Here is a 279,636-nt window from a genome sequence, read left to right as displayed (position 1 = left end):
CATAGCTTGGTGCTGGGGGTGGGGGTCAGCATGGCCCTACACCTCTCTTGGCTCAGCCCCAGGCCCAGGGCCTGCTCGGGGGATGATCTGAGGGAAGGTGGAGGTGTGGCCAGAGCACATTGCTCCAGATAGTCTCCGCTGCTGGATGGCTCCATAGGGAGCAGTTGCAGCACAGCATAAATTTGAGCAACCACTGGGGATCTCTCTGGTCCCCGGCCACCTCCACAATCTGGGAGGCACAAAGGGGTGCTCAGTGACTTTGATTCCCAGAACCAGGGTAGTCTGGCACTAGCTAGTAGCCAGCAGCCCCTCTGAGGTGGGGTGAACACCACTGCATGTTCCTGACTGGAACTGGTTCCTGTAATTTTGACCAGTCCCCGGTGAGTGGTACCAGAACAGCAGCTCCGGGGACTCCTGTGGGTTCTGTGAATTCCAGTGTCTGTGCTACGCTGCTCTAGCAAAATTTGTGAAAGTCCCACTGTTAAAATCCTGCTGTCCCCAGCTCAGCAGCTCTGCACACCCTAAAGTGCTTAATGCAATGAATAGCGCTGGCTGGGAATTATGCAGACAGAAAATTATGCTAACAGAAAATACAGATTCTACAAAAATTGAAATTTTCCTTGGGAAATTTTCAATTTTGCCCAAAATTTTCAATTTTCCATTGGGAAAATCAGATTGCAATATTTCATTCTGGGTCAGCTTAACACAAATCAGAACATGTCATTTTATTGACTTGACCTGAAACATTTTGTTAAAAAAACCCAGTAAATTGCATTTTGCTAGTGCATTGCCTTATGGGAGTTGTAGTTTGGGCCCCCATTGCATTCTCCGGGTTGGGCTCCCTGGAGGATGACATCACTCACAAACGTTGGTCAGATGGGTCCACAGGGAACAATGGAGGATAATCAGCTGAACGTGAGCTCCCAGTGCAACATGGTCAAAAGGGCTAATGTAGTGTGGGTCCCCAAACTTTTGATGATGGTGTCCCCCCTTTCCCAATCCATACCCCCCCCAGCCAGGCCCAGGAGTGGGGCCGTGTCTCAGGGGGAAGTGGGGCACAGACGGGTGAGGGGGCGGAGGCTGGAGCTGCTGCCTAGAGTTGCCAACTTTCTACTCGCAAAAAATGAACACCGTTGCCCTGCCCCCTGCCCTGCCCCTCCTCCAAGGCCCTGCCCCTTGACTGAGGCACCGCCCCTGCTCACTCCATCCCCCCTCCCTCTGTTACTCCCTCTTCCCACCCTCACTCACTCGCTCATTTTCACCAGGCTGGGGCAGAGGGTTAGAGTGCGGGGGCGGGGGGTGAGGGCTCCAGCTGGGGGCATGGGCTCTGGTTTGGGGCTTGGGATGAAGGATTTAGGGTGCAGCAGGGTGCTCTGGGCTGGGACTGAGCAGTTGGGAGGGCAGGAGGGGGGATCAGGGCTGGGGCAGGGGGTGGGGTGTGGGGGGAGGCTCAGGGGTGCAGGCTCCAGGCGGTGCTTACCTCAAGCAGCTCCCGGAAGCAACTGCATGTTCCCTCTCCGGCTCCTATGCGGAGGCATGGCCAGGCAGTTCTGCACGCTGCTTTGTCTGCAGGCACTGCCCCCGCATCTCCCATTGGTCACGGTTCCTGGCCAATGAGAGCTGCTGAGCCCTGGGCTGGGACCCCTCACTTCTTGGGAGCTGAGTCCATCTGTACCCAAAGGGAGGAGATTTTGGTCTGGCGTTGAACCTTACCAAGGAGAGGGGCAGTCAGAGCTGTGGGAGTTGAGCTCTTCTGATGGGTGGGTGAAATCTGTGACTCCATTACACCCTTCATTGTTCCTAACCCAGGCGTATTTGTGTATCTTTCCAGGGATGAAGCCAGTGCTCACCTTCTTCGGATTCCTGGTAACGATGAGCCTGTGCCAGGGATCTCGACCTTCCTTGAACGGTATTGCCCCCTTCTCCTGCCCCCCCCCCCCGCTCTCTTTAATCCGTTTGAAAAAGATTTTTTTTTAAAAAGTGGTTTATATTTTGAGAAGGAAAAAGTGCAAAATTACAACGGCCTCAGGAATTAAACGTGTCGTCTGCACAGAAATCTTCCCTAGCGATCAGCTGAAACACAAAAGAAATGAACAGCTTGCTCAGGAAAACAAACCAGAGCGCCTGTCTAGTAGCTGATCATTTGCCTTTTCAGAATCGCTCAGCCCCAAGTGCCCTTCCCCTCTCCTGGCCTGGGCACTCTGCAGGCTGGCGAGTTTCTGACGGCTAGCGTCCTGTTGCTGTTCAGCCCTGGAGAAAGGAGAGGGTGCTGTTTGATTTAGATTCGTTCAGTACTCAGAGAGCCAATGCTGTAATGGCAGGGAGGATATCCTGCATGCTGCATACCGAGCAGAGACTGATGCTCCCGGCTTTAAGTGCAAAACTCAGCCTTAGCTACAGAATGGGAATGGGGGTGAGGACGCCATCATTACTTTAGCACTAATTTTTCTGCATTTAATTATGGAGGCAGCAGTTGTGGCTGCGCAGTTCAGAGTCATCTGAGTTTTGCTCTTAAAGCAGGGATTTGGACACTTCGTTTAAGCGCAGAAATCAACTCAATCTTAGCTGCAGAGTCACAAGGCTTCAGACAGATTCTCTTTATCCCTAATTGCTCCCTTGTGACAGGAATGATATTTCCAGGGGCCCTGTCTCAGGGCGCTCAAGAACTTCACTAGTGGCTTTCTTGTGGGCAATAATACCTCTGCTTGGGCTGGTTTATTAATATCAACAATTCAACCAGTTCTCCAAGTCCTTGAATACAGCCCATCAACACTGCATCCAAGACCTTCCACCAGCCCCAGGCCTCTTCTTAAGTCCTAGTCTGCTTTTTATCCAGGAGCCCCCTAGCCCCTTCTAGCTGGAGTCCTTCCCTGCTCTGTCCAGCAGGAATTCCCTGCTCTTCCTACCTGGAGTCCTTTCTCCCCCAGGAGATGGTTCAGCGCTCTCTCAGATTGGACAAGGCAACCCCCTTGCTGCTCCCCGGCCCTCAGCCGTCTTCAGCTCTTTGGCTTTCTTGGCTTGGGGAGGGCAGCAGGCAAGTCTCCCCTGGCCTCTGTCCTTCTCCAACCCCCAGGGTTTTGCTATTCTCTCTAACCCAAATTTCACTTGCCCCAGATGCCCCCCCCCACGTTCCTAATCAGGTCCAGCTGGGGACACGAGATAGCTGGGCCCACTGTCCTTAGAGGGACCATCCGTTCTGCGACAGGGATGAAAAATGCAGCCGGTGCTTCCAAATGTATAGCACTTACTCTTTGAATTTGGAATGAATTTTCTGAGACTTTACATATAAATCTACTAATTAGTTTATAAATTAAAATTAATTTTAAATGGGTTCTTTAAGAAATTTAGCACCCTCTATCAGTTTATTGCGCTGAATGCAGCATGTATGATTACCTGCCCCGTGGGTGGGTGGCGTATGTGTGCATTCGGTGCAAGGAGCTCCTGGCCCTCAGAGACCGCGTACGGGCTTTGGAGGCCAGGGTGGCGGAACTGGAGGAGCTAAGGGAGGCAGAGAGGTATGTTGATGAGGCTTTCCGGGACACTGTAGAATTGTCCCACCTCCGGTCAGACAGCCCCTGCGCTGTTGAGGAGGATGAAAGGCCCAGGGAAGCAGAGCAGTCAATGGGAGCAGAGGGAAACCTTCCCACAGTTGGGACCCTCCTTCCAGACGGTGCTGGGGTTGCCTCTCGCACTGAGGTTACCTCTCCAGGGGAGGGAACTCCAGTTGCTAGGAAAAGGCAGGTGTTAGTATTGGGAGATTCGATCATTAGAAACATAGGTAGCTGGTTTTGTGATGACCGGGAGAACCGCATGGTGACTTGCCTGCCTGGTGCGAAGGTTGCGGATCTCTCGAGGCATCTAGATAAACTTATGTGTAGTGCTGGGGAGGAGCCGGTGGTCATGGTACATGTAGGTACCAATGACATAGGGAAGGGTAGGAGAGACGTCCTGGAGGCCAAATTTAGGCTGCTACGGAAAAGACTGAAATCCAGCATCTCTATGGTGGCATTCTCAGAAATGCTCCCAGTTCCACGCGCAGGGCCAGGTAGGCAGGCAGAGCTTCAGAGTCTCAATGCGTGGAAGAGACGATGGTTAGAGAGGAGGGGTTTAGAGTTATTAGGACCTGGGAAAACTTTTGGGATCGGGGGAGCCTATACAGGAAGGATGGGCTCCACCTAAACCAAAGTGGAACCAGACTGCTGGCACTAAACATTAAAAAGATTGTAGAGCCGTTTTTAAACTAAGAGATGGGGAAAGCCAATTGCCGCAGAGGAGCACGTGGATCAGACAGAGACTTCTCTTAGAGGAGAGTCTATTGATAGAGATTCTCTAGGTTTTAGTCAGGAGCAGAGGATGGAGGAGGATAAAGTAGGGGCCAGATCAGACAAGAAACATTCACATAAAAATTCACATTCACATCAGAAAAGGGCAGACAAATAAACAGTGACAAGTTTTTAAAGTGCTTGTACACAAATGCTAGAAGTCTAAACAATAAGATGGGTGAACTAGAGTGCCTCGTGTTACGATGAAACGCTAAGGGAGATTAGAGAGGCTATCAAAATAAAGAACTCGATAATAGTGGGGGATTTCAATTATCCCCATATTGACTGGGAACATGTCACCTCAGGACAAAATGCAGAGACAAAATTTCTTGATACTTTAAATGACTGCTTCTTGGAGCAGCTGGTACGGGAACCCACAAGGGGAGAGGCAATTTCGATTTAGTCCTGAGCGGAGCACAGGATCTAGTGACCGCTTGGAAATAGTGACCATAATATAATAACATTTATCATTCCTGTGGTGGGAAGAACATCTCAACAGCCCAACACTTGCATTTAATTTCAGAAAGGGGAACTATGCAAAAATGAGGGGGTTAGTTAAACAGAAATTAAAAGGTACAGTGACTAGAGTGAAATCCTTGCAAGCTGCATGGACACTTTTCAGACACCATAATAGAGGCCCAACTTCAATGTATACCCCAAATTAAGAAACACAGTAAAAGAACTAAAAAAGAGCCACTGTGGCCTAACAACCATGTAAAGAAGCAGTGAGAGATAAAAAGGCATCTTTTAAAAAAGTGGAAGTCAAATCCTAGTGAGGTAAATAGAAAGGAGCATAAACGCTGCCAAATTAAGTGTAAAAATGTAATAAGAAAAGCCAAAGAGTTTGAAGAACAGTTAGCCAAAAACTCCAAAGGTAATAACAAAATGTTTTTAAAGTACATCAGAAGCAGGAAGCCTGCTAAACAACCAGTGGGGCCCCTGGACGATCGAGATACAAAAGGGGCGCTTAAAGACGATAAAGTCATTGCGGAGAAACTAAATGAATTCTTTGCTTCAGTTTTCACGGCTGAGGATGTTAGGGAGATTCCCCAACCTGAGCCATCCTTTGTAGGACGCCTCCTAGTTTGCAGATGACACTAAACTAGGAGGCGTGGTAGATACACTAGAGGGTAGGGATCGGATACAGAGGGACCTAGACAAATTAGAGGATTGGGCCGAAAAAAACCTGATGAGGTTCAACAAGGACAAGTGCAGAGTCCTGCACTTAGGACGGAAGAATCCCATGCACTGCTACAGACTAGGGACCGAATGGCTAGGTAGCAGTTCTGCTGAAAAGGACCTAGGGGTCACAGTGGACAAGAAGCTGGATATGAGTCAACAGTGTGCTTTTGTTGCCAAGAAGGCTAATGGCATTTTGGGCTGTATAAGTAGGGGCATTGCCAGCAGATCGAGGAACGTGATCATTCCCCTTTATTCAACATTGGTGAGGCCTCATCTGGAATACTGTGTCCAGTTTTGGGCCCCACACTACAAGAAGGATGTGGAAAAATTGGAAAGAGTCCAGCGGAGGGCAACAAAAATGATTAGGGGTCTGGAGCACATGACTTATGAGGAGAGGCTGAGGGAACTGGGATTGTTTAGTCTCCAGAAGAGAAGAATGAGGGGGGATTTGAGAGCAGCCTTCAACTACCTGAAGGGGGGTTCCAAAGAGGATGGAGCTCGGCTGTTCTCAGTGGTGGCAGACGACAGAACAAGGAGCAATGGTCTCAAGTTGCAGTGGGGGAGGTCCAGGTTGGATATCAGGAAAAACTATTTCACTAGGAGGGTGGTGAAACACTGGAATGCGTTACCTAGGGAGGTGGTGGAGTCTCCTTCCTTGGAGGTTTTTAAGGCCCGGCTTGACAAAGCCCTGGCTGGGATGATTTAGCTGGGAATTGGTCCTGCTTTGAGCAGGGGGTTGGACTAGATGACCTCTTGAGGTCCCTTCCAACTCTGATATTCTATGATTCTATGATTCTATGATAGGTGACAAATCTGAGGAATTGTCACAGATTGAAGTGTCACTAGAGGAGGTTTTGGAATTAATTGATAAACTTAACAGTAACAAGTCACCGGGACCAGATGGCATTCACCCAAGAGTTCTGAAAGAACTCAAATGTGAAGTTGCGGAACTATTAACTATGGTTTGTAACCTGTCCTTTAAATCAGCTTCTGTACCCAGTGACTGGAAGGTCATAGAATGTCATCTGCAAACTTGCTGAGAGTGCAGTCCACACTCATTGTGACTAGATAGATAATGTAACGTCAATATTTAAAAAGGGATCTAGAGGTGATCCCGGCAATTACAGACTGGTAAGGCTAATGTCAGTACCGGGCAAATTAGTTGAAACAATCATAAAGAATAAAATTGTCAGACACATAGAAGAACATAAATTGTTGGGCAAAAGTCAACATGGTTTCTGTAAAGGGAAATCATGTCTTACTAATCTATTAGAGTTCTTTGAAGGGGTCAACAAACATGTGGACAAGGGGGATCCAGGTCCCTCACCAAAGGCTCTTACATAAATTAGGTTGTCATGAGATAAGAGGAAAGATCCCATCATGGATTGAGAACTGGTTAAAAGACAGGGAACAAAGGGTAGGAATAAATGGTAAATTTTCAGAATGGAGAGGGGTAACTAGTGGTGTTCCCCAAGGAGCAGTCCTAGGACAAATCCTATTCAACTTATTCATAAATTATCTGGAGAAAGGGGTAAAAAGTGAGGTGGCAAAGTTTGCAGATGATACTAAAGTGCTCAAGATAGTTAAGACCAAAGCAGACTGTGAAGAACTTCAAAAAGATCTCCCAAAACTAAGTGATTGGGCAACAAAATGGCAAATGAAATTTAATGTGGATAAATGTAAAGTAATGCACATTGGGAAAAATAACCCCAACTATACATACAATATGATGGGGGCTAATTTAGCTACAACAAATCAGGAAAAAGATCTTGGAGTCATCGTGTACAGTTCTCTGAAGACGTCCATGCAGTGTGCAGTGGCAGTCAAAAAAGCAAACAGGATGTTAGGAATCATTAAAAAGGGGATAGAGAATAAGATGGAGAATATCTTATTGCCTTTATATAAATCCATGGTACGCCCACATCTTGAATACTGTGTACAGATGTGGTCTCCTCATCTCAAAAAAGATATACTGGCATTAGAAAAGATTCACAGAAGGGCAACTAAAATGATTAGGGGTTTGGAACGGGTCCCATATGAGGAGAGATTAAAGAGGCTAGGACTTTTCAACATGGAAAAGAGGAGACTAAGGGGGGATATGATAGAGGTATATAAAATCATGAGTGATGTGGAGAAAGTGAATAAGGAAAAGTTATAAGAACTAGGGGCCACCAAATGAAATTAATGGGCAGCAGGTTTAAAATACATAAAAGGATGTTCTTCTTCACACAGCGCACAGTCAACTTGTGGAACTCCTTGCCTGAGGAGGTTGTGAAGGCTAGGACTATAACAGGATTTAAAAGAGAACTGGATAAATTCATGGAGGTTAAGTCCATTAATGGCTATTAGCCAGGATGGGTAAGGAATGGTGTCCCTAGCCACTGTTTGTCAGAGGATGGATATGGACGGCAGGAGAGAGATCACTTGATCATTACTTGTTCCTCTGGGGCACCTGGCATTTGCCACTGTTTGCAGACAGGATACTGGGCTGGATGGACCTTAGGTCTGACCCAGTACAGCCGTTCTTATGTTCTTATTCTTAGACCTTTTTTCTTAAATGATCTCAGCTCAGACATTGTCTGTCCACACAATAATTGGCAGAGAGGAGAATTTTGAATAGATCTAGCTAAATAGCTTTGTACAATAATGTCCCGGCTTCCCCCTGGGGTGTCATCTGGAACTGGGGCACCACTGAGCCTCCCAGACCCACCCGCCTGGGCTCCCTCTCACACTGTGCTGCTGTCACAAGCTGCTGAGCTCTCCAAGCTTGCTCTTTCAATCAGCACACACACAGATAGAGACACACCCGGGGACACACCCACCACACACACAGGTAGAGACACACCCGGGGACACACCCAGCACACACACAGGTAGGGAGATGCCCGGGGACACACCCAGCACACACACAGGTAGGGACACGCCCGTGGACACACCCAGCACACACACAGGTAGGGAGATGCCCGGGGACACACCCAGCACACACACAGGTAGGGACACGCCCAGGGACACACCCAGCACACACACAGGTAGAGACACGCCCGGGGACACCCAGCACACACACAGGTAGGGACACACCCAGCTGGTGTAACATGAACACAGGCTTTCTGACCAGCCCCTGCACAGAAAGGCTATACAGCCAGGGTACTGACCAGCTTCTCAGGCACCCCCCTGGAGGGTAAACCCAAAATTATACCGTCTTGTGCTGCACAGATTCGCCCTCTCTCTCAACGTGGAGAGAGATGCAAAAGCCTTCTGTCCCAGGTTATAATGTCCACATGCTGGTTTTAGACAAAACAAAAACAAGTTTATTAACTACAAAAGATAGATTTTAAGTGATTATAAGGGATAGCAAACAGATCAAAGCAGATTACCTTGCAAAAAAACAAAAGCGCAATCTAAGATTAATATACTAAAGAAATTGGATATGAGTAGCAAATTCTCACCCTAATTGTTGAGTTAGGCAGTTTGCAGAGTCTTGAGGGCAACCCGTTATTCCTTTCACAGGCTAGAAACCCCTCTAGCGTGGGTCCAGCCCTTCTCCCCAGTTCCAGTCCTTGTTCCTCAGATATTTCCAGCAGTCTCCTTTGGGCGGGGAGTCCAAGAAGAACCCCGATGATGTCACTTCCATGCCTTAAATAGTTTTTGCAAATGGCGGGAACCCTTTGTCTTCAACTTTAGTTCCCACGCCTTTCAGTGGAAAAACACTGGTATTCTATGATGGAGTCCAGTACCAGGTGACTTGGTCACATGTCTCTGTAAGGCCATAGCAGCCATGAATCAGAGGCTGTTTGTAGTGTCCTCAGGAAGGCTCCTCATGAAAGCTCCCCTGTGGGAGATTAGCATCTTCTAAGTCCTATTGTTTTCCCTAATGGCCCTTCCCAGCCAGCCATCTAGACTGATTGCATTCTGCCTAGTGGGTGTTCTCCAGGTGTAAACACATTTATGACAGATTCATAGATTCATAGGTTCTAGGACTGGAAGGGACCTTGAGAGGTCATCGAGTCCAGTCCCCTGCCCTCATGGCAGGACCAAATACTGTCTAGACCATCCCTGATAGACATTTATCTAACCTACTCTTAAATATCTCCAGAGATGGAGATTCCACAACCTCCCTAGGCAATTTATTCCAGTGTTTAACCACCCTGACAGTTAGGAACTTTTTCCTAATGTCCAACCTAAACCTCCCTTGCTGCAGTTTAAGCCCATTATTTCTTGTTCTATCCTTAGAGGCTAAGGTGAACAAGTTTTCTCCCTCCTCCTTATGACACCCTTTTAGATACCTGAAAACTGCTATCATGTCCCCTCCCAGTCTTCTCTTTTCCAAACTAAACAAACCCAATTCTTTCAGCCTTCCTTCATAGGTCATGTTCTCAAGACCTTTAATCATTCTTGTTGCTCTTCTCTGGACCCTCTCCAATTTCTCCACATCTTTCTTGAAATGCAGTGCCCAGAACTGGACACAATACTCCAGTTGACGCCTAACCAGTGCAGAGTAGAGCAGAAGAATGACTTCTCGTGTCTTGCTCACAACACAGCTGTTAATGCATCCCAGAATCATGTTTGCTTTTTTTGCAACAGCATCACACTGTTGACTCATATTTAGCTTGTGGTCAACTATAACCCCTAGATCCCTTTCTGCCGTACTCCTTCCTAGACAGTCTCTTCCCATTCTGTATGTGTGAAACTGATTGTTCCTTCCTAAGTGGAGCACTTTGCATTTGTCTTTATTAAACTTCATCCTGTTTACCTCAGACCATTTCTCCAATTTGTCCAGATCATTTTGAATGATGACCCTGTCCTCCAAAGCAGTTGCAATCCCTCCCAGTTTGGTATCATCCGCAAACTTAATAAGCGTACTTTCTATGCCAATATCTAAGTCATTGATGAAGATATTGAACAGAGCCGGTCCCAAAACAGACCCCTGCGGAACCCCACTTGTTATGCCTTTCCAGCAGGATTGGGAACCATTAATAACAACTCTCTGAGTACGGTTATCCAGCCAGTTATGCACCCACCTTATAGTAGCCCCATCTAAATTGTATTTGCCTAGTTTATCGATAAGAATATCATGCGAGACCATATCAAATGCCTTACTAAAGTCTAGGTATACCACATCCACAGCTTCTCCCTTATCCACAAGGCTCGTTATCCTATCAAAGAAAGCTATCAGATTGGTTTGACACGATTTGTTCTTTACAAATCCATGCTGGCTATTCAATCCATGCATAGACAATATTCCTGATTTCAAATACCAGAATGATACATTCATACAAACAGGATAATCATATTCAGTAAATCATAACCTCTTCAATGATATCTCACATGCCTTATCTTGTACAAAATACATCATAATTATGCTATGCTCATATCATCATAATAATACTATGAAGAATATGGGTCGTAATGCCACAAATAATTTTTAGCATGAATTGTGAATTCTTCATTTTTCTTCATAACTGAAAGTTTCTTCTTTGGCAGAGGCTGAATAATAATAATTTTTTTCAGAGAAAGTCACTATGACTTGGCCTTTTGCCAAAGGTCTGTCTTCTCTCATTGTTCTTCCAGACTTTCAGCGATGAAGAATAATGGGAGAGACGACCATTAGCTCTGTACCTTTCAATTCAGAAACTACCCATTGCACCAGACCTATTTGGGGGAGGAGAGTGGGGGAGGGTCTGTGTAGTGGTACACAGGGGATAGCAGGAGGGAGGTGGAAACCAGAATGTGTCTTCAGGGGAAAGGGGGTGGGGGGGAAAGGTGTATCCCAACTGCTTTGCTATACTGTGGAGATGCAAAGCAGCTGTAAACCCAACTTCCATGCCGGTATTCTGGCTGCTTTGTGCTGCTTCCAAGGGGCAGAAAAAAGTTAGCCTGAACCAGTAGATCTGGCCATAAAAATGAAAAGCAAATGAAAATAAAAGATTGATACAGCTTCTTCAAACCGCTAGTAATATCACATAGTGGCATTCTGGTTGGGTTTCGTGTTTACTGTTCATATATGGAAAATATTTTTTTTTTAAATCAAGGCAATTCTCAGACAAAAGCTACATTAAACTGAAATCAAGCTTCAGAACAGGTAGCAGTCATTTAGGAGAACAAACATAACAGGGATGTTGTAACTATCCCATAAACAATTGTTATGAACCCAAGAAATTCAGAGTCAAGATTAAACTTAAAAGAAATCCAAACCCATTCTGGTCTAGAACTGCCCGTTTCAGCTAGAGAGACAAGGTGGATGAGATAATGTCTTTTATTGGAGCCGTATCTGTTGGTAAAAGAGACAAGCTTTCAAGCTACACAGAGCTCTTCAGTTCAGCTAGGACACATAGAAGCAACTAGGCAGAACCTGCCCCAATAGGTACCATGTGGGAGAGATAATAGTGCAAAGAGAACAAGGCAATTCTTGTAGTCAAAAGCTACATTAAACTGGAGTCAAGTTTCATAGCACGTCAGTAATTTAGGGTAGAATTTGACGCACTATGTACTATGTGGGGGAGCTAATAGTACAAAGGAAACCTAATCTCTGAATGTCCAAGCTCTGTGGGTATTGAATAGCTGTAAGAGTGGGTATATGATATGAGGAGAGAGGGACAGAGGCCAGATAGTGAGCCTCAGGGCAGAATCAACTTGTGATGGGCAGAGACTTGCTCCAGTATATACAGCAAATCCTGATTTGTGCAGTGAACTTGTGGGAAGGAGTTGTCCTCATGTCCTGCTCCTTCTTCTCTTTGGACTAGATATCTCAGGGATGCTGTCGGCGCCGTCCCTTCTGAGCAGTGTTGATGAAGCCAAGCGGCTGGTGGATGCAGCGTATAAGTACACCCGGAACCGGTGAGTTCCCTGTTAATCGGGGGTCAGCCTCTCATACCCTTCTGTGTGGTGACTAGCACCCTGCTCCATGCGTAGGTAGCTTCATTGATTTCAGTGTCACTATTTGCAGCGTAAGGTGCGACTCATCCTGAGCACAGGTGTCAAAATCTGTCCCAGGGTAATTCTCCGTATGTAATAAGCTGCAGTCCAATATCTGACCCTAGTCCAAGGCTTTCTTACTCCAGGTTGCAAGTAGAACAATGCCTGAGCCCTAATCTGCGATTGGTGACATTCTCTAGCAGGGCTACAGAAGGGGTGTCACTAAGGTGGCATTTAACAGTCCTTAGTGGAAAATGACAGTAAAAGAGATGGAGGGACAGAGACAGTCCGTCCCCATGGGCCTCTTGTGTATGCAAGTCCTGCCTGTGAGCCTCATGGCTACCTGTGCTCTGACATAATTGCTATGGAACTGCCGGCAGCTACTCCATAGTCAAGGTTGGGTTCAGTTTTTCATCTCCCTCAATTTACAATGCTTAATCTGGGAGCAAAGAGTGAATCTTCAGAGGGTTTTCAGCTAAATGTCAATAAATCACTTTTTTGGAGTCCCAGGTATTCCTGGGCCACATCTAGCTTCCAAACAGCTTATTCAACCCTGCAAACTTTCCACATCATTAACACACATTGAAAATATTTGGAATCGGCATATCTGAACGAATCAGGTTGTTTACATATAGTTAAGGTAGAGAATATGTAACCGTAATTTAGGCGAAAGACCATTTCAGGGTGGTCGTGAGTCTATATCCAACATTTCAAACCCAGGAGATTCAGAGTTAAAATGATGCTTAAAAGAAATCCAGACATGGTGAGGTTTTGGGAATGGCGAGTAGTGAGGCCAGGCAATCACCATACAATTACAGATTCTGGATTATGATTAAGACATTTAATGTTTGTGGTTCCAGATTGGAGGACGTGGATTTTTTAAGGAAACGTTAAGGGGCTTTTATTTTTCCCTTCCCAAGAGCAGTACAAAGCAGACGAAGCACAGTGGTGAATCTGTCCCTTACTGTGCAGTGGCTTTGTTAGTCTGTGTTAGCGAGACTGGTGCTACATGAAGGGAGGCTGGGAGAGACCAGTTCCTGAGTCCCCATAGCTCTGCCCTGTGCTCCTGCCTCAGTTCCTCTGGCAGTGCTGCCTCTGTGTGCAGTGGAGCCAATGGGAAATTTTCAAGCACTGAGGACCAAGCCACTATGGGGCTACGGGACCTTTAAAAGGAGTGGCAGTTGTGCCATGTAATCTACCAATGAGAACTCTTGATATATCCAATCTCCTTCATACCTGTCTTATTTACAACCAACAGAATTGTGGCACACAAATGAGCTGTAGAAGAAGGTTGAGGATTAGTTAAATTACTTCTGATGTCACATTGGTTGCACTTAGAGTTAGCTGAGCTGTTGCCCTGATCTTATCTGGACCCAGTATAACCATAACAATTTATGCAACAATCACTAATGCTTATTTTGGGACAAAGAAAAGATTGACTTAGATGGTAAATTTCTTAAAGGATCCAGTTTTTCATCTGTGTTAACTCATAAGCTAATTCTCAGGATTACCGGTAAATTCTCAGAAAATTCATTCTGAGCTCAGAGTGAACGGTGTAAATTTGGGGAGGATACGTTGTATTCTTCATCTATAACTAAGAGATTGAACCCCGGTTTTAAGTGCGAAACAGAACTCAGCCTAAACTATAGAGCTGCAACCGGTACCTCCTTAAATACAGGCAAGGACAGTTCAAACAGCGTGGATCGTTTTTGTGACATTGGAGGTGACTCAACCAACCATCACAATCCCTTGACAGTTGATTTGCTTGCCGCAATTCCAATGATTGAAATGAGTCAATGGAGTAAGGGGGACTGGACACATGCCCAGGAAGTTCTCATTATGGAGGTACTGTTTGTGACTCCACAGTTGTGTGAAGATTGCACTTAACACAGGGATTCAGCAGTTTGTTCTGTATGAACCATCCTGCATATCCTCCCCAAGCTGACAGCACTTAGTCTTTGAGAATAAAATGAAATTTCTGAGCATATACAAGAAAATCTGTTAATTAAACAGCATTACAATTAATAAAAAATAAATACATAAAGTTTTTTGTTCCAATATAATCTCATTCGTGGATTGTGAAGAATCTTCAAAGTTTCCATATCATTAACCTTACTGAATTTGTATCCATAGGCTACCGTTGAAGAATTTTTGTTTAGGATTAATGGTAATTTTTTGCCATTATTCTTCATAACTGAAAGTTTTTCCTTCAGCAGTGGCTGAAAAAAAATATTCGACTTCAGAGAATTCTATGAACAACTGCCCTCTCAAAATGGCTGCCATCTCTTATTCTTCTGAGTCCCACAGCAAAGATGGACACCACCTCCTTTCACCTGCTCCTCTCCACTCCTTTACAGCATGGGGAGCTACGATCTTCCCTGGAGGCAATTTGGCGTCACTCTCAGTGGGAACCATGAGAAGTGGTGGCCATTTTGGATGAGAGCAGCCTGCGTGGTGTGAGCAAAGAGACACCAGACTCCAAGGGTGGAATTCACAAGGGGGACATACACATCTAACTGCCACTTTAAGTTCTTCAGTCCAACATTAGGTGCCACTGGCATTCACAACCCCCCTGCTCAGCTTCTGTGTAGCCATGTAGGTGCCTAAAGCCCATAGATAGATATTTCTGCCAGTAAAGTCCACAAGGTACCAACATTTTGGCAGCTGAGCACCTCCTCACACTGCCATGCACCTAACACTCGGTGGGATTCACAAACGAGGGATTCCCCTGCCTATCTTGCCTTGGGGGATTGGTCTGGTAGATGCACTCTGCCCACATCTAAACGGACACAAAATGGTCAGCAGAGGGGGTTGTGGTGTCCCCTTTAGCTCAGTGGCTAGAACACTTTCCCAGGATGTAGGAAACTGAGGTTCAATTCCTGTCCCCTAAGAAAGGGCTTAACCTACGTTTCCTGCCTCATAGGAGAGTGCCCTAGCCGTCAGGGGATTCTGGGGCAGCCATGACTGAGAGACACTTGACTGGTTTATAAATGAATCTGAGATTCCGGAGAACCCGACTGTATCATATAGGCAGCAATACATCCTGCTGGTCAGCTCTGGCCTGCACACAGATGTTTGCTAGCCCCGCACCGCACACACATGTGCCAGGATAGTAACTACAGTAACTGGGGAAGGAGCTGGGATGGACAGAAGGCGGAAGGGGCCCCGTGCAACTTGTAGGATTGTTTCTGCTCCAGAGCTACAGTAGGACTTTTTTTCTTTCAGTTTAAAAGAGAAACTGAGGAACGAAGCCTTCACCCCTGCAGATATCCTGGAATATATCAAGCAGCCAGTGGGGGGAACCAGGGCCATGATCCGAGCTGCCGATTACATGGAAACCACCCTGAACCTGCTGAAGAAGAAGTTGCAGTGGACTGTGAAGGGGAAGTTTAATGTCACAGGTACAGGGGTGCAAGTCAGTTTGGCTTCCTCTCCTTGAGCCCTTTCTCTGCCCAGTGTCTTGGGGCTCAGTTATTCTCTCACTGACTTCAGTCCTACAAGATTGGGCCTTAACTGGATACACCTGTAAGATGAGTGGCTGCAAGGTACATGCAAGTGTCTGTTGCCAGGCAGTGGCAGGCCATGAAACGTGGGGGAGGGATAGCTTAGTGGTTTGAGCATTGGCCTGCTAAACCCAGGGTTGTGAGTTCAATCCTTGAGAGGGCGCTTTGGGGATTTAGTTGGGGTTGGTCCTGCTTTGAGCAGGGGGTTGGACTAGATGACCTCCTGAGGTCCCTTCCAACCCTGATATTCTATGACAGCATTATGAATGCGCTCTCTCTGTCAGGTAGTGCATATCAGAGCTAGCGTCTCCCCACTCATCACTCAGATAGCTCCCTGGAGACACAACCCCCTGGGCAGACTAGCAGCAGGGGAGGGGTTGTAGTTCAAGAACTCAGCTTCTTGGTGTGAAAGGTCCATCTAGTCCAGTATTCATGCCCCCCCCCCTTTCTTCTGGAATTTGGGTCAAGTATAACCACTGCCCAGCTGTGGATAGGATGGGAAGGGGACTCTTTCCTGGTACCACCGTCCTCCCCTTCCCTCTGGTATCTCCTGCCCGGTTCAGCAGAGCTGAGGTTTGAAAGCCAGCAGGTGCTGTCTGTGGGAACATGCCCAGCGGCTTCAGGCTCTGTTTTACTGTGAGGCCAGACAGAGGCTCTGTGACCAGAGCAGGCTGCATCCTGGGGAGGGCAGCAGTGAGCTGGGGAAGTGATTTGACAGAGTGCACAAGTGGCCTCCCTCGCCCCATTTCTGGGGCACCAGTCCCAGCACACCAAGTTGCTGAACCTCCTTTGCATTCTCTTGCAGACGTGCTGAGCCCAGCTCAGCTGGAATTGATTTCCAAGGCTACCGGATGTGCCCAGCAAAATATAAATATACCATGCGATGAAACAAACCCGTACCGAACGATCACGGGTGAATGCAACAACAGGTGATGCTAGCTGTCAGGGAGAGGACGGCAGGTCCTCCCTACACTAGAGTAACTTCCTATCTATACGTTCCTATCTAATCCCAACTATACATATCAAATGATGGGGTATAAATGAGCTGTTCCCACTCAGGAGAGAGATCTTGGAGTCACTGTGGATAGTTCTCTGAAAACATCCACTCAAGGTGCAGCAGCAGCCAAAAAAGCGAACAGAATGTTGGGAATCATCAAGAAAGGGATAAATAATAAGACAGAAAATATCATGTTGCCTCTATATAAATCCGCGATACACCCACATCTTGAATACTACATATAGAGGTAGTTGCCCCTTCTCAAAAGAGATATATTTGAATTGGAAAAGGTCCAGAAAAGGGCAACAAAAATGATTAGGGGTATGGAACAGCTGCCATATGAGGAGAGATTAATAAGACCGGGACTTTTCAGCTTGGAAAAGAGACGACTAACGGGGGATATGATAGAGGTCTATAAAATCACGGCTGGTGTGGAGAAGGTAAATAAGGAAGTGTTATTTACTCCTTCTCAGAACACATGAACTAGGGATCACCAAATGAAATGAATAGGCAGCAGGTTTAAAACAAACAAAAGGAAGTATTTCTTCACACAACGCACAGTCAACCCGTGGAACTCCTTGCCAGAGGATGTTGTGAAGGCCAAGATTATAACAGGATTCAAAAAAGAACTAGATACATTCATGGAGGATAGGTCCATCAATGGCTCTGGCTCAGTAGCAAGCATTTCCTCCTGGCCGGCTGGCTCAAGCCTCACAATCAAGCTGGTTTCTTGAGTGAAAGTCACCCCCAAGCCAAAAGAGAGGTCAGATTTCTGCTCCTAGTCTAGTCTGTCCTCGTGCATGCTGTGTGTCAGGGGGTCACTGAACCATTTGCAATGGTTTTGCTCAGTGGTTTACACACTATCGACTCCTGCCCTCATCTGTCAGCTGTGCCCTCCTTCATTACATTCTCAGGCTAGGTCTACACTACCCGCCTGAATCGGCGGGTAGAAATCGACCTCTCGGGGATCGATCCCCGAATCGGCGCTCTTACTCCACCAGCGGAGGTGGGAGTAAGCGCCGTCGACAGAAAGCCGCAGAAGTCGATTTTGCCGCCGTCCTCACAGCGGGGTAAGTCGGCTGCGATACGTCGAATTCAGCTACGCTATTCACGTAGCTGAATTTGCATATCTTAAATCGACTCCCCCCTGTAGTGTAGATGTACCCTCAGACAGGCCCCTTTATGCTTTGTCCCACACTGCCCTTCACCCCAGAGCACTGGCAGGAGCTCCCAGAGCACTGGCAACGCCACCTCATTTCCTCCTTCACACGCCCCTGAGCAGTGAGGCCTACCAAAGAGTCAGCAATGGTTAGGCAGCTGGTGTGCTGAGGCCCCTGCTTGTCATGCTGCCCGGTGTTGTTTCCTTGTGCTCCCCCATTGGCCTGTCTGTGTCCACTTGGGGTCTCTGGTCTTCTTCGTAGACTGTCGTCTCCTTGGAGCAGGGACTCTCTTTTTGTTCTGCCCGTACAGTGCCTAGCACAATGTTCTGGCCCAGGACTGGGGCTCCTGGGCTCTATAATGATGATGATGTTGATGGTATGACTTGCTGTATTGTAAATACGGATTCTTTCATTCCATCTCCCAGGAGAAGCCCTACCTTAGGGGCTTCAAACAGAGCCTATAGCCGATGGCTGCCTCAGGAGTATGAGGATGGGGTTTCAATCCCTCGTGGCTGGACGGAAGAAGTCCGTTATTCTGGATTTCCTCTCCCATTGGTAAGCACTGTCAATTCATTTAAAATACATTCTTTCCATTCAAATAGTAGGAAGGGAGCTCAGAGTTTTGCCAGAGGTAGGGTAGCTCAGGGGCCCCATGGCACACGTCCTCCACCATCAGTAACCCCTGTGCCATTTCTAGGCTGGGCACATTGTGACCAACGTGAACAAAGGAAGGAAACAGCAGCCCATTAGGTCTGCACTTCTGGCTGGAGGAGTAATTCCCAGCATGCGGCTAGTTCTGATCGAGCTAACGTGCTAAAAAGAGACGTAGCCACAGTGGCGCGGGCGCAGGCAGAGGCTAGCTGCCTAGTGTCACAGATGGGTAGGGACTCGGCGCAGCTAGCGTCTCTATTTTTAGCATGCTGGCTCAATCAGAGCTAGCATGGGTGCGTCTCCTTGAGCTGGGAATCACCCTCAGCTCAAAGTGTAGCTGTACCCTAAAATGGCTGCCTGAAGCCTGAGTGGAAAGCAGAATAATCTGCCTCCATCGTTCCCCCTTAGACCCACTTAACCCTGTGTTGCCAACTCACACGATTTTATCGGGCGAGTCATCATACTGGGTGTTTTCCCTAAATCCCCAGCTCCTGAAGTCACGAGAATCTCTGCTTTCATTTTTTTAAAAAGAGTTTCTAGCTCACATGGTGGCAGGAAGAGCTAAGAAACCTGAACCCTAATGGCCCAAACCCCAGAAGGCAAAGAAAAAGCTCCCACATTTACTATTTTAAAAATTCTTGTGATTTCACAGCCAGTCTCATGATTTTTGGGGCCCTGATTGATAATTTTTGAACTCTTGAGTTTGAGAACTCTTAACCCTGCCAAATAGCAGAGTGCAAAGTTGGAGAGGACGAATACCCGAAGAAAAATATGTTAAAATACCCAGCAAGGAAGAGTACATGTGTGTGTCCGCGTGTGCGCATCAGGGTGGGTGGGGAGCCGTTAGCTGCTACAGTGGGATGTAATGACAGCAGCACTCAGAAAGGCAGGAATTCAGGGTAGCTGGGGATTTCAGCTGAAATGCTCATCCAACTTCCAAAGTCCACCAAGTGCCAGAAAAGTCTTTAAAGAAGGGAAGCTACAATCCAGATGTTTGAGCTAGAAAGCCAAAGCTCTAAGGTGCATGAAGATTCTCCCCAGGCAGAAACTAATGATGAACTACTGAAAAATGTGTAGCACATGGAGGAAAAATAGGAGGGCAGGAAAAGAAAAGACTCCAGATAACGTGCTGTCCCTGAGAGAAATAGAGCTGAACAAGAGAACTCCGAGGTATGAGGAGTAACCTGAAGATTTGTAACTGAAAGAGTTTTATTGAGAGCCATCTAGAATGAACAACTGAGGAGTAATTGTAAAAAGAAACTATTCTGCAGTTCAGTTTAATTGGGGCAAACATAGATTAAGGCCTTTAAAAGGGCCATACTGCAGTGTGGGGGATCTTGGGGGTGGGGAATATTGGAGAAAAGAAAGGGGATGGGGAGGGGCTTATAGGGGCTCTGTAGAAATCCTCCCCATGTAACAGAAACGTCAGAGGACATCTCCTCCTACGGGTCAGGGTTGAGGTCCCGTGGGTAGAGAATGTTGCCCAGAACAATAGAATAGCAGCAATTAGAAGTGATCTTGTTCAATACTTTCAAATAAATAATAAAGACAAAAGAAAGAGAGGACTCTGAGAGGCACATGCAGGAGTAAACTCTGAGAAGAGCCTTTCATTTAAAAAAAAGAGAAATCTCAAGAAAAATTAGAACTGAAACAGAAGTTAAAGATCCATCCTTTGATCCCTAATCCCTTTAGGTTCCCTTGACAAGAGAACAGGGCTAACTCAGTGAGAACGGGGGTTTAAAAAGCCAGCTTGTAAGTGACCAGAGAGCTAGTGAACAGGATCAGCAGACAGGGCTGTTCTGCAAAGGTGTTTAGAGAGGGCACGTGAGCACCAGATACACTGATAAACATTCTCTAAACATAGGCCAATAAACGCCCCCCCTCAAAAAACCCAACCAACCAACCAACCAAAAAAACAAACAACCCCCCAAACCCCGCAGACATACACACAAAGAACAAACAAAAAAGCTGCAAGAGTAAAACTAATGTGGCAGAAGTCCAGCAGCAGAGCGGGGGCTATCCAGTTTATTGCACCAAATGCAGCATGTCTGATTACTCGCCTTGTGAGCAGGTGGCGTATGTGTGCATTTGGTGCAAGCAGCTCCTGGTCCTCAGAGACTGAGCATGGGCTGTTGACCAGGGTGGCTGAACGGGAGGAGCGAAGGGAGACAATAAGGTCTGACAGCCTCTATGATGTTGAGGAGGATGAAAGTCTCGGGGATGGAGAACATCAAGCTGGGAGAGAGGGAAACAATCCTTTAGTTGGGATTCTCCTTCCAGATGATGTCGTGGTGTCCTCTGGCCCTAAGGATACCCTTCCGGGGGAGGGAACCACAATTATTAGGAAGAGAAAGATAATAGTTATGGGGGATTTAGTTATTAGAAATATAGATAGTTGGGTTTGTGATGACTGAGAGAACTGCATGGTGAATTGGCTCCTGGGTGCTAAGGTTGGAGACCTCTCGAGACATCTAGACAGACTTATGTGCAGTGCTGGCTAGGAGCCAGTGGTCATGGTACATGTGGGTACCAGTAACATAGAGAAAGAGAGGAGAGAGATTCTGGGGTACGTAAGAGATTAGAGTTCAGTACCTCCATGGTGGCATTCTCTGAAATGCTTTCCGTTCCGTGCGTGGGCCAGTTAGACAGGCAGAACTGCAGGGTCTCAATGTGTGGATGAGACGATGGTGTTGGGAGGAGAGATTTAGGTTTTATTAGGAACTGGGGAACATTGTGGGAAAGGAGGAGCCTATACAGGAAGGAGGGGATCCACCTACACCAGATTGCTGGTATGTAAAATTAAAAACTTCATAGGGGACTTTTTAAACTCAGGGCTGGGGGGAAGCCGACAGGTGGGGAGGAGCACACGGTTCAGATAGAGACATCCCGTAGGGAAGGATTTATTCATGGGGATTCTCTATATCCTGGTAAAGAGGAGAGGATAGAGGTTGATAAAGTACAGGCAGAAGCTGAAGAGTAACAGTCAAGTGAAATAGAGCCTCATTCAGTTGCACCACACGAAGGCGGACAACTAAATATTGACAAATTTTACAAGTGCTTCTACAGAAATGGAAGAACTTTAAACACTACGATGGGAGTGTGACGGGGTCCCCAGGGTGCAGCCTGGACTGTGGACCACTGAGCCCTCAAACCCACCAACCTGGTTGTCTCTCACACGGTGATGCTAATGTCAAGCTACAAGCCTCTGACAGTACTGCACTTACACAGCCATCCACTGGTAGAGACACACCCAACTGAGTTACATGAACAAGCTCCCAGCCACTCATGAATAGGGCCCTACCAAATTCATGGTCATGAAAAACACACCACAGACTGTGAAATCTGGTCTTTTGTGTGCTTTTACCCGGTACTGTACAGATTTCACAGGGGAGACCAGCGTTTCTCAAATTGGGGGTCCTGACCCAAAAGGGAGTTTCGGGGGGGTTACAAAGTTATTTTAGTGTGGTGGGTCATGGTATTGCCACCCTTACTTCTGCACTGCGGCCTTCAGAACTGGGTGGCCAGAGAGCAGTGCAGAAGTAAGGTGGCAATACCATACCATGCCACCCCTACTTCTGCGCTGCTGTTGGCAGCAGCTCTGCCTTCCACGCCGGACTCCCGGCCAGCAGCCGCTGCTCTCCAGCTGCCCAGCTCTGAAGTCAGTGCCGCCACTCCCAGCTGTAGTGCAGAAGTAAGGGTAGCAGTACCGCCACCCCCCACAATAACCTCACGACCCCTCCCCCCACAACTCCTTTTTGGGTCAGCACCCCTACAGTTACAACACTGTGAAATTTCACATTTAAATAGTTGAAATCATGAAATTAACTATTTTTAAAATTCCATTTACAGTTCCTCAGTACACAGACTGGAATCCTTCCAGTCTGGGACCAATCTCCCTAGTTCAAAGTCTTTGTCCTCCAGAGGATCTTCCAGGTGTTGAATTGGGGGCGGGGGGAAGGAGAGGCCAAGTGATGATGTCACTCTCCCTCTTTTATACCTTCGTCCAGCTGCTAGAAAGATCCTTGCTGTGATGTGGGGGTCAGGCAGTCCCCATTGGTCAAGCAGTCCTCATTACATAGGTGTCTTTTCTAAGGAATCTCTGGGATAGGAGATTCTTTTTTGATGTCAAGTATCAGAGGGGTAGCCGTGTTAGTCTGAATCTGTAAAAAGCAACAGAGGGTCCTGTGGCACCTTTGAGACTAACAGAAGTACTGGGAGCATAAGCTTTCGTGGGTAAGAACCTCACTTCTTCGGCTTGCATCCGAAGAAGTGAGGTTCTTACCCACGAAAGCTTATGCTCCCAGTACTTCTGTTAGTCTCAAAGGTGCCACAGGACCCTCTTTTTTGATGGACCATTAATGCTGTCTGGGCCATTCTTTGTTGCAACGGAAAGGGTGGCTGTGTGTGTTCCCAACCTCACAACATATTCCAGTAACACAGGTAGCAATACTTCACATACAATGATAGCACATACAATCCAACAGGATATTAATGTTCAACAGATCAAGACTTTTAAAATGACACCTCACAAGGTATAGTTTGTACAAAACATATCATAATCCTATCACAGTGGTGAATATGGGGGTTCCCGGGTGCTACTTTGAGGTACAGAGTGTCACAGGGTGAACTGGAGTGCCTGCTATTAAATGAGGATATTGATATAATAGGCATCACAGAGTAGGTTGCACTGGAAGGAGAGTGGCACTATATGTGAAAGAAAGCATAGAGTCAAATGAAGTAAAAACCTTAAATGAATCAAACGGTACCATAGAATCTCTATGGATAGACATTCCATGCTTGAATAGTAAGCGTATAGCAGTAGGGATATACTAATGACCACCTGACCAGGATGGTGATGGTGATTGTGAAATCATGGTGGTTATTGAGGCTACAAAAACAGAAAACCCAATAAAAATGGGGGATTTCAACTATCCCCATATTGACTGGGAACATGTCACCTCAGGACGGGATGTAGACGTTAAAATTTCTGCACACCGTTAATGACTTCTTTTTGGAGCAGCTAGTTCTGAAACCCACAAGGGGAGAGTCCTAAGTGGTGCACAGGAGCTGGTCCAAGCGGTGAATATATCTGAACTGCTTGGTAATAGGTAGGGCCCTACCAAATTCACCGCCATCAAAAATGCATCACAGACCATGAAATCTGGTCTCCTCCAGTGAAATATGGTCTTTTGTGTACTTTTACCCTATACCTGAGTTTCTCAAACTGGGGTCTGCGGACCCCTGGGGGTCCCCGGGGGTACTCCATGGGGTCCGTGAGCCCTGCTGATCAACTCCTCCCCCTCCCTCCCTCAAGTCTTTAGGATTTGGGGACTTCAACAGCTGAGTCAATGGAGAGAATTCTTCCAGGAGTGGGTGGGTCAGTTTTTGTGGCCCGCATCATGCGGGAGGTCAGACTAGATGATCATAATGGTCCCTTCTGACCTTAGAGTCTATGAGTCTATGAGTCTAAGGCTCCCCCTCCCTGAGTGGTGCTAAAAGTCCGGCGGCACAGCGGGCTAAGGCAGACTCCCTGCCTGCCCTGGCTCCATGCTGCTCCGGAAGTGGTCTGCATGTCTCTGCAGCCCCTAGCGGGGGAGGCAGGGGGACTCTGCATGTTGCCCCTGTCCCGAGTGCTGACTCCGCAGCTCCCATTGGTCGGGAACTGCAATCAATGGGAGCTGCAGGGGCAGTGCCTGTGGGTTTAGGAGCTGCTGTCAGAGGGCTGTGCCAGTCGCTTTCAGGAGGTAAGCGCCACCTGGCCAGAGCCCGCACCCCTCACCCTCTCCCGCACCCCAACCCCTGCTCCAGCCCTGAGCCCCCACCCACACCCAAACTCCCTCCAAGAACCCGCACCCCGCACTCTCTCCCAGAGCCTGCACCCCTCCTGCACCCAAACTCCCTCCCAGAGCCCGACTTCTCACCCCTCCCGCACCCAAGCTCTCTCCCAGAGCCTGCACTCCACACCCTCTCCTGCACCCCAAACTCCTGCCCCAGCCTGGTGAAAGTGAGTGAGGGTGGGGGAGAGTGAGCGATGGAGGGAGGGGGGATGGAGTGAGCGATAGGCAGGAAGAGGTGGGTCAGGGGTGGGACCTTGGGGGAAGGGGTGGAGTGAGGGCGGGTCCTGGGGCTGAGCAGGGAGGTTTGGGGGTCCTCAAATATTTTAAATCAAAATGGGAGTCCTTGGGTTGCTAAAGTTTGAGAACCATTGCGCTCTATTATACAGATTTCATGGGGAGATCAGTGTTTCTCATACTGGGGGTCCTGACCCAAAAGGGCGTTACAGGGGGGTCACAAGGTTATTTTAGGGGGGGTCGCGGTATTGCCACCCTTACTTCTGTGCTGCCCTCAGAGCTGATTGGATGGGGAGCAGAGGCTGTTGGCCAGGCGCCCAGCTCTGCAGGCAGTGCCCTGCCAGCAGCAGCACAGAAGTAAGGGTAGCATGACCACAACCCCCCCTACAATAATCTTGTGAGCCCCCGCCCAGTTTTTGGGCTAGGAACCCTACAATTACAACACTGTTAAATTTTCAGATTTAAATAGCTGAAAAATATGACTGTGAAATTGACCAAAACGGACCGTGAATTTGGTAGCGTCCTAGTAATAGCATCCATAATGTAATTAAATTGAACTTCTTTGTAGGGGGGAAAATACCAAAGAAACCCATCCCAGAAGCATTTAACTTCAAAAGAGGAACTACACAAAACTGAGGAGGCTAGTTAAACAGAAATTAAAAGGAACAGTCACTAGAGTGAAATGCCTCCAATCTGCATGAAAACTTTGTAAAACACCACAACAGAGGCTCAAACTATATGTATACCCCCAATAAAAAGAACAAACAATAATAGGACCAAAACAGTGCCACCATGGCTAAACAACAGAGTAAAAGTGGTGATTACAGTCAAAAAGGCATCTTTTAAAAATTGGAAGTCAGATCGTACTGAGGAAAATAAAAAGGAGCATAAACTCTGTCAACTTAAGTGTCAAAGTGTAATTAGGCCAAAAAAGAATTTGAAGAGCAATTAGCAAAAGACAAAAACTAACAGCAATTTTTCTTAAGTACTTCGGAAGAGGGAAGCCTGGTACACAGTCAGTGGGGCCACTGAACGACTGAGATGCTAAAGGAACACTCAAGGTATACTAGGCTGTTGCGAGAAGCTACGTGGATTCTTTGCATCAGCGTTCACTGCAGAGGATCTGAGGGAGATTCCCACACCTGAAACATTATTTTAGGTGACAAACCTGAGGAACTGTCCCAGATGGGCGGGTCATTAGAGGAGGTTTGGGAAGAAATTGATAAATTGAATAGTAATAAGTCACCAGGACCAGATGGTATCAATCCAAGAGTTCTGAAAGAACTCAAATGTGAAATTGCAGAACTACTAACAGCGGTACGTAAACTATTGCTTATGTTAGCTAAAATGACAGGATCTAAGTGAGCTTTTACCACTCAAGAAAGAGATCTTGGAGTCATTGTGGATAATTCCCTGAAAACATCCACTCAATGTGCAGTTGCAGTCGAAAAAGCGACCAGTATATTAGGAACCATCAGGAAATGGATAAATAATAAAACAGAGTATATCATAATGTTACTATATAAATTCATGATACACCTTGAATACTGCATGCAGTTCTGGTCATCCCCACCTCAAAAAAGAGATATTAGATTTGGAAAAGGTAGAGATATGGGCAACAAAAATTATTAGGAGTATGGAACTGCTTCTGTATGAGGAGAGACTGAAAAGACTGGAACTGTTCAGCTTAGAAAAAAGAAGACTAAGGGGGATATGACAGAGGTCTATAAAATCAAGACTGGTGTGGAGACAGTGAATAAGGAAGTGCTATTTACCCCTTCACATAACAGAAGAACCAGGGGTCACCAATTCAATTAATAAGCAGCAGGCTTAAAACAAACAAAAGAAGCACTTCTTCACACAACACATAGTCAGCCTGTGGAATTCATTGCCAGAGGATGTGATGGAGGCCAAAAGTATAACTGGGTTCAGAATAGAATTAGATAAGTATTAGCCAAGATGGTCAGGGATGCAACCCCATGTTCTGGGTGTCCCTAAACCTCTGGCTGCCAGAAACTGGGATTGGACAACAATGGATGGATCACTGGATAATTGCCCCGTTCTGTTCATTCCCTCTGTAGCATCTGGCTTTGGCCACTGTCAGAAGACAGGCTTGCTGGATCATTGTCTGGCCCAGTATTGCTGTTCCTATCTTCTAAAAAGCTGTAACAGATTCATAAAAGTGCAGGCACAGAAGAACATATCACCAGGTAACTAATATTAGGGAGGGAAGTGAATACGTTTATGGGAGATGTCCCTCAACAAGCCCTTACTTGTATAAAGAGGCTTTTTTTATGAAAAAGGAAGTAGATGTGATAACTCGATGCTTAAAAGCTCAAAGCATTAAAGAGCAATACACTCTCCCACCCGTTAAAAATGCTCAGCAAAAGCTAGTTACACGCTGCTACGAAGTATGTTCTGCTTCTGCTGTTATTAGAATAACCTCTATAACTTCAGATACTTCACGTTTTATTTTTATCAAAAATATCTGGAAGTAGCGGGCAGTGGGAAGGAGCTGCCAAAGACACAGGAGATTGACAGAGAAATTCTAGGAGAAGAAATAACAGAGGAAATGTAAAAAGTGGAAAACGCCAAGCCTTGTGAATTTCCAGCCAAAGTTTACAAGCTGTTAAGGCGGTATCCGCTGATCCTTTAATGCTGCTGTGTTAGGGGAGGAACTTCCAAAACCTATGAGAGAAACTGCTATTGTAGATCTCCCTGACGCTGGAAAAAACCTTCCCTCATGCAGATCTGATAGGTCCAGATTCACAACAAGCTGGTCTTTATTTGCAGAACTGGAGGAGATTTATATACATCCAGATCAAACTGGATTAATTAAGGACCAACAAAGGTCAAGTAATATTTGTATCGTATTTGGAGTAATTCGTAGTGCCAGAGCAAAAGGGGGTGTGCTTTTCCTGTTATCCCCAGAGGAGGAAAAGGGGTTTACAGGACAGAATGGCATTTTTTATTCATAACTTTAGCACATGAACTTTGAACATTGGCACTGGCCCCATTGCCTTAAATGCAAGCCAACGGAGCCTAGGATCTCCAGTCTGAGATGTGTGAAGGCAGTAAACAGGGATACAATATTGTTTGTGTCTAACACAGATATTTCCTATAAACGATTATCCAAAAAATCCATGTCCACTTTTGTATTTGTAAATAGAACATTTTTGGTACTTGCTTGGTAATGATTTGTAAGATTTCTTATGCTTCGTAGATAAACAGTTACTTAAAGAAAGGTTCTTAGGGATTGAAAATTACATGTTCTAATGTTCTAAAAGTCTAGTGTAGATAAGGCAGTTTAGAATTGAAAATATGTTACATTGGCTTCCTCCTGCTCCTGTGGTAAAGACTGTGCGAGCCTTGTCTACATTAGGATTTTAAAATGTATTAATTAGAACATATTAGCTGACAGGTGCTCACATCACGCCTTAAATCCTGGACTAGACAAGGCATTCAGCTAATTTAGCTGTGTAGTGAACATGTGCATCTTCTAACGTGCACATTAAATAAGGCAATAGCTTCAGTGAGTCTTGTCTCAGTCAACGTGTGCTTTGCAGCACAGGGCAGCCCAGCGGTGCCCTGGTAGCTGGCCAGATAGTTCCAGATTATGGAACTCCCTTTTTTCCTTTTAAAACAAAACCTAAGAAATTCCATTAAAAGACTAAGAGAGTAGTTCTTCTCTGCCTTGCCTTCATACTTTCCTCCTTTACCCAGACGTATGTAGGCAGGCAGGCGGGCCTGACTCCCCCGTCCGTGTGGGAAGGAACTAATGTTGCCTCTCATTCACAGAAATGGAAATAGAGACAAAAAGGGTGAAGGTCAGTGTTTTCAAATGTTTGTGCCTAAAGTGAGGTGCCTGACTCTCAAAGGTGTTCACAGGTGACTCATTTCTGACACCCCCATTTCAAAACAGTGACTTCAATCTTTGTTTTCTTAGGTTTCCAGTCTGTGAAGGGTGATAATGCAGGACCACCTTTATGAGGCTCAGTGCATAACTGGTGTCAGGGCTGATCCCCGGCACTTCAGCGCCCCGGCACCCCTGGGCCCGGTACTTCAGCGCCCCGGCACCCCTGGGCCTGGTACTTCAGCGCCCTGGCACCCCTGGGCCCAGCACTTCAGCGCCCTGGCAGTTCAAGGCCCTGGCACCTCTGGGCTTTCCGTGTCAGTTATGAAAGTAAAACAATTGCTCGAGCCCCGGCACCTCCTTCATTACAAATTAAGCACTGGTGAGGCTCTTTGAGCTCTATGAATGACGGAGCGCTCTGCGTGGAGTATTGTGGAGCGTGTGTTCAGAGCTGAACAGCCTTGAATAGAGATGGTAAATGAAGAGTTAGAACCCTCTAGTAAGGGAGTCCAGAATTGTGCCTGCAGGAAAAGCAAACAAAGAATTCACCGTTTAAATGTTTGTATTTTTAAAAAGGAAATTGGAGCAGCTGCCATCTCACTTAGACACCTGTTGATGGCACTGGGAATTGACTTCCCAATCTTGTCGACAGAACACATGTTCCTAGCCCATCATATTACACACACACACACTCTCTGCTTTAATCCCTCCAGGTCCGAGCAGTTTCAAACCAGATTGTGCGCTTTCCCACCGATCAGCTCGTCTTGGATAGGGCCAGGTCGCTCATCTTCATGCAGTGGGGCCAGTTTATTGACCATGACATGGACTTTGGCCCTGCGACTCCAGCAACAGTCTCCTTCAGCAGCAGAGTGGACTGTGAGATCAGCTGTGCCAAAGAACCACCTTGCTTCCCCATCAAGGTACTGTCAGGATTTCTCCTGGAGGGAACAGAAGAGTGAGGGGGCACCTCACCTTAGAATCATAGAAGATTAGGGGTGGAAGAGACCCCAGGAGGTCATCTAGTCCAACTCCCTGCTCAAAGCAGGACCAACACCAACTAAATTAACACCCAGCCACGGCTTTGTCAAGCCAGGCCTTAAAAACCTCTAAGGATGGAGATTCCACCACCTCCCTAGGTAACCCATTCCAGTGCTTCACCACCCTCCTACTGAAATAGTGTTTCCTAATATCCAACCTAGACCTCCCCCACTGCAACTTGAGACTTTTGCGCCTTGTTCTGTCATCTGCCACCACTGAGAACAGCTGAGCTCCATCCTCTTTGGAACCCCCCTTCAGGTAGTTGAAGGCTGCTATCAAATCCCCCCTCACTCTTCTCTTCTCCAGACTAAATAACCCCAGTTCCCTCAGCTTCTCCTAGTAAGTCATGTGCCCCAACCCCCTAATCATTTTTGTTGCCCTCTGCTGGACTCTCTCCAATTTGTCCACATCCTTTCTGTAGTGGGGGATACAAAACTGGATACAATACTCCAGATGTGGCCTCACCAGTGCCGAATAGAGGGGAATAATCACTTCCCTTGATCTGGTGGCAACGCTCCTACCAATGCAGCCCAATATGCTGTTGGCCTTCTTGGCAACAAGGGTACACTGCTGACTTATATGCAGCTTCTCTTCCACTGTAATCCCCAGGTCCTTTTCTGCCACTTAGCTAGTCGGTCCCCAGCCTGTGGCAGTGCATGGGATTCTTCCGTCCTAAGTGCAGGACTCTGCATTTGTCCTTGTTGAACCTCATCAGAGTTCATTTGGCCAAATCCTCCAATTTGTCTAGGTCACTCTGGCCCCTATCCCTACCCTACCGCATATCTACCTCTCTCCCCAGCTTGGTGTCATCTGCAAACTTGCTGAGGGTGCAGTCCATCCCATCATACAGATCATTCCCCTTGATCAATTTCCTCTAGGGACTGGGTTTGTCAGAATCTCTCCCTGCCCTTTTCCATGGGCAGGTACCTCCAAGTGAGTCTTCCTCCCAAAGGGCATGTTGCTATGACTAAGAGGAGAGTGGGGGTGTTGTTTCTTAGATTTTAAGGTCAGAAGGGAACATTATGATCATCTAGCCTGCCCTCCTGTATAGCACAGGCCAGAGAACTTCAGCTTCCAGCCACGGGATCTCATTGTGCTTTGTCTGCTAGATTAAAGAGCCCCTGCTCTCAGAAATCTTATCCTCATATGACTTCTTATAAACTATGATCAAGTCACCTCTTAACCTTCTCTTCTCTCCTTTAATCTCTTCTTGCAAGGCAGGTCCCAGAGGTCAAATAATTCTCCTCTGAACCCTCTCCAATCTATTTCCTTTTCTAATGTGTGAACACCAAAACTGCACACAGTATTCAGTAGTGGTCTCAATCATGCCGTACACCTCTCCAGTTGATATTGTCCTGCTCAGATACGTCGCATTAGCCCTCTCAGACACAACATTGCACTGGGAGCTCATGTACAGCTGGTCTTCACCATGAGTCCTAACTCTTTTCCACTGTCATTTATTTCCAGAGCTCAGTCTCACCTTGTAATTATGCCCTACACTGTTTGTTCCTAGATGTACGACTTGGCATTAGGCTAATAATAGTTTATGATCATATAGGCAAAAACTGGGTCATATCCATTCAAATGGGGCAGAGTCTACCTTAAATTTGGAAATTCCCAACTTTGGAGTGATTCACTTTGCAATATTAATTTTATCTTAATTTTTGGTCTGGAATGTCATAATTCCCTGGTAGGCTTATGCTAACTCATGCATTATATTTATTTATTTGGATGTTTTACCAACTACAATCATGAGTGCTGGCCTGATGCTCTGGGAGCCCTTGACAGTCTTTAAAAATAACCTGATAAATAAACACCCTAACAGAGGCTCAAACTAAACGTATACCCCAAATTAAAAAACACAGTAAGAGGACCAACAAAGTGCCACTGTGGCTAAACAACAAAGTCAAAGAAACAGTTAGAGGCAAAAAGCAGCTTTTAAAAATTGAAAGTCAAATCCTACTGAGGAAAATAGAAAGGAGCATAAACTCTGGCAAGTCAAGTGTCAAATTATAATTAGGGAGGCCAAAAAAGAATTTGAAGAGCAATTAGCAAAAGACTCACAATCTAACAGCAAAAAATTTTTAAGTAGATCAGAAGCAGGAAGCCTGCTAAACAATCAGAGGGGCCAGTGGACGAAAGTGAGGATCCAGTGGCATCTAAGATCCTTAAACAGAGTCCTCACCACCAGGTAGGGGCCCTTGCCCCTGCCCCCCCCCCCCTTCACTTGGATTTGGCATCATTACCCCATGCGTAGTGAGTGAGGTTCAAGTTATAGAGATCCTTCAACCAGGGCAGGCTAAGTACAGTCATAGAATAAGGAAACCCCATTTCATTACTCCTGCATCCCAGACTGCAGTGAACGAGGCCCTCCTGTGGGCAGTGAGTGCCCTCGGCACCCCCAGACCCAGGCCCTTGGTGAAGAGTGGGAATGATCCTTGATGGAGACCTTCATTATGCTCCATTTGGCTGTTGGACGGTCACACAGGAGCAGTGACCAGCTGGCTGTTTTCCTCTCTGCAGCTGCCCGTAGGATTGTGACCATTTCTCTGCTTGTTGCAGTGACCCAGGCCTTTGTCACCTTGCGACTGGATTAACAAAGCACTCTATGTGCAGCCACCGCTTAAATCTAACTAGAAACTGCGGCTGTTTCAGTGTGGGGCAGGGCAGGAAATGCTGCTCCGGGAGGGAGAATGGCTTCTGCACTCGGTGGTAATTAATCCCATTCATCTTTTGCTGCAGATTCCACCCAATGATCCACGAATTAAAGACCCAAGTGACTGCATTCCATTCACCCGCTCAGCCCCTGCGTGCACCATGGGCAGAGAGATTCGAAACCAGATGAATGCACTCACAGCCTTCCTCGATGGCAGCATGGTGTACGGCAGTGAAGAACCGTTGGCTAAGAAACTAAGGAATAATGACAACCAGCTGGGCTTGATGGCTGTTAACCAGCAATTTACTGACAAGGGATTGGAATTACTGCCATTTGGTAACTTGGAGAAAGACCCCTGTCTCCTCACCAACAAAACAGCTCAAATCCGATGTTTTATTGCAGGTCAGTCGTGCATCTGCAGCACCTCTCATTCTCTGATAGTGAGACCCAGAGTGAACGAGTCTATTGGTTCTATTTTGTTTCTTGGTTTTTTTTAAAAATCCAAACAATTAAATCAGTGGAAAAGGGGGCAGAGCAGAACTCTCTAAAGATCAGGTCAGGTTGTAATAGACAAGGGTCTAGAGATGAGAAGAAACTCTCTCTCTAAAGGTGAGAAGAAGCAATCTCTCTCTTTCTTTGATATGGTACCTCCTGAACAATAACCCCAAACCAGCACTGGAACGAGGACTGCAGAGCTGTGCTCACAAGAGCTCAAACAGGGCCAGCAGCTGCTCTACAATACTGAGGGAGCGAGGGCTTGAAGTGGCACATTCCAGTAGTGCTAAAGGCCAAGCATCAGAGGCCAGGCTTGTGGAAGAAAGCACAGCCAAGCTAGTGCAGCAGGCTCAACCCCAAGCTATTAGGCTTGAAGACACCTCAGTGGTAATACTGACAATGTCATTGCTGGTGGAGCTCGGGCAGACTCGTCCGCGTCAGCCTGGTTCACTGCTAATAAAGAGCTCACCTCTGTCACTGCCGCGCGTGCTCCTGCCTGCACCATGATATGGAGAATGGTAGCAGAAAAGGCCATAAACAAGAGACACAGCCAGTCCAGCAGGATTCCCTTAAAGAAAGGTCCCCTTGAGCGAGGGAGGAGGGGACAGGAGAGGATCTTTTCTCTGAGTCTTTGGATATTTAGTAGTGTTGCATTCAGCCCCTGGCGCATGCTCCCCACATCTGTAGGATGGGAATGCAGCGGCCTGGATTCCTCTGGCTTGTTTTCTTCATGCTACAATGAAGCTGTTTCCATTGTTGGCACATGCTTGTGTCACTGCAGGTCTAATAGTGAGCTAGTGCGATGTTTTGGGTTCACCCAGACCACTGAGGGGTTCTGTCACTACCTGCCCTGTAGCTTCGGGGGCCTTTGTGCTGTGTAGCTCTGGTTCGGTTCCCTGACAACAGTAGCCAACCCTGGCTCTTACCAGTCTAGCCACTCTTTGCCTGGTGACACCAAAGGCAGGAAAGCAGCCGTCCCAGTTATCGGCTCCCTTGGGCACAACACCCACCAGCTTGGGACAGAAATCAATAAAAAATGTATTTCATAGAAAAGCCCCAGATTGAGAGATGAATTGGTAAGTGGAAAGTGAACAGACAGAAGTTACACAGAAAAGACACAACCTGAGGCTTTACACTTTCATATTGGATAAAATCCCTTTTCTAATCAGAGTTATCTCTCGCCTTCACACAGTTTCCCAGCATAGCCCCTCGCTCTAGGAGGGATCCAGCACTCATGGACAGCCTTCCACCTTGAGACCGTCTCCCAAGTTCAGTACAAACTCCTTCCATTTTAAAAGGGTTTGTAGGGTTTTTTCTTCAGTCACTAGCGGAAAACTCCCTCTTTTCTTGGGTTCCAAAGACTGGGATTTTCTTTTCAGTTTCATGCTGTTCCCATTTGCTTTGAGTGTTCCTTGTGGTTTGTTTCTGAACTGGAGAATGGCTAGGTCTGGGCTGGTTATGGGGTTAGCTCCTTTGTGCCTGATGGCTTCCTCACCCTACTGTGAGGTGCGGCTGAAAGTTGCACCACAGTTATAATTACAATGTTCTATATATACAGTGCGTCCATTCATAACCATACGCTGTATACATAGCTCATAATTACTAGTAAGTTCAGTGCATTGCAACCTTTCATAAAAGACTTTACCCAATATACTCTTACAGTAAAATAACATTGGATGCAATCAGTTGGTTTAACTGCTTATTTTGGGGGATGGCATTTAAACCTTCTTTTTTGGGGTTGTCAGGTCCTTATTGTCACAGCTAGTCTTCAGACTGCCCAAGAAAGAAAGAAAGAGAAAGCAGGTGCAAAGAGCCTGTTTAGGGACACCTAGTTGTAGCACATGGGTCCCACAAGCCTCCCATCCTGGGGTCCTTCTGGACTGGAGCTCTGAAAGCCTGTGTGTCAGCCACACTTGCAGGGGAGTGCAAGGTGTCAGATCATGTTCAGCAGAACCCACTCCCTCCTAATACCCCCTCCATGGTTTCTTGCTGTGACCCCAATTGCCTGTGGGATTGGTATCTTGCATCAGGGGAGTTTGAAAACCTCACTGGATCATAAAGCTTCCACCCCAATTACCCCAAGTTGGCTGAAATACTTCACTTCTCTCACTATGTCCCTGCCCTCACTTTTATATCTCAGGCCTTTCATTCCATTGCCATCCCTGCAGATTATATATCTTTCTGCAAACAAGGTGGCCAATCCTGATGGGCTCTAACCAGACCAATGAGAGCAAAATACATGTCATCTGCTTACCATGATGTTTAGGCACAAACCATTATCCTATTAGCCCTCTTCCGTGTCATCCTGGCGTCAAGCACAGGCAAAATATTGCCACCGTTCATCTGAGACTCAATTAATAGGACACTAATATAATTAATGTCAATCATCAAGGGCTTATGGAAAATAGGTCCTATCAAATTGATTTGAGCTCTTTTTTTAATCTGTCTACCAGTTTGGTTGATAAAGAGAACAGTGGCAATGTAATATATTTAGACTTGGTGCCTGGTGACATTTTGATTAAAAAACTAGATTGATAACAAAATGTGCCATTAAATGGATGAAAACCTGGCTAACCGACAGGTCTCAAATGTAATTGTAAATGAGGAATCATCACGGAGTGGGTCAGTTTCTAGTGGGATGCCGCAGAGACCAGTTCTTGGCCCTACATTATTGAATATTTTTAAATAACATTTAACATTTTTATCAATGAGCTGGAAGAAAACATAAAATCATCACTGATAAAGTTTGCAGATGACACAAAGATGGGGCAGTGGTAAATAACGAAGAGGAGCGGTCATTGATATAGAGCAATCCGCATTGCCCAGTAAGTTGGGCTCAAGCAAACAATATGCATTTTAGTGTGGCTGAATATAAACGCATACATCAAGGAGCAAAGAACGCAGGCCATACTTACACAATGGGGGCTCTCTCCTGGGAAGCAGTGACTCTGAAAAGGACTTGGGGGTCATGGTGGACAATCAGCTGAACTTGAGCTCCCAGTGTGACGCAGTGGCCAAAAGGGCCAATGTGATCCTGGGATGTATAGACAGAGGGATCTTGAGTAGGAGCAGGGGTTAGTGGAGTGGAGGGCTTCTGTCGGTGTGAGGAGCGGCACTAGGACACCTCCCCATGCTAGGCCAATGCGTTGCATTAATTCTGCACAGCACAGACTGCGTTACTGTGGTTAGTAAATTTGGCTGAGACATTTATGACACTTTAGGAATTAACCTCTTCATACTCCCATTGTTTGTGGAAGTCAGAAAATATGAATTCTGCATAAAATAAACCAATTCCTGAAAGGCTGTGGGCTAACGGGGAGGGTAAGAGTAGCTGGGTGAAAGGGTTACTTATGGGGTTCCTGGGAGGGAGCATGGACCTACCCAGTGGGAGGAGCAGTAGGGGGTTGAGGGGAAGGAGATGTGATTACAAGGGTAACAAGGCTGGGAGAATGAAATAAATGGTTTTGATTTCCACAGGTGACACTCGAGCCAATGAAATGCTAGAGCTGACATCTATGCACACACTCTTTCTGCGGGAACACAATCGCTTGGCCAGAGAGCTGAAGAGATTAAATCCACAGTGGGATGGAGAGAAGCTCTACCAGGAGGCCCGGAAGATCATAGGTGCCACGATCCAGGTACCAGCTGTAATGACCGGTTTCCTGCAGCCATACTGCCTTGGGCTGTGATCGTACAAGTGAAGCATGGTCAGGTTTCATCAGTACTTGAAAATGGGATGATCAAGGGAAATCTGTGTTCCTACAGGAAGAGGCAAAAGGGCTAAGGGAGGTGGTGCTTTTCCTTCTGAGTCAGTTCTGAACCAATGGCCAATGTGGTGCTGGGGAACTGTGCTACTGGAGATGCTGTCTGAAACCAAGCTATGACCTCATCAGGTCAACAGATAGTCCTTGGCACTGTTCAGAGGGGAGTAGGTGCTGGGCTTGGCCAAATTCCAGTTTGACATCTCTTAATTCCCCTGGATATAATAGATCAGTGGTCAGCAACCTTTCAAAAGTGGTGTGCTGAGTCTTCATTTATTCACTCTACGCGTGTCAGTCATACATTTTAGTGTTTTTAGAAGGTCTCTTTCTATAAGTCTATAATATATAACTAAACTATTGTTGTGTGTAAAGTAAATAAGGTTTTAAAAATGTTTAAGAAGCTTCATTTAAAATTAAATTAAAATGCAGACCCCCCGGACCGGTGGCCAGGACCAGGCAGTGTGAGTGCCACAGAAAATCAGCTTCGTGTGCCGCCTTCGGCACGTGTGCCAGAGGTTGCCTACCCCTGTAATAGATATTAAGAAGCTGTATATTTCATGCAATTGGTGTCTGCCTTTCCGTGGTGGGTGAAATGATACTGTATATCTGTTTGAAGTATTTGGGATGGCAGGTGTCACATACATGTCAGCTATGTCAGTAGCTGAGGGACGCTGAGAAGGGTGTTCCTCTTCAACACCCTCTCGTCGGCTGCTTAGAACTTTTGGGAAATGTTCCTTTTTGGCTAAGCAATCAGATGCCAGATGCCAGCCCCCCAGCGACTCCCTGTCTGAAAGCAAGAGCACAATGGCCACTGCTGAGTTAGGCAGGTGAGGGAATCCCTTTTCACTTTGGGGAGTCTTGTCTGTCTTGTCAGACTTCCGGCCTAGACCTCTCTAAGGATTATGGGAACAAAGAAAGTAGGAGGGCGAATATACCTGTGTAAATGCTGTAGGTTTAAATTTGCAAATGCTGGATGGGCCTTGGGTTAACATTGCTCTGACGTTCGATTGTGCCTGTGGAAGGGGCAGCTCAGTGACAGTTCACACTGGGGGTGCACACAAGGGATCACAATTATTCTGGTGGCCCCCTGTTGTGATGGGGAAGAAAAGCTCCTTCAGCCCGTAGCAGTGCACAGCGTCTCTCTGCATCAACAGCACATCCAGCCAACTCCACCGTCTGCAGGGCCGTATTAGGCCAGGGAATACCGTGTTGGGGGAACCAGTACTTTTCTTATGCTCCACTTCTTCAGATTCTCCCTTTAATATTAGAAAAGAGTCTTCAACGGTAGCTGGTTTGGAGTTTTCAGCTGGAACGATTTTCCGATGGACTGCAGTTTCACTAAGTCTTTTGACGCAGTCCCACATGACAGTCTTGTAAACAAACTAGAGAAAAATGGCCTAGATGACATTCATATAAAATGGGTGCATAGCTGGTTGAAAGACAATACTCAAGGAGTGGTTACCAACGGTTTGTTCTTACCAAGGGGAGGATGTTATGTAGTGGTGCCGCACAGGGCTCTGTCCTGGGGCTGGTACTATTTGCTATTTTCATTAATGATTTCGATAATAGAGTGGAGAGTATGCTTTTAACATTTGGAAATGACAACAAGCTGGGAGGACACTTTGGAGGACAGGATTAGAATTCAGAACAGCCTTGACAAATTGGAGAATTTGTCTGAATTCAACAAGATGACATTCATTAAAGACAAATACAAAGTACTTTGCTTAGAAAGTAAACATTACATGCCCAACTACAGAATGGGAAATAACTGGCTATATAGCAGTACTGCTGAACAGGATTTGGGGATTACCATGGATCACAAATTGAATATGAGTCAACAATATGATGCAGCTGTGAAAAAGGCTAATATTATTCTGAGGCATATTAATAGGAGTGTCATATGTGAGACACCGGAGGTAATTGTATCGCTCTATTCAGCACTTGTGAGGCCTCAGCTGGAGTCCTGTGTCCAGTTCTGGGTGTCACACTCTAGGAAAGATGTGAATAAATTGGAAAGAGTCCAGAGGAGAATTACAAAAATGATCAAAGATTTGATAAGGACATAAACTGGGCATGTTTAGTCTTAAGAAAAAAAGACTGAGGGGGGCGGGGGGGAACTGATAACAGTCTTCAGATATGTTAAGGGCTGTTATAGAGAACAGTGGTCAGTTGTTCTCCACATCCACTGAAGGTAGGATAAGAAGTAATGGGCTTAATCTGCAGCAAGGGAAATTTACTTTAGATATTAGGAAAAACGTTCTAACTCAGAGGATAGTGAAGTACTGGAACCGGTTATTAAGGGAGATTGTGGAATCCTCATCCCTTGTGGTTTTAAGAACAGGTTGGACAAACATCTGTCAGGGATGGTCCAGGTTTCCTTGGTCCTGTCCCAGCACGGGGGGACTGGACTAGATGACCTCTCAAGGTCCCTTCCAGCCCGATATTGCTCTGATTTTGGCATTTCCTAAACAAAATATTTTGGACTATTTTGTTCTGCAAACATTGTTGAAATTTCAACTTTTCATTCTGATAGGGTTGGATATAAATGTTGAAATATTGCCATTTCCCACAGGATGGAAATTCTGAGTTTTACTCAGCTTTAACTCCAGCCTTTATAGTTGTAGAGAAAACCTTGAAAATGTGAAATGAGTGTGATGCCTGCCTGAATCTTCAGAGAGCTTGACACAATAGCTCTGAGATGCGTGGGCTGCCCCATTCATTGCTTTGGGGTGCTCAATAATGGCGATAATTTAAATGTCAGCACTATTAACTCTTCTGCAAATTGGCTGTAGTATGTAAGAAAGGAGGGAAGGGATGTCACAGATCTGCACAGGCTTCTGGGAACAGCGTTTCTCTTTGGAGCCACAAGTGGATGGTGTTTGGGAGACACCGGCACTTTCTGCCCTCATCTGACCTGTGGAGCCCAAAGGCCAGAGGGGAGGAGCAGAGCTCAGGGGCATCTAAGCCCCCCCAAGAGAGAGGCCAGTGGGGTATCAGAGCCCCGCGTCAGCCAGTCCCCCAACTCAGAGCAGCAGGGGACGGATCTACTCCAGTGGTAAGTCTGGGGCCAGGCAGTTTCCCCCTGGCACTTGTGGCTGCTCTTTCCCCCGCTGTCTGTTCTAGTTTCTATAGTGTTGATACTTGCTCATCACCACAGCATCTGAACACCTTCCTGTCGCACATAAAGCAATGTGACTACACATCTGTTACGTGCTGGTTGTTCTCTCGTCCTCTTCCTAGAGGGAGAAGCAGGTACAGTGGAGTTTCTTGGTTTGTAGGTTGGATTTTTCCTTTTTATAAATGTATCTGTTGCTCTGTGTTGATGTTAGTGAATCACAGAACCACAGAACCAGAGGGATAGAAGGGACTGCAAGGGTCATCTAGTCTAACCCCCGCCAAGGATTTCGTGTGTCTAAACCAGATTTCTCAAACTGGGGTCTGCAGACCCCTAGGGGTCGCTGAGGGTACCTCAGGGGGTCCAGGGGCCCCGCTGATCTCCCCCTCCCTCCATCAACTCCTCCCCCACCCTCCCAGGGCCTCCTGCATGCTAAAAGTCTGGTGATGCAGCAGGGCTAAGGCAGGCCTCCTATCTGCCCTGGCTCCGTGCCCCTCCCGGAAGTGGCCGACACGTCCCTGCGGCCCCTGGGGGGCAGTCTCTGTGCGCTGCCTCAGTGCTGAGTCTGCAGCTCCCATTGGCCATGAACTGTGGCCAATGGGAGCTGCAGGGGCGGTGTCTGAGGGCCGGGGCAGCGTGCGGAGACCCCCTGGACCCCCAGCCTAGAAGCCGCTGCCAGAGGGATGTGCCAGTCACTTTCGGGAGCTGCCCAAGGTAAGCGCCACCCGGCCGGAGCCCACACCCCTCACCCCCCCTGCACCTCAACCCACAGCCCCAGCCCAGAGTCTGCTCCCGCACCCAAACTCCCTCCCAGAGCCTGCACCCCACACCTCCTTCTGCACCCAAATTCCCTCCCAGAGCCTGCACCCTGCACTCTCTCCTGCACCCCAACCCCCTGCTCCAGCCAGGTGAAAGTGAGTGAGCGTGGGAGAAAGCTAGTGACGGAGGGAGAGGGTATGGAGTGAGCAGGGGCGAGGCCTTGGAGAAGGGGCGGGGCAGGGGCATGACCTCAGGAAGGGGGCGGGGCAAGGGCTGAGCGGAGGGCCTTCGGGCTCCCTGAAAAATTTTAAATCAAAATGGGGGTCCTCGGCTTGCTAAAGTTTGAGAACCACTGGTTTTAACCATACAAGACAGACTGTTACCTGCCTCCTTTGGAAAACCTCCAGTGAAGGAGTTTCCACCACCTCCCGAGGCCTCTGTTCCACTGTCCTACTGCTCTTACAGTTAGGAAGTTTTTCCTGAGATTTAATCTAACTCTGCTTTGCTGTAGTTTTCACCTTTTTCCTCTTGTCCTGGCCTCTGTGGCAAGAGACTACAACTTTTCTCCATCCTTTTTATGGCAGCCTTTTAAGTATTTGAAGATCGTATTACAGCCTCCTTGAATCTCCTCTTTTCCAAACTAAACATACCCAGTTCCTTCAGCCTTTGTTTATATGGCTGCGGTCCATCCCTTTGATCATCGTTGTCGCTTGCCTCTGGATCCTTTCCAGTTTCTCCACATTCTTTCTATACCTTGGTGACCAAATCTTGACCCAGGACTCCAGCTGAGGCCTCACCGGCGCCGAGTAGAGCAGTACCGTCACTTCCTGTGACTTGCACTCTGTGCCTCCGTTAATACAATCTACAACTGTATTTGCTTTTTTTGCATTGCATGGCATTGCTGACTCATGTTGAAGCTGTGATCCACCCCCACCCCCAGAGCCTTCTCACCAGTGCTGCTGCCAAGCCAGTTAGCCCCCATTCTGCATTTGGGCAGTTGGTTTTTCTTCCCAAAGTGTAGCACCTTACATCTGTCTTTGTTGAATTTCATTTTGTTGTCTATAGCCCAGTTCTCCAGTTTATCAAGATCCTTCTGAATTTTAGCTCCATCCTCCAAAGTGTTGGCAACCACCCCCAGCTTTGTGTCATCTGCCAACTTGATCAGTGTGCTCTCCATTCCTATATCCAGGAAATTAATAAAGATGTTAAATAACACTGGACCCAGAACAGATCCCAGTGGAACTCCATCCAAGACTGCCTTCCAATCTGACATCATTCCATTAATAGTTACTCTTTGTTTGTGGTTGTTTAACATATTATGTATTCACTTAATGGTCGTTCCACCGAGCCCGCATTTCTCCATCTCCCACTTACTTATCAGAATGTCATGTGGGACTGTGTCAAAAGTCAGGGTATATTATGTCCACTGCATTCCCCCCATCTACTAAACGAGTTACCTTGTCAAAGAAGGAAATCAAGGCGGTTTGGTGTGATTTGTTCTTGGTAAATCCATGTTGGCTGCTAGTGATCACCCTTCAGCCTCCAGGTATTTGCAAATTAACTGTTTTGTACATTGCTCTAGTAGCTTCCCAGGTATGGAGGTCAGGCTGACTGGTCTATAGTTTCCTGGCTCCTCCTTTTCCCCCTTTTTAAAGATGAGCACTACGTTAGCCTTCTCCAGTCTTCCAGGACCTCTCCTGTCATCCATGAGTTTGCAAATATTATTGCGCGTGGCTTCGAGATTTCTCCAGCTAATTCCTTCAGCACCCTGGGAACAATAACATCAGACCCCACTGACTTGAATTCATTCCAATTACTCAGAAGATCTCTGACATGTTCTTTACTTATCCCGATCTGCGTCCCTTCCCCTTTATTGTCTACAATGACTTCACTAGTCGTCCAGTCACGTTATTTTGTGTGTGAAGACTGAAGCGAAGTAGGCATTGAGCAGCTCTTCCTGCCTATCATCTTCCATTACCAGCTCACCTTCTCCATTGAGCAGCGGCCCCTCAGCATCCCTCATCTTCCTTTTTTCTCTGACACATTTGTAGATCCCCTTCTTGTTGTCTCCAGTGTTCCTTGCCAGCTGTAACTCATTCTTTGCCTTGGCTCTCCTGATTTTGTCCCTACACAATCACGCCATTCCCATGTATCCTTCCCTGGTGCCGTGCCCCTCCTTCCATCTCCTGTATGGATCCTTTTTGGGTTTTAGATAGTTACAAAGCTCCTTGTGCAGCCACATGGGCCTCCCGCGGCTCTTCTTCTCTTTCCTGTGCCTGGGAATAGCTTGACATTGAGCCTCTAGTATTACATCTTTTAGGAACCACCAGCCCCGTTTGACTGGCAAGGTCAAAGAGATGTGCCTTGCACCTGAAGTGGAAAGCGAAGAGATTTGGGATGGTCCTTGGTTCTTGGGGGATTTCATTGCACTGTCTTGGACTAAACCCTGGAAAAAATCCTGTCTCCTACAGGATTACTCTGATTGTTGAGAGTTCCATTGTGCCCAGGGGAGCGGAGTTTTGATGTCAGGTTTCATCTGGGAGCTTTAGCTAGTCTTTTAGATACCCTAGGACTGAGACCTTGAACTTAATGTGAAATTCTATGGTAAGCCAAAAAGAACAGGAGTACTTGTGGCACCTCAGAGACTAACAAATTTATTAGAGCATAAGCTTTCATGGACTACAGCATATGCATCCGAAGAAGTGGGCTGTAGTCCACGAAAGCTTATGCTCTAATAAATTTATTAGTCTCTAAGGTGCCACAAGTACTCCTGTTCTTTTTGCGGATACAGACTAACACGGCTGCTACTCTGAAACCTATGGTAAGCCAGTGTAGGAAGTAGAGGACAGGTCTGATGTGCTCACAGTAGCCTTCTGGGGTGTGTTTTAATTCTTTTCTGAGCAAACATGAGGGGTAGAAACTTTGTTATTTGTAATGAAAGCTGAGATTCTGAAACCATAGCATGGCTGGGGAAGCCACAGCCATATGCAGAGGACTTTTGTGCTGACACCCAAATCTGGCCTGCCCAAGGATGCATCACTGACCATGTGATAAAATGGCCAGGTGTAGAAAGGACCATGAGTCCATGCCACAAAGTTAGGAAGTAAGTTACAATCTAGTACCTGGGACTAAAGTGTGTTTGGGTGAAAAGAGTGTTTGGCCAAGTCAACAGCGAGATGATTGTTGGGTAGCCCCTGTCCTGTGCACTTTCTCTGCTCTCATTTTGTGCAAGCACTTGCCCTTTTATCGTGTGTTCCCAGACAGGTGGTTTTGAAACAGTTACATAGAATGACTCTTGGGAGAAGAGCATAGCCCTCTCCGCACTCCCAGGGAGCTGATGGTTGGTGCCATGAGTGGATCACCCTCTCCTTGTTTTCTCCCAGATAATAACCTTCAGAGACTACTTGCCCCTCCTGCTGGGAAATACCTTCTGGTCAGCGATTCCTTCCTACCGGCAGTACAATGACTCTGTGGATCCCCGAATATCCAGCATCTTCACCATCGCTTTCCGCTTTGCTCATGCTTCAATTCAGCCCTTTGTGTTCCGCTTGGATGATCGCTACCAGCCTCTAGGCCCCCCAAGCCTCCTCAGCAAAGAATTCTTTGCTACATGGAAAATAGTGACACAAGGTAAAACCCTTCCTGCAGTCCTGCGCTCCGCTGCCCCACACCCATTCTGGTCAGACCCTTCCCGTCTGCCACTATGGCCAGACTTCACAACAGGATAATCAAAATAGGGGTCATTGTCTCAAAATCAGCCAGTGAGTCCTGCCAGTCACCAGTGGCCAAAGCATCTTGCCATCCCAGCACAGTTCCTCTGAGTGGTCAAAGTAGAAACCGTCCTCTTGGGGAAGCTAACGGCTGGTTGGTTAAATGTTTATAGTTGCTAATAAAATCACCGAAGATAAAAATGTCCCTAGAATTGAAAGGGGGGAAAAAAGACCTGAATGTAGGAAGCTTGAATCTATGTGAGGTACTTACATGGTCCCCATTGCCGTATGGTCTGGGTCTCGCACAATCTTTAAGGTATTTATCCTCACAACACCCCTGTGAGGTAGGGCAGACATCTGGCATTGGCCCCTGTCGGAGACAGGACACTGGGCTACATGGACCATTGGTCTGAGCCAGGATAGCCATTCTGATGTTCTTACTGTCCCCAGTTGCAGATGGGGAACTGAGGCCCAGAGAGAATGAGGGAGAGATCCACAAAGGAGCGTACGTGCCTAAACTTAAACCACTGCAAGTCACAAAACCCCCATTCAGCTGCCATTTAACCCTTTAGGCGCCTAAATGCTTCCTTGGACTCTATGGTTCTGCCCTGACCATGTTCTCCCACCTATCTTCCTGCAGGGCCCAGTCCAGTGGGTGTGCTCAGAACATGCCTAACGCTACACAGAATAGCCAGGCAAGGAGGGAGGAGGAGGCAGAGCTGGCTTCCCTTATAGCCTTTAATCCAGTGGCTAGGGTACTCACCCAGGATGAGGGAGACCCCAGTTTAATTCCATCTTCTTCCTGATGAGGAGAAAGGGTTTGAAGAGGTCTTTCCCACCTCTCAGGTGAGTGCCTTAACCACTGGACCATAGGGAGATTCTCATGCTTTCTCTGGCCCAATTAATATTTAGTTAGAATAGAACGGCTTCCACAAGAGAAACTAGCACCTGCTACCAGAATATCCCATAGTCCAGTCGTTAGGCTGTTCATATGAGCAGGGGGAGAGCCTTGATCAAATCCCTTCTTCTCATCAGGCAGAGGGGGGAATTGAACTTGGTCTCCCACGTCCCGGGTGAGTGCCCTAACCAGTGCACTGAAGGTTAGACAGGAGGCAGCTTCCTCAGTGTTGTGGGAAGCTAGGCACCCACCTAAACCTCTTGACTCCAGTAGAAGGGTTCCTGGCTGTGGATTGCTAGCAGAGATCCGGCCTGCAGCCTGGACTTGGGTGCTGGACTCTGTGAGGGGGTGGGGCTTAGAACACTTCCCCCTGATCCGCCTCCCCCCGTTGGCTAGCTCAAGTGGCTCCCCACCGAGCTTGTGTGGCGCCTCTCCTCAGGTGCCTACCTCAGGCTTTGTGAGTCCCCTGACTTTCCAGGCACTGAGAAGTGAATCTTTACAATGGCCACACACCTTTCTTGGATCGGGGCCTGAGCGACTTGCCCAAGGCCTCCTAGGAAGTCTGTGATGGTGCAGGGAATTCAACCCAAGTCTCCCGAGTCCCAGGTCAGCATGTTAACGGCAGGACCACCCTCCTTTTCCGAAGGAGTCCTTTTCCAGATATCAGGAAATTCAAAGCTTAGGTTCCCAAGTCATCTACTATACCAGTATGAACATCTGGGGCGTCTGTTTCGAATGCAGTGTCCATCCCTGATGGAGTTGGATGTGGAAGGCCATTTACTAGTAGCTGTTTAATTACTGCAGGTGGCATTGACCCTGTTCTCCGTGGCTTGATGGCTAATCAGGCCAAACTGATGACACAGAAGCAAATGGTTGTGGATGAACTCCGGGATCGGCTGTTTGAACAGGTCATGAGGATTGGACTGGATTTAGCGTCACTTAACATGCAGCGCGGCAGAGATAAAGGGCTCCCAGGTGAGGATCCCAGCTGGCTCCATCTCAGAAACAAAACTCCAGAAGAAAAGGAAAAAACAAAATGCCAGACCCCCACAGGAATGAATTGCAGTATATTCTAGAAACGTAAGAAGAAAACCAGAAAGTCCCAAAATGGAATACAGAGAAATGTAGTCAACCTTAAGCCATCCAAAAAAGTCTGACATGGAGAGTAAATATTAATAGCCCAATGTTTTGGGATCCCGCAGGGATCTCTTCTGGGTCCGGTCTGCTTTACTGCGCCACAGTAAACCAGTAGGTAGGAAAGTTAGCCACTGAGTTAGCAGCCGGGTGGAGCTAGGAGCTGACTGGAGTTAGCTGCTCAGCAACATAATCCTTTGCGTTCACATCACATTGCACAGAACGGTGCAAACGGTCACTGATGAACTCTTCTCTGCGCGTCACAACAAACATATGATCTGCAATTGATACATGGCAAAACTGGCATGGAAGCTAAGGATCATTGCCTAGCCAGGACTAAAATTCAGGAGTTGTTGCATTCTAACTCTGTGCCCAGCTCCTGAACCATGCTGCCTGTTCGATTCAACAAATCACATCTCCTCACATGTCCTGTGTGTGCCTCCTTATTGTGTGGCAGACGTGCCCCTTCACTAGACCACAGTGAGTAGGAGTAAGGAGGTGATTTTACTGCTGTGTACGGCATTGGTGGGACCAGTATTGGAATGCTGCGTCCAGGTCTGGTGTCTCCAATGAAAAAAAATGATGACAAATTGAAGATGGTACAGAGAGGTGCCACAAAAAAAGATTTGAGGGCTGGAGAAAATGCCTTTCAGTGAGAGACTTAAAAAACTCAACCTGACTAGCTGATCAGAAAGATGATATAGAGATGACTTGATTACACTATATAAATACCTTCATGGGGAGAAAATACTGGGTGCTAAAGGGCTCTTTAATGTAGTGGAGAAAGACAGAACAAGAGCCAATGGCCAGACAAATTCAAATGGGAAATAAGATACCATTTTGAATAGAGGGTGATTAGCCATTGGAACAAGCTGTCAAGGAAAGTGGTCGATTCTCACCTCCTGAAGTCGTCAGAGCAAGACTGGAGCCTTTCTGGAAGAGATGCTTTACTCAGACAAGTTTCAGAGTAACAGCCGTGTTAGTCTGTATCCGCAAAAAGAAGAACAGGAGTACTTGTGGCACCTTAGAGACTAACAAATTTATTAGAGCATAAGCTTTCGTGGACTACAGCCCACTTCTTCGGATGCATATAGAATGGAACATATATCTCCTCATTATATGTTCCATTCTATATGCATCCGAAGAAGTGGGCTGTAGTCCACGAAAGCTTATGCTCTAATAAATTTGTTAGTCTCTAAGGTGCCACAAGTACTCCTGTTCTTCTTTTTACTCAGACACATACTGTTGGGCTCAACACAGGAGAAGCTAAAATTTCTGGCCTGTGTTACACAGGAGGTCAGACTAGATGATCTAATAGTCCCTTCCGGCCTTACACTCTATGAATCTGAGAATGGTTTGGAGAAGCAATTTGGTACCAAAATGATAGCTTTTTACATCAGCCTGTTTAGGTGCCTACAGAAGAAGCAATTCTCAATTCAGGCGTGGTCTACACCAGGAAATTAGGTCAGTATCACTACGTCGCTCAGGGGAGTGAATAATCCACACCCCTGAGCGATGCAGTTAACCCGATTTAACCCCTGGTGTAGACCTAGTTCCGCTTCTCAGGGAAGTGGAGTACCTATGCTGACGGGAGACCCCTCCTGTTGGTGTAAGTGGTGCAGCTGCAGCGTTTTCAGTGTAGACAAGCCCTTAGTCTTGAGTACTAGACAGGAGTTAATAAAATTAAAATGGAGCATAGGAGCTTCCTGGGCTAATGGTGATCACTGCCCAGTTAGGCTGATGTTGTAACTAGGATAGCATTGTGGTGGCAGATTTCAAAACTATGGCCAGAAGTAACCTCTAGGATCTAATCTGACCAGCATCACACAGACCATATAACATCAGCCTGTCATTCCTGCAGTGGAGGGAATAATTCTTCCCCGCTATGTAAGGCAACACTGTTGGGTCTAGTACCAGGTGTCTGAACTAGACCAGAACATTTAGAAAGATCCCCAAATTGATAAACCCTCGAAATGAGGATAATTGACTCCCTCCCTTGCTAATCTGTTGCAATGGTTCATTACACTCACTGTTAAGAAGCTGCAATTTATTTCTCATTTGAATGTGTCTAACTTCAGCTTCCAGCCATTGAATCTTATTCTGCCTTTATCCGCTAGAGCAAAGAGCTCCCTAATGCCTGGGGCCTTCTCTAGATAGGTCATTAGAGACCAGGATCAAAGAGTCTCTTAATCTTTGTTTTGATAAGTGAAATACATTGAGCTCAGTCAATCTGTTAGTGTAAGTTGTACTTTCCAGACTTCAAATGATTCCTGTAGCTCTTCTCTGAACTCTGCCCAGGTTTTCAATATTCTTTTTAAAGTGTGGAGACCAGAATGGGCTGTAGTGTTCCAACAGTGATGTATTCAGAGATGACAGCACCTCACTAGTTCGACTCAACATTCCCCTGTCTATACATCCAAAGATCGTTTTGGTTAAGAGCAGGTAGAAGAATATATTAGAATCTTAAACTGTAAATGGAGCCTGAAAGTAACTGAAGATTCCATAGAGAGACACAATTATTCATGTGTCTCTGACACCAAAACAAACAAAGAATAAAAGCTGCCGGGTAAGAAAGGATTATGTCTAAATCAGCATTATCTAAAGAACAGACATCCTGCCTGAACCATACCGACCATGCCAGGTAAGGTACAAATTGGAACTAAAGTGGCAAAGAGTTGACACAAAGAACAGAAAAACAGAGACAATAAGGGGAGAGCTTTAGAAAAGTCTTCAAATACACCAGAAACAAATACGTGCCTAAGGAAAGAGGAGCAACTTGCTAGCACAGATGGGAGGGAGATGGCGGTATTGACTGCTCTGTTCTGGTTCCGCAGGGTATAACGCCTGGAGGCAGTTTTGTGGGCTCTCACAGCCTCGCAACTTAGTTGAACTCTCTGCAGTGCTGAGAAATGGTGAGCTGGCCAGGAAGTTCATGGACCTGTACGGGACACCAGACAATATCGACATCTGGATTGGGGCACTCGCGGAGCCGTTTGTTCCAAATGGCAGAGTTGGGCCCACCATGGCTTGCATCATTGGATCTCAGTTCAGGAAATTACGAGATGGGGACAGGTAAGAGATCATACCAAGACAGGAATCCCAGTGATTAAGGGTAAGAGGCTGTTTGTTTCGGGGAGCTGAATGCGAGCTCCATATATGATTTTGTTCATCTTCCAAAATTTTTCTTTCCTTTCTGGTAAAGTACATATTCCCTTGGGCCAGCATTTAAAAAAGCATTCTGGGTCCCTCCATTTTGGGGGTCTTTTGTAAGGATATTGATCTCAAAGGCCTAAAGAGTTAAAGGGGTTTATAAATTCTTTCACTCTCCAACATTCAGCAGTGATAGATAGGCCAGGGGTTATTTTTCACAGAGGCCTTGGTTGTACTTGTTTACTTGGCAAACACCCAAAAGCATCATTCAAGTTGAAAGTTTATTGATTACTCTCTCTCTCTCTCTCTCTCTCTCTCTCTCTCTCACACACACACACACACACACACACACACACACACACACACTCCCTGCATCCTCAAGAAAATCCAAGGAATTAAAACAAGAATTTATATTGAAACTGTGGTTGAGTGATTATGCAAAACAAACTTAGTCCGACCCTATCAAAGTCTCTCTCCTTTCAGAGTCAAAATCTCAGTCTCCTTTTTCATTAATAATCTTTCGTTGCTGAGAAGGTAAGGATTAATTTTACTGTCAGTCCTGATGTGTGAAGGAAATTCTCTTATCCTGTTGCTATCAAACAGACAGACACAAGATGGATGAGGGACAGGATAGAAAAGATGGGTGAAATATGGCTTTTCTTGATGTTTTTGGAACAGTGGACTGCTGTTTTGTTATGATTGGATGCTTTGGCTGGCAAGCCAACCATGACACCTGCTGCTTGGACCCTGGTTCACATTCTTGTGAGGGACATCATCTGGTTGGATTTTTTCTCCTTAGACAAGGCAGGCTTGGATGAATGCAGTATAGTTGATTTCAGGATTCAATGAAAAGCCAAGAGAATGAGAGATAGGATAGGAAGAAAGATGGGGAGGGGAGGAAGAAAGCAATTCAGCAAAGGAAGAGAATACAATACAGGATCTTATATGCCTCTGCAGTGTGGATGATTAGATATCACCACTGATGGGCAGAGGACAGGATGGCGTGATAAAGTGATGACTCTCAGCACTCACAGGTGAAAACAAAGTTCCTTTAACAAGAGCACTTTTGGAGCTGTCTTTCCCTATCTGGGGCCATGCAAACTCTTTCATTTTCACATTCCTGGATCTGTGCGCTAGTTCGGCCAGATAAACCACAGAGTTATAACTAGCAGTATTCATGCTACAAAAAGTCCAGATCGTGTCATAGAACTGAGTTAGATACTGGCTACACAGTGGCCAGGCCCCCAGGTGCACACAGCAGCACTTGCAGAACCTGAAGAGGGGGTTATAGGTGGCTTTTCACCAACTTTCCACTCCAATCCAATCCTCACAGCTACTGAGGGCCAAACTGCACCATGGTACAAGTTGGAGCAGACTCTGGGCCTCTCTAACTTGCACCAGTGGATAATGTACCTCAAGGGGCTGCTCTGCCAGCTTGAAACACTGCAGTGCACATTGTGTTCTGACCCCATCCCCATGCTCCCTCCTTCCCCCAAATACCCCCTGCCCGGGCAAGAAATAGGTGATACAGGGCATGCCCTATGACAGCTGAGGTTTCCCTTTTACTAGGACCGTGATTCTCAACCATTTGCGTTTTTCTACTGGGGCCCCTTACCTGTTAAGCAATATAGGAAGGAAAAGGGGGCTGTGACCCCAGGGTGAAAACCCACACGTCTCCATTTCTGCCTGAAGATAGCTTTTAGTCCCCTTTGTGCCACTAGCAACCCAAAGGGGGGTTAAGATGGGCAAAGAATCTGGCCAGATAGCTTGTAGGCAAGCACAGAAGCTCTTGTGCACTTTGCAATAGCCATCATGAGCGTGGGACAGGAGAACCTGTTTTACTGAAAGAGGAATTATGGAGCAAGACTCTTTTTGGAAAGTGATATGGTTCCTTAACTTCTGCCTGGCTAAGGATCAGCCTCTGCAGTTGCAACCCTCCCCCCCATCACTGCACTATAGGGACAATACTGAGTCCTGGTCTAGGGCTGGACTCATCCTGATCTTCTGCTTCCGAGAGGAGGGTGCTAGCCCCTGAGTCGAGCCAGTGCCCAGTCAGCCCTGGTGAGTCCTGGTTTGACTGTATTCTCAGTGACTGGCCAGGGCAAGCCGAGTCATCCCGTGGGTACAAAAGGGGATCCTCGTTCCGAGTTAGCCACTGGGAGTTAAGCCTGTCGTGGTCCCAAGTGGGGGAGGGAGGCTACTCTGCCTCCCTACAGGCAGACTGCAAGTAACTGTCTTATGGGGAGAGCTCCAGCCCCCTGGTGGGGCAGAACCACAGTCTTTAGACCACAGCCACCTGGCTGGGCAGACAGCTACAGACCGTCTGTAGAGGGGCTCTGGCTCCCTCTGGGCGGGGCAGAGCCACAAACAATTAGGGCTCTTGCAGGGGTGAGCGCCAAAGCAGTCTAGGGGCTCAGGCAGGGGGTGGGGTGTCAGGGGAACGCAGGCCCACCTGACTCCACTGCATCCCAGCCCAGGGCTCTGACAGTGGCACAGGGGTTCCAGCCGCAACACACTGACTCCCCCTCCGGCAGCAGGACCGGATTAGTCTGGTCCTCCTGGCGCCCCTCCTACCACAGTCTGGGTGTAGGGTCCTCTCCTTGGGGTACTCGGCCATGGGTAGCTCCGGCAGCTCTTCGGGGTCCTCGTCTGCCTCCCCTGATGGCAAAGTGTCGGTCCGGTCGGGGCTCGGCCGGGCTCTTGCAGGGACGTCTGCTCCACAGAAGAGATGTCCGGTGTCTCCTGTGGTTCAGCAGCCCCATAGCTCCTGGTATGTCCAGTGAGGGGGGCAGGGCAGGTTTGGCTCACCCCACCCAGGGGAGCATAGTGGTCCCTCACACTCCAGTTCCACTCAGCCTCACTACAAAGCCCATTCATGACAAAGCTCACAAAGAGAAAGGTGTTGCTTGTGTTCAGGTTTCATTGGAAATGACATGCCAACAGTCCCGAGTCTATAGAAACCCACAGGATAAAATCTGTTGCTGCTGTTTTCCTGTTTTGGGCAGATTCTGGTGGGAGAACACCGGGATTTTCACTGCCCAGCAGCGAGGCGCCCTGAGACGGATCAGCTTGCCACGTATAATCTGTGATAACACCCACATTACTGAGGTTCCTAGGAATATTTTCCAAGCCAGTAGATATCCCAGAAACTTTGTGAACTGCAATCAGATACAGAAGCTGAACCTCTCGGCTTGGAAATCAAAGTGTGATGGGGAAGGTAGGTACAGAGAGAATTGGCTGGCTTGCACTCAACGTAACAGTTTTCAAAGTAGGATACTCAAAGGCGCGTGTTTGCATCTGCATTTAGGGACCTAGATAAATATTTACAGGGCATATTTTCAAAGGTTTTTAGTTGCCTAAAGATGCAAATAGGGGCCTAGTGGGATTTTCAAAAGCACCTAAACAGATTAAGATACTTTAACTCCCTTGAAAATCAATGTGAGTCTGGCATGTAATTCACTGAAGTGCTTTTGAAAATCCCACTGGGTGCCTATCTACAAGTGCCTAAATAGCTTTGTAAATCTGGCTCTTAGGGCCAAAAACTGGTATATTGATGCCTAATGCAGGTTTAGATACCTCCATTTAGACACCCAGGCTTCCCCCAGCAGGCTAGAGCAGGGCTGGTAGGTGCTTCCTTGCCTTGTCCTCCTGCAGAACTCAGCTGCTCCTCAGCCCCTTCTGATCCTTCAGGGTCTCAACTGAGCTACATCGCTTCCCTTCTTCAGCAGCTAAGTCACCAGCTAATAGTCGACAGCTAAAACATTGACATTTCATGCCCAAGCTACATTTGAAAAAATTAGAAATGAACTTATTAATGACTGTTTATCTAATTGTTATGATTATAGACTAAATCAGGTCACCTGTTTAAGTGGACCCGTTGTGACATACAACCAATTGCCACCCTTCCTGTTCAGTAGATTTGCATGCTCTTGTTCTATTGGTTAAAATGTCAGGGGCGTGAGGGACACGGAACACAAAGGGTACGTCTTCACTTACCGGAGGGTTCGGCGGCAGGCAATCGATGTTCTGGGATCGATCCCGGAAGTGCTCGCCGTCGACGCCGGTACTCCAGCTCGCCGAGAGGAGTACGCGGCATCGACGGGGGAGCCTTCCTGCCGCGTCTGGACCCACGGTAAGTTCGGACTAAGGTACTTCGAATTCAGCTACGTTATTAACGTAGCTGAATTTGCGTACCTTAGTCCGAAGTGGGGGCTTAGTGGGGACCAGGCCAAAGTGTCAAGAGTTCTCATTGGTAGATGTCTCAGACTTAAAAGTCACACTTCTAAAAGGTTCTTTGGCCATCTGTTGGCTCCTGTGCCTAGTCAGAATCCTGCTTTGCTGTACTGGACTAGGGTAATTGGAGAAGGACTCCAGCTGGGCAAGGTGAACACCTCCCACAGAGCCCGAGGGCATCGATTGGTGGATATCTTGCCTTTCTCCCCTTTGTCTGATACATCTCCACGTGTCCTTCTGTTCCTGCTTAACCCATAGAGATAAAACACAATCCCAGCCTTCCAGGGCCTTCACTGCTTTATTAACACCTTGCCCGTTTCACCCCACAGAAGAAGCATCTGGTGACTACTAATGATGGAAGCTGAAGTTCCCCTGGAGGGCTGGATTCAGGATGCTGCCCGCAAGGATTCTTTACCACATTCAGTCCAATGCTTTTACTGCCTGGAATACACGGCATAAGTGCTATCGTTTGGCTTGATTTTGTCTTGCATGAGGCCTTTTCAGTGAGATGCAACCAAATTAAAGTGAGCATTGTTAAAAGACATTCCAGTGCAATATATTAAATGTTCTAAAGATGACATTACAAAGCAGAGAATGACACTAAAATGAGTTTTCAAAATGACAACAGAATAATTCACAATCAGCCAGGAAGCTGCCCTCTTATGAAATTCACACAAATTTGGCCTAAATCAGCTTCGTTTTAAGAGCCATTTCTTTCTGTCTGATTTTCCATAATGATATGGGTCTCTGTTGGGAGATGGTGTTGTAGGACAAAGGCAGTCCAACTGATGCACTAGAATTTCTCTGAAATGAACTTTTAACATATCTCTTATTTACTAAAAATCTGTTTTGCTCTCTGAGTTATTATAACAAATCACTAGAATTTTTCCTTTAAAAGAAACAAAGTTTGCTGATTTTCCAGGAGTGCCTTTGAATGAGACGGTCATGATTGTCAGCCATATGATGCCACTTAATTATTGTTCTTTGGTTTCTTTATAATAAAAAAGCTTCTCTTGCAGTTTTTCCTGGAATGGTGAGTCAGCAAATTGTCTCTACTGAAGAAATAAGACATTAACTCATTAATTCCAGACTGTGGAACATTCCATGGTAGTCACAGAAGAAGGATGTGCCACTAGTGTTGGCACCATATGTGAAAGGCAATTGGCACAGCAGACCCAGTTCTCTGGGCTGGGGAAGAAGCACTTGGCATGAGGCTTTGCATCCTAAACCTGGGTGATGGGACCAGCCCTGGTGCTAATTAGAGCAGCTGGAAGATAATGACCAATGGGGTGCAGGGATGACTTAACTATGCTTCCTTTCCCCTGGCTCCAGCCCCATCTGGCAGCTGAGGTGTAGGAGACATTACACAAGCTCTGTGCCACCGTAGGATTCCCTTGGGCAGGGGGAATCCACCAGCATTGATAATTGTTTAGCTCTCTGGGACAGGGGCCACTGGCATTAGAGTTGCTTTGCCCAGCTAAAGTGGCTAGAATTGTGCAGAGTAGCCCTACGTGTGGGTGATTTGGTGCCTAGCCAGTGTGTTCATTCGTGTGGTTCCTCTGGCATTTTAATTTAACCCTCAGTTAATTTAATTAACTCAGACATCAGCGCAAAGACTCTTCTGCTGTGTGAAGGCTGAGAGTCTGGGACTTGAACAGTAATTGTTAGTGACAGTCACAAAGCCATAGTGTGATCTTCAGCATGACACAACAGGGGACTCCTCTGATTTTCAGGTCTTGAAGGCTTTCATCCCTTCTGCTCAGAACATGGAGTCCTCTCTCAGTTACTGCACCTGTCCCTGTATCATGCTAGAACTAGAATAAGCCAAGTTGGAGAAGAAAATCATTCTCTGTTCGAACTCTTCTGTCATCAGCATTGTTTGATTCTGGGTCTAAGCAGCAGAAGGTTGATCGCATCCCCGGGAGGCAGGAAGCTTGTTTATTACAGCCATGCCAATTTACGTGGGACACTGGGCACAATAAAGGTGGCAGTGACTCTTTTTTGAACCTTTGTCTGTAAATCAGCTTTCTTTCCCTTTTCTTAGAGTGGAAATGAAATAAAACCTGAAATCGTTTCATTAATTATAAGGCTAGATGGGCCTATGGTGATCATCTAGTCTAACTTTCTGTATAACACAGGCCACAGAACTTCCCTGAATTAATTCCTGTTTGTTCTAGAGCAGATCTAGTTCAAATAGTCTCATTCCGTGCATACCCCACCATTCCCCAAGTGAGAGGCAAGCCAACTTCTTCTTTTCTCCTGTAACAGGCCTTGAATTGCTATGTCTGCTGTATAACCGCTGTCTGTGTAATGCATCACCCAATAAAACGCTTTTTGGAACAGAGGCTGACTTTCCTTTCCCTCGTGCAATGCAATGAGAGCAGTAAGTAGTGAAGGGAGGTGGGCGAGGACAGGTGTTGTGCAGGGACTCGGCAGGTATGTGCTCAAATCCAGAGGCACTAGCCAAAGTAGAAAATGCTGAAAAGAAATTGCCCCGCCGAGTCTCTGTGCAGCAGAGGCAACCCTTCGCTTTCTGGGGCATGTGATGCTGTGACAGAAACGGAGGGAGGAGAACTGCAGGAGACCTGGTACAAATCAACCACTGCCTCTCAGACTAACAGCTGCGAATGAAACCCCCCAGCCCCCCCGCAGAGGAGACAGGATGTCCCAGCTGAGCCCTCAGCGTAAGTACAGGGGATTGCAGGGACCGGTGCCCACAAAGCTGAAATTGGTTCCTTACTCCCAGTGCCTTACTCAGAGGGCAACATTATTTCAAATATATCAATGTCCGATTATTTCTTTAAAAATTTCATCAAATTAATGTGACCGAATGTGATAAAAATGTAGATGAGCAATTATTTAATTATTAATTATTTGATTATTAATTAAATAATCAAAGAAGGAGTAGGGCTCGCTCAGTGGTTTGAGCATTGGCCTGCTGAACCCAGTGTTGTGAGTTCAGTCCTTGAGGGGGCCATTTAGGGATCTGGGGCAAAACATCTGGGGATTGGTCCTGCTTTGAGCAGGGGGTTGGACTAGATGATCTTCTGAGGTCCCTTCCAACCCTGGCAAAATGTCTGACCCATCCCCATGACCATCAGACTGTTCTAAAGAAGCCACTCCCAGCCCCAAAGCTGCCCCATCTCCCCCACCACCACATGCAAATGGTGCTTGAGTGGAACTGGGTTTAGAGAAAATGCATCTTTGGTCACACTACATAACAAGTCCCAGCTGGGACACGCCACTCCCTGACCTGACATTATGGTCTTGAGAAATATCCTGAGATGTCTTGCCCCCACTTCCATTTTGTACAGGGAGTTTGAAGAAGGAACTGGGTTTTGACTGGCTGTACATGACAAAATAAGCATCAGGTCACCCCAAGGTGACCATTTAACTGTGTCGAAGTAACAGGAACATGCTACTTGCTGACCTGAAGCTGTCTACTTAAGCAACTTGCTGGCATATGTCACACCTCCACCCCACTTCCATTGTGTAAATGGTGCTCAGATAAGAGCAGGGTTTTGACTAGCTGCATTAGACAAAATTTGTCTCTTCACACCCCAAGTGACACGTTTCTGTGACTGTTAGACTGTTCTGAGGGAGCTGGGACATGCCACACACCTACCCCAAACTTTGCTTCTGTGCAACATGCCATGAGATATCACACCTCCACCCACTTCCATCTTGTAAATGGCTTGAATGAGTAGCTGGGTTTTTACAGATTCTATATAAAAAAAATAGAGAACCCCGCACCCCAAGCCACACACCCCTGCAACTGTGCGATGGCGCTGAAGAAGTCGGGATATGCCACTCCCTAACCTGAAGCTTTGCTCTTGAGCAGCGGGTTGTCAGTTGTCATGCCCCCACCCCACTTCCATTTTGTTTGTGGAGTATGAATAAGAAGCTGGGGTTTGACTGGCTGTATGTCACACAATACACAGGAGCCAGCAAACAGAGCTGTAAACAGGGGAGTTTGAGTGGGAGTTTGCAGAGGGAGTGAGAACTCTGTTTTTCTCTGACACCCCAATAGAGATTTCAAAAGGTCTCTTACCTCTATTGTGGCACCATGGGGTTCGAAGGGGAACGATCCACAGCAGTTGCCGCTGTCTCAGCAGGCGTTGCCATCCCGGACAAGCCCCCGAATTGTCGGAGAAAAACTCTCAGGTTGGGTGCAGCAAGTCAGATACTTTATTAGAGGATTGGGCCAAAAGAAACCTGATGAGGTTCAACAAGGACAAGTGCAGAGTCCTGCACTTAGGATGGAAGAATCCCATGCACTATTACAGACTAGGGACCGAATGGCTAGGAAGCAGTTCTGCAGAAAAGGACCTAGGGGTTACAGTGGATAAAAAGCTGGATATGAGTCGATAGTGTGCCCTTGTTGCCAAGAAGGCTGACGGCATTTTGGGCTGTATAAGTAGGGGCATTGCCGGCAGATCGAGGGACGTGATCGTTCTCCTCTATTTGACATTGGTGAGGCCTCATCTGGAGTACTGTGTCCAGTTTTGGGCCCCACACTACAAGAAGGATGTGGAAAAATTGGAAAGAGTCCAGCGGAGGGCAACAAAAATGATTAGGGGGCTGGAGCACATGACTTATGAGGAGAGGCTGAGGGAACTGGGATTGTTTAGTCTGCAGAAGAGAAGAATGAGGGGGAATTTGATAACAGCCTTCAACTACCTGAAAGGGGGATTCCAAAGAGGATGGAGCTCGGCTGTTCTCAGTGGTACCAGATGACCGAACAAGGAGTAATGGTCTCAAGTTGCAGTGGGGGAGGTTTAGGTTGGATATTAGGAAAAACTTTTTCACTAGGAGGGTGGTGAAGACCTGGAATGGGTTACATAGGGAGATGGTGGAATCTCCTTCCTTAGAGGTTTTTAAGGTCAGGTTCGACAAAGCCCTGGCTGGGATGATTTAGTTGGGGATTGGTCCTGCTTTGAGCAGGAGGTTGGACTAGATGACCTCCTGAGGTCCCTTCCAACCCTGAGATTCTATGATTCTATGATTATCTCTAGCAATTGCATGGAGGGAGAGAGCAGAACAGGTCTCTCTACAGGTCTCTAAACAATTACAGCAAGCATTTATACCTTTTGTTACATACAATAATGGGCGACAGCTGCATTTTGTTTATACATAGGTCATCCTGATATCTTATTTTCTTGCACAATTTAGACTATAGTCTACATTCCATACTTATCTAACACAAGGTCACAACAACTTCTCATACAGTTCTTTCCCACTCGCCTCACACAATTCTCGCTTCTACAAATCTCGCGTTATTAGGGTTACAGCTAGCCTGACTCTTGCTCACATAAGGGGACTGTTTGAATGTGGCATCCCCTTCAAATCCCTGTCAGTTCTTTCTCGACTTCCACAACGTGCTGTATGGTGAAGGCTCTGTGTTTGTCACGGAAGTCACAGACTCCGGGACTTTCCATGACCTTTGTGACTTGTGCAGCAAACCCTTGCGGCTGCCCCAGGAGCTGCTGAGCAGCTCGGGCAGCCCCCAGGTCAGTCGCTGGGGCAGTCTCGGGGGCCTCCCACCCCCCAGCAGCAGGAGTTTGGGGAGGGGCTTGGGGTTGGGGCTGCTGCTTACCTGGGGGGCTCCTCTCCCTCAGCTCTCCTAGCTCCCCATTCTGCCTCTGCCGGCACCCAGGCACCGCCCCCACAGCTCCCATTGGCCGCGGTTCCCAGCCAATGGGAACTGCAGAACTGGGGCTTGGGGCGGAGCGGAAGCAGTTTGTGGAGCTAGGGAGCTGGGGCTGCCACTTCCCAGGTGCTGGGTAGGAAGCCTGCCCCAGCCCCCCCCGAGCTCCACCCCCTAGCACCTGCACCCCCCTCCCCAGCACCCGTGGTGCTTCCCTGGGCTGCAGCCCCCTCCCCAGCACCCGCGGTGCCCCTCCTCCCCCGAGCTGTGACTCCAGTTTCCAGGGAGTTGTCCTGGGGGGTTTGTGTTGAGTTGTGTCTGGGTTATGCTGGGGGATGTGTTGGGCTGTGTCTGGAAGTGTTGTGCCGAGAGATTTGTGATGAGTTGCTTTGGTGTATGGATTGCACTGGCAACTTCATGTTAAGTTGTTTGGGTGGCAAATCAACATTTGAAGAACTTGGCAGTTGGGCCAAGTAACCCACCATCTGTGTTGTCTCCTTCATATCACTGACTCATTACAACTAATGAACTTGTTTCATTCAAATTAACTGTAGCATAAGGATGGTGATTGGTTGAGTTGCTCCTCATATCATAAATGTCTAGGACTCTGGGCATGTGTGACGGGGCACACTCGCCCCGCACTGGGTGGGGAAGGGTTAACCCTACACTGTGGGCTGAGGAAACCACAGCCCTGCTACTGTACAGGGCATGCTCCAAGTGGCACTAGAAAAGGTTCAGAAAAGGGCAACTAAAATGATTAAGGGTTTGGAACAGGTCCCATATGAGGAGAGTTTAAAGAGGCTAGGACTTTTCAGCTTGGAAAAGAGGAGACTAAGGGGGGATATGATAGAGGTCTATAAAATCATGAGTGATGTGGAGAAAGTGGATAAGGAAAAGTTATTTATTTGTTCCCACAATATAAGAACTAGGGGTCATCAAATGAAATTAATAGGCAGCAGGTTTAAAACAAATAAAAGGAAGTTCTTCTTCACGCAGCGCACAGTCAACTTGTGGAACTCCTTACCTGAGGAGGTGGTGAAGGCTAGGACTATAACAGAGTTTAAAAGAGAACTGGATAAATTCATGGTGGTTAAGTCCATTAATGTCTATTAGGTAAGGAATGGTGTCCCTAGCCTCTGTTTGTCAAAGGGTGGAGAAGGATGGCAGGAGAGAGATCACTTGATCATTGCCTGTTAGGTTCACTCCCTCTGGGGCACCTGGCATTGGCCACTGTCGGTAGACAGGATACTGGGCTAGATGGACTTTTGGTCTGACCCGGTACGGCCGTTCTTATGTTCTTATGTTCAAGTGCACTAATATAAAAGGGAGCAGCTCGGCTCAGTTTCTGCTGACCACGGGGGGGAAGGATGCATGCGTGCTGCTGGCTCCAGCCAAGGATCAGCTGAAGCCAGAGGCTGTGGGAGCTGGAGATGCCGCAACCCAGGCAGACACCAAGGTACCCATGGAGGCCTTGCTGAGTCTGGAGTTGCTGGGGACAACACAGACTGGGGAACCCGGAGATGGCAGAGAGGCCCAGACTGCAGCAGTGGGAACGATGTAGGGAGCAGCCCAGGGCAACTGGATAGTGACCTGGGCTGTTGAGTCAGAACCTGCCTGCTGACTGTGGCATGTGCCCTGGGCTGGGGTCTGGTGCAGAGGGAGGGCCTGGACCCCCTACCTGGGCTGCCACCCCCATTTTTGTGCATGGTGGCCCCCTTCCTGACTGAGACCACTGGCCCCCACTGCCCTGCTAACAGGGGTGAATGTACTGACTGGCCACTAGGCCATTCTGCCCTGCTAAGAGGGGCAAATCTATGGACTCTGGCCATAGGGTGAGGGGTTGCCAGCTTTCTATTGGCACAAAACTGAACACCCTAGCCCTGCCCGTTCCCTGAAGCTCTGCCCCCCGCTCCACCCCTTCCCTGAGGCCCTGGCCCCTACTCACTACATTCCCTCTCCTTTGGTGGCTCGCTCTGCTCAACCCTCACTCACTTCACTGGGGCAGGGGGAGTGGGGGAGGGTTCCAGCTGGGGGTGTGGGCGCTGGGGTGGGACTGGGGATGAGGGATTCAGGGTGTGGGCAGGGGGTTGGGGTGTGGGAGGGGGTGAAGGCTCTTACTGGGGGTGAGGGCTCTGGGGGGGGCCATAAATGAGGGGTTCAGGGTGTGTGTGGGGGGCTCTGGGCTGGGGCAGGTAGTTGGGGTGTGGGAGGGGGTGAGGGATCCAGCTGGGGATGAGGGGTTTGGGGTGCAAGAGGGGGCTGTGGGTTGATGCAGGGGGTTGGGGTACAGGAGGGGGGTGAGGGCTCTGGGGTAAGGCTGGGGATGAGGGATTCAGGGTGTGGGAGGGAGCTCTGGGCTGGGGCAGGGGGTTGAGGTACAGGGGGGTGAGGGCTCTGGGGTGCAGGCTCTGGGGTGCAGGAGGAGGATCTGGGTTGGGGGGGCTCAGAGCAGCAAGTTGGGCTGCAGGGGGGTGAGGGCTCTGGGATGGGAGTGTGAGCTTTGGGGTGGGGCTGGGGATGAGAGGTTTGGGGCATGGGGGGGCTCTGGGTTGGGGGGGGGCTCAGGGCAGGGGCAAGCGGTTGGGGCTTAGGGCTGGGGCACTGGCTTGCCTGGGGCGGCTCCCGGTCAGCAGGGCTAAGGCCGGCTGCCTGCCTGTCCTGGCTCCGTGCTGCCCCCCAGAAGCAGCCAGCAGGTCCAGCTCCTAGGCAGGGGGGTGGGCTCGAGGCTCTGTGGTGTGTGCTGCTCTCGCCGGCAAGCACCGCCCGCCCCTCCCCCCCCCCGCTGGTCACCCTACACTGGGCTGCACTGCCCTGCCTCACCAGGGCGAATTTACTGACTGTAGCTGCTAGGCCTTACTGCCCTGACAACTGGTGCAAATCTACTGACTCCGGCTATCGGGCCACACTGCCCAGCTATTAAGGGTGAGTAAATTGAATTTGGCCATTAGGCCTCATTGCCCTGCTAAGAAGGGCAATATATTGACTCGTGCTAAGGAGGCATAGACATAGGTTAGTTACGTACGCCCCAACCTCTACACCCTAAGAGAGACGGGGAGCACTTGCCCCGCACTGGACGGGGTCTCTCCCACCCGTCACAGCATGGCATAGATGTTCGCCTTTACTGTTCTATAGATGCCAATTCATTGGCAAAAGTATAGGATGCCTTTAGCCAAGAGCTGATCTTTGCAGGACCCCACTAATAACCTCAGTCATTGCTAATTCCCTGTTAACAATTCTCTTTGAGATCTCTCAGTCACCAATATGGAGCATGTGCGAATGGTGGTTTTGCTCACCTGAATGACTTTCATGGGGAAAGGCATTGCTCTCACTCTAGGACTTTGTAAATTCCAACTTCCACTTCCATTCCCCTAACAGAGCAGAGGGCCTTTACAAAATGGCTTGGAAAGTTTGTTTTTTAAAACAAAAACAACCACCTGGTGTTCACTTACCACCTTCTCAAAAATGGCTGAAACTTTCCAGAAAATTGACCTGTGGCAAGTGTGGAAAATTTCAGACCTTACAGTTTGGCAACTGAAAACAAAAGTTTCTAATGGAAAGTGTCAGGCAATCTTATCCCGAGGTGCTGATCTTGCCCCATCCATCAGCTTCGTTTTTAGTGGGAGTGCGGTCAGGCTGATCCCCACGCCAGTCCGAGAAGAGTTAAAGAACTCCGGTCAGCCTCAGCCTGCTAGACCTGTGAGGCCTGTCAAGCCTGGAGATGGGGGGTCCCTAAAAGGGAGGATCCCTGCTCAGTGCAGGGGGGCCTCTGAAGGAGCAGGAGTGCAGCGCAGAGCCCTTTGGCCCCTGGCAGCAGGGATTGCAGACCAGGGAAAGGGTTTGAAAGCCTTGTCCACTAGGCCCCCTCAGAAAGGAGAAGTGCCAGGTCGTTTCTCTTTCTTTGGCTTCCCCAAGGTCTCAGCATGTTTCTGCAGCCCACAAAAAGCATAGTCTGACTTTCTGCTTTCACAAAAGGGGGCTGACGCCTTGAACAGCTGTGGGGCGGTGCCCTGGACTCTGAGACAGGAGCAGTGGCCACCCTTTCCCTGAGGGGTGCTAGAGACGTCTATAGTCTGCTAGGTAGTGCTAGTTGGTTAACAGTGTATTTGTTCCAATATATTGACAATACTCAGAAATGGGAGGTGATGGTACCTGAATACACTTTTGCATAAATCTGGCTTTATTGAGATAATATCTTAAATGTGTACAACTTGCCCTTTCACCATTCAGAGAAACCAGAAAGAGAAGCAATGATCTGTATGATAAAGAAATGGAAGAATCACAAAACTAGGCACCAGTAGGCAGCCTACAATCACTAACTTGTAAATCTGCACTCGTGGGCTTCAATTCAGTCTGGACGTTTTTAGCTAGTGTTATCAGCTAATCCTAGTTCTTTTAGCAATGGCCACTTGCAAGCTAATGACAGCGTTGGAAGTTTTTCCAAATGGAAGAAAATCTACACAAACACAGGCAAAATGACGGCAGGTAGGCCGTGCCTTCCAGCTAGTCACAGAGCGAGGCCGTGCCTTCTAGCCAGTCACAGAGCGAGGCCGTGCCTTCCAGCCAGTCACAGAGCGAGGCCGTGCCTTCCAGCCAGCAAGCGTCAGTAGTGGGTTAGACTGAAAATAGTGAAGAGTCTTTGCCAGCAGCATCCTCAATCCAGCCCTCCAGGGAAATCTCAACTTCTATCATACGGAGTCACTGGGTGCTTGTTCTGTGGGGTGAAAGGGGCAAGGTTTTAATAAAGCAGAGAAGGCTCCTGGGTGGCTGGGACTGTCGTGGACATGAAATTTCCCCTGAAATATTGTGTATTCTGTCTCTGAGTGAAGCAGTTTTTGGTGTTGAACATTCAGCACCGGTAATTACCCAAGTCATCCTATTCACCTTTTTAGAATATTGGCAGAATATTGGCTTTTCCCCCAGTCCTCTGGGACTTTCCCATTCTTTCTAATATTGTTAAAAATTAAGATCAATGGCTCAGAATGCTTCTTGGCCAATTCTTTTGGAACTCTAGGATGCAAATTCTCTGGTTCTGCAGATTTAAAGAAATTTCTCTTTAGCAGGTGTAGTTTCACATCTGCCTAGTTACTGTTGGAATAAAAGGGATATCACTGGCCCTGTAAAACACGATTGCATCATCCAGCTTCTTTTCAATCTGATGTTAGGGGCCCTTTAATCTACTGGACAAAGGCATTACAAGGCCCAGTGGCTGGCAGATGAAGCTAGACAAATTCAAAGTGGCAATAAACTCTAATGGTTAACAGTGAGGGTGATCAACTACTGGAGCTGATTACCAAAGGGTGGGATGGAATGTCCATCTCACTGGCACCTTGCTTTCTCCCGGTCCCTGGAGCGCTCAGCTCCTGGGGACTGAAATGCTTTAATTTAACCCAAGTGATTAGGCTCAATATAGGGATTACTGAGTGTAATTTAGTGTCCTGTGCTATATGGGGGTCAGATGAGATGATCAAGGATCCCTCCTGCCCTTAAAGGCTATGAACGACTCCAGCTTTCAATCCAGTTTGGGTGTCTCTTTCTAACAGTTATGCTCTAGCTCAATCACAATGTCTTGGTGTCAGTACAGGACTGGTTGGGTAACGGTCTCTGGCCTGTGCTATGCGGGAGGTCACACTAGAGGGTGAGGAGGGTCTCGTCTGTCCTTACACCTCTATGAATGGGGCACAGGTAGGAGCAATGGGCTGAAATTAAGGGAAAGATTAAGCTAACAGCTCTTCTGCCACCATGCAGACGGGCAAGGCTCAGTTCAGCACCACATGAGGCAATTGGGAGACCAAGTGAGACGGTGAGGGCTGAAGTGTCAGCAGTACACAGGTGATACCCAGCTCTGCTCTCCTTTATACCACCAGGAAACACCACCACCTTTCAGGTTTCTGTGACAGGGTGTACTTGTCCCGCACTGGACAAGGAGGGGTTAACCCCACACTGTGGGCCAAGGAAGCCACATCCCCTGGCCCCTGCTGGGCATGCTTCAACTGGAGTACTTGTATAAGGGGGCAGCCCAGCTCAGTCAGGGCTGACTGCTGAGGAGGAGGACACACGCTTGCAGGTTCCCACCCGGGAGCTGCTGGAGGTGGAGCCCGAGACCATGGAGGCCAAGCCCAACAGGATCTGGACGGATACTCAGCTACTCATGGACACCCAGGAGATGTCCGAACCGCTGGGAACTTTACAGGTCAGAGACCCGGGAAATCCAGAGATTGTGCCACTGGAAGACACGGTGGGAAGTAGCCCAGGGGAACTAGACATTGATCCAATTGTTGGACTGGCTCAATGAAAATGATTAAGGGGCTGGAGCACATGACTTACGAGGAGAGGCTGAGGGAACTGGGGTTATTTAGTCTCCAGAAGAGAAGAATGAGGGGGGATTTCATAGCAGCCTTCAACTACCTGACGGGGGGTTCCAAAGGGGATGGAGCTCGGCTGTTCTCAGTGGTGGCAGATGACAGAACAAGGAGCAATGGTCTCAAGTTAACACAACTCCACCAAGCAGTGCTAACATGCCCTCATGTTATAGTGAAGACAAGTGGGAGCCTATGGGGCAGATGGGAAGATCAAGGTGGGGGATTGGGAGGAAGGATCTGTTGGAGGAAGGGTGGCTGGAAGAGTGAGTTTGTTTGGGGATTGGGGTTGATCTGGGGGGGAAAGGCCAGGGAATGCTGGGGAGGAGAAGCCTCCACATGGGCCCAGTTGTGTGTGTTTCTCTGGGCACGGGGTCTATTCTGTACCTTTCAGTCCATAGTTAATGCGTTGTCTCCAAGGTGACAACTCAATACTGTCGATCATTCTGCAGTTCACAAAGTCCTCAGGATAGCGGTTGACCTTGAATGCGTCCCTGGGCACCTCTCTAATGCGAGTGTTATCACAGAGAACCCGTGACAATGAACTTCTGCTCAGGGCCCGGCGCTGCTGTGGAGTGAAAACCCCGGGATTCTCCCACCAGAATCTACAAAGAAGCGGAAAAGCAGCAGTGTTACAGCCCGTGTTTATCCTTCTTGGGAATGAATTTAGTCCTGGGGGGGTCATGATTTGTTTTGTCTCCATTGATATGAAAAGTGGCCTTGCCTGTGAAACGGAAATACAAGCGGTGGTGTGGGACATCGGGGACTCGTTGTAGGCAGCAGCAAAACTCCCACCAGCTGCAGTGGGGCCCAATTTCAGCTGGTAGTTTAAAAAAAGTGTATTTTAATGTTTATTAAATCTCCTATAGCCAAAATGCCTTCAAGCTTTCTAGAGAAGAGTTCCACTGAAAATGAAAAGAATTTTAGATTGCAAAGTCACGGGCTAAAAAGCTTCTGTGGGAATCACAGATGGTCTCTGGGCTGGGCTGTGCAGGAACTCAGACTGTTATCACCATGGTCCCTTCTGGCCTTAACATCTAGGAAAACCCTGAATTAAGGCTGCCGGCACAATCTTAACTCTCCCCTCTTGTATGTATGGGCTGTGATCGAGACCTTAATTGAATGATCACATACTGTTTAGTCCACAAACGACCCCTGGCTCACTCAATGCACGGTGCTGTATGAACGAGGCACCTGCCCAGTTCTTTGTTGTAAGAGGGAGCTTGGGGGGCCAGTTGACCTAGTGGTTGGGGGACCTGACTTCCTGCTCCCTGCTCGTGTAGTCGAGGTGCTTCAGACTTTAAGGCAGGATGGACGGGGCATGCAGTGGAGTGGGAAAACCTGGGTAAAAGGATCTGCAATGGTTGAGAACCCTGGAATAAATTGGCTAGAATAGTGAGCTGGCTACCACGGCCACCTCCTCAAAGGTTTCAAAGAAGGCCTCAGGATCATCACCAGGTCCCACCTTGGCGAGTCTGACAGCAGGGGCAATCGCAGCTGGGGTGGGGTTCACTGGTTCTGCTGGAGTACATGGCCGTAGTACTGTAGCCATCTGCTGGACCATCTGCTGCTGCTAGGCCACTAACTCACAGATCCACTGCTGCTGCTGTTTGGCCATTCAAACTGTTGCAGCTCCTGGACTTCTCCTGGGGCCTGTTTGGGCCTTGCAGTGAAAATGAGCAAATGCCTGAGGATGGGGGAGAGCAAGCGACAGAGGGAGGGGGATGCAGTGAGCAGGGGTGGAGCCTCGGGGAAGGGGTGGGGCAAGGGTGTTTGGCTTTCTGGAATTAGAAAGTTGGCAACCCTATACTGGGGGCCTTTCTGGGACCCCGTCTCTCTGCAGTACTAGACGTGCTAGTATAAGGGTCATCTGAGGGGAGGGGGAAATGGGACACTTCCCCCCCCCAACTCTCAGGTGGGGAGACAATAACTTATCCCCCCACCGTCAAGCCTGTGGCAGAGGGGACGAGGGAGGGAGGGGAGGAAGCTGGCCCAGCTCAGGTCCCTCTGGTTTATCACTTGTTACTTTGCCAGCTCTGAACCCTGCAGGCTGAGATTCACCTGGCTTGGTCTCTGCCTCAAGCTGGATTTTTCTGCTGTGTTTCAGCAAAAACGGTTTGGCCCCTCTTGAGAACAGGGTGAGGGAAAGAGGTAGTGTTGCCCACATTAGCCAATTTTTCCTGCCATTTCTTTGAAGAGCTCTAGTGCTCCCAAGGGTTTGTGGCTTGGATGTGAAATTTAGCAGGAGAAACAAACGCCTGTAAGTTACGGAGTTACTAGCTCTGCGCGCATCTGTCAAATGGGGCCCACAACACCTTCCTGCCTCCCTGAGGTGTTGTGAAGATACATTGGTGATACTATGGTAAGTGCCCTGGAACTGCCCGTGAAGAAGTGACTAATTCTGTATTCAGTGCAAGGTTTGGATGATGTGAGGTGAACACGGCAGGGGCCACCCGCTGAACAATACGGATAAAACGAAATATTGAACAGCTGCCTCATTCCTGGAGCCCTGTCCGTCCTGTGGTGTTTTCCCAGAACCCTGACAACACACAATCGTGTCATTAAAAACACTGTGTCAAAATGCACACGCACAAGGGTGCCGAATTCAGATCGCAGGCAGCCTTATTTCTGGCATTTCTGAGTGCTTCTGAGTGCTCAACTTTGCAAACTGCATAACTTTTCTTAATGTAGTGTTTTTGCAGGGCATAAACTATGGGAGAATGGTGGTGACGTTGATAAAAGGAAAACTCCACTGCAACGTTAACTGTCAAATTAAACCTGCATTTCTAAGAAATGTTTTAAAAGTGGCAATATATGAAACAGAAATTAAAATTGACAGAGTGTTTGCCTTTTCATGTTGGTTTGAAGCAGGCCGGATTCATACACACAGGATAAATGACCCCAGAAATTACCACCTTTAAAAGAGATTTAAGGGGGTGTTTCACCTTTCTTCAGAGCCCTCTACAGACCATCCATGCACCAGTGAGTGGAGCTGTCTGGCCACGTAGGGGTTAATCAACTGCCCTTCCCACAGGGGCGCCCCTTTAATAACTGTGTATGAAACTCCGGTATTGGGCCGTGGCATTTGGAACACCAAGCAAGCCCATCGGTGAGGGACTGGAACAGCACATGACACCAACTGCCAATTGTTCTTTTGTAAATAAAATGGAAGTGGAGATTCACTTTCCAGTCAGCCTACCTGTCCCCATCTCGCAATTTCCTGAACTGAGATCCAATGATGCAAGCCAGGAGAGGTCCCACTCTGCCATTGGGAACAAACGGCTCCGCCATAGCCCCAATCCAGATGTCGATATTGTCTGGTGTCCCGTACAGGTCCATGAACTTCCTGGCCAGCTCAGGATTTCTCAGCACTTCAGAGAGTTCAGCTAAGTTGTGAGGCTGTGAGAGCCCACAGAATTGCCTCCAGGCGTTATACCCTGCGGAACCAGAGCAGAACAGTCAATCCCGCCATCTCCCTCCCACCTGTGCTAGCATCTCCCCATTGTAGTCCATTCTCCACGCGCAGCCCGCTTTGCCATTGCCCACTAGTAACATTTGCCTTGTCCAGGATTTTAAAAAATATTTCAGCAGTTGTTGATCTGTCATCTAGAATCAAGACACTGAATTAACAAAGTTCTGTCTTCACAAATGGGAGTGGGAGTTAAAGCTGAGCTGGAAAGTTCAGTGTCCTACTAACTTGATAACTATGTGGCACTGGGAGTGAATGTATTCATGAGGAATGCAGCACATCAATCCCTGTTTTCAGATGCTTGTAACTTTCTGAAGTGTCACCAGGGAAGGGGCTGGCTTTTCCATGAGCTAGACTGTGTCCATAAGACAAAGTCCTTGTTCAGGGCCAACGTCTCGCTGGATGCCCCCAAGACCAGTGCAGGAGGCAGTGACTCCTCCTGGCGGCCCAGCCCCGTTACTCTGAGTGCTGGGGGATGTAAGCAGACGTGTAGCACCCCTTGCTCCAGTGCACCAGAACCAAGCTCTGCAAGATGCAGGGCAGTAAAGGCTGGATGAAAATCAAACCCTCCATTCAGGCCGGTAACCTGGACACCATCTTCGACTTGGTCCTCACAGCCCGGCTAGGTCTAAATCTTGCTGAGTCTTTCTGTAAAACATCTCTAAGATACGGCCGTTCCTGTCCATCCACACAGCTACAGCTCTCGGCCAAGCGCTCCTCATCTTGCATCTCAATTACTGCAGCAGTCTCTTCTCGGGCCTTCACAAATGCAATCTTGCTCCACTCATAACAATCCAGAATACTTCTGCAAGGATAATTTTCCTAGCCCATTGCTTTAATCACGTCATTCCTCTTTAGATCCCTCCACAGTCTCCCACTCCTCCAATGCATCAAACACAAGCTGCTTGTATTCACTTTCAAGGCCATTTACGGCTATCATCAAGGCCTCACCCTGCCTATCATCTCTCATGCACCATCTAGGTGTCAGTTCCTACCTGACTGGCCAATGGCAGCCTACATTGCCCACTTGTTAAATTTTCAAACAAGCATCTTCGAGCTTTCTCTCATGCTGTCCCTTGCACATGGGAGCAGCTCCCTGTCAACATTGTCAAAGCTACCTCATTATCCGCCTTCAAACTCTCCTGTGAGTGATGCCTACAAAAGCTTGCCAACAGGTAGGCTGCTGCTGTGCTGAGACCCACTGCCTGTCGTGCTGATCAATATTGTCTCGCTGTTTCCTTGTGCTTCCCCGGAGGTACGTCTGCAGCCATCTATTGTCTCATCTTATACTTAGATTCTTGTTCTGTCTTTTTGTTTTGTGTTTGTACAGGGCCTAGCACAGTGAGGTCCTGGTCCATTACTTGGGCTCCTAGGTTCTATGGTCAAACAAATAACAATAATAATCTGAGGTTCAGAATCTGCCAAAGGACATTGTTTTGTTTTTGAAAGTTGGAGCAATTTCTACCAAAAAGTGAAGTCCAGATACTATTCCTGCTGGGAAAAATCTACCTCTGTCTGCCCATTTAAAGAGCCCATTATCAAATTTCTGTTCCCCATGTGGTACTTACAGACTTACAAGTCAATCATTAACCTTCTCAGCGTCAAGCTAAATAGATTGAGCTCCTTGACTCTCTCACTATCAGGTGTGTTTTCCAATCCTTCGATCATTCTTATGGCTCTTCTCTGAACTTTCTCCAGCTTATCAACATCCTTCTTGAATTGTGGGCACCAGTACTGCACACATTATTCCAACAGCGGTCTCACCAGTGCCACATACAGAGGTAAAATAACCTCTCTGTTCCTACTCAAGATTCCTCTGTTTATGCCTCCCAGGATCTCATTAACTCTTTTGGCCACGGCATTGCACGGGGATCTCACGTTCAGCTGATTGTCCACCATGATCCACAAATCTTTGTCAGAGTTTGAGACAATTACACCAGAAAATCTCCTGGACATCTTCTCCTTGTTGGGTGCTGAGGCACTGTCCTCTCCTACCCCTCTGACTCGGTGTCCCGTTCGATGGGGTGCCCCCCGTCCCTCTCAGGGGTTCCCAGGGCTCTGCCCTTTGCTCATCTCCATTCGCTCCTTGGACAGCCTCACAGGCCGCAGCTGTCATCTGCATGCTAATGGCTCACACAGCTCTCTCCATGCCTGGCCTGTCTCCTACCATCCAATCCCACCTCTTGGCCTGGCTCTCAGACATCTCCCTTCGGGTGTCCTGCATCATCTTACCCTCAACACGGCCAAACCCAAACACCTTCCCTTCCCTCCCAACCTTCCCTCTTCTCCACCACGATCGATAGCCCCCAACCCCTGTTCCTCAGGCCTGCACCGTGGGGGCTATTTCTGATTCCGCCCTCACCTTTGCTGCCCATCCCGGCCATTTCCAAATTCTACTGCTTCCTCCTCAGTGTCTCCAAGATCCCGTCTTTTCTTTCCATTCCCACACCAGATCTCTAGTCCAGGTCCTGACTGCTGCACCTGCCTCCCACTGGCCACCTGGACACACCCTTTCCCTCTGGCCTATCAGAATCTAGCGATAGAGCCACCTTCCTTCTCCATCCATCTGATCATGTCTCTCCCCTGGCTCCCATCAGCTCTGACATCAGATTTAAGCCTCTGGCCGCCACCTCCAAGTCTCTGTTCAGTTCTGCCCCTCCCTGGTTATCTTTCCTTTCCAAATGTTGCATTATCCCCATCTCCTCTACTCCGCCTCTACTCCCCATCTGCCCATTTGTCATGCTCTCTGACAGCCAATCACCTCCAGCCTCCTCCCCCACATCCCTCCTCCCCATGCATGGACTCCCCACCCTCATCCAAAAGGCCCCACACTATCCATATTTAAATCCCCCTTAAAAGCCTTTTGGTGAATGTTGATAATCAATACAGAATTGTTTTTCCTCCTTGACATCTGTCTGTCCACCCATCCTTAGCTCCTCAGGGCAGGGTCTGTCCTTCCTTGGCTGTCTGGAAAAATCACATTGTGGAAGTGACTGCAAACAAAGCAGAAAGGGATGCAGTCTTATGCTTACTTACCTGGAAGACCATGATCTCTTCCACGTTGCAGGTTTAAGGCTGGTAGATCCAGTCCAATTACTTGTAACTGTTCAAAAAGCCGCTCTTGGAGCTCCTCCACCACCATTTGATCCTGTTTCATTAGTTTCGCACGGACAACCAGCATACCACGGAGAAGCGGGTCAATGCCACCTGCAATGAAGGTCAAGTCCAGAAAGAAACAGAACAGTCTGTAATAGATTCTACCTAGTAGGCTACATTTTGTGCAACAGAAGGTTAGCCCCAATGCTCCCTTTGCTCCTCAGGGGTCACCTGAGATCCTTCCCGCTCTGATGGTTGGGGAGGTCATTCCTAGCTAACAGTATGTGCCATGTTCCCCCTAAGGAACCAGAGTAGTTTTTAAGCATGTCTGTAGACACAGAGGCCTGTTGGCTGAAAACAACATCAGCTGCTCAAAGGAAGCCAAGCAGTTTTAGTAAACAAACTGCATAGGAAGCACCGGGAAGGTTTCTCCTTCAGGAAATATTGATCTTTGTGTTTTTACCTCACAGCAACAAAACAGGAGCTGGGAAAGGCCTCGCAGGTAGAGCTGGCTGGGCAATGTGTGTTTTGTTCCTGGGAAAAATGTCATTGAAATTTGTCTTCAAAAGTATAACAGAGGCGTGGGCGGCCTAGTGGTTAGATCTCCTGACTCTCGGCCCCCTGCTGAGCTCCATTTTTAAGTCTGGGGGTGGGTAGGAGGACCCAGGACCTCCCTCTCCACCACGTCCCAGCCTGGGGTCCTGTGCATGTTGTCACGGAGTATTGGGGGACTCAGGGCCCTGCACCCCCGGCTTCCTGCGATTCACCATGACTCTCAGCCAGCCAGTAAAGCAGAAGGTTTATTTGGATGACAGGAATACAGTCCAAGACAGGTCTTGCAGGCACAGACAACAGGGCCCCCCTCAGTTAGGTCCATCTTGGGGTCCCAGGGCATCCCAGCCCCCCTTGGGAGGTCAGAGCAATCTCTGCCTCCCAGCCATCTCACCAGCCAGCTTCCAACCCTCTGCCTGCAGCGACCCCTCCCACAGCCTTTGTTCAGTTTCCCGGGCCAAGGTGTCACCTGGCCTCCAACCCCTTCCTGGGTTCTCATGTTACATGTTCAGGTATTCTCCTTCGGGCAGTCTCCCATCCCCCAATGCAGACTATCCTAGCCACACTCCCCTGTCAGCATTCACAGACCACAGTAAGAACAGTCCCAGTTCGTCACACATGTCAACCCCCAAACAGAGGGGTTGGTGTCCCTCCCAGCAGGGAGTCAGAATCCACTGTCCTGGGCTACTTCCTACCAGTAGGTTCAGTTTGGGGCATGGCCCCTCTAGTCCAATCTTCCAGACAACATGCTTCCTGTAGGGTTCCCTCTTGGGTCTGGGGCAGCACCTCGCTGCAATCCCAGGCTCCTTCAGGCAGGGCAGCCACGAACTAGTGAGGGCAAGCCCCACCGTATCTCGGGGATCCACTCAGTCAGTTCTCTCTGATTCTGGGGGTTCCTTTGCAGTCTCCCCTTGGCTGTGGAGCCAGGGCTTGCTTTCTGTCCCTTCTGGTAGTTCCTGCCTCTACACCAGTCAGCCCTGAACTGAACCAGGCTCCCTCCTTGTCTCTCCCCTATAGGCCTGGCATTGGCTGCAGGCATAATGGGCAGAGGTTAGTTGGGCCCAAAGGCTTCTTCAACCCCTTCCATGCTGGTGGGTGGTTCCCCTTCTTCACTACAAAAGGTTTTCAGGTTTTCATCAAAAACTTGAAAATCAAAATTTTGGGACCAACAGTGGCAAAAAAGTGAAAAATACCTGATTTTTCAACTGAAATGTTTTGGTTTTCAGGTTTTCAACAACAACCATTCAAAAATGTTGTTATAAGTGGGTATTTTCTGTGGAAATTTTTATTTTGACAAAAAAGCCCCCATTGATTGAAAAAAACACCTTTCAAATGAAAACGTTCACCAAGCTCTACATGTAGGCGATGCATGCCAGGCCCTCCTCATCGAGAAGGGCTTTGTTTTACAGTTCCTTTTGTTCTGTCTAATTTTAAAATGTCCTCCCCAGTGGTTTTGTAATCCCCTGGCTTCCCTCGGAAGAGTTGGCCAGCGTTGAATTCCATACTCTCAAGAATGTTTTCCTGGTAATCAGTTTAAATTTTCCTTTTCTTAGTTTTATGCTATTACTCTAATAACAGCTCCTGAAACACAGTGAACAATCCATCTGTCGGTGATGTCATGCCATGCTAAACTGTATTATACTGTTCCCAATTTGATATGAACATGGTCCTCAGGTTCTAGACCTCGCAGCTCTCTGTGTGATGTCTATCCTAAAAGTGTTCATAAGCTCTTTTAGCCTTTGTATCTGATCTGTCTATTCTCTTCATATCTGGCCACTTTGGAAATACGCTCTTTTCCAAAGCTGGAGCAGTAGTTCTGAGTTGTCTTCCCATCAGGATTTGGACTGGACTATATCCAGCAGTCGTGACTGGTGTTGATCTGTAACTCAGAAGGGCAAGGAATGGATTTTCTTGGCTGTCTGCCTAGAGCTCTCTCAGCCTCTCCATTTGCTTGTGGGTGATGTGGGCTGCTAGTAATGCGATTTTGATATTCAGGATATTTTGAGTTCAGGGCTGTTGGTCATAAACTGTTGTTTAATTTCTAAAAAGCTACACAGTTCTTATAATGCTGAGTCTATGGCGGTGACTCAGGCTAGACCCACTAAGGGATTTAGGCTCCTAATTTCCACGCCATAAGTCTGAATGCAACATTCAGGCAGCACCGAGATCCTTAAACCCCTGCTCCACTGCTGCCTAACTCTGTAGACACCTCAATTCCATAGCTGCCGACATTTCCACCACTGGGCATGCCCAGAGCCTCCGAAATCCTGATGCCACCGAGCCGCTCAGCACCCTAGCGCACACCCAAGTGCCAGCAGGATTTATCAGCGAGGTGTTCCCCTACCAGGCTTGGTCCCATTTGGGTCCTGTGCAGAAGACAGTCAGCAATAAGGAGAGTGGGAACTAGACTGGCTGAAGTGCATGCTCCCCAGTAGGCAGGCGAGGCAGCTGGAGTGGGGAAGAGCTGTTTCCAAATCCCCCCTCGGCTTGATTTGGCACAAGGACTTGAACTCAGCTCTCCTACATCCCAGGTAAGAGCCCTAGCTGCCAGGCTATTGGTTAACCTGGGGGTGGGGGTGTCCCAGTCACTCCTGTCGAAGCTGTTCTGTTTGGTATTAAACAATTCATTGGGCCAGAGACAGAGCTAGAGATGTTGACTCTATAACCTGGTGGCTAGGGCCTGTATCTATCATGTGAAAGAGCCATGTTCAAGCCCTTGCTCCAATGACTGTTTACTTCTTCACAAGTGGTGAGTTCACCCATGTCATACCTTGGCTAATTTGGTTTAATATTCAGTTCATAGTAAGTCGAGAGGTAGGGCAGTCAGTTCTAAAGTGGCTGCACTCTGTCCCATTGTATATATATCCAATCAGCATGAAATACGTATAAAATGAAAGTGTCACCACTAAATGTGAGTGAAAGGAGCTATAGAATTGGGTATTTTTAAAATATAGCAGAATGCTAAAAACTTGGGGGGGAAAACTGTTTGATATATTTGTTCATAATCTAGATAAGGCACTTTGTTTTCAGTTTCTTCTGATTTTCATTAAAAAATTCCTGGCTTTTTCAAAAGCTATTATTTGGTTTTTACTGATTGTCACAACTCATGGACCTGAAAACTCTGATTATGTTAAGAAAATCCAATCCATTACATTAGGTACGTATGTTTGTGTTAGTAAATCAGTCTAAGTATAAATGCAGGGCTGGCCGTCAAAGGAACACAATGTAGTGGAAGATACACATAGGCAAGTGCATATGTTAATGTACAGTTCATGAAATAACTTTTAAATTGCTTTTACTTTCAATACTCTTACTTTTCTCTGTTTGTTGCTTTTTTTTTTCTGTCCTCACGTCCAACATTAACCCTGGTATTTACCCAGAAAACTGGGAAATTCATTTCTTGCACTGATTTTCACCTCTATTTTAGTTTTTGTAAGAAAAGTTGATAAATCCCTAGATAAAAATAAAAACTGAAAACTACCATAGAGTAGTCAGAGCACAGTCCCGGCCAGGTGCTAATCCTGACTGCTACATCCTTTACTAGGGGCCAGATTCCTAAAGGTAGCTAGGTGCCATCTAAAGACACAGATAGGAGTCCAATGGGATTTTCTCAATAGGCATGTAGGTGCTCTGGGAAATTCCACTAGCTGCTATCTGCATCTTTAGATACCTAAAGACCTTTGAAAATCTGGCCCTAGGCCTCTGCATCTCAGTCTCTGGAGCTGTAAAATGGAGATAACTCCCACCTTTGGAGGTCATGGTTGGAAAGTGCCTGATTAAAGGCATATTTAATATGAAAACAGTACATTGAATACGTTTTATAAAGGGCTATCACCAAAAGCACCATTTAAAAATGGTGGCTTATTAGAATTAATAGAACAGTTATTAAAAGTTATATTGAATTGTAACTGGGAATTATATCTACACTGATGAGAGGCAGAACATTCAGATAGAAGCTTAAACTAGCCCTGCAGCAGGAGTGAGACACAATTCAGCCTTCGCTCAGGTTCCAGGTCTTTAAAGATACAATTATCAGCAAAGTTCGTTGCTGATGCCCACTGCTAGTTTTTGCAAATAATTTCATAGTTTAAGTGGTATTGCAAGGTTTCATTTATTCAATATAATGAAAGTTACTGGCAGCTTTTAAAATCTTTCCTAGAGTCCTAGAGAGACAAGCTGGGTGATGTAATATTTTTTATTGGACAAACTTCTGTTGGTGAGAAAGACAAGCTTTCGAGCTGCACAGAGCTCTTCTTCAGGTAGTGTACTCAAAACCTTGTCTCTCTCACCAACTGAAGTGGATCAAATAAAAGATATTCCCGCCCCCACCGTGTCTCGCTAATATCCTGGGACCAAAATGACTATAACAACCAGGGCTTTGGAGCTGTGCTCCGGCTCCGCTCCAGCTCTAGGCAAAAACCTGTAGCTCCACTGCTCCAGAGCTGCTCCGCGCTCCAGCTCCGGGCTCCGCTCCAAAGCCTTGATAACAATGCTGCATACTAGAGTCCTAGAGTGTTTTTTGTTGCTCTTTTTTAACGTCCTTCAGTTTGTTTGTTTTCTTCTGGTGCCCAGAGCTGAATGCAGCATTCCAAGTGTAGTCACAACCGAACAGGGCCTGTTACCCTCTTGTTCCCTGAGCTGTTCCATCTGTACATGCAGCTCAAACCTGCACTGGCTATTCGTGGGGCCATGTTTAGGTTGGGCCACTGTTTGTCCATTTTAGAGTTTTCTGCCATTACCCATCACCATGGGTGATGCGTGAACCACCCATTTGGGGAGGCTAGCCCCTTGCCCTGCCCTTCCCCCACCCCCTCCCTGCTGGAGCCTTGAGTCCCCACTATGGCCACCGGCAGCAGTCCTTCCAGCCCCGGGTCATCTGAGCGCCCCCAGCCCCAGAGCGCTGGGAGTTTGGCCCTAGCGTGGCCCCTAGCACCCTGGAGCCCTGGCCAGGTGGCCCCCAGTGTGGCCCCCAGTGCCCCAGAGTGCCACGTGGGTGGCACGGCCCCTGTGCCCCTGTGCCCTGGAGCATCAGGTGGGCAGCCCCAGCACCTAGCAGCCCAAGCACCGGCCCCAGCTGCTCCGAGTCCCGGGCCGCAGGCCGACCCACCCCAGCCCCAGACTGGGCCATGGGGGAAGAGGGAGAAGCAGGAGGGGGCCTCAGGGTGGAGCATGAGCATTGCCACACCGGGTTGTTTGTGGAGGCTCAGCCTCCTCTGGCCTCTGATACCCTCCGCTCATGCCCATCACCATAGTAACTTAGTACCTTCCAGGTTAATTAGATTAGCACTGTGAGGTCCCTACTGGACTTCACAGAGTCTTTGGCTCATCTCCCTTCACCCTGCATATGAGAAACTCCAGCTGTGGAAGGTGTGGGGCGGGCGATCGTAAATGTTGTTCTGGAAAACCTCTTATCAAAGAAGAAGGTCTTGCAGACCCAAGACTATAAGAGTCTATAATAAATATCCCTATGGCCAGATAATTACCTCTGATGAAAACTGTTTATTTGCTGGAATTGAGGAAATGATTTATTAACTGAAAACATTTCCTGATGCATAGAAACAAATGATCAGATGTAACGAGCTTTAGGTTCTGATTCATGCGCTTAAGTACATTGCTGAATCTCTGCCTTGCTGGCAAAGCAGGACTGCAGGCTTACCTTCCATTACAACCCTCCAGGAAGCACTGAATGTGAGGTGAAGAGGGACCCGGAAATTTGGACCCAAAGGTTCGAAATGATCATCTAAACGGGTCACAAAAGGCTGTACTGCACCATGACCAAACCGAAAAGCCAAGGAGAATACATTTGCCACGGTGGGATCCACAGACTCATCATAGCCCGTGTAGCATGGTATTTCCTTCTCAGTCTCATCTCCAAGCAGAAGTGGCAAGTAGTCTCTGTATGTTATTACCTGGAAGGGAATACAGACTGAGTTAGAAGCTCATATACGCTCTTTCTAAAGGAAAAAACGATCACTTTCTAACATTACCAATAGGATTGGTCAAAAATACTGTGTCAAAATGCAAGACATCAATGAAACAGCCAGGAGAGTTAAAGACAACAAGAAGGAAATTTTAAATATATGAGGCACAAAAACAATTCTAGCAAATGGCTTTGTTCTGTTACTAGGTGAGGATGGCAAAATTGTCCGTAATGATGCAGAAGAGGCAGAAGTCTTCAATAAATATTTCTGTTCTGTGTTTTGAAAGGAGCAGGAGGATGTATTCATAGCTTACAGTGATAACTAAATACTTTCTATTCCAATCGTAAGTAGGGAGTATGCTAAACAGCAACTGCTGAAGTTAAACATTTTAAATCTGCAGGACTGGAAAAGTTTCCCCCCAAGAGAATTAAAAGAATTGGCCGTGGAGCTCTCTGAGCCTCTGAGGTTGATGTTCCAGAGGACCAGAGAAAAGCCAATGTGCTGATAGTCAAAAGGGTGACTAGGAAGGCCCAGCTATCTGAGGGGCTTGGATAGTGCCTGTACCTTGTGTTGGCCTCTGCACAGGGCTGAACATCCCTCACAGCCAGCATGGCTGAGATATGAACTTTCCTCCACAGCTGGAGCTCCTTAGCCTGTAACGCTCCCCAAGAGGATGCCTCATTAAGAGATTAAATTCCAGGATCTCCATGGGAGCATTCTCTGAAATGCTTCCAGCTCCATGATTGGGCCAGTTAGACAGGCAGAACTGCGGCTCTCAGTGTGTGGCTGAGACAATGGTATAGGGAGGAGGGATTTAGGGTTTATTAGGAACTGGGAAAACTTTGGAGAATGGAGAAGCCTCTACAGGAAGGATGGACTTCACCTAAGCCAAATCAGAACAGGATTACTGGCACGTAACATTAAAAAGTTCCTAGAGGAGTTTTTAAACTGAGAGCTGGGGGAAAGCCGAGGAGTACACAGTTCAGAGAGCCATCCCTTCGGGAGGATCTAGTAACAGGGATTCTCTAGGTCCTAGTAAAGAGGAGAGGATAGAAATTGATAAAGTACATGCAGGAGCTGAAGAGCAACAGTTAAATGAAAAAGAGTCTCTTCAATAATTCATCCAAAATCATTAGAAATTTGAAAAGGGTTGGTTTTCAAATGCTAGAAGTCTAAATACTAAGATGGGTGAACTTGAATGCCTGGTGTTAAATGACAACAGAGTCCTGTGGCAACTTTAAGACTAACAGATATATTGGAGCATAAGCTTTTGTGGGTGAATGCCCACTTCATCAGACGCATGTTAAATGAGGATATTGATATAACAGGCATCACAGGAACATGTGGAACGATGATAATCAACGGGATAAGGTAATAACGGGATCAAATACATAGGAATGACAGAGTAGGTCATGCTGGTGGGGGAGTGGCAATTTATATGAAAGAAAGCATAGAGTCAAATATAGTAAAAACCTTAAATGAATCAAACTGCACTATAGAGTCTCTATGGACAGAAATTCCAAGCTTGAATAATCAGAGTAGAAATCTATTCCTGACTACCTGACCAGAATGGTGATGGTGACTGTGAAATGCTCAGGGAGATTAGAGAGGCTATAAAAATAGAAAACACCATAATAATGGGAGATTTCAACTATCCCCGTATTGACTGGGTACATGTCACCGCAGGACAGGATGTAGGGATAAAGTGTTTTGATACCATCAGTGACTGCTTCTTGGAGCAGCTACTCCTGGAACACACGAGGGGCAATTCTTGATTTAGTCCTAAGTGCAGCACAGGATCTGGTCCAAGAGGTGAATGGAGCTGAATCGCTTGGTAACAGTGACTATAATGAAATTAATTTTAATATCCTTGCGGGGGAGAAAATACAAAAGAAGCCCACCACAGCAGCATTTAATTCAGACCGGGGGACAACACAAAAACAAGAAAGCTAGTTAAACAGAAGTTAAAAGGAACAATCACAAGAGTGAAATGCCTGGAAGCGTCATGGAAACTTTAAAAAAAAATCATAATAGATTGTATATCCCACATTAAAATAATAATAATAATAATAATAGGACCAAAAAGGATAGCTCAGTGATTTAAGCATTGGCCTGCTAAACCCAGGGTTGTGAGTTCAATCCTGGAGGGGGCTGTTTAGGGAATTGGAGTAAAAATCTGTCTGGGAATTGGTCCTGCTTTGAGCAGGGGGTTAGACTAGATGACCTCCTGAGGTCCCTTCCAATCTTGATATTCTATGACAAAAAATGCTACCATGTCTAAACAACACAGTAAAAGAGGCAGTTAGAGACCCCAAAAAAGCATCCTTTACAAATCGGAAGTCAAATTCTACTGAGGAAAATAATGTAAAAAAGAGCATAAATTTTGGCAGATCAAGTGTAAAAGTATAATCAGACAGGCCAAAAGAGAATTTGCAGAGCAACTAGAAAAAGATTCAAAAACTAACAGGATTTTTTTTTAAGTATATCAGAAGCAGGAAGCCTGCCAAACAATCAGTGGGGCCACTGAATGATCAAGGTGCTAAAGGAGCACTCAAGGAAGACTAGACCATTGTGTAAATGAATTTTTGCATCAGTCTTCACTGCAGAGGATGTGAGAGAGATTCCCACACCTGAGCCATTCTTTTTAGGTGACAAATCTAAGGAATTGTCCCTGTTTGAGGTGTTAATAGAGAAGTTTTGGAACAAATTGATAAATTACATAGTAATAAGTCACTAGGACCAAATGGTATTCTCCCAAAAGTTCTTAAATCAGCTTCTATACCAGATGACTGGAAGGATAGCTAATGTGATGCCAATTTTTTTAAAAGGCTCCAGAGGTGATCCTGGCAATTACAGGCCAATAACCCTAACTTCAGCACTAGCCAAACTGGTTGAACTATAGTAAGGAGCAGAATGATCAGATACAGAGATGAATATGATTTGTTGGGGAAAAGTCAACACTGCTTTTGTAAAGGGTAATCATGCCTCACCAATTTATTAGAATACTTTGAGGGGGTCAACAAACATGTGGAGAAGGGTGTTTCAATGGTACTTGGACTTTCAGAAAACCTTTGACAAGGTCCCTCACCAAAGGCTCTTAGGCAAAGTAAGCTGTCATAAGAGGGAAAGTCCTCTCATGGATCAATAATTGGTTAAAAGATAGGAAACAAAGGTTAAGAATAAATAGTCAGTTTTCAGAATGGAGAGCGGTAAATAGTGGTGTCTCCCAGAGGTTTGGGACCATGGTGTTCAATATATTCATAAATGATCGGGAAAAAGGGGTAAATGGGTGGCAAAGTTTGTAGGCAATACAAAATTACTCAAGATAGTTAAGTCCAAAGCAGAATGTGAAGAGTTACAAAGGGATCTCACAAAATTGGGTGACTGGGCAAATGTCTCTGGAAAACCCAGTTTGAACCGAGAAATGCAAACTACCTCATGGAGTTGTCTTAGCAACTCACGTTAATCATCCCTCCCTGTTTTTAATTCCTGGAGGCGCTGTGGTAACCATCACCATGGAGTAGAACACAATCACACTGAAACTATTCATGGATTGATCGCGTTGGTCCCCAAAGATACCGCATGCGGGTGCAATATCCGACACAGTAATTATTTCCATTTGTACAACACTAAGCCACTAAAACTGAGCTGTGAATGATAAGGCAGAGGGCACCTGCAGCACGGAGGGTGCCTAAAACATTTAGATCTGCAGGCTGCTGCACGCGTAGCCCCAGTGGCTACAGGGCTGAGCAAGCTTGGTGTGTAGGAACCTGCACAGACAATTCTGGAGGGGAAAAATCATGTCTAAATCTGAGCAAGAAATGTTTAATCAACAAGTGAATGGCAGCAAAAACAATATTGCAGCTGATACCTGGGTCATGGCACCTATGATTTTTCGGGCCTCCTGGTAGAGCTTCTCTCCATCCCAGTGTGGATTTAATTTCTTCAACTCGGTAGCCAAGCGATTGTGCTCCCGCACAAAGAGTGTGTGTAGAGCTGTAAGTCCCAGATTTTCAGTTACTCGTGCATCACCTAAATTATAAAAACACAGTATAATTGTATCTTTTATTCAGCTGAGGAACTGTTTTTAATTTGACATATTAGACTCCTGCATTGTAAGGTGAGCTGCTAGCAGTTCGCTGTAGGCACAGCTGGTGGTGCTGTCTACTGTTAAGGTTGCCCAACATTTCCATGGTAATACCCCGTTTTCAGTTCCTTATAATTTTGCCAAACTTTAACCATTTAGGCTGAATTCCCCATGCCAGGTGTCTTCCCCTGGCTGATTGTTTTCCTGAAATTTTCAGCAAAATTAGTTTAGCTGTTTCTGAGAATGGGTCTACGGAATTAAGTACTCCTTAATGATCCACAAGGACTCCTGTTCTTCTTTTTGCGGATACAGACTAACACGGCTGCTACTCTGAAACCTACGGAATTAAAGTTATTTTGACCACATTAAAATGTTCTTACAACTGTTTTGTTGAGGATTTCTAGCACCTCCATGCTGTGGAGCAGGGACTGGCAATTTGGTAGAGGGCTGGCCCTAGTGTAAGGGATGTAATTTTGCCATCCCCATAAAAGCCACACAAATTTGGCCAAGCTACAAACCTCTGAAAAATCTCAGTTTGCGCATTCTCAGAGGAGATTTGTTAGGGGCAGGCAGAAACAAGGATTGTGTCTGCACTGAGCATGGTCCATCCCGTCACATGGTGAATGAACTGCACATGCACATTCCCACGGAGCAACTTCGCAGCCTCCTGCCCAGGACAGCTGGTGCCAAGCAGGATTTTTCCTGCAATTAATTCTCTTGGCTGCTGGGGGTTCAGTGGTGCTGTACAGCAGAACTGGGAGCAGAGAGACTGTTTCTCTAGTACCACTAGCACCTTGAACGCATGGAGGGGGAGGAGCAATATCACGCTAATGCAAAGGTGGAAGAGTGGCGGAGGGGGCAGGGGTATGCTGGGGTGATAGGAGCTGCAGGGGACAGGAATGGGAGCTGGAGGTTGGAATAGAAGCAGAGTGGGAGAGGGACAGGAGTTGGGAGGTGAGGGAATAGAAGCAGAGGGGGGTAGGGGCAGAAGGGTCTATAACCACTCGATCACACTGCCCTCCAGAACCTGGAATTGAACCCAGGATTCCTTCATCTCAACCCTCCTCTGCTGTCAGCAAATAGTTAGGAATTCTATTAGCAAAATGTCTGACTATTCCCCTGTAATGGCTGGTCCCCATAAAGGATACTAATCTACTAGTGCTACCAATTACTCAGTTATCTCAAATGATAGAGATCTTTGTTGTGGATCACAATATTGAGATCCTGTATATGTCCCATGGTGGGGTGGGATCAAGATGATTCCACTTGGTGGACTTTCTATTTTTTTTTTACTTTGCTTTTTGTGAAAAACAAAACAAAAAACACCATGCAACCTTAATTCAGCCCTTCTCCCCCACCCCCATTGTGTGTGTGTGTGTGCAAATTATAATACAGTTTGTAATTACATGTTCTCATATAATTCCTGCAGTCCCCTTTCTCATTCAGAGCCAGAGTATTGACAACGCTCACGGAATGGGTCACAGTTGCATAATGAAGAAACTTATTGTCTGTAGGACCCCTGCCTCCTTTGTTACAGAAGTTAGAAGGTATGTAGTGTATGAGGCAGAGGGTTTTAGAAAGGTAAAGGATGATCTTATGGTTAAAGCAGTTAAATGCTAGCTGAGAGAATTGGATTTCATTCCTGTCTCTGCCAGAGTTCCCGTGTGATTCTGGGCAAGTCACACCCAGCTTTTCAGAGACAGTCATTGATCAAAGACAAACTCTAATATAGAATTCCCCCATGTTGGATGTAACACTGTCTGAGCTAGGACATTGTCATCTACAATATTTAGAAATTCAGAGGATGTTTTAGTACTGAGAGACCATTCATAGAGAAATCATTGCCGCTCAAAGGTTCAGAGCCATGACCCCCTTGAGGGGGCCACTTGGGGATCTGGGGCAAAATCAGTACTTGGTCCTGCTAGTGAAGGCAGGGGGCTGGACTTGATGACCTTTCAAGGTCCCTTCCAGTTCTAGGAGATGGGATATCTCCATTAATTATTATTATTATAACAGAGGCAGCCAAATAGAGGATTTCCAAGGAAAGAGCTGCGGACTCAGTGATTGGAAGTATGCAGTAGTGGGGCTAGGTGAGAGGTGCATTTGGTCAATCTGCTGTTGACTGATGGGTTGTTCACTGTTACAGCTGTGCTGTGGGTGACCTATGTGCACCGCTCAGTTACCAAGTTGCAGGCAGGAGACAAGTAGCAGAGTCACGGTCAAGCTGGCTTAGGATACCAGGGTCAGGCCCCAGCTACAGACAGGAGACAAGTAGTGGAGTCAGAGATGAATCGAGGTCAGACGCTGGAGTCTGGGGTTCACAGCAAAGCAAGGTTTGGCACAGAAGCAACCAGGCAGCCTGCAGGAGTTTTGCCTGGGAGTTCACTTAGGGGGAGCTCCCACAGAGTTTTTGCCTTTCAGGCTTCTGTGAGCGGAAATTACAACTTCTGAAGAGGCTCTTAGAAGGAAGACAATATGGATAGTGAGCGATCAGCTGTTGTGACCTGCACAGGATGTGCCATGTTTGTCTTTCTCCCAGAGGATAGAAGTGACTTCATCTGTACGAAGTGCAAGCTGGTCTCCATATTGGAAGAGAAGGTTCAAGGACTAGAGACCCAAGTATTAACCTGCGTTGCGTCAGAGAAAATTAAGACTTTCTGGAGAGAAGTCAGCGTTTCGTACTGCAGGCACAGCATGCAGAAGAATCAGAAAGGACAGTGCAGAAAGGGGAAGAAAATTGGCAGCATGTGACCTCTGGAAGAAGAAAGAGAGAACCCGTGTACCTCCAATGTGGATAGAAATAAGAAACCATTTTCAGGCTCTCTGCACAAGTACTATGGAAGACTACTGGTTTGGAAGAGTCATCTGAGGGAAGGGATCAGAAGGAGATCCCATCGACCAGGAAGGCATGGGATGCACTGTCCTAGGGATGGGGGTTCCATGACAACCACTCCCAAGAGGAGGAGATGGGTGGTGGTGGTCGAGGACTTCCTCCTAAGGGGAACGGAGTCATCCATATGCCCTCCAGACTGGGAAACTCGAGAAGCGTGCTGATTGCCTGGAGCTAGAATTCAGCATGTGATGGAGTGTCTGCCGAGACTGATCAAGCCCTTGGACCACTACCCCTTCCTACTTCTCCACGTGGGCACCAATGATACTGCCAAGAATGACCTTGAGCGGGTCACTGCAGACTATGTGGCTCTGAGGAGAAGGATAAAAGAGTTTGAGGTGCAAGTTGTGTTCTCATCCATCCTCCCTGTTGAAGGAAAAGGCCCAGGTAGGGACCATCGAATTGTGGAGGTAAATGCATGGTTGCACAGGTGGTGTTGGAAAGCAGGCTTTGGATTCTTTAACCATGGGATGTTGTTCCAGGAAGGATTGCTAGGAAGAGATGGGATCCACCTAACGAAGAGAGGGAACCTAGTGAGGAGGGCTTTAAACTAGGTTTGCCGGGGGATGGAGACCTAAGCCCTGAGATAAGTGGGATACCGGGAGGAAACACAAGGAGGAGGGTGCAACAAGGGAGGCCTCCTGATTCATACTGAGAAAGTATGGCAATCGGCTAGTTATCTTAGGTGCCTGTGTAATGCCAACAGACCCCGTCGCCGGGCAGGATCAAACTGGGGACCTCTAGAGCTTAGTGCATGAGCCTCTACAGCATGAGCTAAAAGCCACCTGGCTGTTAGCGAAGGCTGTCGAGCAGACCCATTTTATCTCTCTCTCTATGTGGTCTCGGTGCCACTAGATGGGACAGAACACCACACCCAGGAGGTGTGTGGGTTACATACTTCCCCTAGCTGAGGAAGCGCATCCCGAGCTTCAGAGTCTTCCCAGCTGAAATCCCGGATGAGCAGGGGGGGTTGGGGGTTCTGAGGGGGGCAGTTGGGGGCGGGAAGTAGGAGGGAGTGGATGGGGGCGGGGCTAGGGCAGGGCAGGGGCGGAGCTAGGGTGGGGCTCCCTGGGTGCACACCCTAATGAAATGTGCTGCGCACGCCTATGATCTACAGTGCTCTAGTCTGCTGCACACTAACTGGCTGTGTGGGTCACAGAGTACAGTAACTCCTCACTTAACGTTGTAGTTATGTTCCTGAAAAATGCGACTTTAAGTGAAACGATGTTAAGCGAATCCAATTTCCCCATAAGAATTAATGTAAATGGGGGGTTAGGTTCCAGGGCAGCTTCCCCTACTCTGCAAGCACCGGGGCGGGGGGCTCAACCCTCAGCCCGCCCACTCCACCCCTTCCTCCAAACCCCCACCCTTGACCTGCCTCTTCTCCCCCCCACCTCCTCCCGGTTTACTTCGCATGCTGCGTCCTGGCTCCTCCCCCCTCCCTCCCCTCCCTTCTAAACGCCGCAAGCCAGCTGATTGCCACGTTTGAGAGGCAGAGGAAGGAGGGGGAGCCTGCGCGCCGAGTCCTCGCTCCTCCCCCTCCCTCCTGCCTCCAAAACGCTGCAAGCCAGCTGATTGCCGCAAGCAGGAGGTGGGGGGAGAAGGGGGAAGGCGCTGATTGGCCGGGTCTGCCGGCGGGCGGGAGGCGCTGCGGGGAGTGGGGCGCGTAGGGAGGTTGCCAGCTGTGGGGAAAGCAGGCAGCCAAACAATGTAAAAGTGGAGCATTGCACAACTTTAAATGAGCATGTTCCCTGACTGATCAGCAACGTAACAACGAAACTGGGACGACTTTAAGTGAGGAGTGACTGTATTTAATGCAGGGCCCACACAGCTAGTTAGTGCACGGCACGCTACAGCGCTGGAGATTTGCACCCCAGCTTACTGTGCACTAACGCTCTGTATAAACATGCCTTAGTATAGAAAGTCAGTGGTTTGCAGACTACAGAGGCATAAACAGATGCAGCAAACAGGAGATGACAGATAAAAAGGAACCGATCGCCAAACTGAAAATTAGTGGCAGCTTGGGTACAAGCGCTAAGGAGCTGATCACATGTGTAACGTATAAACAGAAGAAATGCCAAACCAGTAGTATATATACTTGGTGCTTTAAAAACACCAATTTCAAAATCTGAAAATATTCATCAGTCAAATCAGCTGGGAGGAAGAATTGAAAGAGAAAAATGTGTCTCCTGCTTCCACGTCTGCAGTCACTCCTCCATGTCACTGGTTCTGCTCTATGCTGAGTACAAACCCTGCTATCGATGATGTGAGAGAAGGGGTGAGACAGTTGGTTGCACATGATAGAATTTGTTTTGTTTGTCTTTTATTTGAAAACAACAACAACAAAGCTTATTGGAAAACCAATTTTTTCATGGTAAATTCCTTCAGAAAAATGACCATTTGACATTTTTTGACCAAAAAATGGTGGATTTTCTGTGGGAAATTTCCTTTTGACTAGAATTTTTCATTTAGTTTTGTAATGACATTTTAAAATGAAAAAATGGTTTGGCTTAAAGTGTCATTTTGGTTTTTGGAAACCAAAACATTTCCGGTTCCATTTTCAGTTTTGTGATTTTCATGGTTCCCCCCATTTTTTCTTACACAATACTGTCACACAATAGTTTCTGATGTCTCATTATATTTGTCTCAGGCACAGCTAAGTTTATCTGCTGCTCACTTCAGAAAATTAATTGTGCTCCAGGCACATGACTTACCTGCTTTAAAACAAGGGATATTCATGGTCTTGTTTGTGAATAAACAGGGGCTTTGGGAATTGGTCTCAAAGGGCAGTAATCCCAGCCCTGCATCAGTAAAGTTCTGGTTCAGCGCCATCAAACCCAGCTGGTTTGTCTGATTCCTAAGACTCTTAGCTAGAGGTACTTCACTGCCGTACACCATGCTGGCATCCATGAAGGAGGTGAGTGCATTGATCTGCTCATGTATAAATGTTTTGGCATTGCACACTGGAGCTGTACGGACGAATGGCATACAAGTATTTGGGTCCTTAATTCGTGGATCATCAGGGGGAAACTGTAGAAAACAAAAGAGAATTACTCCCAATTTAATGTGTCGATAAAGATTGGATTTTTTAAAAGATATTCCCTAGTTCAAACGGAATTATTCTAGGGAAGATCTGTGGCCTGTGTTATACAGGAGGTCAGACTAGATGATCACAATACCCCCTGGCCTTAGAATCTATAAATCTAGGAATGTTCCAAACACATTATCTATTCGACAGGGGAATTCACAGATTGGATGAGACTCATGGTACATCTAGTCCAATGTCCTGTCTGACAGTGTCCAGTAGCAGACGATTTAAAGGAAGATGACATAAAACCCCACAGTACGCAGTCATGAGACAATCTGCCCCCATGAAGGTTTCATCCTACTCCAGCGGTTCTCAAACCGTGGGTCAGGACCCCAAAGTGGGTTGCAACCTGTTTTAATGGGGTCACACGAGCTGGCGTTAGACTGGCTGGAGCGCAGGGCCAAAGCCATCCAGGATTCAGGCTTCGGCTTCAGATCTGGGCAGTGGGGGTCCGGTTACAGGCCCCCTGCCCAGGGATGAAGCCCTTGGATTCAGGCTTTGGCCCCCTGCCCAAGACAGTGGGGCTTGGGCAGGCTCCTGGGGTCCTGTAGTAATTTTTGTTGTCAGAAGGGGGTCGCAGTGCAATGAAGTTTGAGAACCCCTGTCCTAATCCCTAATAGTTAGAGATTGCTTTAAAACCTGAAGTAGGATTTTTATAACCCTGACAAAAATTGTATTAGCATTAGCGATTCTAACTCTGGATGACTTGTTATCCATGTAAATGTCCAGTCCCTCTTTGAATCTTGCCAGTGAAAGTATTTCCTTTTATCAGTTTTGAATTTGCCCCCTTCCAGTTTCAATGGCTGGCTCCTAGTTCTTATGTTATGAGACAGGGAGACCAGGACCAGGGAGCCCAATCTTCTTTCTTCAGATCATTTATTCTTTCATATGGTCCCTCTCTAAGCTGAACAATACCAATCTTTTCAATCTCTTGTCACGGGAGAGTTTTTCCAGGCCCTGATCATTCTTGCCACCTTTCTCCGAATCCCCTCTAATTCTGCAATATCTTTTTCAAAATATAGTGATCAGGGCTACACATAGTATTCCAGAGCAAGCCACACTATTGATATATATAAGCCCCTTATATTTTTTCTCTCATATTCTCCATCCCATTCTTTATGCATTGTACCAGCATGTTGGCTTTTTTGACCACAGCTGCATATGGAGCAGAGATTTTCATTGAAATGTCCACTGTGATACCCAGGTTCTTTTCCTGATTTATAAAAATATTACCTACACCCCCACCGTCAAACCACCCAATGAAACCAAACAAAAAGCCCAACTGTGCTAAAAGAAAATTATTTAGATCACAAAGTCAAGCACTCAAAAGTTAGGAAATGACAAATGTTATGGCTGCTCTTAAGTCTGCCTTTTGTGTGTCCATTCTGTGCACTAAACCAATCCTAGAAAAAACAGTATATAATCACATAACGAAAGACTGTAGCATGATCCATATGAGCCGGGAACAGAATAAAGGTTGATTGGACAACCTGAATTCTGGCATTTTTTAACTTTGGATTGCTTGACTTTGCAATCTAAATAGTGTTCCTTTAATGGAGTTTTGGTACATGTAATTCCTGTCTTTTTTTTTTTAAAGAAAACAAGTAAAACCAAATTATTTTATGTACAACTGTTACTCCTCCTCCCCACCACCATCAATCATGTATCATAAGCAGATTTTGAACTCTGAACATTCAGCACTGCATACTACCACCTGAGCTACAGACTAATGTCAGGAGGTGTCAACAGAAAAAGGGTGTTATCCAGGAGTTGGGCATGGGCCCCTGGGTACAGTTGCTGGTTTTGGAGAGTGGTCAAAAGGACCTGGTCCAGGTCTCTCATTCCCACTCTCCAGAAGCTGGAGGAGCTCCTACTCCACGTGGGTGTCCCCAGAGAGAGGAATGAGCTGCTTGGGGAAGGTGCTGGGTGCAGCATCCCAGTCTGTCTCTCCCCACAATACCCTGTTACAGCTGATAGACATTCCCAGTATGGTGGCTACTGTTTCTTTGGCAGCAGTGTGGGCCCAGCCTTAGAATGTGGTGTTCAGTTAGTATTTCACCAGGCTACCAACATTTTCCTGCAGAATGAAAGTGACAGAGGGGAAATGGCCATTTTTTCAACTATTTATTGTATCTCAGCAAACCGTGAACAGAATTCCACAGGGCAATGAACAGGCACTTCTCTGGCTCCAGGGCTTTCTCTGTGCCAAATTTCAAAAGCCAACTGCAATGGAGTTGTGTTAGGCAACCTAAATATAGGGGTTACTACCAGCTCCCCTGTAATATACACAGTGTGTTAGGTGCTTTAGGCTCTTTGAAGAATTCATGTCTTTGATCTCTCTATTCTTTCACCATAAAGTCTTTCTGGGTCTAACCTTCTACACTAGTCTCAGGCTTAGAAACCCTGCAAAGAAGGAAGGGAGTCAAGGTTGTAGGTGTACCTTAATTGGGAAGCAAGGTAGCTCAGAGGTGCAACTGGTCTCACACTGAACTTCTTGATTGTTAATTTTTGTAGTAGTGAAAGGGGCTAAGTCCAAATCGTGGTCAACCCACTGACCCCAATGCACGAAGATGACAGAGCGCTGCTGGTCTTGGGTGACATTCTCATTGGCTGTGTGAATGATTTCATTTGACACTTTTCGAACCTGCACAGAATGAGAACAAAAACATTTATGATTGAGACATAGTGAATGTGTTTAGCTCCATAGGGGAAGTGCTGTAACTTTAGGGTAGCCTGCTACAGACCTCAGGAAAGTATCAGACACAACACTTTATATGCTGAAAGTCAATTTCTGAACATCAGCGATGAAGTTCAATGAACTGCCAATGATGCAGCCTTCATCGCCCACTTGAATCTTTAAAGAAGCAGCTTTGTGCTTTCTCCCTTGTTGCAATTCAGCGACTGGGGCGAGCTCCCTGTAAACACCTGCAAAGCCACTTCACTGTCCTCCTTCAAAACCCCTCTTCAAACTCGCCTTTGCCAGCATGTCTACAAAAAGCTAGGTAGTATTTAGGCAGCTGGTGAGCGAGACCCTATCCAGCACGCTGCCATGTGTTGTTGCATTGTGCTCCCCCGTCTAGTCTGTCTGTGTCCACCTTTTGCCTCATCTTATATTTCGATTGGAAGATTTTTGTTCTGTTTGCACAGGGCCTAGCACAATGGGGTCCTGACTGATGACTGGGGTCCTAGGCACAACCACAGCACACAACGATAGTAATGATGGTGACAGGCAAAGCATTAGTGTGGCTTTACTCCGAACAGTGACTCTTAAAACGGAACTTCCTTACTCAGCCAATCTGCTCCCTGCATGTATTCAGTCATGTGTGTTGATGCCAGACTGAGATCATCACCCCCCCTGCACATGACAGACGCGCTTTGTGAACAGATCTCTCCCCTCCGTGAGGAAGGGAAGCTCTGCCATTGTGGTACTGTGGATTCTCCACGGAGCTGAGGGTCAGAGCAGGGGGAGGGAGTGCAACCTGGATGACCCAGAAGGAGTGGGAGAGCTGGGTTCATTCTCACCATAGGCGCCGACTCCGTGGGTGCTCCAATCAGTTCCCCCCACTTCCCCTCAGCACCTCCCATCCACCGGCAGCCCGGATCGACTCCTCCCCCTCCCTCCCAGCACCTCCCGGGGAGGGGGAGGAGCGGGGACCGGGCATGCTTGGGGGAGGGGCAGAACTGGGCGGGAAGAGGTGGGGCAGGAGTGGAGCGGGGGCAGTGCTCCTTCACCTGTGCTGAATGGCAGAGGAGTGTCTGTTTTGCCTGTGACTCATCTGGTGCCTCAGCTGCATGTGTGTGGTGTGGCTATGAGTCAATGCAGGAGATACAGTGCAGGTCATTAGTATGCCCAGTGCAGTGACACTAGGGTGACCAGATGTCCCCATTTTATAGGGACAGTCCTGATTTTTGGCTCTTTTTCTTATATAGGCTCCTATTACCTCCTACCCCCTGTCCCAGCTTTTCACATCTGCTGTCTGGTCACCCTAAATTAGACTGTTCTGAAAATGAGCAAGGATCTACCGAGTCTTACTGTTCAGATGCAAATGGTGGTTTTTCTGCTGCATGTAACTTAGCCATGTCTGGGTCAGCTCCCTGAGTTCTACCCTCTGCCAAACCTATTCCCAGCTCACTGGGTGCTGGATATATTTTTAAAAGATAGGAAAGAAGAAACATTTGTTTATTGCCAAAACTATATATTTCCACTAACTTTGTTCGCTGAAATGGCTGAACTATTTTTGTTCAATGTTTTCTTTAAGAAAGATTAACCTGACTCAGAGACCAAGCATAGAAAATATAAGCCCAAACAGATAGAAATATATCAAAATACTAAGCAACTGAAAATAGCGGAAAGGACCAGGTGACCTGAATTTTAGGCATTGAAACTGAGCCACCTATAATGAATATGGAGAAAGGGGTGCTCGGTATTTATCCTTTAAAAATCTGTCAAGTGAAAGGGATAAAAGTCCGATAGGCCACATTATTATTAGGCCAAAGTAATAAAGCTTGAGTAATTAGTCCCACCACTTCTTATATACAGGTCTGAGTTTAATCTAGTCAAGCCACTGGTTGCTAAAACCACAGAGTGAGACTGATTCTTAGTACAAATTTCAAAGTGTTGATCCATTGAGCGCTTTCTTCTCCACAGGAGGGTAACAGAAATGCTGTTCGGTGTGAATGTATTCCTTGCACCTGCCAAGGGATGAAGGTGTGTGGAGTGCTCCAAGCAACACAGCCCAGCGCAAGACATATGTACGGCTTAAGCCTCACATGTGCCCTCAAAATAGACTTAAATGGTGCGGCAGCCCGGCCTGGGCCTCTGCCCAGAGAGCACTTCCCCCCAGTCATGGAGAGAAATATGGGAGTCATTGATTAAACAAGAAACCAAATGATCTCACAGTCTCGTACCAGTGGGAGCGGAAATCCATTGTAAAGTTTTCCTTCAGTTAATCCTTTGGGAAGCGACACTCCATCCTCATACTCTGCCGGGAGCCATCGGGCATATCCTTGATTGGAAGCTCCAAAATAAGAATGTTTCCTGGAACGTTGGGAAGAAAACAAACAACTAAACTATTTCAGAAAGGACCCACCCTGCAGAGAAGCAGAATTTCTTTTTCTCCCTGGAACCTACGTTGAATTGCTAGAACGATAGAAAGGAATCGTTTTGCGGTTCAGAGGCCACAGCTATATTCTGGACAGACAACGCTCCGAGGCAAAGACTCAAAGGCTCTTAGCGCAGGCTATGGTTAATACTGAGGTAAAAGGATGAATCCTCATGTTGTTGTCATACTCACATTTGTAATTCAGAATTTAAATCTATGCTACTTATATGGTCTCCATCACTGCAGTATCAGTGCCTCACAATCCTCAATAGATCTATGCTCCCAACTAGAGCTGACCAAAAAATGGTAATCCATTCCCATGAAAAAATGTGGTTTTAGAACCGTTTTCATCCCAACCCAAGACAAAATATCAAAACATGATTTTTTTCCTGGGAAGGGATTTAAAGAAACATTCTCTTTTGGGAGAGCGGAAAGGCAATTTTTTGTCTTTCTGGCTGCCTGTGAAATTGACAAGAGCCTTCCAGCCTGGCTGCAGGTGAGGCAAAGAGCCCCTATGCTCTTCCTGCTCACCTCCCCCACAGCTCCGGGAAACAGTGTAGAGCACCCAATAGGACTTAGGTGCCTAGATGCCTTTGAAAATCCCGCTGGGCAACTATCTGCATCATTAGGCACCTAAATCCTTTGAAAATCTGGACCCTAACTCCCACTGAAATCATGCAAACACCTAAACTGAACATGTCACCACTAACCATGTGCCTGAAAGGACCATAGGTTGGTGTATTTTTACAATACACAAAACTGCAGAATGCTCAGGACATTTTAATGAGAAAAAACTCCTGTGTGAGATCATATTTGTCCATGACAGAAAGTAGTTAGAGCCGGGTGCTAGTCCTGACGGCTACATCCATCACTAGAGGCCAGATTCCTAGTGGTAGGTTGGTGCCTAAAGATGCAGATAGGCACCTCGTGGGATTTTGTCAATGGGCATTAGGTACCTAGGTGGTTTGAGAAATCCCACTAGGCACCTATCTGCATCTTTAGATGCTTCAAGACCTTTGAAAATCTGGCCTTAAATTCCATTTTCAAATGTGACAATAGGTATTTCAGAACCCAAGGGTTAGATATACAAAGGTGTTTAGACACCTAACTTTCAATGGGAGTCAGGTGCGTAACTGGTTTAGGTGCTTTGGAAAATTCCATCGACTTAGCTACGGCCTCTTGAGGTGGAGGATTTACTACAGCAATGGAAAAAACACCCTCCATTGCTGTAGTAAGTGTCTACACTATAGTGCTGTGGTGGCACTGCTGCAGCGCTGCGGCTGTGTCGCTGTAGTGCTTGTAGTCTAATCAGACCCCTGGAAATATCTAATGCAGCCTAGGATCGCCTTTCTCTTTTTCTACAACTGCATCACATTGGTGGCTCAGATTTCTTGTGACTGAGTAAAACATCCAGGTCTTTCTCCTCCTCTGTCATTTCCAACTGACCAACCCACAACTTACGGCAGAAATTCTTGTTGGTAGTCCCTGAGTTCATGACCTTGCCCTTTGTACCATTACATTTCATCCCACTTCAGTCCTCCAGATCATCCAGTGCTTCCTGTACAATATTCCGATCCTCCTCTGTTAGAAGATGCCACCCAACTTTGTGTCATCCACAAATGTCATTCAGACACTTCTACTTTTTTGTGTCAAGGTCATTAATGAAAATATTGAATAAGCTTGTTCCCAAGACTGATCCTTGAGGAACTCCACTGGCAACCTCCCTCCAGACAGATAGTTTCCCTTTCAGCACAACCCTTTGTCCTCTCCCTTTAGCCAGTTCCTTACCCACCTTTCAATTCCTGTACCAACCCCCATCTTCTCCATGTTAACAGTTTTCCATGTGGTACTGTGTCTAATATTTTACTGGAGTCCAGATAAATCAGATCTACTGCATTTTCCTGTGTAAGAAATTAGCCATCTTATCAAAGAGAGATTTCAGGTCAGTCTGACATGAACTGCCTTTGTTTGTAGTGCTGTAGCCATGTGGGTCCAATAAAATGTATTACCAGTTTGTGTATGGAGGATCTTTAACCTGCTTGTATCATCTGTCAGGGTGAGACACTGCTTGATTCAAATCCTGCTTAGTTTTTAGAAATTAGACTGCAAATTTATTTTTGTTTCTTAAGTAACCAACTCTGATCTCTATGCCTGCAACTTATAATCACTTCAAATCTATTTTTCTGTAGTTAATAAATATGTTTGTTTTGGGTAAAATATAATGTGTTTTGGTTGAAGTGCTTGGGAAATCTCAGCCACAGGTGCCGACTTTCCAAAGTGCCAAGCCCTGCCTCTGACTCAGGCCCTGCCCTCCCTCCACCTCTTCCCCCAAGGCCTCACCCCCTGCTCTACTCCCACCCCACCTCTTCCTACCCAGTTCTGCCCCCTCCTCCCCATCCCTCGTAGCCTCCTGCATGCCACGAAACAGCTGATTGCGGTGGGCGGGAGGTGTGGGGAGGGAGAGGCAGGTGTTGATTCGTGGGGCCGGCCGGCGGGTGGAAGTCACTGGGGGGGAGCCGATAGGGAGGCTGCTGGTGGGTGCTCAGCCCCCATCTTTATTTCCCCATGAGTGCTCCAGCCCCGGAGCACCCACAGAGTCAGATCCTATGATCTCAGCTCAGTTTACAAAGGCTGGTGTGTGTCCATTCCACACTGAGGGTGGGTGAACTTACACTGGTCAGGCTTCTGACTAGTGCAAGATGGTACCGTTCTGGGGAGTAAGACTGGGGAGCTGGGAGGAACTGGCTGGAGCTTCCCTACTGATGGCTCATGAGTGGCTGGGAGATCGTTCATGTAATGCAGTTGGATGTGTCCCTGCCTGTGGATGTCTGTGTAAGTGCTGTGCCTGTCAGAGATTTGTTGCTTGACATCAGCATCACAGTGTGAGAGGAAGACCCTGGGTTGGTGGGACAGAGGGCTCAGGGGTCCCACAGTCCCAGTTGCACCCTGGGGACCCCATCACACCATCATTGGGGGGTTTTAAGAACAAGTTGGACAAACCCCTGTCAGGGATGGTCTAGGTTTATTTGACCCTGCCCCGGCACAGAGGGGACGAGCTCAATGACATTTTGAAGTCCCTTCCTGTCCTACATGTCTATGATTTCTTGTCGGCTGTCGTCTTAGTTCTAGTATCACTTTGAGGTGGTTATTCATCCAGTTACGTGTGGAGCTCTTCCCTACTAGCTTTGCCCTTTGCTTGGAATGCAAATTCCAGATCATTTTTGCCCCTTTGACTTACAGAAATTCCAAACCCCCTTGTGATGGGGTTTACAGAGCTCACACGATGGTAAAAGGAATGGTGGAACAGTACTGGGCCAAGTAGGCCCTGCTCCTCAGCAGCTACTGGGCATGCTTGCTATGGAAGACCTGCTTAAAAGGGAGCTCTGGCAGTCTGGCAGAGGGTGCATGGAGGAGACACTGGCTGCAAGAAGGCAGACAGGCTGCAGTCTCTGAGGCAGAGCAATCTACAGGGGAAGGACAGGGGCTGGCTGGGATCCCCTTTCTCCTGACTAAGAGGGGACAATTGGATTCCAAGGGTGAGCTGGGAAGCATCGCTGCCCACCCCCAGCTGAAGCCCTGAATTACCAACACTGTGTAAGCAGAAGGCTGGGCCATGCCCCAAACTGAAGGGAAACAATGAAGGTAGGAAGTGATATGGGGGAGACTGATCTGGAATGGCAGTCAGAGGGGACTGAGCCATCTCTTGCCTCTCTCCCCTGGGTTCTCCACTGGGATTTGATGGAGAGGGAGGGCCCGGGTCCCCCTATCCTTCCCTCCTCCCCCAGCCTCCTGAGAGATACTAGAGGACTCCGGGGGGCGATGAATGGTGGCTTGGCTGCTGGGCCCCAGGACTGCCTGAAAGACCAGCCTCAAGTCTCGGAGAGACTGTTTGTCCACAGTTTGACCAATAGGCCCGAGTGAAGCCTGCTACACTCCTCCAGGTTAAAGTCTCTTTGTTATGTGTTTGTACAGCACCTCTCTTGGGCCCCTCAGTGTTAACACAATACAAACAACTACTAATACAATTTTTTCTGCTTGGAGGAATGGTATTGTACCGGCAACTTTAAGGTGTCTATAGTGGACATTATGTAGGCTGGAGGCCCTCTACTATACATGAAAAATCAATGCTTTACCTGTTGTTGCATTCTCCAGTAATGGTCCGGTAAATGCTACTCTTCGGGCACTTAATGGAACGAATCTGATAGTCACAACCAGTTGCCTTGGAAATAATTTCCTTCTGCTTCCTACTTAGTACATCTGCAAGAGAAGCCAATCAGAGTGAAGCCATTTCCGTCATAATTTCTGGAACAGTCGCCAATAGTTCCATTTCATGGCTCCCCCAGTAGGAAAGCTCTACAGACAAATAGCATCTCATTTAAAAAACTCCTTCTAGTTTATACCAATAGAATACACAAGCTTTCCTGCAGGATAAAGGCCAGCTTCATATTCAGGAACACACTCAGTATTTCGTGTTCTAGGAATCATTTTGTTTGCCATCTTCATCTCTCAGCAGTTTTGGAGCATCTGAAGTGGAGGACAATTGGGACTGATTCAAAAGTGCTAATGACAAAATCCCTACATTTAGTATGCCTGTCTGATTCAAATACTGATGAGATAAAGTTCCTTTTGGGGGTTTAAAATGTATGGTATTTTCAATGACTATGGTTGTGACGTTGCACTCTATATGATTTTATGAAAATATGCTAATGTAACTGGAATATGCTTCATGCAAAAGATCTCTTGTAAGGTATCATTACAAAGTTTATAATCTACTGAGCGTGGTCATCCTATTTGTATAAATGTATCATTCTTGTATCTGGAACTAGAAATATGAAATATAACCCTGAGGGCCTATTGTAATTATGCAAAGTGTGGGCCATTAATGTTGTTTTGGAATCTTGATGACTTCCATGAACCAGGACAATTGATTGCAGATGGCTGTGTTTTACCTGTAAATCTTTCTGTATACGTGTGTGCTGGCAAGTGGGTAATGAAGTCTTAAGTGACATGTGATCATGTCACCTGAACTGGAATCCATCTTTAACAATTTATGAGTATACAGGGTAAAACGGATTTATTTGGGGTGTGGACCCCATTGGGACTTGGACATCTGAGTGTTACAGACAGGAACACTTCTGTAAGTGGCTTTCAGTCAAGCCTACAGCTGTTAGGAGACGTGGTTCAGACCCTGGGTCTGGGTTTGCAGCAGGCTAGCGGGTCTGGCTCAAACCAGGCAGGGCACTGAAGTCCTAAGCTGCCATGGCAGGAAAGCAGGGGCAGAAGTAGTCTTGGCACATCAGTTGGCAGCCCCAAGGGGTTTGTGTGATTCAACCATCACAATGGTGACATAATTTGAGGATAGGTTGAGGGGTCTAGGTAGGTACGAAGCAATGTGAGGATTAAAAGAATGATGGAGCAAGAGAAGAGGAAGCACGGTGGTAGGGAAAGAACATAATATTAATATGGGAGGTATTGCAAACTTGGAAAGAAGAAAGCAATAACAAGGACACTGAGAGTCGAGAAGCAAGGGGCCACACCAGGGTGTTTGTCTCTCAGTAGAACTCCCTGCAGATTTCAGGGTAATGTACTGCACTAGCAAATTATCATCACAAAACTGGAGTGAGACAGAAGGAACTTTAGAGAAGAGCAGCTAATCCAGCCAGTGGGCAGTAGGGACTAACTTCTGGCCAGGAGGAGCTAGGGGGAAAATGGAAATGGTGGGAGCTGGAACATCTGGGACACTTATACTAGACTGGACAATGAAGTAGCACATGTCCAGCTGGGAACAGCCCTGATGGGAAGGTGAGTAGATGAGCTAAGAGGTGGGTTCCTTTACCAGGATTTGTGATTGTGGCAGCACTCAACATATTTTGTCATTAAGGGGTTTCATGCCACACCTGGCTCATCAGGAGTTTGGATCCTGGGTATATTGGCCTAGAGCAGAACCACTACTTCACTCTCCTGCCATTGACAGAGCTGCTGCTAATTAGCCATCTACAGTCTTATGTGCACAGTACCTGTGATATTAAACTCTCCTTTCACCACGCGACGCAACTTCTTCTTCAGGAGGCTCAGGGTGGTTTCCATGTAATCGGCAACTCGGATTGCAGACCTGGTTCCTGCCACTGGCTCCTTTAAATGTCTCAGGATATCTGAGGGGCTGACGTCCTTTTTCCGGAATGCCGCCTTTGCTCTGGAAAAAAAGGACCCCTGAAGTGGTGCACCAGCCACTGCTGTCCACAGCCCAGCCCTCTAAAATGAGACCTGCATTGGTATGTGTGAATTAAGTCCAGGCCCAAACAACTGAGGAGACGAGCTGCAGCTGCCAGGTCTACATTGACCTTTCCTACACTCTGACCAGCAGCCTCAGGGTTCCCAGGTCAGCGCTGTAAGGGACACGCCGGTCCGGTCTGTAACCCCTGCTTGGCAAACATTTGCTATTTTCTGTAAACAATTCAACTTTGTGCTCTGCTTCTTCGTATACAGAATCATACTAATTTATATGACGTTATAGGTGCTTGGGTTTGTGAATTGCCTGCTAGGTGTGAAGGTAGTGGATCTCATGAGACCTCTAGAGAGCCTTATAGTTAGTGCTGGGGAGGAGCCAGTGGTCATGGTATGTGTAAGTACCAATGAGATAGGGAAAGGTAGGACAGAGGTCCTGGAGGCCAAATTTAGGCTGCTAGGGAAGAGACTAAAGCACAGCACCTCCATGGGAGCATTCTCTGAAATGCTTCCAGTTCCACACACAGGGCCATTGAAGCCGGGAGAACTGCGAGGTCTCAATCTGTGGATGAGACGATGGTGGAGGGAAGAGGAATTAGATTTATTAAGAACTGGGGAAACTTGGGGAAAGGAGGAGCCTATACAGGAGGGATGGGCTTAACCATAACCAAAATGGAACCAGACACCGGGCACATAACATTCAAAAGGTTGTAGAGGATTTTTTTATTTAAGGTCTGGGGCAAAGCTGACAGGTGTGGAGCAGCACGTGGTTCGGATGGAGACATCCCTTAGGGATAAATTGATTAAAGAGGGAACTCTAGATCCTACTATGAAGGGTAGGAAAGAAGTTGGTAAAGCCCAGGTGGGAGCCAGTGAGGAATAGTCAAATGTAAAGTAATCCCATTTAAACATACCCCACTACGTCATGCGTCTGACGTAGTGGGTATTCACTTATGTTCCAATACATCTGTTAGTCTATAAGGTGCCACAGGACTCTTAGTCACTTTTTACATAAAGGAAAGCAACTGAATATTGACAAAATGCACAAGTGCTTATAACCAAATGCTAAATATCTCAATATTAGGATGGGTGAACTAGGGTGTCTGGCATTAAATGAGGATATTGATATAGTAGGTATTATAGAAACTTGGTAGAATGAGGATAATCAATGGGACATGGCAATATTGGGGGGAAATGTACAGGAATGACACCGTAGGTCACGTTGGTGAGGGAGTGGCACTATATGTTAAAAAAAGCAGAGTCAAATAAGGTGAAAATCTTAAATGAATTAAACTGTACCACAGAATCTGTATGAGTGGAAATTCCATGTTAATACTGCCAACCACCTGACCCAGATGGTGACAGTGATGGTGAAATGCTAAGGGAGGTTAGAGAGGCTACAAAACCAGAAAACACAATAATAATGGGTGATTTCAACTCTCCTCCTATTGACCGGGTACATGTCAAACCTCAGGGCATATGCAGAGATAAAACTTCTAAACACCATCAGTGTCTGCTTCTTGGAGCATGTAGTCCTGGGACCCACAAGGGGAGAGGCAGTTCTTGATTTAGTCCTAAGTGGAGCTCAGGATCTGGTCCAAGTGGTAGTTATAGCTCAACTGCGTGGTGATAGTGACCATAATGTAATTAAATTTAACATCATTGTAGGGGGGAATGAACCAAAATCCACCACAGAAAAATGTAAGTTTATAAATGGGAACTACATAAGAATGAGGATGCCAGTTAGATAGAAATTAAAAGCAGTCACAGGCTAAAATGCCTGCAAGCATCTGTAGGCCTTGCTGGAGCCCTAGGCCTCACTCACTTTAAAAGCCAGAGGCAGAGCGACCAGGGGAGCGGAGCAGACAGGGGGCTGCAGACAGGGGAGCGGAGCGACCAGGAGGCTGCAGGCAGGGGAGTTTGAGAGGGAGTTTGACAGAAGGAGGCCTACGCTGGTTAGGAAGAACCGCAACACCTGTGCCAGCACTGCTTCTGTCTCCTCCACCTGCGCCTGTAGCCAGACAGAGTGCCTGAGCATGGATGCTCCTACCTAGATCCTGGTGTGGTTTTGCAGAGACGGTGACTTGCAATTTCCACTTACTGATATCCAGGCTGGGGGGTGGAGGGGATCCAATGTGAAAGTTGCCTGCTGGTGGAATCTCTCAGGCAGCAGGTGGGAGAGCTACAGGAGGAGGTGGCTAGATTGAGGAGCATCCGAATCCACGAGCAATTCCTCGACAGTGTCCATGTGGAGACAGCTGAGGTAGCTGTCCCAGTACACAGGACTGCTGACACACCACTGGTGGAGGAGGAGATGGCTCAGGGTGGACACTGGCAGCAGGTTTCTTCTGGCAGCAGGCAGTGCTCCACCCCTGCTCCGAACCCTCCCGCCGTGGTAATAGGAAACTGTTATGCTCTTCTTCATACAGGAGAGAAGGAATCACACCCTACAGTAGAGGAGGAGAAGCCTCATACCCCTAGGGTTGGGAGATCTGCTGCCACCACTGCGAATAGGAAATGTAGGGTAGTGGTGGTCGGAGACTCTCCTCTGAGGGGGACGGAGGCGCCCATCTGTCACCCTGACATTTCATCTTGGGAGGTATGCTGCCTGCCAGGGGCCCGTATCCGAGATGTTATGGAGGCATTGTCGAGGATTATCCAGCCCTCTGACTACTACCCCATGCTACTCATCCATGTGGGCACAAATGATACTGCGAGATGTGACTGAGTGGACCAAGAGTGACTACAGGGCTCTGGGAGTGAAGGGGTTTGGAGCGCCAGTGGTATTCTCTTTGATTCTTCCTGTCAAAGGTAGGGGCCTGGGCAGAGACAGGTGCATCGTGGAGGTGAATGCCTGGCAGTGAAGATGGTGTCGCCAGGAGGGCTTTGGCTTTCTTGATCACGGGATGCTATTCCAGGAAGGACTGCTAGGCAGAGATGGCGTTCACCTTTTGAGGAGGAGAAAGACCCTATTTGGACACAGACTGGCTAACCTAGTGAGGAGGGCTTTAAACTAAGTTCGATGGGGACAGGTGAGCAAAGCCCACAGGTAAGTGGGGAACATGGAGACATGGGAGATGGGTCAGAAATAGTGGAGAGCGTGGGCCATAATGGCAGAGAGAAAGGAGGGTCAGGGCAAAACTGGGAGGCAAGATCAAATCAGTATCTTAGATGCCTATATACGAATGCGAGAAGTATGGGTAATAAGCAGGAAGAACTGGAAGTGCTAATAAATAAATACAACTATGACATTGTTGGCATCACTGAAACTTGGTGGGATAATTCACATGATTGGAATGTTGGTGTGGATGGGTACAGCTTGCTCAGGAAGGATAGACAGGGGAAAAAGGGAGGAGGTGTTGCCTTATATATTAAAAATGTACACACTTGGATTGAGGTGGAGATGGACATAGGAGACGGAAGTGTTGAGAGTCTCTGGGTTAGGCTAAAAGGGGTAGAAAACAAGGGTGATGTCATGCTAGAAGTCTACTACAGGCCACCTAACCAGGTGGAAGAGGTGGATGAAGCTGTTTTTAAACAACTAACAAAATCATCCAAAGCCCAAGATTTGGTGGTGATGGGGACTTCAACTATCCAAATATATGTTGGGAAAATAACACAGCAGGGCACAGACCATCCAATAAGTTCTTGAACTGCATTGCAGACAACTTTTTATTTCAGAAGGTTGAAAAAGCTACTGGGGGGAAGCTGTTCTAGACTTGATTTTAACAAATAGGAAGGAACTTGTTGAGAATTTGAAAGTAGAAGGCAGTTTGGGGTAAAGTGATCATGAAATCAAAGAGTTCACAATTCTAAGGAAGGGTAGAAGGGAGTACAGCAAAATAGAGACAATGGATTTCAGGAAGGCGGATTTTGGTAAGCTCAGAGAGCTGATAGGTGAGGTCCCATGGGAATCAAAACTGAGGGGGAAAACAACTGAGGAGAGTTGGCAGTTTTTCAAAGGGACACTATTAAGGGCCCAAAAGCAAGCTTTTCCGCTGAGTAGGAAAGATGGGAAATGTGGCAAAAGAACTTCTTGGCTTAACCACGAGATTTTGCATGATCTAAAAAATAAAAAGGAGTCATATAAAAAATGGAAACTAGGACAGATTACAAAGGATGAATATAGGCAAACAACACAGGAATGCAGGGGCAAGATTAGAAAGGCAAAGGCACAAAATGAGCTCAAACTGGCTATGGGAATAAAGGGAAACAAGACGACTTTTTATCAATACATTAGAAGCAAGAGGAAGACCAAGGACAGGGTAGGCCCACTGCTCAGTGAGGAGGGAGAAACAGTATCAGGAAACTTGGAAATGGCAGAGATGCTTAATGACTTCTTTGTTTCGATCTTCACCGAGAAGTCTGAAGGAATGACTAACATAGTGAATGCTAATGGGAAGGGGGTAGGTTTAGAAGATAAAATAAAAAAAGAACAAGTTAAAAATCACTTGGAAAAGTTAGATGCCTGCAGGTCATCAGGACCTGATGAAATGCATCCTAGAATACTCAAGGAGCTAATAGAGGAGGTATCTGAGCCTCTAGCTATTATCTTTGGAAAATCATGGGAGACAGGAGAGATTCCAGAAGACTGGAAAAGGGCAAATATAGTGCCCATCTATAAAAAGGGAAATAAAAACAACCCAGGAAACTACAGACCAGTTAGTTTAACTTCTGTGCCAGGGAAGATAATGGAGCAAGTAATTAAAGAAATCATCTGCAAACACTTGGAAGGTGGTAAGGTAATAGGGAATAGCCAGCATGGATTTGTGAAGAACAAATCCTGTCAAACCAATCTGATAGCTTTCTTTGATAGGATAACGAGCCTTGTGGATAAGGGAGAAGCGGTGGATGTAGTATACCTAGACTTTAGTAAGGCATTTGATATGGTCTCGCATGATATTCTTATCGATAAACTAGGCAAATACAACTTAGATGGGGCTACTATAAGGTGGGTGCATAACTGGCTGGATAACTGTACTCAGAGAGTTGTTATATTAATGGTTCCCAATCCTGCTGGAAAGGCATAACAAGTGGCGTTCTGCAGGGGTCTGTTTTGGGACCGGCTCTGTTCAATATCTTCATCAACGACTTAGATATTGGCATAGAAAGTACGCTTATTAAGTTTGCAGATGATACCAAACTGGGAGGGATTGCAACTGCTTTGGAGGACAGGTCATAATTCAAAATGATCTGGACAAATTGGAGAAATGGTCTGAGGTAGTTTAACAATGACAAATGCAAAGTGCTCCACTTAGGAAGGAACAATCAGTTTCACACATACAGAATGGGAAGAGACTGTCTAGGAAGGAGTCTGGCAGAAAGGGATCTAGGGGTTATAGTGGACCACAAGCTAAATATGAGTCAACAGTGTGATGCTGTTGCAAAAAAAGCAAACATGATTCTGGGATGCATTAACAGGTGTGTTGTGAGCAAGACACGAGAAGTCATTCTTCCGCTCTATTCTGCGCTGGTTAGGCCTCAGCTGGACTATTGTGTCCAGTTCTGGGCACTGCATTTCAAGAAAGATGTGGAGAAATTGGAGAGGGTCCAGAGAAGAGCAACAAGAATGATTAAAGGTCTAGAGAACATGAGCTATAAGGAAGGCTGAAAGAATTGGGTTTGTTTAATTTGGAAAAGAGAAGACTGAGAGGGGACATGATAGCAGTTTTCAGGTATCTAAAAGAGTGCCATAAGGAGGAGGGAGAAAACTTGTTCACCTTAGCCTCTAAGGATAGAACAAGAAGCAATGGGTTTAAACTGCAGCAAGGGAGGTTTAGTTTGGACATTAGGAAAAAGTTCCTAACTGTCAGGGTGGTTAAACACTGGAATAAATTGCCTAAGGAGGTTGTGGAATCTCCATCTCTGGAGCTATTTAAGAGTAGGTTAGATAAATGTCTATCAGGGATGGTCTAGACAGTATTTGGTCCTGCCGGGAGGGCAGGGGACTAGACTCGATGACTTCTCGAGGTCCCTTCCAGTCCTCGAATCTATGAATCTATAACAGTATGAGTCAAAGGCTGTGAACTAAAGTGGGCTTGGCCTTAGCAGAATATCAACACATGAGGTATTAGCCAACCAGGTAATCACATTCCTGCCTGGAGAAGGTACTGAAACCCCTAACGTTCTAAAGTGAGACATTCCTAGGAGATGGTACAGGGACAAGGGAATGACAGGTAATGGAAGAGGATGTTTTGTTCAAGCTAGCAGGTACAAGGTACAGGATAATAAAAAAAACATATGGTACGTAATACATAACTTGTTGGTGTTCTGACAAAGTCAGGCTGGACAGCTGTAATAGTGGTGGAAGGCAAGTATATTAGTCCTAGAATGATAAAGGTAGTTTCCCCTATAAGATGAAAAGGGGTTACCTCCAGTTAAATTAGGGACACCTGAGTCCAACTAAGGGGTGCCTGAGACCTTTAAAAACCCCTCCTCCAGTGAGAGAGGGGAGGGGAGCTGAGCTGAGCTGCTCCAGGGTGGAGGGCTGTTCTCTTCCCTACAGGGGAAGCTACATAACAGATTTCCTGTTTAGGGGAAGGACTGGCACCTCACAGCCAATAATAAAGCCACCCACTCTCAGAGTGAGGGTAGGGAGAGGTATTCTCCATTGTTTTGTGTTGGAATTGGTTACTTTCTTTGTTTGCAGAGGGACACTCCATGGATCTGCCCCAGTGCCTGCCTGGAAAATACTGGGGAATAAACCCCATGTGGGAGATTACAAAGTAGCAGCCGTGTTAGTCTGTATCCGCAAAAAGAACAGGAGTACTTGTGGCACCTTAGAGACTAACCAATTTATTTCAGCATAAGCTTGTGCCACAAGTACTCCTGTTCCATGTGGGAGAGTAAATCCTGTCCAGAGTGGGCTGACTTACTCCAGGCCCCCACTGCCAGCGTGGGGAGCACTGAGCCCACCAAGATGCAGGAAGTGCCTTGCCACAGGTGGTGTCAGGAGTGGGATCTTGGCACAGCAGGCTATCCTAGAGGCAAGATAAATCACCCCGGTAGCGGGGTGGTCACCCCGCTCCTGCCTGGAAGGGCTTAAAGCAGCCTGGGCTGTGGTGGAGAAAAGGGGAAAATGGGGCTGATGGGGAAAGCAACCACAGCTGTAGCCGGTGCAATCAGGGCCCAGCTGGCCCTTATAAGAGGGCAGTTGGCCAGAAGCACAGACAGTCTCGCTCTAGCTGTTGAGAGGAATGGGCCTGGCTGCTAGGAGCTGAGCAGGGTAACTAACGTGGAGCAGGGCTGGGGAAAGGCTAGAATAGCTGGGGAGCTTCGGCCTGGAAAACCCCTGGGCTGCAGGCCTTGCTAAAGGCCGGATAAGGTACCGGGGTTGCAAAGGGGCAGCCCAAGGGTAGGCAGAGGCAGCAGGTCCAAACCTTCCTTGCCGACGATGAGTGGCAATTATATTGCAGTCTGCCCCAGTGAGCGGGGGCTAGATGGTGACTGGCAGTAGCCAAAGACTGAGGCGAGGTGGAGATAGAGGGTGGGGTGGGGGGGTTCCCCAGAGAGGAGAGACCCAGATCTGTGGGGGTACTGCCAGGGGGCAGCACCCCGGCCTGATAGGGGCACCAGGGTCCAGGAGGGACTCGGATCCACTGGCAAGTGGGACACCGGCTGGCAGAGGGCACTTCAGAGGCTGGAAACGCTAATTCCCTGGATGACCAGCAGGAGGCACCGCACCGGTGAGTCGACACCCAGTGACAACCCCCAAATTGGACAACATAGTGAGGCGCTGGTGCAGGCCGTGTCGGTACAACAAGAGGATACCAGGGTCCAGATGGCCGCCCAAGAGGAGTCAGTCCAGTTACATCAGGAGACGAATCAACTGCTGATGAGCCAGGCAACCCAGAACTGAGCCACCCTGCAGGAGGTGAACCAGCTGAAGGCCCTGATCCCTCCGACATGTGGTCATGACAGGATGTGATCCCTAAGGGCCAGCAGTTACCTACAAAAGATGGTGATGATGGAGGATGACATGGAGGCGTACCTTCTCACATTTGAAAGAACGGCCCTATGTAAGGCCTGGCGCCAAGACCAGTGGGCCAGTATCCTCACCCCTTTCCTGTGTGGGGCGGCCCAGAAGGCCCACTATGACATGGCAGCAGAAGTTGCTACAGACTACCCTCAGTTGAAAGCTGAGATCCTGGCAAGATCCAAGGTGATGACAGCTATAAGGGCTCAGAGGTTCCATGAGTGGAGTTACTGGGAGAGCAAAGCACCAAGGTCACAACTTTTCAACCTGATCCATTTAACGCAGAAGTGGCTGCATCCCGAGACCCACAGCACAGAGACGATTATAGAACTCTTAGTGTTGAACAAGTTCATGAGAGGACTACTGCCAGACCTACAAGGGTGGGTTGGCCAAAATAACCCCTCCTCTTACGATTTAGTGGCAGTTGATGGCCAGAGAACTTTCTCGGACTACCTTGGAAGAGATGTATTGGACTAAGAGACCAGTCCTATCCCCGAAGGCCCGGACCTCTGAGAGTTCACGTAGGATTATGTTGGGGAGAAAGGGCACCAAAGAACAGCCTGAGGCCATGAAGGGACTTGGGGAACTGGGGAGAGAAGGTTGAGGGTTAAGGCCCAATAACCAAAGAATAGGGGAACGCCCCAAGCTATGTATAGGTGTTATGCTTGTGCAATCAAAGACCCATGGCATGGCCGCAGTTGGCCCAGGTCAGCTGACTCAGTCTCACAGGGCTCGGTCTGTGGAGCTAAAAATAGCAGTGTAGAGGATTAGGCCTGGGCTCTGAGATCTTGGGGGGCGAGGGGGTCTCAGAGGCTGGGCTCCAGCCTGAGCCCCAACATTTACACTGCTATTTTTGGCCCTGCGGCGGTGCCCCGTGATCTCTAGTGAGCTGACCCAGGCTCTGAGTCTTGGTGCCGCAGGATTTTTATCCCAGCATAGACCTATTCCTAGAGCTTATCAAGTCAAAGCCAACTTGCTGAATTTCTCCTGGATGAATGGGGAGCTAGTGCAGACTCAGAAGCACAGATGTCATGTGTGCCTCTGGGGAAACACCACTGAGTCAATGGGCAGCTGAATTCTGTGTCTGCTGGAGTTTGGAGTGGTCTTTGGCAATAGTTGTATGTAGAGTGTATCTCAGTGCTCCGTTCCAGAGGTGAGAACGGCCTGGAAAGCCATGGCGAGATCCATGACCGAAAGACAGGGCCACAGCCCAGCAGCGGAAATAAGGAGACACATTTCATAGCGATCATCTGGGGCTGTCAAAGTGTAATTCACTTTTGAAGAAGACTTCTAACTTTTTTGTTTCAAAATGCCCTGGTTTAACATCCTGCTGCTGGCTGGGACTGGACATACATGAAATCGTACAAAAGGCAGGTGGCTACGTGTTGTAGAAGTTGGAGTTTCTGTGACACTTCCACCTGCAGTCCCAGATAGAGGAAGCTACAATAGTCTAATCTGGTGATGGTGGTAGCACATATCACAGCGGGAGAGGAATGAAGAGTCTCCTTGCCAGCCATAGGTGGACTAAAGCAACAGTAGCAAGCAATGCAATCTGTGTGACCAGGAGCAAGGAAGATCCAGGAGGAACTCTATTCTGCATATTATCTTTCTGTTTGGACATGGTGCTTACATCACGAAACCAACACCTGTTTAAATGTGTAGCACTATCCGCCTTATTCCATCCTCACACATAAATGGAATGTCCAGCCAGAGCAGATAAATCTATCAACTGGATATTTCGGCAAAAATTAATAGTATTGGAATAACCAGATTAATGCCTAATAATGACAATTTGAATATCAGAGTTAATACCAGCCTGATGAATAGCACAGTCAATATTAGAGCTAGGCAAAAAATGTTAATTCATTCACGAAGTAAGGGGGGGGGGCACGCAGGGAAACTCCCTGCCTCAGCTCACCTCTGCTCCGCCTCCTCCCGTTACCACACCATCCCGCTCTGCTTCTCTCCCTCCCAGGCTTGCGGCGCCAAACAGCTGCTTGGCGCCACAAGCCTGGGAGGCGGGAGAAGTGGAGCAGCGACGGTGTGCTCAGGGAGGAGGTGGAGCAGAGGTGAGCTGGGGTGGGGAACTGCCGCACGGCTCCCCAGGCGGGGAGGGGAGCTGCCACAGGGGGGGCGCCTCGGCGGAGGGAGGGGTGGGGAGCTGCCACAGGGCTCAGGGAGGGGGGAGGGCGCAAGGTGGAAGTTTTGCCTAGGGCGCGAAACATCCTTGCACCAGCCCTGTCCCTGGCTGCTGCTGGGGCTCGCAGAGCTGGCTGGTCATGTGGTGCTGGCATGAACTACGTTAAAAGAAGCTAAAATATGTGTACTTTCCTAATATCACTTTGCATTGTAAGCAATTGCTGTAGTTGCCATAGCAATACTGTGTGATCACAAATGAGAGAGGAGGTGGTCCATGCCATTGTGGAGGGAAGAGATTAGTGCACGTGGTGTGATCCATGCTAGAAAAAATTTCAGAACCCTGAACTATGATGTCACCATAATAAATACATATTTGTACAAAAGAAAAACTCCCCAGATAATGGTATCACGTTCCCATGTTTTTTGTAAAATTGTACCCCTAGTATGGATAACAGAAGGTGAACTGACCTGTCCCGTTCATACTTGTATGCAGCATCCACCAGCTCCTTGGCTTCTTTAGTGCTGCTCAGAAAGAATGGATCTGGCAGCGTCTCCAAGATATCTAGTCCAAAGAGAGGAAAGAGCAGGACATGAGGACAACTCCTTCCCACCAGCTCACTGCACAGACCCAAAGTGAAAGGAGCACATTTCTTCTCCTTCGTGCTGTGAACTTGCTGGATTAACCTTTAGGCACTTAAAGCCAAGACTGACTTTTGATTGAGAATTTGATTGAGAAAAGCAACAGAGAGTCCTGTGGCACCTTTGAGACTAACAGAAGTACTGGGAGCATAAGCTTTCGTGGGTAAGAACCTCACTTCTTCAGATGCAAGAGACACCCTCTGTTGCTTTTTACAGATTCAGACTAACACGGCTACCCCTCTGATACTTGATTGAGAAAGTTGTTCATATATAATAGATCCATAGAAAAAGGTTCAAAGATCTAAAGAAGGGGAGACATGAAGCGAAGTTAAACTTAGGGGTAACTGGGTGAAACTGAATGGCCTGTTCATATAGGTGAGGTCACACTAAATGATCTAATGGTCCCTTCTGGCCTTCTACTCTATGAATCACAGAGCTCTTTGATTCTCCAATTCTCAGGAGGACCAGGATGTGTTCCAGGAAGGAAATTAATAGGTAGAAACTTTTGGATAGCCAGACATTCTTCAGCTCTCAGCTGAAGCTGACCAGGTCTGCATCTGCTTTCCTAATTCTCTCTGCTCCCACAAGACCTATGGCCAGTTATCTGAGGCCCCAGTTATCCAAGACACAGCCCAGTTCTCCTCAGGCTCAATCCCTGCTACCAACTGAGGTCCTACCAGTATTGACAAACCCACCGGTTCAAAAATCATGAGTCATGTAAAAAACACATGATGTTGGCTTAAAACACATGAGAAGTTGAAGGTTTTTATGTTGGGAGAGTGGAAGAAGGTTATTAGCTTTCTGGTTTCAGAGCTTTTAAGGGGAAGCTATTCACCCTCATTTCAGGTTCAAAATTCAACCTAAAAAGTAAGCCTTCCAGCTGGTGGCTTCCAGATGCCTGCTCCAGCCCCCTGGAGTTGGGAAGCTCCCATTCTAGTGTAATACTTGCTTTTATTCTCTCCGCTCCCTTATTATTCATAAGGTGGGCAGCACTGATCCTCACCTTGGTTACCTAGAGATGTCAGCAAACCTTGTGTAATAACCGTGACTCAATTTCCTTATCCCGATGACTGCAGATAAAGCTGGGTGGGTCCGATTGCAAGCCTACATCTTTCATCAATGCAGCTGTAACTTCGCCGTCTTTTTGTCCTTCAGAGGCTGACATCAAAATGATGGAATTTAAAACTTCAAATGTCATATTTTTGGCAAGGATATCTTTAGCTATAGGTGTCCTTAGTCAGTAAACTTTCTATATCTTAAATCTCTAGACTTTCCATATGATGAGTTTACTCAGAAACAGGGATTTGTCAGGGGACAAGTTTGTAGTCAAGAGGTTTTATGTAGGGAAAACTTTCTGCGCTAGAAAGCTGTACACAAAAAAATTTCTGAGTGGCCTCCTGCAAATGTTCCATACAAATCTTAAGCACTAAAATTTCCATTGCTCCATGAATCCATTTCTCTCCCCAGACACACCCAAGTGCAGGATCCTGGTCTGCATTCATTCCCAGATGACACAATCAGTGTGATAGTGCTAAGAAACCAAGGGCGGGTACAGAACTCGGGCACTCTGCAGATTCAGGACATGGTGTTTCTAAGATCAGTTTTGGTCTGCGCTAGGGCTAGGACTGCTGAGGAGTGTAGACCCAACTGCCCAACCCTTCCAACAGAGCCTGCAGTGACTCAGCCCTCAGGCATGGGGCAGCAGCCCATCCCTGAGCAGAGCCTGGGTCAGATGACCCCCACTCTCAGGTACTTCCCCAACTCCATCAGAGCTGCAAGTTAGTCTGTGCAACAGCACGAGCTGGGCAGTGACCCTCCTGCTGCCGTGCCGTGTAACAGACTCTAGATTCCCAGCCTGCCTCTGATCCAGTGCTGGGTCCTGCCCCAACCTTGCCCATGCCCTACTCTGACCTTGCTCCAGCCCTGACTCTGGCTACGGTACAGTTTGGTGTGTCTACAGACCCTGACCACCTGGCTTCAATCTCCACTCCCACCACCAGGCCTGGCTGCCTGGAGCCAGCACCTGACAGCTCCCTATGTAACTTACCTAGACTGCTATTTTGTGTAATTTTTCGTGTCCCCTCTCTAACATAAACAATCTCAGTCTTTTCCGTCTCTCTCCATAAGACAGTTTTGCCATTCCCTAATCATTCTCATTACCCTTCTCTGAAGGCCCTGTAATTATACATTGTCCTTTTTTGAGGTGGGATGAACAACACTAAAAACAGTATTCAAGATGAAGGAACTGATTTATATAACAGACATATTTTCCTTATCCCTCTTCATCCCATTCCTTACGTATCCGAACATCCTGTCTGCTTTTTTCATCACAGCTGTATATTGGGGAAAGGGTTTTATTCAGCTGTTTATAATGAAGCCCAGGTCATGTTCTGAAGTGATACCATTAATTTAGAGCCTTGTACAGTGTTTGAGTATTATTCATTGTTTAACGCTGAATTTCATCTGCCATTCTGTTGCCCATTCACTTAGCTTGGATAAATCTGTCTGAAGTATTTCAGTCTTCCAGGGCTTGACTAACCTGAATAACTTTGTGTCATCTGCATATATATTTCTGTCCACAATGTGCAATTGCTGCTGGAATAGTGTGTCCAGTCCCGGGGTCCACAATTCAAGAAGAATGTTAATAAATTGAAGAGAGGGTCAGCGAACCTGCTGAGTGGCGAACAGCGGAGGCTAACAGAGGGAGTTTGCCTGGGAGTTCGCCTGGGGAGAGCTCACTGAGGCTTTCATCTGCGGGTTTCTCTGAGTAGTTCCTGCAACAGTTGAGGAAGCTCCTAAGAGGACGGTGATGTGGAAGGTGAGTGATCAGCTGTTGTAACCTGCACAGGTTGTGCCATGTTTGTCTTTCTTCCACAGGACAGAAGCGACTTTGTCTGTACAAAGTGCAAGCTGGTCTCCATATTGGAAGAGAAGGTTCGAGGTCTGGAGAAACAAGTATCGACTCTGCGTTGCATAAGGGAAAATGAAGATTTCCTGGACAGACGTCAGGAGATGCTTCTACGGCCACAACGTTCTGAAGATTCAGAGCAGGCGCAGCAGGGACAGAACTGCTACAGACTAGGGACCGAATGGCTAGGTAGCAGTTCTGCAGAAAAGGACCTAGGGGTTACAGTGGATGAGAGGCTGCATATGAGTCAACAGTGTGCTCTTGTTGCCAAGAAGGCTAACGGCATTTTGGGCTGTAGAAGTAGGGGCATTGCCAGCAGATCAAGGGACGTGATCGTTCCCCTTTATTCGACATTGGTGAGGCCTGATCTGGAGTATTGTGTCCAGTTTTGGGCCCCATACTACAAGAAGAATGTGGAAAAATTGGAAAGAGTCCAGCGGAGGGCAACAAAAATGATTAGGGGGCTGGAGCACATAATTTATGAGGAGAGGCTGAGGGAACTGGGATTGTTTAGTCTGCAGAAGAGAAGAATGGGTGGGGATTTGATAGCTGCTTTCAACTACCTGAAGGGGGATTCCAAAGAGGATGGATCTAGACTGTTCTCAGTGGTACCAGATGACAGAACAAGGAGTAATGGTCTCAAGTTGCAGTGGGGGAGGTCTAGGTTGGATATTAGGAAACACTATTTCACTAGAAGGGTGGTGAAGCACTGGAATGCGTTACCTAGGGAGGTGGTGGAATCTCCTTCCTTGGAGGTTTTTAAGGCCCGGCTTGACAAAGCCCTGGCTGGGATGATTTAGTTGGGAATTGGTCCTGCTTTGAGCAGGGGGTTGGACTAAATGACCTCCTGAGGTCCCTTCCAACCCTGATATTCTATGATTCATGAAAACGACAAAAGGATAAGAAAATCTGCCTTATAATGAGAGGCTCAAGAATTTCAATCTATTTAATTTAACAAATAGAAGGTTAAGAAGTGATTTGATTATGCCTGAAAGTATCTATATGGGGAACAAATAATTAATAATGGGCTCTTCAGTCTAGCAGAGAAAGGTGTGACATGATCTAATTGCTGGAAGCTGAAGCTAGACAAATTCAGACTGGATATAAGGCATAAATTCTTAACAGTTAAGAGTAATTAATTGCTGGAACAATTTAGCAAGGGTCACTGTGGATTCTCCATCACTGACAATTTTGAAGCAAGAGCTGATGTTTTTCTAAAAATATGCTCTAGGAATTATTTTGGGGAATGTTTGTGTCCTGTGTAACACGGGAGGTCAGACTAGATTATCACACCGGTCCCTTCTGGCCTTGGAATCTATGAATATACAGGCTGATGAAAGAAATCATTTAGTTTTTCAACAATGTCCTTCTCAATTTTAACTGCTCTATTTACCCCCCTGGTAAGTCAGCGGACCCACTGATTCTTTCGCAGGCTTCCTGCTTCTTCTAGAGAATTTCTCGTGTTTTATACCTTCAACTATTACTGTACAAAATCCATCCTAGCCCTCCTCCTTTCCCTCTTACATATTGACTGCTGTAGTGTATGTTCTTGTTAATTGGCTTGGCTGGGGCTGGATTTCCAAATCCCAAAGAATTTCTCTCTGGCTCAGATAACCTCTTGAAGACTTGAACGTTGCCATTTACTCTTCTCTTCCTGCTCAGCAGTTTGCATAAGACTACTACTGTTTTCTTAGGTGGACAAATCTAAGGGTGTTGCTTCCTTTACTGTTGGCATTAGGGCTTTTCTGAAGAGCTTCCTTATTGTATTGAAATCCCCTTTTCTATATTTAGTGTCACTGTGATAGTTTTTTGTACCTTATTTCCCTTCACTATTAAGCACAATTATGTTGTGGTCGTTATTACTTGCTGGCTTATTGGAGGAAGACATGAGTTGGGGCCTTTCAATTCATTATATGCTGAAGTAATTTGAATCAAAACTGTATGCAGAGTCTGTACATCCCCCAAGAGTTACTGAGCGATTTTTAGTCATAACCATTTCTACAGAGCTTTTAATCCTAGCAGGAGTCCATGAATTTTTTCAGTGCATAAACACTTATGCACATAAATCTTTACAGCTGAGGTCTAATTGTAGGGGACATTGGTGGTGACCCTTATTATTGAAGTTGCCCAGGACTTCCCATTATAACACCCTGTTTTCCGCTGTTATAACTTGGCCAATCTTTCATCTTTCAGGGGCTGGAACGTTCCAGGAGTGCTTTCTGCCTCAGGCTGAATATTTTTGGCAAGTTTAAGCAAAACAGTTCAGCTGTTTCTATGAATGAACTTTTGCCAACTTTTTTTTCCAGCTATTTCCTTGAAGAGCTCTAGTGCCTCCATGAGTTGAGAACTGAATTTTGCAAGAGAATAAGCCTGGAATCAGTGATTGATTTATTGTCAAAAAATGAGCTGCCCTGTTTTTGCCAAAACTTTCCCAAACGAGTGCCAAAAAGAAAAACCTGAGGGAGGGGTGTGGGATATTGTGTGGCTGCAAAAGCGACCCCTTTAGGATGCGGAGCCTTTTTTGATTATATTGCCAATCCATTTTGTTTTACTGCAAAGGACACTAGTGAGTCAGCATGGCCCTGGACTTGGACACTAGTGGACTGTGCATTAGGAGACCCGGGTTCTGTTCTTGGTTCTACTGTATGTGACTCTTTTTGTCCTGGAGGCAGGCATCTACCCTCTCCAGGGCTGGCTCCAGCTCTTTTGCCGCCCCAGCGGCGAAGCGGAGGAAAAAAATAAAGATAAAGCCGCGATCGGTGGCACTTCGGCGGCAGCTCTACCGCGCCGCTTCACTCTTTGGCGGCAATTCGGCGGTGGGTCCTTCGCTCCAAGAGGGACTGAAGTACCCGCCGTCGAATTGCCGTTGAAAACCCGGATGTGCCGCCCCTTTCCATTGGATGCCCCAAGCACCTGCTTCCTTTGCTGGTCCATGGAGCTGGCCCTGACCCTCTCTGTTCCTCAGTTTTCCCATCTGTAAAAAGGGGATAATGTTCAGGTTCTCTGAAGTCCTTGGATATTCATAGCGACTATACACTTCCCAGGTATATGTTTTATTTTGGGTGGGAGAGGGAACACTTCAATCCTATATAGACTGGGTGGGGCCCACAGTGAGTTTTGACTTTGGATCCCACCACGAAGCATTATACCCCCAATGCAGAGCAGCAGCAGCAGGAGAAAGGGGACAGTACCATTTATGGAAGATCCAGATGCCTGGCACAGGCTCAGGGTCACCAAGAATCCGAAGAGGAGGATCCCTGACTTCATCCCTGGAGAGAAACACAAATACACCTCGGTTATTAGCAGTAATTAAAGGAGGTAAAGGGCCCACGGATGTCATGCACCCACTGAAAGAGATCAACTTCCACAGCTCTGTTCACTGAATATTTGTATCAGTGTTCTGGAAGGAAACATGGATTTGCTGCTGATAAAGTTTGCAGGTGAGACTAAGATTGGTGGGGTGAAGGATTTTGCCCCCAGATCAGATTGGCAGTAACTTTTGGTGTTTGTTTTCCTCTGCAGCATGGGAGTTTGCTAAGATCATCTGGGCACATTTCACGAAATCAGTTCCCTGCCATTGCAGGAGCCTCCGGCACGTGTGCACTTTGTCCTTCCTGTCCTCTGCCTGTGCCTCACAATAGTTTAGCCTCCTGAGGGATGCAATACTTTAGTCCAAGCCAATTTCCTGGGCTCAATACAGGGGTAATTGGGTGGGGATTACTGGCCCGTGAGGTACGGGAGGTGAGACTCGATCGGGTGGTCCCTTCTATGACTCAGAGAAAAGCTTGAAAATGGGGAGTGCACCATAAATGCTCAGAAACCAGAAAACAAATAAAACCTACACTTTTAAAACTATTTTTATCTATTTTTATCCTGATCTCAAGGGGTTTTTTTGGAGCCTGTCTCATGATTTTTTACTGCTTGAGGTTGGCCCGGGAGGGGGATTTCTGACTTGGGAGCTTGGAGGTCAGCTGGAGGAGCAAGAGTTCAGTGCTCTGGGAATGGACGTTTGGTAGGAAGTGAGTTTTTAGAGCTGGGGGTCAGGTGGGAGGAGTTCTGAGCAGGGGAGGGGTTCTGAGCCTGAGGCAGTTATGGGGAGTGTGCGTCTCGGGTCAGGTGGGAAGGGGGGCTTGTCAGCCTGGAGGGAGGCCAGGACAGGAGGGAGGGTGCTGACTTGGGGAGGCTAAGTAGGAGAAGTTCTCAATCGGCGGGGATTTCAGCAGAAGGCACTGGGTTGGACAGGGTTGAGGAGAGTTGGCGAGGATGCTGAGCTGGGTGGAGGACAGGTTGGGATGAGTGGAGGTATATTGGGGGTGGACATACATGAAGGTGTTTAAGAGACAGTAAAGATTATAGGAAGGGACAAGCCTGACTGGAACGGGGGGGAGAGAAGGATGAAATGAATAACAGGGGAGATGACGATAATATTTACAATTCCATACACAATCTCCATTAAAAGATCACTGTTCAGTGAAGTCAAAAGTTAGGAAATACAAGAATTAAGGTTGCCCGTACAACCTTGGGTCCTTTTCTGCATATCCATTGTGATAGTTTGGTTTTGGCTACAGGACCCCTGCCTTATTCCTTGCCCAGGATGGACAGTGTTCACTGCAAACACTCAATATTTTGTCTTACTCTTACTGTCCGGTGTGTGGCCCCAGGCCTTATTTACTGCACTCTATTCAAAACCTGCTCTGAAAACACAATTATTAATTTCCTCCTGAGATTTTGTATGCTGCTTGTTGCTAGAGTTTCTGAACACTTCATAATTAACGGATCTACTTTCACAACACCCTGTGATCTGAGGGGGTGTTATTATTCCCATTTTACAGATGGAGAACTGAAGCACAGAGAAGGTAAATCAAAAGAATCCACTAATTTTAGGTGCCCAATTTTGTGATACGTAGGACCCGTTTTTTCAGAGAACATAGCATTAAAGCATAGAGGTGCTAGAACTTCTCAATTAAACTATTGTAAGATTTTTTATAATGGGGTAAATTTATTTTTCCCTAATCTCATTCTGAGAAATGGATAAACCATTTTTCTGAAACTTACAAACACTCATCAAGGAAAATTTCAGCCCAAAAGGTAAAGTTTGGCAAGGTTGCAAGTCACTAAAACTGGGTCTTATAATGGGACTTGCTGGGCAAACTTAAATGTAGGTGGCACAACTAGTTCCATATATAATAAAGATCTGCCTAGAGACGGGAGATCAAGGGTTTCTATTCTGCCTGACTCACGATAGGAGAAAAAAGGGGCCAGTCGAGGAAATTAAAAAGTGGAAAATTCCAAACTGGCATAAAGAGAAATGCTTTTTCACATAGTGAGTAATTAGCCTGGGGAACTCACTGCTACAGGATGTCACTGAGATAATTTAGTGAGATTGAAAAAGGGACTGAAGATTTGTATGGATAAAAGAATAAATCTCCACAGGTAGAGCAGTGAGTGCTAACATCCATTTTAGAAGAGTTATTGGACCTCGTGTTTCAAGGTTTAAATCAATCTCTAAGTAAAAGAAATTATGAGGCTCCATAATGCTGGGGGTTGGGAGGGGCAGGTTAGCCCCCATTTGTTTAATGGAAAGATTCTTGCACTTTCCTCTCAACAACTAGTGTTTTCTATTCCCCACAGTCCTTTACTGTAAAGTATCCCAGGGTTTCCTCCTGAAAGGGATGGCGTTGGAACAGGGCAAGGGGTGGGAGAAGGGACTCCTTTTCTTCCCATTTCTTTATCAATTTCCCTCACCCAGAAGGAATGAAGGAGGGCCAGGGCTCCTACAGCCCCACTCCTGCCCATTTCTGCCTCATCCTTACCACGCATGGCTTTTCATGCCCTCCCTCAGAAACACACTGTCTATTTTATTACAAATGTCAAAGCCATAAAAAAGAGAGTAAAAGGTAACAGCAACTCACCTGCCATCTCTGCTCAGCTGGTGAGGGTAGCTCAGTGACTTGGTCTTTTATAGCAGCTGCACTGATCTCAGGGCGGGCACTCACAGAGTTTGAGCTGGGCTTTGTCAAGAGGAAACAGCTCTAGGGATAGGCTGGGCCAAGTGGAAATATTTACTGCTTCTTCCCTAGATTAAGTTGAGAAATGCACATTTCTTCATTCTTCCCAAGCAACAGATCGTTTTCTTTGTGATACATCCATAGAACAGGGGAAGAGAGCGATATTTTACTATGCAGTTCCTTCACTTCTAGGGAACTGAATGGTGAAAGAGTCTAATTGTCAATTAATGTTGTGATCTTCACTATTCCAGGTGATTGTGGACTTAGGTTTCCATTTTTCACTGTCTCAATCAACACACTTTCAATATGTGTGGAAAAACTAGAACTATCTTGTAGCAGAGAGCGAGAGAGATATCCTGGAGCACTGGGCCTGATACAAGATCTGAGGCTTGAACCAGAGACTGCGAACCAAAGTCAGGCCATGGATTAAAGTAGATGCTCACAAGTTTACTGTCCAGTACATGAACTTGGCAAAGTTGTTGCTAGTGTACTAGGTATTAGATATTTGCGTAAATATATTCCAGCTAGTACAAATACATCCCAATCTAGTACAAGATAAGATGGTTTAACAAAATAATGAATAGGGATGTTTTGTCCAAGATATCAGGAACAAGGGGAGATAACAAATAGATGGCATAAAATATGTAATGTGGTGTGTAAGTTGTGTATTCCAGTTGTTTGTTTCAGCCTATAAATGTTGGGGTGCTTCACCTTAATCCTTTGTCCAGCCCAGGGCCAGCAGAAAGTCCCACCGCTGACTGAGCTGAGTCCATTGTAATGAGCATACTTGTGTTAGTGTAACTGTAGACATTGATCTAGGGAGCTAGTATTGTGCTTCATTGACAGTGAACCTGGATGACTGCCTTCGTCACCGAACCATGCCTGTGGTCTTCCTTTATGAGTAACATTGGTGTCTGCTGAACAACATGCCGCACTATCTATTAATAACGCTGAAGCTTCAAGGACAGAAGCAATGAGCAGCCTCAACAGCGTTACCGAGGCCACACCATTCCAGCCTCCAGCACTTACCCAGATTGGGTAGTGCTATCAAGGTCTGCTGAATCAGCGATCTGTCCAGAGCTGGAGACAGCATACGTAAAGAACACACACAAGCCAACTGACATCACTGTTAAGTGTCAGGGTCAGTCACTGTCCCTGACGTGAAAAAGAAATGGTACACCATTTACAATGTGCATGTCATTGCTAACCTGTTTAACCAAATATAAAATAAAAATGAACAAATTAATCACAGCAAACAATATAAAGGCACGGGAAAAGAAATTGGTAAAGAAATTATTTGTACTGGTTATGGAAGTTAGTAACTATCATAACCAACTCATTAGGGAACATTTAAAAAGGCAAATAGAGAAATTGTTGCCATGACCCAACTAATAGCAGAGCAAAAAGAAATTGGGGACAAGGTCTGCTAAACCAGATATCTGCACAGAGCTGTGGACAGCACACAGAAAGACACATATGCAAACCAACTGACAACGTATGTGAGACATATCTAAAAGAAAAACTGAGAATCTCTGGGCCATGCTTTCACCTTGGCTTTAGCTGGGCATAATCTGGTACTTAAATAGATAAGTGCAATTTGATAAGACTGGATAATTGTGGTGGGGAATAATTGCAAGGAAATTCCAGTACTCTGGAAGAGTGCTAATATTGTGCAAATATTTAAAACAAAACAAGTTGGATGACCGGGATAACTATAGGCCAGTTAGCCTGACATCAATCCCAGGCAAAATAATGGAAAAGTTGAGACAGGGATTCAACTGATGAAAAATTAGAGGATTAATATTCATAGATTCCAAGGCCAGAAGGAACCATTGTGATAATCTAGACACCTCTCCTATATAACACAAGACAGAAAACATCCCCAAAATAATTCCTAGAGCAGATATTTTAGAAAAACATTAAATCTTGATTTAAAAATTGCCATAGATGGAGAATTCACAATGACCCTTGGTAGCTTGCTCCAATGGTTAATTACTCTCACAGTTAAAAATTTATGTCTTATTTCCAGTCTGAATTTTGTGTAGCTTCAACTTCTAGCCATTGGACCTTGTTATACCTCTGTCTGCCAGTTTAAAGAGCCCATTATCAAATTTCTGTTCCCCATGTACAGACTGATCAAGTCTCCTGTTAACATTCTCTTTGTTAAGCTAAATAGACTTAGCTTCTTGAGTTTGTCACTATACGGCATGTTTTTCAGTCCTTCAATAATTCTCATGGCTCTTCTGTGAATCCTCTCCAATTTATCAACACTCTTCATGAATTGTGGGCATCAGAACTGGACACAGTATTCCACCAGTGTCAAATACAGAGGTAAAATAGCCTTTCCTGCTCAAGATTCCCCTGTTCCTGCATCCCGGGATCACATTAGATCTTTTGGCAACAGCATCATATTGGGAACTCACGTTCAACTGATTATCCTCCAAGACCCCCAAATCTCTTTCATAGTCACTACTTCCCAGCACAGCGTCCCCCATCCTGTAACTATGGCCATCATGCTTTATTCCTACACGTATACATTTGCATTTAGCCAGATTGAAACACAGAGTCTTTGCCTGTGCCCAGCTTACCAAGCGACCCAGATCACTGTGTGCATGACCCGTCCTCTTCATTATTTGCCATTCCTCCTATTTTTGTGTCATTTGCAAACTTTATCAGTGATGATTTTATGTTTTCTTCCAGCTCATATAAAGAACATAAATATTCTCTATGTCATCGGTACCTACAGGTATCACTGCTACTGGTCCTCCCCAGCACTGCTCATAAGTCTGTCTAGATGACTGAAGAGGTCCACAACCTTTGCACTGGTTGGTAATTCACCATGTGGTTCGCCTAGTCATTACAAATACAACTATCTATATTTCTAATAACTAAATACCCCATTACTACTGCCTATCTCTTCCTACTAACTGGGGTCCCCTGCCTTGGAGGAGTAGCCTCAGTGCGAGAGGATACCATGACATCATCTGGAAGGAGCGTCCCAACTTTAGGATAGTTTCCTCCTGCTCCAGCTTGATTTTCTCCTCAACTCTCAGTGCTTATGAACCCTTGACGGTAGGCCTTCCCCGGTCTAGAACTGAGAACCATGAATTCCCACCCAAACCATCTAACATCCTATATACAGGTCTGTCTCATCTTACGCGGGGGTTCTTCCGCGGTTAGCGCATAAAGCGAAAACCGCATATAGCCAAAACCCCATTGAGTTCAATGGCGGGCGAAATGGCCCGCACTACAGGTAGAGTATTAAAACGGTTGTTTTTCTCTTTTTTTTTTTTTTTGTTTTTGCCGACCGCGTAAAGTTGAAATCGCGCATGTTAAATGCGCGTAAGATGCGACAGACCTGTATGAGGACGAGCAGTGAACAGTGGAGGCTAACAAAGGGAGTTTTCCTGGGATCTGTCAGAGAGGAGGTACGCTAAGTGCTGCATTCGGGGGGCTGTGCTGGTGAGTATCTGAGTGTCTGTTGGAGGGCACAATTTGTCAGTTTGACCATGTGCTTGATTGTTTGATTGTTTGAACAGTGTGAATTGGGAGTGCTTTGTTCCAGGTGGGCCTTGAGTGGGCCTGACTGGTATAAAAAGGCAGTCAGCAGCAACCCAGCTGAGCGGCGAACAGCAGAGGCTAACAGAGGGAGATTGCCTAGGGAGAGCGCACTGAGGCTTTCATCTCGCGGGTTTCCGTGAGTTGCTGTAACAGCTGCGGAAGCTCTTAGAAGGACGGTGCTATGGATGGTGAGTGTTCAGCTGTTGTAACCTGCACAGGCTGTGCCATGTTTGTCTTTCTTCCACAGGACAGAAGTGACTTTGTCTGCACAAAGTGCAAGCTGGTCTCCATATTGGAAGAGAAGGTTCGAGGGCTGGAGAAACAAGTATCGACCCTGCGTTGCATAAGGGAAAATGAAGATTTCCTGGACAGACGTCAGGATATGCTTCTACAGGCACAATGTTCTGAAGAATCAGAGCAGGCTGCGCAGCGGGGACTGAGGGACGGTGAAGAAATTTGGCAGCATGTGACCTCCAGAAGAAGAAAGAGGAGAGTCCATGTACCAGCAATGGCGATACGGGTGAGCAACCGTTTTCATGTTCTCTCCACAGGTACTAATGCGGAGAGTAGACTAGATAATACATCTGAGGGAAGGGAGCAGAAGGAGACTCCACCAATTGGAAGGCATGAGATGCACTGTCCTACGAATGGGGATTCCACAACCACCGCTCCCAAGCGAAGGAATAGGGTGGTGGTGGTTGGGGACTCCCTCCTCAGGGGGACTGAGTCATCTATCTGCCGCCCTGACTGAGAAAACCGAGAGGTCTGCTGCTTGCCAGGAGCTAGGATTCACGATGTGACAGAGAGACTGCCGAGACTCATCAAGCCCTCGGATCGCTACCCCTTCCTGCTTCTCCACATGGGCACCAATGATACTGCCAAGAATGACCTTGAGCGGATCACTGCAGACCACGTGGCTCTGGGAAGAAGGATAAAGGAGTTTGAGGCGCAAGTGGTGTTCTCGTCCATCCTCCCTGTGCAGGGAAAAGGCCTGGGTAGAGACCGTCGAATCGTGGAAGTCAATGAATGGCTATGTAGGTGGTGTCGGAGAGAAGGCTTTGGATTCTTCGACCATGTGATGGTGTTCCAAGAAGGAGGAGTGCTAGGCAGAGACGGGCTCCACCTAACGAAGAGAGGGAAGAGCATCTTCGCAAGCAGGCTGGCTAACCTAGGGAGGAGGGCTTTAAACTAGGTTCACCAGGGGAAGGAGACCAAAGCCCTGAGGTAAGTGGGGAAATGGGATACTGGGAGGAAGCACGAGCAGGAGAGGGCAAGAGGGGAGGACTCCTTTCTCAGACTGAGAAAGAGGGATGATCGATGAGTTATCTTAACTGCCTATACACAAATGCAAGAAGCCTGGGAAACAAGCAGGGAGAACTGGAAGTCCTGGCACAGTCAAGGAACTATGATGTGACTGGAATAACAGAGACTTGGTGGGATAACTCACATGACTGGAGTAGTATCATGGATGGATATAAACTGTTCAGGAAGTACAGGCAGGGCAGAAAAGGTGGGGGAGTTGCATTGTATGTAAGAGAGGAGTATGACTGCTCAGAGCTCCGGTATGAAACTGCAGAAAAACCTGAGAGTCTCTGGATTAAGTTTAGAAGTGAGAACAACAAGGGTGATGTTGTGCTGGGATTCTGCTATAGACCACCAGACCTGGGGGATGAGGTGGACGAGGCTTTCTTCCGGCAACTAGCACAAGTTACTAGATCGCAGGCCCTGGTTCTCATGGGAGACTTTAATCACCCTGATATCTGCTGGGAGAGCAATACAGTGGTGCACAGACAATCCAGGAAGTTTTTGGAAAGTGTAGGGGACAATTTCCCGGTGCAAGTGCTGGAGGAACCAACTAGGGGCAGAGCTCTTTTAGACCTGCTGCTCACAAACCGGGAAGAATTAGTAGGGGAAGCAAAAGTGGATGGGAACCTGGGTGGCAGTGACCATAAGATGGTCGAGTTCAGGATCCTGACACAAGGAAGAAAGGAGAGCAGCAGAATATGGACTCTGGACTTCAGAAAAGCAGACTTTGACTCCCTCAGGGAACTGATGGGCAGGATCCCCTTGGAGAATAACATGAGGGGGAAAGGAATCCAGGAGAGCTGGCTATATTTTTTTGATATTTGATAGCAGCCTTCAGCTACCTGAAGGAGGGTTTCAAAGAGGATGGAGCTCAGCTGTTCTCAGTAGTGGCAGATGACAGAACAAGGAGCAATGGTCTCAAGTTACAATGGGGGAGGTTTAGGTTGGATATTAGGAAACACTATTTCACTAGGAGGGTGGTGAAGCACTGGAATGGGTTACCTAGGGAGGTGGTGGAATCATTTTCTTTAGAGGTTTTTAAGATCAGGCTTGACAGAGCCCTGGCTGGGATGATTTAGTTGGGGTTGGTCCTGCTTTGAGCAGGGGATTGGACTAGATGATCTCCTGAGGTCTCTTCCAACCCTAATATTCTATGATTCTATGATTCTGTGAAGGAGGCATAAAAGTCAGAAATGCTTACAAGAATAATAAAGATAAAAAGTTTGTTAAATACTTAAGCAACTAACTTAACTGCAAAGCAAACTGTCTCACCAGGTGCTCCAGCAGATTACAGACCAAACTCTTCCGCTCAGGACACCTGCCCCAGCGTCCAATGGCTGTTTCCTTTTGTCTTCGCAGGTGTTGACAATGAGGAAGCCAGGAGAGAGATGGGGGTGCCTTGAGGTGTTTGTCCCTCCTTTCTATAGTTTCAGTCACCCTCTCAAAAAACATTTCCAGCTGAGACCCAGGAGACAAAGAGTCTATGTGGAAGGATGGCTCCTGCTGGTTTTTTTCTCCTGTTTGAACATCCTTTGTTTTCTCTCCCTACTTGATGACTCTGTTGACTGCATATATGCAGATTAAGGCAACCACACATTTCTTTGTTTAGGACAGACCTGTTGACCCACTTCTGCTTGGACGGGCTATGAGTTTTGGAACATATGTTAATAACATCCTACAGGGGAATCTTATAACTTCACACACAATATTGTCGCATATTTTATCAGGACAATACTGACCAGCAAATTGTGAGTTTTTAAATGGTACCATACAAGGCAGATGTTGTACAAAGATGATGACAATAGTGTTTAGGGTGTGAATACTGGGGTGTACTCTGTCACATACAGTAAGAAACGTGTTAAGGTTCTGATGTTCTAGACGATATGCAACAATAGCTTGTAGAATGTATGTCACAATTTATCAATTAATATCTCAAGATGACAAGTAATTACGTCTTGAGCAATACTACAATGACCGTTATCGCAATGTGGGGTGCAATCCAGACCAATGAGGCATTGTGTCACTCCCTGCCCTACACCACTGTGTGCCTCACTATGCCCTTGCTGATGCAGAACCAACCTGGGCCTCTCACAAACAGCATGCAGCTCACAGGTGGGTGTCTGTATATAGCTACCTGGCTCGGTAGCTCTGACCCCAGCAACCTGTCAGCTACAAACCAGCCATACTCTGGTTTCCACCAGCCTTGGTTACTATCTGCAGGGTGACCCCAACACACTCCCAATACCATATTTCCCCCCCCAAACGTGTTCTGCACTGTCCAGCCCTCTCCTGACAGTTCAGATATTGGAGGTCTGTTGCCCCTTTAAGGGGTCAATGTACAAGTTTGCTATTTTAATTGTAGCCACCAAACAATTCAGTTTAAACACAACACTGGATTAGTTTTGATTAAAGAATAAAACAAGTTTATTTAACTACAAAGAGATAGATTTTAACTGAGTACAAGTATGAGGCATTAAAGTGAGAAATGGTTACAAGAGAAATAAATATAAAATGCTTTCTAGTAGCTAAAACTTAACAAACTAGACTTGGGTCAAGGTAAAATTCTACTTGCATATTGTTGCTCAGGGGGGTGATATATTCACACCCCCGAGTGACATAAGTTATACTGACATATGTGTACAAGGTCATAGTAAAAGAATCTCTTGTTGGTTGGTTGCTAGCTTTTACCTATCTGCTATTCTGAATCCAGTTTACACCTCTCAATTTCCCTGTTTTCCCTATTCTACCGTTTATTGGCTTCACTGAGGTTAGATTTCGAAAGTTCACGCAATTTTTTGTTTGGCTCAGATAACCTCTTGAACCAAGCTTGTTATTCACTGGTTTTCTTTTGTCTTCCTCATTTCCTTTTTGTTTGCATGAGACTCTTTTATTGTGTCTGTAAATGTAAGGCTCTTACTTCCTTTACTTTTTGACCTTCGGCCTTTTTCTGAGTAGCTTCCTCATTTTATTCAACTATTCCTTTGCAAAGTTTAGTGAAATTGTGACAGTTTTTGGATATTGAACCTATTTGTTGAACTGCCGTTCTGGTCACTATTACGGAATGGCTCACCTACTTTTAAGTATTAAACTCTTGAATTGGCTCTATGAAACTGCAGTTGGGTTTCCAGGATATGCCTGATAACCCTTGAAAATCCACAAAGGAATATTGGTTTCAGAATTGGTAGGTTAAATATGGAGCTGAGGGGGGCCCCAAATGGGGCAGAGGTGCAGTTAACCCCCAAAATGAGATATATATATGGTGGCAGCAGGTATGGGATCTAATGACAGTAGTGAATTTCCAGTAAGTGCCAATAGTAGTGAAAGTAAGTATTGTAGAAGTAAAAAAGAAGGAGAAACTGTCTCAATCTTTTGGGGGAAAAGAATAGTTAAAAGAGACGGACAGGAAAGATAAGATATAAGCTGCTTGGAATATAGAGAGAGCCAGTGTTGGTGTGGCTGTATTGATCCTAGGACAATCAAAGATATTAATTCACCCGCCCTGTATCTCATAACCAGAGAGCTACCCCTTTGTCAGAAGTTGACCAAGGCATAGCTGGATAACCTGCTATACTCTAAGGACCAGTAAAGAAATGATTGTCTAGGACTGTAAGGGATACCCAGAGTGGGGGGAAACCTGGGAGATGGCTCCTGAGAGGGAAGAACTGGACAGAGGCAGCAACCAGCCTTCACCCAAACAGAATATATTTCTTCAGCCCCAGTTGTGAAAAAGTCAACAGGTAGAGAAGGAGAAGCTGCAGCTGGAGAAAGACAAATTGTGCTTGGAAGCCCAGTAACTTGCAGACCGGGAGAAGCAACATTGTAGAGAAGGGAATCAATATTATATCCCAATATGATAGTATATATTATCTGTCAATATTATATCACAATAGCATCATTCCATTTACAACAAGCTAGAGAATACATGAAACAGGGTCATAGGTCAACAACTTGTATTAAAAATTTCAGCATTTATGCACTATTGAGGAATTGTGAGTATTTCCATGGTGGAGGGGGACCATAGTCCTCAAGGAACTACCTCCCTAGTGGGGGGTAGTTAGGCAAATTCACTCAGGTTGTAACAATTCCAGAGAGAGAGGCTCACACATACTGGTTCAGACTGGATTCTCCAGGGACCAACACACAAAGCTAGGAATGTTGGTTAAAAAGCCTGAGTTAAAAGTGACTCAGGGCCTTCTTTCTAATCCAGCAAAGAGACGGGCCCTCTGGTCCAGAGGGGGACCCCAATCCTTAGGGAAGGGCTTTGGCCAGCTGAGGCCCCTTAAGACTTGGGGGCTAGTTCTGAGCAAAAGCTGTTATGAACCAGTGACCACGGGAAAAACCCTGGTGTGGGGTTTGAAGGACTAATTATCAGCCAGAGCCTATGTTGCAGATCTTTGGTAAGCATATTAGCATGCACATAGGTTTTTCTATTGTTTTTAATCTGTTATGCTTTTACCTTAATAATAAAAGTGGTTGCTTAGAAAGAACTATGTGGTATGTTATAACTGTTGGCAGTTACACTGTCTACTGTCTCTGAGGAGAGAAGTGAAGCAGGCCTGCTTAGGCAGTCTGTCTTTTGGGGAATAACAGGCGTGTTGCATGGAACTGTTCAGCCTGGAAATAGCTCATTCAGAAGGGAGAGAGACCTGGGTATCCATCTAAGAGAGGTGACAGTTGAGGAGCCTGGAGACTAGAGTGGGTACCCTTATTGGACCATACAAGGGGAAATACAGGTGCCCTGAACTGTGACACTCATCACAACTCCTGAGATGGAGAGTCCTGTCATTGGGTATAATGTTATCAAACAGGTTGTTATCTGGAATGGCCAGATGACAAAGAACATCCAACTTACCATAATTTGTCAATGGCTTTTCCCCATGTTCAGCTGAAAAAAGAAGAAAATGTTGGTACACTTGCTCAAGGCTCCAAAGTCTGGGGACCTTGGTATGGTTTGGGTAGGGAAATGTGGGGTCTCAATTAAAAAGGACACAAAATATACTTGAAATGTCAGAATCTCATAAATTGCCCTTCTGTTGGCATACCAGCCATTTTTGATCTGGGATTCATAGTCAGTGGCCAGAAAGGTTAGCGAGACCCTACTCAGAATTCCACAGGGGTCATCACATTAAGTCAGCAATTCCATAAGCAATATAAGACAACCTGATACTAAACTTCACCAGCACACAGTGCTGGAACATCTACAAATGATCCAATAAGTAGTTTCACTGCTGGTACCAGGCCTAGCCCTGAACCAAGATAGGGTAAAAGAATGAAGACATTTGAATGTGACACTCTAAGAACGGTCATACTGGGTCAGACCAATGGTCCATTTAGCCCAGTATCCTGTTTTCTGACAGTGGCCAATGCCCGGTGCTTCAGAAGGAATGAACAGAACAGGTAATCATCAAGTGATCTATCCCATGAGATGTCGCCCATTTCCAGCTTCTCCTAGTTATAATGACACCAGGTGAAATCAAAAGCTAGGAATTCACATGCTTGTAATGCATTAGGCTGGATACCACATATTAATTTTGATCACCTTAGGAAGGAGATGCAGGAGGCTATGTAATCCATGCTACAAGAGGAGTCAAGGACTTTTGCAAAGCATGTCATGACATAGGCCAGGTTGAGAGTTTAAAAATGCACATAAAGCTTCATGACTCCCAACCAGTACAGAAGGGTTATCTAGCAGTCTGCTACCAGCAGGTAAAAGACTATTTGCAGGGCCTACTAACTATGGCTGGGTCATTAGGTCCCGCTTTCCCTACTCTTCACTGGTTTTCTTTGTGTGGAAGAAGGATGGCAATTTATGGCTCTTTATTGACTACCAAGAGCTGAATCAAAAGACAGTGAAAGATTGTCAACCCTGTCATAGAATCATAGAATAGAATCATAGAATATCAGGGTTGGAAGGGACCTCAGGAGGTCATCTAGTCCAACCCCCTGCTCAAAGCAGGACCAATTCCCAACTAAATCATCCCAGCCAGGGCTTTGTCAAGCCTGACCTTAAAAACCTCTAAGGAAGGAGATTCCACCACCTCCCTAGGTAACCCATTCCAGTACTTCACCACCCTCCTAGTGAAAAAGTTTTTCCTAATATCCAACCTAAACCTCCCCCACTGCAACTTGAGACCATTACTCCTTGTTCTGTCATCAGGTACCACTGAGAACAGTCTAGATCCATCCTCTTTGGAATCCCCTATCAGGTAGTTAAAAGCAGCTATCAAATTCCCCCTCATTCTTCTCTTCTGCAGACTAAACAATCCCAATTCTCTCAGCCTCTCCTTGTAAGTCATGTGCCCCAGCCCCCTAATAATTTTTGTTGCCCTCCGCTGGACTCTCTCCAATTTGACCACATTCCTTCTGTAGTGAGGGGACCAAAACTGGACACAATACTCCAGGTGTGGTCTCACCAGTGCCAAATAGAGGGGAATAATCACTTCCCTCGATCTGCTGGGATGCTCCTACTAATACAGTCAATATGCCATTGGACTTCTTGGCAACAAGGGCATACTGTTGATTCATATCCAGCTTCTCGTCCACTGTAATCCCCAGGTCCTTTTCTGCAGAACTGCTGCTTAGCCAGTCGGTCCCCAGCCTGTAGCAGTACATGGGATTCTTCCGTCCTAAGTGCAGGACTCTGCACTTTTCCATGTTGAACCTCATCAGGTTTCTTTTGGCCCAATCCTCCAATTTGTCTAGGTCACTCTGGACCCTATCCCGACCCTCCAGCATATCTACCTCTCCCCCCAGCTTAGTGTCATCTGCAAACTTGCTGAGGGTGCAATCCATCCCATCATCCAGATCATTAATAAAGATGTTGAACAAAATTGACTCCTGGGACACTCCACTTGATACCGACTGCCAACTAGAGATCGAGCTGTTGATCACTACCCATTGAGCCCATAGGCACCGACTCCGTGGGTGCTCCGGGGCTGGAACACTCACGGGGAAAAATTAGTGGGTGCTCTGCACCCACTGGCAGCCAAGCTCCCCTCACCCCCTACTCCATCTCCTCCTCCTCCCCTGAGCACGCTGCATCCCCGCTCCTCCGCCTACCTCCCAGCATTTCCCGCCCAGCTGCCGCCAAACAGCTGTTTGGTGGTGCTTAGCAAGCTCCGGGAGTAGGGGGAGGAGCAGGAACGTGGCATGCTCAAGGGAGGAGGCGGGGAAGAGGCGGGGTTGGGGCAGGGATTTGGGGAAGGAGTTCAAATAGGGGCAGAGAGGGGGTGGCGTTAGGGTGGGGACTTTGGGAAAGGGGTTGCAATGGAGGCGGGGAAGGGGTGGGAAGGGGCGGGGACTGGGACGGGGGGTGTCGAGCATCCAGGGGAAAGAGGGGAAATTGGCACCTATGGTTGAACCCGACAATCTAGCCAGCTTTCTATCCACCTTATAGTCCATTCTATAGTCCATGCTGGCAAGAATACTGTGGGAGACCGTATCAAAAGCTTTGCTAAAGTCAAGATATATCACATCCACTGCTTTCCCCATATCCACAGAGGCAGTGATCTCATCATAGAAGGCAATCAGGTTGGTCAGGCATGACTTACCTTTGGTGAATCCATGTTGACTGTTCCTGATCACCTTCCTCTCCTCCAAATGCTTCAAAATGGATTCCTTGAGGACCTGCTCCATGATTTTGACGGGGACTGAAGTGAGGCTGACCGGTCTGTAGTTCTCCAGGTTCTCTTTCTTCCCTTTTTAAAATATGGGCACTATATTTGCCTTTTTCCAATCGTCCAGGATCTCCACTGATCACCACGAATGTTCAGAGATAATGGCCAATGGATCTGCAATCACATCAAACAACTCCTTCAGCACTCTTGGATGAATTAGATCTGGACCCATGGATTTGTGCACGTCCAGCTTTTCTAAATAGTCCTTAACCTGTTCTTTCACCACTGAGGGCTGCTCACCTCCTCCCCATACTGTGTTGCCCAGTGCAGCATTCTGGGAGCTGACCTTGTCTGTGAAGACCGAGGCAAAGAAAGCATTGAGTACTTCAGCTTTTTCCACATCATCTGTCACTAGGTTGCCTCCCCCATTTAGTAAGGGTCCCACACTTGCCCTCACCTTCTTCTTGTTGCTAACATACCTGTAGAAACCCTTCTTGTTACCCTTCACATCCCTTGCTAGCTGCCACTCCAATCGTGCCTTGGCCTTCCTGATTACATCCCTGCATGCTCTAGCAATATTTTTATACTCCTCCCTAGTCATCTGTCCAAATTTCCACTTCTTTTAAGCTTCTTTTTTGAGTTTAAGCTCACCGAAGTTTTCACTGTTAAGCCAAGCTGCTTGCCTGCCATATTTGCTATTCTTTCTGCACATCGGGATGGTTTGTTCTTGATCCCTTAATAAGGCTTCTTTAAAATACAGCCAGCTCTCCTGGACTCCTTGCCCCCTCATATTAGCCCCCCAGGGGATCCTGCCCATCAGTTCCCTAAGGGAGTCAAAGTCTGCTTTTCTGAAGACCAGGGTCCGTATTTTGCTACTCTCCTTTCTTCCTTTTATCAGGATCTTGAACTCAACCATCTCATGGCCACTGCTGCCTAGGTTGCCACCCACTTCTACTTCCCCTACCAATTCTTCCCTGTTTGTGAGCAGCAGGTTAAGAGGAGCACGGCCTCTAGTTGGTTCCTCCAGCACTTGTACCAGGAAGTTGTCCCCAACACTCTCCAAAAATTTCCTGGATTGTCTGTGCACTGCTGTATTGCTCTCCCAGCAGATATCAGGGTGATTGAAGTCCCCCATGAGAACCAGGACCTGTGATCTGGAAACTTCAGTTAGTTGTCCTAAGAAAGCCTCGTCTACCTCATCCTTCTGATCTGGTGGTCTATAGCACATGCCCACCACGACATCACCCTTGTTGCTCTCTCCTCTAAACTTAACCCAAAGACTCTCAACAGGCTTTCTGAGCAATCATACCACTCTCTTACATACAATGCAACTCCTCCACCTTTCCTCCTGAATAGTTTATACCCATCCATGACAGTGCTCCAGTCACGTGAACTGCCCCACCAAGTTATTCCAATCACATCATAGTTCCTTGACTGTGCCAGGACTTCCAATTCTTCCTGCTTGTTTCCCAGGCTTCTTGCATTCGTGTACATGCACCTAAGATAACTAGCGGATTGCTCTACTTTCTCAGTATGAATCAGGAGACTTCTCGTCTTGTACCCTCATATTCACTAGAATCTCTCTCTTTATAGGTAATAAACTTGTTTTACTGTTTTATCTACTCTAATGTGTTTAAATTGGAGTGTCCGGGTGCGCTATTTAAAATAATAAGCTGGCCTATTATTCCCTTAAAGGAATAATGGAATAAATATATATGTGCTGTCCAGGAGAGGGCTGGACATACCTTTCTGGGGGAAGATCCAGGACTGGAGGGGTGTTGGGGGTCACCCTGAAATATAACCCAGGCTGGTGAGAGCCAGAGTGTACCTGGCAGATCTCATCCGAAGAAGTGAGCAGTAGCCCACAAAAGCTTATGCTCTAATAAATCTGGCAGATCTCATTTACACACAGACACTCAGGCTGTGGCTTGCCTACTGGTAGGCTGTTTGTGAGTGTCCTGGGGGGAGCTAATACAGCAAGCCATTGTAAGGCACCCAACATTGCAGGGCAGGGGTGACACAGCCCCCCACTAATCTGGAGTGTACCCCTGGTATATCACTCTGTAATCTTACATTGTACTGCTACAGTGTTATCTCTTGGTCAACAAGTCATGACAACCTGTTTCAGGCCTGAGGCCTTCTATGGTCAGGCTACATATCTTACAGACCTAGCGTCTGTAGGCCTAGCATTACAGCCTCATCGTATTTATATGCCTACTACAGACACTTCAATGATACCTGCTTCTTAGTCCCATGCCCCTGTGGGGTGAGTCTACTTATATTTTACTACTTAAACTTACAACTCAAATCTAAGGATCTTGAAAAAGTGTGCAGAGAAAATCCACAAAAATAGTTTGAGCTCTGGAAAAATATTTTCCAGTTGGTCTACACTTGAAAGTGTTCCTGGAATAACTGTTGGTTATGGCTGTGACTTTTTGCCAACATAATTATTCCTGTAAAAGCCCTAGAGTAAACAGTTATAAAGGTATTAACGTGCTTATAGTTGTATAGTTTATTTCACTTCCTCAATTGGAATAAACACTTTCATACCAATATAACGATGTCTAAAGAAATGAAGGAAAAACAGAGACAGTCAGGGGATTGCCCGCACTCCCCTCAGGCTGGGGAGACAGCAGAGGTGAAAGTAAGCCGGTATGGTCCGGTATGGTGTACCAGCAAGAGCCAGTACTCCGTGCCAGACTGCACCAGCTTCCGTGGCCGGGATTAAAAGGGCTCTGGGCTCCCCGCAGTGGCGGGGAGCTCCGAGCCCTTTAAATCTTGCCTGCAGCTCCGGCGGCCGGGCTGGAGCTGGGATTTAAAGGGCTCGGGGCTCCCCACAGCTGCGGGAGCCCCGAGCCCTTTAAATCCCAGCTGGAGCTGCAGTGGGGATTTAAAGGGCCCGGAGCTCTGCGGCGGCCGGAGCCCCGGGCCCTTTAATTTGCCCCTGAGCCCCGGGGGCTCCCAGCCACCTTTGCTGCTGGGAGCCCTGGGTTGATTTAAAGGCCCTGGGGCTCCTAGCCACAGCCGGTGCCCCAGGGCCTTTAAATCTTGAGAGGCCCCGCCTCTTCCGGTTGAGGCCACGCCTTTTCCGGATGAGGCCAAGCCCCCCTCAGGACTCCGGCAGTACTGGTAAGTCCTGTAAGTTACTTTCACCCCTGGGAGACAGTCAGGGGATCGCCTGCACTCCCACCACCTTCCACTCCCACTGGGGGTTCGAGGGGCCTGAGCCCAGGAGAGTAGACACAGACATATATGCTGGGGCTGAGAGCGGGAGAGAGTCTGCCACCCCACCCATCTGCCTAAACAGATCTATGGCCTTGGGGTCCAGAAAGGGGGCTAGACACCGGAGGTTTCCGCTAGATCAGCCTGGTTCCAATTGCCAGCCTTCCCAAAGGTCGCGAGACAGGCATCTATCTCCCCCTCCTGAACCTGGGACAGCAATTTAGTATTGAGGTTCCCTGCAGAATTGGCACCCCCGGGTCCATCCCCACTCACCCCTGGATGAGTCCTTCTGCCTCTCAGCTCCACCATTGCTGGATTAACGCTTGGGCTTTAGGGGCTGCAGCCCAGGGCCCCGGGCTAAGGGGGGTCCCGGCGCAGCAGGGCTCAGGCCGGCTGCCTGCATGCTATAGTCCCATGCCGCTCCCAGAAGCGGCCAGCTGCTGGCATGTCTTTGCTCCGCGCACTGCCCCCGCCCCCAGCAGTGTCCCTGCAGCTCCCATTGGCCGGGAACCATCACTGACAATTTTTTAAATCAAGACAGGATGATTTTTTAAAAATATATTCTCTAGGAATATTTTTGGAGAAGTTGTATGGTGTGTGTTATACATGAGGTCAGACTAGATGATCAGATGCCCTGTCTGGCCTTGGAATCTATGAATTTATGAAAAAGAATATGGAGGACTTTGTATAGATTATATTAACTTTAAACTGGACATTTCAGCAGTTAGCAGAGTGTTGGTGCAATTTGAGTTAGCATAACAGCAAAGTTGGCCGAGGGATACGCTTCAAAGCACCAATGGCTAGCGACTTGCAGAGGTAAGTTGCTAACTGGAGCAAACCAGCCATTGTTTGAAGTACGACCCAACACGTTTGTACTAACAGTTATTGCCTAACTCGTCTTACACGCGCTAGTGTGACAAGATGTGTTGTACAAAGAGACTGGTCCAAGTTGCAAGAACTCAGAAGCTGATGTCTCATTCCCTGACTGGATGGTGAGAGAGGATGACTCATTTTGGTTGGTGTAATAGGTGCCTAGCAGGGCCGCTGTAATAGGTGCCTAGCCTCGCCAGGCTGCCCCCATTGGCCCAGTGCGGGGTAGGTTACACCATCGTCGGGTTTTCCTGCTGATACAGCAAGGTTGCTGCAAAGTGGGCTTCGGTCCCCAGACAGGGCTGTGTAAACAAATAGGCCATGGCTCCTGAAACCTCCACCTGGGACCGACACCCACAACTGGAGTCCTGGCCCCCTTGGACGGGCAGGACAAGGATCAGTCTGTAACCCGTGGGCGGGGCAGCATGAACAAACAGACTATGGTCCCTAAGCCTCCTGGCTGGGGCAGGCAGTAGCAGTGGGGGAGTCGGCCCTGTGGACAGAGGAAATCACCAATCAGTCTGTGGCTCCGGGGCGGGGCAAAACAGTGTATGGCCCCTACGCCTCTGGGCTGGGATGTAGAGATAGCAGCCATGCCTGGTGGCCTGGGGTGGTGGTAGGGGAACCTGGTCCCTCTCCACTGGGTTCCAACCCAGGGCCCTATGAACCCAGGGAACTCCCTATTAGGAGTTCAGGTATCAGCTTCTACTACCTTCCCTGGGTCACTTCCTACCACAAGTTGTGTCCTGGGCACCTCCTCAGCTGGTGGCAGCTTGGCTTCCCTGGCAGCCTCCGCAGTCAGAGAGTCACCTGCAGCACAGTCTGGGTCCGGGGGCTCTACCGCCTGGAGTGTCACAGGCACCTCTGCAGGAACCTGCAGTACACGTCTTTCCTCCTCCATAGCTCGCCCCAACTGAGCTGGGCTGCCTCCTTTTATCTGGCTCTTCCACCTGGAGCATCCACAGCAGGGGAAAGGGGGCGTGGCCTCCTGGGCCCACAGGGATTGGTCCGTCCCCATTGGCCCAGTGTGGGGTTGGTACACTCCATCACAGTTGGACATTTCAAATCTTTGGAAGAAATATGGGGCACCATCTGATTGGTCCACACCAGCACATCCAAGTGAGGAAATAGGATAAAACATCCTGTCTCCTTCAGCACATCACTTCCCCAAAACCAGACACTTGGAAGGGAGATGACTGAGGACCTGTGCTAGTCACCTGGGAGTTCTCCTGGTGACATCAAGCACCTGTCTCATATACGCACCTTTAACTGTCTCTTTCTATTTTCCAGCAATTTCGGTTGTCCACTAGCACAGCAGGAAAAAATTATAGTAGCATCTGTCCTTCCCTCCACCTGCAGCATCAGCTCCTGCGTGAACAGTAACTGAACTGAAAACTGACGGCTGAGCCAAGATCTGGTGATAAGTAACACATCAACTGTTTTTGGGGTGATGAACCAAATCATTCAACTGACCACTTCCTGAAACTGGATGCCTAATTAGGAGAAGTGTACATGTCCCTGTGTGTGTTTTAAAAATTGTCAGTTACAGTGTGTTTCCGTGTTTTGTAACATGTTCAAATCAAGATGGCTGTAAAGTATCTATAAAACTCAACCATTGACCATTGTTAACTAGGATTATAGAACACTGTACTTACGTCTACCATGGTTAAAGGTTTCATGCTGCCTTTTAAGTTTTAGGTGTGTACAGACATAAAATGAGACCAAGTCTACAAGCTTGTAAAATTGCACTGAGTCTATACAGTCTGTTATAAAAGTAGGGATTTATATCAGATAGTTAGGAGTCAAAAACTGGGGCTAATATAATTCACTGGGAAACAAGTAACAAGGGTTGACTACTATAGATCCATTGGGAAGGAGGCCTTGGTGAATTAGCATGTACATGGTTGACCAAATTGCCTTGTGATCTAGCTTCAGATTGTTTTTTCTCTGTTGTTTTAGCAACAACAGAGTTGATACCAATTGGCACCCTATTCTGAGAGACTCTTAGTTAAAAATCTAAACAAAGTCACCTTTCCAAGATAGTAATTGAGTGTAACAGTTATCTTCTATTGTGATTGATTCTGCAAACATGCATGGTTACATCAACACATTTTCTAGTTTATACATACACCAAGCATGTGTAGGAGAAAGAGAGAGCATGGTGCACCAGGCCTGGTGCAAGATCTGAGGCCTGAACTAGAGTCTGGGAACCAAAGTTAGGCCATGTATTAAAGTAGCTGTTTACAAGTTCACTATATGACCTTGGCAAAGGTACTGCTAGCATTGCTAAGACACCGGCATGCCTAAGAAGTGACAGTTTCAGGGTACAGAACAATAGAACATACTCCAAAAGATTAGTCCAGGGCCATCCTGTCCTATCACCAGATAAGAGGGTCTGACAGAAGTAACGAACAGGGATGTTGTGCCCGAGACATGTGGCACACGATTCAAGCCAAGGTAAAAAGCAGATATCATGAAACACATAAAGTGGCATGAGAGTTGTTTGTCTCAGTCTATAAATATTGGAGTGCCTCATCTTAACCCTTTGTGCATGGCTTGGAGACAGCAGAAATTCTCGCTGCTGACTGAGCCATTCCTTGCCACTGGACACTTATGTGTTAGCGTACCTGTAACCATGGAGCCAGGGCGCTAGTGTCTTGAGAGCAATACATTTGGCTGAGTGCCTTTGTCACCGAACCATGCCAGTGGTCATTCTTGTAAGGTCTTCTGGACCAACTATCTGAACGGGGCTGGGATAGCATATGGAGAACGCACATACGCCCCTAACTGACAACAGCACGCAGTTCTTTGTAAAAGCAACAGGTCTGTGGCTCCGCACTGGATTGGTTGTTGGTTTCCCTGGCCTTCTGGTATGCCTGTCGTAGCTCCTTGGCATTCACACAGCACTACAGTTGGTCCCTGTTGTAGCTCTTCTCCTGCATCCACTGAGCAATCTGCTCATAGATGTCAACGTTTCTACAGCTGGATTGGAGCTGTGCCTGCACAGCCTCTTTTTCCACATAAGCCAAGGAGATCTAATATCTCCTGCCTACTCCAGGCAGGAGTACATCTGGAGAGTGTAGCTGGCATGGTCAGCTGGGCAGTTAAAGTCAAACATGGAGAACTGCTAGATGTGTTCACCAAGCAGAGCAATCAGAAAAAGGAATTTCGAAGATTATCAGGGCTTTCAAGGGGAGAGGGGGCGTCCAGTTTCTGTGATCCTGGGCAGCAGAGTTCACAATGGTGACCAGAGCAGTGAGTGTGAGGCACTGCGGGACAGCTGCTGGAGGACAGTTACAGTTGAGTTAAGTAATGCGGTGACTACGCTTACACTGCATTGACATAAGTACATTGGCCATGATTATATGCCACTCAGGGAGGGGGTATTATTAAGTCAGCATAAAGGGGCACTTATTTCGTCAGGAGACACATTTAAGTGTAGCAACTGTGATGGGTTGCCCCCTTCTCTGGGTTGCACTTGATGTTCTGGGGTACCATTGAGCCCGCCGGTTCCACCCGCCTGGGCTCCCTTACCCTGTCCTGCTGAGCCAGGCCCTCGAACCTCCTCCATCACACACAGGTAGGGACACACCCAGCTGCAGAGAGACACAGACACTGAGATCAGCTCTGCCTGGGAAGGCTTCAGCTACAGAGTTGCCCAGCACTCAAGTGCACACCCCCTCTGGGGTGCAAACCCCAAATTGTATAATCTTGCGCTGCACCGAGACCCGTACAGTGTAAACTCAGGAAATCCGCCCCCTCCCTCAATGTGGAGAGAGATAGGTACAGCTTTTCACACACACACACCCCCAGTTAAGAATTCCACAAACTGGTTTTAGAGAAGACAAAAACAAGTTTATTAACCACAAAAGATAGATTTTAAGTGATTATAAGGGATAACAGACCCAGCAAATAAAACAAAAACACAAGATAAGCTTAAGATACTAAAGAAACTGGTTACAAGTAGTAATTTCTGACCCTAAATGTTGTTTTAGGCAGATTGCAGAGGTTCTTGAAGGCAAGCTGCTCTTGCTTGCAGCTTAAAACTCCGAGTATTTCTTTCACAGGCCAGACACCTTCCCAGCCTGGGCTCAGTTCTTCTCCCCACCTTTGTCTTTGTTTCTGAGATGTTTCCAGCAGTCATCCTTGGTGGGGATTCAGTGAAGAATAACTCACTCCCCTGCCTTAAATAGGATCTACATAGGGCAGGAATCTTTTATCTGTCAGTGTTATACTGAGTGGCTTCCAAAGTACACACTCTCATTTCAGTCCCTCGGGAAGGGTTATTTTTAGAGTCCTGAGTTTCCCATTCCCTGACCTATCTTATCAGTGTAGCGAAAGATGGGGGATTCCCCTTTCTGTCCTCTAATCGCAACTAGAACAGCATCAATCCAGCATGCCTGGCACCCTTTAATGCTTGCTCCAGTCTAAGATGATTCAAATCACTCCCTGCAACTCCTCGTTATAGTAGGCTCTCTGCAGGAGTCGTTCCATCCATGCCAGATACTGAAATAGCTTCTTTCCACATGTCTAGTGCGTTGGTCTGGATGTTAATATAACAGCCTCTCCACCTTCAGTGCTTCCAGACACACCCTCCATGACTGAGAGGCAGTTAGCAGCAATTGCCTCTGGGTTACTGGCCCTGAGTGACCTGAAAGATTCAGCAGCAGACCCTTGCAGACTTTCCACTAGTTTATTTCTTTTTTCCCTTTTGGAACATGTCCATTCCTGTTCCACATCAACAGCATGATCCAACCAGGCCTCAAATTCTTCCTCATGCGCAGAGGTGGGTGTGATGTTGCACTCCAGATGTTTTATGGAAATATGCTTATGAGTGTGAATATGATGTAACTGGTATATGCTTTATGCAAAAGGTCTCTTGTAAGGTATCATAACAAAGATTATAACCTACTGAATATGTTCCTCCTATTTGTATGCATGTATCATTCTTGTATCTGAAGCTAGAAATATGAAGTATAACTCTGAAGTCCTATTGTAATTATGCAAAGTGTGGGCCATTAATGGTGGTTTAGAATCTTGATGGCTCTCATTGACTAGGACAATTGGTTGTAAATGGTTTATTTACCTGAAATCCTTCCTGTGTACGTGTGGGCCAACCCAGGAAGAATGGAGACTAGGGGTATTACAGGGACATGTGACCATGTCACATGATATTGGAATCCATCTTAATCCTTGTACTTTTCCATTGACGAGATGGGGTGGGGATAAGCAACGACAAAAGATTCCCGCCTTGTGCCAAAGCTATAGAAGGGAGTGGAGCGGGACAAAAGTGGTGGCCAGTCATGAGAAAACTCCTGCTTACCACCTGGGATGTCTGCTGGAACTAACAAGGACGGTACCAGGGGAAAGAATTGGGCCCAGACTAGAAAGGCGTATAGTCTGTAAAAGAAGCTTATTGGAGCATCTCTGAGGGTGAGATATTACCTGTAATCATTTTTTTAATGTATTAGGCTTAGACTTGCATGTTTTTGCTTTATTTTGTTTGGTGACTTACTTTGTTCTGTCTGTTATTACTTGAAACCACTTAAATTCTACTTTTTATACTTAATAAAATCACTTTTGTTTGTTAATAAACCCAGAGTAAGTGATTAATACCTGGAGGAGCAAACAGCTGAGCATATCTCTCTATCAGTGTAATAGAGGACGGACAATTTATGAATTTATCCTGTATAAGCTTTATACAGAGTAAAAGAGATTTTTAGGGGGTTTGGATCCCATTGGGAACAGGGTGTCTGGATGCTGGAGGCAGGTAATATACTGAGCTGTTTTCAGTTAAGTCTGCAGCTTTGGGGGCGTGGACCAGACCCTGGGTCTGTGTTGCAGCAGGCTAGCGTGTTTGGCTGAACGAGACAGGGTTCTGGAGTCCCAAGCTGGCAGGGAAAACGGGCTCAGATGTAATTTCAGCACATCAGGTACAGTCCCAAGGGGATCTCTGTGACTGAACCCATCACAGTAGGTTTTATCTTTTAAAAGGTTCTCAGTCTCTGATAACTGCCAGTTCCTGCTTCCAGGCCTACCAATTGTCCCATGGTCTGCGTAATGGCCTTCAGGAACAAAACTTCTGTCAGAAGGTGGAAGATGGGGCAGGACTATACAATGCCCTTAAATTGTCTTCCCTATTTCCCATTCTCTGGAGCAAATGTTGAATTTCTCCTTGAAAATCAGATGACTCATCCTGTGAAGTAGGGGACATAATGGGCACTGTGCCTACAGTTTGTAGAGTTCACTGCATCCCCTCTTCATCCACAATTATTTCACAATTTACCATCTGAACATCAAACTCATGGACCCAGAACATAAGGCATACCTTTTCTGTTCTTTCTCCTGATAGGTTCTGCCATGACAAGCGCCATTTCCAAAGGCCCTTACTGTAACCAAAGCCTATACAATTTTTGCTCTGAAGTTACACTTACTAAAGCCTACCACCACCACTGCCTGTTGTGGGTCTACTTAATCCCCCTCAGACCAGTCTAGGACCAGTCTTCTATCCATGCAGACTAACATGGGGGTTAATAGAGAGGGGTTTTTCTTTTCAAAATCCCAGTGGTGCCTCCAAGAATCTAAGGGGGTTTCACAGGTCGTCATACTTCTGAGAACAGCTAATCATCAAAAGGAATCCTTACCCAATGTCCCTCTGGTTTAGCTGCAGTGAGTTTCAATGTCTTGGGTTCTTAGCCACAATCTGGTGGTGCCTGCACCTGACAATTTCAGGGAGTCAGGAACCCTACCGTACATCCCTATGTGATTTCAATGATCCCTGACCCAGTACTTACTCCTATGACTAGCCCGATACCTTGTACATATACTCTTCTGAAACCTCTGTGTTACCGAAATATCGGGTCCACCTAGCTGAGAGCCAATAACAGCCAGACAGGGATAAGGAAGAGTTGCTTTATTCTGAGGAAGAAAGGAGAGCTTTGCACCTTAGTACAAAAACTCTGTCTTACACACATTTTACAGATCCTTTATACACATTCAGACAAAGGTCCTTGCAGTGTTAACACTTGATTGGTGGTTGTCAGACCCGTGCTTTTGCTATCTGGTCAGTGAAAACCGGTTTGGGACCAGCTCCAACTACCTTAAGGCCTTGAAGGGAAGACAGTTGAAAAGTTCAGGCTACTGTGTACTTGAAGTGTCTGCTTCCCCCTAATGGCCACTGGTTGACATAAAGGCTGCTCTGTTAAGGGGGGGTCACTAGTAACTTTCACATCTGTAATGGATAAACCAACAACAAACAGTACCGGATTGACCATGGCTCCAGGCCCATGGTTCAAAGGGGCCCCAGCCAGCCTGCTCTTCTCCACCCCTCACCCTCTCCTGCGGGTGCAGCTGGCAGAAGCTGGGTCCTGCCAGCTCCTGCTGCAGAGCAGGCTCTGCCGGCAGCCAAGCTCCTCTCTCCCCCAGCTCTTCCCCCAAGCATGCAGCATTCCTCTCCCGCTCCCGCCCAGCACTTCCGCAGCCACCGATCCGCTGTTTGCCAGCAGGAGGTAGGGGGAAGACCGGAGCCGCAGTGCGCTCCCCGCTTGGGGGAGGAGGCAGAGAAGAGGTGGGGGTGGGGCCTTGGGGAAATGGGTGGAATCAGGGCATACCCCCTCCAGCCCCCTGCCATGAGCACCCCCATGACCCCAGCCCACACCCCCAGACCTCTGCCCTGACTCCTGCACCCCCCTCACACACACCCATGACCCCATCCCTGACTCCTGCACCCCCTCACAAACCATCCCGATGTGTAGAAAGAATAGTAAATATGGCAGGCGACCAGCTTGGCTTAACAGTGAAATCCTTGATGATCTAAAACACAAAAAAGAGGCTTACAAGAAGTGGAAGATGGAACAAATGACCAGGGAGAAGTATAAAAATATTGCTCAGGCATGCAGGAGTGAAATCAGGAAGCCCAAATCACACTTGGAGTTGCAGCTAGCAAAAGATGTTAAGAGTAACAAAAAGGGTTTCTTCATTTATGTTAGCAACAAGAAGAAGGTCAAGGAAAGTGTGGGCCCCTTACTGAATGGGGGAGGCAACCTAGTGACCGAGGATGTGGAAAAAGCTAATGTAGTCAATGCTTTTTTTGCCTCAGTTTTCACAGACAAGGTCAGCACCCAGACTGCTGCACTGGGCAGCACAGTATGGGGAAGAGATGACCAGTGCTCTGTGGAGAAATAAGTGGTTCGGGACTATTTAGAAAAACTGGACGAGCACAAGTCCATGGGACCGGATGAGCTGCATCCGAGGGTGCTAAAGGAGTTGGTGGATGTGATTGCAGAGCCATTGGCCATTATCTTTGAAAACTCATGGCAATCAGGGAGGTCCTGGATGACTGGAAAAAGGCTAATGTAGTGCCCATCTTTAAAAAAGGGAAGGAGGCGGCTCCAGGGAACTACAGGCCAGTCAGCCTCACCTCAGTCCCTGGAAAAATCCTGGAGCAGGTCCTCAAGGAATCAATTCTGAAGCACTTAGAGGAGAGGAAAGTGATCAGGAACAGTCAGCATGGATTCACCCAGGGGAAGTCATGCCTGACTAACCTAATTGCCTTCTATGAGGCGATAACTGGCTCTGTGGATGAGGGGAAGGCAGTGGATGTGTTATTCCTTGACTTTAGCAAAGCTTTTGATACGGTCTCTCACAGTATTCTTGCCAGCAAGTTAAAGACGTATGGGCTGGATGAATGGACTATAAGGTGGATAGAAAGCTGGCTAGATGATCGGGCTCAACGGGTAGTGATCAACGGCTCCATGTCTAGTTGGCAGCCAGTATCAAGCAGAGTGTCCGAAGGGTCAGTCCTGGGGCCAGTTTTGTTCAATATCTTCATTAATGATCTGGAGGATGGCGTGGACTGCACTCTCAGCAAGTTTGCAGATGACACTAAACTGGGAGGAGTGGTAGATATGCTGGAAGGTAGGAATAGGATACAGAGGGACCTAGATAAATTAGAGGATTGGGCCAAAAGAAATCTGATGAGGGTCAACAAGGACAAGTGCAGAGTCCTGCACTTAGGACGGAAGAATCCCATGCACTGCTACAGACTAGGGCCTGAGTGGCTAGGCAGCAGTTCTGCAGAAAAGGATCTAGGGGTTACGGTGGATGAGAAGCTGGATATGAGTCAACAGTGTGCCCTTGTTGCCAAGAAGGCTAATGGCATTTTGGGCTGTATAAGTAGGAGCATTGCCAACAGATCGAGGGACGTGATCATTCCCCTCTATTCGACACTGGTGAGGCCCCATCTGGAATACTGTGTCCAGTTTTGGGTCCCACACTACAAGAAGGATGTGGAAAAATTGGAAAGAGTCCAGCGGAGGGCAACAAAAATGATTAGGGGGCTGGAACACATGACTTTTGAGGAGAGGCTGAGGAACTGGGATTGTTTAGTCTGCAGAAGAGAAGAATGAGGGGGGATTTGATAGCTGCTTTCAACTACCTGAAAGGGGGTTCCAAAGAGGATGGATCTAGACTGTTCTCAGTTGTAGCAGATGACAGAACAAGGAGTAATGGTCTCAAGTTGCAATGGGGGAGGTTTAGGTTGGATATTAGGAAAAACTTTTTCACTAGGAGGGTGGTGAAGCACTGGAATGGGTTACCTAGGGAGGTGCTGGAATCTCCTTCCTTAGAGGTTTTTAAGGCCCGGCTTGACAAAGCCCTGGCTGGGATGATTTAGTTGGTGTTGGTCCTGCTTTGAGCAGGGGGTTGGACTAGATACCTCCTGAGGTCCCTTCCAATCATGATATTCTATGACTCAACACAGTGAAGTGCCTGGGTACTACAAGCCTAAACCCCTGGTCACTAGGGAGAGCAATGTGGGTCTCTGCCCATGATGTCTAGATGCCTGAGAGGATTCCTTTAGCATAGCATGCTGGAGGGTCACAGTGGCAATTACCCTGAAACTGTGATACCTGGTAGGAGGGGAGGGGAAATGGGGCATCCAGAACCCTTGGTGGGAGGGAGGGGGAATGGAGGACATGGAGGGAAGTGACAATGGGGGTGCAGACATCCACACAGGGCTGCTCGCATGGTGGCGGGGAGAATGGTGGATCCTAGTAGGGAAGAAGGAGGAATGAGGGGACACAGAATCCCTGGCAGGGGGGAGTCTGAGGGAAGTTGCAGGGAGTCTCTGAAATAGAAGGGGATGGGAGGGTGGCACACAGTGAGCTTGTGAGGGGGAACAGAAGGATGCAAGTAGTCCCTGGGATGTGCAACGAGCACGGCCTACACAAGCTACGGAGTGTGCAACCCCCTAGCACATGACATTAATGTTTCTCTGTCTTTACTGGAGATACCTCGCCTGATGCATCCTAAAGTTACATTTGCCTTTTTTATGGCTGCATCACATGGGTGGCTCATAGTCATCTTGCAATGAACTAATACACTCAGGTCTTTCTCCTCCTCTGTCATGTCCAACTGATAAGACCCCACTTTATAGAAGAAATTCTTATTAATCCCTGAATACATGACCCTTCACTTTGTACTATCAACATTTCAACCCATTTCTATTACTCCCGGACTCTAGGTCATCCAATTCTTCCTGTATAACGCAACAATCCTTCTCTACATTGACAATGTCTCCTACATTTGTGCTATCAGCAAGTTTCATTAACTCACTCCTACTTTTTGAAAATATAATGATCCCAAGACTGATCTTTGAGACGCTCCATTATTAATCTTCCTCCAGCCCAACAGTTCTCCCTTCAGCACAACCTGTTGTGATCTCCCGTTGGACAGTTCATTATCCACCTTCTAGTTCTTGTATTAATCTCCATATTCCCCAACTTAACTAGTAATTTCACATGTGCTACCATGTCAGATGACTCACTGAAGTCCAGATAGATTAGATCTGCTGAATTTCCCTTGGCTAAGAACTCAGTTATTTTATCAAAGAAAGGTATCTGGTTAGTCTGGCACAATCTACCTTTGGTAAATCCATGTTGCATTTTTCACTTACCTCCATGTCTTTAATAATTCTTTTCTTCAAAATTTGTTTAAAAGCCCTGCATTCTAGTGAGTTCAGATGAAGGGGTCTGTAGTTGTCTGGATCATTTTTTTGGCCTTTCTTAAATATAGGTATGATGATAAGGTACTGCCCCCAATTTGATAGATTTATTAAAAATCCTTCTTAACTCCTTTTTAAAAAACCTACACACACTCACACACACTCAGCCTGCTCCTGCTCCCACTGAAATGAATGGCAGCAAGACTGGACCCCGAACCAGACATAACAAAATAGTGAGATACAATAATAGAGTAAATATGAATGTACAAATGTAGGGCTGGACTAGGGCTTTATGGAAGTTGGTTGCAACCTTCGCCCTGAACACACTAGGTGACACTCCCCTGTCCTGCCTGCTGTCGTAGGGATGAGCAGGAGGAGGGCCTGGCTATGCCTGCTTACCGAGAGGTATTTGATAGTCCGGGGAATGGTGGTGGCAGACATTTCTATGGGAGCAGAAGCAGCAAAAGAACTCCACTGAATTGCAAGGTAACATCAAACAGTGAGCAGCACAGTCACTGTCCCATCTTTTCCACAGGAAGGGCACCAAAGGCAAGAGATAGTTCAGTGATTCTCCAACGTTTGTACTGGTGACCCCTTTCACACAGCAAGCCTCTGAGTGCGACCCCCCTTATACATTAAAAACACTTTGTTATATATTTAACACCATTATAAATGCTGGATGCAAAGCGGGGTTTGGGGTGGAGGCTGACAGCTCATGACCCCCCATATAATATCCTCACGACCCCATGAGGGGTCCAGGCCCCCAGTTTGAGAACCCCTGAGATAGTTGATGTCTCCGGTAAATTTGTGCAATTGGCCACGTTCTGGCTCCTCTTGTTCACACCTGCGAGGAGGGCACCAGAGGGTGTGAAACAAGCAGTAGCTCTTGGAATGATTGGGATTTGGAGGACTATGTGTTGGGTGTGGGTGTGGGGGGGCTTTGATTCCATCTGAATTACCCCAGAGGCAGAAAGACAAGGCTCTGCTGTCTTTGCATTTTTGCCTCCTAAAGGAACTGGGCTACAGTGTGTTTAAGGGCAGCTGCTGTGATGGTAGAACCAACCGGAAGGGAAAGAGTTCCTCCTGCCTGGTCTTTGCAGGAAATGTAGCAAAAGCTGCTAGCGCTCCAAGGGACAGACAGGGCAGGCCGGCTTTGCTGAGGTAAAGGTGACTCTTACAGACTGCCATGAATTCACAGCTGAGATACCAGGAAGCACTAGGACAATTCTGGCTCCAGCTGTGCTGAAACATCTGGTCTAGAAGACTGACAAGATGAAGTAGGTAGGTGTAGCATACACACAGAGGGATGCTTTGTCTCACTTGCTGTGGACAGCATTTGACTGAGACACTTGGCACATGCGTTAGCTGCCGGTACTGGTGCAAGACATTGGTGCAGCGGTACTGAACAGCAGACACATCCAAAGGTCCCTGCTACGGCTGTCATTCACACCATTTGCCATTTCACGTGCTCCTGCTACATATCCATGGGCAGAATCCTGCACGATGTGCCAGGAATCCAGTGATACCTGGGGGCATACTGTGTAGTATGAAAGGCACTTGAAGAAGGGTTTTCAGTGACTGAGAACCAAGGCATGTGTCTTCAGGAAAATGAATGTGAGTTCTTCATGTTACCCGTGGAATCTGAAAGACATCACAATAATGCTTGTCGCCTGTGCACATCACCTACAGCAGAAGAGTCTCTCTTAATGCTCCAGCACCACAAACAGGTTTTTGCCTAACCTAGCAACAGGTAATCCTCTCTGACCCATTGAATATCAAACCAAATCAGTTAGCACAGCAAATTCCGATTGTGCCTCCAGAGAAAAAATTAATTCTTGCCCTTGTCAACAATTATCAACGTCTGGTTGATAGAGATAACTGTGTTGCTATAAAATCTACTTGGTCTCTGTAAGGCATTTCAGGTAGAACCACATGACATTCTGAATAAAAACTAGCACTATACAAAGGCCATATGGCATATATTCAGTGAATTAAAAGCTGGCTAACTGACAGATCCCAAAACATAGTTTTGAATAGAGAATCCGTGCGTGCATTTTGAGTCGGGTCCCACAGTACTAGGCCTGAAGGTATTAAATATTTTATCAATGATGTGGAAGAAAGTATATGATCATTACTGGTAAATGAGATGACACAGAGATTGGGCAGGTGGTAAATAATGATGAAGACAAGTCACTGTTACAGAGCAAACTGGACTGCATTGGTAAACTAGGTGCATACAACATAGAAACGGAGGAATATACGGCTGGAAGGGACATGGAGAAGCCACCTAGTCCAGCCCCCTGGGCTGAAGCTGGACCAAATATATCTAGACCATCCCTGACAAGTGTCTGTCTAACCCGTTCTTAAAAAACCTCCAATGAAGGGAATTCCAAATCTCCCTTGGAAGCTTATTCCAGAACTTAACTATCCTTGTAGTTAGAATTATTTTCTTAATATCTAACAAATTTCCATTGCTGCAGACTAGGCCCGTTACTTCTTGTCCTACCTTCAGTGGATATGGTGAACAATTGATCACCATTCTCTTTATAACAGCCACTGCAGACAAGAAATTATCACATGTTCATACACACTGGAAGCATAAAATCAGAAAACCTACCTGGAGATCAGGCAAGAAACCCAAAACAGCCATAAAAACATTGGATGACAGCTATCCAGCACAAAAATGAAAAGCATAAAAAGGAGTGAAAAACACTCAAAGATCACAAAATCAAAATCACAAAATAACAAAATTGAAAAATTAATTTTGAGTCAACTGAAACATTTTGGTCAATTCAAAACAATTTTTAGAAGGCTACGGAGTTGTTGCTGTACCTGTGAGGCCTGTCAAGCCTGAAGATGGGGGGTCCCTAAAAGGGAGGATCCCTGCTCTGTGCAGGGGGGCCCTCTGAAGGAGCAGGACTGCAACACAGAGCCCTTTGGCCCCTGGCAGCAGGGATTGCAGACCAGGGGAAAGGTTTGAGAGCCTTGTCCACCTAGGCCCCCTCAGAAAGGAGAAGTGCCAGGTTGTTTCTTTCTTTGGCTTCCCCAAGGTCTCAGACGATGCTTTTTGTGGGCTGCAGAAGCATGCTGACTTTTTGTTGGCACAAAAGGGGGCTGATGCCTTGAACAAAACAGCTGTGGGGCGGTGCCCTGGACTCTGAGACAGGAGCAGTGGCCACCCTTTCCCTGAGGGGTGCTAGAGACGTCTATAGTCTCTCTATAGAGACATATATAGAGGTAGTGCTATTTGGTTAACAGTGTATTTGTTCCAATATACTGACAATACTCAGAAATGGGAGGTGATGGTACCTGAATACACTTTTGCATAAATCCGGCTTTATTGAGATAATATCTTAAATGTGTACAACTTGCCCTTTCACCATTCAGAGAAACCAGAAAGAGAATCAATGATCTGCATGATAAAGAAATGGAAGAATCACAAAACTAGGTGGCAGCAGGAGACCAATCGCCTGTTGATGGACCAGGCCGCTCAAGACCGCACTATGTTGCGGGAACTGGTAAACCAAGTGAAGGCCCTTACGGAGATGAACCACGGCCATGATGGAACGCGGCACATACGGGCCAGCAATTGGCTGCAGAAAATGACATGGGAGGATGATGTAGAGGCATATCTCCTGGCCTTTGAGAGGACAGCCCTACAGGAGGCCTGGCCTCGAGATCAGTGGTCTGGCAACCTCGCCCCATTCCTGTGCGGGGAGGCCCGAAGTCCTACTATGATCTGCCTGAAGAGGCTGCAGCAGACTACCCCCAGCTGAAAGCAGAGATCCTGGCCAGATCTGGGGTAACAACCGCAGTGCGGGCCCAGCAGTATCATGAGTGGAGGTACCAGGAAGACAAAACCCCGCGGTCCCAATTATATGACCTCATCCATCTCGCACGAAAGTGGCTGCAAACTGAGTCCCGGAGTCCAGAAGAGATACTAGAGATTCTGGTCATCGACCGATACATGAGGGGACTACCGCCAGACCTTCGCGCATGGGTAAGCCAAAACGAACCCTCCACCTATGACGAGATTGTGGCAATGGTAGAGAGGCGAAGGACGGCAAGGGAACTGACCCGACCAGATAAGGAAGAGGCACCCGGGTTAAACTAGCAGCACCAGGCCCTAGAGTTCGAGTGACTGGGCCACCAGGTGGAAAAAGAGAGGGGCTGAAGGCCCACCAGAGGCCATAAAGAGTCAGAGCACTGAGGGGGAAGAAGATTGTGATGTTAGACTTCCCAAACCAAGAGACCGGGGAACACCCAGGGTTCCATACAGATGTTATGCCTGCGGGGAGTGGGGACACATAGCTGCACAGTGTCCCAATGCCGAGGAGCCTATGTAGTGTAACCTGGGGAACTGGGCAGACCCATGCTCCCTAATCCACCTTGTGGGGGTCTCACTAACCCCACATATGTACACCAGACCAGTGAAACTAAATGGGGTAGAGACCACGGCACTGGTTGATTCGGGAAGTGCTATCACGCTTATCTCAGGGAGGTTTGTGAAGCGTAGTCAGTTGCTGCAGGCTAAACGTACGGGGATAACCTGTGTCCATGGGGCAGTTAGTTACTACCCCACCATCCCAGTAAAAATCGAGATCCAAGGGAACACTACTGAGGTAGCAGCAGGTGTAGTCCCTATACTCCCATACCTGGTGCTCATAGGGAGGGACTTCCCAGGGTTTGGAGACTTACTCCCAGTAGGGGGATTGGAGAAAGATGGGGACCCTAAAATTTGTGAGGCATCCACAGTGGACTGTCAACCTCCAATCTTCTCTGAAATATCCTCAGATTTGTTCTCCACTCCCAGACAGGGTAGAAAGACGAAAAGGGAAAGACGGGCAGCTAAGGCCTTGGGAACCCGAATATTGACCCAAAGCCACAGGGTTGCTCTCATAGGTAGGCGGACCCGAGCAGCTGAACAGGAGGCCACCCAGGAGAGAGAAGCACCCGAGTCTGACCCCCACCCTAATGCCTCTGAACCAGTAGAAGCAACAGAGATTGGCCCCCTAGATCTCGGGCAGATTAGCCCCGGGAGAGGAAATTTTGGACGGGACCAGGCTGAAGACCCAAGGTATGACAACATTAGGAAAGAAGTGACCAAAATAGATGGGGTTCCCATGGAAGGAAAAACCCAAGGACCTGGACCCTACTTCATAATGAAGAAGGATCTCTTATACCAGGTCGCCCCAGTACAGGGGCAGAAGGGACAGCAGATCCTAGTACCTCAAAAACACCAGAATGCTGTATTAAGCCTTGCCCATAGTCATCTTTTTGGGGGGCATTTGGGGGTAGAAAAGACCCTGGCACAGGTCCCAAGACGATTTTTCTGGCCCGGAGTACATGAAGAAGTGAGGAGGTACTGTGTGTCCTGTCCAGAGTGTCAGCTGCACAGTCCCTGTCCCCATGTGAGGGCACCTTTAGTACCCCTTCCCATCATAGAGGTCCCCTTTGAGTGAATAGCCATGGACCTAGTGTGACCCCTGGAGAAGACTGCTCGGGGTCACCAATATATACTTGTTGTTTTGGACTATGCTACTCACTACCCAGAAGCCGTCCCCCTGTGGAACACGGCCTCTAAAACAATAGCCAAAGAACTGGTGGGGATCTTTGCCCGAGTGGGGCTACCGAAGGAGATACTAACAGATCAAGGAACTCCATTTATGTCGAAGCTAATGAAGGACCTCTGCACGCTGCTCCATATACATACCCTGAGAACTTCAGTCTATCATCCGCAGACTGATGGGCTGGTAGAAAGGTTTAACCGAACCCTCAAGGCTATGATAAGGAAGGTGGTAAGTCGGGACGGGAAGGACTGGGACACCCTACTGCCTTACCTTATGTTCGCTATCCGGGAGGTACCTCAGGCCTCAACTGGGTTTTCCCCCTTTGAGTTACTATACGGGCGCCATCCCCGTGGCATACTAGACATCGCCAAAGAGATCTGGGAAGAGGAACCCAGTGAGGGGAGAAATATAATAGAGCATGTAATGCAGATACGAGACCGGATAGCCGGTGTACGGGAACATTTGGAGAAGGCACAGGAGGCCCAGCGAACCCATTACAATCGCCAGGCAAAAGTGCGACAGTTCCAACCAGGGGATCGGGTTATGGTGTTGGTACCCACGGCAGAAAGCAAGCTTCTGGCCCAATGGCAGGGGCCCTATGAGGTGGTTGAACCCGTGGGGGAAGTAACCTACAAGGTGCGGCAGCCAGGACGCAGAAAACAAGAACAGATTTATCACGTTAACCTTCTGAAACCCTGGCATGCACAAGAGGCATGCACAATGGTCCAAAAAGACCTAACCCAGGAAAACAAGCCTTCCAAACAGGTGAGTGTCTCCCGATTTAACACCAGACCAGAAGAATGAGGTGTCTGAGATGATCTTCCGGAACCAAGATGTGTTCTCGACAAAACCGGGTCGAACAACCAAGACATATCACCACATCGTCACGAACCCTGGGGCCAGAGTAACAATGAGGCCCTGCAGGGTGCCAGCAGCCAAAAGGGAGGAAATAAAAGCAGAAGTAAAAAAGATGCTGGAGTTGGGGATCAACAAAGAATCCCAAAGTCAGTGGTCCAGCCCAATCGTGCTGGTGCCCAAACCTGATGGCAGCACAAGGTTTTGCAATGACTTCCGGCGACTAAACGAGGTATCCCAATTCGACGCGTACCCCATACCGCGCATAAATGAGTTAGTGGACCGTCTGGGCAATGCCCGGTACTTGACTACCCTAGACTTGACAAAGGGGTACTGGCAAATTCCCCTTGCCAAAGACACAAAGGAAAAGACTGCGTTCTCTACACCAGAGGGTCTTATTCAATATACTGTCCTCCCTTTTGGACTACATGGGGCCCCAGCTACCTTTCAGCGCCTCATGGATAAGCTACTACACCCCCATAATCATTATGCTGCTGCCTACCTGGACGATGTGGTCATTCATACCCCAAACTGGGAAACCCACCTCGAAGGTGGAGGCAGTCCTCGATATCTTCAGGCGAGCTGGCCTTACAGCTAACCCTGCCAAGTGCGCTGTAGGGTTTACGGAGGCCAAATATCTTGGCTACATTGTGGGAAAAGGTTTGGTAAAACCCCAACTGAACAAGTTAGAGGCCATCCAAAATTGGCCCCGACCACAATGCAAGAAACAAGTCCGGGCATTCCTAGGTGTGGTGGGGTATTACCGACGATTTATCCCCCACTTTGCCACAAGGGCAAGCCCCCTGACAGACCTACTGAAAGCCCACAGACCTGATCTGGTGAGATGGTCTGACAGAGCAGAGAGAGCGTTCACAGACCTACAGACTGCCCTCTGCAGTAACCCCGTACTGATAGCCCCAGATTTTACCAAGGAATTTATCCTGCAGACGGATGCATCGGAAGTAGGGTTAGGGGCCGTTCTATCACAGATGGTTGGGGAAGAGGAACACCCAGTTCTCTACCTCAGTAGGAAACTCCTTCCGAGGGAACAAAAATATGCTGTGGTAGAGAGAGAGTGCCTCGCTGTAAAATGGGCCTTGGAAACGTTGCGCTACTACCTGCTCGGGCGCAGATTTGTCCTCGTGACCGACCATACCCCTCTTCAATGGATGCAACGGAACAAGGAGAACACTAGGGTGACCAGGTGGTTCTTATCCCTCCAACCTTTCCAGTTCCGTGTGCAACACAGAGCAGGGAGCCATCACGGCAATGCTGATGGCTTGTCACGTGTGCACTGTCTGGCCTCCCAAGCTGCCCAACCCCTTGGTGTTGAGCAGGGGGGAGGGATATGTGACAGACCCAGACAAGTGGGGTACAGAAGCCTTGTAGAAGGCAAATATACTGGCCATTGGATGAATAGTTTTCTGTTCTCTGAGTGACCAGAGCAGGGGCTGCACTAGAACAAGCAGGAACTTTCTTGAACCAATTTAAGGCAGGCAGGCTAATTAGGACACCTGGAGTCAATTAAGAAGAACCTGCTAGACTCAATTAAGGCAGGCTAATCAGGGCACCTGGGTTTAAAAAGGAGCTCACTTCAGTTTGTGGTGGTGTGTGTGAGGATCTGGGAGCAAGAGGCACAAGGAGCTGAGAGTGAGAAGGTGTACTGCTGGGAGATCCTTTTTTAAGAACATTATTGGATTTCTGTGTTTTAAGAGGTCTGTGCATGTTTTTCAGTTAGCTGGTGGCAGCAGCTGATTTCTTTTCCTTTTTTCAGTTCTTCCCCAGACAGGGGGGGAAAGAGCTTGGGGGTACCCCACAGGAAGGAATTCCCAAGTGCGCCTTCCTGGGCTCTCAAAGGGGTGGCAGCATTTACCAATCCACGGCCAGGAGGATCTGTAACCTTGGGAGTTTAATACAAGCCTGGAGTGGCCAGTATTAATTTTTAGAGTCCTTGTGGACCCTCCCTCCCTCCCCCCCCCCCCTTCTGCACTCAAAGTGCCAGCGTGGGGAATCAGCCTTGACAGCATCCCAGCTGGGGAAGTTTCCCATTAGCCTGGCTCCCCAGACCAGGAGAGACCGGCCCAGGGCAGTGTGCAAAGCCCAGTGATACTAACGCCCACAGTGACTGTCCTGCAGCACGGGGCAAAGGTCTCAGGCCCCAGAGCCTTGGTACCTCCTCTGCCCCCAAGAGGAGACTAACGAAAAATAATTCCCCGAAATGAGGTAAACAGCCCCATGACTTGCAAAAGCAAAGAAAATACAGGAGTTGGGGCACCATCCCCTTGTGCTTAGATGGGGGGGCTGGAGCCAGGACTCCTGGGTTCTAGCCCTAGATTTGCTGCTTCTAGGGCAAATCACTGGGGGCAGTGAGGCTGTAGAAGTGCCAGGGGTTGTTGTGGGGTCACTCCCCGCAAAGGGAGAGGGGCGGGAAGGGGTTAATTCATGAAATCCAGAAAGTGATTCAAGTTCCCAGCCGGACAGACAAGTCCCTGAGCTCCAGGAAGGGGTCTCGGGCCTGGGGGCTGCAGGTCCGACTGGAGCTAAGGGCGCTGCTGGGACACTGTGTGTAGTGGGGGGCTGAGAGCCCCTGAGCCGAACTGTGACCCCTTCCCCTAGTGCCACCGCCCCCAGCCCGGGGGTGCGGCCCCCCGAGTCCCAGCCTCGGAACACACGGACCAGCTGACCCCAGAGAGGCGGGGCCAGAGCCCGGCCGAGCGAATGGCGGCTCCGCCCATTACAGCCCCGGGCCCAGGTCTCATCCCGCCCCCCCCCCCGGCTCAGACATTCGGTTCCCCTTCGCCAACCTGCCCAGCGGGTTCTGCCCAGCGACCGGTGACGGAGGCGGGGCTGCGCGCCGCTATTGGCGGGATGGTCCCCTCTCAGCCAATCCCTGCAGACCGGAGGCTCACACGGCCAGGAGCTGGGAGCCGGAGTCCGGTCTCAGCGCCCCGCGGGGTTCTCGGGTTGTGGGGCCGAGACCGGGCATGGCCCTGGCGCTGCGCCTGCTGCTGCTGGGGGCTGTAGCCCTGCGGGGGGGCCACTGCCGTGAGTATCGGGGGGAGACCCCGGGGAGGGGGAGCTGGGTGTGGGGGGGCAGTCGGGCTGGGGGGCGCAGGGAGGGGGGAGCTGGGTGTGTGGGGGGGCAGTCGGGCTGGGGGGCGCAGGGAGGGGGGAGCTGGGTGTGGGGGGGCAGTCGGGCCGGGGGGCGCAGGGAGGGGGGAGCTGGGTGTGGGGGGGGGCAGCCGGGCTGGGGGGAGCAGGGAGGGGGGAGCTGGGTGTGGGGGGGAGCTGGGTGTAGGGGGGCAGTTCTGGGCTCTGCGTTCAGAGGTGTCAGGATAACCACACCGCTCCCCCCACCCCCCAGCACTGAGCGGTCACTGACATGGAACGGTGACGTTGCTATAGTGACTGGGGGGGTCCTGGCCCCCTTGTGCCAGGTGCTGCCAGGGTCGCTGCTGGGACACTGTGTGTAGTGGGGTGCTGAGAGCCACTGAACTGTAACCCCTTCATCTAATGCCAACCTCACCCAGCCAGGGGATGAGGCTTCGTTGGGGCCAGAGCACCCATGGGTGCTGCACACGCTGACAAGCCCGTCGCAGCCCCGTGAGGTGCTCAGACTGGGAAATCCCCGGGTCCAGGCGCTGCCCAGGGTGTTTCATTCCCTGCGTCTCAGGGCGGAGCTTTCAGACATGATTCTTCCTGTTTGCAGAGCTCAGGTTGAGGGAGAGGGAGTAAATTAGCGGCCCCCTCCCCCACCCACACACCCATAGACCAGGGTTAAATGAAGGGAAAAGGCTTCTCTGACCTTTCATGGCTCCCAGAAGGTTCTTCACGCTGGGTTTCACCCCAGTGCCTGGAACTCCTGAGTGTGGTTTGTCCTTGGCTACGTACGGCTAAGTTGTGTCAGCACCAATCCAGTTGTACTCCCAGTCAGCAATGGCAATGGGTTGTATCTGTAGTGGAAGCAGGTTGTTAGAGGTGTCATCCTAGAGAGGAGATGTTAACTCCCCTCTGTCTCTGGTGGTGTTTTAGCACCCCAGGGCGAGGGGAGAGTCTAGAACCCTGGATCTGTGACTAATCAGGTCTTAGTCTGGGTGCGAGCTCCCGTTGCAGAGCACAGAACAGCTGCTGCGTTTGTACTGTTAGGATCTCCCGTAGCTGCCGGATAAAGAGCTTCCGGATCCCAGTAGGATGGGGTGAGGAGAGGGGAAGGCATATCCTGCTTTTCCTGGCATGGACTTGAATTTCCCTTGTTCTCCATGAGGCAGCAGCTCAGACGCTGGGCAGCTTAGCAGCCCGTATTGATCCGGGTGAGGCTGCGGGGTGGGTTTGGGGTTTGTTTAAAATGGCTTAAGGCACATTGGTGCCCTTGTGACACCTCAGTAACAGGTGTGGTTTGACCTAAACAGGGTTAGGCCCCAGTGCAGCCTGGCCCTACTGGGTCATAGAATCATAGAAGATAAGGGTTGGAAGAGGGGAAAAGGACACTGCCCAACTTACTTGGGGTTCGCAAGAAGGCTGGCTAACCTAGTGAGGAGGGCTTTAAACTAGGTTCGTTGGCTGGGGGGGGGGGGGGGTAAGGAGACCAAAGCCCTGAGGGAAGTGAGATACCAGGAGGAAGCAGGAGCAGGAGAGCACAAGAGAGGAGGACTCCTGCCTCACACTGAGAAAGCAGGACTATCAGCGAGTTATCTTAAGTGCCTATACACAAATGCAAGAAGCCTGGGAGACAGGCAGGGAGAACTGGAAGTCCTGGCACAGTCAAGGAATTATGATGTGATTGGAATAACAGAGACTTGGTGGGATAACTCACATGATTGGAGCACTGTCATGGATGGATATAAACTGTTCAGGAAGGACAGGCAGGGCAGAAAAGGGGGGGGAGTTACATTGTATGTAAGAGAGGAGTATGACTGCTCAGAGCTCCAGTATGAAACTGCAGATAAACCTGAGAGTCTCTGGATTCAGTTTAGAAGTGTGAGCAACAAGGGTGATGTCATGGTGGGAGTCTGTTATAGACCACCAGACCAGGGGGATGAGGTGGACGAGGCTTTCTTCTGGCAACTAACAGAAGTTACTAGATCGCAGGCCCTGGTTCTCATGGGGGACTTCAGTCACCCCGATATCTGCTGGGAGAGCAATACAGCAGTGCACAGACAATCCAGGAAGTTTTTGGAAAGTGTAGGGGACAATTTCCTGGTGCAAGTGCTGGAGGAACCAATTAGGGGCAGAGCTCTTCTTGACCTGCTGCTAACAAACAGGGAAGAATTAGTAGGGGAAGCAAAAGTAGATGGGAACCTGGGAGGCAGTGACCATGAGATGGTAGAGTTCAGGATCCTGACACAAGGAAGAAAGGAGAGCAGCAGAATACGGACCCTGAACTTCAGAAAAGCAGACTTTGACTCCTTCAGGGAACTAATGGGCAAGGTCCCCTGGGAGACTAACATGAAGGGGAAAGGAATCCAGGAGAGCTGGCTATATTTTAAAGAATCCTTATTGAGGTTGCAGGAGCAAACCATCCCGATGTGCAGAAAGAATAGCAAATATGGCAGGCGACCAACTTGGCTTAACAGTGAAATCCTTGCTGATCTTAAACACAAAAAAGAAGCTTACAAGAAGTGGAAGATTGGACAAATGACCAGGGAGGAGTATAAAAATATTGGTCAGGCATGCAGGAGTGAAATCAGGAAGGCCAAATCACACTTGGAGTTGCAGATGGCAAGAGATGTTAAGAGTAACAAGAAGGGATTTTTACAGCTATGTTAGCAACAAGAAGAAGGTCAAGGAAAGTGTGGGCCCCTTACTGAATGGGGAGGCAACCTAGTGACAGAGGATGTGGAAAAAGCTAATGTACTCAATGCTTTTTTTGCCTCTGTCTTCACAAACAAGGTCAGCTCCCAGACCACTGCACCGGGCAGCACGGCATGGGGAGGAGGTGACCAGCCCTCTGTGGAGAAAGAAGTGGTTCAGGACTATTTATAAAAGCTGGACGAGCACAAGTCCATGGGGCCGGATGCATTGCATCCGAGGATGTTAAATGAGTTGGCCGATGTGATTGCAGAGCCATTGGCCGTTATCTTTGAAAAATCATGGCAATCGGGGGAGGTCCCCGATGAGTGGAAAAAGGCTAATGTAGTGCCCATCTTTAAAAAAGGGAAGAAGGAGGATCCGGGGAACTACAGGCCAATCAGCCTCACCTCAGTCCCTGGAACAAGCATGGAGCAGGTCCTCAAGGAATCAATTCTGAAGCACTCAGAGGAGAGGAAAGTGATCAGGAACAGTAGCATGGATTCGCCAAGGGCAAGTCATGCCTGACTAACCTAATTGCCTTCTATGATGAGTTAACTGGCTCTGTGGATGAGGGGAAAGCAGTGGACATGTTATTCTTTGACTTTAGCAAAGCTTTTCATACGGTCTCCCACAGTATTCTTGCCAGCAAGTTAAAGAAGTATGGGCTGGATGAATGGACTGTAAGGTGGATAGAAAGCTGGCTAGATCATCGGGCTCAACAGTGATCAATGGCTCTGTAGTAGTTCCGGGGTGGGGCTCGTCCCTTCCAGGGGCGCCTGGGAGCCAGGCCGCCCCGCTACAAAGCTAATAGCAGTTAGGGCCCAGACCTTTGGGCAGGGGTTGAGCTCACAACTGATAGTTCAGGGCTCAGGCCCTTATGCAGTGGCTGAGCACACAATTAGCAGCCCCGGCCCTGGGTCAGGGTGGGGCAGCAAACCAATAGTCTGTCAGCGGCCCAGGCCTTGTAGCAGGGGCTGGGTCAGTTTGGGTTAGCCCAGACCCTAGGTCAGGGCGGGGCAGCCAACAAATAGTCTGTCAGAGGCCCAGGCCCCTTGGACAAGGAGGAGGAGAGACTGCCACCCGGCGCGGGGTGGCAGGGGGGAACACAGGCCCACCCACTCCACTGTGTTCCAGCCCGGGGCCCTATCCGCAGCAGTCTGTCTGCCGCGCAGTCAGTGGGGATCCTGACCACAACACACTGACATGGGTTCGGGGTCTGCTATCCCCGGGCCACTTCCCATCTCCTCCTCCACGGGTACCTGTTCCTCCTGAGTTCCGTCTGCTGGGTCGCAGATCATGAGCTCCTCCGGGCCCCGAGCAGCAGGTAGGTTTGTCGCTCCCTCTGGGCCCTTGGCGGGGGGAAGCTCAGCCCGCTCCTCAGGATACCGGGCTCTCGGCAGGCTCGGCCAGTCCTCCTCAGGATACCGGGCTCTCAGGAGGCTCAGGCCCGCAGGAGCTCGGGCACCAGCGTCTGTCCTCTCCCACTGCCGGCCAGCTACTGAGCGCTGTGGCTTGGCCTTTATACTTCCTGTCCCGCCCCTTGACTTCCGGGGGGCGGGGACAGGCCGCAGTGGCTTGCCCACTCTGGCGGCTGTTCTGGCTCGTCGCTTCCAGAAGCGCCTGGGAGCCAGGCCGCCCCGCTACAGGCTCCATGTCTAGTTAGCGGCCAGTATCAAGCGGAGTGCCTGAAGGGTCGGTCCTGGGGCCGGTTTTGTTCAACATCTTCATTAATGATCTGGAGGATGGCATGGATTGCACCCTCAGCAAATTTGCAGATGACACTAAACTGGGAGGAGTGGTAGATACGCTGGAGGTAGGAATAGGATACAGAGGGACCTTGACAAATTAGAGGATTGGGCCAAAGGAAATCTGATGAGGTTCAGCAAAGACAAGTGCAGAGTCCTGCACTTAGGACGGAAGAATCCCATGCACTGCTACAGACTAGGGACTGATTTCCTACGCAGCAGTTCTGGGAAAAGGACCTAGGGGTTACAGTGGATGAGAAACTGGATATGAGTCAACAGTGTGCCCTTGTTAGCTTTTTTGGCAACATCCTTTTGGGTTGTATAAGTAGGAGCATTGCCAGCAGATCGTGGGACATGATCATTCCCCTCTATTCGGCATTGGTGAGGTCTCATCTGGAGTACTGTGTCCATTTTGGGGCCCCACATTACAAGAAGAATGTGGAAAAATTGGACAGAGTCCAACGGAGGCCAACAAAAATGATAAGGGGGCTGGAGTACATGACTTATGAGGAGAGGCTAAGGGAACTGGGCTTATTTAGTCTGCAGAAGAGAAGAATGGGGGGGATTTGATAGCTGCTTTAACTACCTGAAAGGGGGTTCCAAAGAGGATGGATCTAGACTGTTCTCAGTGGTAGCAGATGACCAAACAAGGAGTAATGGTCTCAAGTTGCAGTGGGGGAGGTCTTGTTTGGATATTAGGAAAAACTTTTTCACTAGTAGGGTGGTAAAGCACTGGAATGGGTTACCTGGGGAGCTGGTGGAATCTCCATCCTTAGAAGGTTTTTAAGGCCCTTCTTGACAAATCCCTGGCTGGGATGATTTAGTTGGTGTTGGTTCTTCTTTGAGCAGGGCATTGGATTAGATGACCTCCCAGGTCTCCTCAAACCCTAATCTTCTATGATTCTATGATCTTACAAAACTGGGTGACTGGGCAATAAAATGGTAGGTGAAATTCTGTGTGGATAAATGCAAAGTAATGCACATTTGAAAACATAATCCCAGTTTATACATATAAAGTGGTGGGATCTAAATTAGCTGTTACCACTCGAGAGATCTTGGAGTCATTGTGGATAGTTCTCTGAAAACATGCATTCAATGTGGAGTTTCAGAGGGATAGCCATGTTAGTTTGTTTCTGCAAAAACAAAGGGGAGTCCAATGGCACCTTAAAGACTAACAAATTTATTTGGGCATAAATTTTCGTGGGCTGGAACCCACTTTGTCAGATACATACACGAAAGCTTAGTCTTTAAGGTACCGCAGGACTCCTCGTTTTTTCAATGCGCAGTGGCAATCAAATAAACTAACAGAATGTTGAGAATCATTAGAAAAGTGATTGATAGTAAGACAGAAAATATCATATTGCCTCTATATAAATCCATGGTATGCCCACATCTTGAATACTGCATGCAGATGTAGTCATTCCATCAGAAAAAAGAAATATTGGAATTGGAAAAAGTACAGAAAAGGGGAACAAAAATGGTTAGGGGTATGGAATGGCTGCTACATGAGGAGAGATTAATAAGACTGGAACTTTTCAGCTTGGAAAAGAGATGACTGAGGGGGATATAATGAAAGTCTATTTTTCCACAGAGGTTGCGGAAGTCATGGGATCTGTGACTTCCAGCAAACTCCATGACTTCAGAACACGGCGGCCGGAAGCTGTGCGGTCCCCCTGCCACCTGTAGCAGCCGGGAGCGGTGGGGCGGCCTCCGTGGGTTGTGGGGGAACCAACCGCTCCCAGTTGCTGTGGGTGGCAGGGAGACCCAGAGCTCTGAGTGGCCTGCAGTTGCCTAGCCCGTGGGTGGTGTGTGGGTCACGCAGCTGAGCTCCCCATTTTGCCATGGATATTTTTAGTAAAAGTCACGGATGGGTCACGGGCTTCCGTGAGCTTTTCTTCGTTGCCCAGGATCTGTCCAGGTCTTATACTACAGATATCCATGACAAAATCATAGTCTTAATCTAGACTGGTATGGAGAAAGTGAATACCGAAGTGTTATTTACCCCTTCACATAACACAAGAACTAGGGGTCACCCAAATAAATTAATAGGCAGCAGGTCTAAAACAAACAAAAGGAAGTATTTCTTCACACAACACACAGTCAACCAGTGGAACTCCTTTCCAGAGGACGTTGTGAAGGTCAAGACTATAACACGATTCAAAAAAGATCTAGCTAAGTTTATGGAGGATAGGTCCACCAATGGCTATTGGTCAGGATGGGCAGGGATGCTGTCCCTAGCCTCTGTTTGCCAGAAGCTGGGAATGGGCGACAGAGGATGGATCACTTGATAATTCCCTGTTCTGTTCATTCCCTCTGGGGCACCTGGCATTGGCCACTGTCAGAAGACAGGAGACTGGGCTAGATGTGCCTTTGGTCTGACCCAGTCTGGCCGATCTTATGTTCTGAATAAATTACAGTAAATTCTGTGCACAGCCGGTGTCCTGGCTCCCACCTGTAGCTTGGACACATTCCCCTGCCCACCTTGCCTTCCCCAGCTTCAGCTCCTGCATCTCCCCTCCCCCAGTCCTCCTGCCCCACCCTCTCCCATAACACCCCCTTCCTTTTCCCCACACCGCACTCCAGCCCTGCCTCTCCTCCTGGGCCCCCTCTCCTGCCTCACACTCCCCTGTACCCCCAGTACACTGTCCCCATATGCTCCCGTACTCCTCACATGCTCCAGCCCCCCTGTACCTCCCTACCTCTTCCTCTCCTCACTCCCCCTCCAGCCCTGCCTCCCTTTCTCCTTCTACCCCACCGTCTCTTTCTCCCCGGTCAGGCCATTCTGTGAGCCCTTCCCCAGATCTCCCTCCCACAGGAGCCCTCCTAAGGGATGGCGCTGCCTCTCGCATATTGCCAGGGGCTCCTGGCAGGGTCTGGTTCGGTCTGACTCTCCCCTCCCCCAATCTCCCCCCTCAGGCCTGCACTCCAGGCGCATTTTGGACACTGTGGTGTCGGAGCCTGCCCCGGGGCTGCCCTGGTACAGCCGTGTTGTGTATGTGGACGATCAGCTCACCTATGTCTACACCAGTGGGACGAAGAGGGCGGAGCCCTACACACTGTGGATGGCGCAGAACGAGGGTTCGGAGTTCTGGGATGAGGTGACCTGGTGGGGACAGCGCTTCCAGAAATGGTACAATTCGAGTCTGAACACCCTGAGTCAGCTCTACAACCGGACCGAGGGTGAGTGAAGGACACAACACGACCTAGGGATGCAGGGAAATGGGGTGGGGGTTGGGAGTGTGGTTGATGTAAACAGGGTGAAGGGACACCGGGATGTGTGTTGGGGATGGGGGGAGGGGACAGAGCCCGAAGGCGCATTTTCTCGCTGGAGTCAGTGTGAATGTGGGGGACAAAGGGATATGGGATGGGGGGAGGGGCTGCAGGATGGAGGGTCCATGCGAAAGAGATTTTTTGACACCCTCCAAAGTGGGACTCTCAGATTGTCCCCTCCCCAAACAGCCCAGACTTCTGCTACCAGTCCCACTTGTAGCTGCCTCTGCTGCCCTTCGGGGGGCCCCCTCCCACCCTCGCCCTTTCCCAGACATATATTTCCCAGACAGAGTGGCAGAGGTGCAAAAGCCAGAAGTTCCCAGCAGACCCAGCTAGTCCGACCTCCTGGTGACGCAGGCCAGAGAATCGCACCCAGCGATTTCTGGACAGGGGGGTTTGTTCCTCTGGCTACAACAGTGACTCTGTCAGACCCTAGAGCTAGAACAGGGTTATGAGACATCTTGTCTCAATTCCCAGATATCGAGTGATGGGGAACCCCAATATCGACAGCCCCAAGTGTTCAGACATCATGAGTCAGACCCCCAAAATCCTGAGTTTGGCTTAAGCGTTGTAAGTATTTTGGGAATAATACTGGAGCTTATTTTTATTTGCCCTCTGGTTTGAGCCCTTAGGGGACACATTTCTGGGGTTTTCCCTGCTGCTAGAAGGACTAGAAGTTACTGCTGTAAGAAAAGAGAGCTGAGACTTTCCCCTAATCCCATGAGTCCAGGAACTGGGGATTTATTAAAACCACCCACTATCATGAAACGCACAGTAAAGTCACAAGAGCAGGCAGTGCTGCATTCACCCCAGCCCTGGGGAGAAGCTGCTCACCAGTGAGCCTCCTTCATTGTTCACTTTGTCTTATTTCCAGAGTGAGTTTATCTCAGGTCAGACTCCGCAGAGTGTCATCAACTTGGGCTGGAGAGTTAGTGAGAGAACCAGCCCCTGCAACATGCAGATTTCAGAGTAGCAGCCGTGTTAGTCTGTATCCGCAAAAAGAACAGGAGTACTTGTGGCACCTTAGAGACTAACACATTTATTAGAGCATAAGCTTTCGTGGACTACAGCTAAATTTGTTAGTCTCTAAGATGCCACAAGTACTCCTGTTCTTTTTGCAACGTGCAGAGACTCCCGGGCTGCCTTACTCCTGGCAGCACAAACCCAGCACGGAGCCCCCGGGGTTAGGCAGGTTCCCCTGCACGCTATCAATAGACGTGTACAGAGCCGTTCTTCCTGCTCAGTCCCTGATGTGGGGGGCTGTAGTCACCTGGCCAGGCCCCCGATTGTGCTGTCTCACTTAGCACGGTGCCTGGCTCTGCTGAACTGTCCCTGACAGGTGACGGTCTCTCTGATGTAATTGCTCCTCCCTTCCTGACAGGGGACTCGCGAGTGACAATCCCTGTTTCCCCTGTGTCAGTGGTACTGGCCTGTCGCATTGGTGCTCACCCAGGAGTGTCCCCAGCCCCTTGTTGTAGCACCTCCAATCCCTCCTGGCTCCCAGCACTGACAGCAGCAATGAGAACTAATTCCTGTCCTGCCCTGGACACCTGGGTTTCTGGTGGCCCTGCCCCAGGACTAAGCGACAGCGTGGAGGGTTGCCAAGTGTCTGCCCCCCAGCCCGCCCCCTCTGTAGCTAGTTTAACCCTCTCCTGACTAGTCTCACCCATTGGTCCCCTGCTGCTGAGCCTGTCCAGCCTGACCTGTTCACACGGACACCAGCCTCCCCAGTGCTGAGAGAGAGGCTCCGCTCGCCTGCGCTGGGGAGCTGCTGTTCTGTTCCCACTGCCCCCTCCCCAAACCACTGTCCCTCCTGCCCTCCTCCCCCCATTTACCCCTCTTCCTCCCACCATCCTGGGGCTGCCAGATCGCCAGAGACTGTCCTGAGTCCTGCATCTTGACCACCAAGTGTTCTCTCTAGCTGTGTCTGCCCCCAAACACGCACATGGGGGAATTCGGGATCTGGTCCCTCTGAGACCTCATCGGTGCCCTGTCACGGAGTGTGGGGGAACTCAGGGCCCTGCACCCCCAGCTTCCTGCAATTCACCATGACTCTTAGTCAGCCAGTAAAGCAGAAGGTTTATTTAGATGACAGGGACACAGTCCAAGACAGGTCTTGTAGGCACAGACCACAGGATACCCCTCAGTTAGGTCTATCTTGGGAGGTCAGAGCCCTCTCTGCTTCCCAGCCACCTCACCAGCCAGCTTCTGAGACTCTCCTTCAGCGACCCCTCCCACAGCCTTTGTTCAGTTTCCCAGGCAAAGGTCTCACCTGGCCTCTAACCCCTTCCTGGGTTCTCATGTTACATGCTCAGGTATTCTCCGTTGGTCAGTGTCCCATCCCCCCATTGCAGACTATCCTAGCCACACTCCCCTGTCAGCATTCACAGACCACATTAAGAACAGTCCCAGTTGGTCACATGCCCCACCCTGCTTATCCCTGTGGAGTGCAGCACGGAGGAGAAGAGGGGTGGGTGGGGAGGGCTGACCCACCCCACTCCTCTCGGGCACCTGGCTTGGGATCTCTGCGTGTCTGTGACCAGCCGCCCTGCATCTCTCCAGATTCTCAGTGGTTCTCTCGTTACTCCATCCCTTTTCACCTCAGTTGTTTTCTCACTTTTTGACTTTAGTTGATTGGTATAAATCAGCAGTGTCCAATAGAAATTCGATGCTAGCCACACTTGTGGTTTTGAATTTTTCTTATTAGCCACATTACAAAAAAGCCACATGCATTAGCCACAATTCAATAGCCTATTAGCCACCTGTGGCTAGTGGCGAACGTATTGGACACCACTGATATAAATAGTTAGTTGGACTCTTCTAGCAGAGTTTCTTCTGCTCCTGAAACTGGGCATGTCTCGGTCTCCGGGCTTCAAACCCGGTGCCTCCTGTGGCAAGCCCATGCCTTTGAGCGACCTGCACTCCAGCTGTCTAAAGTGCTTGGATGAGACTCCTATTGCGGATCGCTCTCAGCTCTTCCACCAGTTCAGTCCACATCTGAAAAAGGACAGGGAGGCCAGGCTGAAGTTGTGACGGGTTTGGTCACAGAGACTCCCCTTGAGACTGTCACTCCATGTCCTGGGATACCACTGAGAACAACCCTCCTACCCGAACAGGTTTCCCTCCACTCCCATCTTGCTGAGTTAGACACACCAGTCACCTCCAGCACAGACACAGAGGTTGGGCCACAGAAACAGATTCACTCAGCCCAGGGGCTTCTCAGTTAACAGGGACTTTCCCAGCACCCAGTATTCAACCTTTTTGGGAGCCCAAACCCCAAATAAATCCCTTTTACTCTGTATAAAGCTTATACAGGATAAATTCATAAATTGTCCACCCTCTATAACACTGATAGAGAGATATGCACAACTGTTTGCTCCCCCAGGTATTAATCATTTACTCTGGGTTTATTAATAAACAAAAGTGATTTTATTAAGTATAGAAAATAGGATTTAAGTGATTTCAAGTAATAGACAGAACAAAGTAAGTAACAGAGCAAATTGAAACAAAACACTCAAGTCTAAGCCTGATACATTAAGAAACTGATTACAGGAAATATCTCATCCTCAAAGATGTTCCAATAAGTTTACTTCGCAGACTGGACTCTTTCCTAGTCTGGGCCCAATCCTTTCCCCTGGTACAGTCTTTGTTAGATCCAGCAGACATCTTATTTGATAAGCAGGGGTTTTCTCATGACTGGCACCCCCTTTTATAACTTTGGCACAAGGTGGGAATCTTTTCTCTTTCTGGGTCCCTGCCCCTCTTGCTAAATGGAAAAGTACCAGATTTAAGATGGATTTCACTACCAGGTGACATGGTCAAGTCTCCATTCCTCCTTGGTTGGCCCCTATGTACACAGGAAGGCTTTCAGGTAAATAAATCATTTACCATCAATTGCCCTAATCAATGGGAGCCATCAAGTTCCCAATGCCCCATTGACGGCCCTCACCTGGTGTGACTACAACAGTGATACAAGTTTCTTATTTCCCCAATTCCAGACATAGAAATAATACATGAAAACAAATAGGATGAACACACTCAGTAGATTACAAGCTTTCTAATGACATCATACAAGAGACGTTTTGCATAAAGCATATTCCAGTTACATCATATTCACATTCATAATCATATTTCCATAAAGTATGTGGAGTGCAACGTCACGATCCTTAATCCTGAGTGCCAAAGTGGGTCTCTGACCCATTCTAGACCTGCAACATCTCAAAGACTGAAGTTGTGCATTGTCTCCATCATTCCTTCCCTGGATGTAGGGGACTGGGACGCCACCCTCGATTTGAAAGATGCCTATTTCCACACCTCTATTTTCCGAGGCCACAGAAGGTTTCTCGGGATCGTTGTGAACCAGACTCCTTGCCAGTTTACCATCCTCCCGTTCAGCCTGTCAGCAGCCTAATGGGTCTTTATGAAATGCTGGTAATAGTGGCAGCCTTCCTGAGAAGGTGAGGGGTGCATGTGTATCTGTACCTCAGTGACTGGCTGGTCAATGACCAGTCCAATCCCAGGTGAAAGCCAGCATCCACCTCATCCAAACAACCTTTCGAGCACTGGGCCTGCTGATAAACGAGCAGAAGCCAACACTCCTCCCGGCTCAGAGGATAGTGTTTATCGGAGCGTTGCTCAATTCTACCCAGGCCAGGGCCTTCCTCCCAGGAGCCCACTTCCAGTTAGTGTCGTCACAGGTCAAGGCCCACTCAGGCTGTTGGGTCACATGGTCGCGTGCCTATACGAGGTGTGGTATGCGAGGTTGCACCTCAGACCCCTACAGGCTTGGCTGGCCTCAGTGTACCAGCCAAACAGCCATCATTTGGACTCGGTGCTCACAGTGCCTGCCCATTTTTGGCACCTCACGACACAAGGTCAGTGGTCCCGGCAGCAACTCTTGCTATGGATAAACATCAGAGAGCTCAGAGCGGTTGGCCTAGCATGTCAGGTGTTGTTACCCACCATTGCAAGCAAGGTGGTGCAAGTTCTTACAGACAATATGGCAGCCATGTTTTACATCAACAGGCAGAGAGCGGCCCGCTCTTCTCCCCACTGTGTCAGGAGGCCATTTGCTTGTGGGAGTTCTTCATAAAGCACTCAATCCACCTCAAAGCTTCTCCCCTTTCGGGAGCCCAGAACAAGCTGGCAACTCAGATCTTCTCACCATGAATGGTCCCTATGCCCCAACATAGCAAGGACCATTTTCCAGTGGTGGGTACTCCCCTCGTAGACCTGTTCATGACCAGACAGAACAGGAAATGTCAGCCGTTCTGCTGTCTGCGTGACTGCAACCTGGGCTCACTCACAGATGTCGTCTTACTCCCTTGGAGAAATCACCTGTTCTGCGCCTTTCCCCTCTCCCCCCAATTCCTTTTGTGCACAAGATCTTGCTGAAGATCAAGAGCGAAGATTATTCTCATAGCCTCAACCTGGCCACATCAGCACTAGTTTGGCTTATTTCTAGACCTGTCAGTAGCAACTCCAATGCCGCTCCCTCCCCTTCTGGACCTGGTCTCGCAAGATCGCAGCCAAATGCTCCATCTGCCTGACGGGTCCATGTTTAAACCTGCAGAACTGGCCTGTTTGGAGCAGGTCTGCTAGGTTTTGCTAGGCAGTAGGAATCCAATTACCAGAGCTACTTACCTTGCCAAGTGGAAGCGTTTCTCCATTTGGTCTACCCTGCAAGGCCTCTCACCGGGGTGCCAGAATCTCCGTATGAGTGGGGGGGGGCTACCGGTGCTGAAACCCCCCACTTGAAGTTCCCCTTCCCCCCAAAATACCCTCTCAAGCCCATACACCCCCTTTCCTGGGAAGCTTGAGAATAATCTCCTAACCAATTGGTTACACCGTGATCTAAAAACCGACTCCCGAGGTTTTAAAACCATAGAAAACAGTCAGGTTCTTAAAAGAAGGATTTTATTAAAACAAAGAAGGTAAAATCATCTCTGTAAAATCAGGATGGTAACTATTTTACAGGGTACTCAATTTCCAAACTCAGAGGGATTCCCCCTCTGGACAAAACCTTAAAGTTACAGAAAAAACAGGAATAACCCTTCCCTCTAACACAGAGAAAGCTCACCAAGCAAAACAAACAGAAACCTACTCGCAATGCTGACTAAACTTACTTTAGAAAAGTGAGGTTTGGTGAGAAGATTGATTTTCTGCAGGTACTTCTTGTCTCCCAAGATCACTCTGACTCAGACAAAGAGCCACACACAAAGTCTTCCCCCCCCTCCCAAGATTTGAAAGTATCTTGTCCCCTTGTTGGTCAGATGCCAGCCAGGTCAGGTGTCAGTCTGGATACCTGAATTTCTTAACCCTTTACTGGTAAGAGGATTTTATAGCACTGCATCAGACCCTCTCCCCCGTCCCTTTATATTTATGACAGAAGTAGAACAAGAAATATTCAGGTAGACACGATTAGGCTGATCTCTTTTTATGACTTGTGGATTCCTGTGTGCTAACCCCACGTGCTTTTGTTTTGTTGTAACCTTTAAACTGGATCCCAAGAAAGCTACTCTTGGTGATTAATCCTTGCAGTTGCTCTTTTAAGATCTAGCAATAACCTAAGTTTTCCAAGGGTGTTTTCTTTCTTGTTTTTAAATAAAATTTCCTTTTTGTAAGAACATGACTGGATTTCTGTGTCTTATGAGGTAAAGAGGTTGTGCATATATTAATCAGCTAATACAACCGCTGGGTTCTCCTTTTCTTTTGTTTCCTTTCTTGGCTTTCCCGAAGAAGGGGTGGAAAAGCCGAGGGGCCCCAGAAAAACTTCCCAAGAGAGTTCTTCTGGATTGGCAAAAGGCAGATTTTCACTTGGGTGGTGGCAGCATTACCAGGCTGGAGTGGCCAGTATTAATTTTTCGAGTCCTTGCAGGCTCCCACCTTCTGCACTCGAAATGCCAGAGTGGGGAATCAGCCTTGACAGTATCCCCCTGGGAGACTTAAACCTGGTCATGTCAGAGCTCACGGGGCCTCCCTTTGAGGCTCTAGCATTGTGCCCTCTGTTGGACCTTTCCTAGAAGGTCGCCTTTCTGGTAGCAATTACCTCAGTCAGGAAGGTCTCGGAGATTAGAGCTCTTATGTCAAAACCTCCATATACAGTGTTCTTTAACGACAAGGCAGTGGCGAAGCCAGGTTAAGAGTACGGGGAGCGGAGCTAAAAAAAGGCACCGGGAGCAAAAAGTGTTGGGAGAAAAAAAGGCGCTGGGAGCAAAAAAAATGCTCCACTCCGGCAGCAGGGCAGGAGCAAAAGGCGTCGGAGCACAAAAAAGGCACAGCTTCTGCTCAGTGGGGGAGCGGCCGCTCCCCCTGCTCCCCCCCCCCCCGGGCTACGCTACTGCAACAAGGTACAACGTTGCCGCCACCCCGTGTTCCTCCCAAAGGTAATCTTGGAGTTTCATAGTAATCAGGGTATTTTCCTGCCCATTCCCTTCCTCAAGCTGCACAAGAATAGGGAGGAATGACATCTCCACCCTCTGGATGTTAGGCAGGTGTCTTAAGCTGATCCATAAATCCACACCGCTCTGATAGGATGAAAACCCTACCCCTTTTGGCTCAGAGAATTTCATTGTGGATTACATTGTGCATTCACATGTGCTACGAACAGGCAGGTGTCCCACCACCTGCCTTCCTTGCAGCCCATTCTGTGAGAGCACAAGCTTCCTCAGTGGTGTTCATGGCCCAGTCCTGATCCAGGACATTTGCAGAGCAGCAACCTGGGTGTCAGTACATACTTTTTCTTCCAACTACGCCATTACCCACCAAGTGAGAGATGACACTGGGTTTGGCTGGGCAGTATTGTAATCCATGTGTCCATGAACTCCGAGCCCACCTCTTATGGTATTGCTTGGGAGTCCCCGAACGTGGAAGGGACATGTGCAAACAGTTGAAGAAGAAAAAATGGTTACTAACCTTTCTGTAGCTGTTGTTACTTTTAATGTTTTCCACAAGTGATTAGTGATTTTTGGGTGTCTGATGTTCAGAGGCCGGGTGCTCCCACTTTCTGATCAGGCCCCTTTAAAGGGTCTCAGTTAGGCACCCAAAATCACTAGTCATTGCTGAAAATCTTGGCATTTACCTCGATGTATCTAATGCAGGGTGAGGGAGGGGTGAAAATATTTGGGACCCTGTGTGAGTTATTTTTGTGCCCCAACATTCTACCCAGTTTGCCAAGCTAGGGGTCTGATCCTTTCCCCACGTTTCAGTCTTCCTCGTGATTCCCACACTGTTCTCTGTTCACCCCAGCCTCTCTCCCGCTCCCCTAAATTCTCCTTCCTGTCCCCATCCCCCTTCCCTCCCCCCCAGTCTCCCTCCCTGCCTCCTATCAGCCCAGGGGTGGCTCCATTAACTGAGTCTGCTCTTGGTTGTGTGCGAGATGGGGGCCGTTGTTGTGAAGATTAGCCTTGCTGTAGGAAAATGGTGGCTAGCTGAACTAAGGGCCGTCAGTGGCCTGATCCTCACAGGGAATCACCTTGAGACAATGGCCATGTGAAAAAGAGGCCAAGCATATGAAGTTGGTTCTTTGCCATTCCTAGACTGAGTTGGGGGCACGGAGAAGATGGGGCAGGGAAACAGAGTGACCCTGGGCATTCTGTGAGGTCATTAAACCAGAGCAGAGGTTAGTGTGGGGGACAGACCTGTACCCCCTCCTCACAGGGGAATGGGGGTACTGTCAATGACGGAGGTGGGGGACCAAGTGATCCTGAGGACCCTGCAAAATTAATACAACCAGAGCAGAAGAGAGTTGGGTACAGACACCCTGAACTCCCTCTCTTCTCCAGATTGACCCTGACTACGAGAACTGTGGGGATCCTCAGAGAGCAGAAGAGAGCTGGAGGGGATAGATCCCTGCAATATCCGGAGTACTCCCTTTGGGATTGTGCCACCCTGCTCCTCCTGCAGGGAACATACAAGAACAAGCAGCAGTGAGGTTTTCCTTGAAGGTTGTGAGCTCTCTGCAGTGGGGGCTCTTTAGTGTACAAGACCCAACAGATGGAGAGGGTGCCCCCTGCGGGTTTGGGTTCCCTCCTGAAAGGAGCTGGGAGGGTGTAGGACCCAACAGCATAAGTGGGAACCCCATTTCTCAGGGGAGGGAGGGCCCAGTAGCAAGAAGAAGAACCACTGGGCTACCTGCAGTGGGCTCTTGGTGAGATTTTCAGAGAGAGACTGCTTCTGACCCTCAGCTGTGTTTCAGGGTTTCACATCATCCAGACGATATACGGCTGTGATCTCCGGGAAGACAACAGCATTCAGGGGTTTTACCAGGATTCATATGATGGACGAGACTTTCTTACCTTCGATAAGGAGACCATGACTTGGGTAGCAGCAGATATTGGGGCTCAGATCACCAAGAGGAGATGGGAGGCTGAAGTAAATGACAACCAGCAGTGGAAACGCTACGTGGAGGGGAATTGTATTTCCTGGCTAAGGAGTGCTCTAGAGTACGGGAAGGAGACTCTACAGAGGAAAGGTAAGGCGGGGGACAAGCCCCACCTAGGGGGACACTACTGGCTACATCTCCATTCCCCAGTTCTAAACTGGAGCAGATGGGTAGGGGGATATTCAGCGAACCTTGCACCAGGGATAGGTGGGGAAACAACCCCTTCCCCATCAGTTCTGCTGGAAAAAAGGATAAGAAATTGAAAATGTTAAAAGCAGTTCACTGTAGAGAAGCTGCATCTCCAGAGCCACTTGACCAAATGAGCGCAACTTCACATCACAAATTCTACCTCTTCCTCTGATGTGACACAGCCGTTATCAAGGCAATCTGCCTGTGCTTGTGCATGTTCGAGCACTCTGCTTAATTATGGAAGTGCCACTTCTATGGACACCAGCTTCATTCACCATGTAATTCTTCCCCATTCACTGTCTGTACCATCATATTTCTTGTGTTGCCCCCAGCCCGTGTTCCATCAGTGATGGTAGCTTTGTCCTTGTTGCCAAACTTCTCCTACAGTCATTTATGTGCTTCCTTCCATGCCATTCCCTACATGTGGAATTGCCCTCCCCATACTAACCTGGAAGAAGGCTCCCCTTGTCCTTAAAGTTTTCCCCCTCAAGACCTACCTTTGCTGCAACACTTTCATACTTTACTTTTTGATTCTTTTATCAATAAGACACCAGATAATCACACTCAAATTTATTACCAAAGCTTTTTAGTTAAAGATTAATCACAAACATAGAAGGGAAGAGGTTAAATGCTTTAACACTCCAACTCTGGAGGACAGTCTGCTTCAAAATGTTAACTCACTATTACCCGTTTATGTACCTTGTCTGTTATCATATACACACATTTCCCAGATTAGTTAGCATCATTACACACCCTGATCTTTCCCTTCCCAAACAGTTTGCACTTGCTGTTCAAGGTTACTTGAAATTTCTACCCAGTTTTTTGCAACAATTATACTAGTTGCTTATTTCTCTCACAAACCTCAGCAGAACATTATCTTGTCCTTTGCCATCTTTACAAATGCCAACAAGAAAAATCCATACACAGCATTGTAATGGGTATTTCAGTGCCAGGGGGCTGGGAAACTGATTTTTCAACATTAGCATAATTCCTTTTGAAATCCATAATACTGGGGTAAATAGATTTGGTAACAACCTACAAGAAATTAGCCAATTCAAATTCGCTCGTTTGAGGGGCAATTTAGCACTGTGTGTCACTTTTTGTTTAATGGGCCCTTTCCATCTCTAATTGGTCAGTTTATCCAGTCCAGTTTTTGCTCCCTGGCCAGGGCAAGATTCTTCTCTCTTTTAAATCCAGGGACTGAGAGGAGATGGGTACAAACCTAGTGTGTGATTGACACCTGTATCTGGAGTTTAGTGAAGCCTGTCAAGGTATTTGTGTCTCTGTGGTTTGGAGCAGAGGCCAGGTCAGGGACCTGGATTCAGGATTCACCGTTGCTGATACTGTGAATTCGGCACAGAAATCCTCTAACATGGTTGTTCTCTCTCATCAGAGGGATTCTGTCTCATGGACTCTCATCCTCTCCCACTGCTCGGGTCTCAGAATTTCATGCTGCAAAGCTCTAGAAAATGCTGCCTGGATTAGAGCTGGAAAACACCTAACTTGAGTTTCTTCTTTTTCCCAGTGTGTCCAACAGCTAGAGTGAGCGACAGGTCATCTCATGACGGCCTCACCACCCTCTCCTGTAAGGTCAGTGGATTCTACCCCCGGGACATCACCGTGACCTGGCTGAAAAATGGGGAGAGCAGACAGCAGGAGACCTACTCTGAAGGCATCCTACCCAATGGGGATGGGACCTACCAGACCTGGGTGACAATGGAGATTGATCCCAAGATCAAAGCCCATTATTCATGTCACGTGGAGCATGAAAGCCTGTTAGAGCCACTCTCTGTCTCCTGGGGTAAGGAGTTTGTGTGTTTGTCTGTTTTCCTAGTGGGAGAGGGGGAATCCATTAAACTCAACCCCTGAAAAATTCTCATTCGGATTTATAGGTTGAAGCTGGACTTTCTCAGGGTTTGTGAGGCCCTGTCCTCTTTGGCTCTGTCCCCCTGCAGTCAAGTTCTTGTGCTAGAGTTGGGACCCACAGTGCCTGGGGCTCATGTCTTGCTCTCCAGTTTGCTGCCTCTGGGGCTGTTGGATACATCTCAGCAATACAGTGTCTCTGAAGGGAGAAGATTAACAATGAGACATTAAGGCCTGAAGGGACCATTCTAATAATCTGATCTGAGCTCCTGCCTAGTCCAGGGCAGGGGGGAATCACAGTCTGGTCATCTGTGGGCAAACTAGCGCTGATCCTTCAGAAAGAGATTTCCATTCCAGATGTAGTCTCCAAGGGATGGAGAATTTATCACATCCCAGGAGAAGCTCAAATCTGCCCCTTATTTCCAGACAGAGTTGGTCTTGCTTCAGCTTCCAGCCCGTTCTCAACTTCATGCACTCGTGGTCCTCCAATGAGTGCAGGGGACGGGACTAGATAAGCTCTCGAGGTCCCTTCTAGTCCTAGGATTCAGCAGGTTCTCAGAAACACGACTCTATGGGCCCTTCGTTCTTGCCCATGTGGCCGGAGGTAGAGATTTAATGTTGGGAGCAGCTTGTTTCTGTGCGCAGTGATGCTGGAAGAGAGGGTCTGGCCTTGGAATGCAGCGAGGAGGCAGATTTGAGCCCTGCATCGGGGGAGAGTCTCCTATGCACCTAGCACAAGGAAGTCGAGAAAGAATTTATTACCCATCTTTTTGCTTGGTTAATTGGGATGTGGAAAAATGCAGCATTTGGAAGTGCAAACAATTTCTAAAAGGGCAGCCTGCACTGGAAATCTAGTCAACAGATGGTTTCACATCATAATCCTGCTACTACGTCCCCTGCCAATTTTTGTGTCATAAACCACATTTCCTTATTCTCTTAGAAATATTTTTCTTTTTGCTGTATTATTATGTGGATCTTTCAGACAACAGGAGAAGCTGATTAATGAAACTTAAAGTGTATACAGAACTTGGGGTTTAACAGATTCATATAAACCAAGAACAGTATTAAAATATCTCTGTCGTCCCCTCTTCACTTCCTGCCCCCTCAAAAAACACGCATTGTGTCTAACTATATTCATGGCAGGGAAATCCAGAGCTTTGAGTTTCCAGTTTGTCACCAGAATCACACAATGGGACTGTGTTCCATTAGTCATGAAAGTCAGGGTGGTCAAGGGGGAGTTAGGGGCTGGGAGCCAGGACTCCTGGGTTCTGTCTCTGGAAGGCGAGTGGGGGCAGGTGGGTTAGAGCGGGAGGGGCTGGAAGTCAGGATTCCTGGGGTCTATTCCTGGCTCTTTCATTGACTCACTGTGTGATCTTCAGCAAGTGTTTCCCCTTTCCCGTTTAGGGACGATACTGACATCCCTGCTCTCTCATAGTTAGGTTTATGAAGATTGATTAATGTTATAAAAGTCTTCTATTTTAAGTGCTAAATATTTATTATGAATTGAAGTGGTAGAGGCTGGGTCTAGTGTCCAGGACTTTCTGTGGTGGGGTATAATGCATGCTAGGTGCATGGTGGCTGCATTGGAAGAGGTGGATGGTTGCAGGACTCAGCCCTTATCTGGGGAGCTGACTGACTGATCCCTGCAGTGGGATGTAAGAGGGTTTTAGTGGGGGATTTTTCCCCATTGCTCATTCTCTCCATTCCATTTCAGAACCAAATAATAGTCTGATTCCCATTGTGGCTGGAGTTATCACTGCAGCTGTCCTGATTGGTGTTATAATCGGAGTATTCTTCTGGAAAAAGCAATGCCCAGGTAAAGTGGCTGGGTTGGGGGCATTCCCTGGACTTGCCGGGCCCTGCACACCCACCTAAGTCCAACAGCAATACAGGAGCCACTGTCAGTATGTGTGACTGTCCCACTGCGGGACTGAGCTAATGACCCCCATAGGAGCTGCTGGACGGCCAGACCCAGAACCTGGGTGCGGGTTACAGTTTATATGAGGCTCGGTTTTCCAGTGAGCCCAGCAGCCAGTGGGCTGAGATCTTTGGAAACTGTCTCGTGTCTTTCTCTCCTGCCGATCGTGAGCGCCTGGGACCTTGAGTCCATTACTGAGCGCCAGGGGTCTATGCTGGGCCCTGTTTCTGAGTTGTGGACACAGATCGGAATCGGTTCCTACCTCGGGACCTGCATTCACTGAAATTTGCCTTCTCTCTGCAGGGAGGAAGGGAGACGGCTACGCTGTAGCTCAGGGTAAGTGACAAGAGACCCATCGCCTCTTTTCAAGTGACCATCTCTGAACAGCCATCAGTGTTTGCTTTTGGATTTTAGCCTGGAGCCACTGACAGGAGATCCTCGCTCCCACTCATAGACCTTGTGTACAATGAGGCTTTTCGGGAAATCTCCAACTATTGCTCTAGTACCATAGAATCCTAGAACTGGAAGGGACCTCGAGAGGACATCTAGTCCAGTTCCCTGCACTCATGGCAGGACTAGATATTATCTAGACCAGGGATCTCAAACTCAAATGACCACGAGGGCCACATGAGGACTAGTGCATTGGCCTGAGGGCTGCATCACTGACACCCCTCCCCTGCTGCCCCCAGCCCTGCCCCAACTCTGCCCCTTCTATTAGGCCCCGCCCCTTCCCTGCCCCCATTCCAACCCCTTTCCTTGAAATCCCCACCCTAACTCCACCCCCTCCCTGCTCCCAGGGGGTGCAGGAGGGGTGCGGGGTGTGGCCAGGGCTCAGGGCAGGGAGTTGGGGTGCAGGATGGGTGCAGGGTGCGGCAGGGGGCTCAGGGCAGGGAGTTGGGGTGCAGGAGGGGTTTGGGGTGCGGGCTCCGGCCCAGCGCCGCTTACCTAGAGCAGCTCCGGGGCCAGGACAGGCTCCCTGCCTGCCTGCCCTGGCCCAGCGCCACTCCGGGAAGCAGCCGGAACCACATGCCTGTGGCCCCTGGGGAAGGGGCCACAGGGCTCCGTGCACTGGCCTTGCTGCTCCTCCAGATACCTTCCCCAAAGCTCCCATTGGCCACGGTTCCCCGTTCCCGGCCAATGGGCGCTGCGGAGGGGCAGTGCCTGGAAGGGAGGGCAATGCACAGAGCCCTCTGACCCCACCCCCACTCCCTGCCGCCACAGGGACATAGTGCCAGCCGCTTCAGGGAGCGGCGCAGGGCTTGCGGTGCCATGGGGGCTATAGTTTGCCCACCCCTGGCCTGGAGGGGGTGGGGAGTGGGCCACGGGGAGCTTTGCAGGCTGCAGGAACTAGCCCCACAGGCCGCATGTTTTAAGACCTCTGATATAGACCATCCCTGACTAACCTGCTCTTAAAATCTCCAATGAGAGAGATTCTACAACCTCTCTAGGCAATTTATTCCAGTGCTTAACCACCCTGACAAGATTTTTTTCCCTAATGTCCAACCTAAACCTCCCTTGTTGCAATTTAAGCCCATTGCTTCTTGTCCTGTCCTCAGAAGTTGATGAATACAATTTTTCCCCTCCTCCTTGTAACAACCTTTTATGTACTTGAAAACTGTTATCATGTCCCCTCTCTGTCTTCTCTTCTGTGACTAAACAAACCCAATTCTTTCGATCTTTCCTCATAGGTCATGTTTTCTAGATCTTTAATCATTCGTATTGCTCTCCCGTGGACTTTCTCCAATTTGTCCACATCCTTCCTGGGCACAATACTCCAGTTCAGGCCTAATCAGCACAGAGTAGAGAGGAAGAATTACTCCTTGTGTCTTGCTTACAACACTCGGGCTAATCATCCCAGAATGATGTTGCCTTTTTTTGCAACTGTGTTACACGGTTGACTCATATTTAGCTTGTGATCCACTATGACCCCAGATTCCTTTCTGTGGTACTTCTTCCTAGGCGTCATTTCCCAATTTTGATGTGTGCAATTGATGGTTTCTTCCTAAGTGGGGTAATTTACATTTGTCCATATTGAATTTCATCCTATTAACTTCAGACTGTTTATCCAGTTTGTTCAGATCATTTTGAATTTTAATCCTGTCCTCCAAAGCATTTGCAACCCCTTCCTGCTTAGTATCGCCACAATCTTAATAAGTGTACTCTCTATGCCATTATCTAAACCCTTGATGAAGCCATTGAACAGAACCAGACCCAGAACTGATCCCTGAGGGTATGTCTACATTACGAGAATAGTTCGATTTTACTTAAAGCGAATTTGTGGAACCGATATTACAAAGTCAAACTTGTGTATCCACACTAAGGACAGTAATTCGACTTTGTGAGTCCACACTAACGGGGCAAGCGTCAACATTGGAAGCGGTGCACTGTGGGCAACTATCCCACAGTTCCCGCAGTCCCCGCTGCCCATTGGAATTCTGGGTCGAGCCCCCAATACCTGCTGGGGCAAAAAATGTGTCAAGGGTGGTTTTGGGTAACTGTCGTCATTCAACCGTCACTCCCGCCCTCCCTCCCTGAAAGCGCCAGCGGGCAATCAGTTCGCGCACTTTTCTGGTGATTGACAGCGTGGACGCCACAGCACTGCGAGCATGGAGCCCGCTGCGATCATCGCTGCAGTTATGGCCGTTGTCAACACCTCGCACCTTATCATCCACCTTTTTCAAAGGCAGATGCTGAGAAATCGGGCGAGGAGGCTACGGCAGCGCAGTGAGGACATTAAGTCTGAGAGGGGCACAGACCTCTCGCAAAGCACGGGACCCCGAGCCGTGAACATCATGGTGGCAATGGGTCATGTTGATGGTGTGGAACGGCGATTCTGGGCCCGGGAAACAAGCACAGACTGGTGGGACCGCATAGTGCTGCAAGTCTGGGATGAATCACAGTGGCTGCGAAACTTTCGGATGCGTAAGGGAACTTTCCTGGAACTTTGTGAGTTGCTGTCCCCTGCCCTGAAACGCAAGGACACCCGGATGCGAGCAGCCCTGACTGTCCAGAAGCGAGTGGCCATAGCCCTCTGGAAGCTTGCAACGCCAGACAGCTACCGGTCAGTCGCGAATCACTTTGGAGTGGGTAAATCTACCGTGGGGGTTGCTGTGATGCAAGTAGCCAATGCAATCGTTGAGCTACTGCTTTCAAAGGTAGTGACCATGGGAAACGTGCAGGTGATCATAGATGGCTTTGCTGCGATGGGATTCCCAAACTGCGGTGGGGCTATAGATGGAACTCACATCCCTATCCTGGGACCGGCTCACCAGGCCAGCCAGTACATTAACCGAAAGGGCTACTTTTCAATGGTGCTGCAAGCACTGGTGGACCATAGGGGACGTTTTACCAACATCAATGTCGGATGGCCGGGCAAGGTTCATGATGCTCGCGTTTTCAGGAACTCTGGTCTGTTTAGACGGCTGCAGGAAGGTATTTACTTCCCTGACCACAAAATAACTGTTGGGGATGTGGAGATGCCTATAGTGATCCTCGGGGACCCAGCCTACCCATTAATGCCATGGCTCATGAAGCCCTATACAGGCGCCCTGGACAGTGAAAAAGAACTCTTCAACTACCGGCTGAGCAAGTGCAGAATGGTGGTGGAGTGTGCTTTTGGACGTCTGAAGGGGAGATGGAGAAGCTTACTGACTCGCTCTGATCTCAGCGAAACCAATATCCCCATTGTTATTGCAGCTTGCTGTGTGCTCCACAATCTCTGTGAGAGCAAGGGGGAGACGTTTATGGTGGGGTGGGAGGTTGAGGCAAATCACCTGGCTGCTGATTACGCCCAGCCAGACAGCTGGGTGATTAGAAGAGCCCAGCAGGACGCGCTGTGCATCTGGGAGGCTTTGAAAGCTAGGTTCCACAGTGAGCAGGGTAACCTGTGACTATTAAGTTTGTTTAAACAGAAGCTGCACCTGCCCCCGTTTCTTTACCCACTTAATGTTGAAGTTTTTTTGTTCCTCAGTTTCTTTGATAGTGTATGGCCTAATCTCTCACTGTGGTCTGTGCAGTATGTAGATAGCAATGATATCTGTCTGTATTTGTGCAAGTTTCTTCATGAGGTTGATAGATTTCCATTCCATACGGCTAAATGCAGTGCCTTGCATGGTGTCAAGTATCAGAGGGGTAGCCGTGTTAGTCTGAATCTGTAAAAAGCAACAGAGGGTACCGTGGCACCTTTAAGACTAACAGATGTATTGGAGCATAAGCTTTCGTGGGTAAGAACCTCGCTTCTTCAGATGCAAGTAATGGACCCCCATGTCTGTACCCTGGTAAAGGTGACTGTCCTGTCCAATTACCAACCCCCTTCCCTCCCTTCAAACACACTCTCCTCTAAAAAGCAACAGAGGGTCCTGTGGCATCTTTAAGACTAACAGAAGTATTGGGAGCATAAGCTTTCGTGGGTAAGAACCTCGCTTCTTCAGATGCAAGTAATGGACCCCCATGTCTGTACCCTGGTAAAGGTGACTGTCCTCTCCAATTACCAACCCCCTTCCCTCCCTTCAAACACACTCTCCTCTAAAAAGCAACAGAGGGTCCTGTGGCATCTTTAAGACTAACAGAAGTATTGGGAGCATAAGCTTTCGTGGGTAAGACTTGGAGTCTTCAGGACCAGACTCCAAAGAGAAACTGCAGAGCTCCAGTTCATTTGCAAATTTGACACCATCAGATCGGGATGAAACAAAGACTGTGAATGGCTATCCAACTACAGAAGCAGTTTCTCCTCCCTTGGTGTTCACACCTCAACTGCTAGCAGAGCACCTCACCCTCCCTGATTGAATTAACCTCGTTATCTCCATACTGATTCATACCTGCCTCTGGAGATTTCCATTACTTGCATCTGAAGAAGTGAGGTTCTTACCCACGAAAGCTTATGCTCCCAATACTTCTGTTAGTCTTAAAGGTGCCACAGGACCCTCTGTTGCTTTTTACAGATTCAGACTAACACGGCTACCCCTCTGATACTCTCCTCTAAAAGAACATGATGGAAACAGTAATTAACAGAAACGTATTTTTTATTAAGAACTACACAGTTAGGGGATGAAACTGGGACAGGGGCTTGGGTGAGGTGCTTCTGGAATGAAGGAAAGGACTTATAAAATCTTTGGGAATGAGAGCCTTCTGTTACTTGAGCAGTCTGCAGGGGTGGAGTGACTGTTTTCACGGCCCCTGCCGCCCCTCCTTCTTGGGACTTTGGGTGAGGGGGGGATGGGACTTTGTGGCGGGGGAGGGCGGTTAGAGAGAGAATGCAGCGGGGCTCTGTCCTCCTGCCTCCGGTCCTGCAGAACATCTACAAGGCGCCGGAGCGTTTGCTCCCTCATTAGTCCAAGCAGCGTTTGAGTTGCCTGCTGGTCTTCCTGCCGCCACCTGTCCTCCCATTCGCTGTGTGATCACTGGTATCGTGACATGTTCTCCCTCCGCTGGGTCTGCTGTGCCGCCTCGGCTTGGGAGCAGCCCATAAGTTCTGAGAACATCTCGTCCCGTATCCTTCTCTTTCGTCGCCTGATCTGCGCCAGCCTCTGGGAGGGGGATGCCGGGGTAGCTCGGGAGACACTCGCAGCTGTGGGATGGGAAAAGGGAGTGAATTCCTCAGAAAGATACAATTTTGCGAACAATGAATATAGTCTTTCTCTGTGAACAAGACCATGCGCACAGCACCTATCACATGCACACTCAGTACAAGGTCGAATTTTCGGCCTTCCCATTGAGTGCCTGGGGTCTTGCTGTACAGATCACACAAGCGGGGCCGGACAACGGAATTCGGCTAGCAGGCAGACATGGTAAGCCGTAGACTTTTGGCTGCTTAAAGCTTAATTTATAGCATTGCCCTCCTTTCACGTTCCAAGCAATGCTCCTAGCCTTGGCCAGTTCCTGCTGCCGGCAACCCGGCCAGCATGAACTCTGCCCCTGTCCCACCCCCCTCGCGGCTGTCCCTGGGAAAGATCCCTCCATGCTGCCCCTGTCACGCCTCCACCGCATGGCTGTAAACCGCCGGTTACAGTTATGTAAAGGAACAGACAATCAGTCCCAGTACTAACATTCCCCTAATTCAAAGCAGGTCACCATGAGTGATATCACTCTGATGAGGATTTCGGGCTCAGACCGCATGCTGCATGAATGCCAGCAAGCACCAGGGCCGTATGCCGCCATGCTTTGCGAGGCAATGATCCCGGAGTACCTGCTGCTAGCCTGGCGCGGAAAAGTTTCCTACCATGGAGGACGCAATAAGGCCGCTCTCCCCAGGAACCTGATGCAAAGGCTTTCACAATACCTCCAGGAGACCTTCGTGGAGATGTCCCAGGAGGATTTCTGCTCTATCCCCGGACATATTGACAGAATTTTCCAGTAGTTGCACTGGCAAGGACTAGAAACTAAAGCGCCTAGGGCAAACTAATCATGAAAAACCCATTGTTAAGATACCATTCCTATTCTGTTCAAAATAAATGTTTAAAACACTTACCTACTGATGTTTCCCCTGATTCACGGTCTGGGTTACCACCTTGGGAGGGTTGGTAGGGGATCTCCATGAGGGTGATTTCCCCTGGCTGTCGGGGAAATCAGCGTTGAAAGCGCTGTCAACTGCCTCATCCTCCACATCTCCTTCCTCATCTTCCCCGTCCGCGAACATCTCCGAGGAAGCGGCCGTCGACAATACCCCATCGTCAGAGTCCACAGACAGTGGTGGGGTAGTGGTGGCGGCCGCACCTAGAATGGAATGCAGTGCCTCGTAGAAACGGCATGTGTGGGGCTGGGATCCAGAGCGTCCATTTGACTCTTTGGTCTTCTGGTACCCTTGTCGCAGCTCCTTAATTTTCACGCGGCACTGTGTTGCATCCCGGCTGTATCCTCTCTCCGTCATGGCTTTGGAGATCTTCTCGTAGATCTTGGCATTCCGTTTTTTCGATCGCAGCTCCGAAAGCACGGACTCATCGCCCCACACAGCGATCAGATCCAAGACTTCCCGATCAGTCCATGCTGGGGCCCTCTTTCTATTCTGAGATTGCATGGTCACCTCTGCTGGAGAGCTCTGCATCGTTGCCAGTGCTGCTGAGCTTGCCACGATGTCCAAACAGGAAATGAGATTCAAACTGGCCAGACAGGAAAAGGAATTCAGATTTTCCTGGGGCTTTTCCTGTGTGGCTGGTCAGAGCATCCGAGCTCGGACTGCTGTCCAGAGCGTCAACAGAGTGGTGCACTGTGGGATAGCTCCCAGAGCTATTAGCGTCGAATTACATACACACCTACCCTAATTCGACATGGCCATGTCAAATTTAGCGCTATTCCCCTCATCGGGGAGGAGTACAGAAATCGATTTAAAGAGACCTCTATGTCGAAATAAATAGCTTCGTTGTGTGCACGGGTGCAGGGTTAATTCGAGTTAACGCTGCTAAATACAACATAACCTCCTAGTGTAGACCAGGCCTGAGGGACCCCACTTGTCATGCCCTTCCAACATGACTGTGAACTATTGATAACTATTCTCTGGGAACAGTTTTCCAACCAGTTCTGCACCCACTTTATAGTAGCACCATCTAGGCTATATTTCCCTAGTTTGTTAATGAGAAGGTCCTATGAGACATTATCAAAAGCCTTACTAAAATCAAGTTATACCACATCTACCATTTCCTCCCATACACAAGGCTTGTTACCCTATCAAAGAAAGCTATCAGGTTGGTTTTACACAATTTGTTCTTGACAAATCCAAGCTGACTGTTACTATCACGTTATTATCTTCTAGGTGTTTGCAAATTGATTGCTTCATTATTTGCCCCATTATCTTTCTGGGTACTGAAGTTAAACTGACTGGTCTGTAATTCTTCAGGTTGTGCCTAATCCCCTTTTTATAGATTGGCACTGTGTTTCCCCTCTTCCAGTCCTCTCTGCCATCTTCCATGACTTTTCAAAGATATTGGTTCAGATATCTGCTCTGTCAGTTCCTTGAGTATTCTAGGATGCCTTTCATCAGGCCTTGGTGACTTGAAGATATCTAACTTGTCTAAATCATTTTTAACTTGTTCTTTCCCTACGTTAGCCTCAGATTCTACCTCAATTTCACTGGTGTTCACTATGCTCGACGTCCAATCGCTATAAAACCTTATGGTGAAAATTGAAACAAAAAAGTCATTTAGCCCTTTCCCCATTTTCACATAGAATCATAGAATCTCAGGGTTGGAAGGGACCTCAGGAGGTCATCTAGTCCCACCCCCTGCTCAAAGGAGGACCAACCCCAACTAAATCATCCCAGCCAGGGCTTTGTCAAGCCTGACCTTAAAAACCTCTAAGGAAGGAGATTCCACCACCTCCCTAGGTAACCCATTCCAGTGCTTCACCACCCTCCTAGTGAAAAAGTTGTTCCTAATATCCAACCTAAACCTCCCCCTCTGCAACTTGAGACCATTACTCCTTGTTCTGTCATCTTCTACCACTGAGAACCATGTAGGTCCATCCTCTTTGGAACCCCCTTTCAGATAGTTGAAAGCAGCTATCAAATCCCCCCTCATTCTTCTCTTCTGCAGGCTAAACAATCCCAGTTCCCTCAGCCTCTCCTTATAAGTCATGTGTTCCAGCCCCCTAATCATTTTTGTTGCCCTCCGCTGGACTCTTTCCAATTTACCCACATCCTTCTTGTAGTGTGGGGCCCAAAACTGGACACAATACTCTAAATGTGGCCTCACCAGTGCCGAATAGAAGGGAATGATCACGTCCCTCGATCTGCGGGAAATGCCCCTACTTCTACAGCCCAAAATGCCATTAGCCTTCTTGGAAACAAGGGCACACTGTTGACTCATATTCAGCTTTTTGTCCACTGTAACCCCTAGGTCCTTTTCTGCAGAACTGCTGCTTAGCCAGTCGATCCCTAGTCTGTAGCAGTGCATGGGATTCTTCCGTCCTAAGTGCAAGACTCTGCACTTGTCCTTGTTGAACCTCATCATATTTCTTTTGGCCCAATCCTCTAATTTGTCTAGGTCCCTCTGTATCCTATCCCTACCCTCCAGCGTATCAACCTCTCCTCCCATGTTCTGTTATTGTCTTTCTTTCCTCATTGACTAATGGGCTTACCCTATCCTTGGTCTTCCTCTTGCTGCTAATGTATTTGTAGAATGTTTTGTTGTTACCCTTTATGTCTCTAGCTAGTTTGATCTCGTTTTGTACCTTGACCTTTCTGATTTTGCCCCTACATACTTGCATTATTTGTTTACAGTTATCCTTTGTAATTTGACCTAGTTTCCACTTTGTGTAGGACTCTCTTTTGATTTTTAGATCATTGAAGATCTCCTGGTTTAAGCCAGTGTGGTCTCTTGCCAACCTTCATTGCTTTCCTGTGCAGTGGGATAGTTTGCACCTGTGCGCTTGATAATGTCTCTTTGAGAACTTTCCAACTCTTCTGAACTGTTTTTCCCCTTAGACTTGCTTCCCATGGGATCTTACCTAGCAACTCCCTGAGTTTGCTAAAGTCTGTCTTCTTGAAATCCATTATTTTATTGTGTTGTTTTCCCTCCTACCATTCTTTAGAATCATGAATTCTGTCATTTCATGATCACTTTCACCCAAGCTGCCTTCCACTTTCAAATTCTCAACCAGTTCCTCCCTATTTGTCAAAGTTAAATCTAGAACAGCCTCTCCCCTAGTAGCTTTCTCCACCTTCTGAAAGAAAAAATGTCTCCAATACATTCCAAGAACTTGTTGGATAATCTGCCCTGCTTTGTTATTTTCCCAGCAGAGGTCGTCTTCAGTAGTGTAGAGTGGCTGTAGACACATGTTCTGTAACCTTGCTCAGAGGAAGTCTAGATGATGCAGTGGTTAAAAACACCTGAACCCCATCTCCTCAATTGCTCCACCTTTGCTATCACTGGTGGAATTGCATTGCTTGCGGGGATGGGTCCCAATTTTTCTAGTGCAGAGAAGGCAATGGTCAGGAATGTATACGGTGGTGTTGGGCAGAATTATTATCCCCCTAGAGCTGTGCTGAGTGTGACCCTGAAGGTGTCTGACCTGCTTTTAATGTTACACTTCTTTTGACTTACCTGAAAGTTGGTTTGGTGCTTGTGAAGTCTGGGCCTGATCCAAAGCCTGTTGAAGCCAATGGGCGTCTTTCCATTGACGTCAGATCGGCACCAAGCTGTCACCTCAAGGACCACGAGTTCAAATCCCCTCCTCAGTTGTCTCCTGCAATTAGCTTTAGGGACAAGACCAAGACTAAAACTATGGGAAATATTTACATAAATGATGGACTGTCTCAGAGGCCATCTAAGGCCTGGCACCAAGAGTCAGTATAAAATGCGTAGATCTGCCGGGCCCTGCTAGGGTGTAGCCGTCCAGCTCTCTCTTTACCCTCTCAGGGGTGTCTCCAGCGGGTAACTGAGGGGGTTTGAGAAGTGCCAACACAACCTCCTCGGAGCACCCCCCTTCCTCCTACAGTTGGCCCTGAGTCGTGCCTCCCTCGCTCCTCCTCGTTACTCCAGAACAACGGAAATTCACAGGCAAGAACTTTGTTAACGTGGAGTTAAGGTTGCAGGTCCTCAGCCCTGCCCTGGGCTCCCTGTGTCCTGAGAGTGTTGAATTCCCAGAAGTCAAAGGTTGGCAAACCAGGATATGCCGAGGTAGAATGATGCTTCCCACGCAACTCGAACTCTGCCCCAGTGGGTCTGGGAATAGGAACAGGGAATAGACCAGCACCAGGCCAAACCAAACTCACCCTTGTCTGTGTGCCCAGCACCACCCCAAATCAGCGTTCCTCTTCATACCATCCACACTGTTCTGTGCAGCGCCATTGATTAAGGCGGGAATTGCTGTCGATTGGCAGGGTGTGAGGGTGAAGTCTGTGGTCTGCTTGAAGGACCCATTTGGGCACAGACCGAAGGGGGCAGAGTTGAAGTTGTTTGGCCTGAGTATCCATAGCCCAGCATTTCTTAGTTTGCTAGCCTTTAACTGTTGAGTGTTCAGTGCTTCCATTCTGAAGAGACAGGAAAAGCACAAGTCAGTGCTGACCCCGTACAATGGTAACGTTTTTTGCATGTGAATAGTGGAAATCCAGGGCAGCTGCATTGTAGACTGATCTGTGCACCAACCACCTCACTGCTAGGGAAGAGTAAGGTGATGACTGTTCCCTTTGGATAAGAGTCCCCCGTATCTACTAACTACGCTGAAGCCCTGCCTTGTGAGAGATGCTAATATACTCTCTCTTCTCCTCCTCCTCTGCGCAGCAAGTGACCAAGGATCTAGTGGCTCTGACAGATCTGCCAAGGGTAAGTGAGGGGGGCTCTAGCCTGGGGGTTCACTGCTCTCACTGAGGCCTCTGGAGAGAGACACCTAGTCCAAATCATTGGACCCTGAGTCTCACTGGCCCGTCCCCTCTAGCAAACCAGCCCCACGGAGCAGAACAGGGGAGTTCTGGATCTCTTATTTCCCTTTTATTCACACAGGTTTGCAGCCAAATCCCCCTTGTTTTCTCTGCGATGAATTTAGGTGTGAAAGACTCTAGTGAGAGGGGTTTCTTTGTGGCTGCTGATAGAGCATTGGGTGAGATTTGTAATGATAAATCCAGCTGCTTCAGAGAACAGTCTCCAGTGAACCTGCAGGAGGAAGCAGGAGGGACAGAGCCCAGCACCTGAGGCTCCAGGAGCACAGATCTCTGACACTGGAGCTAAAAGCTTTGTCGGCGGGGTTAGAGATTTTGTCCACTAAATATGGAGCCACTAGGGTGACCATCTATTATGGCAGGTTCCCTTTAATAGACGTTGCCTGTGTTTAACTTCTGCAGCTTAACAGAGCCTGTTGGAGTCTGTACCACAACCTGAGGGGAGCCCAGAGAGGAAGATGGATGAGCTCTGCTCTGTCTCCCTACAAGAACCAATCAACCTCTCCCAGCTTTTCTCTGGCACTTGGAGTGTCCCATGTGGGATTTCTGGCCTCATTTATCTGCTCACTGAACCACGTTTTACCTTTTAGATGTAATAGTTTTCTGTAATAATGTTTTATTTGCACAAAATAATTTCCAAAATGTTAATGGATAAAAACTCTTTTAGTAAGAGTTTAGTATTTGCTAGCATTTAGTGTGTGCACTCAATGCTCTACGCTGCGCAGTGCTGTTTGCACACTCTGTACGGTATGCTAGATATGTGAGCAGTAACTGCTTGTGTGTATATGGTGGGGGACCTATTTTTTTTCTGTAGAATTTCATGATTGTAACATGGTAAATGGCCTGGTCTACTCACAGCTGGTAGCACTGTTGCTATCATCAGCGGAGGAAGTCTGCTGGACAGGAATAAGTGTCTGCATTTAGTTTATAAGTGCCTCTAATGGCCTGTTCACCATTTGTAGAGCCATAGAAATGCTGGGCTAGAAGGGACCTCAAGAGGTCACTGGCAAGACCAAGTAAACCAAGACCATCCCTTGTCACACCCCAATGGCCCTCTCCCTCAAGTCCCCTGGGAAGGCAGATCAGTATTGTATGTTGCTAACACTGGTGCAGTATTCTGGGAAGGGTTAAAGGTGTGAGTGAGTGGGGAATGGAAGGTTCCTTTGCAGGTTTCAGGAGGCCAAAGGAGGGAGAGAGAGACAAGGGAACGGGTTAACTTGACACTCCAGCTAGGCCTGGATAAGAGGTTGACTCCAGCCCAAGGTCACTGCACACAACAGATTCTCTGCTACCTGCCAAGAAAGAGGGGGGCCGAGCTTCCAACCCTGCCCTGCCATAAGAAAGGAGACTCGCAGAACAGAAACTGGAGGGGCTGTGAAAACGAGGGAGACAGTGAAGGTCAGCGAATGGGAGAACAGCCGTCTCCCATCCCCTGAAGCCGGAGTGTTTTGGGGAAGCTGAGGAAGCCACAGAAAACCGGTTCAGACTGGGGCAGAGAGCAAAAGCCCTCAGGAACACCTAGGGTAAAAACCCTCCCGAGAGCAGAAGCAAGTTGGAGATTTAGAGCGGACCCCGGACGACCTGTGCCCAGGGAAGAACTCCCGTCCACCCTTCCCCCCGGCCTTCTTCTTACATTACACCCAGACTTGGGTTGTGCGTGTGAGAGTATGGGTTAGGGCTCAGGCACGAACGTTTCCTTCCTTCCTTCCTCAGAGTGACGTGGGAAACACAGCACTCTCCGCTGTTATTTTCTTAATAAAACTTTAAACTTAGTTACTTGGTGTGCTCTCTTCATCTCCACCCCTAAAAATCCTGCTGCCTTAGACTGATCACCTAAGGTCTCTGGCAGCTTGGTAACACAAATCTGTCACACCCTGACAGATGTTTGTCCAGCCTGTTCTTAAAAACCTCCAATGATGGGGATTCCACATCCTCTCTAGGTAACCTATGTGACTAAGTGGGATATTTTCCTAATGTTGCGTATGTATACTGTGTGTGCCTTAGTTTCCCCCATGTGCTGCATGTCGAACCAAGGTGGGAGGAGGGGTGTCTATTGTTGCAGAGGACCAGGTGTGACCCAGTCTAGCAGCCTGGACCCTAGACCATAGCCTGGACACTGTAACTTAGCAACTGATGACCTGAAGGCCCATCCCAACTTGGAGCCAGCCAGTTATGGGCAGCAGAGAGAACAAAGAGCTGAAGAGAGAGAGTCACCTGGAGATCTGTTTGCCTGGGAAAGAAGACAGGATGGCGGCGGGGCCTTGGAGGGGATAGAGGAGGGACCACAGGAAGGAGGAGTCACTTCTGGGCTGGGAACAAGGAGCCGCCTGAGCCCACCTGGGTGGGGACAAGCCCAGCAGGATGGTGCTGAGAATTTCTTGCTCGAGGCCCCTGAGAACTTCCTGTGTTAGGTTCAGACGTACAAGAAGCCCTTCTGTTTTGCACCAGCTGGGAGTCGATGCAGTTCAGAGACGGGGGGGCTGCATTGCTTCTTTTGGGTGTGAAGCCTTCTCCAGGGGTCCAGTCCAAGTAGACTCACTGCGGCGAGGTCACAGCGAGGAAGGCATGCTGAAGGCTCAGACGTGTGGTACTGGGAGGTGGAGGAGCCTACGGCTTAAACCCCAAGCAGCAAGTATGGTCAATACATTAAAGAGCGGTTCCTCCCATGGGTTGTGGAAGCTGAGAGCGCATTTGCCTGGGGGTCTGTGGCAACCTGTTCCACAGATTAGCTATCCTCATAGAAAGTTTTTCTTAATGTCTAACCCAGGGGTGGGCAACCTTTTTGTCCCGAGGGCCACATCGAGGTTGCAAAATTGTATGGAGGGCAGGGTAGGGAGGGCTGTGCCTCCCCAATCAGCCTGGCTGCCCCCTCCCACTTCCCGCCCCCTGACTACCCCCCTCAGAATCCCCAACCCATCCAACACCCCCCGCTGCTTGTCCCCTGACTGCCCCCTCCAGCGACCCTCCCTGCCCCTAACCCCCTCCCCGGAACTCCCCCTACCCAACCCTCCCTGGCTGCCCCGCCCCTTATCCACACCCCTGCCCCCAGACAGACCCCCGAGACTCCACGCCTGCAGCATTTCTAAGTACACTCTCCACTAGAGCATCTAAATCATGACTGAAATGGTGAAAACTGTCAGAGCCAGGACCGACTCTTGTAGGACCCCACTAGCAATGTTTTCCCAGCATGAGAGTGAATCGTTGATAACTACGGAGAGTCTTTACAGTCATTTCATCTAGACCTGAGCCATAAACAATGTAGACCAACCTATGTGAGATATAGATGCAGCTGTGGGTTCCCATTCCTTCTGCTGCTGTCTCTGACCCGGGTATCCAGTACAGGAGGGGAGTTTGTACCTTTACTCTGGCTAAGCAGAATAACCCCTTCCCTCCTGTAGCATCCCCTGGGTGTGTGTGTGGTCCCTGTGGGGCTGCCCCAATTCCCCTTCCTCACCCTGCTCAGTGGAACAGATTCGGTTCCACTTGCCCCAACTGAAAAGGAGAGTGGTCCCGGAGTCGGTGCTTTGGAGGTGCAAGATGAGCCAATGCTTGTGTAGGATCTGCACAAAAACAATGCTAGGCACTCCTCCTGCTGGCTGTAGCTGCAGAGAAACAAGCCTGTCCTCCCAGAGCCAGGTTGGGACTAGAGGCTGTTCTACAAACACGGCACCCCTCACCCCAACTTTACCCCACCTGTTCCCCACTCCTTCAGTGACTTTACCCAGTGCAGGGGGATCATTTGCTGGGTTTTGCCAGCGTAACCCACAAAGAGTTTTAGGAAAGAATTGTTATTGATTAGAACAGGGGGCCGGGAGCCAGGATTCCTGGATTCTGTTCCCATTTCTGCTGCTTCCACAGAAAATCAGTCATTTTCCTCTCTTTGTGCCTTTATCCCCATCAATAAAATGGAGCCAACAATGCTCTAGAAGTGCTAGGGATTATTGTATTGCAGTTGCCAAGGTTAGGGCAGGCTGCAAAAGGGAGAGCAAAACTGGTGGTTAACACGGAGGTTAAACTCACCAACCTGTCATAAACTCTGCTTCTCATCCCCCATGCTGGTTATCGAGAAGCTGAAAAAAGAAATCACATTGTGTTTCAGTTTTCTGGCTCCCAATCAGCCCCTAGGTCCAGTACAGTGAAAGTTATTTAAAAACTCTGCTCGTTATACAAAATATTCTGGTAACCCCAAAGGGTCATTCACAGTGCCAGGTCAATATTAAGTTGGATCTTACCCAAAATACCACGCTGCCAGGCAATTCTTTAGTGTCTAAAATGATAGGTTTATTGTAAGGAAAAAAGACAAGAGTGTTAAATGATAAAGCGACTTCAAGGTCCATATATCAAGTTCTTAACAGTACTGGGGAATTCACTGGCTTGAAAGTCCCTCTGGATCACATCCACAGCTTGGATGGGTCATTCAATCCTTTGTTCAGAGCTTCGGCTTGTAGAAAAGTCACTCCAGAGATAAGGAGCAGGAATGACAAAATGGAGATGATGCAGCTGCCCTTTATATTCCTTTTCCAGGTGGCTTGTATTTCCTCTGTCCCAACTATAAACTAACAACACATGGGCATGGAAAAGCCTTAGGGCTTGTCTACACTGCCAAGTGAACGACAAAAGTTTTGGTGTTCACCGGTGCTTAAAAAAAACCTTTATAAAAGACGAACATTTTGCCGGTCAGCAGTAGGAATGCCACGTTGTCAGCAGGAGCCCGGTCCTGTCAACAACATGAACCCCACTCGTAGGGGGTGGAAATTTTTTGACGGCAAAAGTGCCAACAAAAAAAGTTCACACTGCCAAAGTTTTAGCGGCGGGGTTGTGTTGCTAAAAGCTGGGGAGTGTAGACAAAGCCTTAGAGTCCCCTGTCTATAGACATGGCCCTACAAGTCCTGCTGAGTCATAAGGCGTAGTCCCTGGCCTTTCAATGGGTTCATTGTACAGCTGATGACCCTTGATGGGCCATTGAAGAGGCCAGGCAGTGCTGATGCCAGACTGTGTGTTGGTGTCACTCAGAAACACAGCACAAGTCTGGAAACACAGCTATACCCTACGTATCTATAACTCGCACTACAAAGGTGATACAAACATATAAATACGATTATCATACTTGGCAAATCACAACATTTTCACAAATACCTCACATGGCATATCTAGCACAATTCATCACAATTGTATCATACTGGTATCAACAATATGATAAAGTGCCTCCCACATTCCACAGCATCACAGTGCCCCCCATCCACCTGGTTAGCTCTAAAGGAGGTAATCTCCTTATAGGTTTTGATGGACAGGCCTGGGTTCTTCTGGATCCTGCCTATAGCTCAGTGGGGTTTAACTTCCTTATTTTCTTCCCGTATGAATTTATTTGGCGGTGCCTCTGTTAGGTAAAAAGCAAGTCCTCACTCACCTCTCCAGCACCCGAGTTCGTGCGGAGTTGGTATGGGGCTCACAATCTGTCAGAGACCAGACACCAATTCGTTGATCAACGGGCTCACACTATCCTTAGCTTGAAAAGCTTCAGAGTAAGTGTGGCAAGTTTATTAGGGGTGAGCATCAATATTTATACACAGAAGTAAACAAAGTGATTAACAGATCATAATGGTCATGTATAATCAATCAAGATTCTACAGGATAAAACAGGTTAAAATGTAAATTCAGAAAGAGAAAAGGGGAGATGACTACTTAAGGGGAGGGGGGTGTCATGAGTAGTTCGCAGGTCAGAGCTTTGATTAAAAGTTCAGACAGAGACATCAAGTCTGGGTTAAGTTTAAGCTCATCAAAAGTTCAGACTCAACATTCCTCCATTTGTAGCTTTGGGATAACTATTTACCAAAAGCTACACCCCATTTTAAGGAGCCAAGGGCCGCTTGGCAATTTCAGCCTGGGCCAACTCGAAGAGAGTAAGGCCCTTGGCTGAAGTAGGAAAAGAATAAACTGACCCACATGAGTCTATGAGGGAGGGGACACACTGAATACAGCAACACAGTATTATAAGGATTACTATGGCCCCAACAATACCCACCAAGAGTTTTTTTAACCCACCCAAATCCAGGCAGCCAATTTCATAAGGCTCCCCACCAATTATAAGGTGGCTGGCCAGAGGAGTAGTTCTTAGCCATTTCCCTTAGATGTTTGGTACATTGAAAAGTGTCAGAGTAGGTGTCATTTACAAAAACACAGCATTCTTCATTTATGAGGGCACAAGTTCCTCCCTGGGCTGCTAACATTATGTCTAAAGCCATGTGGTTTTGCAAAGCTAACTGGCGCAGCTGGGACATTTCCCCGGCCTGATTCTCAAATAGGGTCGCAGTTTCATTGGTTAAAGATTCTAGTAGTCCCTGTTCTGCATTTACTGGAAATTGAGTACATACCCAGCAATTACTTCTATTTCCTAAAATACGAGTTTTAACCTCATGGGAATATCTAATAAAAGCATTATCTTCATAAGTAGAAAATAAACTAAAAAGGCATAATAAAAAACATACAGTTGTCAGAATAAAAGGTCCTCTCATTTTTGCCGAGTCAATTTAAGTCTGATGTCTGAAAGAGGTAAGCTGGTCCACTGGTCGGAGGCAGTGTCCTCAGTGGTGGCAAGAGCTGCTGGTCCGTCACTGTGGTCCACTACGGCTGGCTTGACGTGGGAGTGGTGGATCCAGGATTTGCGTCCTTCCAGGAACACTGCAGTCTGGGTTGTTAAAAGAACCTGGTGGGGTCCAGTAAACCTCGGCTGGAGGGTGTCGCCACGAACGAACTTTTTGGCCCAGACGAAGTCCCCTGGTTGGAACGGGTGGATCTGTTCTTCCAGCGGCACGGTCTGGGAAAACTGCGAGGCTTTCCAAAGGGTAAGGAGGCGAGCCTGTAGGGAGAGAAACTGGCACGCGGTCATATGATCCCCTCCCAATAGTGAAACATCAGCACGTGGTAGCGCCCCGCCTTTGAAAGAGGGGTGTCCATAGAGCAGTTCAAAGGGGGATAATCCCAATACACGGGTTGGGCGAGTACGAAGGTGAAACAGGACCAAAGGAAGTACCTGAGGCCACATTAACCCTGTTTCCTGACAGTATTTAGCCAATGTAAACTTAAGCTCCCTATTCATACGCTCAACTTTCCCGCCAGACTGGGGGTGGTAGGGTGTATGAAAGGAGTGTGAAATGCCCAGTCCTTGTTCTAAATGGCCAAGGACATGACCAGTAAAGTGAGGTCCGCGATCTGAGTCAAGCACGAGAGGGATGCCAAAACGGGGTACAATGTCTCTAAGGAGAATCTTCGCCACTGTGGCAGCAGTACAATTAGCAGTAGGAAAAGCTTCGACCCAGGAAGTCAGAGGGCAAACCAAAACAAGGAGGTGCTTTTTCCCAAAAGCCTTTGGCATATCTGCAAAGTCAATTTTAAGATGTTGAAATGGAGCAGCAGGCGGAGGTCTTCCACCCTTAATTTTGTTAAGAGGCGGAGCAGGTCCATTACGCTGACATGTGCTGCATGTTTTCACTATTGACAGGCAGTAGGGTTGAATGCCTGGAGCATACCAAAAGCGAGCGATGGTGTCCACAAGGGCGTGCGTGCTGTAGTGACCCCCCTTATCATGGTGCCAGTGAACTGCCACGGGGTATGTGGAGCGAGGGAGGCAGGCTCAGCCATCCGGCATAAGCCAGGTCCCTTATTTGTAAGATGCTATAAACTACTTCCAAACAGTCGTGCTGATCCTGGAGGACTGGCAGGTCAGGAAGCAAGGTAGCTGGATTAAGGGGCCCACACCTTTCAAAAATTAGGTTAGTGTCTTTTAAGAGTTCGGCCTCTAGCTGTTGCTGACGATGGGCCGAAAAGACTTGGGTTGTGCCCCTACGCAGAAGGGCTGACAAGGCATGAGAGGTCCAAACCGTGGTAAAATGACCCAGGGTCAGGCTCTTTGCCTTTGTGATCAGCAGGGCAGCTGCTGCCAGAGTCCGGGTGCAGGATGGGGTTCCCTGAGCGACAGGGTCGATCTGCTGAGAGTAAAAAGCAAGCGGGAAATGGTGGGGCCCGCTCAGCTGGGTAAGGACGCCACTAGCAATTCCGCCCCTCTCGTGGACAAAAAGGTGAAAGGGTTGCTGTAATTGGGGGGGGCGGAGAGACATGGAGGAGGCCACACTGTCCTTGAGTAACTGAAAGGCTTGGATTGTGTCCGGGGACCACTGCAAAGGGTCAGGAGCAAGGTTAGCAGTGAGTCGGTGGAGCGGTTTGCTTAACTCCCCGCAGGACGGCAACCAGGGGTGACAGAAGCCAATTAATTCTAAGAAACCTTGAAGTTGTTTCTTGGTGTTTGGCAGAGGGCAGTTTTGGATAGTCTTTATGCGGACTGGGTCCATTTGTCTCCCCTCTGGGGTTAACAGGAAGCCCAGATATCGGACCTTCTGTGAGACCCACTGAATCTTGTTAGGGTCTATCTTGTGGCCTCTGGTGTGTAGGTATAATAAAAGTGCCTTACCATCGATGCGGAGGGCAGCTTCTTCGCGGTTACCTAATAGGATGTCATCTACGTATAGGACTAACGTGGATCCCTGCGGACTGGTGAAGCCTTCCAAGTAGTGGCGGAGGCATTGGCTGAAAATCATGGGGCTGTCTCTGTAGCCTTGAGGAAGTCATTGCCAGACATAACTTTGTCCCTCGCAGGTGAAACCAAAGAGATACTGAGAGTCTGGGTGCACAGGAATGCTGAAAAAGGCTGATTTTAAGTCAATAACAGTGAACCACTTAGCATCCCAGGGGATTTGGCTGATAGTAGCTGGATCAGGAACTACTGCATGAAGAGGGACCACCTACTGATTAACAACCCGTAGATCCTGTACAAAGCGCCAACGAATAGGGTCTCCGTCCTTTTTAGGAGGCTTTTTGACAGGCAGTATAGGGGTGTTACAGGGAGTGCGCTGAGGGCGGACTAGCTTTTGTGCAATGAATCCCTCGATAATGGGGCGGATGCCCTCCCGGGCTTCCAGCGACAGGGGGTATTGAGGGACTGACGGGGGGGTTAAGGAGGGCTTCACTTGAATCCTTACTGGCTCTGCCGAAAGGAGCAGGCCAACATCAGTGTCAGAAATTCCCCAGAGGGTTAAAGGCAAGTCAGTGAGGTCAGGGGAGAGAGGGGGGGGATTCCCCAATTACCCTGAGTTGGGGCCGAATCTCCTAACACTGTCATCAATAATCCTACCCCTTCAGGAGTGCAGGTTAAAGTAGCCTCAAGCTTACAGAGTAAATCCCGGCCCATCAAAGGGATCGGACAAGCTGGGGAAAAAAGAAAATGGTGAGAAAAACATTTATCAGCATAAATAACATTTAGAGGCAAAGTGAGTCCCAGAGACTGTGGGTTGCCCTCCACCCCAGTTGCAGTTTTAACCTCAGAGGATAGCCAGGGAGAGGGGGCATGATTTAAAAGAGAGAAAGTAGCTCCAGTATCATTGAGGAAGGAGACAGGCAGTCCCTGGACTGAAAGGGTTAGACGAGGCTCTTTGCTGGGAGGGGAGAAAGTGAGGAAGGAGCCGGCTAAAGACATTAAGGAAATAAGACCATCACATTGTTTGCCTTCGCCCCCGGGGTACCGTCATTGAGGAGGCTGAGTTTGCTGCAGCTGCTGCTGTTGCCCGTAGTTGATCCAGGCCTGGGGAACGGGCTGAGCTGGTGGTGCAGGGGTGTATTCGTCCCTGGTGTAAGTATCTGCGGATGCGACCGGACCCTCTGGGCGTCCCCAGGGGAGGGTTATGCAACCTGCTGCATCTGCTTGATCTTTTGCCTAGTAATTACTCCTCCCGAGGTGTGCCCTTCCATTTCCCCTTTATCCCTCTGCAGAGATTCCGATCTGGAGTCCTGCAGATTCCCCTCTGCGCCCTGGAGAGAGTCCCCCTGCGGAGGAATAGGGGCAGGTGCAGTGGGGACCAACTGACGAGTCAAAACACGCCGTGGTTTACACCCTTCATTGAAATAACATGGAGGGGGGTTCACTCTCGGGAGAATACCTGACTGCCATAATTTTTAAAGATTTCCACAGCTCTGCTGCTGTGTCCCAACAAAACCAGTAACATAACTGTCCCGGATGGTCTTTTTCGATCTGGCTCCTTACTCCTCTTAAGGCAGCCTGTTCGAAAGAGCCATACGAAGGCCACCTCATCTCCGGGTCGGCCAATACCGCGGTATACCCAGTCCAATTTCTTACACACAGTGTGTACAACTTCCTCCTAGACATTCCTGTCTGTACTGGGAGTTTCCCTTCGTTCCATAACTTATTTACAATCCCCAACGGACTCTCAAGAGGCACGCTAGTCCCTTGACCCATGGTGTCTGACAGGAGCCCTCCAACTGGCGTTTACCCTGCTGTCCAGTACACGACCCCTCAATATTGAATTGGCTGGGAGAAATCTCCCGTGGCGCCTGCCAATTTGTATATGAGTGGTCTGACCACTGGACAGAGGCACCGCACCAGAAGGAAATCCCGGACGAGCCCCCAAATTGTTAGGTAAAAAGCAAGTCCTCACTCACCTCTCCAGCACCCGAGTTCGTGCGGAGTTGGTATGGGGCTCACAATCTGTCAGAGACCAGACACCAATTCGTTGATCAACGGGCTCACACTATCCTTAGCTTGAAAAGCTTCAGAGTAAGTGTGGCAAGTTTATTAGGGGTGAGCATCAATATTTATACACAGAAGTAAACAAAGTGATTAACAGATCATAATGGTCATGTATAATCAATCAAGATTCTACAGGATAAAACAGGTTAAAATGTAAATTCAGAAAGAGAAAAGGGGAGATGACTACTTAAGGGGAGGGGGGTGTCATGAGTAGTTCGCAGGTCAGAGCTTTGATTAAAAGTTCAGACAGAGACATCAAGTCTGGGTTAAGTTTAAGCTCATCAAAAGTTCAGACTCAACACCTCCATCCCCTGTGCCCCTTCCTGGCAGGATCATCAGGGCAGCTTAGGAGGGAAATTCTAACACCAGTGTAACCCCCACTTACCTGCCAGATATTTGGAGGCTCCCAAGAAATAACACACACACACACACACACACACACACACACACACACACACACACACACACATTTCAACACAGTAATTATATTAACCAAGAGGTAAATATAATGTAACTGGTTAAAACACTATTCTCAGGGTCATTGGTGCCCATGCTGATAATACACCTGAATTTCCCCAGGCATGTGACCTGATATAGCAAATGTAAAATTAGTGTCTTGTTGGTACATGTACTTTGTAGGGGCCCTTCCTGACCTGTGACCACAAGATCTTCTGTGCAGCTGTTAGGAATGTGGCTGACTGGGCTCAGTGCTGCCCAAGTGACTCACACGGGGATAGGGTGATAAATCCATCTGCAGATTTATAGGCAGCAGCAACAGTCTCTGCTAGGACCCCAGGGAAGCACCAACAGCCTCTAAGGCTCCCAGCAGCTTCCCAGCAGCAGCTGGCGACCAGCCGGGAAGTGTGAAAAAAACGGATCGGGGCAGGGGGGGGTAAACAGGTGCCAATATTAGACAAAGCCCCAACTATTGGGACTGTCCCTATAACATTAGGACATCTGGTGCCTCTGGCAGCAGTGCCTGGTAGGGACAGAGCCCCCCTCCCCCAGAAGTCTGGCCCTTTCCCCAACACAGAGCCCACTGCACCCAGGGGAGAACACAGGGTAGTGCAATCTCCATTGACACCCCCCCACACACACACACAAGTAGCAGGGCTTTGCCCCCGCTATTCCACCCCCAGGAAAAGCAAAGGGTGAGCTGATGGTCCCTCTAGGACCAGCTCCGAGCACCCAACTTTCACGAGTGTCGGAACCCAGCAGCACACACACAGAGGTGCATTGAGCACTTTGGCTATGCGGAGCCTCCGCTCCATTGCTCCTACCTTTGCACCATGTTATTGGTTAACTTGTTTAATCAATTGGAGTTACTTTATTTTTTTAAATGTCCAATTCTACTAAAAAAAAAAAAACCATCAGTCCAGAATATTCCCACCAATATGTAACATTCCCAGGAGCAATTCCTAATAAAATCAAAACTGCAACATAGTTCAGTCATTTCTTTGCTTAAAGCACCTCCATTTCCCGCTCTTCCACCTTGCTAGGATCACCGCACCTTCATGCCCCCATTTCCTTTACTGTGGCATCTTCTCTGTCAGTTTCACACATTCCAGAAAAATCTCTCCCCGTCCGCCACTCACCCATCAGCGCGGATCTCCCCAAAGCACCTGGCACACAGCTGTCAATCTGCAGCTACTCAGCGTATAGTCCAATGGCTGCTCTCTCTCCGCTGACAAGAAACCTGACCAAGTGCCTTTGCTACAAACCAAGTCTGGGATTTATTGGTTTGATTGGAGCCTGCTGGGGTGTCCGGCCAGAGTCAATACAGCCTGCAGAAAGAACACAGACATGCAGCCGAACATTTGACCACACCTCCCACTGCATCACGGACAAGCTACCCTGATTTGAACTCTGGGCGAGGGATAGTCCGATTACCAATGGAGTTGCACACCATCAGCAGTACCCAGTGCATTCTACTTTGTGCCCTTGTGGCTGGGGGCTAGGGAGGGGGAAAGAAAACAAACAGGTGCTCTGACGACACTCAGTTCAGCGCACTTATGACATGTCTGTTTTCCACTTGTTTTACATAATCCCATAGCAGATATTCCATCATCTTGCCTGGGATGGATGTCAGGCTGACAGCGTATAATTACCCACATCACCCCCCTTCCTCCCCATGTTCCCTCCTGCCCCTTGCCCAGCATGGGGCAGGAGTGGTGACTGCGGGCGGGTGGGGGGGAAGGGCTGTGCTGGTGGAGGGTCCCGCCGGAAAAGGGAAGGGTCGGAGGGTGGAAGGGCAGGCTCAGTCAGTCTGCCCTGGCAGTCGAGATGGGGGGCACTAGGACCCCAGGGAGGCAGCATGGAGCTGGCGGAAGAGGAGCCAGGGATGCTCTGCTCCAGGGAGGCAGCTAGAGAGGCCGGCGTGAGGGGGCGGCAGGTGGGGCCGGGGTGGGGGGGGGAGAACACCCGGCCCCAAATATTGGTGGAGCTGGGCCCCTGGGCTCTGAATATTGCTGGTGCCTGGGCACCACATGGAGATATAACTCACCGCCTATGCCTAGAAGTCTATATTCCGCCCTGCTCAGGTGAAGTCCATCCCGAGAGAACAGTCCTCTGTCCATGAATGCCTCCCAGTGGCCATACATCCCAAAGCCCTCCTCATAGCACCACTGCCTGAGCCATCTGTTGAGCATCATAATCCTGTCACACCTTTGCTGCCCTTCTCTAGGCACAGGCAAAATCCCACTGAAGAGCACCTGAGCCTCCATTTCCTTAAGCGTCTTCCCCAACCTGGCATAGTCGCCCTATGGAAACCACTTCAAGCCAGGGGGTGCGGCGGGCCTAGCACCCCTCGTTCTGGCACCCCTAGCACCCCTATTGAACCCAGCACACCACCAAACACCTGCAAACCCAGACAGCAGCCAGGGTTGTGACCTTTTCCTCAGCTCAATTCATAAAAAAAGAAAATGAGCTATTTAAAAAAAATGAAGATGAGAGATATCAAGGCTGAATCCCCACTCTGTCACTCCCAGTGCAGGAAGTGGAGGCCCACAAGGATTTTAAAAATTAATATTGGCCACTCCAGGCTTGTATTAAACTCCCAAGGTTACAGCTTCTCTCTGACCTTGGGTTGGTAAACGCTGCCACCACCCAAATGCAAAAAAACAACAACACTCCTTTGAACCCAGGAAGGAGCACTCTCTGTGGGGTACCCTCAAGCCCTTTCGCCCTCCCACCCCCAGGGAAGAGCTGAGAAAGAAAACAAAGACAATTAGCTGTGACTATCAGCTAATCAAACAACATGCACAAACCTCTTAGGGACACAAAAAATCCAATCCTGTTCTTAAAAAAGGTAAGTTTTATTAAAAACAAAAAGAAAAAAAATACATCAGGAACTTAGGCTTTTGCTAGATTTTAAAAGAGCAATTCCAAAAAGTAAGCACCCAAAATAGCTTCCTTGTGGGTTCAGCTTAAGGGTTACAAGCAAACAAAAGCATCTGGGGTTAGCACAGAGGAGCTCCACAAGCCAAAATAAAGAATAAACCTGATCACATTTATCTAAATGTTCCCTCTCCAAATGATTCCTTCTAGGTATGGAAGATAATTTTTCATACCTGGTTCAAAACATACACAGCATTCCCCCTTATAGCATTGCTGCTCCGTGCCCCTGCTTCTCCAGAGAACAACAGACAAAAGGGAAAGTTTCTTTCCCATTTTAAAAAGTTCTGCCTTCTCATTGGCTCTTTTGGTCATGAGCCCACTTCTTTTCTTTCACCTGTGGGCTTGTTAACCCTTTACAGGTAAAGCAAGCAGAGAACAGACCAAGAGGGATTTTACAGCTAGCTGGCCGGCTGTCTATCAAAGGGAGCTACACCCCCCTTCATTTATCACAAGAGACTAGCTGCTTTTTTCCTCCATGTCATTTCTGAGATCTGACCGTCTCTTTCTACCACGTCACTAACACCATCATCCAGACCCATCATCATCTTCCGCCTTGACTCCTGCAACTTCCGCCTTTCTGGCTTTCCAGCCTGACAGCCCTTCACCCAGTCGGTAGGGCCGTACTACGTGAGGGCTCCGGCTGTGGGTGCGGGTTCCTGGGTGGGGCCGTGAATGAAGAGTTTGAGGTGCAGGAGGGGGTTCAGGGCTGGGGCAGGGGGTTGGGGTTGCGGGGGAGATGAGGGCTCCGACTGGGGGTGCAGGCTCTGGGCTGGGGCTGAGGAGTTCGGAGTGTGGGAGGGGTGCAGGCTCTGGGAGCGAGTTTGCGTGCAGGAGGAGGCTCAGGGCTGGGGCGGAGGGTTGATGTGCAGGCTCTGGGGTGGGGCCGGGGATGAGGAGTTTGAGGTGCAGGAGGGGGTTCAGGGCTGGGGCAGGGGGTTAGGGCGGGGATGAGGGCTCCGGCTGGGGATGCAGGCTCTGGGCTGGGGCTGAGGAGTTCGGAGTGCGGGAGGGGTGCAGGCTCTGGGAGGCAGTTTGCATGCAGGAGGGGGCTCAGGGCTGGGGCAGAGGGTTGACGTGCAGGCTCTGGGGTGGGGCCGGGGATGAGGGGTTTGGGGTGCAGGAGGCTCTGGTTTGGGCTGGGGCCGAGGGGTTTGGGGTGCGGGAAGGGGCTCAGGGTGGGACGGGGGTTGGGGCATGGGAGGGGGTGCAGGGTCCAGGCAGCGCTTACTTAAGGTGGCTCCCGGGAAGCGGCTGGCAGGTCCCTGTGGCTCCTAGGTGAGGGGCCAGGGAGACTCTGCTACAGTAATTGTCTGTGATTCACTGAAAAGACAAATACCTGCTTTGGGGGAACTTACAAGGATGCCACATTCTTCTTCTGCTTAGCATTAAGGCACTGACAACTGTGTGCTCTAACAATGGGGACTTTATGATTAAAAAGATGTTAGAAGCAATGTAATCAGTTAAGGCAAAATTCTACCTTATTGGAATAGCTCTTGTGTCTCCCTCTTGCAGATAATAGGAGCCACATGCAAGCATCCGATTTCAGAATTTGGCCCTTAGGCATGAGGTACGTACTCGGATACTGCAAGTTAAGACGACACTGGTGCTACAAGGAGTTATGGAGTACCCACCATTGCTTCCAGCAGGTCTGGAAGAACCAAAATGTAGCAGCCTGCCAAATTAAATAAGCAATTGAAAATAACTCCAGCCATGCTTTGGCTGGCCCACAGTCCGAGGGCCAGACCAGTCTCCTGGCACTCACCTCACCCCATGCGGAAGGTCAGCTACAAGAAGTCACTCGGTTCTCTGACTCAGTCTCCTGCTTTAATGAGCCCATATTCCTCTGGGAAATCATCCTAGGGTTTAAAGGTTAGATTGTGAGCTCCTTGGAGCAGAGAATGTTTGGAAAGTGCCTGGCCCTCAATAAATAAGGAGAGGTTTGACCTCAGAGCAAACGGAGGTCTTGCTGGGAAATGTTGAATTCATGAACAAGTAAGAGGGTGTAAACTGAAATCATCTCACGTCGTGTGTGAGCACCAAGTTTCTGGCCAGAGATATAACCACTGCTGACTGCATCCTTGAGAGAGAGGGTTAAAATAGGTCAAATAAGTTATTCCATGTCTTGTTCCATTATCCATCAAACAGACTTTGATCAGCTCGGAAGCAGGTTCTCTGAGAAGTGGTATTGAGAGGGGAGCTCTCTTGCAGTCCCACTTGGCTGACTAAGGTCTCTTTTCTAACGATGAGTCAGGCTGCTAATCAGCCATGCCATGGCAGCAGCAGCAGAGTTAGGTCTCCTCTAGAAAGGCAGCCAAAAGGGGAGGAAGGCCTGGGTCCCTGCCCACAGAATGGGACTGACCTGCAATGGGGAAGCAGCCTGCATCTCATAAAGAGGGGTTGGTGCACTCACTGCGTGGAAGAATCCTAAGGACACATGGTCTGGGTTTTAACCAGGCCACAACTTTGTTAGTCAAATTACATCCAAAGTCCCTGTCGGGATAGCCCAGCACAGTCACCTGCGCCCCACTGATCCGTTGCCAGTTCTGGAGGTGCTCCCACCACAGGGGGAGCCAATCATCACACTCGGAGGTTCTCTGGGCACCACCCATCTGTTAACATCCCTCCCCCTTTCAGGGGCTGAGGCAAGAGTGATAAACAATTAAATCCACTGCTTGCATACAATACTACGGTCTAAGAGTGCACCGAGTGAGGCCTTTTCTGAAAGCTAACGACACTCTGGTGATGAATATCTCAACAACATACATAGCAACCTTATGTGTAAAGTTAGAATCATAGAATATCAGAGTTGGAAGGGACCTCAGGAGGTCATCTAGTCCAACCCCCTGCTCAAAGCAGGACCAATCCCGCACTAAATCCCCAAATGGCCCCCTCAAGGATTGAGCTCACAACCCTGGGTTTAGCAGGCCAATGCTCAAACCACTGAGCTATCCCCTTGTGAAATGTCTGTATTAACACCATGTAAGGAATTATGGAGACTCGTTAATACTAGGCTGTCCGGTCTGCATGGACTGTAGGGAATGTCACAGCTCTGCTATGTAAATTAATGCATGCTGGAATCAGAAACAACAGAAGCCCCAGAATGATGGCGTGTCATAGGCTTCATGCGGCTTGTTAGCCAAGGGCAAATTTCCTTTAGGCCATCTGGTGGGAGTTTTTGGAGCAGGGGTATCTAAGCTCTATCTCTGCTCTCTCCATGGTGTGTTAAGAAGCCATGCAGTGCAGCCAAATGATAATTGTGATGTATTTGGAGGTCAAATTATTTTACAGTGTATGCAGAGATCCCTTTACCAACCACTAACATGCAGCCACCTTGGGAGATAATAGAACAGCTGTTTAATTACTCAAAAAGTAAAACATGACACCGCATCCAAGAGAAACTGGTAAGATTTTAGCAAGAGAATGCAGAAGAGAGTCTTCAGTTCTTTCTTTCTAGCTCTTCACTGTGCTATCCTTGGGTGAGTTATTGAAACTCTTTTTGCTTGGCTTTATTTTCAGAGTCTGGGTGGCTTCTTGCTTCTGGTGGGGCTGGAAATGCTGGCAGGACATCCTGTCCTAAGGTATTGGGGCCCATTTGCGGGCTCGAAGCCAGAGGTGCAGCAGGGCCTGACAAATATTGGGGAAAGGAAAGATTCCCAAGCATTTTAGACCCTTTGAAAAGGTTTCCATATGGAGAAGGCCAATAGCGCTGACTAGAAACTGAGACTAAAAGCTATAGACTAGGGCTGTTGATTAATCGCAGGTGTAGATCAATCTTTGATAATTTTTACATGCCTTTACATTGTGCCTCTTTATATAACCTTGTGGTGGGTCTACCCACGTGTGACCTCTGTTTTTATGGGACTTTGTATTAAAGCTTTATTTAGAAACTTTGCATTGCCCTTGGTATAATATTATAGCCCCTAAGAATAGAATAAGATAGAAGAAAAATTTTTGTTTGCTAGCAGTAGAACAAGAGCTCTCCCCCCCCCACACACTCTTAATCAATTGCCCTGTTGAATGAATGAGGTGTGAATGAGGAAGGCATGGAAGGCAGCACCTCCAGACAGCCTCAACTGTTGGAGAGGGGCTGGGAGCCAAACCCAACGACAATAAAACGTGTCAAGTGGGCTCATTAAAGACAAGCAGACATAGGGACGGCCTCGGGGGGTTAGAAGCAAGCACCTTCTTTTGGAAACACCCTCTTTGCAGCATTGGGACAACACTCAAAAGAAAGCAGCACAAAGGACCAATGGACACAGACACAGAGTTTGAATCTGGTATAGATTTGCATAAAAAAAAAAAGCTGCTATAAAAGTGAGGTGTCTTGCAGAGGACCCTGGGTCTCGTCTTGTCAACATGGGAGCATCGATCCGGATCGGCAGAAGCCCGGCTCCACCCCCTCCCCCATCTAACTCACCTGGCCAGTGAAGTTAAGGGAAGCAACTAATTGGTAACAACAAGACGGAGTGTGTGTGTGTGTGTGTGTGAGTGTAAGTGTAATATATTATATGCATATAATACAGTGTTAATGAATACATGTATTACTAATAAATGTGGCGTTTTGTCTTATTCCCCCTAAAAAAATCCTGTGCAGTACTTTAAGTACAACACAGGTAACTCACGTGATTAACTTAAAAATATTAATCACAATGAATCGCATTTTTAATTGCACTTGTAAACAATAGAAGCGACAAAGGGTCCTGTGGCACCTTATAGACTAACAGAGGTATTGGAGCATAAGCTTTCGTGGGTGAATACCCATGTTGAGTCTGAACTTTTGATGAGCTTAAACTTAACCCAGACTTGATGTCTCTGTCTGAACTTTTAATCAAAGCTCTGACCTGCGAACTACTCATGACACCCCCCTCCCCTTAAGTAGCCATCTCCCCTTTTCTCTTTTTGAATTTACATTTTAACCTGTTTTATCCTGTAGAATCTTGATTGATTATGCATGACCATTATGATCTGTTAATCACTTTGTTTACTTCTGTGTATAAATATTGATGCTCACCCCTAATAAACTTGCCACACTTACTCTGAAGCCTTTCAAGCTAAGGATAGTGTGAGCCCGTTGATCAACGAATTGGTGTCTGGTCTCTGACAGATTGTGAGCCCCATACCAACTCCGCACGAACTCGGGTGCTGGAGAGGTGAGTCATAGAATCATAGAATCATAGAATATCAGAGTTGGAAGGGACCTCAAGAGGTCATCTAGTCCAACCCCCTGCTCAAAGCAGGACCAATTCCCAGCTAAATCATCCCAGCCAGGGCTTTGTCAAGCCGGGCCTTAAAAACCTCCAAGGAAGGAGACTCCACCACCTCCCTAGGTAACGCATTCCAGTGTTTCACCACCCTCCTACTGAAATAGTTTTTCCTGATATCCAACCTGGACCTCCCCCACCGCAACTTGAGACCATTGCTCCTTGTTCTGTCATCTGCCACCACTGAGAACAGCCGAGCTCCATCCTCTTTGGAACCCCCCTTCAGGTAGTTGAAGGCTGCTATCAAATCCCCCCTCATTCTTCTCTTCTGGAGACTAAACAATCCCAGTTCTCTCAGCCTCTCCTCATAAGTCATGTGCTCCAGACCCCTAATCATTTTTGTTGCCCTCCGCTGGACTCTTTCCAATTTTTCCACATCCTTCTTGTAGTGTGGGGACCAAAACTGGACACAGTATTCCAGATGAGGCCTCACCAATGTCGAATAAAGGGGAACGATCACGTTCCTCGATCTGCTGGCAATGCCCCTACTTATACAGCCCAAAATGCCGTTAGCCTTCTTGGCAACAAGAGCACACTGTTGACTCATATCCAGCTTCTCGTCCACTGTGACCCCTAGGTCCTTTTCAGCAGAACTGCTACCTAGCCATTCGGTCCCTAGTCTGTAGCAGTGCATGGGATTCTTCCGTCCTAAGTGCAGGACTCTGCACTTGTCCTTGTTGAACCTCATCAGGTTTCTTTCTGCCCAATCCTCTAATTTGTCTAGGTCCCTCTGTATCCGATCCCTACCCTCTAGTGTATCTACCACGCCTCCTAGTTTAGTGTCATCTGCAAACTTGCTGAGAGTGCAGTCCACACCATCCTCCAGATCATTAATAAAGATATTAAACAAAACCGGCTCCAGGACCGACCCTTGGGGCACTCCACTTGAAACCGGCTGCCAACTAGACATGGAGTCATTGATCACTACCCGTTGAGCCCGACGATCTAGCCAGCTTTCTATCCACCTTACAGTCCATTCATCCAGCCCATACTTCTTAAACTTGGTGGCAAGAATACTGTGGGAGACAGCATCAAAAGCTTTGCTAAAGTCAAGAAATAAGACATCCACTGCTTTCCCCTCATCCACAGAGCCAGTTATCTCATCATAGAAGGCAATTAGGTTAGTCAGGCACGACTTCCCCTTCGTGAATCCATGCTGACTGTTCCTGATCACTTTCCTCTCCTCTAAATGTTTCATAATTGATTCCTTGAGGACCTGCTCCATAATTTTTCCAGGGACTGAGGTGAGGCTGACTGGCCTGTAGTTCCCCGGATCCTCCTTCTTCCCTTTTTTAAAGATGGGCACTACATTAGCCTTTTTCCAGTCATCTGGGACCTCCCCCGATCGCCATGAGTTTTCAAAAATAATGGCTAATGGCTCTGCAATCTCACCCGCCAACTCCTTTAGCACCCTCGGATGCAGCGCATCCGGCCCCATGGACTTGTGCACGTCCAGTTTTTCTAAATAGTCCCGAACCACTTCTTTCTCCACAGAGGGCTGGTCACCTTCTCCCCATGCTGTACTGCCCAGTGCAGCAATCTGGGAGCTGACCTTGTGCGTGAAGACAGAGGCAAAAAAATCATTGAGTACATTAGCTTTTTCCACATCCTCGGTCACTAGGTTGCCTCCCTCATTCAGTAAGGGGCCCACACTTTCCTTGATTTTCTTCTTGTTGCTAACATACCTGAAGAAACCCTTCTTGTTACTCTTAACATCTCTTGCTAACTGCAACTCCAAGTGTGATTTGGCCTTCCTGATTTCACTCCTGCACGCCTGAGCAATATTTTTATACTCCTCCCTGGTCATTTGTCCAATCTTCCACTTCTTATAAGCCTCTTTTTTGCGTTTAAGATCAGCAAGGATTTCACTGTTTAGCCAAGCTGGTCGCCTGCCATATTTACTATTCTTTCTACACATCGGGATGGTTTGTTCCTGCAACCTCAATAAGGATTCTTTAAAATACAGCCAGCTCTCCTGGACCCACAGCCAGCTCTCCTGGACCCACAGCCAGCTCTCCTGGACTTGCTTTTTACCTAACAATTTGGGGACTCATCCGGGATTTCCTTCTGGTGCGGTGCCTCTGTCCAGTGGTCAGACCACTCATATACGAATTGGCAGGCGCCACGGGAGATTTCTCCCAGCCAATTCAATATTGAGGGGTCGTGTACTGGACAGCAGGGTAAACGCCAGTTGGAGGGCTCCTGTCAGACACCATGGGTCAAGGGACTAGCGTGCCTCTTGAGAGTCCGTTGGGGATTGTAAATAAGTTATGGAACGAAGGGAAACTCCCAGTACAGACAGGAATGTCTAGGAGGAAGTTGTACACACTGTGTGTAAGGAATTGGACTGGGTATACCGCGGTATTGGCCGACCCGGAGATGAGGTGGCCTTCGTATGGCTCTTTCGAACAGGCTGCCTTAAGAGGAGTAAGGAGCCAGATCGAAAAAGACCATCCGGGACAGTTATGTTACTGGTTTTGTTGGGACACAGCAGCAGAGCTGTGGAAATCTTTAAAAATTATGGCAGTCAGGTATTCTCCCGAGAGTGAACCCCCTCCATGTTATTTCGATGAAGGGTGTAAACCACGACGTGTTTTGACTCGTCAGTTGGTCCCCACTGCGCCTGCCCCTATTCCTCCGCAGGGGGACTCTCTCCAGGGCGCAGAGGGGAATCTGCAGGACTCCAGATCGGAATCTCTGCAGAGGGATAAGGGGGAAATGGAAGGGCACACCTCGGGAGGAGTGATTACTAGGCAAAAGATCAAGCAGATGCAGCAGGTTGCATACCCCTCCCCTGGGGACGCCCAGAGGGTCCGGTCGCATCCGCAGATACTTACACCAGGGACGAATACACCCCTGCACCACCAGCTCAGCCCGTTCCCCAGGCCTGGATCAACTACGGGCAACAGCAGCAGCTGCAGCAAACTCAGCCTCCTCAATGACGGTACCCCGGGGGCGAAGGCAAACAATGTGATGGTCTTATTTCCTTAATGTCTTTAGCCGGCTCCTTCCTCACTTTCTCCCCTCCCAGCAAAGAGCCTCGTCTAACCCTTTCAGTCCAAGGACTGCCTGTCTCCTTCCTCATTGATACTGGAGCTACTTTCTCTCTTTTAAATCATGCCCCCTCTCCCTGGCTATCCTCTGAGGTTAAAACTGCAACTGGGGTGGAGGGCAACCCACAGTCTCTGGGACTCACTTTGCCTCTAAATGTTATTTATGCTGATAAATGTTTTTCTCACCATTTTCTTTTTTCCCCAGCTTGTCCGATCCCTTTGATGGGCCAGGATTTACTCTGTAAGCTTGAGGCTACTTTAACCTGCACTCCTGAAGGGGTAGGATTATTGATGACAGTGTTAGGAGATTCGGCCCCAACTCAGGGTAATTGGGAACCCCCCCCCCCCCCGCTCTCTCTCCCCTGACCTCACTGACTTGCCTTTAACCCTCTGGGGAATTTCTGACACTGATGTTGGCCTGCTCCTTTCGGCAGAGCCAGTAAGGATTCAAGTGAAGCCCTCCTTAACCCCCCCGTCAGTCCCTCAATACCCCCTGTCGCTGGAAGCCCGGGAGGGCATCCGCCCCATTATCGAGGGATTCATTGCACAAAAGCTAGTCCGCCCTCAGCGCACCCCCTGTAACACCCCTATACTGCCTGTCAAAAAGCCTCCTAAAAAGGACGGAGACCCTATTCGTTGGCGCTTTGTACAGGATCTACGGGTTGTTAATCAGTATGTGGTCCCTCTTCATGCAGTAGTTCCTGATCCAGCTACTATCATCAGCCAAATCCCCTGGGATGCTGAGTGGTTCACTGTTATTGACTTAAAATCAGCCTTTTTCAGCATTCCTGTGCACACAGACTCTCAGTATCTCTTTGGTTTCACCTGGGAAGGACAAAGTTATGTCTGGCAACGACTTCCTCAAGGCTACAGAGACAGCCCCACGATTTTCAGCCAATGCCTCCACCACGACTTGGAAGGCTTCACCAGTCCGCAGGGATCCACGTTAGTCCTATACGTAGATGACATCCTATTAGGTAACCGCGAAGAAGCTGCCCTCCACATCGATGGTAAGGCACTTTTATTATACCTACACACCAGAGGCCACAAGGTAGACCCTAACAAGATTCAGTGGGTCTCACAGAAGGTCCGATATCTGGGCTTCCTGTTAACCCCAGAGGGGAGACAAATGGACCCCGTCCGCATAAAGACTATCCAAAACTGCCCTCTGTCAAACACCAAGAAACAACTTCGAGGTTTCTTAGGATTAATTGGCTTCTGTCGCCCCTGGTTGCCAATCTGCTGGCAGTTAAGCAAACCACTCCACCGACTCACTGCTAACTTTGCTCCTGACCCTTTGCAGTGGTCCCCGGACACGATCCAAGCCTTTCAGTTACTCAAGGACAGTGTGGCCTCCTCCATGTCTCTCCGCCCCCCCAATTACAGCAAACCCTTTCACCTTTTTGTCCACGAGAGGGGCGGAATTGCTAGTGGCGTCCTTACCCAGCTGAGCGGGCCCCACCATTTCCCGCTTGCTTTTTACTCTCAGCAGATCGACCCTGTCGCTCAGGGAACCCCATCCTGCACCCGGACTCTGGCAGCAGCTGCCCTGCTGATCACAAAGGCAAAGAGCCTGACCCTGGGTCATTTTACCACGGTCCGGACCTCTCATGCCTTGTCAGCCCTTCTGCGTAGGGGCACAACCCAAGTCTTTTCAGCCCATCGTCAGCAACAGCTAGAGGCCGAACTCTTAGAAGACACTAACCTAATTTTTGAAAGGTGTGGGCCCCTTAATCCAGCTACCTTGCTTCCTGACCTGCCAGTCCTCCAGGATCAGCACGACTGTGTGGAAGTAGTTTATAGCATCTTACAGATAAGGGACAACCTGTTTGACGTGCCACTGGACAACCCTGATTGCATCCTCTTCTCGGACGGAAGCTCCTTCTATGTTGATGGCAAGTGTTTCACCAGTTATGCAGTCACCTCTGAATGGGACATTCAAGAGGCCGCCTCACTACCAGGCAACTGGGGAGCCCAAGCCGCCGAACTCTATGCCCTGGCCCGAGCTTGCCAGTTGGCCGCTGGTAAGACCGTTACCATTTTTACTGATAGCAAGTATGCTTTTGGAGTTGTGCACTGTCACATCCACCTCTGGAAGTTTCGAGGTTTCCAGACAGCTGCCGGTAAACCCATTCAGCACCTCCCCCTCATCCACAAGCTTTTGGACGCCCTCCAAAAACCCTCGGTTCTGGCTGTAGTTCACTGCCGGGCCCATACTAAAGATGATAGCCCCGTCACCCGTGGGAATGCCCTGGCTGACGCCTCCATCAAGACGGCTGCCGTCTTACCCTTAGCCATGCCCACGTTGGCTATTGCAGCCTCCTCCTTTACTCCACCGCACCCCGTACCAGTACCCGCTGCTGAACTAAAAGTCGTGGGAGAGCCTCGGAGCCACTCTGGTCAAAGAGACCTGGCTTATGCCGGATGGCCGAGCCTGCCTCCCTCGCTCCACATACCCCGTGGCAGTTCGCTGGCACCATGATAAGGGGGGTCACTACGGCACGCACGCCCTTGTGGACACCATCGCTCGCTTTTGGTATGCTCCAGGCATTCAACCCTACTGCCTGTCAATAGTGAAAGCATGCAGCACATGTCAGCGTAATGGACCTGCTCCGCCTCTTAACAAAATTAAGGGTGGAAGACCTCCGCCTGCTGCTCCATTTCAACATCTTCAAATTGACTTTGCAGATATGCCAAAGGCTTTTGGGAAAAAGCACCTCCTTGTTTTGGTTTGCCCTCTGACTTCCTGGGTCGAAGCTTTTCCTACTGCTAATTGTACTGCTGCCACAGTGGCGAAGATTCTCCTTAGAGACATTGTACCCCGTTTTGGCATCCCTCTCGTGCTTGACTCAGATCGCGGACCTCACTTTACTGGTCATGTCCTTGGCCGTTTAGAACAAGGACTGGGCATTTCACACTCCTTTCATACACCCTACCACCCCCAGTCTAGCGGGAAAGTTGAGCGTATGAATAGGGAGCTTAAGTTTATATTGGCTAAATACTGTCAGGAAACAGGGTTAAAGTGGCCTCAGGTACTTCCCTTGGTCCTGTTTCACCTTCATACTCGCCCAACCCGTGTATTGGGATTATCCCCCTTTGAACTACTCTATGGACACCCCCCTTTCAAAGGCGGGGCGCTACCACGTGCTGATGTTTCACTATTGGGAGGGGATCATATGACCGCGTGCCAGTTTCTCTCCCTACAGGCTCGCCTCCGTACCCTTTGGAAAGCCTCGCAGTTTTCCCAGACCGTGCTGCTGGAAGAACAGATCCACCCATTCCAACCAGGGGACTTCGTCTGGGCCAAAAAGTTCGTTCGTGGCGACACCCTCCAGCCGAAGTTTACTGGACCCCACCAGGTTCTTTTAACAACCCAGACTGCAGTGTTTCTGGAAGGACGCAAATCCTGGATCCACCACTCCCACGTCAAGCCAGACGTAGTGGACCACAGTAACGGACCAGCAGCTCTTGCCACCACTGAGGACACTGCCTCCGACCAGTGGACCAGCTTACCTCTTTCAGACATCAGACTTAAATTGACTCGGCAAAAATGAGAGGACCTTTTAGTCTGACAACTGTATGTTTTTTATTATGCCTTTTTAGTTTATTTTCTGCTTATGAAGATAATGCTTTTATTAGATATTCCCACGAGGTTAAAACTCATATTTTAGGAAATAGAAGTAATTGCTGGGTATGTACTCAATTTCCAGTAAATGCAGAACAGGGACTCCCCTTCACACCCATTCCCCTGACCACTGCTAATATGACTTGGATGCCACCGGCTAGAGTAAAAGATCCAGTCCAACACAATCTTACATGGAACAAAACAGGAGTGCCAATTAACAGATATCTCAGGGTAACCAATCAGACAGGATCACTGTGTTTTGTTAAAGAAAAGGGGTCAACTTTTGTGGGAACAAGTAAATGCAACATGTATTTTAATGGCATCGCCTTTAGTAAAAATCTTGGCTTCAAGTCTTGCACATCCCACTTATCCCATATGTGGATCCCTCACCCCGATCCAACTTTTTCATGGGTGGGCAAGCCTTCAGAGTCAGCTTTTAAGAAGCCAGTCAGCAGCGAACCAGCTGAGCGGCGAACAGCAGAGGCTAACAGCGGGAGTTTGCCTGGGAGCTGTCCAAGAGGAGGTACGCTAAGTGCTGCATTAGGGGGGCTGTGTTGGTGAGTATCTGAGTGTCTGCTGCTGGGACAGTTGGTCAGTTTGACCGTGTGCTTGATTGCTTGCTTGTTTGTTTGAAAAGTGTGAATTGGGAGTGCTTTGTTCCAGGTGGACCTTGAGTGGGCCTGACTGGTATATAAGGGCAGTCAGCAGCGAACCAGCTGAGCGGCGAACAGCAGAGGCTAACAGCGGGAGTTTGCCTGGGAGCTCGCGGGGGGAGAGCGCACTGAGGCTTTCATCTGCAGCAGTTGAGGAAGCTCCTAAGAGGACGGTGATATGGAAGGTGAGCGATCAGCTGTTGTAACCTGCACAGGTTGTGCCATGTTTGTCTTTCTTCCGCAGGACAGAAGCGACTTTGTCTGTACAAAGTGCAAGCTGGTCTCCATGTTGGAAGAGAAGGTTCGAGGGCTGGAGAAACGAGTGTCGACTCTGCGTTGCATAAGGGAAAATGAAGATTTCCTGGACAGACGTCAAGAGATGCTTCTACGGCCACAATGTTCTGAAGATTCAGAGCAGGTGCAGCATGGACAGAAGGATTGTGAGGAGGTTTGGCAGCATGTGACCTCCAGAAGGAGAAAGAGGAGCGTCCATGCACCAGCAATGGAGATACAGGTGAGCAATCGTTTCCACGTTCTCTCTACAGGTACTAATGCGGAGAGTGGACTAAATGACCCATCTGAGGGAAGGGAGCAGAAGGAGACTCTACCGATTGGAAGGCAAAAGATGCACTGTCCTAGGGATGGGGGTTCCACGACCACCACTCCCAAGAGGAGAAGGACGGTGGTGGTGGTCGGGGACTCCCTCCTCAGGGGGACTGAGTCATCTATCTGCCGCTCCGACCGGGAAAACCGAGAGGTCTGCTGCTTGCCAGGAGCTAGGATACACGATGTGACGGAGAGACTGCCGAGACTCATCAAGCCCTCGGATCGCTACCCCTTCCTGCTTCTCCACGTGGGCACCAATGATACTGCCGAGAATGACCTTGAGCGGATCACTGCAGACTACGTGGCTCTGGGAAGAAGGATAAAGGAGTTTGAGGCGCAAGTGGTGTTCTCGTCCATCCTCCCTGTGCAAGGAAAAGGCCGGGGTAGAGACCGTCGAATCGTGGAAGTCAACAAATGGCTACGCAGGTGGTGTCGGAGAGAAGGCTTTGGATTCTTCGACCATGGGATGGTGTTCCAAGAAGAAGGAGTGCTAGGCAGAGATGGGCTCCACCTAACGAAGAGAGGGAAGAGCATCTTCGCCAGCAGGCTGGCTAACCTAGTGAGGAGGGCTTTAAACTAGGTTCACCGGGGGAAGGAGACCAAAGCCCTGAGGTAAGTGGGGAAATGGGATCCTGGGAGGAAGCACAAGCAGGAGAGCGCAAGAGGGGAGGACTCCTGTCTCATGCTGAGAAAGAGGGACGATCGATGAGTTATCTTAAGTGCCTATACACAAATGCAAGAAGCCTGGGAAACAAGCAGGGAGAACTGGAAGTCCTGGCACAGTCAGGGAACTATGATGTGATTGGAATAACAGAGACTTGGTGGGATAACTCACATGACTGGAGTACTGTCATGGATGGATATAAACTGTTCAGGAAGGACAGGCAGGGCAGAAAAGGTGGGGGAGTTGCGTTGTATGTAAGAGAGGAGTATGACTGCTCAGAGCTCCGGTATGAAACTGCAGAAAAACCTGAGAGTCTCTGGATAAAGTTGAGAAGTGTGAGCAACAAGGGTGATGTCGTGGTTGGAGTCTGCTATAGACCACCAGACCAGGGGGATGAGTGGACGAGGCTTTCTTCTGGCAACTAGCAGAAGTTGCTAGATCGCAGGCCCTGGTTCTCATGGGAGATTTTAATCACCCTGATATCTGCTGGGAGAGCAATACAGCGGTGCACAGGCAATCCAGGAAATTTTTGGATAGTGTAGGGGACAATTTCCTGGTGCAGGTGCTGGAGGAACCAAGTAGGGGCAAAGCTTTTCTTGACCTGCTACTCACAAACAGGGAAGAACTAGTAGGGGAAGCAAAAGTGGATGGGAACCTGGGAGGCAGTGACCATGAGATGGTCGAGTTCAGGATCCTGACACAAGGAAGAAAGGAGAGCAACAGAATACGGACCCTGGACTTCAGAAAAGCAGACTTTGACTCCCTCAGGGAACTGATGGGCAGGATCCCCTGGGAGAATAACATGAAGGGCAAAGGGGTCCAGGAGAGCTGGCTGTATTTTAAAGAATCCTTATTGAGGTTGCAGGAACAAACCATCCCGATGTGTAGAAAGAATAGTAAATATGGCAGGCGACCAGCTTGGCTAAACAGTGAAATCCTTGCTGATCTTAAACGCAAAAAAGAAGCTTACAAGAAGTGGAAGATTGGACAAATGACCAGGGAGGAGTATAAAAATATTGCTCAGGCATGCAGGAGTGAAATCAGGAAGGCCAAATCACACTTGGAGTTGCAGTTAGCAAGAGATGTTAAGAGTAACAAGAAGGGTTTCTTCAGGTATGTTAGCAACAAGAAGAAAATCAAGGAAAGTGTGGGCCCCTTACTGAATGAGGGAGGCAACCTAGTGACCGAGGATGTGGAAAAAGCTAATGTACTCAATGATTTTTTTGCCTCTGTCTTCACGCACAAGGTCAGCTCCCAGATTGCTGCACTGGGCAGTACAGCATGGGGAGAAGGTGACCAACCCTCTGTGGAGAAAGAAGTGGTTCGGGACTATTTAGAAAAACTGGACGTGCACAAGTCCATGGGGCTGGATGCGCTGCATCCGAGGGTGCTAAAGGAGTTGGCGGGTGAGATTGCAGAGCCATTAGCCATTATTTTTGAAAACTCATGGCGATCGGGGGAGGTCCCAGATGACTGGAAAAAGGCTAATGTAGTGCCCATCTTTAAAAAAGGGAAGAAGGAGGATCCGGGGAACTACAGGCCAGTCAGCCTCACCTCAGTCCCTGGAAAAATCATGGAGCAGGTCCTCAAGGAATCAATTATGAAACATTTAGAGGAGAGGAAAGTGATCAGGAACAGTCAGCATGGATTCACGAAGGGGAAGTTGTGCCTGACTAACCTAATTGCCTTCTATGATGAGATAACTGGCTCTGTGGATGAGGGGAAAGCAGTGGATGTGTTATTCCTTGACTTTAGCAAAGCTTTTGATACGGTCTCCCACAGTATTCTTGCCGCCAAGTTTAAGAAGTATGGGCTGGATGAATGGACTGTAAGGTGGATAGAAAGCTGGCTAGATCGTCAGGCTCAATGGGTAGTGATCAATGGCTCCATGTCTAGTTGGCAGCCGGTTTCAAGCGGAGTGCCCCAAGGGTCGGTCCTGGGGCCGGTTTTGTTTAATATCTTTATTAATGATCTGGAGGATGGTGTGGACTGCACTCTCAGCAAGTTTGCAGATGACACTAAACTAGGAGGCGTGGTAGATACACTAGAGGGTAGGGATCGGATACAGAGGGACCTAGACAAATTAGAGGATTGGGCCGAAAAAAACCTGATGAGGTTCAACAAGGACAATTGCAGAGTCCTGCACTTAGGACGGAAGAATCCCATGCACTGCTACAGACTAGGGACCGAATGGCTAGGTAGCAGTTCTGCAGAAAAGGACCTAGGGGTCACAGAGGACGAGAAGCTGGATATGAGTCAACAGTGTGCTCTTGTTGCCAAGAAGGCTAACGGCATTTTGAGCTGTATAAGTAGGGGCATTGCCAGCAGACCGAGGAACGTGATCGTTCCCCTTTATTTGACATTGGTGAGGCCTCATCTGGAATACTGTGTCCAGTTTTGGTCCCCACACTACAAGAAGAATGTGGAAAAATTGGAAAGAGTCCAGCGGAGGGCAACAAAAATGATTAGGGGTCTGGAGCACATGATTTATGAGGAGAGGCTGAGGGAACTGGGATTGTTTAGTCTCCAGAAGAGAAGAATGAGGGGGGATTTGATAGTAGCCTTCAACTACCTGAAGGGGGGTTCCAAAGAGGATGGAGCTCGGCTGTTCTCAGTGGTGGCAGACGACAGAACAAGGAGCAATGGTCTCAAGTTGCAGTGGGGGAGGTCCAGGTTGGATATCAGGAAAAACTATTTCACTAGGAGGGTGGTGAAACACTGGAATGCGTTACCTAGGGAGGTGGTGGAGTCTCCTTCCTTGGAGGTTTTTAAGGCCCGGCTTGACAAAGCCCTGGCTGGGATGATTTAGTTGGGGATTGGTCCTGCTTTGAGCAGGAGGTTGGACTAGATACCTCCTGAGGTCCCTTCCAACCCTGATATTCTATGATTCTAGGAGGCACAGAAAGGACAGTTGCTGCTGGTATCCTGTAGGTGCCCAGGGTGCTGTGCTGTTAGCTGTAATGGTGTCTGCCGTAGTTATCATGGACTGGTGTGGGAAAGTGTCCTACCATGGAGGAAAAATTAAGGACCCTTCAGAACAGAATTATAGAGTAACTCCTTGAAGGTTTCCTTGACATATCCCCATACAATACAATTCCTCTGTACATAAACAATCCGCTCCTCATGCCCGCCCCTCCTCCCCACATAACTGGGCATACAAGAGCCTGGAAAGTAGATACCACTCAACCTCTAGCTGTAGGACTAGGAAAAGAAAGAATTAAAAGTCAATACTTTTGTCCTTCAGACTTGGGATTGGGGCAGGTGGCAATGGCTCCATTTATAAATTCTAATGAAAAAAATGCAGACTTACCTGATGTTCCTTCATGTGCTCCTCCATGCTCACCTGGGGGAACTGGCTAGACTGCAGCACAGTCTTAAAAAGATCCTGGCTCACAGTATAGCTGGGTCCCCCCGCCACAGATTTCCCATTCTCCTCCTCTTCTTGGTCCTCCTCCTTGCTGTTCACAGTTGCGGCTGTGTTTCAGGCTCCTTGGAGGTATCCATGGTGTTCAGTGGGGTCTCTGCCATGTATGGCATGCTGCTTGGTGCAAAAGTAGCAGGTCTGCAACTTGGCTCCAGACAGACAGTTGGTCTCTTTGACTTGGTTATGCCTGTGGCAGTTCTTTCACTTTCACTGCTGCTGATCTGTCATACTCCTTCTCCTGCAACCCCCAGGCAATCTGCTGGTCCATGTCCACATTTCTGTAACTGCTCCATAGCTGTGCCCGCATAGCTTCTTCTTCCAACAGGCCCAGGAGATCCAACACCTCCTGTTTACTCCAGGCAGGCGCGTGTCCAGAGCGTGCAACTGGCATAGTTGGTAGGGCAGCTGCACACAAGAAGGGACAGCTGGTGTGTCCACCAAGCTGGGAAATCAGGAAAAGACATTTTAGAAATGCCTGGTGCTTTTAAAGGGGTGTGGTCTCCGGTCTCTATGACCCTGGGCACTGGAGTTCACAACTGTGGATAGAGCGGCCAGTGTCGGCATCGTGAGAAGGTTCCTGGAGGACTTCTAGGGTTGACATAGGCCATGTGGTATCTGCACTTTCACTGCATCCAGCTTACTAGGTTGCTCCTGGCTCTACACCTTTTGGGGAGGTGGTGTTACTATGTTGACATAATGGACTGTTTACATCAGTAGGAGACCATCATAAATGTAGACACCTGCACTACTAGGCTGATGCAAGGCAATTTTTATCAATTTAACTCTTTAGTATAGACCAGGCCTTAGGAAGCCCACTGGGAAATCCAGAAATAGAACTGGAATACACCTGCTAGAACACCTTGAATGGAAATGACCTGCATTTTCTAGCCCAAGAAACCAGTCTTTACAGCTACCAAATTGAGACAGAGCCCACTTGCACACCAGTTCCAAATGATAAGTAGCAAATAATAGAAAATAAAAGTAGGTCTTTTACTCAAGTAACAACTTGGCCCTTTTAAGTTAAATGTTTTTTTCTGAAAATTTTTACTGGAGTTAAAACCCTGTAAATAAGGTTCAGGGTATAATGTACACTTGTGTTTCACTAACAAGGCTAACCTTGGTTCTCTAAAAAATACTACGTCAATAGAGCTGAGGCTGCAAGAACTCATAAATCAGGCTAACACGATCTGTAACAGGAAACTTCGCTTTCTGTGCTGTAAGCAAGCAGAGAGAAACTAGGTGCATTTCATACTTAGCAGCCTAGAAGTAATACACATTGTGGTCAAAAGTTGACATCTCCTTACGAAAAGAGGGGAAAGAAAGTTTAAATTTGCTTTTATACTTAAGATTTCTACATCTGTTTGAACCTTTGGTTAATGTGGCATAAGAACCAACAGCACTGATTAGCTTCCAGAGTGATGAAAATAGCTTTAAACCATTATTTGAATATTATAGTTGAAGTTTACCGTGTGTGTTCTCCTTCTAGGCTGATTACTTTGAAACATTCCAATAAATGGTAAGGAGACTTAGGCAATACCATAACATAAGAATGACATCATAAAACATGAAATGGTTAAATAATTTTAACTAATAAATTATCTGTACCAGCTCTCATAGGTTTAACATCGCTTAACTTTAGCTAAAGTACTAGCGAGAGAGTGTAAGGTATAAGCTTTATTACACTCAGATTTTAAGGCCAGAAGGGACCATCGTGACCATCTAGTCTGATCTCTTGCACATCACAGGCCACAGAACCTCATCCACCCACTCCTGTAATAGACCCACAATCAAAGTAGATTTTTAAGAGAATATGAAATTACTGAAATCAGAATAAAGATGGTTGTGAGACAACCTTCGGTGAACATTGTGGACAGCAACTAAATGTCATCAATTATTTTCTAAACTGTGGCAACCCTAATTGGGAGAATCCACAGATCAGCCCAAACTACTGACCTGCCACCTTCTGCTCCAACAAGGCTGCTCCATAGAAGGTGCTAGACTGGAAGAAGCAGCTGTATTGTCCTTCGTCAGCAGGCCTAATGCTGTGTATTTGCAGGACAACACTTCCCTCAGTGATGTTGTCTCTCAGCAGCTCTGTCCTCCCCTGGTATTCCAGGATCTGCTGCTCGGCCTGGTCTTTCCCATCCTGATACAAATGGATCACTTCAGGGAAGCTGGACCGGAACCACCTCACCTCCATGTCCTTGGCATTCACCCTGGGGCTGAGGTGGCAGGGCAACAGGGCAGCTTCACTCTGCCCTGGCCCGTGAAAACTTAAAAGCTGCCCATGACAGGCAGGAACGGACGTATAACCGGGAGGCGCAGGTGCGTGACTTTGCACCCGGTGATTGGGTCCTGCTCCTCCTGCCCTCAAGCGAGTCGAAGCTACTAGCCCGTTGGTAGGGACCCTACGAGGTAGCTTGGAAGGTGGGCCCCGTCACCTACGAGATCCGCCAGCCCGACCGGCGCAAGAAGACACAGCGGTATCATGTAAACCTGCTGAAACCATGGCAGGAGCGGGAGGGCCTGCTGATTAATCCTTACCCACCCGAGCCGGAGTTCGGCCCCCACGCGCAGCAGATCGAGGACCCCCCTGCCCCCCTGCTCGGCGACACTCTTACGGAGGAGCAGCGCAAGCAGGCCAACTGTCTCCTGCAGGCCTTCTCAAGAACCTTCACGGCCCTACTCGGGTACACGACCCTGGTCTATCACTTGGTCCAGACCGAGCCGGGGAAGGTAATCCGTGAAACAACTAGACCCTTGCCATACCGGATGCGTCAGGAGGTGGAGGAAGAGGTACAGGCCATGCGGGCCTTAGGAGTCATCGAGCCATCTCAGAGTGAGTGGCATAGCCCGGTGGTCTTGGTGCCCAAGCCTGATAGCACCCGACGCTTCTGTATAGACTTCCGACGAGTGAACGCCATCTCACGGTTCGACGCCTATCTGATGCCCCGGATGGACGAGTTGCTGGGCCGCCTAGGCGAGGCCCGGTTCATCACCACCCTCGACCTCAGTAAGGGTATTGGCAGATCCCGCTCGATGGCCCCTCTAAGGAAAAGACCGCGTTCGCCACTCCTACGGGACTGTACCAGTTCACCTGGATGCCTTTTGGCCTCCATGGGGCCCCGGCGACGTTCCAGCGGCTAATGGATCGCCTTCTATGGCCCCATCATGACTATGCGGCCACCTACCTGGATGATGTCGTGATCTATAGCCGGCACTGGGAAGACCACCTGGAACGGGTGGCGGCGGTCCTGAGAGCCCTGCGGGAGGCGGGTCTGACAGCCAACCTGAAGAAATGCCGCATCGGATGGCAGGAGACCACATACCTGGGGTACACTATAGGGGGAGGACGAGTGAAGCCCCTCTTTGGGAAAGTACAAGCCCTGGCAGCCTGCCCAACTGCCACCACGAAACACCAAGTCCGACAGTTCCTGGGGCTCGTCGGGTACTATCGACGGTTCATTCCCCAGTTTGCCACCATCGTGGCTCCCTTAACCGGACTGTTGACAAAGGACAGCCCCCGGCAGGTGCGGTGATCCCCAGATTGTGAAAACGCTTTCCGGACACTCCAGACATGTCTCTGCCAGGAGCCGGTCCTATACAGCCCAGACTTCCACCGGGGATTCATCCTGCAGACGAATGCCTCAGAAGTAGGGCTGGGGGCTGTCCTATCCCAAGAAATTCATGGAGAGGACCACCCGGTTCTATCCTGAGCTGAAAGTTGTTCCCCCGTGAAAAGAACTACACCGTGGTTGAGAAAGAGGCACTCGCCATAAAATGGGCCTGTGACACCCTGCGATACTACCTCCTTGGGGCGCCATTCTTGCTAGTCACCGACCATGCCCCCCCTCTGATGGTTGATGAGAATGAAAAATAACAATGACCGACTACTGTGGCGGTATCTAGCCATGCAGCCCTACGCGTTCACCATCCAGCATAGGGCCGGCAAGGAACATGCAAACGCAGACTTCCTGTCCCGCCTAGGGGGGACAGAAGGGTCTGGCCCAGAAGGACGGGAGCCAGACTTGAGGGGTGTGTGTGTAGTGAGTTGGTGTGGCTCCCCGTCACCCCGGAAAGGGAAGAGCACATCCGGAGGCCGCAGTGGGTGGAGCCAGGGAGCCCTGAGCCCGCCCCTCAGAGGGTCAGGCGGCTACCCGGAAGCATAAAGACTGGCCCTCAGAACTTAGTCAGGCCCCAGCCGCCAAAGAGACCAGACGTCTCCAGCCTAGCTCAGGGCGGGGAAACCTCCGCGACCCGGGGTGGCCGCCAAGAGCCGGCGGGCCAGCCTCTGCTACCCAGAGGAGCCGTCGGGCCTGCCCTGTGTCCGCTACCCGGAGGAGTTGCCGGACCTGCCGAACGACGCCTGGCCAGACAAACCCATGGTCCAGGATCTCCCCAAGGCCGACACCAGCGCCCAGGTAGGCCCAGAGGGGGAGAGTGGAAGTAGCCCGGGGGCAGCCGACCCCAGTCTGGCTGCAGCACTGCCAGAGCCGATGTCAGTGTGTTGCAGCCGGGATCCCCACTGACCAAGCAGCGGGTCTTCTGCCGCTGCTAGGGCCCCGGGCTGGGCGCAGTGGAGTGGGAGGGCCTGCGTCCCCCCTGCCATCCAACCCGTGGGTGGCAGTCTCCCCCTCTCCCAGGCCTGTTGAGGCTTAGTTTATACTGTTGCTCAGCCCTGCCTGAGGGCCTGAGCGCCTGTCCCAGTGTTTGTTGCCCCGCCCTGACCTAGGGCCCAGGCTTAAATACCTTTTTTACTGTTGCTCAGCCCCGACTGAGGGTCTGAGCCGTGACATAATGTTGGTGTCCGCCCGAAGCTAGGGCCGGGCTTATCGTGTCTCTCAGGACAGCAAGGACCGCCGGGGAAACCCTGCCGCTGGACAGAGTGCCAGCCTCGGTGGGCAGTGAGTCGGTGTGGCTCCCCGTCGCCCCGGCGAGGGTCGAGCCCCGGCAAACTCTTGTACAAGGACCCATTCCCATTTGCTCACTATCTGCGTGACATGGCCTGGCTCTCATGGCTGGACTATTTGTCAGATATATTCTCTCATCTGAATGAGCTAAATCTAGGACTTGAATGGCTCAATACAACCATCTTCAATGTCCAGGACAAAAAACTGAGTCAATAAAAAAAACTGGAATTCTGGCTCACTGTGCCAAGAAAAAAAAACAAAATTTTCCCCAAACATGCATGAATGCCTGACAGTGAATGAACTACAATTGCAAGACAGTGTTAAAGATGGCAACAAGCACTCTCTCAGTGAATTGGTCAGGCAATTATTGGGTACTTTCCCTCAATGGGAAATGCAAACCGATGGGTCCACTACCCTTTCACCAATGTTTCTGCAGAACTCACTGTGACACTATACCTAGGAGGAGCACCCTGTAACCCCCATATTCATCTTGTATATAATTGTGATATTACATATAAACCATGCCATGTAAGGTATCAGGGGAAAGGTTATGATCTGTTGAAAGTCATTTCTCTATCTCTAACATCACTGCATATTAAATTATGTGAATGTGTTGTATGGTTGTCACTAACATGCTGTAAGTTGGGGAAAGCAGCCAAACATTCGCTTCCCCAGAGGCAACACCAAGGAAAGTAAGCAATGCCCAGGCAAGGTGCCAATCAACCCGTCAACAACCATTGTCCAGCAAAGGAGCTACAATGCAACGACTCACCTGCATGAGGCCACAGCAGAGGAATTGCTCAACTTTGCCTGGGAGACTTAGCAATGCCCCCAGACATGCCTGGACTTGTGCTCCCCAAGCACATGAGACTGAGGGTATAAAAACCAAACAAAGGGGCCCACAGGGGGGCCTGTCTCCTTCACCTACCTACACTGCAAGCCATAATAGGGTGACCAGATGTCCCAATTTTATAGGGACAGTCACAATTTTTGGGTCTTTCTTACATAGGCTCCTATTACCCCCCCCCACCCCCGTCCCGATTTTTCCTACTTGCTGTCTGGTCACCGTAAGCCATAAGGACAATGAACACTTAAGACTCCAACAAAAGGGACTGGCCCAGATTTCAAGGGAGAAATCTGTATGCTATGGACTGCAAAATCCAGTGTGGTGAGAAAACTGCTTATAGAATCTCAGGGTTGGAAGAGACCTCAGGAGGTATCTAGTCCAATCCCCTGCTAATGCAGCCCCTACTAATGCAAGCCCAATATGCCATTAGCCTTCTTGGCAACAAGGGCACACTGCTGACTCATATCCAGCTTCTCTTCCATTGTAATCTGCAGAACTGCTGCCTAGCCTGTCGTTCCCCAGCCTGTAGCGGTGCATGGGATTCTTCCCTCCTAAGTGCAGGACTATGCACTTGTCCTTGTGGCTTAGTCTAGTTGTTGCCCAGTTTAACAGGGTTGAGAGTTTAGACTCCATTATTATGTTTCATTTCTTTTGGAACTAACTGACTTTTTACCTATCACTTAATACCACTTTAAAATCTACCTTTTATAGTTAATAAACTTGTCTAACTATTTAACTTTACCAGTGAGTTTGCCCAAAGTGAATGGTAAATTGCTCAGTTACCAAAGGCTGGCGTATATCCACGTTCCACTGATGAAGTGGTGAACCAATAAATAAATTAGATGGCATATTGCTGAGGTACAATGCTAGCAGGGATCTGGTTGGTGCCTTTCTCTGTGTGATTCATGAGTAGCTCTGGGAGCATTCATGCAATAGAGCTGGGTGTGGGGTCTCCACATGCGGTTGTGCCGAGTGATCACAGCGCCTGCAGGGGGTTGCTGCTGGTCACTAGCAAGGCACTGTGAGAGACAGCCCACACCCAGGGTGGAGAGGGTTCAGGGGGCACAGCGGTCCCATGGTGCCAGGCTGCACCCCAGGGGATCCCATCACACCCACACTGTTAGGATATAGATATTTAGGCTTGTCTGTAAATGCCTGTACTTTAAGGATTTAGGTGTATTCTTATCACTTGTTTAGTACCTCTATAACTAGCTAAGAGTCAAAAATCACAGTCTGCCTGTTTATAGGCCTTCTCTCACTAGGATAATCTAAGACCTTGTTCTTAATCTAAACCTTTGGCTAAACAGCAGGTTAGATAATCATGTTACAATATATTAGGATTGGTTAATTAAATTTCATTAAAATGATTGGTTGAGATATAGCAGAGAATATTACTATATAAACAGGAAGTAAGTTGGGGAAAAAGGAAACTGGAATTATTGCTTGCTGGAAGCTAACCCCAATAAACACTGAATTGTTTGCACCTTCAGACTTCTGGTATTGCGTCTCTCTGTTTACACAAGAACCACCAGGGAGTGAGAGGGTGAAGGAATAAGCCCTCTAACACACCACAAGATTTGTCCATACGAGAACACGATAATCTTCTAGACATCTCAACTGATGGTAGACTCAGGCTGGAGTTCCAACAAAAGAGTTTTGGATTGAAACGCAAACAAAGTTCCCCTTGTCAGACAGGGCTGTTAAGGTTTTGATACAGTTTGTTACAATTTACCTGTGTAAAAATGGATTTTCCAATCACTCACCGGAATGAAATCAAAGTATCGTCAGCATCTTTGGGTAGAAAAGAACTTACAACTCAAACTTTCACCTACCACTCCAAACATTATACGACAGTGCTTGAACCACCTCATTCATCACATTAATGGCAAGCAGTATTAATAAGCCATTGTTTAAATTGGGCAAAAGTGTACATTAAAACTAAAATGATATGTATTATTGCTATTATAGTCGTATGTATTATAATTTGTACATTTTGTACAATGCTTTGGTATTAAAAGGGTTAAAATGCAAAGCCTGTATTCTGACAGAGGTGCATGGGCAGCGGGTAGATCAGGAAAGGGGTACGCAATAAGAAAAGTTTGGGGAACCTCTGCTCTAACTGATGGGGAAATAGGAGGAAATGTCCCATATTGGCAGGTTATTCCATATATGTCCATTATAGGATTTATTTCACCTTCCTCTGAGCCATCTGGTGCTGTCCCATGTCAGAGAAAGGATACCGGACTAGCTGGATGTCTGGTTTGATCCTGTCTGGTGTTTGTTTATTATTACCTATAGAGGCATAGGAAATAACAAACAATCAGCATATAGAAAATATATGTGATGCAGCAATTCAGTCTTCTAAATATATTCCTCTGACATAGCCTTCAAGTGAAGGCTTGGTAAGATTTTGCCCTACACTGTTGATAAAATGGCCCCTAAATGCCCTTTCCACTGTCTTCACTCTCACAGGTGGTGTTGGTTCACAGATGGCTAATAACTGATTAAGTGAGAGGGAGAGGGATAGAATGCCAAAAGTTCTGTGCTGAATCCAGCCAATTGCTAGACTGTGTCCCCTGGCTGTGCAGGAAGCTAAGACAAGTTTCTTCCCACCCACAATAGCATCTACTCACTTTCTGAATGGGAGGTTGCAAAGAGGATGGAGCTCGGCTGTTCTCAGTGGTGGCAGATGGCAGAACAAGGAGCAATGGTCTCAAGTTGTAGTGGGGGAGGTTTAGGTTGGATATTAGGAAACACTATTTCACTAGGAGGGTGGTGAAGCACTGGAATGGGTTCCCTAGGGAGGTGGTGGAATCTCCATCCTTAGAGGTTTTTAAGGCCTGGCTTGCCAAAGCCCTGGCTGGGATGATTTAGTTAGTGTTGGTCCTGCCATGAACAGAGGGTTGGACTAGATGACCTCCTGAGGTCTCTTCCAACCCTCATCTTCTATGATTCTATGGCCACTTTATGCTGCTGGCACAGCCCTATGGCAGGAAAGAATCAGCATTTGTGCTATTAAATATTCTAAAACATTATTCAGAATTTTAAGACCAAATTTTGACCACAGGATCTTAAAAAGCTGATTTCACACAGTAATTTAATCTCTGGTGTAAGGGGAATCCTGGGATATTTTAACCAGGGAGGAACTGCCCGAGAAAAGCACATGTGACTGAAAACAGGAGTCAGAATGAAAATACCTGTAATGTTCCCTATGTAACCCTATTGCTCCTCTGATGGTGACATTACACCAATTTGCACCGTTATCAAAATAGGAGAGGAGCAAAGAGTTTTGAGGCTGGGATTTCCAAAGGGATCAAACAGACTCAGGTGCCCAAATCCCATTGATCCCGCAGGCCCCTTTCAGGATCCCTACTAAAGCTGATTTCTCAGAATTGTGTAAAGTGCTTCTGCTCTCAGTGGCACCAAAGCATAAATCCATACAGTACATGACAACACTTCATTGCCCTGCGTGTGATACAGGGATTTTTATCTGAGTCTGCAGGGACAATATGCAGGAAAGGGGAGAACGCGATGCACAGGAAATGCAGAGACAGGAGTTTTCTATTGGGCTGGGAAGGTCCAAGAGAATTTCCATCTTTGAGAATATTCTGAGATGGAAAATAGGGAAGAAAACAGTCAGAGGGAACAACAAGGAGTCCGGTGGCACCTTAAAGACTAACAGATTTCTTTGGGCATAAGCTTTTCTGGGTAAAAACCTCACTTCTTCGGATGCATAGAGTCAGAGGGAAGATTACAATGGGGACAAATTGCATCACCTTGTAAGGAGAAATCTTTGTTTTAAAGCCATAAACTGTGCATTTTACAAAAAGTGTGCAAGTTCAGTCAGACCCTGAAATACTGCAGGGACTTCTAACACTGCAACACAGAACTCAGCTCTGACCTCCTACGTGCCCAGGGAAAACAAGACATCATACAGCTCTGCAATGCATGGGTGCCCATCACACGCGTATGACAAGGTGATGTTACTGAGATCAGAGTTAAGGTTTTGTTTAACAACTTGAGTGTGAGGAGTGTGGCCTGCATATGGTGTTATTGTGCATTAAAGCCCTATGGCCCAACCCAACTACGAGCATCAGGTCAGGGTCAGGTCGGGTGGGAAAACAACCAAAACCACTCAGGCTTGGTCAGCTCTCCTCCTCCTGCCATGGGGTCAGCACCGTAGCAGCTGGGTGCCTGGCTCCTATTGGCCACCACCAGAGCTGTCCCTAAGGGACCCAGGTTTTTTCTCATCCCTGAGTGAGAAACTTTCAGGGCAGTAACTTGCCAGTGTAGATAAGGCCTCAGTGAAGGGGGGGTAAAAACAAAACAGAGAGGTAAAATTTCCATCTCTTTGCTGTTTGAACTCACAGGGACAGAGACACTAGTCTGAAGCCACAGATCCCTAGGGACTGCCTCCTGGGTCATCCTGAAAGACACTTGAACTTGACAGTTCACTACAACTTTGTCACTCAGGATTTAGATGGTAACTCATTTGTTTATATATGTTTGCTTACTTTAACCTGTAAATAACTCTTATTCCTTTCCCTAGTTAATAAACCTTTAGATGGCTTGTTACAGGATTGGTTACAGTCGTTGTCTTCGGTGTAAGATCTAGGGTACCAATTGATCTGTGGGAAATGACTGGTCTCTTGGAACTGGAAGCAACCCGATGTGATGTGATTTTTGGTGCCAGTGACCACTGATCAAAGTCTGGCTCGCGGGGATGGCTGTAGGGATATTAAAGAAGGAATGGACAGTGATTCCCCCAAGTGAAAGTGACCCCCCATAACTTGTCTAAAATCCAACAGCTTCACCAAGTAAAAAGATCTCTTGGGTCTTCTGTTAAAACTTGTAAGTTACTGTATGTATAAACATTGATTGCATCTGTCTCTTGAAAGATACTTTTACTGTGTAAAACTTACAAATAAGTTATTTGACTTTGTTCTTCATGCATGCTTTGTACCTAGAAACAGCATAGAAAGACCCCCACCCTCTTTGATTAAAGGGCAGGGAGTCTCAAATAAATTAGTACACACCCCGAAAGTGGTGGAGACAGTATGTATGTGGATGGACGCTTGGTGTACATGAATGAATGAGCAGAGAGGTGCCAGCCTAGGAATTCAGTGACCATCGGCTGAAGGCAGCATCAAGTGGGAATGACCAGACAACCCCCCCTCCCCCGGAGGATAAACTGGGATCCACCCGACCATCTCAAAGGATGGGGAAAACAAGATAACATCTGACAGCACGGAGCCATCAGGAATGTGCATTTTGCTGATTGATTCAGCAACAGCATGATGAAGCAATTCCCATAGAATGACATAGGAATAAATCCCTATAAGAATGGCCTCTAAAAACTGAGGACTTTGAGTCTCTGGTTCTGCTGCCAACCTCCAGGAGCATCAGATGAATCTGACAAGGACTCGGCTCCACCCTCATGTCCAGGTTACCTGGCCAGTAACTTGGCATGAGCAACTTTTAAGCTGGTAACTATGACATCTATGCAGAACGTGTGTGTGTGTCTGTGTGTGTGTGTGAGAAACTGAATGAAATGTTATAGCCATAACTGACTGCTTACTATGATTCTTTTTGTATTCACAATAAATGTGACATTTTGTCTTATCCCCTTTAATAAGATCCTGCTGGTTTTTATTTTATTGGTATAACATGGCGAGATGGGAGGCCAAAAAGTATGGCCTCCCCTGTTCCAGCCTGAGGGCCACATTGGGGTTCAGAAATTGTATGGAGGACCAGGGAGGGGCCCACCCCCATCTGACCCCCCACTCTGAATCCCCCCCAGGACCCCACACCTCCTATCCAACCCACCCATCCCCTGATTGCCCCCCAGAGCCCTCCCACCAAACCCCCCTTGCTCCCCACCCCCTGACTACACCGCCCGAAGCATTGGGGCTGACGGCATGGTGAGCTGAAGCTGCAGGGAAGGGGGACAGAAGGGGAAGGGCCAGGGACTAGCCTCCCCAGGAGGGAGCTCAGGGGCTGGACAGAAGGATCTGGTGGGCCAGACGTGACCTGCAGACTATAGTTTGGAAACCCCTGGGCTGGAGAGTTTAAAGGGACTATCTGGGTCTCCACAGGAAGACTGTTATAGGGATCAGGAGGTCATTTTTGTTACTGGCTTGTTGAGATCTAGTTATACAACACCCTGCCAGCTTGGGGTGTCTGCCGGGTTTTTGACAGTCTGCCCTGAGTTGGCACTCGTGATCATGAGTCACTCCTGGGAGCAGGACAGGCAGGATCCCTGGGCAGGACCGTGGGCCTGAGTCCTGCTCCTGGGAGGACACCCTGCTCTGCTGTCTGTACAGCCCCATTGCACGCTGAGAGCACCTGGGAATGTGTACTGGGAAGTACCAAGTAGCTGCATAGAGTGGGAAGGTGGGTGTGACAAAGGAAGGGGGGGAGAAAATTCAATTGAGCCCAGCTGGGTGCTAGGCACTGCAGGGGCTCTGGCTGTGGCTACAGACTGTCTGGGCACCAATCTCAGGGCTGCTGGTGTCTCTGCAGAGTTTCCATGATAAATTAACCCACTGCTGGAGGTGAGGAGACACCCCCCAGCCCAGGGCAGAGTCTGCCTGCTCAGGGCAGAGGCATGGGATGTGCTATAGATGGACTGAGCTTGTTCATAGCGCTCAGGGGAGGGGGCAGCCTTCAGGGGTCTCACCTCCCAGCCAGCTCCAAGCAGAGTGGAAGAAGAGGGTCATTTCATGCAGAGACAAACTCCAGCCCTGGGCTCTATCCCTCAGAGCTCCCCCATGGGAGATACCTACCCATGTCCCCCCACAGCAGAGTCCCCTAAGCAGCGAGACCCAACTCACATGAAGTGTGTTGAAGACAAACTTCTCCCTCACAGTGACAAACGGAGCCCTCAAGGTATGGAGCAACTTGAACAGCCCCAGGGAAACTCCTCCTGAGAGATGCTGGCCCCCTCCAAACCGGCCAACAGGGCTGCTAGACACAGAGACAAACTCCCTTAAATAAACTGATGGGCCCATGGCTATTGATAGAAACTCCCAGAGCCGCTGATTGGAGAGCAAATCAGCCTCTTCCGTGGGCTGTGGGAGCCCCACCCCCAGCCAGCTTTCTCTAGGGGGCTGAAGGGACTGGGGCCAGGGACTGGAATGGAGGTGTGAGCAGGAAAGAGGATCCAAGGAGGGAGTTTGGGACTCAGTAGAAGTTTGACTCAGAGTCATTGTTCAGCCCAATGCCCCATGTGTGGCACTGGGGGCTCTGTGCTGCAGAAAGCAGGATGAGAGACACGCTCCCATTGTAGTCAGTGCGAACCTCAATGTCCCAGCATGGTGTCTGTGGGTGCTGTGGGTGATCCAGAAAGGGGGCTCTCCCCTCACAGTTCGGGCTGGCCCCCAATGTCGGAGAGCAGACCCCGGCACATGTCCTCTCCCCTTGGGACACGCTGTCCAGGACACCCCACAGCAACCCAGGATTACTAGGTGACTCTTACCAGGGCCCAACTCTGGCTTCTGGTCTGGCCAGGGGCGGGGCCTCGGGGAAGAGGAGGAGCAGGGGCCGGGGCCTCATGGCAAGGGGTGGCAACTAAGGCCAACCTCAGCTGCCCGCCAGGAAGAAGCTGGCACCACCCCGGAGCCTCGGGCAGGCGTGGAGCGGCGCTGGAGGGAATCTGGGGCAAATGCTGTCCTGGAGTCACGCAGCACAGGACCGGGACTTCAAATGTCTATTTTGGGATTGTCCTGCCCAGTCTGGGATGGGTGGTCACCCTAGGCCCTGGCCCAGTCACGACTTGTTAACCCCGTCCTGCCCCAACGGGTTCAGTTAGATCCGGGATCCTCCCTCACTCCCTGCTCTGAACGGCTGTACTGCACTAGACATCCGGAGCGGTCATAGGGTTGCCAACAGTGCCTTAGTACAAGGGGCATCCCTTATTTTTCCACCTCTGGGCAACAAAATTGGAAGCTGCTGAGTGTTGCAAAAAGCAGCAAGAAATCCCCCTGGCGAATGTAGGTGAGTGCTGCTTATTTATAATAAAATCATCATAATATTGGGAGAAGGTGTATTTTTATCACCTCAACAATGTTGGCAACCCTATTTATTGGAAGCCAGTTGTGAAACAGCTGCCACAATCATCCCGGCACAGCATGCACGTCGGAGGGGAGGCAGTGTGCAGTGCTAACAGATCCTGGTCATCAGCAGGTGAGATTGAACCTGGGACCTCTGAAACCTTGGCCTTGTCTACACTGCCACTTCACAGCACTGAAACCATCTTGCTTGGGGGGGAGGGGCGGGGGGGAGAAAACACCCTCCTGAGCGATGCACGGTTCAGCGCTGTAAATCGGCAGTGTAGCGAGTGCACCAGCGCTGGAGTCGCGCTCCCAGAGCTGGGAGCAACTAATCCCCTTGGGGCGGGCGGGGGGGGGGGGGGGGTTATAGCACTGGGAGAGCTCTCTCCAGCGCTGGTGCTGTGACTACACAGCCTGGCAGCGCTTTACGTTGGTAGTGTAGATAAAGCTTTCGATCATGAGACGCTACTCCACTGCATGAGCTAAAAGCCACATGGCTCAGCCACAGCTGTAGCAGACTCATTCTAACCTGGCTCCAGGGCCGGCTCTAGGTTTTTTGCCGCCCCAAGCAAAAAAAAAATTGGCTGCCCCCCACCCCAGCCCTGGTCTCCCCCCTGCACCCCACTGCTGCCCAGCCCTGATCTCCCCCCAGCCCCCTGCCACCCCAGCCCTGGGATTCCCCCCACACACACACGCACCCCCTACCGCCCCAGCCCTGGGCTCTCCCACCCCAGCTGCACCCTACTGCTGCCCTAGCCCTGGGTCACTGATAACTCGCTCCCAGGGCAGGCCATTCAGTAGGAATTTTGGATGTGCCCAGAACACAGACAGGATTGGTTCCCATATGGTTACAGAACTGCAGTGAAGTGGAACAATTTTCAGCTTGTGTGATTGAAGGATATCTGGATGCAGATTATAAGACTGTCCTACAGAAATGAGGAAAAGTTGAGATGCCTTTATTATTCTTTTGTTACACTCTTTGTTTCGATGGGGAATTTGCCAATGCCATATCACTGTCTTCCTTTTAAACTAATATAACTAAAAAAAAAAAAAAAAAGCAATGGCTGTTGAAAATAGCAATTCCAGTCCTAATAACCACTGGGAAGCATTTCTTGCTCAATTTTATCCTACTTTTTCTACAGCAAGTTCCAGTGGATCAGTAGATTTGATTTGGGGGAAATGAAGTAACAGCTGCCCAAATTGAGCTTGAGCACTCCTGAATTTTGAGGTGTTCAAATCTGGAAGGCAGGTGCTAGATTCCCTTTCTGAATATTAGCTATATCTAGAAAGGAAAAGTCAATTTCTGCTTCCATGGCTCAGAAGTGGAAATCCTCCTACGTGCTTTACAGTATCTAAAGCTGCCCAGGTCCTCTCGCAGAGCCTCCATTCCCTTCCTTTTCATTTTAAATTCTAGTGGGATCCACCTACCTCCCATGCTAGGCGTCAGATAGAGAGGTGCAATGTCCATTTCGTACACCCAATTCTTTCTTTGGGGGCTGCAAGGTGAGCTCACACCAGTGGAGTGTCCTCTTTTTTTATATATATCGATAGCGGCCAAGGGAATGCTGGGAAATGTAGTTCTTTCCCTGCTCCAGGGCTGACTCTTGGCAGGGAGCTAACCAAGGAACTACAGCTCCCAGGGCTCCCGGCTGACCCTGCAAATTCGCCACCCCAAGCAAATGCTGTCAGTCTCAGGGTCCTGGTTTCCCATCGACTCTTCCCCTTCCTTTTTGTAATGGGAGCGAGCAACCAAAACACCCCCACTGAGTGTTAGTGAGGGGCCAGCAGTCCCCTTACACATAGAGCACATTACTGTCGCCAGACTCCCGGTTGCAGGGTTTGATAGGGAAAACTTTGCTTTATTGTGCCCCATGCAGGTTCCTGTGCCACAGAGGAGACGGTATGTGCTATTCAGCTTCCTGGGTTCATCAGTAACCTCCCTGGACTCCAGAGAGATTATTGATGAAGCCAGGAAGCTGAGTACCACCTCCTCAGCTGTCCCGGAACCTGCCAGGGACATATCAAAAGCTTATTGGGGAAGAGATGCTTTTCCCTGGTGCAGCTTGGGGCCTGGGGAGGGGAGGTGCCGTGCAGCTGCAGCTGGCCTGGGCTTCTTTGGGCAGGTACCAAGGGACTGGTGGCTCCAGCCACAGGGGGGCAGCAGAGGGGGCAGGTGGAAGGGGTGTAGCCAGGGGCTAGCTTCCCCAAAGGGGGGCTCCACCCGCTCCCATGCACATTACCTTCAGGACAATATTTGATTAATGAGCTCCGATTAGTAGCACGCTGTCATTAACCCATTCTGGCACTGAACAATTTTTAACCCCAAAAAGGAACCAGAACACACACTTGCACAGGGCTGAGGGGGGACATTTATACATGTAGTACATTACCTTGAGGACTATATTTTAGCCATAAGAACCAATTTGCAGCAAACTGTCATTAACCTGTCCTATCTCCGAATCACTTTAACACTAATAGGGACCCGTAACTAGGGTTGCCAATTGTGGCTGGACGTCTGTGGCCTGGAGGTTTCATCACACAACATTAATCTTTAATTAAAGATTAATCTTTATATCCTGGAGACTCCAGGCCAGTCCTGGAGGATTGGCATCCCTACCTGTAACACACAGTTCCAAAGTGGTTCAGGAGATCAAATTTACATATCTAGTACATTACTTTGAGGACAATATTTTACTAATGAGAACAGATTACTAGCATAATGTCATTAACCCATTCCAGCCCAGACCCTGTCTGCCCTCTTCCCCCCCAAACCAGGTACCCTCCAGGGGATTACATTTATACACATAAACACATTACCTTGAGGAGAATGTTTTAGGAATCAAAACCAATTACTAACACACTGTTATTAACTTGTTCTGGCCCCAAACTATTTTAACACCAACACCAGTAAGGACTCGGAACAGTTGGTTCCAAAGTGGCCCAGGGGACCAAAATTATACACATAATACAACTAACTGAGAATGACATAATACTGCTGAACATAATGATCAATACAACCTTTCATTGTCCATTCCAGTCAATAAATTTGTGTATTATTGATTCAATATATCTGGAACTTCATATTCCCAAACTGAAGGAAGAATTGTAATAAATGTGTAAGTTTATATAACGCAGCGTCATTTTGCCACTTGTCAAAACCTGGTTGAAACTAACTTCTAACACCATACCACCTTCTGTGCAATACAATATTATGTGTAGTACTGTTAACCTATCATTTTTGTTATTCTTATTGGTGGTGGTGGTGGTAGTAGAAGTAGTAGGTTATACAGATTTCCATGGAAATGGGACTAAAAAGGCTGCATCCTATTTCATGTAGATATGAAATATTTTACTGGTGGAATAATTTAAAATATATCTTTGTTGTTTTGTTTTGGTAGGGAACTCTATTTCTATGCAAATATCCGAATTGTGTTTTTTTACGTAAAAATTAATTTTCTAACATTGTTTTCCTTTTTTCTTAACAATGGAGTACAGTGAGGCCCTGCTTGTATATTGTATGAAAGCAAATGATAAATTAGCTTTATTTTCACAAATAGATATGTGCTGCAAAAGTTTGGGAATTGCTGATTGCTCATTATGAAGTAATTTTAAAAAATGTATCGTTAACACACAAGTACAGAGCAAAAAAAAAAACCCACATTCACATTTGGGCATTTCTATTGACACATTTGCTGCCTTGTTAGTTTAATAAATGATTTATTGTTCTTATCATCCAAATACCTTTTCAACAGAACCACCAGTGAACTGGTTAGTTGTAACTTGAGTGTCCAATGTCAAAAGCTGCCAGTGGAGAGCTGGGGTTCGGGATTGGGTTGCATGTCTGAGAACAGTGTATTTTCAAGTTGAAATGGGATAAATTAATTGAGCCTACATGTAAAACAAATACAAAGATCATTCATGATGAGTTTTTTACAGTGTTTATGCTGACTTTTGTTAAACCATAAGCGGTCAAAAATCTGAACCAGTAACTTTGAGAATAAAAGGTATTATTGAATTAAATGGCAAAAAACTTTATTAACCCAGAGTAAATAGTGATAGCTCGTACTCTTCTAGAATGTCAAGTTTAGCAAAACTCAAACTTCTGAAAACCAGGAAATAGAGAGTTACAGTAAATGCCAACACAACTTTAACTTGCCCCTCCCTCCCCCCTGGAGCTGGCAATAGCCACTGGGAATTATCTGCATATGATTGTAACAAATTGAGAGGATTCACCTTACTCTCTGTTGTAGGGAAAACTTGCTGTGAGGTGATAGTACACAGGATGAAAGAATCAGGGGATGCAAAGCTTGAAGGACAGGCTTTCAAATATTCACACCGAAGACCATCACAGAGGAATGTATAGAATGTATAGAATGGCCCTTTTCATCAGTTTCATTGATTTTGAAAGGCACTTGACAGTCTGCGCAGACACACATTGTGGAATATTCTCCAGTCCCACAGAATCCCAGCTAAAGTCATCAACATCATCAAGGCCATGTGCAGAGATGCAAAGGGCTCTGTAGGGGGATGTCTATGCAGCAATGTAAGCCCAGGGTTAGTGGAACTCAAATAAATGAACCCTGGGTTTGAGAATGCACTGCTTGAGGATCAACACTGATTGAAGACCCTAAACTGAGAATTTTTGAACCCAGGCCCCAATCCAAATCTCCAGCATCCACACCACAGTACACAGGCCTGAGTCCAAACAACTATATAGCAAACTCCCTAGTGTCCTCCTGAAATGTGACCACTCTATAGTCCTTTGTTTGTGGTGAAATGTGACAGAAAAGGACCTGGGGATTAAAATGGACGAGAAGCTGGATATGAGAAAGCAGTGTGCCCTTGTTGCCAAGAAGGCTAACGGCATATTGGGCTGCATTAGTAGGAGCATTGCCAGCAGATCGAGGGAAGTGATTATTCCCCTCTATTTGGCATTGGTGAGGCCACACCTGGAGTACTGTGTCCAGTTTTGGGCCCCCCCACTACAGAAGGGATGTGGACAAATTGGAGATTCCAGCAGAGGGCAATGAAAATGATTAGGGGGCTGGAGCATATGATTTACGAGGAGAGGCTGAGGGAACTGAGATTATTTAGTCTGCAAAAGAGAAGAATGAGGGGGGATTTGATAGCAGCCTTCAACTACCTGAAGGGGTTTCCAAAGATGGAGTTAGGCTGTTCTCAGTGGTGGCAGATGACAGAACAAGGAGCAATGGTTTCAAGTTGCTGTGGGGGAGGTTTAGGTTGGATATTAGGAATAACTGTTCACTAGGAGGGTGGTGAAGCACTGGAATGGGTTACCTAGGGAGGTGGTGGAATCTCCTTCCTTAGAGATTTTTAAGGCCCGGCTTGACAAAGCCCTGGCTGGGATGATTTAGTGGGGGTTGGTCCTGCTTTGAGCAGGGGGTTGGACTAGATGACATCCTGAGGTCCCTTCCAACCCTGAGATTCTATGATTCTATGATTGGGCCCACTTGGGCTCATTCAACTCTCTCAGAGCTAATGTGTGGGAATTTACCTCATCACACACCTATTTAAAGGTTTCCAGCCCCCAGCAATCACCTCCATTGGGCAGAGAACTGTATATCACTCTCCTGACCAGAGGTTCTTTAAGCCTGCACAACTCCCTAGATTTACACTGTGATATCCCCAGCAAGCCAGACTGCCTGAACGGTCCAATGCCTGCACTTTGCTTTCTGCTCAAAGTCTCTGACCAGGGTATTGCCCACAGTTATAAGCTACCCTACAGATCCTTCTAAGCAAGCACATTTATTCTCAAGGTGAAAGCACTACAGAAAAAACATATTAAAACAATGAAAGAACCTACACACGTGCTAAAAAGCTTACCAGAAGTCACCCTAAATCCCAACCCAGGGCTCTGGTAAGTGTCAGCCCTTCAAAACCTACACCTGGGTTTTCCCCATGGTTACAAGCTTAGATACAGAATCAGAACAATGACTGTGCAGAGCAGCCATTTGTTTATGCAGTTTATGCTTTGATCTTGCCTTTCTGGAACAGGTAATCTGCAGACAATGACTCTTTCTTCAGGGCAGCTTCAAAAAGCTGGGTTTTTGCATAACCCGAGCTGGGTCATTTGCATGAACCTCTCCCTAGAAACTCCCCAGGAAATCCACTTCACGCTCACTCTCCCAAAAGTCCATATTTGTTTGGCACACTTTCAATATAATATCTTGAACTCCCATGTCTTATATCTGTCACATCTCCCTACTAGGGCGGTTACATTCAATCCTAGCTAACAACACATACACTGGATACAATCAAGTTTTTCAAGGCTATTGCAGGAAATTGCTACATCTGTCACAGTGGGAAAACCAGGTTCATCAATTGACCTCTCGGCCTGAAGAGAAGGAATTTGAACAGGCATTCCCCAGCTCTCTATAGAGTACCCTCACCACTGGGTTATGGGATATTCTGGTGTTGGGCTAATCAGTCTCTTATGCTGAGCTGAGCCACTGTGTGTAAATACTTGAATATAAGTAATGGGCCAAGAAGACAGCAAGAATGATTAGCCCTGTGGTTTGGGAGAATTCAAATAGTTCTTGCCTCATTGTTCCCTTCCTAGCTGATGCCAAATATCTCTTTGTCCAGTGCTCTAGTGGGGTGGGGTCCTCTCCAGGGTGTGAAGGATTCACAGTGGCTGAAGGGGCACTGGAAGGATCCCTGCAGAATACAGTTAGACAGCTCTGTGCGTAAGGCAAAGGTCATGGGGGTAGCTCCAGATTAAATGTTCTTCTTAATGTCATAGTAGCCCTACCTCAGCTCCTTCCTCTTGGCCCAGCCTTAGGTCTCGTCTCTGGCATATCCCATGTTCTGCATCTTCTTCACCAAGATGCTATATACACCGTAGTTCCTGTAGGCATGCCATAGCTGGGATCATAGGTGCCGACTCCATGGGTGCTCCGGGGCTGGAGCACCCACGGGGAAAAATCGGTGGGTGCAGAGCACCCACCGGCAGCTCCTCATCGACCCCTCCACCCAGCTCATCTCTGCCTCCTCCCCCAAGGCACCACTGCTTTGCTTCCCCCCCTCCCTCCCAGGCTTGTCGCATGCCAAACAGCTGATTCTCCCGCAAGCCTGCGGGGGAGAGGGGGAGAAGGAAAGCAGAGGCACCTCAGGGGATGAGGCGGAGGTGAGCTGGGTCGGGGGGAGCAGGTTACAGGTACAGCAGTGTGCAGTGAGAAGCAAGGCTGTCGGTCACCAGAACCCCTTCACCATAGAATCTGAAAGTGTTACTGTGATGCTGCCAAGCACAGAGCTGGAACCCATCTGGCTCCCCAGTCTGTTAGTATTGTTGTAAGAATGTGTTTAGTGTTCGGACTTTATGCGTTTGGTCTGTAACTCTAAATCACCCACAAAGAAGGCCTAGCAACACTAGATGAGCTATTGTGGAACATCAGGGGACAAACAAAGACTTTGTTGACTGCTCCCCTCATGAAGAGGAGATGTGCAAGTGAACTCCTCCCAACAGCGAATGTGCGATTCAAAGCAGAAGAGGGGAAGGAATAAAAAGCCCTAAGAAGGAGGAACTGTAGCTTTTATGCTGTTTGGACTCTGAGGGGCAAGAATTCCTAAGCATAAAGGAAAAAATCCCCAGTGCTTGGCCTAAAGGACATATAAAGCTTGCTTATTATAGAAGCGTCTTTTACTTTTTTACTTTTTACTGTAGATAGTTTATTTTAGGATTGGCTACAAACCAGGTCTTTGGTGTGAGATCTAATGTATATTTGACCTGGGTTAAGTGACCGGTCCTTTGGGACTGGGCACAACCTGAATATTGCTGTGATAGTTGGTATAAGGGACCATCTATCACAAAGGCAGGCTTGCTTAGCCAGGCAAGATAGACCAGGGTAGCCAAGGGGACTGTCTATGATTCCAGGCTAAGGCCATTGTAATGTTTGAGGAGGTTACACTTGATAATTGGTCGGTGACATCTACGTATAGAACTCCCAGACAATGGGGGATTTGTGCCCTGCTGATTAACAGTCTTCCTGAAGATTGGCATGCATGATCTGGAGCCACGGCAGACCAGCTTGACAGAGACAAGGAGTTTGCAGTATCACAGCCAGAAGAACCACCAGACAGAAACCCGAATGCGACAGGGGACCTCTTCCATTACGTATTGGGTGATACATTATGATACAGCTTCAATGGGGGGATTTAAATAACTGAGTTCTGGGTCCCAGCAAGGTGCTGCCATGTTGGTCTAACCTCTCTCCACCTTTTGCTCTTTAGCATCCTGGCCATGTTGGTGGAAGCTCTCTCTGCTCCCTGGCTTTTAACGCCCCCATCCATGCTCACAGCTGCATTCCTGCCAGGGAGGGCACAAAAAGTAATGCAACGAATATAACCACAGCCTCAGCTTCCTGTCTTCCCCCTCTGTTTCTGTTTTTCCGCAGTGGCCTTATCTTACTTGAGCTCTCCTTTAGCATCTCCATCGTCCAGTGGCCCACTGGCTGTTTAGCAGGCTTCCTGCTTCTGATGTACTTAACAATTTTTGTTGTTTTTACTCTTTGAGTCTTTGGCTAGCTGTTCTTCAAATTCTTTTTTGGCCTTCTTAATTATATTTTTACATTTCATTTGCCAGAGTTTGTGTTTCTTTCTCTTTTCTTCACTAGGATTTAACTTCCATTTTTTGTCTCTCACTGCTCCTTTTACTTTGTTGTTTAGCCATGGTGGCACTTTTTTGGTTCTCTTACTGTGTTTTTTATTTGGGGTGTACATTTAAGTTGAGCTTCTATTATGATGTGTAGCAGGGTGGACACCTGCTCCTGCCTGGAAGGGCCTGGGATAGCCTAGGGAGCAGGCAGCGTGAAGGCTGAGCTGATTAGGGGAAGTGGCTGTAGCTGGGGCCACACCCCAAACAGCCTCAGCAGGCCCTATAAAGGCTGGGAGCCAGGAGCTCAGGCCAGAGTCTCTCTCTGCCTTCAGAGAGAGAAGGGCCTGGCTGCAGGGAGCTAGACACAGGGTATCTGAGTGGAGCAGGGCTGGGGAAAGGCTGAGGAGCTGGGGAGCTCCAGCCTGGATAGCCCCAGGCTGTGGCCTGGTAATAGGCTAAGGGGTACTGGGGGTTGCAGAGGGCAGCCCAGGGCTAGGCCAAGGCAGCAAGTCCAAACCCCCCTTGCCAGTGATGAGTGGCCTATACTGCAGTCTGCCCCAGGGAGTGGGGGCTAGTTGGTGACTGGCAGTGGCCTAGTGCTGAGGCAAGGTGGGGATAGTGGGTGGGGGTTCCCCAGGGAGGGGAGACCCAGATCTGTGGGGTACTGCCAGGGGGCAGCATCCCAGTAATAGGGGCACCGGGTCCTGGGAGGAACATGGGCACCAGCAGAGGACATGGTGGATCACTGTCCTGCAGAGGGTGCTCGAGAGGCTGGTGAGCTGATTCCCCGGAGTAACCAGTAGGGGATGCCGCAGGGGTGAGTCCGGACCCTCTTACATGGTGTCTTTCAAAAATTTCCATGCAGCTTGCAGGGATTTCACTTTTGTCACTGTGCCCTTTAATTTCTGTTTCATTAACTTCCTCATTTTTGTGTAGTTCCCCTTTCTGAAATTAGATGCTACAGTGTTGGGCTGCTGTGGTGTTTCCCCACCACAGGGATGTTAAATTTAATTATATTATGGTCACTATTACCAAGCGGTCCAGCTATATTCACCTCTTGGACCTGATCCTGTGCTGCACTTAGGACTAAATCAAGAATTGCCTCTCCCCTTGTGGGTTCCAGGACCAGCTGCTCCAAGAAGCAGTCATTTAAGGTGTCAAGAAACTTTATCTCTGCATCCCGTCCTGAGGTGACATGGACCCAGTTGATATGGGGAGAGTTGAAATCCCCCATTATTATTATTATTATTATTGAGTTTTTATTTTAATAGCCTCTCTAACCTCCCTGCGCATTTCGCAGTCACTATCACCATTCTGATGAGGTGGGCGGTAATATATCCCTACTACTATATTTTTATGATTTGAGCATGGAGTTACTATCTGTAGAGATTCTATGGTACAGTTTGGTTCATTTAAGATTTTTACTTCATTTGATTCTATGCTTTCTTTCACATCTAGTACCACTCCCCCACCTGCATGACCTGGTCTGTCCTTCCTATATATTTTGTATCCTGGTATTACTGTATCCCATTGACTAGCCTCATTCCACCAAGTTTCTGTGATGCCCATTATATTAATATCCTCATTTAATACAAGGCACTCTAGTTCACCCATCTTAATATTTAGACTTCTAGCATTTGTATATAAGCACTTTAAAAAACATCACTTTTAGCTGTCTGCCATTACATGATGTAATTGAATGGGACTCTTTTTCATTTGACTGTTTCTCATCACATCCTACCCATATTTTAGAATCGTCCATCTTCTCCTCCTTACTAGGACATAGAGAATCTCCATTAATAGATCCTCCCCTTTGGGATATCTCTGTCTGAACCACATGCTCCTCCGCACTTGGAGGCTTTCCCCCAGCCCTTATGTAAGCGGGAGAATGGTCCTGCTATTGTGGAGAACTTTTCTGGCTTCACACTACCCTGGTGAAGTGGGCTAGTGAAAGGATATGAGTCCTCGCTCCCACTTCCTTTACCCAGAGCCCTGCCTGACCTCAAGGGCTCCCCTTGCACTCTCCTGTGTGGCAGAATCCTCATAACCCCGACAAGGCTGGGCCCAGGAGTCCTGGGGGGCTCGACCTCAGCCTTGTTGTGGTCAGTCAGGGCAGGTGCTAGGGTGTCCCCACTCTGGGGTGCTCACTCTGCACTGGACACTTCCCTGGCCCACTGATCATTACATACAATTCAAAGCAAATACAATTTATGAAAGAGCAACCAATTAAAAAAAGAATAAGGGAAAAAATGGGAAAGGTGAAAGGAAAACCCGTCACCCCGCTCTGTGGCACAGGGACACCACAACCAGCGTTTCTGGAATGTCAGGGCAGTTCAGTCTGCTCCTCACACGTCCCAGGCCTCCCTCTCAGGCCCTGGCTGTGCTGCAGGGATGCTGCGGGTCAGACACTTGCTCTGGCGATGGCCTCACCTGGCTCTAGGTGGCAGGACCCTTCTTTCCAGCATCACCCCTGCCCCGTCGGGATTACGATCCCCCCCCAAGTCTGGCCTGCAGAGCCTCTTGGCTGGGGGCATCTCCCTGTGCTGGACCGCCCAGGATCCCCCTCACTCTCCCCAGCTGCTGACCGCACCCAGCTCCAGACGGCCCCGGCCCCAGCTCCACCGCTCTGCCTCAGCTCCAGCACCTCTGCCTCAGCACGGCGGCTGCTGCTGCTGCTCTGCCTCCAGCTCCCTGGGCTGCGTCTCTGGCCCTGCTGGCTGGCCCGACTGTGTTCCCCAGCTCAGCTCGGGCCCCTGCTCTCTCCTTAGCTCAGCCCCACTCTGACCCAGGCAATTCCAGCTACTTCTTCATACTATACATGACAGCTGTCCCCGCACTAGTCTCCTCCATCCCCATGTTCCCCATCCAGCAGCCCCTTCATCCCCACTCTACTTATTTCCCCCCCCCCCCAGCACCCAAGCCCATCGACCCCTCCCCCCTCGTATCCAGCCAGGCTCATGTATACCGCTCCCCATAATCACCCCTGTGACGGGGTTGGTATCTCAGAAACCCCCTTGGAGCTGCCACCTGGTGTGCCAAGACTACTCCTGCCCCTGCTTCCCGGCCTTTTCCAGCCTGGGACTCCTGAATCCTGTCTGCTTTGAGTCAGACCCGCTGATCGGCTGCAAACTCAGACCCAGGTCTGAGCCACGTCCACTAACAGCCGTAGGCCTCCTGGAAGCAGCTCAGGAAGTGCTCTTGCCTTTGACACCCAGGTGCCCAACTCCCAATGGGGTTCAAACCCTGAATAAATCCGTTCTGCCCTGTGTAAAGCTTATACAGGGTAAACTCAGAAATAGTTCACCCTCTATGTCAGAGATAGAGAGAGAGATGCACCAATATTCCACACAAAGATGGACTACAAGCTATCAGGAACAGTATCCCTGATAATGTCACAGCTAACCTGGTGGCTGAACTTTGTGATTTTTGTCCTCACCCACAACTATTTCACGTTTGGGGACAATATATACCTTCAAGTCAGCGGCACTGCTATGGGCACCCGCATGGCCCCACAATATGCCAACATTTTTATGGCTGACTTAGAACAACGCTTCCTTAGCTCTCGTCCCCTAACGCCCCTACTCTACTTGCGCTACATTGATGACATCTTCATCATCTGGACCCATGGAAAAGAAGCCCTTGAGGAATTTCACCATGATTTCAATAATTTCCATCCCACCATCAACCTCAGCCTAGATCAATCCACACAAGCGGTCCATTCCCCTCTGGGGAAGGGGCAGCACTGGAGAGCTGGGGGAGCTCTAAGCCCCACGGCGATGGGGCAGCCTGGGGTCTGACCAAGCCAGAGAGAGAGGGTGTGTGTGTGTGTGTGTGTTCCAATAGCCTAGCGGCAGGGGACCCAAGGCGCAATGCCCGCCCCCTCCCCCAGCCTGCACACACCTTCTCACCCCCCCCCCCCCAGGCTCAGGGTGGATCCCTCTGGGGCAGCTCCTCCCCGGGTGCAAACAGGCATTGCCGTCAGGGGGGGCGTTGCTGATATACACCGAGTAGATGGGCCCTGGGGCCCGATTCACACCTCACATGGCCATTTCCACACATGCGAAGGGCCCCGCATCCCCACTGCCCGGCCCCCACGCAGCTGCGGGGAGTGGGGAAGGGAGCCGGGAACCTGCCGCGGCCTAGGGCGCGAAACTTCCTTGCACCGGCCCTGAGCCCACACACCACTCGGGGCTGTATTGGATTCCACTAGGCTGCAAGGCACCTAAATGCTAGGTTTTCCAATGTGGAGTCCAAATCTCCTTTGTGGATCTAGCTCCAGGACCCTCCTGGATGCTGTGGAAGGTCTCACTCAGGTCTGGATTCAGGCAGAGGAGCTATATGCCCACATGTGAGCTCTGGTTCCTTGGACTCATGGCAGAATCTCAGCTTGCATTTAAAAAAATAAGTCTCTAGCTCTTGTGGTTGACAGAAAAGCTTGAAAATGTGACTCAAATGTGATTGACACAGTGACACCAGCCTGAGTCTGCAGAGAGTCTGACATTACAGCTATGAACAGTGGAGCTGTCTCACACAATTCAAGGGCAGTTAACTTCCAGCCCCGATGCCCTGACAATCCCTCCCAGCAGAGATCTCTGTGTGTGCCAAGAGTGCAGTGGGCCTGGTCCCCACCAAAGCAGAGACACCCTGGCTGCTGGGTAAGTACTTGGGGCCCTCAGCCACCACCCCCACCTCTCTGCATTCAAAAGGGGACCCTGCTTCTCCTGAGAGGGGCCCTGCTGCTCCGCAGGGAGGGACAAAAGAAGCCCCAAGACCCCATATCTAGGGAATGGGAGGGGTCCCTGTGCCACCCCCACTCCCGGTGGGCTGAGGTGCTTGGGCAAAGACATCTGAGTTCCATGTCATGGTGCCTAGATGAGACCAAAGAGATTCAGACAGGTGAGAGACTGACCTGCAGCTCCACCTTCCATGGTAGGTCTTTATCTTTGCAATTTCATCTATTGTGTAAGATGACCAGATCAGGATTCGGCTGCTCGTGTCATAAAAGGTTGCGAAATTATATGTTCCGTTAAATTTCTGGCAAATGTTAGCTCTGTTTGTAGTGTCAAACCCTTGGGGCCCGATTTCTCTATAGAAATATTTTTTGCAGATACTGAAAGTTGGGTCCAGTTCAGCCAGCATCAGCCCAGCCCAGAGCGAGGCAAAGCTCAGCAGTGTGAGGGGGCCCATGGCTCACAGTGTCAGAGCGAGTCCCTTTGCAGCGGCTAGTTAGGGTTAGGGTTAGCTGCTATTTATATCATTCCTCACAGAGCCACCTCCACTAACTATCTCGGGCTGAGTAATCTGGGCTTCCTGCCAGGGCCTTCCCGAGAACTGGGCTGAGCCAGGGCAATGCAGGGCTCAACGAGGGTTGTGCAAATATTCGATTTGGGTGAAGGTCCAGCAAACTAGGGAAAGACTGATTTGGGATCAACCCAAATGAAATGTTTCAATTTTATTGGTGAAACTAAAGGCTGCAAAATGTTCTATTTCTTATTGAACAAAATGTTTCATTTCAATTTCAAAGCTTTTAAAATATATTTAAATGTGGTTTTTTTTAAATAACATTGAAGGGAAGTCTGAAACAAAATGTCTTTCCAAAACAAAAACGTGAAACATTTAGTTTCATAAAAATTCCAAAAGAAACTGTTCTCATATTTCTCAAAAATTGTTTTCTCCCCCCCCCCTTTTTGTTTTTTTTTTTTTTTTTTGACTGAAACAATTAGACAAAAGCAGCTCAGATTCACAAATTGTTTTGGTTGACCTGGATCTGCATTTTTCAAGGAAAAAAGATTTTATATTACAAATTTGCCCAGTACAAACCTTCCAGGAGCTGAAGGCAGTGCAGGGGGCAAACAGCTCATTCTCTTTCTGCAACTGTAGGTTCTCTGCAATGGCTGAGTCCTTTGGTTGGAAGGGTGCTCAGTGGAGCCCAGTTCCCCCCTGAGTATAATGTCCTCACCCTTTCCTGAGCCAAATGTTAGTGTCTGTGCAAAAACACTACAGCTGCAACAAACTGGAGCTCTGGCACATCTGGAAGGGAGTGTAGAGGTGCCCAGCAGTTCCCCACAGCCATTTAAGGAGTAGTCATTTGCTACCACCGCCACTGCCTTACCCAATCACCCAGCAGTGAGTGCTATACACCTCCTCACAGATACCCTTGGCCTAGCCAGACAAACACCCTGAGGGTACATCAGCACAGCAATAAAACTCATGTGGTACTGAGTCTCAGAGCCTTGGGCCTGGCCTACACTACAAGGTTAGGTCAAAGTAAGCAACATTAGGTCAAATTTATAGTGAATGTGTCTATACCACCAAGCCCGTTCCACTGACCTAAAGGGCTCTTAAAATTGACTGCTGTACTCCTCCCTCACGAGAGGGGTAGCACTAAATTCGACCTCCCTGGGTCGAATTTGAGTTAGTGTAGATGTAGCCTAAGAAATATTGTAAGGCTTGGCTGGAAGCAAGACTCCCATGATACTTTGCAGTTAAGACAAAGTTAGCTTTAGGAATGGAATTTTACCAAGCAGTGACCGTCAGCGTATTTTTTAAAAGTGCTGTTATAGAGAGATTGGCAATCTTAACTGTAAACTGTGCTAGGAAATAACCTAAGATAAGGCGAAGTGTGAAAGGGGAGAAAACTGATATAAAATAATAAACACAGGCAACAAAGAGTATAATTACCCTAAGGTAATTAGGAATTCAGACTATTTACAGACTAGACACAGACCGTCAGACAACTACAGGGCAGGTCTTCCACAGCTGTGGGTAACTGTTTGCCTCTCTGTGGAAGTGCTGTCTTTACTAAGGCTAGGTCTAACCTACACAACTCAAATCGCTGTCACCGGAGCACTCTCCCAGCAGCACTTTGATCGGCCTGTGTGGTCACCCGTTAGCGCTTGGGAGAGAGCTCTCCCAGCACTATGTAATCTACCTTGAGGAGGGGATGGCTCCCAGCGGTCTGAGCCTGTCTTCTCTGGTGCTTTACAGCGCTCAAACGGGCTGTGCTCGGGGGTGTGTGTGTGTTTTTTCACACCCCTGAGTGATCAAGTTATTGTGCTGTGACTTGCCAATGTAGATAAGCCCTAACTGTTGATCAGTAATCCATACAAAGCTGACATTGAGAATTATTAAATTAAACAGGACTCGAGAGAACCCCTCACACTAAACTATAACAACAATAAAGTTTTAATCTATCAGTTATTGGTGATCAATTGATTATTGACAAATTATTACTTATCAATTATTAATCAGCCACTGTTAAAAGCCCTCAAGCGTTACAGATCTTTGAAAACAATGAAATTCCTGAGAGACACATTCCCCTGGCCAATCACAGCCAGCCATTGAGCCTGAGGCTTGTCAGCATCTCCGAGCCCTGCCTGTCTTGTTTCTCCAGTGAGTCCTTCTTACATCATTATCATTACCTGTGCAGTGTCACCCATCTCCACCCCCCACACAAAGCAGAACCCCACACCTAACTAGGATCTCTGTCGCTGAACCATGTGCTCATGTGAGACACTCCAGCCTCCGGTGGTCATGATCGTCCCACCCCCCGGCAGGCCCCTGGGTAGAAAGTGCATTGTTCCAAGGGGCTGGGCCCCAGATTACTCTCCATGGCTGTCAGTGACAGTCCTTCACCAAGTGTTGTACCCCTTTCCCAGGCAGGGGCAGCCGCACGGAACACACCACTATAGGCTGCCTGGCGAAGTTGAGACTTGTGCACTCACAATGATAATATTTCCATGTACATTACAACTCAGTGTGACAGGTTCGGTCACAGAGACTCCCCTCGAGACTTGCGTCTGATGAAGTGGGCATTCACCCACGAAAGCTTATGCTCCAATACTTCTGTTAGTCTTAAAGGTGCCACAGGACCCTCTGTTGCTTTTTACAGATTCAGACTAACACGGCTACCCTTCTGACCCTCCAGACTGTCACTCGATGTGCTGAGATACCACTGAGAACAGCCCTCCTGCCAGAACAGGCACCCCTCCACTCCTGTCTTGCTGAGTTAGACACACCAGTCACCTCCAGCACAGACCCAGAGGCTGGGCCATGCCCCCCTGCAGTTCCTCAGACACTGTGATTCACTCAGCCCTGGGGCTTCTTAGTTAACAGGGACTTTCCCAACATCCAGTGTTCAGCCTTTCTGGGAGCCATTTTACTCTGTATAAAGCTTATGCAGGGTAAATGGATAAATTGTCCGCCCTCTATAACACTGATAGAGAGTTATGCACAGCTTTTTGCTCCCCCAGGTATTAATCACTTACTCTGGCTTTATTAATAAACAAAAGTGATTTTATTAAGTATAAAAAGTAGGATTTAAGTGGCTTCAAGTAATAACAAACAGAACAAAGTAAGTCACAAAAGCAAAATAAAACAAACAAGTACGTCTAAGCCTAATACATTAAGAAACTGATTACAGGTAATATCACACCCTTAGAGGTGTTCAAAGAAGATTCTTTCACAGATTACACTCCTTCCTAATCCGGGCCCAATCCTTTCCCCTTGCACAGACCTTGTTAGTTCCAGTTGACATCTCAGGTGGTCAACAGGGGTATTTTCATGACTGGCTGCCTCCTGTGTCCTGATCCACCTCCTTTTATAGCTTTGGCATGAGGCGGGAACCTTTTGTCTATACTTGTCCCCACCCCTGCCTCATCAATGGAAAAGTACAAGGATTAAGATGGATTCCAGTATCATGTGACATGGTCACATGTCTCTGAGACCTCTAGTCTCCATTCTTCCTGGGTTGGCCCACACATATTCAGGAAGGCTTGCAGGTAAATAGGCCATTTACAACCAATTGTCCTAGTCAATGGAAGCCATCAAGTTCCTAATGCCCCATTGACAGCCCTCACCTGATGTGACTACAACAGTGATACAAGTTTATATCTTATTCTCCTAACTCCAGAAATAGAAATAACACATGCGAACAAATAGGATGAACACATTTAGTAGATTACAAGCTTTCTAATGACACCATACATGGTACCTTTTGCATAAAGCATATTCCAGTTACATCATATTCACATTCATAAGCATATTTCCATAAAACATATGGAGTGCAACGTCACACACGGAGCCCATAATCTGATACAGATGTACATATCCCTTTGTCATATTTCCTATCCTAACTCTAGCTGTTCTTGTTCTCCATGTAACTGGCTGATGTCTGCCTGAGCCCTTGGCCTCAGAAAGACCTAGCGGCAATGAGTTCCACAGGCTACTTCTACCATGTGTGGAAAAGAATTTCCTTTGATCAGTTTGGAATTTGCCTCCTTTTACATTAATCAAATGCCCCCGGTTCTTGTGTGGTGGGACAGGGAGCTGATCTTCTGCCTCTGACCCATTCAATGCAGAACCTTAGCTATGGCCTCATCTTTCTCCGATAAACACATAGCATGCTGCACACTGCATCTGTGCACACATGTCAGGGCTGGTGTTGCTGGAGCTGTGACAAAGGATTTGGATTGCTCTGTGAGGAGATTAATATGCTGTGTGTGTCTGGAGCTGTGACCATGTGGGTCTATCTCTGTCAGTACAAATATGTTGTGTGGGCATTATGGAGTGGCTAGCAGTGGGTGTCAGGATGAAAGATTCTGTTTTCCCCTTGCCTGGGTGTTCTGGTGCCTGTCATGTTCCTGTACCAGATCTGGACTGGCTACAGAGCTTCCGAACACAGGCCAGATGTGTTCATTGTAAGAGCTTTTCATGTTCTGCCTGGTCTGGCTGAGGTGAGTTTAAACAAGGTGTTTTACACACAGTGCTGCCTAGTGGCTGAACCGTATAATACATGTTAGCATTCCCTGAATGAGGGTGTGGATTCGATCCCACTCCACATATTACTAGACAGCAGTGACTCTGGAAAGGGTTCAGGGGTCATAATGGACAAGCAACTGAACACGAGCTCCCAGTGCCATGCTGGGGCAAAAAGGGCTATGGTCATCCTGTATATAGAGGAGAGTTGTTTTACCTCTGTCTATGGCATTGGCGAGACCAACCTTAGAATGTTGAGTGCAGGTCTCGTGTCCAAAGTTTAAAAGGGATGTTGAAAAATTGAAGAAGATGCAGAAAAGAGCCACAAAAATTATTCAAGGGCTGGAGAAAATGCCTTACAGTGAGAGACATAAAGAGCTCGATATGTTTATCTTATCAAAATGAAGATCAAGAGGAGGAGGAAACAGTGGGTCCTACACAGCGGAGAAAGGCACAACAAGAACCAATGGCTGGAAGCTAAAGCTATACAAATTTCTATTAGAAATAAAGTACTGTTCAATAGTGAGGGTGATTAACCTTCTGCAAGATGCTTTAGTCAGACACCAGTTCTTGTGTTCAATACCAGAGTAACTGGGTGACATTCTCTGGCCTGTGTTACACAGGGGTCAGACTAGATGATCTAATGGTCCCTTCTGGCCATTAAATCTATGAATCTATAAATAAAAGGTGTCCAGTAACTTGGCTTCACCGAGCTTGTAATGGTTTACATTGGGGGATATGACACTTACACAACTTTAATCACTGTGTAACAAATGAAGTGATCAGATAGCAGAGTGGTGTGCAGGATATCGCTGTTGAAAGCAGGTACAGTAACATGTGATGGGACGGACATACAGCTAGGCTCACGGACAATTGATAGACTGCAGCTGTCACCAAGTGGTACCCATGGGAACTGAAACGATCACTTGGCTGACCTCCAAAGAGATGGGAAGATTTTGCTGTGAAAAGACATGGCCGTACATGAAGGAAGGCCAGAATAAGAGAAGAATGGACGACGTGTTGTGATCAGTGCAATCTGTATGAGGGCTGAAGGACCGATCGATCAAGGGGAGAACAAACATTTGTTTGTGAAACTGTAATGGACCAAAAACATGATACAGACTAACATGGCTACAACTCTGAAACCTGTAATGGAGCAGCAGCATTGTTATATTTAAGGTTGAGACTCATTTACTGTTTGACAGACAACCTTTCAAAGTGTCCTAAAATCCACATTTTACTCACATTGTCTTGAAAATTGCCTAGACTCTTAAGGCCTCAGGTAGGGGTAATAAAAATCCAAATTTGGGGTTGTCACAGAGTCCCCGGGCGATGCTCTGGAACTGCTCCCTATGAAGCCAGTCAGGACTCTGGGGGAGCCTCCTCTCTCTGAACTGACTGTCACCCAGGCAAGAAGCTTCCCCAGCTTCGACCTTCCTGGGTCTGACCTCGGAGTATTCAACATCCCCGTCCACACCGTATGCTTCCCACAGTGAGTCCGCACAGGCGGGGCTCCTGGGGAAGCCAGAGGGCCCTGCCCCCCGACTCCGTAGTCAGACATGACTCTCAGCCAGCCAGTAAAACAGGAGGTTTATTAGATGACAGGAAAACGGTCTAAAACAGAGCTTGTAGGTACAGAGAACACAACCCCTCAATCAGGTCCAGCTTGAGGGGCAGGGAGGCCAGAGCCCCGTCTGGGCCTCCCTCCATTTCCCCAGCCAGCTCCAAACTGAAACTCTCCAGCCTTTGTCTCTTTCCCGGGCCAGGAGGTCACCTGATCTCTTTGTTCTCCAACACCTTAAGCTGGCACCTTTACAGGGAAGGGGCCCAGGTTGGGGTTAGGAGTGGGAGGCTGTTCACCATCCCACCCATCTGGCTGACGGTGTCTATGGCCTTGGGACCCAGCAAGGGAGCTAGATACCGGGGCTTTTCCGCAGGGTCCCCCTGATTCAAGTCACCGGCCTGCTCAAAGGCAGTGTGGTAGGTATCCACATCCCGCCCCCTCCTTAACCAGGTGCAGCAATTTAGTATTGAGTTTCCCTGCGGAACTGGCACCCTGGGGTCTATCCCCACTCACCCCTGGGAAGCCCCCTATGCCTCTCCGCTCCACCATCGCCAGTTCATGCTGCTGCTGCTTCTCCTGCAGCTCTTTCTCGGGCTCTTGCTGTCTCTCACAGTCCTCTTGCTCCTTCTCACTGTCCTCCAGCCCTCTCAGACTCAGCTCCAATCCCATCCATCTCCAATCCCCTGCTGGGGAACCCGATCATGAAGACCCCCGTCTGGTTGCGGACCAGACTCTTGGGGATGCCTGGCTACCACTCCAGCTGCTCCCAGATCCTGCTGTAGCCCCATCGGGGTCATGAATCTGCTCCTTAGACCAGTCATCGTCCTCCAGCTGCACGATTAACTGTGCTTTGGTGAACTTCCCAATGCGTAACCCTCTCTTTTTGCACAGGATCACAATGTCCTTCTCAAGGAGATGGTGATAGGCCATCACTTCACTGCTCCCAAGTTGCTGTGGATTCACAGGCCTGTGTACTCTTAGCTCCCCATGGTTTCCAGGAAGAACCCCTAGTGTGCCAGCCCTTCTCCAGGTCACCACCTCTCTCCCAGGGTCGAGTCACAGCTCCTGTGCCCCTGAGATTGCTTGCGACAGTACCCAGGGGGACCCCGTTACTGCATCAGTCCTTCTCTTTCCCAAGGCCAAGCCGCAGACGACTCCGCCCCTGACACTGCTCACCGCAGTCCCCAGGTGGCCCCGTTACTTCAACAGTCCTCGCTGGTCACACACTCCCAGGGGTTAAGCGTAGCTCCTTCGCCCCCTGAAACCACTCCTCTCTGAGTCTTCAGTATGCCTGGTCCTCATCGATCCCCTTTTGTTTTACTGCTCCCCAATCACTTACTGCAGGAAGCGCCATCCACGGGGTGCAGTAGATCCCACCTCTGCCACCAGTTGTCACGGGGTCCCCGGGCAATGCTCTGGAACAGCTCCCTACGAAGCTAGTCGGGACTCTGGGGGAGCCTCCTCTCTCTGAGCAGACTGTCACCAGGGCAAGAAGCTTCCCCATCTTCGACCTTCGTGGATCTTCCCGCAGCGAGTCCACACAGGCGGGGCTCCGGGGGAAGCCAGTGGGCCCTGCACCCTAACTCTGCAGTCAGACGTGACTCTCAGCCAGCCAGTAAAACAAGAGGTTTATTAGACAACAGGAACACAGTCCAAAACAGAGCTTGTAGGTATAGAGAACTGGACCCCTCAGTCAGGTCCATCTTGGGGGGCAGGGAGGCCAGAGCCCCGTCTGGCCCTCCCTCCATATCCCCAGCCAGCCCCAAACTGAAACTCTCCAGCCCCACCTCTGCCTTTGTCTCCTTCCCGGGCCAGGAAGCCACCTGATCCCTTTGTTCTCCAACACCTTCAGCTGGCACCTTTTCAGGGGAGGGGCCCAGGCCATCAGTTGGCAGGAGACAGGGTGTCGGCCATTCTCTGTCATCACACTGGCCCTCTAGGGCTCTGCAATGATCACACCCCCTTATCCCACCACCTAGAGACTTAAGAAATGCATAGGGGAAACTGAGGCACCCACACAGTATTCAGAGAAAACATTAAGGACAGTCCCACTTCGTCACAGGGGTCCTTTGAGCACAAAGAGTGTGATGTGGAATGTACCGTGATGCTTCATTTCCTGGTTGTCAGTTTCAGTCTAGTGAACTCAGCATTCAGGAAGTCACAAGGCACCAGTGGGAAACATTTTAACTCATGTTATGTGTTAATGTTTGGGAACCTTTAATGGACTACTGGGATTTAGCAGGGTTGAGTATCTCTGGTGGGTGACCTAAGCACCAGGGGACAAGTTCTGAGCTGTTTACACTTCTCAGTTCTGAGGAAAGTACTAGCAACATGTGGTAAGCATTTTATCCTGTTTAATTCTTGGGAAGGAAGTTAATGAGTCACTGGTTAAGAGCTCTGCCCAGGTAAGAATGATTCTGGGGAAAGGCTATTTGCTTTATTACTTCAGAGTCAGTGGTTCACCCTCAGCTCAACTCGGAGCTTGGATAAAAGTCAACATGAAGCTTTTGTTCTGAAATGTGGAAATTTGGCGAACCCCAGATCCAGAAGAAAAGGCATTCAAGAGTAAAGTAAAAAGCACTGTTTCCAGTATACTCCCGTGGGGTCCCGCTCTCAATTCTTTTTCCCCAGGAAAAGGAACTGAACCAGCTGAGAAAGCGAAAGCCAAGTATTGTTTATAGTTAAAGGGAAGAGGACCAAGGGGTCTCTAGTTAGTATCAAAATCCATCCAGCATTTCTCCCTGTGCTGAGAAGCCCTCACTCTGGACTGTCTCCATCCTGGTCTCATGTTTCACTAAGGCCAGGTCCACACTTGGGTTCACCCCATTTCAGCCATCAATGGCCTACGACTGGTGTAGCTGCATTGGTTCAAGTCCCCAAGGGCAGGCAACCAAAACTGGTTTCAAGCAGGGTGAATCTCCACTCATGCACATGGCACCACTAGGGGTTTCCTTCAGTTTCTGGCCTCGATGACTGAGGAAAGATGCTGCCAAGGATGCCAGCACAGCCAGAGACTCAGCTCTGCCTCAGCCCATTCCCAGGGCACTGGACCCAGGTCATCGGCGAGTGGGATTGAACCTGGGACCTTTGGGGCTAAAGCCACGAGCCTCTACCACATGAGCTAAAAGCCAACTAGCCCTTAACTCAGGCTGTAGAACAGCCAGACTTCACTCTCCCTCTAGTGGTCTCAGTGCCTCAGGGTTACAAGTGCTTCTCAGTAATTCCTGGGGTCCCTTGAGTTAGTTGTTTGGGCACTTCAGAAGGCCCCAGATTGGCCTTACTCAGTGACGTGGTCAGTGACTTGGTCCCTGAGGATTTGTCAGAGAATCTGTACTTTAGGTTTATCTCCCCAACACCCCAAAGACATAATGACCCCCTGACCAGCTCTGCCTGTAAATGCACAGTGGGCATCACAAGCCATTGGCCTGCTCCCTGGACAGGGGATTTTAGCACTAGCTTCACTATCATCCTCTTCCTCCTGCTTTGTGTTTGGTCACTGTGGCGTTGCACTCCATATTCTTTATGCAAATATGCTTATGAATATGAATATGACATAACAGGAATATGCTTTTGTTGTCAGATGGCTACCGGTGTGGTGCTCTGCTCTGTTCAATGTTGATCTCAGTCAGCTGCGTGCGTGTTCCCTCTGTGTGCTGCCCAGCTCTGCACAGATCGCTAACACAGCAGACCCCGAGAGAACCCCCAATGACCTCAGACTCTGATAAGGTACGAAGGCACCCGGCCAGGTTTATTGTCGAAGAGAAACACAATCTCTAGCTCCCCGGATTATAAATTATAACTCTACGGTTTGTTGCTAGTCCCTATGTGCACCCTGGCAATGGACACAGCTCAGTCAGTGGCGGGACTTTCCACTGCCCCTTAGGCCAGACAAAGACAACTCCTCGGGGGTGAGTTCTTATACACAGGTACAAACAAGTTACACATCACTCCTGACATATTGAGGTGCAACCCCTCTATGTAACAAGATACAACCCCTCGACGCAGTAAGGTGCCACCTCCCACCTTGTACAAGTTGGTTCGAACAAAACAACTCTATCCATCATATTACCCTTTTGCCCCTGTCTTTAGGATGGGCCAGCCTGTTCCTTGTTATCTGTGTGGAATGTACAAGTGTTCTGGTACCTTTTAGGTTTGTGTACTTTTGCAACATCAGCCCTTTCCTTGCCAACTTCTGTGAGCAGGGCCTGCCTTTGGCGTACAGCTTAACTTTGCTTTATGTTAGCAAAGTCTTGACCATTACTTTAGCTCAGGCCTTAGGCCTCATACTGGACCTCTGATACAAGGGTTTATGTTTCAGGACCTCATCTTACTACAGCTTTTTGCAAAATGCTTCATGTACTATAGCATTGGAAAGGTTATAATCTACTGAATGTGTTCATCCTATTTGTAGGCATGTCTCATTTCTATGTCTGAAGTTAGAAATATGAAGTGTAAACCTATGTTACTAATGTAGTTATGCTAAGTGAGGACCATTAATGGTACTTCAGGAACTTGATGACTCTTTTAGCAAGAAACAATGGGCTATGAATGGACTTGTTTTCCTGTAAGTCTGTGAGAAGGGACCCTGTGAAGACATGTAACCGTGTCACCTGATACTGGAATCCATCTTAAACCATGTACTTTTAATGAAAAGGCGGGAGGGGGTCAAACTGAAACAATGGATTCCCGCTTTATGCTAATCCTATTTAAGGGTGAAGAGTGAGGTAATCCAGGTCGTCAGTTCTCTCCTGAGACCCCACCCAAGGTGACTGCTGGAAACATCTAAGGCTGAACAGGAGGAGGGACTGGACCCAGACTGGAGAGGCGTCCAGTCTGTGCAAAGATTATTAGAACTACATCTAGGGTGAGAACTTATTATTTGTAACCAGTTTTTAGTGAATCTAGTTTAGTTTGTGTGTTCTGTTTATTTCTGCTTAGCAACCTGCATTGTTCTGCCTGTTATCTCTTATGACAACTTAAGTCCTACCTTTTATACTTAATAAAATCACTTTTGTTTATTAATAAACCCAGTGTAAGTCATTGTTACCTGGCCGGGGGGGGGGGGGGGGGGGAAGGAGGGCAGAAAGCAGCTATGCGTATCTCTCTTTCTTTATACAGAGTAAAACAGATTTATCTGGGGTTTGGGCCCGTTTGGGGCTGTGCATTTGGGTGCCAAGGCAAGTCCCTGTAACTGAGCCTTCCCAGAGCTGAGCTGATCTCAGCGTCTGTATTCTGCAGCGGGGTGGGGCCCTACCTCTGTGTCTCTGCAGGAGGAGGCCTGGAGGGCCTGGCTCAGCAGGACAGAGTTAAGGGGTACGCAGGTTGGCAGAAGGGTTAGGCTCAGTGGTATCTTACCACATCAAGTGACAGTCCCCAAGGGGGTCCTGGTGACCGAACCCATCACAGACACTTTCCTTGTCATTGGTCATGTGGCCCAGAGGGGGGAGCAAGTGGCCCATGTGGTCTGGGGAAACGCAGCAGGAAGCAGGCAGCCCGTTAGTGATCAGCTGGCTTGTGTGGCCAAGGGCTGGGACAGGACCTTGTGGCCTGGGGAGGGGTAGACGAGGGGCAAGTGCCCCATTGTTCATATGCTTGTTTGTCTAGCTTCTTGCTCAGTTATTATTTTTGCAGTCTGGGGTTTGCGTTGTCCTTTGAGTTAGCTGGTAGCTTGTCCATTTAGAAAATCACTGATTTCAATACAAACAAACAAAAAAACAATTAATAAATGATCTGCAAGTGTTTCAGAAGCAAACACCCCCCTCTGCCAATTCTCCCTTTCTTGTGTCCATCACTCAAAGAATACTTGCCTCTGCAGCCACCCCCCTGAAGAGCTGGGCCTGCAGTGCACCCTGATCAACCGCAGATTTGGGTGAGTTCAGACTGTGGGGACCTGGAGGCCAATACACTGTGTGTCACTTGCAGCTAAATGCTTGGTTTAGTCAGTTCTTACACGTAGACTCATAGACTTTAAGGTCAGAAGGGACCATTATGATCATCTAGTCTGACCTCCCGCATGATGCAGGCCACAAAAGCTGACCCAACCCCTTTCCCTTGACTCTGCTGTTGAAGTCCCCAAATTCTGTGATTTAAAGATTTCAAGTCGCAGAGAATCCTCCAGCTAGTGACCCCTGCCCCATGCTGCGGAGGAAGGCGAAAAACCTCCAGGGCCTCTGCCAATCTACCCTGGAGGAAAATTCCTTCCCGACCCCAAATATGGCGATCAGTAGAACCCCGAGCATGTTGGCAAGATTCTCCAGCCAGACCCTCATTGGCCATTGATACTATTGACCAGCGATGGCACGCTGTTGATTTGACTAAACTCACATTATCCCGTTAAACCATTCCCTCCATAAACTTATCTAGCTTAATCTTAAAGCCAGACAGGTCCTTCGCCCCCACCGTTTCCCTCGGAAAGCTGTTCCAATATTTCACCCCTCTGATGGTTAGAAACCTTCGTCTAATTTCAAGTCTAAACTTCCTGACGGCCAGTTTATATCCATTTGTTCTTGTGTCCACATTGGTACTGAGCTGAAATAATTCCTCTCCCTCCCTGGTATTTATCCCTCTGATATATTTAAAGAGAGCAATCATATCCCCCCTCAATTATTTTGTTGCATAAAATGACATAGTGTTTCTGATATTTGCAGACTCCCTTGGTCTCTGCAGAGCACAGGGCCTCAGGGTGAGGATGAAAGGTCATCTTTGGGACGATGGTGCTCACTCTGCTCCATTCTCCCCCCAGGCTCTAGTGTTATAAGAACATAAGAGCGGCCAGACTGGGTCAGACCAAAGGTCCATCCAGCCCAGTCTCCTGTCTTCCGACAGTGGACAGTGCCAGGTTCCCCAGAGGGAATGAACAGAACAGAGAATTATCAAGTGATCCATCCCCATCATCACTGTGGCTCCAGTCCTGCAGCGAGGTACATGTGGACAGGACGGGGACCTACTGCAAGTCACTTTCCATTTCTTTAAATGGGCTTTAGAAAAGACTCTTGCTAAGAACAGTCTGATTCTCCCTGGCTGATACCTTATTGGTGATGGTGGTGGGTTCTCCTCAGGATGGAGAGAACTTCCTGCATCTCTGTGACAGTTTCCCCTCTGTCTAGGACAAACAGACAAGCAAAGAAAGACCATCAAGCTGTGTGCAGGGCCTCACTTTGCTTGGCCAACAGTATTTCTCTGCTGTCTTGCACTCCCGGGAGATGGATTTCTGATCATACTAATGGTTTCGCTTTGTGCACTTTCCTCCAGTTGCTTGTTTGCTCTTATCTACATAACTTGCCATAAAACTCTTGCAAGATAAGAATACTTAAACAGAAGGTTAATAGCCCTTGGTTTAGATAAGGTCTGGGGAGATCATCTATCTTATACAAACATGTCACCTATCCATCATCCTATTTGCTTAGCTGCTAGTCCAGGGGTCGGCAACCTTGCAGAAGTGGTGTGCCGAGTCTTCATTTATTCACTCTAATTTAAGGTTTCACGTGCCAGTCATACATTTTAACATTTTTAGAAGGTCTCTTTCTACAAGTCTATAATATATAACTAAATTATTTTTGTATGTAAAGTAAATAAGATTTTTAAAATGTTTAAGAAGCTTCATTTAAAATTAAATTAAAATGTAGAGCTCCCCAGACCGGTGGCCAGGACCTGGGCAGTGTGAGTGCCACTGAAAATCAGCTCGCCTGTCGCCTTTGGCACATGTGCCATAGGTTGCCTACCCCTGTGCTAGTCTATGGCTAACATCTGATATTAGAACCTGATTTTCACACAGATGGAGGATAATCGGGGATTAAATTCAGCCAGAGCTGTTCGGAGCAGACCTCCAATAAATATTTTCAAGCCCCCTGGACATGGGTGGTGGGTATAATAGGTCAGGGGAGGATAAGCCTCCGCAAAACAATCACCTACCCACCGCCTTTGAGAGTGCAGATGCCAACCATGGTGCTGCCTGAGCTCCACCCCGAGACTCCACTCCTGCTGTTCTCTTATGGCCCTGCCTGTGCTGCTCCTCTTCCTGCCCTCACTGCCCACTGCTTGCTGAGTCACTTCTCTCCTCCCTGGGGGACGAGAAGGGTGAGCGGAAGGTGGGATGCTGAGTGGGAGCGGAGTCTGGGACGGAGTGGGGGTGGAGTGTGGGCGGAACTGGGTGGAAGAGGCAGGGCAGGGAGCTAGCCTCCCCCAAGAGAAGCTTCACCAGCCACCCATGTCCCTGGATTTTTATAGCATGTTGCGGGGGAGACATGGGCAGGAAATACTCTTATGAGAATTTAAGCCCTGAGAACAATGTTACAAACAGCATCACTAACCCTTTTCCTCATTGTGACAACGACTGGCCTTTCCCAGAAGCAAACAAGGCTGTAACAGAGGGTAACACATGACAGCCCTGCAGTGATTTAATGGAAATATCTGGGCATCAGCTGTGTGATCTGATTGTTTGTACAGGGGCATATGGAGAAGGGACCTTGTCTTAACTCCCACACTGGATTTCCCACTGACTGACAAACTAATGGAGATATGCCTATCTCGTAGAGCTAGAAGGACCTTAAAAGGTCAGCGAGTCCAGTCCCCTGCCTTCACTAGCAGGACCAAGTACTGTCCCCTGACAGATTTTTGCCCCAGATCCCTAAATGGCCCCCTGAAGGATTGAACTCACAACCCTGGGTTTAGCAGGCTAATGCTCAAGCCACTGAGCTATCCCTCCCCCAGCTCTGAGGCATTGGCCCTTGGTCACTGTACATGACACACCTGGGCACAGACTTTCACAGCAGCTGGTCTCTACTGGGTTCCATTGTAGCTGCTTAAGAGGGCAGATTTCTCCTGACACAAACCAACTGACTTTGTCAAATTCACCTCCTCTCTCTACCCCAGGCCTGGAGCCTGGGTTGTCACACATGACTCCATCTCCCTTTGTCACTGTGCAGGGGCTCTAACGTGCTTGTTCTGCCTCTGTGGGATAAATGGACTAACAGGGGGACCCCAGATCCTCAGCCTGAGGACCACAACAGGCTCCTTGGGGTTCATTTAGGAACTGTGAAACCCCTTCTCTGTATCTAAGGTGTTGGCACCATTCCTCTCTGCTGCCCATGCCAAAGGTTCCTGTCCCATTCAGTGTGCTCATGTGCATGTTTAATGGGACACCCCAGTGCCCAGAGTCTTCACAGCCTAGAGCCTGACACTCCCTTGGCTTGTGTCTGAGCTCATGGCAGCCCTGCCACACTAGCAAAGACCCAGGCAATTCTGGTGTCCCGTGAGCTCCTGGAGACCCAGTGGTGGGTCACCTACACGGGAGGGAGAGCAGAGGTTGTACCACCACAGCAGGAAGGATGGGGTTGATGGTCTGCGTATTGCCTGGGGAGGAATCACGGAGGCAGTGTGCAGGGTGTGATGACTGGGGTGACAATGACCCAGTGTGTATGGCGTACAGTAGGGTATCTACACTGACAAGAGAAGCCCTCCTGTAGGCATAGGTAGCCTCTTCACTGAAGCGCTACAGCAGCACAGCTGCACCACAGCAGTGTTTTAGGCCATTTCTACACTAGCATTGGCTGGCCAAAAATGTTCTCAAAGGTGCTTTTTGACAGAAGAAAATTGAGGCTTTGACTGATGTTTTTTTTTTTCATTAAAAGTATCTGCTTTCTGTGGAAAATCTTCACATTTTGTTTAAAAAACTGCATACCCCAACCCTTCTATTTTTCCATGGATTTTTGCCCCAATTTTGCCCCTTGCTGCCATGGGTGTCACCCACTTCTCACTTTTACTAACCAGGAAGCTGTCATGACAATGAAGCTGTTGATGCACTTCTTCTCCTCTTTGCAGTGCCACCTTCAGACAGCACCATGCTTGTTGTATGGGCCTTTCTGCCTCCCTGTCCCTTGTCTAGGCAGCTCCCCATGTCTAGGGCCTCACAGGTCACTGTTTGGATCTCTGAGTGCTTTTTTCTCCTACACCCTCATCTTTCCCCCTCATACCCCTGCTTGTTCTGTCAGTCATGGAGCAGAGCGCAGCTCAGCTGTGGTGACTCATGTCTATAACAGTAACCCTCAGCCACCCATTCACGGCCTTGCATTGGTGTTCCTGTGACACCCACAGCTGGCAAAAAGGCATCCTTTAAAATTTGGAAGTCAAACCCTAGTGTGGAGAGTAGGAAGGACCACAAACTCTGGCGTGTTAAGTATAAAAGTACAAGGCAGGCCAAGAAAGAATTTGAGAGGCAGCTTGCTAAAGACACAAAAACTAAGGCCTGGTCTACACTACGAGGTTAGGTTGAATTTAGCCGCATTAGGTCGATTTTATAATGAATGTGTCTACACCAGGGGTTTGCAACCTTGGGCCGCGGCTTGTTCAGGGTAAGCCTCTGGTGGGCTGCGGTTTTCTGTTCCTCGCCAATGGAAGCTGTGGGAAGCGGTGGCTTGGTCCGCCCCGTTTCCCGCAGTCCCCATTGGCCTGGAATGGAAAACTGCGGCCAGCGGGAGCTGCGAGCAGCCGAACCTGAGGACGCTCAGGTAAACAAAGCATCTTGCGGCCTGCCAGGGGCTTACTCTAAACAAGCTGTGGCCCAAGGTTGAGAACCCCTGGTCTACACCACCAAGCCCATTCCGCCAACCTAAAGGGCTCTTAAAATCAACTGCTGTACTCCTCCCTGATGATAGGCGTAGCGCTAAGTTCGACCTGTCAAGGTCGAATTTGGGGTAGTGTAGACACAGCACTGTGCAATTCAACATTCTTGGCCTCCGGGAGCCATCCCAGAGTGCTCCAAAATGACCCCTCTGGACGGCACTTTCAACTCTGCTGCATCGCAGGTACACAGGAAAAGCCCCAGGAACTTCTGAATTTCATTTCCTGTTTGGTCAGCGTGGCGAGCTCAGCAGCACATCTGACCGTGCAGTCCCAGGGTTGCAAACAAGCTCCAGCATGGAGCGAACGGGAGATGTTGGATCTGATTTCTGTGTGGGGAGAAGTATCTGTTCAGGCAGAACTCCGAACTAGCAGAAGAAACACTGACATCTATGCCAAAATCGCAGAGGGTATGGTGAAGAAAGGCTACACCAGGGATACGCAGCCGTTCCGTGTGAAAATAAAGGAGCTCAGGCAAGTGTACAAAAGACCAAGAAGGCTAACATTCACTCCGGTTCAGAGCCACAGACATGCCAGTTCTGTGAACAGCTGCGTGCAATTCTAGGGGGGAACCCAACCAGTACCCTGCAACTCTCCATGGATACCTCGAAGGCGACTCTGGCAACAACGAGGAGGACTTTGTGGATGAGGAAGAGGAGGAGGAGGAGGAGGAGGAGGATGCGCAGCAGGCAAGCAGAGGATCCATTATGGCTGAAAGCCAGGACCTTTTCCTAACTCTGGAGCCACTCCCCTCCCAGGACCTATTGTTGCCCCTGGTGAGTGCACATTTGTAATCACACTACAGGAGTTAAATGCAATTGTGTGTAATGTTTGATCTATTCTGAACAATTGTGATATAGTCATGGCCAGTCCAGCTACACAGAGGGCATGCCCCATCCCCAGAAAAGTCTGTTAACGTGTCTGGAGATGGAGCGGGAATCCTCCAGGGACATCTCCATGAAGCTCTCCTGGAGGTACTCTGAAAGCCTGTGCAGAAGGTTTCTGGAGAGGTGCCTTATTCCGTCCTCCACAGTAGGACACTTTTCCATGCCAAGCCAGTAGCAAGTGATCTGGCATCATTGCAGCACAAAGCATGGCAGAGAATGGTCCTGGCTTCTGGCCAGATTCATGCAGCATGAATATCTGATATTGCACATGGTCACCCGAGTGAAATGGGATAAGTTTTGTAAAAGGGACAGTACTGAAGCAATTCGCTCTGGTTGCTGATCCCTGAGAAATTATGACCCCGGGTGTGCTGCCCTGTTTGCACTTGGCTAAAAGGGATCATCCCAGTGAACAGCCATGCTGGGGCGGGAGGGGGGGGAGAGGGAGGGTCCCATGCCGAGTGAGCACATTGTGCCCTGCTGCCCCACACCCGCAGCCCCTCCTTTGCAAATGAAAACACATTGGCAAGCAGTCAAGCACCATTGGTTGCTATGGGGAAGGAGGGCCATAGCGTTTGCAACCACCATTTCCCAGGCAGCAGCAAGAAGACCCCTCCTGCCCTTTTGCTTACCATGCCTGCCTGCAAACTGAATTCTTCTCCCCAAGGCTCTGCCGTGTGTGTTTTACCTTACTGGTAGGTGCTCAGTTTAACCTCCAAAATGCGACCTTGTACCTAACACATGCGCTTTATGTTGTGAAGTGCTTCATTCACTATAAAAGAGTGAACCTTCTGTTTTCAACAATGTATCTTCTGTAAAGTCTACCTACCCTTGATATTTTTTTTCCATGCAGCTGAAACTTTGTCTGTGGTGCCCACCCACCCCTAGTCCGGCCGTGAGGCTATCGCAGATTATAAGGTGAAAAAACCATATACGCGACAATATGTTCACTGAGCTCATGCATTCTGCCTGCACTGATAGGGCACAGCTGAACGCATGGAGGTGTATGCTGCTAGAGGTCATACGCAGTGAGAAAGAGGACAGGAAAGCATGCAGGGAGCATGAGCAGAACATGCAGGACCAGATGTTGAGGCTTATGGGGGAGCAAGCAGACATGATGAGGCATCTGGTAGAGCTGCAGGAAAGGCAGCTGCACTACAGAGTCCCGCTGCACCCAGTGATGAATCGCCTGCCCTTCTCGCCAAGCTCTGAATCCTCCTCTCCCTGATGTCCTAGAACATGTGTGTGTGGGGAAGGTCCGGGAGCCCTTTCACTCCAGGGCATGGTTCACTCAGCAGAAGGCTGTCATACCCACAGCTTTGGTCGCCATGACTTTCCACCTCCCTTCCCTGCCATGTTATCAGACCCCTTATTATGCCTGGGTTTCCTTTTCTATTAAGTGGTGCCTGTGTTCACTGTTTGTTGTCCTAACTAAACAAAAATGCATGGATTCAGAACCATAGGATCTTTATTCACGGTCTTAGCTGTGATTGGAGGGGTGGTGGTGGTTCCAGGGCAGTACATTTACAAAGGGGGCAGCTTGGTAATGAAAATCACACACAACTGTCACATCTGTGTCTGGTCATTCATGAAATTGGTTTTCAAAGATTTTCTGATGCACAGTGCACCTCGATGTGCTCTTCTTATTGCCCTGGTGTCTGGCTGCTCATAATTAGCTGCCAGGTGATCTGACTCAACCTCCCACCTCACCAGAAAATTTCCCCCCTTACTTTCACAGATATTGTGGAGCACACAGCAAGCAGAAACAACAATGGGAATATTGTTTTTACTGAGATCTAACCTAGTGAGTAAACGTCACCAGCATCCTTTTAAAAGCCCAAAGGCACATTCTACCACCATTCTGCATTTGCAATTGCTCAGCCTATAGTTGAACCGCTCCTTAGTGGTGTCCAGGCTGCCTGTGTACGGCTTCATGAGCCATGGGAGCAAGGGGTAGGCTGGGTCCCCAAGGATAACTATTGGCATTTCAACATCCCCAACAGTAATTTTCTGGTCTGGGAAGAAAGCTCCTTCTTGCAGGTTTCCGAACAGCCCAGAGCTCCGAAAGATGCGAGCGTCGTGCACCTTTCCCGACCAGCCCATGTTGTTGGTGAAACAGCCCTTGTGATCCACCAGTGCATTCAACACTATTGAGAAGTACCCCTTGCAGTTTATGTACTCTTTGGCCAGGTGGTCTGGTGCCAAGATAGGGATATGCGTGCCATCTATTGCACCACCACAGTTAGGGAACCCCATTGTGGTAAAGCCATCCACTATGTCCTGCATGTTCCCAGAGTCACTACCCTTCTCAGCAGAAGTGATTTGATTGCCCTGTCTACTTGGATCACAGCATCACGCCTTGTAGTTTTACCTGCTTCGATTTGATTCGCAACTGATCGGGGTAGCCTGTACCTGAGACTGAATTGATTGCTATGCAGTTTTGTAGAACACAGAATAAAAACATAGCACCATAAAAAAACTTTGTCTTTATTGATTGGTAAAAAGGGTAAAACCTCACAACTGTGTGTAGGTCCAGCTATTATTGTCCAAGTTGTGAGAGGAGGTGAAGTGATGGGAAAACTGAGGAGTCCCACAAAGTGAAAAGGAATGTGTGGGCGTAAAGGGGGGGTTGCTTGACAAAGAATTGTGCATGTGCTGCAGTGGAGGTCGACCCCGGATCTGCTCACTCTGAAGCTTTATTAAAGACTTGAGAATCTCTATCTAATCCTCCATTATTTTTATCATCCGCTAAATTGCTTCCCTAACAACCGCTTGATTCTCTTTTCTGTCCTGCCTTTTGGCTTCCCAGCACTCGCATTCCCCTGTCTCTGTGGCTGAGTGCTGCAGCACCTCCCTGAACATATCTTCTTTGCTGCGTCTTGGCCTCTTTCTTATCTGCCAAAGCCAGATGGTAGGGGTGCGTGGTGTGTCTCTCAAGGTCTCGGCTGCTGTAGACAATGCACAGAAGCAGGATTGTTAAATTCCAGCAAAACATTGAAACATTTCACTTATAAGCACCTTTTGCAACTAGCAATCATTTTCTCAAAGACTCTAGCCAGGCACATCTCTGCAAGCACCCAAACCATGGTAAGTGTTGGGGCAGGGGGACGGTGTGTGTGCATATGAACAAAAGACAATACAGTTACGGTTTGCAGTGCAGCTTTGCAGGTAGCTCATTCTAAAATTATCCCACACTTTTCCAGTGCGGGTACCATTCTAGCAGACATCTCACTGCTGCAGGTAAGCAGGGAAACCAGGGCGCAACTGCTGCATGCTTGCAGCTTTCACCCCGGTCTATGTGCTGCTCAGCTATGTGCCGCTTTGGTCCCAGCCCCAGCGATTGCTAAATGGCAGGGGACAGTTTCCTACAATGGAGGAACTAACCAGGCTGCAATCCCTTGGAATCTGCGGCAGAGGATTAACAAGTATCTCTTGGAAACTTTCCAAAGCCTCTGTTTGGAGGATTCCATGGAGATCTCGATGTCCATCGACACCCTGCTTGGCCGTGCAGATTAGCTACACGGGGCAATGTCCAGCTCTCATAAAAACACAACCTGCCTCCCACTTTTCGATTCCCTACACAAGCCACAGCAATTTATCCTGCTTTTCATCTGCTTCCTGCTCCCCGGAGAGCATTTCTAGAGTGAAGAAAAGTTCCTGGCTACCTGCCCCCCACCCCCGGGTGACCCTGCTGGGAGCTCCACATCCTCTTCTAGCTCAACTTCTTCATCAATAATTTCAGCCTCTGGGATAGCTCCTCTTTCTGCTGCCTCCCTGCCCTCTGAAGTATCCATGAGGCTCTCAGCGATGGAGATGGGGTCACCACTGAGGATAGCATTCAGCTCCTTATAGAAGCGGCAGGTCTTAGGTGCACCACCGGAGCGATGGTTCGCCTCCTGCGCCTTATGGTATGCCTGCCTCAGCTCCTTTATCTTCGCTCTGCACTGCTGGGTGTCCCGATCATAACCCTTTTCACACAAGCCTCGAGAAATGTGCCCAGGTGTCCCCTGATTCCTACTGGTCACTCGCAGCTGCGGCTGAACAGACTCCTCTCCCCATAGACTGATCAGATCAAACAGCTCCGTGGTGGTCCAAGAAGGAGCGTGTTTGGTGCAATAGCCAGCCATGCTCACCTGGGAAGATGCCAGGACACGTTTCCATGCTGAGCCAGGAAGCAGGAAATGGGATTTAAAATTCCTGGGGCTTGCAAGGCGTAGGGGCAGATTGTTGTTTACCTGGCTGCAGGGCAGCAGAGTTCAAGCCGCTGACCAGAACGGCAGCATGGGGATTGTGGGACACTTCCTGGAGGCCAATAAAAGCAAAATAAGACAGGAGTGCTATCTGGACTGGATGTTTGTCGACAATAAAGGGAGGGGAAAAGACAAAAGTCTGTCACGGGTGGATATTTTTTGTCGCCAAATTGGACATTTTTCGTGACAAAAGTCCCATTTCAGTGTGTACACTCTTGCTGTTTTGTTGCCAAAAGGCAGTTTTTGGCAACAAAACTTGGTAGTGTAGACAAGGCCAAAGTGCCATTTAATCAAGTGACCTATGCTGATATAGGCACTTGAAGTCACTTCCTTTAACAAGATCTTTTTCTAAGCAGATTTAGCTAGCTCCATGTGTGCACCAGCCCCTATGGAGGAAGAGTAGGTGGCCTTGGGAACAAGGAGAGGCTATTGTAGCTGTAACCCACATCCGGTTGATATGACTCTCTTGTCCGCTCTAGGATCTGGGTACACAGAAGTTGGTGAGCCAGCTACTGGCTTTCAGCTAACAGACCTGGCTCTTTTAGCTTAGGTGATAGAGGCTCATAATATCGCACCCTCTGTGGGTAGTTGACCAGACAGATTGACCCTGTTACCTCTGGGTTCCATCTGTGTACTTTCACAGCCTACCACTATTGCTCCTGAGTGCCTTATAGTCTTTAAGAAATTCATCCTCACAACACTCCTCTGGGTAGCACTATTATTCCCATTTTACAGAGCTGACACAAGGCCCAGATCCTCTAAGGTATTTTGACACCTAACACCCTCTGTAACTTGTCCAGGGCCTGTTTTGTTAATTTTTATGGAATAAATGGGCCCAGAGAGTCAAAGATGGTAACAGGGTCCTGTCACGCTACTACACCAAACAGTTAAACAAAGTGTGAAGTTTTATTTACAGAGATCTTGGCCCCCTTAGTTGCCTCTTTTCCAAGCAGAAAAGTCCCAGTCTTATTAATCTCTCCTCATACAGAAGCTGTTGTATACCCCTAATCATTTTTGTTGCCCTTTTCTGAACCTTTTCCAATTCCAATATATCCTTTTTGAGATGGGGCGACCACATCTGCATGCAGTATTCAAGATGTGGGTGTACCATGGATTTACATAGAGGCAATATGGTATTTTCTGTCTTATTATCTATCCTTAATGATTCAGTTTTCTTTTTTGACTGCCACTGCACATTGAGTGGATGTTTTCAGAGAACTACCCACAATGACTCCAAGATCTCTTTCTTGAGGGGTAACAGCTAATTTAGACCCCATCATTTTATATGTAAAGTTAGGATTATATTTCTAATAACTATTACTTTGCATTTATCAACATTGAATTTCATCTGCCATTTTGTTGCCCAGTCACCCAGTTTTGAGAGATCCTTTTGTAGCTCTTCGCAGTCTGCCTGGGACTTAACTATCTTGAGTAGTTTTGTATCAGTTTCCTCCTCTTTCTCACACACTTCTCCTTATTTAGGTTATTTTCTAACACAGTTTACAGTTAAGATTGCCAATCTCTCTATAACAGCACTTTTAAAAAATACGCTGAAGGTCACTGCTTGGTAAAATTCCATTCCTAAAGCTAACTTTGTCTTAACTGCAGAGCATCATGGGAGCCTTGCTTTCAGACAAGCCTTACAGTATTTATTAGGCTATGTCTATACATAGGCCAGGGCTACACTGCAGACTAACTTTGGTGTACATTGCTCAGAGGTGTGAAAAATCCACATCCCTGAGTGATGCAGTTATATGGACCTAACTGCCGGTGTAGACAGCTCTATGTTGACTAGAAGGCTTCTCTAGTTGACAGAGCTACTGTCTTTTGCGGAGGTGGATTAATGACACAGATAGGAGACACTCTCGTGAGTCCCATTGACATAGTAGCATCTTCACTAAACCGTTACAGTGGCACACCTGCACTGCTGTGGCTGTAGCACTTCGATGTGGACACTACACTGATGGGAGAGCTTCTCCCATTAGCATAGGAGCTCCAGCTCCCCAAGAGGTGGTAGCTAGGTTGACAGGACAATTCTCCTATTGGCTCAGCATTGTGTACACCATGGATCCCCAGGTTTCAAAGGAGGACATCAGACAAGAAGCCTGAGTAAGACTCAGAGCTAGGAACAGTGACTGGACTCTACACAACCCCCAACTTCTAACTCTTGGGGGCCAGGAAGCAAGTTCCCAGGGGCAGGTGACCCCCTATAATCCCACTGCACCTTCCTCTGGAGCAGCTGGTGCTGGCTACAATCAGAGACAGGAGATGGGGCTGGTGGAGCCCTGTGTGACAGGTTGAGTCACAGAGATCCCACTGGGACTGTCACCTGATAGGCTGAAATTACCTCTGAGCCAGTTTTCCCTGTCAACTTGGGAGCCCCCGATCCCTGTTCTTTTTGAGCCAGACATGCTAGCCAGCTCAGTACAGATCCAGGGTCTGGGCCACGTCCCCAAAGCTGCAGGCTTCACTGAAAACTGATAGCAAGCTAGCTGTCTCTAGCACCTCGTTCCCAATGGGATCCAAACCCCAAATAAATCCATTTTACTCTGTATAAAGCTTTATACAGGGAAAATTAATAAATTGTCTGCCCTCTATAACACTGAGAGAGAGATATGCACAGCTGTTTGCTCCCCCAGGTATTAATCACTTACTCTGGGTTTATTAATAAACAAAAGTGATTTTATTAACTATAAAAAGTAGGATTTAAGTGGTTTCAAGTAATAACACAGATCAAAGTAGATCACGAATCAAAATAAAAGAAAATACGCAAGGCTAACTTAATATACTGAGGATCTAGTTACAGGTAATATCTCACCCTCAAAGATGTGCAATAATCATACTTCACAGACTGAATTCTTCCTTAGCCTGGGCCCAATCCTTTTCCCTGGTACAGTCCTTGTTAGTTCCAGCTTACATCTCAGGTGATAAACAGGGCTGTTTTCTTGACTGGCCTTTCACTTGAGCCAGCTGAAGACAAAATGGAGGGGTTTCCAGGGCCTTTTATATTCTCTCTACTCTGGGCGGAAACCCTTTGTTCTCCTGTGCAAAATCACAGCCAGAAGACGGAGTTTGTAGCCACATGGGCCAGTCACGTCCATGAATGATTCAGCTTTTTGCAGGCCGACGCCATTGTTTACCTATTAGCTCAGCACATGTGTCTCCCTCAGCATGGTGTTTCCCACAGTCCGTTGTTAGTTAAATACTTCCAATTTACTTGAATAGTCTCTTCACAATAGGTTGGCCAAATCTCCCTTATGTGTTTCCCACAGCAAACACTTAAACTAAAAGAATAGAGCCAACGCTCATAACTTCAGATATAAAATTAATAAATGCATACAAATAGGATGAATACATTCAGTAGATCATAACCCTTGCAAAGACACATTACACGGCATATTTAGCATAAAGCATATTCCAGTTATGTCATTCACATTCATAAGCATATTTCCCTAAAACATATGGAGTGCAATATCACACCCTGGTCTGCTCTGATTGGGCAATTCCCATGTAACTGTGTTCCAGACCCCAAAGGCAGCAGGGCCTCCTCGGGCCATGAGCTGTGTGGGTGGGTGTCACTCTAGAAGGCCGTGTTCCCAGATGCATGTGGCATCATTCTCATGCCACGTGCATAGAACTGGGCTGGCTGGGACAGTGCTGCCCACTAGGAGCTGTGGCGTAGGTGGGGGATTGCCTGTGTATTATGGTCTCTGTTGATGGGGTGGGTGGTTAGGACAGTTTGAGAGTCTCTTGTTCGGGTGACTGTGTGGTCATTCTCTGGCTGTATTCTCAGGGTATGACTACAGAGCTAAAAAACAAAAACAAAAACCTGTGGGATTGAGTCTCAGAGCCTGGGTCAACTGACTCAGGCTTGTGGGGCTCAGGCTGCAGGGTTAAAAAGATGTCTGGGATCAGACTGGAACCAGGCAACGAGGGGAGGGCTCAGAGCCTGGGCTCCAGCCAGAGTCCCAACGTCTACACAGCTCTTTCTAACCCTGCAACTAAATTCCACAAGCCAAACTCTGAGACTCACTACCACATGGGTTTTATTCCTGTGTTGAAGTACCCTGAGGGTGTTTGTCTGCCTGGGTAGAGGGTGTCTGTATGGATTTACATAACGATCACTATTAGGTGATTGGGGTAGGTCAGTGGGGATGGTTGGGAATGATTATTCATTAAATGACTTTGGGGAACTGACCAGGCACCTCTACACTCCCTTCCAGATGTGCCAGGACTGTGATTTATTGCAGCTGTAGTGGTTTTGCACAGACACTAACATTTGGCCCAGGGGTGGATGGGGAACATACAGGGGGGACTGAGCTCCACTGAGCACCCTTCCAACCAAAGGACTCAGCCATTGCAGAGAACCTGCAGTTGCAGAGAGAGAATGAGCTGTTTGCCCCCTGCACTGCCTTCAGCTCCTGGAAGGTTTGTACTGGGCAAATTTGTAATATAAAATCTTTTTTCCTTGAAAAATGCAGATCCAGGTCAACCAAAACAATTTGTGAATCTGAGCTGCTTTTGTCTAATTGTTTCAGTCAAAAACAAAACAAAAAGGGGGGGGGGGGGAGAAAACAATTTTTGAGAAATATGAGAACAGTTTCTTTTGGAATTTTTATGAAACTAAATGTTTCACCTTTTTGTTTTGGAAAGACATTTTGTTTCAGACTTCCCTTCAATGTTATTTAAAAAAAACCACATTTAAATATATTTTAAAAGCTTTGAAATTGAAATGAAACATTTTGTTCAATAAGAAATAGAACATTTTGCAACCTTTAGTTTCACCAATAAAATTGAAACATTTCATTTGGGTTGATCCCAAATCAGTCTTTTTCCCTAGTTTGCTGGACCTTCACCCAAATCGAATATTTGCACAACCCTCGTTGAGCCCTGCATTGCCCTGGCTCAGCCCAGTTCTCGGGAAGGCCCTGGCAGGAAGCCCAGATTACTCAGCCCGAGATAGTTAGTGGAGGTGGCTCTGTGAGGAATGATATAAATAGCAGCTAACCCTAACCCTAACTAGCCGCTGCAAAGGGACTCGCTCCGACACTGTGAGCCATGGGCCCCCTCACACTGCTGGGCTTTGCCTCGCTCTGGGCTGGGCTGACGCTGGCTGAAGTGGACCCAACTTTCAGTATCTGCAAAAAATATTTCTATAGAGAAATCGGGCCCCAAGGGTTTGACACTACAAACAGAGCTAACATTTGCCAGAAATTTAACGGAACATATCATTTCGCAACCTTTTATGACACGAGCAGCCGAATCCTGATCTGGTCATCTTACACAATAGATGAAAGAGATTGCACCGGTAAAGACGCACCATGGAAGGTGGAGCCGCAGGTCAGTCTCTCACCTGTCTGAATCTCTTTGTTCTCATCTAGGCACCACAACATGGAACTCTGATGGCTTTGCCCAAGCACCACGACCCACCTGGTGTGACGGTGGCACGGGGACCCCTCCCATTCCTTAGATATGGGGCCCTGGGGCTCCCTTCTGCAGAGAGGTGGGGAGAGGGGCTGAGGGCCCCCAGTACTTACCCAGCATCCAGGTTGTCTCTGCTTTTGTGGGGGACAAGTCCCACAGCTCTCTGCTCTCTTGGCTCACACAGAGCCCCCTGCTGGGAGGGGTTGGCAGGGCACCCAGGCTGGAAGTTAATGCCCCTTGCATTGTGTGGGACAGCTGCCATGCTTGTAGCTATATTCAGGCTCTCTGCAAACTCAGACAGGCATCTCTGTGTCAATCACATTTGAGTCACATTTTCAAGCTTTTCTGTGCAGCCATAAGAGCTGGACACTTTTTTTTTTAAATGCAAGCTGAGATCCTGCCATGATCCTAAGGAACCAGGGCCCACACATGGGCATATAGCTCCTCTGCCTGAATCCAGCCCTGAATGAGATCTTCCACAGGGTCCAGGATGGGGACAAAGGGGACTTGGACTCAGCATGGCTATACTTAGTGCATAGGCACCCTGAAGCCTAATGGAATCCACCACAGCCCCAAGTGTGGTGTGCAGGCTCCCTGTACACTGCATGGGGAGAGATGGGTGCCTAACAATGGGATCCACAAAAGCCACATGTTGAGCAGGAAGCTGCCTAAGCTAGCCAACAGGAAATGTAGAAAGCTGGGTGTCCTAAGCCCTGCCCCTCAAAGGGATTTAGGGTCCTAAGTCTGGGCTGGAGGAAGGACTCTCCCTCCATGTGAGATTCATAGTTCTGCACATTGTCCTGGAGTTAGTGCTTTCTCAAAAAACAGAAGAGGAGGTGACCTTCCCCTCCTCCCCGCTTCCCCCCCAAAGCCTTTAGTCCAGTGGTAAGAACACTCACCTGGGATCTAGGAGAGTCTGGTTCAATTCCACCCTTTGTCTGGTGTTAGGGTGACCAGATCACCCAAGACAAATATCGGGACGCGGGGGGAGGGAGGGGGTGACGCGGGGGGGGGCGGGGCCAAAAAAACCACCCTTCCTCTGCAAGCGCTGGAGGGAGGCCCGGGAGACTCAGGGGAAGCGCGGGGCCGGGGTGAGTAAGAGTTCGGCCTGGCCCCGAGCAGGCAGGACTCAGTCGGGTGGTAGGGAGAGGAGGGGGGCGGCCCGCGGGGCCAGGCGGCGGCTGTTCTCACCCCCGGGCAGCGGGACTCGGGAGCAGCCGCTGCTGCAGCTCCCACTGCCGCGGGGGGAGGAAGCGGCCATGGCGCTCCGCGGCTGCGGCTCGGGCGCCCCCGAATCCCCCGAGCCGGGGCCTGCTGCGGGGACCCAGCAGCGCGCACGCTGTGCCCAGCCCCTGGCCAGTCGTGTCTGGGCTGCTGCCCAGCTGGTGCAATCCCGCGGCGGCCCCGGAGTGGGGGCAGCAGGCCCCAGCCCCCCCGTCCCGCTCGGGTCCCGCAGGGGAATGAACGGGGCTGGGCTGCCGATGCCTCCGCCCCGGGGCCGCCGCGGGATAGCACCAGCTGGGCAGCAGCCCAGACGCGACTGGCCAGGGGCTGGGCCCAGCGTGCGCGCTGCTGGGTCCCTGCAGCAGGCCCCGGCTCGGGGGGTTCGGAGGCGCCAGAGCCGCAGCCGCGGAGCGCCATGGCCGCTTCCTCCCCCGCGGCAGTGGGAGCTGCAGCAGCGGCTGCTCCCGAGTCCCGCTGCCCGGGGGGGAGAACAGCCGCCGCCTGGCACCGCGGGCCGCCCCCCTCCTCTCCCTACCACCCGACTGAGTCCTGCCTGCTCGGGGCCAGGCCGGACTCTCACTCACCCCGGCCCCGCGCTTCCCCTGCGTCTCCCGGGCCTCCCTCCAGCGCTTGCGGAGGGAGGGGGAATGGTGAGCCCGGGGAAGAGGCGGGGATTCGGGGAGGGAGCCAATCGGGGGAGGAGGGGGTGGAGTCGGAGCGGGGAGGGGGGGGATGCGAGCACTTCCGGGCTCCAGGCTCCGGCGCATTTCCTTGTTTGTCCAGTGTCCGACCACACGTCGGTCGGGACGCGGGACAAACAAGGAAATATCGGGACAGTCCCGATAAAATCGGGACGTCCGGTCACCCTACTCAACACTCTGCGGGGGAGGGGCTGTGCACACGGCAGCGTGTTTTGTCTCCACGTGGAGCCAGAGTCTGACCAGCATGGGCATGGTAAGGGGAGTCCCGGGGGCAGTCAGGGAGCAGGGGAGGTTGGAAGGGTTGGGAGTTCTGGGGGGGGCTGTCAGGGAGCGGGCGTGTGAAGAGGGATCGGAGGAGTCAGGAGACAGGGAGCAGAGGGGGTTGGATGGGTCAGGGGTTCTGGGGGGGGGCTGTCAGGGGATGGGGAGCAGAGGGGTTTAGATGGGTTGGGGGTTCTGGGGGTCCTGTCAGGGGACGGGGAGTGGTTGGATGGGGCGTGGGAGTCCCAGGGGTCTGTCTGGGGGTGGGGGTGTGGATAAGGGTTGGGGCAATCAGGGGACAGGTAGGGGGTAGGGTCCTAGGGGACAATTAGGGTGGGGGGGGTCTCAGGAGGGGGCAGTCAGGGGACAAGGAACAGGGAGGCTTAGGTAGGGGGTGGTGTTCTGGGGGGCAGTTAAGGGCAGGGGTCCCAGGAGGGGGCAGTCAGGGGACAAGGAGCGGGGAGGGGTTTGGGGTTCTGAGTGGGGCAGTCGGGGGTGGGAAGTGGGAGGGAGTGGATGGGGGCAGGGAGGGGCTCTCTTCCCCCCCTACTCTTTTTTGATTGTTGAAATATGGTAACCCTAGGGGCGCGTGGGCGCAGCCTGGGCAGGAGGGGTGGGGGGGTGCGGCTGCTCCCCACTAGCGGCGCCGCCGCCTTTGCACGGCTGCTGCCCCCCTGTGCCGCACCGGCTCCTCCATGGCTGGGGCTCACCGCTGTCGCAAGCGGGACACTCTGGCTCTCCGGTGTCTCCGGAAGGCGGCTCCTCCCTGCCGAGCTGCTGCAGCAGCCCAAGCCTGGCAAAGCCAGTGAGCGGACTCGGGGCAGGGGGCACAGGGGTGGGGTGGGCTCACGGGGGGACTGTGCACCCTCCAGGGGAGTTCAGGGGGTGGGGAGGGGGAACCTGGTCTGGGGAGCAGCCCCTAGGCACGGCTGGCCCCTGGGGTCTATAAACGCTCGTTGGGCTTTGCCCCCAATGAACTGATGTGCAAGGGGCAGGGGGCGGAGGGGGGCGCAAGGTGGAAGTTTCGCCTAGGGCGCAAAATATCCTTGCACCGGCCCTGGGTAGTGGGACAGTTCACATGACTGGAGCACCGTCATGGATGGATATAAACTGTTCAGGAAGGACAGGCAGGGCAGAAAAGGTGGGGGAGTTGCGTTGTATGTAAGAGAGCAGTATGACTGCTCAGAGCTCCGGTATGAAACTTCAGATAAACCTGTTTAGAGTCTTTGGGTTAAGCTTAGAGGCAAGAGCAAAAAGGGTGATGTAGTGCTGGGCAGATGAGGTAGGGGGATGAGGTAGACGAGGCTTTCTTTGGACAACTAACTGAAGTTTCCAGATCACAGGCCCTGGTTCTCATGGGGGACTTCAATCACTCTGACATCTGCTGGGAGAACAATACAGCAGTGCACAGACAATCCAGGAAGTTTGGGACAACTTCCTGCGTACAAGTGCTGGAGGAACCAACTAAGGGTCATGGTCCTCTTGACCTGCCGCTCACAAACTGGGAAGAATTGGTAGGGGAAGTAGACGTGGGTGGCAACCTGGGCAGCAGTGACCATGCGATGGTTGAGTTCAGGATCCTGACAAAAGGAAGAAAGGAGAATACGGACCATAGGCGCTGACTCCGTGGGTGCTCCGGGGCTGGAGCACCCACAGGGAAAAATTGGTGGGTGCTCAGAAGCTCCCCGCCCACCCAGTCCCCAGTCCCAGCTCACATCCACCTCCCGCGGCACCACCGCCAATCCACTTTTCCTCCCTCCCAGGCTTGCCGCGCACCAGCTGTTTGACACGTGGCAAGCCTGGGAGGGAGAGGGGGAAGCGGAGTGGCGGCACCTTGGGGGAGGGGGAGGAGGCAGAGGCGGGGCCGCCCAGCTCAACTCCGGCCCCTCCCCCTTCCCCGAGGTGCCGCCGCTCCGTTTCCCCCTCTCCCTCCCAGGCTTGCCACGCGTCAAACAGCTGATGCGCGGCAAGCCTGGGAGGGAGGAAAAGCGTAGTGGTGGCGGTGGCACCTCAGGAGGTGGAGGTCAGCTGGG

General features: G+C 48.4%; 3 protein-coding genes across 5 annotated transcripts; 2 read left to right on the top strand and 1 right to left on the bottom strand.

Moving 5' to 3' along the window:
- The first annotated feature begins 1,834 nt into the window (after positions 1–1,834).
- MPO (myeloperoxidase) lies at positions 1,835–55,941 on the top strand. The gene is made up of 13 exons (XM_054008342.1): positions 1,835–1,909; positions 12,244–12,337; positions 15,641–15,816; positions 16,724–16,847; positions 18,501–18,630; positions 29,364–29,570; positions 32,431–32,746; positions 36,317–36,477; positions 43,858–44,104; positions 45,887–46,057; positions 49,051–49,288; positions 52,372–52,583; positions 53,929–55,941. Exons 1-13 carry the CDS (start codon positions 1,873–1,875, stop codon positions 53,949–53,951), a joined length of 2,136 nt encoding a protein of 711 aa, XP_053864317.1. The 5' UTR covers positions 1,835–1,872; the 3' UTR covers positions 53,952–55,941.
- A 7,485-nt stretch (positions 55,942–63,426) lies between these two features.
- Positions 63,427–158,158, bottom strand: LOC128825537 (myeloperoxidase-like). Of its 3 annotated transcripts, XM_054008111.1 has the most exons (16): positions 157,508–158,158; positions 132,118–132,357; positions 129,420–129,452; positions 116,885–116,962; positions 110,615–110,708; positions 99,825–100,000; positions 97,941–98,064; positions 93,614–93,743; positions 91,146–91,349; positions 88,332–88,647; positions 82,512–82,672; positions 78,376–78,628; positions 72,108–72,278; positions 68,802–69,039; positions 65,990–66,207; positions 63,427–63,957 (listed from the first exon to the last, which is right to left on the bottom strand). In XM_054008111.1, the coding sequence occupies exons 2-16, from the start codon at positions 132,200–132,202 to the stop codon at positions 63,932–63,934; spliced, it is 2,307 nt and encodes a 768-aa protein (XP_053864086.1). In that variant the 5' UTR covers positions 132,203–132,357; positions 157,508–158,158; the 3' UTR covers positions 63,427–63,931. The 3 variants fall into 3 exon arrangements, with proteins under 3 accessions (XP_053864086.1, XP_053864087.1, XP_053864088.1); XM_054008112.1 differs by lacking the exon at positions 129,420–129,452 and having other exon boundaries at positions 157,508–158,157; XM_054008113.1 differs by lacking the exons at positions 129,420–129,452; positions 132,118–132,357; positions 157,508–158,158 and adding an exon at positions 119,606–119,842.
- On the top strand, positions 156,612–190,996 carry LOC128825538 (class I histocompatibility antigen, F10 alpha chain-like). Its single transcript, XM_054008114.1, has 8 exons — positions 156,612–156,747; positions 164,154–164,417; positions 173,704–173,979; positions 175,604–175,879; positions 177,656–177,757; positions 178,163–178,195; positions 189,070–189,111; positions 189,627–190,996. Exons 1-8 carry the CDS (start codon positions 156,687–156,689, stop codon positions 189,629–189,631), a joined length of 1,059 nt encoding a protein of 352 aa, XP_053864089.1. The 5' UTR covers positions 156,612–156,686; the 3' UTR covers positions 189,632–190,996.
- The last annotated feature ends 88,640 nt before the right edge of the window (positions 190,997–279,636 follow it).

Source organism: Malaclemys terrapin, chromosome 18, assembly GCF_027887155.1.
Source record: "Malaclemys terrapin pileata isolate rMalTer1 chromosome 18, rMalTer1.hap1, whole genome shotgun sequence".
In the NCBI taxonomy this organism is placed as follows: Eukaryota; Metazoa; Chordata; order Testudines; family Emydidae; genus Malaclemys; species Malaclemys terrapin.
This window is presented reverse-complemented; position numbering and strand designations above follow the sequence as displayed.

What these genes read in the sequence shown, in the direction of transcription:
- MPO (XM_054008342.1), top strand. Translation starts at nt 1,873, where the DNA reads ATGAGCCTGTGCCAGGGATCTCGACCTTCCTTGAACG. An exon ending in GGGGAAGTTTAATGTCACAG is followed by an intron (nt 15,817 to 16,723) that starts GTACAGGGGTGC and finishes ATTCTCTTGCAG; the next exon opens with ACGTGCTGAGCCCAGCTCAG. An exon ending in ACGGGTGAATGCAACAACAG is followed by an intron (nt 16,848 to 18,500) that starts GTGATGCTAGCT and finishes TCCATCTCCCAG; the next exon opens with GAGAAGCCCTACCTTAGGGG.
- LOC128825538 (XM_054008114.1), top strand. Translation starts at nt 156,687, where the DNA reads ATGGCCCTGGCGCTGCGCCTGCTGCTGCTGGGGGCTGTAGCCCTGCGG. An exon ending in CCTGCGGGGGGGCCACTGCC is followed by an intron (nt 156,748 to 164,153) that starts GTGAGTATCGGG and finishes CTCCCCCCTCAG; the next exon opens with GCCTGCACTCCAGGCGCATT. An exon ending in CGGCTACGCTGTAGCTCAGG is followed by an intron (nt 178,196 to 189,069) that starts GTAAGTGACAAG and finishes TCCTCTGCGCAG; the next exon opens with CAAGTGACCAAGGATCTAGT.
- LOC128825537 (XM_054008111.1), bottom strand. Translation starts at nt 132,202, where the DNA reads ATGGAGCAGGTCCTCAAGGAATCCATTTTGAAGCATTTGGAGGAGAGG. An exon ending in TCAACATGGATTCACCAAAG is followed by an intron (nt 129,453 to 132,117) that starts GTAAGTCATGCC and finishes TTCTTTTTTCAG; the next exon opens with CTGAACATGGGGAAAAGCCA. An exon ending in TACCTTGCTTCCCAATTAAG is followed by an intron (nt 88,648 to 91,145) that starts GTACACCTACAA and finishes TGTTTTCTACAG; the next exon opens with TTTCCCCCTGATGATCCACG.